The 250284-nt window shown below is 37.2% G+C and overlaps 2 protein-coding genes and 1 long non-coding RNA gene across 3 annotated transcripts in view; 1 reads left to right on the top strand and 2 right to left on the bottom strand.

Moving 5' to 3' along the window:
- Window positions 1-1626, bottom strand: part of MINAR2 (membrane integral NOTCH2 associated receptor 2) — a 9309-nt gene extending 7683 nt beyond the window's left edge. The window contains exon 1 of the mRNA XM_030004962.1: window positions 1461-1626. Within this exon, the coding sequence (XP_029860822.1) occupies window positions 1461-1625 (165 nt within the window). The 5' untranslated portion in view covers window position 1626. The remainder of the gene's footprint in view (window positions 1-1460) is intronic.
- A 5639-nt stretch (window positions 1627-7265) lies between these two features.
- Window positions 7266-158057, bottom strand: ADAMTS19 (ADAM metallopeptidase with thrombospondin type 1 motif 19). The gene is given in 24 exon segments (XM_030005043.1): window positions 7266-8508; window positions 11643-11820; window positions 28539-28691; window positions 30605-30809; window positions 33084-33219; window positions 35413-35566; window positions 36398-36555; window positions 43858-43938; window positions 45985-46105; window positions 47340-47467; window positions 50567-50736; window positions 52331-52461; window positions 55460-55561; window positions 63224-63374; window positions 64593-64733; window positions 78904-79009; window positions 105607-105650; window positions 115267-115424; window positions 116436-116519; window positions 117456-117628; window positions 124582-124747; window positions 156178-156696; window positions 156698-156789; window positions 157750-158057. Coding segments are annotated over 24 exon segments (3582 nt in total). The 5' UTR covers window positions 157829-158057; the 3' UTR covers window positions 7266-8356.
- Window positions 158058-180641: 22584 nt separating this feature from the next.
- Window positions 180642-238584, top strand: LOC115336986. The gene is made up of 3 exons (XR_003922002.1): window positions 180642-180815; window positions 195816-195950; window positions 238375-238584. It is a non-coding gene; the product is annotated as an uncharacterized LOC115336986 (long non-coding RNA).
- Window positions 238585-250284: the final 11700 nt, after the last annotated feature.

The following is a 250284-nucleotide window of genomic DNA, read 5'->3' as shown; positions in this document are numbered from 1 at the left end:
TCCTGTTTAACAACAATGGGGAGAAGGATCCCTGCTGCGGAGGAGGCTCTGTGTGTGGCTGCCTCCCTCCTGCACAAAAGAGGGGCTTAGGTGGGGTGGGGAGCGAGGCCAGCATTGCACCATACCCCATTGTTTGGGATCCCGCAGGCTCCTTCCCTTGGTTAGGGCTCTTTGCGATGGGCGACCATGTGTCCCCTCCTCGCAGCTCTCCTTGGGCAATCGCCAGCAAAGATTATACAATACGAGCCGAGGCGGCTGGAGGCGTTGGGGTAGGCAGAGGGAAGGGTGTCTGGGGTGGGGAAGAGGCCAGGGAAGGTAAGGGGGGGTCATGGAAGCGGCTGTCAGGAGCGGGAGGACTTTCACACGCAGGTGAGGACTGGAATGGACTCTGGGAGGGCGCGAAGGGTTTTGGGGAGCTGATGGGAAGAAATGTCTGGGAGAGGAGAAGTGCAAACTGGAAGTAGCTGTGGGAGACGTCAAGGATCTTTCTCTTCCCTCCCCTCCCCCAGGCTGATGTTTTTTCGGCTCCCACTCCTCATTCCCCGGGGGGAATTGGACCCCCACCTTAAGGATCCTCAGGATGCAGACCCTTCTCCACACCCACCCCCCAACCGCTTGTGTGTGTCTCCATCCCCTGACAAGAACCAGACCTTGGAGCTTTTGCTCGTGCTAGGGGTGGGGAAAGGCGAGGGGCTCCCCAGGCAGCAGGGAAGGAGCACCGTGGAGCAGCAAGTGGGGCCCAGAGGGGTGTGAGCTGATGCAGCTGTACTGCTGCTGATCCAGACGTGAACTTCGCCGCCGCCGGCTCCAGGGCCTCTACTAGGCAGAGCACGTTTACATTTTTTACCAAGAAACTGCTGCTACCTCTATCTAATGACCTGGATTAATACCGTCAGTGTGTTTCACACTTTCAACAGCTGTCTGTCAGGATAACAGGAAGGTCAAAGTAGAATGAGAAAAACAAGGCAAAATAAAGAGGAAGCTGTGGTGAACTGTGTAGACATATATAAGCTTGCAAGACACTGGGAAGAGTCCCTAATGCTCTCTGTAATGTGCCTTTTCATCGAGTTTGAAGGATATGACCTGGCTTTCAGATTTAAGTCTGAGTTTTTTTCTTATTCCTTCAGAGAGCACATTCCATTTGCCCCTTTAGTGCAATTTATCGGTATTTGACATCAGTAGACTTTCTGGGAAATCCTATGAAAATGTTACAATGAGCAGTCGAAAGCCTAATGTACTGAAATAAAGTCAGCGGACCGCCCCGAAGAGAGTAACGCTTCTCTTGGAGCCTGATCCTCACTGAAGTCAATGGGAAAACTTGCAGGGATATTAGTGATGCAGATTCAGAGATGCAGGAAGCTGAATCCACAGCTGGAGTCTCAACCTCATGCCATTTGTCTCCTGATCACAAAAATGAGGTAGAGAAATCAGGAAAAATGCCAGCCTCTTTTAGACCTTACCTGTAAATAGACCCTGTTGTGCCACCGCTGCACTCCAGGTAAAGCTGCCTCTGGAAATTTTGCCAAGCTGGCTTGTAGAAAGGCAGAGTTTTTCACTAAAGACTTCACCTCCAGTTGCAGGAATTTGTCAGGATGGTTGCTGTTTGGCAAAACGGAGAAGTCCATGTTTCTGTCCTGTAGACTAATAACGAAAACAGCCCCAGCTTCTGCTTCCTGGCTGTGCACACTCCTTCTATTATTAATGACGTGAAGAAGGATACGACAGTTTCCTGAAACTGTATCTGACCCCTGTTTGGTGTCAGGCTCACTTATGTCATCTACCAATGATAAAAGATTGTTTAGAAGCGGCAGAGCAGACAGGACATGTTTCTGTAAGTGCCTAGCTTAAGTTTTCAAGTTCAAGGTCTATTTTGATAGATACATATGTGCTCATTAAAGCTAACAGAGTACCAGTGAGTAGATGCATGAGACACTTAAGTGCATACCAGCACTTCCTCAAGTGACCTGCCAAAAATGTCACGCTTACGATACTTCAAAGTAAGCTTTTTTTTTTTCCAGAAAATTAGAAGCAGCTCCCACTGCAAAGCAAGTCCTCCTTTCCTGTGGCAGTACTAAGAGGCTCCATTGTGCTGTGTGGGTCGGTACCGTTTACCGCGACGGCTATGACATGCACTTCTTTAGGTTCAGGGATATCATTCACAGTAAATTCTTCTTGACCCTGGGAAATAATAGATTTTTTTTCAAGTAATTGGTAACAGAAGTTTTCAGAAATTGATTCTGCTCCTGTTCAAGTGAATGGAAAAAACTCTTACTGTCTTGAATGGCATGGTCTCAATCCCTTCACTTCTATTATTTTATTTTGAGACTTGGTATTTTCATCATCATTTTATAAGTCTTAAGTTCTTTTGACTTTCAGCTAATGAAATTCCCCTTCTCATCATGACCATTACTTACAACCGGCAAAAGTAGCCTCCTCATTTTTATTTTAACTTTTTTTTTCAAACCTTTCTGTTTTTCCTAAGATATGTTTCATTTTTGATGACACTACCATGGAGGATATGTATTTGAAAGTTCATTGTTTGAAATCCAGGAAAACCTGTTTTGGATCAAATTAGTGCTGAGAATTAGGGCATCCGAAAAATTTTAGACTTCTACTTAGACCAGAGAATCAGACCAATCTACTTTCCTTACAGAAGACTGCTGAAATGTAGAAAGAAAATAAACCCAGTAAACTAATTTTTTAAATGTTACTAATGTGAGATCCTAATGTAATAAATGAATACTTTGATATAGATGTAAGTTAAAGCCCTTATTTACTTAGGAAGCTCATGATTTTTCCTTATATGTATTTATTGGTGATTATTTTGCAGCATATCTGTTAAAAATTATTAATCTGTCTGACAGCATTTGTGAGCAGCCACAAAAGAGACAATAGTGACTGTGTTTCTAAGTGGACGTGCATGCTTGTGGGGAACCTGCTGCTGCATTTGGAACTGTTTCTCCCCAGTGTAATGAAGCCCTGAAACACTAATGCACCTCTACAATGTACCCTGAGGGATTACCATGAAGCTGCTGTTTTAGACTTACCATGACACGTAGCCCCCCTTTGTCCCTGTGCAGAACTAAGACAGTAATAATTTTTGTTCTAAAATAGCTGGGTATATACAACCATGCCTTCTTTCTTAAATACATATACCCTTTCCAGCATCTCTCTGAACACAGGATTCTTCCATGCTACTGTAGCATACGATGTGGTGTGCGTCTGTGTGAATTTCCTTACTGACACTATTTCATTTCATTAGACATAAGAACATAAAAACCATCTCACTAGGTTAGATGCCCCGAGCCCAGGATCTATCACTGTGTTTGAAAAAGGCGAGAAGAGATGCTGTTTAGGGAGACTGTGTACACCTGGCTACTTTCTGCTGTTCATTCTCCTTTTACTCCTCCAGAAGCCACACAATTTTTTGTGCTACAGTGTCTCTTTCCAGGCCTTAATTATTATCGATTCATGGACTTTTTGTCCATGAATTTGTCTAATTGCTTTTCAAATCTTCTGCTACCTCCCCTAGAAGCAAGCTTCAGAACTTCATGACCACCTGTCTTAAGTGCTTACTTTTATGTGTCTTAAACTGATTTCCATACTAGTTTTATCAAGGACACCCTCTTTGTTGTACTGCAGGATTTCAAGAACAAGAGCTTCATGTGCAGCTTATCCATCACCTCCAGGATTTTTTAAACCTTGACCATGCTCATGTCAGCCTCTTCATCTCCAATCTGAAGTAATCAACTTTTTCAGTCTCATCTCATAAACCACCGGGTCTATCCCCTTGCTCATTTATTTGCCTTTTATAATGTGTTACAGTGTAATTCCACTACATTGTTCATGAGAACACAGCAACTATAAATGAATGCACCGCTCAAGCTGTGGGTACACCACAGTTCCAAAACCGGGAAAAACGATGCCCTCTTTTCTGACAACATCCATCAGTTTTTGGCTTTTTTTCCTGCTATTCTCATAGAGCTAATAAATTCAGACTACAGTAACCACTGACCTCTGGGACTGCCAGTTGCAAGTTCCGTATCTTGTAGGAATAGTTCAGACTATTTTCCATAGCTATACTACCTTACATTTACCCACATCAAAGTTTATTGGCTAATGTCGTGCTTAATCATTCAGCTTTGTGAGTTTCTTGCCAAGTGAGGCAACAGTTAGTTAACCAGAAGAGCTTAATGTCACCTGCAGAGCTGGAGATCTCAGTTTTTACTCTCTTCCTCATGCCATTGAGGAAAATTGTTAAAAAAACTAAATCCACCATCATTCCTTGGGGAATCATACTGCTGACTCCTCTCCATCCCAAAAGACGAACATTTGCTTCCAATCCTTTAACCAGCTTATAAAGATTGCTCCTGTAGTCCTGTGTGAATGTAGTTTCTTGAATATCCTGTAACGTGGAACCTTGTTGGAGACTTCTATGTCCACTAGATTCTCCTTGCTCAGGACACAACTGAGGCCGTGCTGACTCTCTCCCAACAACCCATGCTCATCCAGGTGCTCAGGGATCTTATTCTTTTATATTGGCTATTACAGCACGCGAAAAGGAACTCAAGACTCCCTAGCCTGTAGTTCAAAGGATCTCCTAAAGAACCCTTTTTCCACAGGCAGGAATTACACGGCAGTCCGCCAGTCCTCTGGCAGAGTGGCTGTTTAAAACAACAGCTTACGTACCATGGCAAGCAGTTCTGTAACTTCCCAATTGCGTTCCTCCAGGAATCTCACAAGTGCCACCCTAGATACCTGTAAGCATCTAACGTACTTATTTGGTCTTACATTCTCGTATATTTCCTTCAACTTCACCCAGCTTCTCTGACATCTCTGCGCTAAGGAACATGCAAGGTACAAGAACCCCTGCAACATTTCCACTGGAAAGGCCAATGCAAATAATTCACTGAACTTTCCTTTCATAGCTCTGTCATCCCCGAATGTCCCTTTAACACTTGTGTTATCGGATGGTCCCACTAACTCCCTAGCTGGCTTCCTGCTTTCGATGTATTTCAAGTTGCTTTCAACATTAGTTTGAGCATCTTTTCTACAGAGCTCTTCAAACTCTTTCTGAGCACTGTTAATTTTCTGTTTACAATTGACCTGCTAGGCTTTAGGGCCTCCACTGGTCTCCTTATGCAGGCAAGCTTTCCATTTTTAGTATATTTTTAGAATAAAGAAATGGCTGCTTCTCTGTCACTGAAGATGACAATGAAAACTGAATGTAAAAAAACCTCAAACAACCCAAAACCTAAACCGCACCCTCCAGAACAAAGCAGCAAATTCCTTCCAGAATAAATGACAATGCAATTAAAATTCAGGTATTCCTTTTCTTTAAGAAAGGTATGAGAAGTGGTAACTATTGTAACTTTTGGTCACCGCTGTAGCGAGCCAGCATGTATCTGGGAAGAAGTAAGCCCACTGCGCAGTAGCCTAGTACAAACCCCGTGCCCCACTTAAATCCCACTTATTCCAACAAAATAGAGTCTAAGTGGGATTTAATTAGCAGAGAGGCCTACTCTAGCCCTTGTGAGCTGGAGTGAGTTTCACCTTTACTTGTCAGCTGAACTTAAGAGTGGTTTGAGATTCATTACTTGAAATTTTACATATTCATCAGGCTGGAAGGAAAACGTATTAACGCAGAGGGATTGTTGCTGAAAAAGAAAGACCAGATCCAAAATGTGAGTGAACTCGGGTGGAAGTGTCTATGAGTGCAGAAAGCTATTGCTTCCCTGAACACTGCTGCAAGGGGCTGCCCGCTGTCACCCACGGCTGAGGCAGAGCTCTGCAGGGCAGGCACACTTTCACCTGCCAAATAGAGTAATTCTATTGGACTTTCAAATGTGTGTCTGTGACATTGAGGAGTCACGCCCAAGAGCAACCGAACATTCTGTGCATTGAAACTTTTTAATTAAACAAAATATAAATCACATTCCATTATGTCCTTTATTTTTCTTTACTTTTTAAAACCAGAAGATACTTAATTTAAAAATCACACATTAGCACATCATTAAAGGTGCAGGTTTTGAATGCACAGCAGTTAAGATGCCAAACCAAAGATTTTGACAGTACAGCTATTTGAAAGCACAGACGTTGATTTCAAAGGGAATGAAGACTGCAGCAAAGTATTCTTCCTGGGCAGAATCACAGGCCTGACTGGGGGCCTCAGTTTACTGAATTGTGTGGATATCTATACAGTAGACTCTTTGCAGAGAACTAAGAGGAACAATCACTCAAATAAAGATGCATTCCCTTTTAGCTTTGAGTAGAAAATGTGATGCTTTTCAGACTCATTTCTCCATCTGTCTTGCCTTCAAGGTTTGCTCTTGTACATATTTTCAGAGCATGCCTAAAGGCTTGCATCACAAAATGGAGGCAGATGACCTACCCCTCTCCTCTTGACAAGTTCAGTGGTTATAGAACTCACCGAGATAAAAGTGGTTATAGAACTCACTGAGATAAATAACTTCTCCTCCACTGAATATTACTCTGTTATACCCAACTTTCCATGTATCAAGACTCACAGAGAGGCATGTCTGTCTGCAGCTGCAGAAAGGTGCCCAAGTCAAGAGGCAGGAGGCATTTGTTGTAGGGACTACTGTAGCTGTACCTGCTGCGATGCAGGGCTCAATGGATTTTCAGCTACCAGATTGTCCTGGTTTCAGTTGGAATAGAGTTAATTTTCTTTCTAGTAGCTGGTATAGTGTTATGTTTTGGATCTAGTACGAGAAGAATGTTGATAACATGCTGATGCTTTCAGTTGTTGCTGAGTAGTGTTTATACTAAGTCAAGGATTTTTCAGCTTCTCATGCCCAGCCAAGCAAGAAGGCTGGAGGGGCACAAGGGGTTGGGAGGGGACACAGCCAGGACAGCTGACCCAAATTGGCCAATGGAGTATTCCGTACCATGTGATGTCATGCCCAGTATATAAACTGGGGGGAGTTGGCCTGGGGTGGGGATCGCTGCTTGGGAACTAACCGGGCATCGGTTGGCGAGTAATTGCGTTGTGCATCACTTGTTTTGTATATGTCAATCCTTTTGTTATTACTGTCATTTTATTATTATCATCATTATTATTTTCTTCCTTTCTGTTTTATTAAACTGTTCTTATCTGAATCCATGAGTTTTACTTCTTTTTCCGATTCTCTCCCCCATCCCACTGGGTGGGGGGGAAGTGACTGAGTGGCTGCATGGTGCTTAGTTGCTGGCTGGGGTTAAACCATGACACAGACACAGACGCCCAAAAGAGGAAAAACGCAAATAACAAAAGAAGCTTTACTTTTTATTGAAAATGTAAAAATCATGTGAATCATGTACAATATTTTCTCATAAGGAAAATTTTAGCTGTTTCATAACGTTTCACAAAACTGTAAAACATTTCATTTTTATAAAGACTTTTTCATAAAACAAAGATAAAACTAGAGTAGTACAAAGCTATTTTCTAAATCATCAACAGAGAACTGAAAGTGTTTAACAGATTAATTCATACAAGTGGCAGGAGGAAAGACTATTCCATTTGTAAATCTGCAAGAGGACACAAAAAGGTATAGAGGGGCATGGGTTTTTTTCTCGCAAAACGTTTAAAATCAAGTGACGTGTTAAAACAGTACAGACGTGGATTCATAGGATGGTACAAGTTCTAGGACTGCGTTTCTCTACACTACCTCAAACAGTGCAACAGTGATTCAGTGTAAATCTCTACAGTGTTTCATTGATTCAATACTTGTGTTCAAGTATGTGTCCATGAGAATGATCAAAATTCCTACGTAGCTATTTTAATTTTCTTGTTTATAATATGTTATAAGTTACAGTAGATTATCCCCTTCAGTATGTTTCTAAATCAAATGAACTGATTTCACAATACATTCTGTAATAACCTGTTCAATAGTTAGCTTACTCACCTCAACATCTGTTGCAAAATACACAAGATCATTCTGCCTCTGAATGCCAAAATTATAATAAAATTAAAAAGGGCTTTATTTCCATATACAACAAAACTATTCAGCTAAATTAAAATAAATTCAAGATAACATGACTTTTTTTGGCAACAGAGAGACGACCCTACAGAAAATAAACATTTAAAATACTAGTTACTATTTTTTAAAAATTCTGATAAATGTATCCAAAATTGTTCACATAAAAATTAATTATGAAAATGTCAGAGGATAAAACAAGTTGGCTGTCTAACCAAAACAATTAAGGATGTCTGGCGGGCAAAAATAAATTAATTTGATTAAATTACATGTAATCTGATAATATTTGGTCTGAAGAAGCGTGCGTGTGTGTGTACGTGTGTGTGTGTTTATAAATAATAAGATTGCAAAGAGCTGAGAGCCAGCCAGCCTGACAGAGGTCAACTCTTCTGTTGCATTTTTTGCGCATAAAAGTCCCTGCACGTCTCACAGCACCGCTGATACCACCTCATGTCTTGACAGAGGTTCTTCTCTCTTATCACCCTGCAGTACACAGGCCACTGGTCTCCCAGGCACTTGAATGTTAAAGCAGCTGTGAAACAAGAACAACAACAAAGTCAAAAATACATTACTGTTACATTTATTAGTGACGAATCCGGTAGCAAAGGTGACAAGGACACCAGAAGTGTATCTGGGGAAGAGAACGGAGAATAGATGTAGATATTCAACAAAAGAAAGGCAAAAAAAAAAAAATCCTACTGCCATCAATATTTTCAACATTACAATTTTTTAAGGCCAGCTTAATTTATGAATTGGATTAAGTTGCATTGAAACTAATTGGTTTAATGTCATGCAGCTGTCTCCTCATGAGAGAGTGAAGCCCATCTTTCTGCCCTACACAGAGGTGGGCTGGGGCTGGGGCCAGGGCTATGTGAGGGCTGCAGAGCCAGCTCCAGCAAAGCCACACGAAGCAGCAGCTCCTGCTGAAACTGCCCTCCGTCTGAGACAGAAGCTGCTACTGGAAAAACAGGAAGCCTCAGCTTGAATAATACCAGAATGGGGTTCTCAATGACACCTATAAGGGGATTCTTTTAATCAGAGGCAGGTGGGGAAATGTAGGAATTAAAGCATGGAGACTGCTGCTGGTGTTCTGATCTGCTTTTGCTCAAGACATCAAGACTTCGTGCCATGCTGTCAATGAATGGAAACTGAACAAAACTACATGATGTCTTACATCATCTTTCTCTCTAAGTGAAATAATCTACTAGACCTTTAGTTTTGTTTGGCTTCTTTGTTCAAAGGAACAGAATTATGTCTTGCTAGCTTGAACGCTGTAGATGCCACACTATGAGGCACTCTTACAAGGTCTGAAGACAGTTAGCAAGTCCCATGGTACATTTCGTAATGCAAATCCATTTTATCTAGAAAAATGAAACTTACAGCATGGAATCAATGACAGTTGGTATGTTGGCAAATACACTTGTCCAGGCCACATTTTGGGCTTCTCAAATGCACAAACGCTGTGCATTTCTTACCTTCCTGACCTTTTCCCCTCCTCTCCAAGTACATTCAAAATGTTTGTTGTTGTTTTTTTTTTTTTTTTTTTAAATTGTCTTCCAATACATTGGTCTGACTACATCACCTTCTTTTTAGTAACTCCAATGGGTCTTCCCTCCTCCATGTCAAAGTCCGGCTACTAATCCTTACCTTCACATCTTTCATATCTTATCGTCACCCAGTTATTCAGGTTGCTCTATTAGTAGTCTGTTGCTGCTTTCTAACTGTGGGAATCCCTGACTACCAAATTCTTCCTCAGAAACCTTCTGAAATGACAAACACATCACACAGCCTGAAAAGCGACTGTTTGGTTTACTCTACCGCCTCCCACGGTTGTTGTAACTATTCAGTTCTCTCTAGCACTCGTAAACATTCAGATGCAGAAGCCTGACTTCTGTTGTATGCCTGTTGTACAAAATGGGCATATTTTCATGTGTGTTGTCTGTTTTCTTGTAAAGCCATCTTTTAATCCACCCACCTGTTTTGCTTATGAAAGCCTGTTATAGTGTTACCATAGAAGGACCTGGTACCAAATTTGAATCTTTGCACATTCAGTTATTCAAGCTGTAGCACATACATGGAATTAATATGGGAAAACAGTGAAAAATAGGGCACAAGAAACAGACATCATCCAAAAATCATCATAAACACTGAACTGAAAAAAAGTCAATCTCACAGAAGATTTGAGTTACTCTCTTTTTTTAGTAGAAGGGAGAGAGAAACTGAGAGCTTTTTATAAAAGAGTAGAGCTGGTGCAACCCACATCAGCTTCCACTAGCCCTACCCCCAAATCCAGAGGATCTATACTGCATAATAGGAATGGAACTGGAGGCCAAAATGATCAATATATTCAAGAGAAGCATTGCATTACGTGTTTTGGAGATGTTAATGTTTCTGCCAGATTGGATTCTGCCTCCTGCTGGATGAGGTTGAACTGTGGATTACTAACATCAGTGCTACACAATCCATTCTACGAGGACAACATAGCCCAATCTTTTTTTTGTGCCCTTCACAGTAAGTCAGTCAAATTTCAATGAATCTGATGCTACATTTTTTCTGTGAAACTTTGTGATTCAGTTTACTCTGTGACACAAAGCTGCTTATACCTCACCAGAGGGAGAGCGTCAGTGATGGAGGGATGGCCTCTTGCTTCTGAGAGATCAGCTGAACAAAGATAAAGCATGAAGGGCAACCTTACAACAATGAAATAGTGCAAGAGGGCCATAAGCAACAGCTGCCATCTCATCCAGCAAACTGAAACAATGTCTACTACACAGAAATGTTTAAGGGTTAAAAACTTCAAAGAGAAATACCCTTCACTGACTTAAAGGAAGGATTACATACAGCCCGAAATGTTAGAATCCCCTTCCACGCAGGAGTAATCTATTTGACAGGAGGGTTTATCTTAACAAGGGCTCTGGAAAATCATCTGGAAAGGGTATGTTGTCTTACAGCGAGCCTCTGAATATTCCCCAGTCATGCTCAAGAAGCAGATGAACGATTTGGGGAGCTACTGGTAAGACCATCATCAACAACCCACTAGGAAATAATAATTAACAGAATTAACAGTTCTGCAGTTATGCAGTAACGTAATTTCTTTAAGACCAACAGAGACCTGAGTTCCTCCAGGAACAGCAAATCTCTTCATGTTAGTAATTTTCCTTCACACGTCCTAATCCATCAGGCATAGGCTGTAGATGTTTGAACTGAAGACAAGTGGAAAGAGCTATTTGTATTTGAGGAACAAATAAGGGCCTCCTTGATCTCAGAAATATCACAAGACCATAGTTTACAAAACTTTTAAAGAGAAAACAAGCTATTGTCTTACTTGAGAAATGTTGATAAAATTGAGTGGACAAATATATAAAACATATATAATATGTTTATAATGTCTCTAATATAAACGTATTTTCATTTAGGATGTTTTGTGACCATAATATCATACAGTCCCATCACATGGTCCTTCCTTGGATGGCAAAATGCTTCACCATTCTGAGATACAGTCTCTGATGTACAGACTGGAAAACTGAGGCAGATGTGATCCTCTGCATAGAATTTACATGTTCTGAGTCCTAGCCCTCTGTTTTTCAACTGGGATTGTCATTACTCTATGGAGAGAAAGAACTAAAAAGACATTTCCAGTGGGAATGTGTCATTTTGACTGCTTACCTAACCTGGGTGATGTTATTGTGTTAACATTAATTTTCTCATTGCAGGGGTGGAGTTGACAGGGTCTGTAGGCTGCAGGCTTTTCCGAGGAAAAGCATTCATTGCCATGCCTTCCCGTGATCTTGTGCATGCACTGGATGACTCGGGACTGCATCCCTTTGCCACAGGTGACAGAGCACTGGAACACACAGAAGACACACATTCATTGGAAAGGTATTTTTGCCTGTAAACATGAAGGTGAAATGCCAGTCCAGGTGAAGTCCAGCTGCTCCTTCAGTTGTCAGCATTCCAAGATTTCTGCCTTCCATTCCATTAGCTAAATGAAAATTAACTTAAAATGCACAAATAAATTGGCAGTATTTATTGAAGGACTGATTCCAGCATCCTGTTGCTGTCAAGGCCCATTTTGTAGAGCCTGTGATGAAACTGAAATGCAGCAATGTGCCTGAAGGGAGCAGGGGCTGTTCTCCTGTATCTGTATCCTAATTTACTCTGATTAGAGGTGAATGTGATGGAAAAAAAGAAAATGCTCGCAGGCACTGACAGAGAGAAGCATTTTTAATTAAGCCATTACTCCTGCCAGTGCAAAAGTGCTCTTCCTACTGAGCAGAGTGTATGCCTCCCATCTTTGCGTCACATCTTCATGTTTTCACTTGTGTTCCACAAATGAAACACACAACACGAGACATGCTGCCTGGCCTTTAATCAACCTTCCCATCTTGTTGCCACAGAGAATGAGGTGAGAAAATAAAATAGCTGAGCACTGTAACGACAGTAATGTTCTACTTGTATCACAGTAACATAATATATTAGAACGAAAACTCAGGCAGTGCTATACAGATGCGTAAAAACCTATTCCAAACCAACAAAATACATGCTTTCCCCTTTGATGATTTTTTGTGAAGAAAATTTCACAGGGCATGAATTATTTTTGTGTCCGTTGACATACGTTCTATCGCTTTAACTACAAATTCATTCAAAAATTATGTATTGCAATTTTCTCCTACCTGCTAATGATTTTGACTCAAGTACCCACAAATTTCATTAAGATTTGGAGAAATTTACTATAGAGGACATCTTCAAATATTAATCAATTTCTTGCAATGAATGATATGAGCACTGGCTGAAAATTTATGCCACCACAATCCACATAATCCTGAAAATATTTTTATTCTAAAAAAAATGTTAATTACCTAAATATTCAGTACACATTTCCTCGGGAGGCCTCAAGAGGCAGGTGAAAAAATATTGAAATGAGAGAGAAAGACAAGGCGAGTGTGCTATAACAAAACAAGTTTCCCAACCATCCTGTCTCAAGATGGAGATGGAGAAGTATAGTTTTCTGAAAAGAAAGAATAAATTTTGAGTGTAGGAAACACTAAAGGGGTTTTTACCCTTTAAGCTTGTTATCTCTGTGCTTTCGAGTGACATTTTAAAAACTGTTACTTGGAGGAAAGATTTACACATGCCAAATGCGAAATAGAGGGCTTGTACCCAAGTATGTACATCAAGAGAAGTAAGACTCGTGTCTTTTGGACTCTTGAGACTCAACAAGGTCCAAAGCACACTTCAACTTGTAACCACATGAAATCAAACACTGGCATTCTAGTGTGCTGCTAGAGGCAGCAAGTGGACTTGATTTTGCTTCTGTTCTCAGTGATGTATATCAGGAGTAACTCCATAAAGTCAATAAAGAACTATAATTGCTTGCCAAATTAATCAGATACGGCCTGCATGAGCCAAGGCATGCAAAGATTTTAAATTATGAATACATAATTTTCTATTCAATAGCAACCACAGCTTAACATATGGACAAATGTGCTGTTTACAGGAGGGAATCCAGCTAGTACTGAATGAAGTCTTTTCAAAGTAGATGTCTGTCATCAACTTTGAATTTAGTGTACTGCTTTTAAATTGCATGAGAAAAAGCCTCTCAACAGAATTCCTTTTCCTGAATTATCTGCCTTTCCCCTGTGCAGCAAAAAATAATCTGACTTCCTACAATGGCCAACATTATGCTCATGGTAAACACGTATAATCACACATATACATACCCAAATTTAATCACCAGTAGCAGCCAGAACATCAATCTTAATCTTGCCAAAATTCCAGCTGCTTCTTGGACTCCTCTCTCCATAATTTCAGAGAGGTTTCTCTTTTGAATATTTTAATGGAATATCATGCGAGACAATGGAACAGCGAAATTAAAAAAAACCCAACAACACAAAAAAACCCCAAACCTGAGAATGAAGGTAATAAAATGAAGATAATCTTTAAAGATTTTCACAATGATCTTAACTTAGAGTAATTTTGCACACAGTATTGTATTTTTTTTCCCTTCAGTAAAACACTTGCATGTGTATTAACCGAAGCTAGAGTACGTGTGAGCTTGCAGTATGTATGTATCTTCTTTTATCAGCTACAGAGGAGGAGGAGAAGACAGGCAGGTGGATCTGGTACATATGATCTCCTAAAAATAATTTATCTGCCCTTAACTTTTGGTTATCCTAAAATAAGTAGGTGCAACCTAGCCATCTGGAGTACTGGAGTGAGAATGGGATTTGAAAACACTAGACTTCTGCTGACAAAATGGGCTCCAATGGTTTATCTACTAATTGATAATGCACAACAATTCATCTATGCAGGTGCCTTTGTGAAGAGCACTCTGTCAGCAGTCATGTCTTCTCTATATCAAATGAGCTCTGGCCTGAAAGCTTCTCGTGACTGCAACTGAGAAAATATGCAACAAGCAGACAGATCTCTCTCTTGGCTCATCAGTGCTTAGGGCCCGAGTTTCTGTGCAGAATTTGGCAAGATTTTGGCATTAAAATCTTAATTGGTGAATTAACATCCTTTTAACGACTGAGTTGTGAGATATTTCAAAGAGTGTTATGGAGCATTATAATGTAGTCTTCTATCCCAAACTGTATTCATCTTGCTAACAACTAATTTTAGTCTTGTGTGACCTAGTTATTAACATCCCAACTTTAGAGGAAGAAACTGACACTAAAGGATGCTAAAATAAAATGTCTCAGTTCATATAGGAAATAGGTGGCAAAGCAGGAAATAAAATAAGAAACTTGCCTTCTGTTTTATCTTCTTTTCTTGTCACAGAACTGTACTAATGTTTAACTTCGTGTTTATTCTTATTTTATAAAACTGAGAATTTTTACTAAGTCTTGTAAGATATTTGGGGAAAATTGTGAAGAGGCAGGGCTACCACATTGATTTGCAATCCAAAACTTCCAAAGCAGCCTGATCGGTTTACAAGTAAAGAGAGGTTTTTCCAAACCACTAGTGTTTTAAAATCAACCAGGGATTTGATAGTCAAGCTGTGCTCTTCCCTGTTCACACATCATCATCAGCAGCAGTGTCTGACTTCAGAATTAAGAATTCTACTGATTTGAAGCCAGAAAAAAAGAATATCTTTTTACCATATCTATATAATCTCACATTCAAAGTAGTCTGAAATAGTACAAAATAGGGAAAACACACTTCAGGCATGGCATTTAGCAGTGCATTTGCTAGCTACACAGACAAACAGTGAGATTTCTGTTTGTCTCCATGACGTGGTCTTAAACCTGAACTTGTGCTGCAAATACATCAGCCAACTGCTGGTATAACTGAGAGCAGCCACTGAATATTGGAGGATAAAAGGAATCCATAATATTTTTCTTCTTCACTCTGCAAAGGTATGGACTTGGTCCAATTTCACTAGTAGACATCTCAACTTCTGCAAACCAGCTAGATGCAACTCAGAGCAACAGCTCTGACCCGCATTTTGATACATTTTACTACATAGGCATGTGTACATTCTAGCTGAAGCAGACTCCTCCAAAACTGTCTCCTACGCTTGTCTGACTTTTGGATTTCTCTCACTGAAAATATTGAACTTGAGGCAAATACCTCTCACTGGATGTGCAGCTGTCACGTTTTAGGTAGCACTTGTGGTATGTAGCTAAAGTTGCATAGCTTCTGTATACTTCTGGAGTTTCCATGTTTAAAACTGTAACAAAGCTTTCAAGTTACAGGAAAGAAAAAATACTTTCACTTTTACATAGTTAAGCTGTGCATTTAATCAGAAAGCAATCTATCTGTCAAAACTGCTTGTATTTTCCATGACTTTATATATAAATATATATATTAATATAAGGCTTATGTACACAAAATTTACAGAAAATGCCCACTCCAAACCAATCTGTAGCAACTTGCATCAACTCAGCAGATCTCAGATTAATTTCAACCCACAGCTTTTATTACTAGTGAATGAAGAATACTTTTCTATTGGACTTCTTCCCACTTCCTCCACCTCCCAAATGTCACTCTTGCACATGCTGTACTTTTTTTTTTTTGTGGTGGTGAGTTAGATTTTACTTCTGGCTGTTCAGATGACCTACACTTTAAGGCCATGTAGCTGATTAGTAAAAATTCCCGTAGGACAACTGTGTTTGTAGGTTTAGACTAAATGTTCTAATACGCAGCCAGAGGTTTTTTATGTGGCTGTTAATCTGTGCATTTTGGACACAGTCCTAAAGGTACTGTAAAACCGTTCAAGCAGCAAGACATGTAAAACATTCCTGTTAAAGATTACAAAAAATTCCTGGATAAATATAGTTAACAGCTATTTTTTTGAAAGTTTTTCTTTCTTTCAAATAAAATCTACCCACCCTGCTTGAATTTTGTCCTACTTTTGAACTTCTTTTAGACATAATTTCAAGGACAGAAACCTAGGCGTTAAATATAACAATCCTTACACTTGGCATGCACACCCATTACCCAAGATTCCTTCTTCCTGTTCCCTGCCAAAGATATATATTCTGGAGAGAATACATATTCCCAAGGCCAACAGCTGAGGAAGGTGCTGTAATGCCTTAGCCGCTTCCAGCTGGCCTTCATAACAAGTAGGAATTCCTAAATTAAGGGAAAAATTGTCACTGGCAGACAGTAAGAGTCAAAATGCATCTTCCTGCCAAGACAACAGGCAATCATCGAAGAGGCTGATACAAGCCACAATGAAAAACTCAATCTGTGACAATATTAACAGAATTGACTCAGACAATTTCTTTTCAAGAATAAATGGATTGTTCAATAAAAGGTTTTTACAAGTCTAAGTAGCATTCAAAGTGGAGAGCGATGTGCTCATAAGGAAACTCAGTGATGAGTTCTACTGGAAATTATTAGCAGAGCATTCCTAATCATTTATGTATAGGTTCATCAGTTCCAGCATTTAAGCGGTTTCAACCTTTTCATAAAGTGAGTGTGCAACAAGGATAGCAAGCAACCAGACTTTAGCAACAGGATCCATATTTGCTAACATGCTTGCCATCTTTTTGTGTATCTTGTATTTTTATGACGTTTGCTTTTGAAGGCAGGTAGTAGATAAAGTGGTGCATTTGTTTTCAACAAAGACTTTAAACTGAGTTTAGCAATATTCTTAACGGTTACTAAATAAAGCAAATAATCTGCAATTTATTTAAGAACTTTTTTTTTTTATAGAGGCATTTGTGAATAGTATAACTAATACAAAAAGAGGGACTAACGGATCCAAACATAAGATGGGAGTCTGAGTTCTCCCATGCATCATTTCCAGGAAGGTCTTTCTGCCTCTCTCATTTCTGACACACCCAACACCTCAGTATGTGAATGCCAAATTTAAAATTCAGAACTTGTGCTAAGTTTAGCTGAAAAAAATCTGCTGTTGGTCTCTCCTAAGTTTAGCAAGTTTGAGTTGTCATTATTTATTTTATTTTTCTTTTCTCATTTTATTCCCTCACCCCCCCCCCCGCCCCCCCTTTTTCTTTTTAGTTCTTCTTTCTGGAGTAATAATTAGTAGTGGATAACTGTTCAAAACAGGTAAGATTTTAAAGTAAGATAAGCAGAGCCGCAGGTCACGTTTGATAAGTTGGGCTAGAGACAGGGTTCCTGTGGAGGAAACCCTCATCACCTCATCTCAAGAATCTGGACCCTTCTTTTCTCTCTTTTTTTTTTTTTTTTTTTTATTAAATCCTTGTTAGCTTCCCATGCAGAACAATTTAGTTGTTTGGTGGATGATGCAAAACTGCCTTTGGTAACAAGACAAGAAGCAACTGAAAGTTTGCAAGTAAAATTTGGTTGAGGAAAACCATGTAGAATTTGGTATAATATGATTATTAATGAAACAACAAAAAACCAAATCATTTTTTCTAGGACAGTATATAAAAATCTATACTTGAAAATATCATTTCTCATTTACTCTGAATCAGTAGTGGGGTTTGATAGGCTTCCATCTTAACAGAGTTGCTGGACTCGGCTTGGAAGTAGCAAATTCTTTGTCTATATTTGAAACCTAGGTTCAGTTCCCCAATTTCTTTCTTGGATGAACTAATGAAACACAGTCACACACTTCATGATTTAAAAATCTTGATTGTCCCAATGAAACTAGTTTGTTTTGTTTGCACAGTTGGACTTATTAGTTCATTTAGGAAGCCTGCTCAGAGAAGTACTGGTGGGACGAGAATCTCCTCAAGCTCAGGGAAGGCTGATGCCACAATATACGTCTTACCAGACTATGCAAGGAATGGGTAGAAGACCCTTGAATTTTGAAGGGAAAATTTCTTGCAAGACTAATTTTCTAATGTGGCACACAGGATAGATTTAGATCCCTCTGGAACCAGAAAAAGAGCAAAAGGGAAGGGTATTTTTTTTCTGGTGGATTCTTCCACCAGCTTTATACTCACTTAAAAGCCTTTATCATTAAGATTTTCCTTTCCTCCACAAACAGAAATCTGATTATGATTGTATTATTTTCTAAAAAAATACTAAGATAAAAGTTCCTGAAAACTTCAAAGTGTGAAGACTAAACTTCAGCATTAAGCAGCAAAAATTCCATGTATGATAACCTGGGGTCCTGGTCTATAAAAACGACAGACTGTATTACAGCCTCTCATTCCCCCCCAAATCAAGGAAGGTATCAGCATTTTTCTCTCATCATTATGGTCTATGTCAAAGCATGGACAAAAACTGTAATACCGTAATAGATAAAGGAAGTGATGTTTCTCTGTATGCTCCAGATGTACTTTACTTTAACACGATTTTCAATTTTGTATTTATACTTTCTATAGAACTGTATTCAATACAAAAAACCACATTTAAGTTGTAAGACCATTTTAAGCATGACAAATGATCAATCATACAACAGCATTCTACATGGCTGCAGTATTCTACAGTAAAAAGCAGAGATATTCAGACTTATTAATAAGATACAAATATATCCTCCAAGAACATTTTTTAAATTACAGGGCAATCTTGACTTTTCTATTAAAAAAAAGAGTTAGGCAATTGGTCCAAAAGTCAAGTCAACAGTTTCACTACCACATTATTATCTCTTTTTTCAGGTAAAGGTGCCCAGCAAAATATGTATCCCTGCTTAAGCTTAAACGTGATTTACTCTCTAAACTGACTGAAGACCATCACAAGTTATAGATCTATAGGGCAACCATAAGATTATTCCCATGCCTCTCAGTGATATGAAGCCTTCGCTTTTGTTTTCCCAGTTCTGTAAATTGTATTTATTCTTCATGGTTTCTAAAGGCAATACAGATAAAAGCTGAAGCCAAATATTCAACTTAATTTTTTAATAAAACAGATCTGTGATAGTTGTGATATTCTGAGATGAGGGAATTAAAAGCAAGCCGTATGATCACCATTTCTTTACGATCTTTACTCTCCAGCCAAGGAAACAAACTCTAGTCAACAGCACTTTTACAGAACTATAGCTTGTTTTCAATGTCTACGCATATTTTATCAATTCTAAAGATACTAAAGGTTTGCCTAAGTCTGTATGTTACTTTTAAAGTATGTCAACGAAGAAACTGGAAGGAGACAATTATTTGTTAGAGCCATGTGATAAAACTGGTTGTGAGAGAATTCACACTTAGTGGATTAGGCTCAACATTACACTGCCAACACTTTGTAAAAAATCTTTTATATGGCATACCATATATATTACTGCCATTAGTGCTTAGTGATGAATAAGACATTATTGTATCTCACACTTCCATATCTGAGAGATCACTGCATGGTATTTTGGCAGAAGATGACCTTCCATTGGTTACAACTATCAAACACACAAAGAAGAATCTGGAAGCAGTTAGATTTGATGACCTCATAATTACGTGTATCTTTCTGATGAAATTAGTCGGAGTATGTCATTCTGGACTGACGAAAATGAACTCTTAAAAAGAATTTGAAATATTAACCTTTGAGTATGCAGTTTAATGTTAGCATATATCACAATGCTGGCCTGCTGCTCTGTAGAAAACCTTCCAGGGAAAAGCATAGCTCATCAGCACAAAAATGTAATTAAGGGATTATGGCATTTCTAATGAAAAGACAATTTAAAGAACCCATTAAGGACATAAAGGAAATGTCATAGGAGGGGGAAAAAACCTTCGAGAAACGCCTTTCTCTTCAAAATTTCTACTGTTCTCTCTGTTTACTTTTCAGAAATCAAAGAAACAATGTCAAAAAGCTCTTTTGTACCACATAAAATTAAGTATTTGCCTTTAAATAACATCACACTACGTAGCACTCTCATTTTTCCAGTAGTATTACAAGTAAAAGAAAGACATCATCCCTAACCATGACTTTACTTCCGTTCGCCATATCCACCAAATTTTAAATCATGAAGATCTGAAGTGGTAGCAGGTAACTCAGCTAAATGGGTATAAAAGCTATTAAAAAAAAAAAAAAACCACAAAGAATTGAGAGTTTATGAGGAAACTGAACCCTAAGGACTTTTTTTTAGCGGGAATACTATGATCCCACATATGGGTCATTGCTTTTGAGATAAAAACCTTAAAAGAGAAACAGAGAAAATTACATAGGAAAATACCTTAGACCTATCAATAAAACTTCCACCGGTTAATTTTCTCTTCAAAATGTCAAAAGATTCTTCATTGGAAGAAAATGGATTTCCAGAAAATTATTCTGGAATTTTTTGGTTTATTGGCTTTATTGGTAGGAAAACCATACTGAAGTGTAACACTTTCACTATGTTTGATGAGGTCACCCAAAAGCATGACTGTCCTGAGGGAGCTATCAGAGGGCCAGGAGATAGACAATGTTGACCTGAGTTGTTGTGTTCCTGTGATAAACTTACCAAAAAATGATCAATACGTTTGGGTGTACTCTGTTTTATGTCAACATTAGTGGAAGTATTTGTGGCAAGATTAGATGAGGGAACTCTGGAGATTAAACATACATCTATGAACAACAGCCTGAAACAGCACAGATAAAGCAGAAAAGTAAATCTTTCTTACAGTATTTAAAAATATGTAATATTGCCTGTAATTCTTTAAAACTGGTAAATGAATAATATTAAGTAGCTATTCTGATTCTGTCTTGCCAGTCAGAAATCACAGACTTTAATCTGAAACAATTATTTCAAAAGACATTTTCAAGAATTAGTTATTAACTGTAAAGTATTTTCAGCTAGTAACTAGTTACAAGCTATTAGAAAACAGTAGAAAATGAGAATCATATCAGTTAAAGCAAAATAACAAAACATAAACAACAATAAATATTTTTGTGACAAAATGAGGACTTCATAGAAGGTCCAAGTTTATTGCAAGAATGAATACCTGAAGCAGTATTATCTACATTAACTGCATGAAAGATAGGATAAAAAAATGCATGAAAGGAAAAAGATTTCCAACACACAAAAATCAACTAGAACCCACAAGAGCGGAAGGATTACATAAATTCTAACAGAACCCAAGTGAACTGGCTAAATGAGTTACCCATTGGCTGATATACAGTCAGAGAAGCTGAGGAAAACATTTGGAAAGAGAGAGAGATGATCTTAGAGATGGAGATACACCAGGCAAAAGAACACCTACTGGACTGAGTCTCAGCAGTGGACTGAGTAATTGAATTTTCCTGCAGACATTGACAGCTTAGAATGACTTGTCAACTATCAGAGAAAAAATCTAGGCATTATCATGAACAGACCGATGAAATGATTTGCCCAATGTGTATCACTAAGCAAAAGCAAGAAAGAACATTAAGACACAAATTAGAGTAATGAACACGCAGCATGTACTTCTACCTCTAATAGTTATAGCTAAGGTGTTGTTTCTTTTTTTCTAACTCTAGTTTTCTGGTTTCTAATTCATTTTTTCCCCCTGAAAGAAATCTCCATCTCCTTTTTAAAAACAATATCTAGTATCAAATTTTAATGTTGCTATACAAATGTACATGTATGATTTTCTCTTTGTGAAGATGCTCAGTAAATGCCATGATGCTTTAACAGTTTAACCAAACTTTCTCCCTGAAGCAACACCTTTGTAATACTCTGTAAAATTTCAAGGACCCTTTCACCTAGCTGGTCCAAAAAAAGCCATTCCAAGAACTTACCCAGTTAACAGTATCTTGTTTCACCAATCCCCTTCTCATGAAAACATTTTGGCTTAATTTTTGGGAGCTGAAGCAATTAATTTTTAGTTTTAAAGAATGCTTAAAAAATACTCTTACCATTCTAGACATTCAAATTTTTTACCTCATTGTGTATAGTCTAAGACAATTTTTAAAATGACATAAAAATTGTTATAAATTAGCATTTTGGAAATCTGATATATGCAGGTTTTGGACTCCAGATTACAACTCTGTTCATCACCATTGAAAAGGGCCATTAATGCTAACAGACAATATCAGCACTTTTTAGGCTGCCAAACACCCACACTCTCACTTTTCAGTAGGGCTGTAGGAAGAATAATTTCTTCAAACAGTCATTTGTATGGAAAAAAAGGTGTCAGATCACAAAGCTCAGTGGATGCCCTGGATCTCTGAATCTGGCATACCACTAAAATACCTATCACAGCTACCTACCCTTTTGGGCAATGCCAGATTGCCAAATCTGGCAATTCAATAAACAGCTAGACAACCTGCCTACAGGGGAGGTAATTACAGAAGGTAAAGGGACAGTTGGTTGTCAAGAATAGAAAACAGCAAAATAGAGATCATGTGTACAGCATGGATACCTACAGTCTATTCAACTTCAGATAAAATGGGCTGCCTTGTAGAGTGAAAAGTTTTTTTAAAATTCTTGCCAACTGACACAGCAATTTCTGCTTCACTAGAAATAAAAGTCTGCTTTGATGATATAGACACATCATTTTCACACCAGTAAGCCAGAGTCCAGTCAATCATACCTGTCAACTTTAAGGAGTGCCAAACACTGGTAAGGCAAATAGCAGCCAGACTGCTTTGCTTATAGCTGTGGTTTCAGGTGGTAGGTAGAATCACAAAGGATACAGCTGGAAGGAGCCCCCAGAAAATTTGTAAAGCTGCCCAAAAGTTCAAAGTCTACTAATACTAACAATATGTGACTCTGAAATATTGCTGGGCATACATGGAGGAAAACGTCATCTATTTATAAAGTTCTCAATTATCTATTTTAGCAGCATTTTTATCATTTTACTTCTACTACCAGGGAGTAAGACAAACCCAGCTTGCTCAGGTGTATTTCAGATGTCCTCTTCTTTTGGAATTTCTTAGACTTTCTCTAACTGTTAATGCTTTTGAAGGTGACTTAGAAGTCAACTTTTTCAGGACTGATTTCTGTCCCTAGCGTGCATCTCAGCACGCCTCCCTAAAAACCACTCTTTAAAATCAGCGCAGCCCAAGGCAATTTCATACAATTGCTGAACTCATCAATGTTTTACCGTTTTCTTTCTCACACAGGCAACAACAGTGGCTGTGTAAGTGAATCTCCTCTTTCCCCATAGCACTCTATCAGACGGCACCCTGCAGCATGCTGTACACCTCGCAACGAGACTGTGGCTGTACAGACCCGCTTAAGCATGGGCCTGTATTTGCCTCTGCTACTTGCTGCCATCTTCCAGGCATCCTCTTCTAGCTATGAGGGTTGGGTTTTCATGTTCCCCTTCTTTTTTCACTATACTGTCTCTTGTACTCCATGAGAAGTTCATTATGGGCACCCACTTCTCTACTTCTTGAAGGGAACTTTCAAAACAAATGTATAAAGGCTGTACCTTCTGCTTGAGGCCCTCTCCTAGGACACACAGGAAAAAAACAGAGGAGCTGTTATCAAGTGGATTTAAATTTTTTTTTCTTTCTTTTCCTTTTCATTATCTAATTGATTATATAGTTCTCCCCCTACCATGTCACTTGTCAGATAAGAGTGCAAGCATCTTTCAGCAGGAACTGTAAGCTTCTTTTGCTGTTGTTTGTTCATGCTTTGTTTTTCTAGGGGGCCTAGGAAGGCTCAATCCTGATGGGAACTGTTGATGTGCCACAACTTAATTTTTTTCTAATATAGTGCCACTTACAGATAATGCAATTCAAGAAACAAAACAACATCTGCCCACAATTACTTTTTGATTCCAGTTTGACATTCCCCAAAACTTTGCTTATCCTAAAGATGCTTGTAGCAGAAAACCAGCAAAGATGTCCCAGTAGGTCTAAGCATGATGCAGATACCAGCATTTCCCATTTATGTGTGATTTTGTGTGTGTGCAAAATGGGTAACGTCTACTTTCAAAATCCTTTTCAGTCCTATCAGTGCTTTTGCGTATTATTCAGGGTGGTCTTGTTCTATTTTACTATAAACAAAGATGACATTACATTTATTCCAGGCAAAATACTACAGTACATTGAACTATTAAAAAAAAAATCTCTCTGAAACAAATAATGTTAATATTACAGGATTGGTTAGAAATGTACAAAAACCTCCCCACTCTCATTTCATTATACTGACATCTTCCATATGATTTGCTCATACTTCATTTCTGAAACAAAGACATACCTCATTTGCTGGAAACTAACTGTATAATTAACTCAATATAAAAGTTATTAACGTGATGCCAGTATTATTTTGACTTCTATTATTTCACAAAACTCACATAATTTCTCTGTCCATAAGTCTATTAATAGTATCATATTTTGACTCATGGCCAGGACTGTTTCATTCCCAGAATCTAAAAGAGCTAACAATTTTGGATGGGGAACCAAAGAATAAAACCAAGGCTAATTACCTTGTCAGTAAAACTGTAACATTAATATTATCCAAATTCTATTTTTTTTAATTGAAGGAGACCAAATCAGTTGAGTCTATTTGCTATGGAAATTTAGGGGTTGTTTAAATGTTTAAGCACACAGTTTAAAGGTTGAATGTCCTATGCTGTTGAATAGCTGGCAAAAAAAGAATTTGTTTTTTTCTTCTCTCCATTTTCACAGGCTCTCTGACTGCGACAGAAGGGAAGCAATCCTTATCACTGACAGCTGCTTTTTGTACCACTCAATTGGGAGATCTCTCTGTGACCTGTTGGGTTCCCTCTGTCTCCCTCTAACAGCTGCGCACTTGACTTCCACCTCAATACACACATGCACACACACACACGCATTCTGGGACTCACTGGTGTAAAAAGCAAGCAGTTGCTTTAGCAGATTAATATTTGTTCCCCATTTTCGCTTCTTCAGGCGATGGACAAAGTCCACTCCATCCCAACCATTGGGACCATTATCCCAGATGTCATATTTGACTCCTCTGCATCTCTGGTCTAACAGATAGATACTATTGAGAAATCCTGGTGGTGCTGCTTCTTTAGTTTATACTGAATGCATCGTTTTTCTAGCTTCCATAGACAAATGTCTTTTTAGAACTTAAACCATATTATCTTCTCTGGTCTCCTATACACACATACTTTATATTTCTTCATCTTACAGATGGCTTCTCCTAAATTCTACTCCATTGTCCAGTGTTTTGATTCTATTATCCCCTGCTGAATGTCTCCAAAAGTTTCTGGTATAATCAAACTTAAGCTTTTAATTATTATTTTCAAACCCCACTCTCCAAATTATTCTCCCTTCTAAAATTCATCCTGCCTCTCATGCTTCATTTATTCCACCAATGTTCTGAAGATTCTAGATAATAGCAAAAAAAAATATAGACAGCTTCCTACATAAAGTACCCTAGACCTGCCTTTCAAGCACCCTATGCTGTTGACATTTGGAGAATGACTTCTACAATGAGATGAACTTCTCTAGTAAGCCAGGTAGATGTGTAAACATGCAGTTCACACGCATTTCATTTCACCTCTCCCCTGCCTACTTGTTTATCCTTAGATGATAAATTCCTCTGAGCATGACCCTGTCCTCATATAGGCTTGAAATGGGTGGTAATGGGCAGCTTAGTAAAGGACACTGCTGCTGCTAAGATGGAGCTACGCCTTGCCCTAATTGGTGCTATAGTAGCTATGAGCTTTCCTCACCTGAAGGTAACTTTTACATTGTTAAATATAGTATTCCAAGGAGGGCATTCACTGGGAGAAGACAATGTAATTGGTAATGTTGCTAGGTGCTGGCTCTAGAAGCTCATTTTGAGCCTTTATTCTTTACTTTCTCATCATACTCATTTTCCTCACAAGGGCAGGCACAGAGCCCAACTGATGTTAAGAACACCAATATTTGGCGTATTTACCCACCTTGCTGATTTAAGAGCTATTATGGAGTTTAATGCTACATACAGGCCAGGTTATATAGCATACTTTTAAATTAAGTCAGAGTTTTAGAAGGATTAATATGTTTATTGACCTATTGGAGCTTGCAATTTTGGTCAAATTTTCTTTGACCTTGGTATTATTGTTAAAACATTGAGCAGAAGAATTATTTGATCTCTGTGTGGCTGTACCTCTAAAACAAAATAACTCCATTACAGTACTATTATGATTATTAATAATGTTATCTTTTCAGTAATAGTGCAATTTAAGCTTCATTTAAAATTATGCCTTAGGAGTTCAAGGGGAGCAGCAAAGCCAATAAGGATCACATTAAGCCTCTTGTTTCAATGTGTGAGAAGCGTCATTTAATTTTTTCAAGCCAAGTCTTGGCATTAGCTTGGGGGAACTTGGCTCTGCTCAAAGGAACAGCCTTCTGTCAATGTCAAGAACAATCCTAAAGAGTAAGAACAGTGAACACAGAAGGCTGCACTGAACTTCTGAGTTAGAAACAAACAGTGAGCAAAGATTAACATTTATCTGAGCTTTCCATTTGTTTCCCCCATTGCAGACATATTAACATGTATGCCATGACTTCATGTTGCTATGTACTCTAGCAATGGAACAGAATAGTAACAGGGAATAAAAAAAGGAAATCCAAGTATATTTTAAATTGAACTCATGTCTCTGTAGAGAAATTAAAGTAACTATTTTTTGGTATAAATCTTGGAAAATCTCAGCTGCACAAGTCACAGTCAGGCTGTATGTTAACTGTTCAAAAGGTTTTCTCAATTCCATATGAAATATTTCCTCATCTCCTAGTTTTGAAGTTTAAAGTACAGTTTAGGTGAGAGTGTTACAGCTTTGACTGTAGGAGGAAAGCAGAACATACAAGATGTCAGTAAATTTTAAATAGGAAGAAGTAAGTTCTTGTACATTTGTCTAGGACATTGATGTTTGTGAAAAGTACTGAATTAGAGACTAAAGGTCCTCTTTTCTCCAGAGGGCACTGGGAACACAGAGTAACTGTCTGAGCATCCCCACATAGCCTCAGCAACCCCAATTTGAAAGAATGCTTCAACTAAGAAAGCAGATGGTCATCCCTGTATAGTCTACTTGCTGTTGGTGGTAGTGCTAAACGATGCAGTTTTTTACTGCAGTTCTGTGGCATGGAAGTGCAAATACTAAACTTCATTGCCAAACACATCTTCTTGTGAAAGTAACCCTGCTACTGAAGGGTTTAAAAAATTAATGGTTATACTACTTTGAGCTTTTGAAGTAACTAAGGTAGGGGGGTTATCTTCTAGTTTTTGTAAGGCTGTTCCAAAACATTTCCAAATATTTTAAATGATCACCACTATAAAAAAAAAAAAATCATTTGACACTATCCTTTATCCTTTAAATGTGAAAAAAAGTAAAGAATATGGAATATATAGTAATGTGATAGTAACAATTTGTACCGCATTGTCATAAAATGGGAGCTCCCAAGCAGAATTCTATGAAACACCAGTTGCCCACAGAGTACTTGCAGCTAATTCTTGGAAGACTGGCTAGTCATACACTGTTGGCTATAGTCCTTGTTTCCAGCTGTTACATCACATGAAAGACAACTAAAAATACATTAAATACTTCTCCATACAAGCAAGTTAAAAACTGCTGCAATAATGCTAGGCATTGAAAGTAGAAGTGTTGTGTGCAAAGTTATGAAAAGAAGCAAGGGAAAAAAAAAAGATTACAATCTCTCTGCTAAAGTGTGGTCTGTGATATGGCAAGAGAAAACCCTGAGAAGGTTCAATTTCAGTATTGCAGCATGTTCTGGACATTCAAAACTGTATCAGATGTTCAAGGTCCCAGTCCAACAACACATTCAATCACAGATCTAACCAATATTTTCTGTTATAGTTTGGCCTATGCTTACGTACCTCACTGAAAACAAAACCCATATGCCAAGGAAATAATGTATTGACAGCTACGTCAGGTGTTCAGAATAGACAGTAACAGATGCTTCCTAGATATTAAATGGTCTATGTAGAAATTTAATAGGCTAAAGGTGCTTCCTTATAAGGCCGGAGGGTGTAACATTGGAAACACAAATCAAGTGTGCAAACTGTGAGGTTGGAGCAAGCTGCAGTTTCTGGAGTTGTTTGCCTGCCTACTGACAACAGTAAATTTATACCAGATTTGCATGATAGTCAAGATTCATCTCACACTTTCTACATATTTCTGATTTTTATTTATACTGTGGTCTCGGTGACTACATGTTTTGGGTTGGAGTTTTTTCACAGCCTTACTGTTCCCTCAGCTGGGAGACTCCTACACTTCTGATAAAAGCAATTTTTACAAATAATTCAGCTTGCAAAATGTATTATGCTGTGAAGCACTAGTATCAAGGATGCCTCACCTTAGACCAGTCTCCCATTCTCCAGACGTAGCATTTGGAATAGTCCTCACAGTCCTCTGCTTCTTTAGGTCTTGTGGACAAAACGCATTTCTTGCGGGGATTGGTGCACCTCACAGTCCGATGCCGTACTCCCTTACCACACTTTACAGAGCACTGCGGGAAAAAGATGTTTTTCACGTTTCTACAAAAGTCATAGTTAGCCCACTTTATCCCGTTCTAATGACCTCTGCTAGGCTAACATAAATATTTCAAGACTTCAGTGCTTTCCCAGCTTCCAATTTTCAACTACATAGACAATGGATTTGTTAAAAACTAACAAAAGAACAAAAATTCTGTATAGGGCAGAATGATAATTGTTGCATTTTCAGCTAAAAATATATAATTAGCTCAAAAATTATTTGCTTAAGGAAAAACTAGGTTTTCGGATATGAAAACATCTGAAAAACTTATGATGAAGTGAATGCAAAATGTTATACTGAAAATACTAGGCAATCTTTGTTCTACGAATGAAAGGAAATATAATGAAAGAAAATCTAAATGTTCATAAAAATAAGATATGAAGCAACTTCAGAAAAATTCTGCTAGTGTCTAATAGACCTTTTTTGGGAAGGAAAAAAGTTAAAATGGAAAAGTAAATATTCTAAAACTATGCAAGAATCCAGACAGAATTTGAAAATTCAAAGTCACTGCATATACAGCACGTGAAAACTCTCTTCAAGTTGCACAGAAGGTCTTAATCTATGTTTTTTTTCACCATTCCCACTTACACTGCCAAAAGTTATGCCATTTCCTTCTCAAAACATTATCACTGCTTTTGATCATCCCACTGCTTGCAGATCAAAACTCTCCTTTGCCAAACTGATTATAACTGCAGGAAGCAGTAATGGCTAGCTTCCAATATAACGGTGATAGTAGGAATGGCCATGGGAAACACCTCACTCTTCAGAATATACTTATTGCTTCCAACAAAAACATGCTCACTTATTTCTCATCTCTCGAGTAAAACAAACCAACTAAACAATCTGCGTTTCTTTCTTGCACCTCTGTAAGTGAATATAATTCTTCTCACAACTAGCCCTTGCATTATAAACCTCTGTGTACCAAACCATTAACTGCTGCTATTTACTTCTCTTATCTCTACCTTAGCATCTGCTTTTTATCTTTGAAAACATTCCCTATGTCTTAGCTCTTTCTTGCTTGGGGATCAAGGAGTGCTGCTGAGCAGAGAAGCCCAAAGAAGGGACTGTACCCACATTCAGAAGCTGCTGTTTGTATTTTGAACCTGGAGGGACCCATAGCACAGCTTCTGGTATGGGAGGCAATCAGAATTGCCTTTGCTCTGCCAATAGAGGGAGAAGCTCCAAATAATGCCTTCAGCTTGTCCAGATAGCAGTGATAACAAACCCTTTCTTCCTTCACAGTCAATTACTTTTAGAAGTAGTATAACTTAGAAGAAGAAAGCCAAATGGACATGCACATTAGAAGATCTTAAATTAATAAAGCTTTTTGAATAATTACACTCTACAGCAACGCTTCAGGATGCAACATATGCGAAACTGTGTTATTTACAAGTCCTTTTGCCCACTGTTTGTGCTGTTCTTGGAAAAAGAGGTGAGAAGAGAGAGGAAGGGAAGGAAATGTCCTTCTTTGCAAGCAGCTACCCTCATAGCCTCTCTGAAGCAGAATAGCGGCAACCATCTGCTGATCAACATCCCTTGGTAGAAAAGTACGTCAGAGATGTTCCCACTCTGAACTCGAGGTCTGGTAGCTGATAAGTGATGACCTTAATTCCATTTACCCCTAGCTACTATAGTCAGGACATACTTGGTTATATGTGCTTGAAAACCGGCCAAAAGAAACTGTTCCAGGACATTAACTAGGTAAAATGTAGTAGTTCTACATGGCTGGTTTTCCTAGTCCCTGAACCCTTTGCCAAATCATTGCATGAGGACCGTGAAAATCATTAGGCTGAGCTGTGCCACTTGCCGCTGAAAAGAATATTATTCCCAGAAAATAGTAGGGCATAAATAATCACTGTGAACTATTTGTATAAATAAATGCAGCACCTCAGACCAGACTCCCGCCTCCCACACAGTCATGCAGTCCTGGCCTTCACAGCGCTGTGCAGAAGCGGGCTTTGGCCCAAGGCAATCCCTCTCCCTAGCTCTGATCAGGGTCCCATTTCTGAGCTGCTGTGTGCAGGCTACTTGTCTGTTCTGTGTCCCTTTCCCACATGTCCTTGAACACGGAGTCCATTCTGTCATCATCCATCTGCAAAGAAATACAGGCAGTGCAGTAACAAGAAATCAGGAAGAGAAAAGTACCATCACATCATCTTACTCTCTTGCTTACCAGTACACACACCCAAGACATACTTGCATAGTTTCTGCCTCCTTTTAACTTCCACTTTATTAATGGACTACTTATTAATCTAACATATTTTACATTAAATGAGGTGTTAATGTTCATATCTTTTCATTCTCCAGCCCATTGTCCTTATGTTTTCAGAGTAGTCTCCTCTCATTATAATTCCAATTAGAAAAGCTCCAAAATACACACACATTTTAAAGATGACAGATCACTGATCAGCCTGTTATTCTCTATCTATATAAGTGCATGCCATGCACGTAAAGTCCAGCATTCTTTGAAAATACTCAGTTGCACAACAGAATCACCCCTGCATTAAAGGCTCATTGCTCCAGAGAAAGTTTAGAAACTCAGACTTCTTCACATTCTTCAGGTTTGGGCCTAACTCAGGTTGTGTAGTTTAAATCGCAGCAGCAAGGAAGGCTGATGCAACTTGGCAGAGCCCACATACCTGGAGAGCAATCGTTCTAGAACATAGTTTTCCCCAAATGTTCTGTAGCTCCAGACTATGGCCATGTGCCCTTAAAAATCAAACAGCTCTGCCACTGATGCAGTACACAAATGTATCGCAGGAGACTTAGATTGCAAAGGAGAGTTTTTAGGAAACTGAGATTTAATGAATCTGTTCCAACCTTCTGTCACACATTTTTTTTAAGAAAATAAAACATTTAACTAAGGATTTTTTATTATCAGTCCAGAGACTCAATTTATAAATCACAGCCTGTCATGATAATGCAATAGTTTAAGATACTTCTTGAAGTGCCAATAACAAACAACGATATGCAAGCCTATGCTTTAGCTACTTTTCTGTTGAAAGCTAACAATATTTGTTTTGTAAAAATCACTAACACAGTATGAAAAACTAGATATATGTTAAGGATCATGATACCTTTCTACATTTCTCAGCATAGCATCTCTGAGTAGCAATAAGCAACATTTAAAATGTTTCATTTAATAAGCTGGATAAAGTACAGAGCATTGAAAATTTCTAGTTGAGAATGCTTCAGAAAAAGATCAGACTATTACATTTCTATCCATTAAGTGCACAGTGATGTTAATATAATAAAATAAAGATCTGCTCAAGTATGTATATAATGAAATACAAATAATCCCTCCAAAGTGTAATGCCCTAGTCCGGGGAAGTCCAAAACACAGTGGTGTGGTCTTACTTAAAATGTATCATATCTTGCATTTTATCAATTTCAGTATTTCATCCTTTCCAAGAAAGCCATGTCTTCTGGTTCATTTTACATACTTTCTTCAACAATATTTGCATTTTATTTACTCTGCATTGTTTTCTTTAAAAACACCATCTACCTCTCCTCCAGATGACTGCAGTAGACCTATCCCAGTTCTTACTCCTGGGGATGCTAGCCAACTATTGCTAGCTGCTCTTGCCTCCCTTGAAAGGTGACAGATACGTTAACTAAGTCCACACAATACTTGGGGACTTCCTTAGTCATAATTCTTAGCTGCCATATGGAAACAGGACGTCAATCTTTGAAATAAGTCACTGTGCCAGCCTGGCCAGCCAGGGCAAGGAGCAGGCTGCCAGTTCGGCTGCAGGGACACCAAATAGGGTGGGCTTTGCAGGGCACAGGCTGCATGCTGCAGCTGCCTCCTGGGGTGAAATTCAGAGAAAAAAGTCTCCTCCTGCTTCTTCCAACATTCCACCATCAGACTCTAGTTCTGTCTATTCATCCACATACAAAGGGATGGGGGGAGAGGGAGGAGAGGAGGGAGGGGAAGCCTCCCTATACTTCAGGTTGCATAGTGTACCCAGAGTTTACTGAGAGCTTTTAAAGGAGCGAAGCCTTGATTGAACAAAACACTAAAATATATAATTAATTAAAATCATGGGATTAAATCCATCTTTATATAAACAGCATTTAAATTTCAATTTCATAGTATGCATCAGTGTGTGAGAACACTTCCTGAGGAAAGTAATGAGTTGATTTATTGAGTAAGAATTGATTTAGGCATGGTGCTTAAGGGCTCTCTTTCATTAAAACTCAGGAGAAACAACAGCCAGTGTTTCTGTTTTCCCTACATTTTGCATTATAACCTTTTGGATGTATGTGTTTACTGCACAGTTGTTGCCAGAGGCAGTCATCTCTCTTAGCTCCTAAGATTTTTACATCCACATACTGCAGTTTTAGTTAACCAAGTCACTATTACCTGGTCTGGCATGGCTGCTCATTGCACTTGCGGATCTGTGGTTCAGGTTTTGTTAAATATTTGCACTTCTTATTGTCCACAAGACTGATATTCTTGTTCATAATCTTTGTGCAAGAGACTGTTGTCTTTCTTTCACCTAGTAAAAAATAAAGCAGTTTTAGAAAACTAGCAATCCTTGAATTAAAGACTTCAATTAGTAGAAAATAAGTTCATAACTATTTGTTCCTTATGGTTACATTTTAACACTCCGTTTCTATCTGGGATTTTAGCGACAAACAGGGTGTGTGCAGGAGCGGGGCAGACTTAAGCATGCAATGTTCACAAATGGTCAGAAATGTGCCTGTGGATGGAGCAGTTAAGTTATAAATGCGCATTATGTGTGTGACCAGAGCTGACATTTTACACGGCACTTGTGTAGTGAGAGCACATGCAACTAATCTATTACATACAGCATTTGAAATGTTTGACAATTCTTTCTGCATTTACATATGTGAATCTGTGTATTCATATTCTCTCCCACACAAAGCTTTTCTGCAAACAGGAGGTTGCAAACCAGTTACATATATATACATGCACAAAACCACATGGCTTCATCAACAGTTTCATCCTGACATACACTTTAAGCATGTAAGCAAAACTACCAATAATTGTTATAATCTTTAATCAGATTCATCAAAATATTGATGTTAAAAATTGAAACACAAATATTTACACAGGGTACAAGCTGCAGCATTTTAATTTCACTATTGCTTCATATTTAAGCCAAGAACTAAAATAACAGTTAAAATGGTTTTGTCTAAAGTAAGAAAAATCTTTCACCTATATTTCAGAATATTTGCAGTAAAATACCTTTTATGGAACTTTGTATTAAGTCAGCTATTTTAGACAATAACATAGAATGAAGGCCAGTTACAACAGAAAAATATGATAAATAAACATTACAGTAAACCACTTAAATATTTATTTAAGCATTAATGTAGAATAAATTACTGACATAGTGCAGCTTAAGACTTGTCCAGATGATAGGTACCTTTAGAAATATTTGGGGCAATAAAGACAGATTGTGGTAGCGTTAAAATTATTCTAAAAATACTTCAGGAAACTGTGAAAAGCATGAATATTCCAAGTGAATAGGAATGAACTACTAAGAAACAGAGGATGCTACTAACACCACGTACAAAATACCTTCAGGGATGAAGCTTTCTTACCAAACCACAAAAAGCATGTTTATGGAAACGACAGTAATCTATCATGACACCAGGATTGTTCACAGAGTCAAAGGAGCTAGAACACTGTGTTCCTTATGCTGCTGTTATGAGAAAACAAAGCGTTTCCAGGCCTTCTTATTCAGTCACAACGTGCACAGCAGTTTTCAGAACTGCTGATCAGAGCAGCCCTGACTGTCAAGGTTGTAAGCAGGAAAGACAGGTATCAAAAATCAATATAGTATTAACAGTGTAAGTCTTACTAATAGCACAAGGTATGAACAGATCTCTATAGGTTGCATTCATTAAAAAACTCTGAAGTGTTTTTGCAGTGCAGTTATCTACTTGAATAACCACCTTCTAAACAGCAGTTTTAAAGGATTTTGTTACAGCAATACTGTTCATGTTCCAATATTTGTTTTCATAATCGTATTTTGTTCTTCCAAATTCACATTTTTCATGGTTTATAAACATAAACATAGGAAAAATATCACATCAGTATACTAATATCTGCTGTTGTAATATTTGTTCCATATGTTTCTGGATCATCCTCAACTCATGTTACTAACTGTACATATTTGATCTGAGACTGGGGTTCAGCTTTTCTGTAGTTTGAAATGTCTTTTACAGATCATTTATCTTCAATAGTTCCAAATACAGAGTGGAATGCATATGAACTTTCTATTCTTGTTCTAGCTCTTGCACTTGTATTTCTTCTTGGAAACTGTGTCCTGAATTTGCTTTGCTAATCTAGATTTTATTTCTTCACTACCATCTTTTTCTACTAACTTTATTTAGTTTGGATCTTTTCCTAGAGTTATCACTATTCTTTTAATATAATCAGAAAGCATGAGACTGAAGTATGTCCACTATTGCATGGAATCATACAAGCCGCCATGAGGATATAATACTATTAAATATACAACACTGACCATCAGAGTCTTAAATATTAATACACCATGTGTTTCAATTGAGATATATATATATACACACACAGTGTATATACATATATATGCATATTGTATACACACATATATATGTATTGTGTATATACATGCATATTGTATATACATACACATTTTTAATATACGTGTGTCTGTTTGTACATTTTTCTTTTATTTTACCTCCTCCACATACAGCATCACAGTCCTCCCAGCCAGAATGAGTCCACATGAAAAGAGGCTCCGGTACTTTAGAGCTCTGATTCTCAGGAAGAGGATCCAGTGGGATTGTGTACTCATAGTGCAGACCGTAACTCTGGTCATGGAAAAGCAGCACCTGCAAGATACAGAAAAGGAAAACCTACCTATGTACACAGACACCGTAGAAGACAAACTCTGAACTGCGAGGAGATAATCTTGAAAAGCACAACAAAATGACTTAATGCTCTATAACCTTTCAACCCTCCTGATGGATTTTGTGGAAGAAATTAATGAGTATCCTAATTAAGACGATGGGGAAAATTATTTTACTTAACATAAAGATCGAAAAGCTCTCCATGTGAAATAAGCAAACAAAATTCACCAGAAATCTGGAGGACGATTATGTCCTATGATTTCAGTGCCCTTAAATGCACCGGTCTTTCCTAGATGCGTCACATTTAAACCTATTTTAGATATACCAGACAATTTCTTGCATTTGAAGGATTTTGAACTGTGAAGTACTTCCTCATCATCTCTCCCTCTTTCTTTCTGGTGGCTATCATCTTCTCTTCCCCTCCACTGAAATGTATCAAAAATCTACTTCTTCATGGAGAACTTGGTGGTTGCAATCCTGAAACTATGCTGTGCTATAGTCAGCCAGGACAAAAAACATCTGATATTCATTCGAATCTCTCTCCTTAAGCGGCACATCAGCTTTTTATGACGTTTGTATGAATGCTGAGACCTTCCATCCTGCCTCAAGAATGCAAAGATTATTCTTGGATTTAAATGCATTTTTTTCAGAAGTGGGCTGACAGATCTATATACATAAGCACGTGTATATATATATATAAAAGCAGGTATATCTTACATATATCTCATTGTCTTCAGGAGCCTGGAAAAAAATATTAGTTACCATGCTATGTGATAGGAACCAGGTAATAACCACCAATCCATATTGTCATACCAGTAAATGTAAAGGTGATGTTGTGGGACCTTTGGCTGATATTTTCTCCCAGAGACCTCTCCGAACATAATGGACAGTGGTCCCGGCAATATTGAATGTTCCTGAATGCTCTATCTTCCAGTCACTATTGATTGACTGTTTTCCAGCATCTCGAAGAGCTGCAAAATACATGAAAAAAGACCAATATAAAAGGTGTCTGTTTTGTAGTGATTTGGGCCTTCTTTCACATCCTGTTTGGATAATTTAACAAGCAGGTGAAATCACCTAACTGTTTGCAAAGATATTTATGGATCCTACTACATGTGAACTTCAATTGGAACATGCTTCAGAAACACTTTCTGGAAGGAATGCTTGGCAAAACCATGTGTGTTTAACGAAGTTAACATCAGTGTCTTAATGCCTGAAGAGACTGACAGGCTCCAGCATAATTCATAATTTGATCACTGAATTAATTTAAAGCAAAGGCAACCATTCTCTATTCCCAGGGTGGTCATTTCTATAATCCATAAAGGCATGGGAAACGAAATTTTCACAAGACACTCTTCAAGATTTGTGGAATTAGGTTAAAACTTAAAAAAATATTCTAGTTCAGAATTCTTTCCCCTCTAATAACTACATTTGCCTTTTTCCTCCAACTTAGAATGTGACAACACTACTGTCATCCTACCTAAACACTTTTTTATACACTTTCACCACATAATTTGATGCTTCTAACGAATAGGGAAAGCTTGTTCTTTTTGGCTGAATCATTCCTCTTGTTGGCCTAACGTATATTCAAAAGCATCAAGTCAGGTAAGATATTTCATACCTTGAGAACACAAGATTTTCCATTAGTTTTCTGTAGTAAACTGAATAGATTCTTCTGTGAAGGACTTGTAATTTTATTTTATTTTACTTCATTTTATTTTGTTCAGATCAGGTCTGAATAATCATATGAAGTAGAATATACTTGAAGTCACCTTCTGGACAAGAAGTTTTACACATTCCTCTTCACTGAAATTGCATGTTTGGCATCAGACTGTTGTAAGAGGACCTCAACAGTTTAAGCCTTGTCCAAAATTTCTTTTTTAAAGCGGTAAGTTAATGTGAGTCACTCCTCTAATCATCTTCTCTCCTATTCATATTTATACTGTTATGTTTTGTTTCTATGGGAAACAATGGCAACAGGTCTATGGACTGGCAGAAACACAATTGCGTAAGACACCACTGATGTGTACCACTGCAGCACTGTGTAATAAATGTTAAGACTATAAAATCCATTAATGCTGTAGAACAGCCCTGTACTAAAAATAACCAGTGATTTTACAAGAATTAAAAATTGGTATTTTAGATTTAAACATTCTATTATTAATGGTAATTAAGTTCTAGTTAGTGTTTAAACTGTAGGGGCCAATCCTCTTCCCAGTAGAGAAACAAAACTAATGTAGTCGAAAGTGCCGAGGTCCAGCCGGGTCATGCTGCTCAGATGGAGCAGCATCCTCTCCCTGGAGATCAGCAGACCTCCCATCATTTTGTCTTGTTTTAAAATGAATGTGAGTGCCACAGCATGCAGACATGTGCAGGGGACTGGAATCCCAGCTCCAGAATATAGAAATATGCCAGATCTTGCATTTTCTGCTTTCAGATTCCTTACTTGAACCACTGGGGTTAAATGAAGAAAGAAAGGGAATGCTCAAGCCTAAAATGTAGGCTTGTATTCAGGCAGTCCAGCTTCTGTTCTTGACTCTGTCACACCCTATATTGTAAGCAAGTTCACTGAGTTTTATTCTACACCACTGATGTACTCCCACTCTGCTTAGCTTTTGATAGAGGAGGATTTCCTGTACGAAGTAATGCAATACATGAAGAAAATTCAGCACACAAGTGTATCCTCTCTCAGACTATAATCTACAACTAAAAAGACAAAGAAAACTCAGACTGGGAAAACCTACCGCAAGTTTAACCAATACCAAAATTTCAGTGCTAAAACAAGGGAGCTAATTACAAGTGTACCTCTGCAGAGCATAAAATGGCCATCATCACAATGACAATTAAGTGATCGTGATAATGCAATGTATCTTTTAATTACTGTACTAGGGATATACACTCTTCCAGTTCTAATGAGGTGTGAGAGGCTACACAGCCATAGAGATGCAAGATTTCACAGTTCAGCTATTGCATCTCCCAGTGCTCAGTGGGGAGCAACAGTGCCCTGGTCCTCATCCTCCACTTGGTAAATTTGTACCTACTAATCCTTTTGTTGTTTTCTATGGGAAACTGTAAAACAGTACACCACTGTATTAACTTTGAAATTTTTGCTTAAGTTGAAATTGCCACACTTTACAGAGAGGTTTTGTACCAAAACAAGAGGGAAGTTGACATCTTTGTGAATTGTGAATTTTGCCTTTTGCTCTGTGCAAAATTTAGTCATACTCTCCAGAAAAGTACCAAAACAATGACATTTTGATGGACCCTTATTTTTCTCAAGAAAATACAAAAAATATCTGAAATTCAATTCTAAATGAAAGTACCTCCACTGATACCTTTTGTCAAGGAAGTCATTGTTTCACTTCCATTCAGGTTATCATCCGTTCCCTTCAAGCCATCTTAAGAACATTAAGACTTGAGACTTGAGTAACTTTTTGAAAATTTCAGCTGAGGTAAGGCTGACTGGTGGGTAGTTCCCAGGGTCCTCCTTATTACCCTTGTAAAAATGGTGCAATATTCCCTTTTCTCCAGTCCGTGGGGACTTCACCTGACCGCCGTGACTTTTCAATTATGCTTGAGAGTGGCTTAGCAAATACATCAGCCAGTTCCCTCAGGACCCTGGGATGCATCCCATCGAGTCCCATATACTTGAATATGTTCAGGTTCCTCAAGTGGTCTCGAACCTGATCTATGATGGGAGGGACTTCATTCCACCAGTCCCTGCCTTGACATTCAGGGCCTTGAGAGATGTGGGAAGTGTTTACTACTGAAACTGCGGAAAAACCTGTTGAGTACCTCAGCCTTCTCCATGTTCGTTGTCATTAGCTCTCCTGTCTTATTTATCTAGGGTGTATGTTTGTTTGTGTGTGTGTGTGCGTGAGTATGCATGTGTGTGTGCATGTTTTCTTTAATTTTCCTTTTCTGACTAACATACCTGTAGAAGCCCTCATTATTCTTCACATTCCTTGCCCAATTCAGCTCCAACTGTGCCCTAGCTTTCCTGATCCCACCCCTACTCATCTGAGCAGCATCCCTATATTCTTCACAGGATATATGTCCCTGTTTCCCCTGCCTATGCATTTCCTTCTTATACTTTAGTTTGACCAGGAGGTCCTTACTCAGCCGTGCTGGTCTTCTGCCTTCCTCGCCTCATTTCTTGCATGTGGGAATTGAGAGCTCTTGCAATCTAGGAAAAATATCCTTAAAGAGCTGCAAGCTCTGTTCTGCTCCTTTATCCCTGAGGGCAGTTTCTCAGGGGGTCCTATCCACTGATTCCTTAAACAACTGCAAGCTTGCTCTACTAACATTCAGAGTGCTGGCTTTAGTCTTCACCTGGCCCATATCCCTCAAGACCAGGCATACCACCAGGGCATGATCACTGCAGCCTCGGCAGCTGCCAGTCCTGACCTCTCTAAATAGTTCATCTGTGTTGGTAGGCAACCAACAAGTTCCAGTAATGCTGTTTCTCTGGTCGGGCTATCTATCACCTGGATTAAGAAATTATCCTCGATGCACTCCAAGAGTCTCCTAGAGACAGCAGATGTCAGGTTATTGAAGTCCTCAAGAAGGATCAGAGCCTGCAAAGTGTGATGCATGCTGTAGCTGAAGTAAGAACACTTCATCAACAGGCTCCCCTTGGTTGGGCAGCCTGTAGTAAACACCAACCATGAAGTTTCCTTTGTTGGCTTGGCCCCTAATTTTTACCCATAAGCTCTCAACCTGTTCACCGCTGTTTTTCAAAGACAGCTCTGTGAAGTCAATCCATTTTTATATATAGAGGGCATTTGTTTCATCTTGATGTAAAACAGTTTCAAAAGGGTTTAGTTATTAACCATCTTCTATGGCCCTCTACATAGCAAAGGAAAGCATGTTTAGTCTCAGTGGACTCTGGTGTCTGCTATGGGACCAGGTCCTCAGCTGGCTTCCCTTGAAATTAGAAATTACACAGTCTTAAGGATTTAGTCCAAGATATTTTAAAACTACTAGCATGGTCAGAAATGAGGGATTCAAAATTTTGTACCATTTGTCAGACCCCAGCTGCTTTCGCACACCCTTCTCCCCCAAAATGTGGTCCAACATGCTTTTTTTTCACTAGGAAACATTTTATAAAGGAAATCAGACAACACAACACACCTATGGACTTGATACCTATAAGAGAATTGGCAGTTACAATGTCATGGAGTGTTAAATTGCAGGTCCAAAGGCTCTATAACCCTGAAGCAGCTTGAGCACATATTTGAGAATAACGATACAGTTAATCCACTTCAGTTCAGCTGAAAACAAATTATTACTCTCATTTCCAATTAGCACAGAAAAATTTCAAGTTTTAGATTGTAAGTGATTTGTATAGCTATATACCATTAACCAGCCTTATTAATTCATTATGGGCCTGGACCTGTCATGCCATTATACAAGTGTCACATGAATGAACTCCCTAATCTCAAAGCCTAGTGTATTTCTTATAGAAAAATACTGTAATCTTCTTTTTTGTATCCTACATTAAGAACTTTTTTTGAAAAAACTTTTAACATCTGTGAAATATAAATGAAAATATAGTGACAGAAAAGGCATTATATTAGACCACAGAAATCTAGATGAGGCTCGAAACAACTTTTTATAGCTGTTCTTAAGTAACAGACAATGAACCAAGGCTCATGTCAACATGGTTATAAACAGACAGTGTTATCACTGCTAGTTTATTCTTTAAAAATAGATATCAAAATTATTTCTTAAAATAATGAATACTAATTCCAAAATTAGAAAGTATATGCATTATGAAATATTCTCAAATTAAATATAAATAATTCCTATTCCTGAATACTGATGAAAGAATCACAATCTCTTATGCATTTTCTCATGTAAGTTCAGTACGGAGGAATACCTAATGTTCGGCTATATCTCTGCTCCTGCCTCCCTCCAGGGGAGAAGAGACAGGAGAGACCTCGACAGATCAATTGATTCAGTAAATGCAGTTGCAAGCTATACCTTACCTTTCTCCTAGGATGCCAGAGCTCCTGTTACTGTGGTGCATGTTGATATACCTCAGATAAAGAAGATATCCGAGGTGTTCAGGTAGAACTCCTCTGAAGATTTGCTTTAACAGCTCAATCACCCAGTGATGCTACTGATGTGGGCTGTAGTTTTACTGATCACTTTGGCAACATCATCGCAACTTCCAGATCATAGTGACTCTGCTTTCTGACCACCAGGTAAATCCAGAGAAGGGCATTTCATTTTGACTTTCTCTGTATTTGACCTGTGCTGTACAACAGGGATGAAATCTTCCCTCAGTTTAAATTAGCTTCTACTTTGTAAGCCACAGCTCTTAGAGTACAGGGGATTAAATTGTGTTTACAGCTATATCTCTAATTATACAATTAATAATTGTATAATGAGCTATATTATTTAAAAACCTTAATCCTAAAATGTGTATATGACAATTAGCAAAATAGAAAGTGTTGGCCTGTATTGACTCAAGTACAGAAATGCAGAGAGCAAAGTACTATGCAACATAAAATTAGCATACAGAACTATAAGATAGAAAACAAATCAGAAACATGAGAGAATTTAATCTGTATTACATTTCACATTTTTAATCACAGTATTTTGAAGAATATTGTTTCTAAGATGAAAGATTTATGTCTTCTCCCCAAAACTTTCACTATATTACTCCTATGAAAATGTTCCTATTCAAAATGTTACTCCTTTTCAATTCAGATTTTTATGCTTTCAGAATAAACCTCCTGTAAGTGAAGAAAGTTTAAATACCTTCTGCTAGTAAAAAAAAGAAAACAAGGTGCAACAACTCGGGTTTTAATTCAAAATACTGTAACAGATCTGTTCCTGGTTCCCCATAAAGGCTTAACAAAAAATATTGCAGTGAAATACTGGCTGATCCTCATTCAGACTGACATTAGTGAAGTTAAGAAAAGTAAAATTAAAATGACAAGCAATTAAGAGATAATAAGCACGTTTCAAAAATAAGCAGCATGACTGACATTATTTCATGGGCATAAAAAGCATTACATTTTATTTTTCTTTTGTAAGGTAAGGGATGAATCAGTTTGCTACTCATGAAAAAGGAATTAATTTCCCTACATACAATCCCAATACTTATTTTTGCATTATTTAAAAAATAAAAAATAATAGTATTTCTGTTGTCCACATATGTTAACATGGTACACACAGAGGGAAAAAAAAAAAACTTGCAGAATTTACAAAATGTGTCAATGAAACTTCAGTTATCGATTTGACACTCTTAACATTTCCATGTCAATGGTCCACTGGGGAACAATGAAATAATCCAGATCTCTAAATCTACTGTGGTATCTTAACAGGGCAGGGGTAGACCCCATGATAAACCAAGAGACACCCATTGATAACTTAAGCTGTCATAATAAAGATTCACCATCTTCAACATTTTCTCAACTGAAGTACTGAAAACAGCCAGGTAAAAAGTTTCTTAAAATGTAGATATTACTTATGAGCAGAACTAAGAATAGTGATCAAACCAGGGAATTTTTCATTTCAGTGTTCTATTTCTCATGCTAAGTCTCTCTCAATTTAAACTTAAGCAGTGCATGGAACAACGCCAATTACAATATTTCAGATATTCACTTAAACCCTGTAACAATAATAGTAACAAATTATACTCGCCTACACAACAGCTTTAGAAAGCATTAAAAGAGAGTAACTTTTTTTCAATGAAAGACAGTTTCATAGAAATGTAAAAGCTAAAAAAAAAAAAAAAAAAAATTAATTGTGATTAAATTTGTCCATTAAAACATTCAGACAATTCAAAATAATGCAAAGAAATACTTTTCTGCTTTCTTAGTCTCATTTTAGAATTTTTGTTTGACCTTGTTGGTGATTTGCTATGTGTTGGTCAGTGTGGTTTTTTTGTTGTCCAAGCACAAATTATTCCATGTTTCAGCATAAAACTATTTTCTCTAGTTTTAATGTGAAGTATTTTCTTTAGTACTTTCCATATGAAAAACTGAAAATCTTAAAGTATGCAGAATTTTTCTTAAATCATCTAAATAGATTCTTTGAAACATTCTCTAAACAAAATGAGACAAAAGTTCAGAATAAAACCTGTATGGTGCTATAACCATTCTTTTATTTTGTTATTTCTACAAAATTTCTTTAGATGTATTTTTCACAGATTTTTTTTTTTCCACTCAGAGTTTTGTTTAATCACAAAAGCATGTTTAGCTAGCACTGTTCAATGCTGACCAAAACAGGGCATGAACACTAAAACATATGACATTTACCTAAATAACTGTGAGCTGGTTTTTCTTCCACAACTTTGATTCTCCTTGCTCCTGCAGGTATCACCAAAGCTTCCACATAACCTAGACATGAGACCAGATGTCCTGAGTTAAATACAAAAGCATAGAAAAGTACATCTTGTACGTTTTTTCATTTTTTCTCCCTTATTCCACTTTTCAAATGTAACAAGTTATAATTTATATAGCAATGGTTTGAGGGTTCTTGCAAAATGCTGAAACAAGCTATGAAACTGTGCATTATGTGTAATATATATACCATGATATACAATTAAGAGTATAGCAAAGTAAAACATAACAAGAACTAGTGAGGCTGGGCAGGTTGGGGCTGGAGCAGATAAAGTTGTCTCTGGCCAAGCAGTTTAGTGTCATCACCACCACCAGACGACCATAAAAGAATTCCAATTTCACTCAGTGTGTAGAGACAAATGATATGGCACTAAAAACCATACATACTCCCACTGTTTGATTTTTGTTTTGTTTTGTTTTGTTTTATTTTGCACTCCATCTCCCTCTTCTTGCTTTAACACATTAAAACCCTGTCATGAATGGCTTTAGTTTTGAAGTCTAGTTGTTAGTTATTTGCTTTACATTACAATTGCTTCCTTAGAGTGTGGGACTAAGACATGCTGTTGAGCAATTTGCTTTAAGTGAAAAGGGGTGAAAAGGCAATGCAGGTGAAAAACACTGTGCAAACAAGAATTTTATAAATAAATAAAAACATGTTTTAGATTATCCAGGTGAACTTCAAAAAGTAGACAGTAAACCGAGTTTTTATTCTGTGTAGCTATGTAATGTTCTGTAACAAAATACTGAGCATTTACAACACCTTTTCAATAATCCTGAAACATGAAAATTAAACTGCTGCAAAGCAGCATTATTTATCTTTAATTTCCTTAAGAGCTAATAACACTTTCTAAGTATTGCTGACAGTCCAGCTTCTTGGAAAGGAAAGTAACTTACACAGTTGTTTAGAGGGCAATACCACAGTATTCTGGATTGACACAGAACCCTGAATAAACTTGAAAGTGTGTCGATATTCACATTAGCTATAAAAGAGAGCTGACACATTGTAATTTCTATTAGCAACCGCCTTCTTTGTAGTTTTTGATCTTGTACTCCTCCAGACTCATCCATGGTTTGGGATCCCTGCTCTGCATTACCTTCAGCTTAAGAGAGGGCCAGACATAAACATCTGAAAGCTATGCCTAACTTTTTTTTTTTTTTTAAGTACTATACTTCAGTCTATAATGCATTGAAGACCTTGATTTTTTGTAGATATACTGTCTGCTTCTAATTACAGGGTTTTTTTTATGTGATTTACTTACTGTCTTGAAATTCTGCACATTTTCTACTCAAGAAACTGAAAGTGTAATGGCAAACAAATGCTGAAGACAGTTGGCCAAATGCTGTTTCAAAGAAAAGACTTGTCTTGGAGAGAAGGTATACATGGTGCATGGTGCATATTATCAGGATTTTAATCCTCTACTCTGTCGCACTATTATGCTGGAGCCAGTCAATTATCCTCATTCAAAGAACAGATCACAGCAGTGTTTGAAAACCTCACGTTCATTCTGCATCAGAAAATCTATTTGCTTTTTATGATACATTATTAGCATAAAAAATTGAATAATGAAAAAATATAAGACTTCTTCATACATTCAGCTTTATGTGCTCCCACTGCCTGGCTTGGTTTAATGATGTTACTCTAGGTAACAGATCATCATTTTAATATTTATTTTGAAGAACACTAAATGAATCTAAACACTATAAGAATTTACAGTTCATTTATTTACAAAAAATATAAATTTTATTTCACAGGTTTTTTAAAAATCAGGCTCTTCAATGAAATAATGTGTTTCTTAATAGAAGATAAATTAGATAATTCCTTAATTTTATAATTGAAACAATTTGCAATAATTTTGCAAAACTAAATTTAAAAATACTCATGCATTCTTATCTTAAATGTCTTATTATTTAAAAAAAAAAGTAGATCTGAAGTTCTTGTGAGCAACTGCATTACTTTAAGAAGTATAGCTTTTTAAAGTTCCTAGTGCTCAAAGTAATAAAACAGCTACTGGTTTCCTGAGTATTTGAAATAAACAGACCTACCTGCTCCTCTGGTATGGTTAAAATCACCTTTAATAACTTTGCATGACTTTCCATTACCATTGCATACACCACAATGATCTTCACGAGCCAGAGATCCTAATATGCCATCACAGCCAAATTTCTGTGGGAGAAGAAAATAAAGCTATTGAGACACAGGCCATGTTTTTCATAAAGCTGCCTTTAGTAGTGGGCATCTCACGCTTTTGCAAGATGCCTTAACCAACATGATCTAGGCCTGCTCAGAATGAGGGTTGCACTAGTTCATGTCCAGAGATCCTTTCTATAGTAATTTTTTCTATGATTTTATGTAGACTGTTGCATTCACTCTTCCTATATGGTTGGCCAACTCTACCAGCTGCTCTCCAAGAGGAACACAACAGCATTCCCACTTCCCCCCGAGACCTCTGGCATTTCTGAGCCATTGTGCAACACTCAGCCCACAGGCCGTCCTGCTCAGCGACTTCAACCTGTGCAACTCTACTACTTTCTACACAAAATATGGGAGGTTCTTTGCCACAGCCACAATGGTAAAGTGCTGCGTAATGTCAGTCTAATGTCTTATTCTCAACAGGACATGAACACATCTGGAATATGTAATTATAAATTGTATTTGTGTTTTGCTAAAAAGCATCCAGTTTCAAACAAATTGTTTATGCAAGCACCTCCACATTAGTATGTTAGACACATTTCTATCAATAAATATCAGTGGTAGCTTGACAACAGGAATACAGTTAATACCATATGCTGGCCTGATATGAAATAAAAGCCTTTTAAGGTCTACAGAAGTCATCACACGGTAATCTCATGCACTGTATAAATGCATCTGATAAAACCAATTAAACTTCAAGACTGTTTGAGAAATAACAAAGATAAAATATAGGTTAGAAAGAAAATAAAGGATTCTTTTAAGAACAGAAACCATGGTCTACCAAGGAGCCACTCATTTCCAAGCACTTTAAGACTGTTACTTCACTTTATGCACAAAATTTTTATTAGAGTTCTTCTACCTAAAAAACCAACAAAGATTTCAAAATACTGATTACAACATAAACATTCAAAGAGCTGTGTATCCAAAATGGCACATCTACAAGATGTAAGTACCTGCAGCAGTTTGTTATAAACATCCTTATCATCACAGATACATATTTCCCAAGCTAAGCCTTCAGCTGTTTCACATACTGTGTCGCACTGAGTGAAATTACCTTCAAATATTTTTATATGACACAAAAAGAGCCATTCAGTCTTGGACATGCATACTGCAACATGCTACCAGAGAAATCACACATATGCACAACAAACATATGCGCTTGCATATGTGTGGCTGCGTATCCAGGTTTGAAACAAGTAATTCATACCTGGCATCTACCATCTGCACAGATATCTAAACCATGCTGGCCACATGAAGTCCCATCCATCACCTTTTCTGTTAGAAGCACAGGTTGATCCTTTCCAGCCGGTGAACAGAATAAGGCACATGGCTTTTCTGTAGTAGCAATTGATGGAAAAAAACCACCAAACTGGTAAAAGGTCACTTAACAAATACAGAATTAATATCAACATTTTTTTTAAAACATATTTGCTTATCTGAGTGGAATGAATCTACATTAGCATAACAAGTTATCTTAGATACAGTGAAAACAAAAAGATTTTGATCCTTTTCTCAGCTGTTTGAAAAAACTCAAGTTCTTTTTCCTGCTAGAGCATACTCGTACTATGAACTTGGCCTACATAGTGCTCATGTCGTGTTCACTGTTGCAATTAAGAATATGCACATTACAGCTGTTGGAATATTTTGGTTGTAATCTATACTTTCATTCTACTATATTTTTGGCAGATCATAAATATTCATTAAAAAAGAAACTTAATACTTTCCAGATTTTCTAACTATGCAGGTCAAAGAGAAAAAAATTAAGTAACTGAGACACCCTGGGAAGAAAAATATATGGCTTTACAAAGTCCACATTAAAAAAGAAAGACAAAAAAACTGAACACATTCTTTCTAGCATCTTTACCAAGGTCAGGCATTTTTCTACTACATTTTTAAAACATTCTGCAAATCATTTCAAATTTTGAAAGAGAATAAAAAAATAATCATATCCTATGTATCCATGTATTCCTAATAGACATCATTTATAAATAATGAAGTTTGCTTCACCACTGCCAAAGTAATACCAAATAAAATAAACTAAGTCTTCTCTCAGTGGTCAACTGAGTACAAAATGACATGATTTTTTCATATCTTTATTCGCAAGTGTACTGACTCAGAATTTCTTCCTAAATCTGTTGCAGATTTTTGAAAGGATAAAGTCAATTCTGAACTTGAAACTGATTTCACTTGGACACAATCTATGCCACTCTGACTTCATACTCACTTCTAGATTCCTGGAGTGCATTTTTATTAGTAAATTAAACAGTTCCAGGAAATATTCGGGCACTGGAATTCTACTGTCTATACAGCTGAACTGTAAAACAGTCTATGCCACATTTTTTTGCATGTGCTAACTAGCACTAGCTCGGTCTAGACTGGAAATTGCCATCTGCAAAGGACCATTTCCAAAAAGCAGTTTGGATGTTACCATCCTTTTTAGAGTGCAAAAGAGTTGAAGAGTACGGACACAGGACTTTTGTGCCAGCTGACTTACACATCAGAGAGTGGTCTGGGCACATTTAATTTACTAAAATTGACACAGCCTCTGGGTATCTCTAGGGGACTAGTGCAAACAGATGTGATCTCTTTTGCCAACATGTGAAGCCAGTCAGACACAAGCCATCTCCAGCTGAGAAGCATGAGTCTCTGCCTGAGTTTGTGCCCTCTGCATTCCTGTTATACTCCTTAAATAGTAATCCCAAAGTTCCCAGGGAGCTTCAAGCATGTATCAGCATTTTTTAAAGGAATACAAGATTAACAACCTAACCGTTATTTTAAGGACACTGAACTCAAAAGAGACAGTAACTCAATAACACTGGACAATTTCAACAGACTATAGGAGACCTCATTCAAATACAGGAACTATTTTGGACATGGTGCACAATTAGTGTCTACTAAAGGCTAAGAGTGCAAATAATTAAGGATCTGGGAACCATGTATTTCCGTAATACTGGAACTCTTCAGCTGGTGTCCACATTTGTGTCTCCTGAGGGACACCTCAAGACAACAGGATCTCTCAGAACAAAGTTAGATAAAAACAACCATCCATACTCCTTAACATGGGACAGGATAGTGTCAAGATTTTTCATCAGGTTACTGAATTATTCAAAGTCAGGCTGAAATCTTTTGATCCCTTAGGATACAAATCATGTGTTCATGTGCTAAAATGAAATTTAGCAAAACAAACCAAAACTAATTCACTAGATAAGCACCTATAAAATAACTGGAGAGAGTTCTCCTTACAATGAAATGAGCTAACATAGAAGCCTAATGAAAATAGTCTCACAAGTTTTCACTTTGGCACCTTGAGAAAAGGCTTAGAAACCGCACCCCCACCCCGCCTTGTTTAGCTAGGCATATATTAAAATAAGTTCTTGATAATAAATTCACATTTTTCGGGATTCAGCAATGTAGTTCTCTCAAAATCTATGCTTCCTAATGGTTTCTGATATTTTGTTTCAAGAGTTAAATATAAATGGCAACAATAAACTACTTAAAATGTGGTAACACATACTTACAGTACTCCTGTGTCATTCCAGGCTCTTCTTTATCACCAGTTGCTATGATTTTGTTACTTTCTCAAATTAACTGTTTTCATAACTGAAGTCTTTCTGTTGTTTTCTTGTTTTCTTTTTTTTTTAATTAAATAAATTACATCATAACAATTTAGAGAAAATTCAGTGGAATGGCAGCTGTTGTTCACATTCCTAGCAAGAACTTGTTTAGAATGTTTTGTTTTCTAGTTGCTGATATTTTACACCAACATTATTTTTGCAGATACTCTAAGTTCAACATTACTATACTCCTACTTGAGCATGCTCCTAGTGATATGGTATCTAAGTAAGTATGTTACACTGAAGCATGCATGCAGTATGCTAGGACTTCACATGCAGTAGCTGTTAGGATTCATAGAAATCTTATCTAAGTTTGCAGTATGCGTTACATATAGATTTCTGCCAAAATCAAACACTGGTATGTGAAATACTCCAGTGTTAAGCTAAAAGTGCTCTCTCCTTCCTCAAAAAATAGAAGCTTACGTTATCCGTAGTGTCTCTTTGACTTTGTAGGTAGAAGTATAACTGATATAAGCATGCTTAATGATGTAGCATTCCTCTAGAAAGCTGTACTTCTGAGTCACTTCATACTACATTTCTGATTAAATAGGACCAAACTGATATTGAATTTCAGTTCAAATGTAGTCATACCAAGAAGGACAAATTCAACAGGGATGTAAGACAAAAGATTCCAGAGTGTGTGAAAATACCACCAGATCTTGTCTATGAAATAAAAATGACTTACCAGAAATCTTGGGCTTGGGGATTCTTTGTTTGTTTGCTATAGTTTTTACCATATCTTTCTTAGTCAACAACAATACCAACAAGCTATAAGCTGTATGAGCAGATGTTAAGAACATGGGACATAGTTTGTACTTACCATCATCGATGACAGCCTGCCACTGGTGCACGTGCTTCTGATACGAAGATCTGACACTGAAAACCTGGCACTGCCAGTCCCTGAAGGCAGGGACACCCGCAGGACAAGAAGGATTTTCGCATACTCTGTACTGCATCATGGGACCGTGACACTCTCCTTCAAGGCCTGAACTAGAAAAGACGGCATAAATATTATGCTTTATTGTTGGCAATGTTTTGTCAAACTTACAGCACAGTTTATTTACGCTACACATAAATTCAATTTAAATAGCAGATTATTTGTTGACGTGTAACATTAACAAATCACCCACAAAAAATCAAAGTCACAGAACAAAGAACGTTTGCCTTCTGTTTGTACTGGTTACATTACATATAAAGAGTCGTGGGTGCTATACCATAACTTACACTTCGCCCCAAAGAAGCACTAGGACTAGTAGGAGCGTTCAGTAAGGAGAACATCAACTGCAGTTTTCATACAGTTCAGGTGATTTTTCTCTAGCTGGACTGAGCCAAAAGTGCCACTGAAAGGAACTAACACCTGCAGATTTTCTACCTCTCCTTTATTACAAGTGTGGTGTTGTGAAGTTCAGACAATATGCTTTGTTTCTTTTTGGTCACTCCAGTTGTGCTTGCAGGTCCTAATGAACAAATGCAAAAGAACAGTGAACTGCAGAAACTCAAGCTAATTATTTGGAACCTTGCCTGGAAAAATGAATGAATGAAAGTGAAATTAAGACATGCCTAAATTCTAGAAACAGCTTTTAGGCATACAGCTGGAAGTGGTGTTTAGGTGGCAAGAAATATGAAAGCATTCTGCATATCTAAGGCTTCTGTTAAACTACCATGCTTTTGTATAGCCATATCCAAGTTTTCCTCACATTTCTTTATGCAAACTTCACTTTTTTAATCCCTCTGTCTTTCCTGTCATCATTTTTTGCCCCAAATCTGTTATATTGTCTTTCATCTTTCTTCATTTCCCCCTTTTGTTCTATTATTTTCTGGAATCATCTACCCTACCCTGCCCTGCCCTGCCCTGGTTTGCCCTATCCTACCCTACTCTACTCTGTTCTAGTCTAGTCTTCTCTACACTTGTCTTCATTACTCAGCTCTACTCTGTTCCCAATTCTCTGCCTATTTATTCTTTTTCTCTTGGTGTATGAATGACCCACAAAAGACAGAAATAGTACTGAATAATTAAGAGGAAAGCATCTTTTAGCTGAGATATGGTGAAACAGACTCCATTCAAGTCAACAGTAAAACTCCCTTTATCCCCAGTGGCACAAGGTTTTCATTTTCACAAGATACTGAATCTAAATATTGTTTCCAGATATTCTATCTAAATGTCTGTGAAACTGGTAGAAAGATCTCTTTGTAAAAGTTGCAACTCCTTGTCTCTCCAAATGTGATGGAGGTCAATTTTCTCCAGCAAAAAATTGAAGGACTAGAATTACACACTGACACTCTGCAAGGCAAAAATCATTAATTTAATCTTCTGTTTCTTCTTCAGGTGAAGCTTAAAAAGAAAGCTGTATTCTCCCATTACTATTATCTAAGCTTTTGACAGAAGCAGAAAAGAGGAAAAATAGTGTTAACATGTAATAAAAAACTTGAAATACCTATTCTCCTAAGTGTTTTTCCGTATTCATAAAAATGAATTGCTTACGTATAGGATGACCTATATCTTAATGGGTTTCTGTACTCATAAGATTTAAATTCTGTTCAGAAATTCTGATGAACAGCAATGGAAACCTGAACTTGTTTTTACCCAGGGCATTTGCGTTGTCGACTGCTGATTCCAGTGTTGCAAGTACGGCTACAAGTGCTCCATGTGCTCCACTCCCCCTCCATATGCTCCGCAAAAGAGGTCCGATTGACACACTCTCCAGCCTTACACCACTAGGTGAAAATTGAGCTCTTAGATAAATAAATCAAGACATATGCAAAACAATTCACTGCTCCACAAGCACAGAGGAAGCACAACAAAAACATTTTGTTCAATACACAGTTTTCATATGTGTCAGATATATTTTTTCCTATTGTTCCTCATTGCTTTTTTTTCTATCCTAGTAAATACAACAACCAGAGACCTTTCTCTGGTGCAGTGGCCAAGAAGCAGGTGCAACTCTTATCCACAAGCTTGAGCACAAGTTCATTCCCAGTAAAGGATGCCTCCTGTAACAGCCTGCTGGAAATGGTCCCCAGACCATGCTGGCCCCTTCATTTGAGCCTGGGCAGTGCCTAGGAAAGCGCTTTTGGGTCCAGCCCAAACCCACTGCAGGGATCATCCTCCAGATGAACTGTATGGATGATCATAGCACAGTGTTCAGGGCTCTTCTCAGGACTTGTTTGGTTCACTATTACAGTTTCCACATAACTAGCAGGAACTGCACTGTCACTGATTATCACGTGACAATTTCAGTAGAAGGATACATTACAGGTAATAGAGAAAATGAGATTTTATTCACAACTTGTATTCAAAGAGAGAATGGAAGCCTCAATAACCTAGTGTTGAGAAAGTCAAGAGAACTTCTGGTATTTACGTAAATAATAATAATCACCTCAAAAATCTTGTATGCAAATATTGTTTCCCAGGACAACTGAAATTTCTCACTCAAAACCTATCTAATCACTATTGTTACGCTCTGTAACCTATGTCCATATCTGGTATAAATCATTGTAACTCAGCAGAAACTAGTATTTTATCAGCTTATACCAGCTGAATATCTGGCCCATGTATTATGAAATTTTAGCAATTGCAAAGTAAGAAGGCTACAAGTAGACAGTGAACACTTAATGTCACTAACATTAGTAATTCAATCCATTTCTCTTTGCACTCTGAATTATTGGTGAATTACTGTTATCAATGGATAAAGTTCATGAAGAAGTCTCATATTTTGAGCAAAACAAAACATGTCACTAATGCAGTCAATAAAGCCTTTTGTCACTTTTAGAATACACTTGCAGTGTCTGTGCTAAATCCTTGTCTGGTGATCTTAAACTTCACCTGCAGTTTCAAACTGCTCTTCATTGATCAATTGATCTTAACTTTCTTAAATCATGGCATTACAATGATGGCATAATTATATCACCTTTGAAAAGTCTTCACATAGGATGGCCCCATCATTACATTGGATTTACAGTCAGAAATTACAGATTTTGTAATGCTCTTGGATGTCTCAGACCAAAAATGCTTATATTTATTTAAAGATACTCCTTCAGATATATAGGCAAAACAGATTTTTCTCTAGAGATAGCATCTGCCTTATGTAGACTCTGAGGGCTGCTTGACTTAAAAAATAACCAAGTTGGACAGGCTATGCAAATGACATTTCCATCACTTCCTAAGATCCTAAGAGGAGCACAAGACAACAATACTCCATCCCTATAATAAAAGTAAAACAAAACAAAGCCAGTGATTTGTGTAATCTGAAGCTCATTTTGGATAGATAATAAAGTAAACAAGAAGAATAATCCCTTCTAATCCTCTGAGATATTTCAGTGATGTCTGCTTAGTTTTTGTCTGCTAGACATAACAATATATCTCTGTAGCCTGGGACAATGCTCATTGAGCCATTCTAATTAGAATCGGTACTTTGTCTTACCTGTACTAATTATTTACTCTCTACTAGCTAAGCTCTGCAATAAAGAGAACAGTGTTACCTTCCTCATTGGACTTTCGCAGGACCCATGGCACTAACATATCATAAATGGTCCCACAAGTATAATGTTAGAATGAGTCCCCTGCAGTGAGTTACTATTATTAGCTTTTGCAAGTCAGACTTCATACACAAAACACACACTAATTTTGGATGCCCAGTTCACAATGGCAATGGTTTCACAATGGCAATGGTTTCACAATGGCAATTCTGGGTAGTCTTAATAAGAGGTGCTTCTTTCCTATTCCATACCATGGACACACCAGTCTCAACATAAAGAATGCAACATTGAACAAAAGGCATGTCCCTGACTTTGCAGGTATTGACTTAAGACAGAGTATCGACTACACACATTTATCAGAATCAAAAGATCACAGCAAATGTCATTAGAGATATGAAAATGAATAAAACCTGTCTTTCCTTTAGCATGTAAAATGATATTATCTGAACATTTTATCTTACTCCGTTGATTGATTTGTTTACTTTTTTATGGAGGATGATGACAGTCCTGGTGAATGTAAGATGATTCAAAGAGCAAATCACTCCTGTGGGAGACTGCTCTCAGCACAATATCAGGAAAATCCCAAGATATATGCAGCTCCTCCTCTCTTATCTATTTGAGGTTATTTATCTTCATTTACAGTTATATACAGAGATGAAGAGGTTATTCAAACAGGAAAGCTCCTGAGGGACATTTAATGCAAGTCTGACTTCAGGCAACCATTTAATTTGTCTTTGATGACATACTTTTAATGACATTTATCACTCTTTTATATGCACTCACACTAGACACTTCTTTACAAAGCCTATCCTGAAAAGTTTTATCAAAAATCTCTATCAATTCCTTTGATGAGACTATTTCTAAATCTTCAATCATAGCTGAGAACTTTGTAACTTTGAAAGCTTATGTTTCTGTTTACAGTACACAGAGCAACATGGCATTCCATTCATAAATAGGGTACAAAACCAGAATGAATCTGAAATAAAACAGTGTAAGCATTAAAACATCTACGGCTTTGGCTAACTCTTTTTTAAAATTCAGTGTTTTTAGGGAAATGTACTCTTTTATCATATCTATATTATATTATAAGATATAATACATTAAACTATATATGTATGATTTTTATGATAATTGAGGTAAGCAGGAACTTTAAACAAGTGCAAAGACCTATTCAGCTTGTTTCCTTAACTGTTAGGTGTTCAGTATAATTTATATTGCTTTTCTACCAGCAACATACTTTTCCAGTGTCACAGTCTGTTCCGTCCATTGGTGGATCCAGTTTAGTTTTGCATTCCTTATCACCTTCCACCTTACACCACAACCCGGTGCAAATGACATGCTGAAAACCAAACACACAGGTAAGCTCAAAATCTATCTTATGCAAAATTATTTTCTGCATGCAACCCTCTAATGTTGTCATAAAGTTACCAGTTTGATGGTACTGAAGTGTGTTTAAAGACAGGTTAAACATGCACAAAAACCAAAGTGGGCAGATTCTGCTTAGACTTTCACTAATCATGAACACATTGAACAAGTCAAGCTGCTGTGTTGATGGTGGGGGGAAAAACCCTCTAAGTCTAAACCTAGGGGTCACAGTCTTTGCGTATGGCAGATCTCACAAAGCACATATGAACAACTTTGCCCCATGATGTGAAGCAACCACTGCACAGATACACTCCCGCAGAGACTGGAAGAGGTGTGAGCTTACTGAGAATTATTTTTAAAATTATTTCATATTTTTGCTCCTTTTATTTAGTGCTCATTTGTTTTATGTAAAAGGGAGAAAAATAACACTGTCACTAGTAACAAAACCCAAGGTTTTAAAATAAGTCCATTTCTATATACAAGGACTAATGTGTCTTTGTGCAGCTACATAGAACTGTGTTCGCAGGAGTTTTGTAAAAATGTGTTTGTAAGAAAATTTGAGGCTTCTCTACGACTTCGAAATCCCCCTTGTTCATACCATCCCAATGACTGCTGCTATCTTATGCTCTCCAATGATTCATAATTCCTTTAGAATTCATTCATTTCTCTAGAAATATCTCAAAAAAGCAATCAAACCTGATATCCACAAAGAAGACACAAAGTAAACTGACAAATCAGGATGAAATAGTTTTGCTGGGAAGATGAAGAGAAGGGGAGATGAGAGGGGTACTAGTCAGTAGTGAATTTTAGAGATGGAAAGAAAACCTGCTTATTCTGTCCCTAGCAAGCATCAGAACAAAATAGTTTTACCTTCTTGAAAAGAAAGTACAGCCTTGAAGTATGGTGGCTCACATTTCCCTGGCAGCTCTCCCTATTTTCCTCTAAAAAGTCCTCCTTCTCCCATGGTTTTCAGTCATTACTGCATTTTCCTTGCTGTCTTGATCCCCCCTTACCTGTAAACTGGGTGGAAGTGAACAGAGTGCATGTGGGGCTCAATTGTGGGCTGAATGTTATTGCATGTGCAGGCTGATTCCCCCAAAATATGTACAGTACTCCCAAAGAGGGGCAAGAAGGATCAAGAGAGGGGGATGGGTTGCAGGGAGGAGAAAACACCGGCTGTTTTTTTGAAACCAGCATTGTCAGAAGATGTGCTTTTTCTGACTGAAATGATTTGTTACATTGGTAGACCCAGTAAAGGTCTCTGTGCCTTTTACACTATGCATGAAAAATGTGTGATAAATCTTACACTACCTTGAAAAAAGTCTTATAGCACAGGAAACATAATTCAATCAAAGATTGTGTCTGAACCAAGGAACAGGACAGTTCCAGTGGGACTCTTGCATGTAAAAATGTCTGTAACATCAGCTTTTAAAAAAAGTCAAAGATTGTAGAGGTCTGAAGCACTGCACAGAAACTAGAGACAGGATGGCAGCAGTTTGACTCACTCCTGATTCATCCTATAACAGTTTTGTGCTGAAGCTGAACTAACAAGACACCAGTTAGCCTATGCATGTACTAAAATATAGCTACAAAAGTCCTATCCTGTTCCTGGATAATTTTGACAAGCATTTTTCTTATATCAAACTGTAATTTCTGTTCATGTTGAAGAGAGAAAAAGAATTTATTCTTTTTTTTTTTTTTTTTTTTTTTGAAACACGCACTTTAAGATGTAACTTCAGAGCCGAGAACTAAACAGCAAGAAGCCTTCTGGGCCAGTTTTGGAAGACAATGTAGATGAGACAGAGTATCAGATGTTCGTGACAAAGTGCTTCCACACCAACTATGAAATGGCAGACTATACTGTTGGAAACACTCCAGAAAAATATATGCTGGTTTAATGTTCCTAATTCACATAGGTTTTTTTAATATCCATAGACCTTCATTTGTCAATGACTACAGTTGAGGGAAAGCCATCCAGGTTTTCAAAAAATAAACTGAAATTTTCCTTTATGTCATCACATTTAAAGTATGTTATCCTGTTTTTTTTTCTAAACATTTTGATCTTGTGCTCAATTTCAGTTGCATATAACTGCGGAATGGCTGACAACAAACCATGTTCTTTACAAAGGAGCAACAAACTACAATTCCTTACAAATCCAGAAACAATTCTTCTAAACTTAGGAAGACATGAAGTCAGATCTACAAGGATTTGGGTATCTGACACACAGATGCACTTGAGCTGTGTAAAGAAATCAAGTAAATTAAATCAAGATGCTTGAATTAATAATGTCCTTTGTATACATCTGCAAGTTTCTGCAAATACTTGTATACTACCTCCTTATGAACCATGAACCTAACTTCCCCAGCTAGAAACATCTTTGAGCCTTAAGCGAACTGTATTCTAAAAACACTCACTTCTCTTCACCAATTTTTAAAATAAGCATTCAATATTACTATAACATTTCATCCTAGACTTTGAGATTCCCCAAACTCAAGAAAATGAAGATATGGAATTACTAAAATTGGAGGATGATTTGTAAGTTTTTTTCTGGGCTATTTCAGTCAAATCACAAATAGACTCTTTAGTTACTCTTCAGATTGTACTTCTGCTGCAGAAGTAAGAGAAATGGAGATTACTGTTACCATTCAACTTCTGACATTTGGGGATTTCTGCATGTGGCTGGGAAAAAAACATGATGCACAACTTGTTTTTTTCATTAGCAACCTGCAGTGCTGCAGATCAGGACTTATTTGAAAACTAACAGAAACCTGGAGGCCACTGTCAATATTGCAGGCACTCCAAAATCAGAGCACAAACTTCTAAACCAGAAATTTATTCCTCTGGGGAGAAAGTTTCATTCAGTCAAAATCAAGATAGCTAAGTTAACACTCACAGAGGTTTACTACTTATCTATCATAAGCACAGTTCAACAGCCATTACAGTTTTTTAGACTAGCCAAGGGAAGTAAGAGTTATTGCAGATCATAAACTTAGACTTGTGATATCACACTATTCACAATCTGTAAAATATTTCATTGTGGGTACACTGGAAAACAAAATATTGCAAGGCACACACAAAGGATTTTTTTCTGAAAGAATGTGTTAATCGTGACGTTTTAACAGCAAAAGCTTGCAAAATACAGCATGAAAGTCACAATGTACTACAGAAAGAGCAGAAGTCATTCCAGCTTTTAGGGTTTTTTTTAAATGAAAAGAGTGAGGCAGGTCTGTGTGCATCAAAGGGATGCATTTCCAGTCACATAAGCATCTGGAAAGAAGGTCCAGCTGAGAGGAAAGAACAGAGACAAAAAGAGCAATTCAGAACTGCATTTCTGCAAAGTCAAGATTGTTTAATGTGTGGTGGTGGAGATGAGGACAGATATTTCACCAGAGCTATAATATTTCCACGACTTTCGTTCTTTTCATTGTGATCTTTCCCTGAAATGCCTTAAAAATCACCACGAAATATAACCAGTCTCCTAATTCTTTGCAAAGATCACAGCTGTGTTATGACAAAAATTGTTTTAGTGGAACTGACTAGATAGCATTCACATCCTGGACTTTAATCTTAAAAGCCAACATTTAATAGTTCAACAATTATATTAAATTGTCAAGTTTTACAATCACATTTCATCATCAAGAACTACTTCTGGGCCATGATCTCACTATCTGTTATGTGAAACAACGTTAGGGTCTAATTGATTCTTGTGTGAGACATCATGGGCATAAAAGCAAACTTGGCTCCCTTACAAGATAAGCATGGCGACATGGTATAAATCTTGTACTCTGAGATCCACTCACACTTTACTCAGGCTCTATAAATTTTGCTTAGGGTATGAAAAAAAGTCTTTGAAATAAAGATGAAAAGGAAAAAATAAAGTCTGGACACCATTCATGAAAGAGGAGTGGGAGCGGCTTACTTAGGAAAATACGGGAGTAGGCCCTCAATGGTCCCTTCAGTCCTTTGCTTTGGCCATTAAACTATAAAGAGGAATTCCTGATAGCAAGGGAAAATCACTGGCATCTGCAGCGTTTCTCAGAGGTTGCCATGTAATGTGATTGTAAATTACCCTAAAGTGCTGCTCAGTAATAACATTTGTAGAAAATTACATCTCAGCAGAAATGCATTATTGATTGTACTTCTGGTATTTGTAGATTATTTTTAGATCATTAAGAAAATTATTTTCCATCATTACTCAATTGTTTTCTTAGTTGAATGGCTGTTATATATGAAACTTACTTGCTTAACGTAAAAGACTGCATGGAAGTCTGGTCATCAAATTATCTTCCAGTCACAAAAAATGTAACTCTGACATAGTTCATAATTTATCTTTTACATAGTTACACTGAAGTGCATGAACTGTTCAGCAAGTAGAATGTATCCAAGAAATCCTGGGCTATAAATTGTTGGATTTACTGAAGTTTAAATGAACCTTCAAGGAGTATGTTTCTCTCTCATTTCCTGGCTTGTGAACAACTGTAACCACTGTAAACTGCCAGTTATTGGCAGCGTAGAAGACAGTATACAGAGATAAAAGCATGTAGTTTAAATTTCATGGAAAATTCAGTGGTTGCCAATGTATAATAAAGTAATTATTTTAATAAATTAATACTGTAACTAATGAAATAATGTATTCAATTTAGAAAAGTCTTCTAAATATTGACTTCTCTAATGGCAGCCACAATAATCTGCACAATCAACACAGTGAACTTTGAATCACCTTCATAATATGTAAAATGCAATTATTTGGTAGGTTAAATTCAACATATTTGTATTTACATCTAACATCCTTGTACTTCAGAGGGAAATGATAAAATTAGCTACAGACTAACAGCACTTCACAGTTGGGACAGTGTTGGTGTTGCAAAGTCCATGTACTAGAACTCATGAAGGATTTCTGGAAAGTTTATATAGCTTGGTTCTAGCCCAACTTAAATGGCAACATTTTTTTTTTTTCTCTCTTCATTCATAGGAGAAACATAAGTAAGAGCAGGATGGCTTTCTTATCCTTTGGACTGTGCTCTATCCATTGCTCTGAGTTTCCTATTCACTGTAGAAATCTTATTTAATTGGACTAGGATATTGTAAACTTCCCTAATAAAAGAGCTACATTTAAGACCCACAGCAGGGAACAAAAGCAGGAGATCTGAATAAATTGCCTAAGCTTACTGCAACTAGTTCTTCGGGTCTACCGTCTGAGGAACAAATTTCTTGGATTTTTTTGTTGGAGGGCAAGGTGGGAGTGTAAATTTTGCTTCCAGACAAAAGAACGCAGAGGAAAACAAACAAGGTGACTTTACGAAGGTTGGCAGTGGAGCTTTGGAGAACTTCTCCCTCAGTGCCCTCATCAGATTTTCACAATTCTGTCCTTAGCGTCTTTTATTCATTTTTATGTAATTTCTGATAGGTCCAAAGCTCTTAAAGATGCATTACAATAATTTTTTGGTTCAGTATCTGCTTGTATGATTTCTGGTTCAGGGTTACCAGTTTTGCAGAGGATTTTGGTGAAACTGCAGAAGGTTCGTCCCCTTGCTCTCTTCTCAGAAACTGTTACCAAGTTCTCTTTTTCTTACTGTTAAGACCATAAGGTTACCAAGCAACAGACTTGGTTTATGAAGAAAATCGAAAATTAAATTGCAGTTTGTCAGAAAAAAAGAATAGTTGAAAAGACTACTGGCCTTTTGTATTGATTGCATCATTAGTAAGTTCTTTCTTCAAAGCAAAACTGCATCTCTTTGGATTTAAGTTACAATGGTATCTTAATACTAATATTTAATAGAAATTTTCCTAAACTAACCATTTTAATATGAAGTAATGATCCCGTAAGTGGGAAAAAAAGAAGGATGGCAAGTCATTTAGCTGAAATGTGTCCTCTTACGTACAAAATGCCAGAAGAGGAGAAAATGATTGAAGATGATTAGAAATGGACATTTAGGTACCAGCACCCAGGGCCCAAGTCCTCTGTGCAAACAGTTGAACACTACCAGGGTAGCATTAACTGAATTTAACTTCCTAACATTTCTAAAATAATGAGGAAAACAAAAAAAACCTTGGAGTCAGCACCCTGAGAGAAGAATATTCACTGCATCTGTGAATGAAACAAAACAGGCAAGGGACCACTTGGCTATCTGAATTTAAAAGCCTGAATTAGAACTAAATACAAGGGTATTAAAGGAGAGGAAGTGCCTGGAGAAATGAAAAGCATATAAAGGTATTACACAACAGCAAGTCTCCAGGTTTGATTATCTCTTCAATTACTTTTGAAATTCTTTTACCTGGTAAATAAGACCTAGAAGAAATGGTGGACTAATGCTGTATCATTTTCTTGTTCAAAATAGGTTTCTAGAGAATGAGAAACTAAAATCACATCTTTTACTTGAAAACGAAGTATTAAAAAACAAGAAACAGATTGCAATTCATGAAAAAGCACTTGGAAGCAATTAAGAACATTTGTAGAATCGTTACATTGAGTTCTACTGCTTATCTCTCAGAGTGAAAATGTTTTCAATAAGACAGTTAAAATAATAACCATTAACCTACAGCTCCTTTTTTTTTTCAGCTCTGCCACTCTCAGCATGTGGTACTCATACATGTATTGCAATGTTTCCTTTGAGAATCTTTAGGATAAAGATTACTCTCACTGAAACTCTCTAAAGAAAGAGTACTACATTCAAGCTGAAAAGATGAAGAGAACTGAAGATTTAAAGGAGTAAGGAATGGTGCTTTCATATTAAAAACTCGTCACATTTCCAGGCTATCTGTCCGCTCCAACTCTGATGAAATTTTATTTCACAGTTCCTCCTAGCCCCTGCTCTATCAACCTGTACTCCATGCTCTTTATGTATTAGTATTTTCATCTACCCGTCTTGTCTTGGTTACCATCTCAAGGGCATCCAACATGTTTAGCGCCTGTCCTGTTGACGTTAAGGAAGGATGATTTTTCTCAGTTAAAACCATTCTTAAAATGCTTCTTCAATCAGATGTCTACTAGTATTAGGCCATAAAATTACAAAGACCTCTTCAATTTTGTTAATCTGTCTTTTCAAGGTTAATATATAGTGACACTGTTTCACTAAATGGCATGAAGCAATCTCAGCAAACTGACTTAAGTACTGGAACTCCTAGTGCCATGGCACTGCACAGCTCTGCCTGGACTCACAGGGGACTGCTGGGAGGCAGGGTATATTCAGCGGTACAGAGAGCCCAGCTAACACCATTATTCTCCGTCGGAGCATGTATGGTCACAGCACTCTACTGAAGGTCAGATATGGAGGTTCAATACCCAAAACATAATGAAATGGAACCTACATGTGAAATCTGGCCCCAGTGGAATAAATTGCAAATATTCCATTCACTGCAACGAGGTGACTTCACACTATGATATTTTCTATTTTTAAAGTACAAGGAACATATCAGTGGTATGATATGATACAACATGATTCAGGATGTTTGGAGATCCAAAGCAAGCCTTACAAGATAAACATATGAAAATGTTCATATTAACTTCGGAAAGCAAGTGTAAACTTCTTGTTTCAAAGGTGCTATGTTCTCCTTCTCTCAAACACATGCACAAAAATATCTCTCACAGATAAAAGAGTTGGTAGGTGTATTTTCTGAAGTTACACCCATCCTTACCTGCATTTCTTGGCAAAAGGAAGCGGTTGGTCCAAAAAGAATCTGACACTGTTCATCTGCAGTGTATGTCATTCCTGGGAGTTTGGAGGGAATAATCACAGAATTGAGGCTCTGAGGATTCGTCTGTAGCAGACAGCTACTGGCCTTTGACCTGGCAATATGCGGAGATTCATATGCTGAGCAATGCTAAAGAGTCTGATTGTCATGGTGACTTAAACATGCATTTGACATTAGAAAAACATGGACTCTTAAGATTTTTTTATTTGTCAGCATTGGGCTGTCATTCAGAGAAATTACTCCATGTAAATTAATATGGCTTACTTGATATTAGTTAATGGTGTGTTCTGATGTTGCACATTTGCAGAAAGACAATATAATTTATCAGCTATAATAGGAATTTCAGGAAAGTGCTGGACAACATTTTAGTGTAAAATTTACTTAACTGATTAAGGTTTGGATAGAGATTTAAAGAATCATAAAAAAGTAGACAATTTATAACGCATAGGCAGTTGTGTAGCTTAGTTTTCACATCGAGCAGGACCTCAGATCAATCACGTCAGATTATATATATATACACATTTAAAAATACATAAATTTCTGAGCTGGTAGCCAGAAATTTAACTTTTCTCAAAAACTGAAGAAAAAATATTTGAAAATACTTAAACCTGTTAAAGCACCAAGTCATGGGTTTGAAGTCTGTCTAGATTCAGTATAAATGTGTCAGTCTGACACATCTAACTTACTTACACTAACTATTCCAGTGTCATAAAGCAGACCTTTTGAAGACTGCTTAACTGTGCAAGTAAATTCCCAACAGATATATTTACAAACTTAATAAAGGAACAGAGCTTTAGGACACAGATCCTATTTAAGAGATACAGAGCGAAACAAAATGTTTTAATTTGGTTTCTAGGTATAATATTCTCTACTATATATCTTGTGGTAAACTTCTATTTTAAAAATTAACATAATGTAATCATATTGCATGGTTTGGTATTGAATGGCACAACATAGATCAGAGAATCTACATAAAGTTCATAGGTCATTCACTGTCCAACATTATTCAATACATAGTATATTAATATATTTTAAACATATTTACATATATTAATATATATTTAAAGATATGTAAGTATAATCATATACATTAACATATGAAAAAAAAAATACAAGTAAATGCTGAAAACATATTTTAATGTCCATCAAATATTATATAGTTCATGATGATTTAAATTATTTTTATGGATTATGCAAACACAAATCTCCCACAGAAATGGTAAAAAATATGAAAAAAATGTTATTTCAGGATATTTATTGCAACTATTTGCAAATGACATACAGTAAAAGTTCTTTTTGTTTAATGATATACCTGAGAAATCTTTCCAGATCTTCCCTGCTGCACCGAGACCATGAAACATCCCCAAGATTCTGTCCTTTAATCCACTCTCCAGACATGATATGGAGACCATCTGCACAGGATGGGTGGTCATTGTCGTGGTTTATCCCCATGCTGAGTTTTGAAGTTATTAAAAATAAACCAAAGCACAACAAAATAACAAGTTGTTTTCAAACTGTTTGTAAGTTAAAACTCTTGCAAGAGACTATGAAAAACTCTTGTATAAAACATATAAGAAATCTCTCTTGATTTTTTTCCATGATACCTTTCACAGAAGTACATGGAACCGTGCGTGGAGGACATTCTCCTGAAATTCTATACTGAAAGGTGAAAGTAAAGCCTCATTCATTTGATGAGAAATTACATTCTAATCAGCTGTTCAATATATACTTTGGACAACTTTTTGAATGTTCAGAACTGCACAACTACTGCAGGTTGTACTTCTCTTGCTAATGGGCAACAAAAATACAGGAAATTTACTTTTTTATATCAGTGAATCATTTGATATTTTGGCAGGGATTCTATCTTAATTCTATATGGAACTTGTTTGCTGAAATTTTATAGACTATTAAAATGCTTACTTGTTTAATGTATAATCATTGTGTCTAAAGAAAAACCACCTAAATGTGTTTTCAATGTCTACTGTTAGAAATAACACTGATGAAGCAATTACATGGATTTTTATTTTAAAGACTCAGCATCCATCTGCATCCCAGTGAGTTCTCACATAGGGCACTGCAATGAAAAATTCTACAAAAAAATCTGCTTGAAGCTGCTGCTTTAAGTCAGGTGAAGACCCACTGTCACTCTCATTCACAACCAGTAAACACAGAGAAAGAAGATAGACTTAAATAAAAATAAAGTTTTCAAAATTAGCTAAGTGGATCCATGCTTGACTGGCATTAAGAGACACAAATTAAATACTCTTAGCTGTTCTTCAAGATTTGTAAATGAGCATGGGACTACTCTCCAGAGCACTGGATTCAAAATGGTGCTGGAATTTTGCATCCCTAGTCTGCCCTGCACAAAAGCAAAACTTTAGAGTGAATAAAGCTTTATACCTTGTATTGATTCCTTCAGCCAAAGAGCAGTCAAATCGCTTAGAGACTGCAGACGGAAGAAGTTTGCCGCTTCTGTAGGAAAACTAGAGTACATCATGCTTCTCCATATTTCACCACACTGCAGTGCCAAAGGGCAGAAAAGGCCGGCTACCCATCACTGAAAACACCAGATCACTTTTCTTCTCCACTCTATCCCCAAACCCCCTCATGACTAGATCAAATATTATATTGTTTTGCAAGCTGCATTACCTTGTGTTTACTAATGAAATGAATTTAAATGCTATGTAGGGCTTTATGTTGCCTATCAGAGTGCTCAGTATCTTAGTGTGATGTGTACACCCCACAATTTGGAGCACTGGAACAGCTGCCTCTGCATGAATCAGATAATTTTGTTAGTTGTAAACAGTGTAACCAAGGTAAACAAATCTGTCTGATCTCATCTTAGCTTCTGTCTTTTCCTGAACTGCCTGAATGGGACAAAACAACTACACAGAAGTGCCTTTGCACTTTCCTTACATTCTTCTTGCATGCTTCACATGTAGAATTTGAGATGTCCTTACCTCCAGAGTTATAAGAACTATGGAAGAAGACACAGAAAATCTAATGACACTTTACTTTGCTGACTGCACAAGAAATAGATTTTGCTTACAGCTCTTCAGGTTATATACTTCCTTACTGCAAAAGTACTCGTTTATCAGTATCATATATACACTATGATTTGAAATAAAGCATTTATAACATACAAGTACACAAAATCTTGTTGATACAATTTATTATAGAATTGATGGCTCCCATTTATGCAGAGTGGGAATTAACATATTTATATGTTATTTAAAACATTTTTTTAAATAAAAATTTTAAAAAGTTAAAACATAATTTCTGATTACTATTATGTCCCATCCACTCTGAAAAGCAATTCTTGAAGACAGACTTTGTCACAAACTAGTCTGTAAAATCACCCAGAGGAATGTGTGCTGAGCTGAACCAAGATCTTTGCTGTTTCAAAAAACAATTCCACTAGCCACCATTACATACAAACATCAGTGTAACCCTTTTTTCTAATCTACTACCAGAGATGCATTCTGTATAGTCTATCAGTACATGAATCCTGAGGACAACATTGTCTTTTAAGGTAAGCAGTGGTAAAAACTGTTGTACTTATAACAACTATGTATATCAGCAACATTAAGCACTAATAAAAAAATCTAATTCGAACTGTCTTCCCCTATTTCAGCTGCTATACTTTTGTAACACTTCTCCTATTCTGCTCTGACTTTCAAATGTAGTTCTAAGTATCTGCTCTAATCCAATAGGATTCATTCCTCAGTATGCTTCCACCTCCAAATGAAGTACAAGTAACAAAATAGCAAGTAGTGAAGACCAGTATCAAAGCCTTTGACTATCAGAATGAATAGCTACTTCAAAAGGGAAGTTCAGGTCATTATGTTAACATGAACTAATTAAACTGCAAGACAATATGTGAGGAGTATGCTAAAGTAGCAACAGAATCTGCTTTTAAACATTCTCAGAAATCTTTTCTTCAATACGTACTATTGATCTCTTCTCTAGTATCGTAATGACTTCATACTTTTATCTGACCTACTATCAATTATAAGACCACATAAAAGTAGATATGCAGTAGTACTGACTTCTGATTTCTTTCACCACATCACATTATGTGTGTGGTGAAAGAAAGAAGCTGAACAGTCATTGCTACCTTCCTATCCAGCAAGAGAGTAAGTAATGTAAGCATGTATATCTACTTCATTAACAATCAAGGATATAACAATATTCAATGCTCACACTGGTGGTCATGGTATTTTATAGCCTTCCTTGCTGTACTATCTACATGAAGGAGACAACTACATCCTTTCACTAAAACAAAGGCACCGCAGAAACTGTGGCTGTGTAAGGTGCTGTTCTGTGCTCTTCTTACAGAATTTATTATGCTAGCATTGGGCATATTGCCCTCTCTGTCCATAAGCTCCTCTGTCCCACAGCCGTGATCATTCACCCTCATGCAAGAGTAAAGCAACACCATGTGTTTGTGGCAGGAAGACAAGTGAGTTTGAGGTAAGAGAATAACTTTACAACAGTCTGATAAAACATAATTAACACAGAAGATGATGTTGTACTTTAAGAAGTAGTACATCATATCTATATGGAAATAAATCAAATTCTCTTTTAAGAACAGAAGCGGGTTTTTTCACTGATACATAAAAATGCCCCAGCCATTCTGGTTAAAGACTATAAATGGCAGATATAATAAGAAAGTAGGAAGCATCCTATGTAATGCATTCCCTAACTAAAATACTAGCAATATTTCAACTCACACTATGCAACTAAACTATATTTTAATAATCTCAGTTTAAAAGTATTTTGACAAAGAGCCTTGGTCAAATAAACTCCACTAATGTTATACATGGTTGTCAAGTCAACTGAAAAAATATTTTTATCTAATAAAACCTCTAAAACTTGTTTAAAAAACACAGCCAGATTTTTTTTGTGATATCATGCAGAAAGTTGGAACAATCTCTGCTAAATGTTGAAGACGACCCCTGTTGATATTTAATGTGCAGCAGGAATAGTACAAAGAAAAATCCCTAATTTCTTTGTGCTTAGAAGTCAGAATTAACAACTCAGGCCACCGAAAGCAGGAGACAAATATTAGTTCCATTTTTCAGTTAAAAAGTAATACTTTTACGATTCACTACTGCTGCAATTATATGCATACAGCTGGATTCAAGATAGATGAAAGCATCTCTTCTGCCACCAAGGGAGTAAGTTATATTCTTGCAGGCACATAATGCATGCCAGTGTCAACCCACATACTGAAAAAGTATCAAACACCACATTTTTATTTGATTTGATTTGATTTGATTGTAGCTAACTATTAAGAAATAAAAGCTCTTCTAAGCCTCAACTCTTACAGTCATTATGCTCTACTAAATAAGTTAAATAAGGCTATGCACACACCTTCTGGAAAGCATTAGGTCTGCATTGTAAATTGTTATTTTATATTTCTTCACACTATAGGACTCCAACATTCTCCTACATGTGCTACATTCATGGCATCATGAATTTGCTCAGTGACCCTACACTCTTCCAGGTGGAAAGCTTTTTATTATTTATTCATTATTTTCATTGTGCTTTGCAAAAGGCAGATGATGACCTGGTTATCACCATCCCATTCCACTTAAATGCATGGTAGTGCAGCTGAACAATAATGATGCTATTAAACTAGAAACAGGCAATGCAGGCACAAAGACTGAGTAGTATCAAAAACTTAGTATAGGATCAATTAATTGGGTGAGTTCAGATAGATGTGGAGAATTACTTCAGGTCTATCTGTAAATAAAAAAAAAAAGCTAGAATTAAAAAGATTAAAGAGAACTACTACTGTTCAGAGTTTTACAGTCCCTAACAGTGAGACAGGTTAGGAAATAGAAGATGGATTACGAAAACCACAAAAGCAAGTACCCAAGGAACCAGGGGCAGGTTGTTGAATATTCAGTATAATAAATAGAATCCCAAAGCATAAAGGTTAACAGTTCAGCCAAAGAGATACAAGCAGCAGAGGAATGATGAGTGTAAACTGCACATCCAGGATAATAGTACTAGTTTAAGATCATGACAGAATGAAAATTACTGGAAAAACTTCCACTTTGTGAAGGAGATAGTAAATATCTAAATGCTCCTGCGAGTTTATACCTTTGATGTGTGATGGGATCAGGGTGCCATCTGACTTCTTTCAAAATTCATATTTTTATAAATCACTACACAGCATTTGTAAATTTACTTCAATTGTTATCCTATAGATTTTTTTCCACTCTAGCAAATAAATCACAAACATATAATGGTTTGTATTACTTTAAAAAATAAAAATAAGAATTCATTAAAAATAATTATTAATTACAAAGTGTTATTCTCCCTATTATTTCCGTTGTTTTCTTTTTTGTCATCACTACATGCAATACTATGTTAGAATGATCAAAGCTTTTTCAACTATGGACTTGGAAATGACAAGGTTTAAAAGCTTATATGGCATTTAATAGTACAATGATTGTCCCAACAATTTGTCTAATCTGAAATTTTGCATATCACAGTATCACAAAGATGTATTTGATAAGTGAAAATAACATTACTCATTTGACTACCACAGACAGGGAGATGGAAGGTGCACTACTTTGTTAGTACTTGTATTGCACTTATTCAACAAAATATGTTTTATCACACTATCTTTATAGAGAAAATTATATAAACAAACAGACTAGTAGCAGGTTTCTATAAGCTGGTTTATAGAATTAATGCAAAAACCCTGCATTACTACATGTTGTTTGGGTTTTTTTTTTAAATCCGTTAGTGAAATAATAAGTCTTGTACGATTTTTTTATGTGTTTTAAAACATGAGATCTTCACAGATCATTGCATAAATGGGATAAGACACATGGTTCTACTTGTAAATGAATTATTTAGCCTAAAGTGAATTGAAAGGCAAGTAACCCAGCTACAGAAAAACTATGATGGTAAAAGGCAGAAGATGATTTCTTTTGGAAAAACTTTGTCTTCAAAGGAAAAATCCACTGGACAAGGAAACCTCAATCTTCCTGTTAATAATTCAATGATAAAAAAGAAAAAATCAAAAGGAATATGTTTACACAATGAATAGTTGTCTTTTGTGAATCATTGCTTGTTCTCTAGGATGTTGGCAACTCAGAATACATTTTCAATCTTAAAACAGTTGGATAAAAAATACAACATATATATTAATTTACAGACATGAACATACACTGCATGCTACTGTCCAGCTGAGTTTGTAACTTCTGCTAAACAGCTGCTTTCTTCTCTACCACTCCAACACTTCTACCACCATGCTTCAAGAAGCTGGATCTAGACATAGCACCATGTCATGGTCCTTTGACTTAAGTACATAAATAATTTAAAGCTTTGATGTGACACATGTATTTAGCATCACAATATGAAGATACATATCACCTCTTGCTGAAATTTTTTACAGAATGTATATAATACAGGAAAAGTATTCACTTCTGGCAAATATGATACCCATGCCACATCCTGTAAAGTGCTGTATTTCAAGATAAACAATTATGTCTATGGTTTATGACTTTAATCTTATGCCAAGGAAAAACATTGATGTATAACATTTCTTCAAATTGAAGAAAATATGTAATCAGGAAAAAGACTTTGAGCTATCATCTATTCACTGAATAGACAAAAAAAAAAGTTTCCTTATTAACAATAACCATTGACACTATTATGATCTTTTGCCAAATTTTCACAGCTATTTTAAATGTACCAGACTATCAATTAAGCCTAGGCATCCTGTAGGCTGTTGTTCAGTTACTAACTGTTCAGTTTACAAATGCTACTCTAAGAAAAATTAACTATAAAAGCACCCTGGAACATTATAGTCTGGCAGAAATGGAAGCCTTGATACCTTGCTAGAGGAAGAGTTGACTAATCTTCTAAATTTCAAGTACAAAATTACGGTATCGTTTTAACTTACTAAAAATGCTGATGCAGTACTACTTCACTGTCTCAGTGCTTCATTCCTTCCTGAGCTGTTTCTTTCTTCAGCTATCTAGCTACCAGCAAAAGACTAGTGAGGCTTGATTTCTGCTAGGCATTGTTGCAATGTGTTTGCATAAAATAAGATCTTTCTGGGGCCTCGGTCTGTTCTTAGAATTGGACTAAGCAAAACTATTTTTTTTTCTGGTTTTAAATCGCCATATAAATTTTGATAGTAAGAGTAAACGGAAATGCAAAGTACATAATAAACTGCATCTTCTTCTGTCATCTCTAATTGCAAGTGTATTTTGTTGGACAATTTCCAGACCACTAGGAAGTTTGGTATGATGCACCCATCTGCCCAGTAAGATCCGAGGCTGATTTAAATCAGCGTAATTTCATGACTGTGGAACACAGATGCCTACTTTGATATGCATGCAGGAAAACCAGAGACGACTTTTAAAGAACTTACCTACTAAAGCATGAAAACTGAATGACAGAACCTAAGGTGATCTCAAGGACCTTGTGACTGCTTTTTTGGGACAACGCTATTTTTTGCCATTAATTTCTATTTACTATCATTGGTGGGGTATTAAATGTCCTGCTTGTATGGTTGAACATCTAATAGATACTTTGAACTTCATTAAAATAAGTTTAAAAAAAAAGAAGAGAGAAAGAGGTTTAAAAAAAAGGCTTTAAAAATCAGTCAGTGCACTGTGGGGTTTTTGTTGCAATAGTTTTGAACAGTTACCTCATGGATTCTTCTCCTAATCTAACAGACAAAAAAGGCAGCATTTGCAATGAAACTACTGAGGTGATTCTTGCATAAATCATGTTTGAAATAAAGAATATGTAATGCTGAAATGCAATACAAAGTGAAAACCCCCTATTACCTTTTATCAAAACAATAAGTAACAAAGAAAAGGGAAAGCATTGTATCTTTCTTGTTAAGAGTAAATTTAATAAAAGTAGTTTCTTATTAAACAAGTATTATGCTTTTTAGATAAAATTTCCTGTAAAGTGAACAATTTTGAACAAACAGGACAGCAAATGTTACCACAGATAGTAAAACAATACCAAAAATAATATAAAAATATGTCCACATTTTATGCAGCTATCCACAAACTGCAGACAAGTATAGCTATTTTTCAGTAAATGTGTCAATGATACAAATACATATATGGGAAAGATAATTTCTTACAGTCTGTTGTGCATGTATTTTTAAAAGCATAACAAAGCTCAATTTTGCAAATTGCAGCTATGCTTTTCAAATTGTATTGCTCAAAGTTAGGTTCCTATGTCTACACTTGAGTTGACAGTCAACAATAACTTTATTTTGAACAAAAAACTCAGTAATGGTGAAAATCAGTCAAAACAGTTAAAACTCAACATCTCTGACAGTCAGGCTGCTTCTGTATCCAACTACCTGAATCTATGGATATTTCTATATCTACAGACAGATTAATATCTGTATCTATGTATCAAAACTTGGACTGAGAAACCCAGCTTTGGACCTTTGGCCAAAAGGACAGAAAAATTAAGGAAAGAAGCACTGGGGGGAAATGACAGAGTCTGCGTAGCTGGGAGGACAAAACGACAGGCACTTCCCCTGCACCTTCTATCCACTGCCCCTGTAGCCCATGGGATCAGGGATTTATGGGAGAGAGAAGGAATCAAGTAGAATATTTGGGGACAGGCTACCAGCACGGACCCTAGAGACACAACAGTTCTGCAGCAGCTTCTTTCTTACTCAGCAGTCACTGCCATGGGGACACCCGACATCGTAAGACCCCAAGATAACCTGAACCAGGATGCTGGGAAGCAAGAGCTCTGAGAGAAAGGGACCCCAGAGTGATATTATGGCCATTACTGAATAAAGGCTTAGCTTAATTATCAGTAAAAGGAGTAACTATCCAAACATGTCAGCTAAATATACACCTGGTTAAATAACCTACAGTTCTCAAACATCTTTTAAGTCAGTAATTTATCAGCAAATCAGGAGTTGGCTAAATATATGACATCATGGTATCTCTCTTATGCACATCTAGTTTAAGAGAAATGCTATGCACAGCATATAAAAGACAGGTATATTTTGAGATTCGTCTATACTTCCTAGAAATTCATTCACTTACTGTTTATGCTTACAGCTATGAAGGGATTTTCCCACATTTGAATATTGCAGTGCTTGGAATGACAGGGCTCCAAAATTTTGCTGGCCTGTCTCCTTCATGCTAGTACACAAATTATACAAACAATGACAAAAAACATCCCAAATTTTAAGAGGATGTATTTGAATTAGAAGGCATATGTCTTTCTGTATAGGAATTATAGACAGAAACAGAGGAACAGTTTCAGGTAATTCAGGTAGTTTCAGCAGTGTGATTCAAATCATGGATTGTTCATCTAAATTCTGTTTTCAGGAATGAAGTGTATTCTGTTATTAGAGATACTGACATTGACAGTCCTAATATAGATACGTTTCCTTGTTTGGAGAAACAAAAGAAAGCTATGCTTATCATGAGTTAGTAGGAATTACAAACTCTGCCTTTGTAGTCTGTCCCAGAAAAGGGGAAGGCACATGGAAGGGGAGGGACTCTTTCATCATTCATAAGAAATGTTGCTGTCACTGACTAAGTAGACAGAGAGTTTTCTTCTATTTTTTTCCAAATGAATCCCCACAACCCTCTCATGGTGAAGCTAAACTTTGAGGAAGTTGCTGGACTAACAGGTAGGAGAATCAAAATTCTTGATATACCCCACAGATAGGTATTTTGGAAAGACAAAAACAGTACTACTACCCTGTAAAACCTCTCTACTCTTCCTTCTCAAGATAGAAAAGTCATTAAAATGTAAACAGTGGGTGGTCTGTATGCATATCCACCCAGGTATCAAGTAAGGCTCCATTCTTTCTCTCACAGCTGAATGATAAGGGATCAAAATAAATGTTAAAATGAATACTTTGATTTAGCATCTGAGTCAAAAGGCCACGTGTCAAATGCCTTAATTTAGTAATCCTTACTAATATGAATCCTACTGTGCACAGTTTCATCAGTGGAAGTCACCGCTACTGCTCCTGAAGTTTCTCATTATACTTGTGATTAGATGATATTTGAGATGTAAGGAGGTCTTCCGTCAAACCTAATTAATACCTTTGCTTCCCATGTGCTAATCTTGTTCCTTGTTAAACACAAATTAAATTGTGAAATTCTACTTAAACCTTATAAATACCAAGACAGGTCTTTTTTTCAGTTACTTTAATGAGATTCCCCATTCCACATTAGTAACTCATTCACAAAGATTGGTTGACAGTTGCTTTTATTAATCCTGTTGATTTTATTGTGTTCTGTTAATCATATTTTGGACTGTGGTAAAAAAATGCATGGAATAACTCATGCTCCATTAGCATTTCCTACTCTCCCATTTAAAACTCTCTTCAAGTTCCACCGGATTTCATACAATTGTTTAATATTGTCACAAAAAAATATATGTTGTTTGCTTTTGAGTCATTAAGTAGGTGCTTGAAAAATTCCACAGACTTCCTGTTTGGAACTACAAAATACTGGGTAGAATACCCTGAATTTTAAAAATAGGTACATTTCATATTTCACAAAATGCTTACCAGAAGAAGAATGTGGATGTGTATAAAATTGATTCTGAGAAATTCCACCAGTATCTCTTTCAACTATTTAAAACAACTTTTAAATTACACTTAGAGCACACAGTAATTGTTAATTTTGAAATACTGCAGTTTACATCTATCCTTTATTTCTGCATACTTAAGGAGTCCTATCCCACAGACAGCAATCATTTAAGTAAAACGATGATATAAGTGTTACTTGATAAGCAAAACAATGGCATTCTTTCTCTTCTTCCCTCTGCTCTCCACATGGAGACAATGTCTTTTAATTCATTGTTGTTAGCTTTTATTCTGTAATATGACTTCATTACATAATTACCTAATTGCTCATTAAATTTACTTTAATAAATAAGATTTGATTATTAGAACCAAATCCATTAATGTGTTGCAGTTTTTAATCTCTGATTACACAGACTGGCTGCTAATATTTCAAGATGGAGCTCAAAAATCAGTTGTTGACTTACAACATTAATTCTCAATGTCATTAAAAGATCATTTGCTTTCAGATATACATGGCTAGAACAAAGACACTTCATATTGCAAAGTAAGGTTTAGTTTCCCATTGTATTTCATTAAGAATATTTCTGTTTTAATTGGAAAAACTAATAGAATGACAACACAACACTTAATAAACATCCATGTTATTAGAAGTATTCAGTACAATTGACTGTAATTCTTCAGCTGTGTTCCTGTGCAAGCAAACACAGATTTCAGTGCAGAGGGTATACCCCATCCCCTCCAAAGTCCCCTAAACCTGTAATTATGCAAATTATGTCAGTGACATTAGAGGTCTGCAAAATTGTTCTGAGTTTGCAAATGATCATGATTTTACCACAGACAAATGAATTTCAAATATATAGATAACAGCATGGAGTTTGGTGTACAAAAACAAGCCCTCCAAAAGCAAACGGTTATCTTTTTCAAAGGTACTTTTACACTCATCAAAACAACAGCAATTGTGAATGTATTTGTTTATGTTCTCAGGTCGATCAACAAAAATCAACAGAGTCTATACTGCATACATTTGGAGTCTATTTGAATGATAATTTTTGGACAAGTATATTATTTGTTGTACAGAAGACAAAAAAGTAAGGGTTTTCTCTTTGTACTTTGAGAGGTGAAGTCTTTGAGAAAGTTTTTGTTTCTCCTATGCTGTTGAATAGGACAACAACAACAAGCACAACTAGAATGGTTAAAGATATTACAGAAAAAAGGAACATAATAGTTAAGTGACTTCAAGATTCAGAAAGTTAGTGAAAATTTTCTAGAATACATGATGTATAGAAAGAGGAAAAGATTTATGACTGGTCTAGATGCTGATCATTTAATCTCCATTTCTGAGACAGTTAAGAATGAGCAAGACAAATCTCTGTGATAGATACTCTAGTTACATTTGAATGTCTTGAGGTCTTTTTCAATAGGACCTTCATTCAAATGTTTGTCTTCAAATATTTTTATATTGTCTCTCCGCAAAGGGTCAACTACTTCTAGTGTGCTTCTTTGCAATTGCCAGGGCTAGGCTGGCAGACAAAGACAGTCATGCAGAGAAAACAAACGTCTCTGAAATATCACCTTACTTGCTTCCGTGCAAGACCACTCTATTTCAGATTGCAACTGTTAAGGACTTTCGTTCCATAATGAAGCAGGCATCAAGCTGAATGCCTCTGCATGTTTTGCAGTGGAGGCTGCCCCTTTTTTTTTATTTTTGGCGGCAGCTATGCATATATCCTTGGCTACCTATTCTTTCACTTTTGTGGTAGTCTTCCTGATTTCTGTGCGGCTTGTTACTAGCCTTCATGAGGTTGAATTTCTTGAAGAAATGTGTCGTTCAAACAACATCCCATCCTTTACTATGAAACCAGATTTGGTTTATTCTTTATTTTGATTGTTTTTAAATGTCTATTACAGTACCTGCAGAGGTACTGTCTCTAAGGACACCCAAATGCCATTATTCCTGTGAGAATATGATGGCTGGGATATCATTGTGATTTGTTTTTCCAAATTTATTTGAATTAATATGGAGGGATTTGAAAGTTCTGAAATTTCATAGTGTACCCTTTAACATTTTTTCCCAGGATTCATGTATCAGCAATTTAGGTTTTATGTCCCTGTAGGAAGATCATGCTAAATCCTTTCTCTTCCTCAGCCCCACAGCAATGCAAACCGATGAAAATATTTCAGGTTGACCACCAAATGCAACAAGGGTTATAGAGCCTGGCCTGTGCAGCAGTCTTGGATGAACTGCTAAGCAGCAACAGTGAGCTTCCCTGTGTAACTTGTTCTGGATACTGTTTGGCATCCAGCACCCCTTAGAATGTCAAAGATAGGTCTGCCTTGGCTGCTGCAAGACAAAAACGTCTTTGTAAGATCAGTATCCCATATTCTCAAATTTGCTAGCGCAGAAACAACACATCAACCATACCTTTGCAAGAATTTTATACCCGTTTCATGTTTTCTGCATTTAGGAGTTTGTATATCAACATTTCTCAAGAAGCATAAGGTGTTACATTTCTTTTTGATCACGATGCCTCTTTTTTCAAATCCAGTAATTCCGCTGCCAAGCTTTTTATTCCCTAAACATATTTTTATTGTGCAGGGCATAAAGCAGTACTTATATTTCTCTGAATTATCTGGTATTATCATACCTGCCTCAAACAATTTTCTAATTTACTCCATCAGTGCATTTATCAGCAGATCATACTCAGTTATTGTTTCTTTCCCCTTACCTTGGTTTACTGTCATAAGAACAGGCGTACAGAAAATAAGTTTTCCTCTACCCATCCCCCCTTCCAATATTAGCAAACACTACAGTGAAAAAAAGAAAAAGGACAGTATGTGGCTACAAAACACAAACAAATTTTTCTTTTGAAGTCTTTCCTTTATCATAACTCACTCAAACAGTCTGGCTTATATTAACCTGGAGTTGCTTTCTGCAGTTATGAAAACTCAAAGAAATAAAAAACAGAAAAGATCAATTTCATGCAGCATCTAATACTTATGTCACCCTTTTCCTCCAAGTTATATAATTGCTCTGAATTTGTTTATTTTGCATCCAGGACAAATTTTAAATAGAAATATTTTAAGTTCCAATCCCTTCTTGTAATCAACTGCATGTTTCAACATCAGATGCTATGACCTCCATTCTCAGACAGTTTTCACCAAATTCAAACCAAATCACTTTTAATGCAAAGTGTTTGTCCTAAGACACCTAACTCAATGTTCAGAGATCCAAAGGATTTAACAAAATATCCCTCTCTGTCGTCACTCTGAAGCTACTTTTCTAAAAATGTATCCACAGATAGCTGGAGAAGACACTGCAGGTAAAAATGACAGATTAATACACACCTCCCTTTTATTTTATTTTATTTAAAAATAAGAGCTCTCCTATTTCTTTTTCTTTAACAAGCACTGAAGCCAAGAATCAAATACAATTTCCACTAACAAATTTGATTATTGCAACATAAGAATTTTTCACTTTTGCTTCTAAGTATTGCTCATGGAATGAGTAAAAACATCCAATCCAATTGTGAAGGATAGTTACCTTCACCTTCACTTTGTCATCCTCTTCTGTTAAGGGGAGGAAAAAACAGTATTAATGTTGCGATGACCGATGACCATTATACAGTTTAATGGGATCTAACCTGAGAAAGCCAAATTAAATAAGGGCTTTTCCAACTCATGATCTCATTAAAATGCTTGTTGGCAAAAATAGTCAGAGCTGGATCTGATACACAATATCACAGTCCCGAAATAAAAAGACATCTTGGGGCATCTGCTTTTCCTCTAGACAATGTCAGTCCTTCCAGCTAACATAGTTATCGTGTAGCTATAAAGACTTCTGTATTATTCCAAGTTGTAAACATTTTCTTAATTTACATACTATCAATACATGTCACTACTATTATTAATAACAAAAACATTGTTTTCCAAATTTTTCATCAAATTTAAAAGCCTTCCTAAAATGAAAGAGGAAAAACTGAAGTACACAATCAAATTAATCAAATCATAGTAATATTAGATGCAAACAAATACTAGGGTTTGTTATCCACATACTTACTTGTGACCCATTTCATGGGCAATGGTAAAAGCGAGATTCAGACCATTGTCCTCTGCAATGATACATTTTCGTTTTTCACTGCACATTCCACTTAGATATGCTATACCTAGGAAACACAAGCACATTCTATTATTTTTTGTTATTACTAACTGTACGTACTATGGCACTATTGACACCAAACAGATTTGAAACCTTATTGTGGCCAGAGCCATCCAAATATATAAATGGATAGCTGACAAAGGTTTATTTACTCATAAGCCAGAAAGACTGGTTTTAGCACAAAATTGGATAAAAGGTAGCAAAGATATGGCAACCAGTGGTAGTAGGACCTCATAGTAATATTACCTGATTACATAGACTGGAATGTGCAGAAAATGTATTCTTTAAAAGCGTTGCTAGGTACCTTAATGAGATGTGATAGAACACATATGAATATCAATACTACTGTAAATGAAAATAGATGTCTACAACAATAGGGCACAAATCCGAACAGGTATTTCCTCTGACAGACTCAGAAGAACAGAATGCAAAGCACAGAGCCATGCCCCTACATTATCACTGTTAAGTACTGATACAGAGTTCAGCATGTTAATGATTTTAAAAATGTGTAAAAGAGTCAGGTGTCACAGAACTAGAAGAATTCGTAGGAGACTGCAGCCTTACAAACACATTCATTGTAGAGGCTATGATGCCTCTACTACACAATACCTAAGTTTTCAAAAAATAGAAGCCTGAATGGTAGGCTTTTGAGTTCAAATTCAGCTTCTAAAAAGTAGAATGTCTGTAATTGTAAAAGCTTGAGGAACATACAGCTTAATTTGGGTAACGGCAATTTTTTTCAGACCACAAATACATTTAGTGGGAACCTATTGTCGTCACTCGTTTGAAATTTCAGAGTAAGCAATCTAAGCACTGTTTCAAGTGTTTGGCATTCTTCCCAGGAACATCCTTTCAATGGAATGGTGCCCTCTGGATCAACATGTTTGCTGGATGTTTGCATCTAAAGGTCAAGTTTGAAATGTTTGACAGTGTTTGAAATTTAGTCATAATTATCATTCTAAGTTAACAAGATAAAAGTCATTCTTCTTACAATCCAAGTATTTGTCAGTCTGTGAGCACAATGCCTCATCCAAAACACGAAATTCAAGTAGTAACCCCATCACTAGGCTGGCTGTGTTGCTCTCAACAGAGCTGGCTGAAAGTTTTTGGACACAGAACTCATGACAAAAAATATTGTTCAGGACTGAACAAAAAAATCACAAATTAGATTTGAATAACACAGAGTATTTCAACTTTTACTATTTCTTTCCAAAGAAGGGAGAAAAAATGGAGCAGGGGTGAAAGTATTTGGGATACAAAAAAGGCCATACATGTTCAAAGCAAAAAACCTGAAGTCCTTCAAATGACACCTCAGGCTAAATGTAGGTATCATTTTATATTAACTCTATTGGAAATAAAAGAAGTAAGAAACACTCTGAAATGTAATGTTTTATTTTGAATGTTATGCTCCAGTGGCTGAAATAAAAAGAAAAATATTTCTAAAACCATTTTGTGCCTTGTAGTTCCACAATTAAATGCACTTTCAAGTTTTGATGACCGAACTGAAAAAGACAGAGCTGCTTTTAATACTGTAGGCACTAAGTTGTAGAGCTAGTAACAGTACCAGAAGAAGCAGACATCAGGGCCCTGACTTCAGCCAACACCAATGAATTTACATACAAAGTGCTAAAACAAAACAGAAAAATTACTTTTGCCATAGACAAAATCCAGTACTGCATTTTAAAGTGTTGTGGGCATTCCTATTACTAAAATGCAAAATGTTCAGAAATACCTTCCTTATTCTTCTGGTTTTGGCTGGGATAAGTTGATTTTCTTCAGAGCAGCTAGTATCGGGCTATGCTTTGGGTTTGTGCTGAAAACAGTGTTGATAACACAGGGATGTTTCAGTTATTGCTGAGCAGTGCTTACACACAGTCAAGGACTGTTCTGCCTCTCACACCACCCCACCAGCGAGTGGGCTGGGGGTGCACAAGAAGTTGGGAGGGGACACAGCTGGGACAGCTGATCCCAACTGACCACAGGGATAGTCCAGACCATGTGATATCTTGCTCAGCAATAAAACTAGGGGGGGAGGTTGGCAGGGAGGCCACTGCTTGGGGACTGGCTGGGCATCAGTCAGTTGGTGGTGAGCAATTGTTGTCATTTGCATCACTTGTCTTTCTTGGGGTTTAATTCTCTCTCATTGTTATTTGCTGTTTCATTACTACTACTACACCTACTACTACTACTACACCTACTACTACTACTACTATTATTAATCATCAATTAGTAAACTGTTTTTATCTCAGCCCACGAGTTTTCTCACTTTTACCCTCCTGATTCTTTCCCCCCATTCCACTGGGAGGGGAGGGAATGAGCGGCTGTGTGCTGCTTAGTTACTGGCTGGGGTTAAACCACGACACTTACTGATGAGGGCTATCTTCAGTTAGATAAAACTTACTTGCTGGGATCTACAGAAAGAGAATTCCCAAACCTCCCTCTGCCTGTTGATGTTGAGTACTAAACTGAAAACTGTCTGATGCTCTCTAGTTTTCTGCAGGGAAAAGAAGCCCCCTAATGTTCTTTTGGCCTCTAAAATGGCAGGTTCAGGTAAATTAGCAGTATCTTTCCATACAACAACATGAGTACTATCAGCTGCTGTCTACTATCCTTCTTGCCCCCCCGTTTATTCCCAAAGAACTATGCACATTGCAAGTTTCATACCTATTCTGCAGAAGAAGCAGTCAGCAATAGTAGGCATTTTCAATGATACTCAGTATATATATATATATCACCAATAATGTTTTTATACTTGGCATTCCTTGAAGGGAATTGATTATGTTTGACCTTTTTAAGTGTAACATACAAAACATAATACCTGCATTTCATTTAGATTAAAATAGATTTATGATTCTAGAAATGTCCAAAAGCATCAAATGCAATTAATGCTTTACGGCTTTTCCCCTATTAAACAAAGTCAACCTCGTATGTGAAAGCCACATCCAAGAGCAGCTAGTGGATGTAAATCAGCCAACTACTAGCCGTGAACTAGTTTCATGTCTTGTCCTTGGTTATTAATTTCACATGTAGAGAAAAAGAAACTGACTTCAGTAAGCAGCTGCTCTTGCTTAGTTGTCTCTGCATTAGGTAAGAGAAGGAAAAGGAATTTCTTCTTTAAATACATGTATGTTCACCGCAGCTTCCTGTGGCTTATTAACACAGCTGGAACTGTTCCAAGGTTAAATCCACAAGGAAAAAAAAACAACGAACAATTGCTCCCTTGTTATGATTAAGGTATTCCTAGTGAACTCCACGGTCTCAACACACAGCTTCAAATTAAAACACTTAGTATCTGAAAAGTGTTGGCTAGAAAGGAGTAACATTCTCTTACTGACAATTTAAGATCCTGTTATTCATCTATAAAGAAAGCTGTGTTTTGAAACAAAAAACCACTGAATGAATACATGCCAAATGTAAATTATTCAAATTACTTCACTGTGTAGATAAGTATTTCTTAAGTTAATTCAGAAGAAAATACACGCGATATCAATTAGGAAAGTAAAGCTTTACCGTTGTGCCCTACAAGAAGCACATAAGGGACTACATTTTCTTATCAAACAGGTAAATACCCAAATGAAATACATGCTGCTTCAGAAAAGTAGAACTTTTGCCAAAGTCATAGCAGTGGTTTATTACTACTACCATTACTGCTACCTATAGAGATGGGTATTTCATTTTACACAATATGATAAATTTTCTTTAAAATTTTCTGGTTTCTTAATGAACATCCTCATCAAATCATCAAACTATTTATTCTTTCAAAGTAGGCACACATTTACAACTTCTCTGTTGAAAAGTCATGGTTCAGCTCACAAGGATGTTACACAAAACACATTACCAACTTGTCCTGGTTTCGGCTGGGACACAGTTCTTCTTAATAGCTGGTACAGTGTTTTGGATTTAGTGTGAGAATGTTGATAACACACTCCTATTCTAGTTGCTGCTAAGTGGCACTTACCCTAAGTTAAGGATTTTTCAGTGTGCCATGCTCTGCCAGCAAGCAGGTGCACAAGAAGCTGGGAGGGAGCACAGCCAGGACAGCTGACCCGAACTAGCCAAAGGGATATTCCATACCATTGGGCATCATGCTCAGTATGTAAACTGGGGGAGTTGGCCAGAAGGGTGGGATTGCTGCTCAGGCATCGGTCAGCGGGTGGTGAGCAACTGCATTGTGCATCACTTGTCTTTTTTTGGGTCTAATTCCTCTGGTTTTGTTATATTAATTTTCATTACAATTGTTACTACTGTTGCTATATTTAAATTATTATTATTGTTATTATTATTATATTATATTTGATTTTAGTTATTAAACTGTTCTTATCTCAACCCACGAGTTTTACTTTTTTCCCAATTCTCCTCCCCATCCCACTGGGAGGGGGGAGGAGTGAGCAAGAGGCTGCATGGTGCTTAGTTGCTGGCTGGTGTTAAACCACAACACAACTGAAGTATCCAAATAAATTTGTCAGCTTTATCTACTTATTCATGGCTTGCTGCCCATAACATAAATCCACTATGTATATTAAAAGGCTACTGTCAGCATTGCCCGCAGGAACAAAAACTCCACGTAACAAAACCAAAATCAGATTAAGAAATATGCAGTCAAACATACAAACATTGCTCTTTCTTACAGTGACCATACACCATACAAGTATGGCTTGAATATGTCTGCATTTGTAATATTGCATTCTAAAAGGCTAGAGAATGGTTATTATTTTTTCCCTTTACAGTGATCCAATGAAATAGAGTTAATATTCTGAAAGTCTTAATCACACAGATTACTTACTTAGGACATCTGAATTTCTTTTCCTCTAAACTTCCTCAGTTTCACAACACATTCAAACTTAGTTTGTCAAGCCATTAGCTATGTGCTTATTCTGAATCCCTTCCCTCATATTTGCCCCAAAATCTACTTGCTAGTTTTTGATGCTGTTAAAAGAGAAAGAGACCCTTCCACATACCACCAGTTTAATACATTGATATCACCTGGATATCACCTCTACACATTCCTGAGCTATTTCACAGCTCCTCTGTTTTGGGAAGAGTAATGGTCTGCCCAACAGATTTTTCTTCCTAGATTATAAGGCAATAATGACCATCAAAAATACAGAAAAAAGTTCCCATAATGTATTCTTTAATGAAAAGGGATAGGACATCACCCAGATATTCTTTCTACTACTGATCAAGAGCAGAGTCTACCTGAATTTCCAGTCCATATGAAATCGAAGTTCCATAAAAACGAAATACATATGTTCCATTTCCAACACTTGAAAACACAAGCTGAAAGAACTGAAAAGAGCATATGTTTGTATAGCACAGTTCAAAAAAAAAAAGCATTTCCATTTTAAAGCATTTTTTAATGAGGGAGGATATTATATTCTCAGGAATCTAGGGATAGTATGCTACTTGTTGTACTATCTATCCATCAGTAAAAATTGCCAAATTTGACCATGATGAAAAACAGTAAAACAGAACACATTCACTGCGCCTACTGCATTCCCTGTCATATAGGTAAAATAATGAAGCACACTATTACTGTTGAATGCACATTAGATATAATTTCAAGAATATTGAAACTATTCATGAACTTAATGAATGATGGATCTATTTTTATTAAATTAGTATACATACAACTAAAGCATGTACTATGAATAAAACTAGTATTTATGATTGGAATTTTCTCCTAAAGTTTGTACACCAAGCTTCATAAACAATAATATAAAACACTGATGAAATACAGGTAAGCCTGAAATGGATAGAAAACATGCAGAAAAACTTATGACAATTTGAATCACGAACTTTCAAAAAAAAATCTTTAGCCTTCAGAAGGTGCCATGCAGTGATACACTCCTGAAAGCATGACCTTAGTTTGAATTATTGATGATGCACACACCTAGCAAGCCACTGCAATAGAAACATAACTTAATGCCCATGTACATCAGGCTTTTGATTCAAACATAAGTATTTTATATTTGAACCAGCAAATCAATGGGCCTGTGAGCATAAATTATAGTACTTAACTGGACTTGAATACTAATCTAAAAATTTATTTTACTTAGCAGCCCAGATGCTTTTCTTCATAAGCAGGAGAAAAAAGCTTTCTACAGAGCTGACACTTTAAAGTCTAATTAGTACAAGCTGCTCTGAATAGAGTCCCAGAGACTGACAATTTCCAGGAAAAAAAAGCCTTGTCAGTGAATCAGTAGCCCTTAAACAATCAAAACAACACAGTTAACAAACAGGAATCCTACATGCAAACAGAAAAGCCTAGAAATATTTTTTTTTTCTTTTTAAAGTGAGAGATATTGACAGTAATGATAACTATACCTATGCGTATGCATATATATACAAATGCACATACACACCGATGCAAGATGTTAGAAAAAATAATGGGATAAAGCTGTCAACTTCAGCTGCATTTTACGCAAACATAACTCAAATTTTATTCACCTGTTTTGCTAGTTTATGATTTATGTACATCTTAGAAAAACTAACGCTTCCAGAAAAAGAATTTATCAATAAGTATGCGATTTTATGTTTCAGAATAGACTATTAAGCTTACTTTTCTCCCTTTAAACAAACTGCTGCACTTCAATCCTTATAGTGGGGAAAAGGTCTAAAAACGGGGAGAGCATATAAATGTATGCCATACCCACATGAACAAATTCTGAATGTGTGATTGTACAGTTTTAGGCCCTTAGTTTTTGCATGTTATGAACAGTCCACAGATGTCTAATATGTTATTACAGGAATGGAATGGCATAACTGCTGGATGATACTAATTTTCTTCTAAAACACAGCCCACATGGAAAACACTTCTCTCAAGATGCATACACAGATGGGACAGTAAGTGAATTTTCCCCACTGTCCGCTCCTGGCCTTTGCTGACAAGTGGTGTAGGGATCCCCTGAGCTAAAGGCTACATCCATACTGCCATCTTTAACAGCCACCAAAGCATGTATTCTCTGAATTTGGGTATTCCTTCTTAACCTGCTTCAGAGTTTGGGTCCATAACATGTAATGGCAAATGGCTCCAGAGTGTAACTGGGTACAACAGTACTTTTTTCTCTTTTTATGAAGAGTGCATAGGGGGTATTCTAACTCAAATATAAATCTCTATTCATCCATTCAAAGCCATCTATGCCTTCCTAGATCTCTGTCAGCTATCTCAATGACAAACTGAGAAGCTCTAGCACTTTTAGGAACTCCTCGAGCAGAAGCCAACCACACCTTTTTGACATCTTATAGCCCTCTGCATCCCTTACCTTGTTCTACTACAAACTTCCTGACAAAAGTCATTATAGTCAAAAGGCCACGTGTACCATGGTTTAATAAAAGACCAGCATTATGATTTTTCTATGGTTCTCTATTCTTTCCTAGTCAGTCCTAACAGTCACTTTACTCAGCTGATCAGTGAGCTGGCATTTTCAGAGAACTGTCAACTACCATTCTCCAATCTCTTTCATGAGTGGTAGCAAAGCCCATGGTTTCACACATATAAGGTAAAGACTCTTTTTTTTTTTTTTCTTAATATGCATTACTTTATATTTGGAAATACTTAACTTCACCTGCTCTTTCACTGCCTTTTCAGTATCATGACGTTCATCTACAGTTCTTCTCGTCAGCTTTATACTGAATTATCCAGAATGCTTCAAACCATAAGAAAGCATACTCAGGCCACCACTATTCGAAATACTTTATGAAGCAAGGCAGCTCAAACTCAAGGACTCCTCCTTCTAATGTAAAAGCTGACAAATAATTCCCATGTCTTGTTTTTTAACTTTTAAGCAACATATGAAAAAAATTTCTTAAAAATTTAATGGAAAAAATTTAAAGCAACAATACACTGTAATATGGCCACTGAGTACAGCCAGTACACTTTTAAAACCTTTTCATTGCCCTTTTTTTTTTTTTGTAAAGGCAACATCACCAAGTGGAAAACCTGTCCATAAAAATATGCATGAACAGGAAAAGACAAAGATGCAAAAGAAAACTGCATGCTGGAAAATGAAAAGAAAAAAGCTATAAATTGAAAAAGGAGAGAGTCACAACTTCCTTTCCTCCACATTTGACTTTCTTTTGCACCTGTAATCTAGAAACAGAAAAAACTTTGTTAGATTGTGTATAATTGATGTTGAAGAGGGCCTAAGTCATTCTGTTCAGAAGAAAATTTGAAAAATCATAGCATATGGAGTAAGATGCAATAAAGATTTTCTTCCCTTCATATTTTCCATAATATTAATATGAAAGAAAAATAAAATGTTATCTTTCTAAGCAATAACTCAATCTTCTTCTAAGAAATTGAACTAGTTTGATCCATTACTCTAACTTCCTCATGGCATGATTTGCATAAACAATTCTTCCAGATGTTTGTTTTACATGGCATAGAAGAGTATTAATAAACTTGATCCACATTTATAAGTTTAACTTTTGGACAGAAGTAGAAAAGTCTATTTTTAGGACTTATACAATAAGGACTTTCAGTCCCTAAATTACATGGGTAACTTATAAGAGCGCCTTATGAAAGCTTCATGGAACTCTGCTGTATACAATCAAATAAGATGTGACTTTTAAAAGGAGACACCTCACTTCTTTGGCAACAAAACTGAATGGGGCTTTCCAAAGTAAAGTGGAAGCTTGTTACTTAAAAAGCCAGAAACAGGTTTCAAGCTGAGTGCCAGCCATTTCAGAACAGCTTTCACCAAATATGTGCATAAATAAATTAATCTTGAGGATGTGCTTTTCACTGATACAGTGGAGAGACATAACAGATACACAGGTTACTTCGAATGAGTAGCACATGCCTCAGATTAAGAGTTGGTGCCCATCTCCTACCACAACACTCTGTTTCTGTATGTTGACAAAACCCTTGTTACTCTACAGACAAGACGGGGAGATGATGACAGTGAACACTGCGGTACACCACAGGAAGTATTTTTAACAACTCAAACTTGCTTTCTGTGTTTTCCAACTTGTTCTACAATTACATTTGCTTTACAGGTGGGCAATGTGACAATGTTGTTTTGCAGCCTTTCAGGTTGTATTTGTCGCTTTCTCTACCAACCCCTTCTGGGGATCATATTTTTTGCTGGGGCAAAAATGAACAGGGAAAGCTGTGTGAACTAGCCATTTCCAGTCCTCATGATATCTAAGCACATGGCACTTCTGATCTTGGGATTAGCTGTAGTGAAACAGGAATGAGAATTTACTCTTTACAAAGAAAATTTTTTGTCATTGTCCATTACTTTCTTATATACATACACAGCATAAAAAAGACCATTAGGAAGAAACATCTTTTAAAACATTGTGCTACATGGAAAAAAGCAGAGCTTGAATTCTGTTTTTCTTTGATAGAATGAATCCTAACCTAGAAGCTAAGGAAAGACTGCTATTAATGGATCACCACAAAGACTAGAAAATACGTAAACTCAATCATACATTTTTCTTTTAATTATTTACCTTTGTGACCAGATACACCACTACTCCAGAACAGCAACTACAGTTGTATAAAGTGTTACAAGATGGTATGTGTGCACACGGTATGAAGGCTCTATCTATTCCTTTGACTAATTGTCTCTACCTTTCTGTGTACATATATATGTATTTTTCTTTTTTTCCGTTCTTTTGATCCTTATTTAGCCCATCTTTTGTTATTTTCCAAACCTGCTTTACTTAAATAAACTTATTTGGGAAAAAAAAAAAATTACCTTTTTGTGTCTGGTCAATAAACCCCTAAAACAGAAGATGGGTCAGATTAGATGGGCAAGGGTAATGTGCTTAAGAAGCTGAGGGAAGAATGTAGGGAGTAACTGACCACAGCTGTTGCAAAGAAAGCTGAACTTATCTCAACACAAAAGGGACTGAAGGGTTTGTTTTAGGTAAGTGCCTGTATCAGTTCAGTGGATTAACTGCTTGTGTAAATGTTTTTCACTGAGTTAATCAAAAGAGTGTGAATGGCTTCTTGAGTTAGCCAGCCCAGCAAGGGGTAAGTGCATATGTCGCTCAGCCCAACAGAGAGTATAAAAACTGAACAACTGACAAAATGAACTTTGAACAGAGTAATGGGCTTGAGCTGACTTTAACTCACATATTCTTTCCCAGCACCTGGGGACGTCCAGCATCATGATGGTGAGCAAATAAAGGTCAGTAATAGGAATCAGATTTGTACTGCAACCCAACTGTATATTGCAATGGCTATACTGTGTTTGCACTGTGATTTCAGTACATTGCCGTATTACCCTGCTAAATCAAAATCCCATGTAATATCAAATATCTTCAAATAAGTAACTTTGTTTTAAACATTAAACCCTCCTGATGTGGAATATCTAATAGACCCTGGTGAGAGAGTACTGGATTCTGATACTCTTGCATTTCACTGCTCCTCACAGAGGATATTCTTTCAAAGGATGGAAGCAAAAGTAATACTGATCTATACAGTATCCATACAGAATTAGCCTTTTCTAAAATACATTTTTTTCCCTATTGTTTTCAGTTTGAGTCAAGTTCTGTTCAGTTGCTGGAAACCAACCCCATGTCAGAGCATATGGTACCTCTTGAACCTGTCAGGAAGCACGTAAGACCACTATGAACATCTGGGATATGAAGTGGCTATCTGTGTTTAATAGTGCTACACAAAAGCCTGAGAGGTGGAGGCATTCTTGAAAGTGGGAAATTCTCTGTGAAGTTCTTTAAAGAGAAAAATTCAGATGCGTTGAAAAATAAATGCTCCATTGTAGAAATGGGTATTGGGGGAAAATTATTATCAGGCCTACGTATTTCATTCTAGAACAGTTTTTGAGAAATTAAACACCTGATATACAGGAACAAATATCTTAGATGATTCAACAGCCTGATGAATATTGGATGATTAATATCTGGTATTTGTCCATTCAAAAATCTGTAAGGAATAAATGGCATAGATTTACTGTGACAAGTATTTTAAAACAGTTATCTTTCACAGAAAGAGAGGAACAAGTTAATTTTCCAGCCCAATATAAATACTTTGTGCAAAACTTTTTAGAGACTCACAAACTGAGGCTTCTGCTACAATATGACTTTAAAGGGAAAAGTAAGAATCACAGCCCCTAGACTGAATTCAAAGGGAGGTACCTTTGCCAAAAAGGCAAGTGAAATTCTAGTTTGCCAAGGATACCAGAGTAGTACAAGAAATTGCAATTTGAATACTTACTAGCATTAAGAAACACAAATTGACCTCATTTTATGAAGATGACCTTTTCTAATAACTTGTTACAGCTTTGCTATTGTATACTTTCTTGCCACTGCCAACTGTTCAAATTACTTTTTTTTTTAAATGTAAACAATATTTTAAACATACTTTTATAAAAATAAAGTACAAAAAGGCTTGGTTGATTTAAAAATATTTTAAATGTCTGGAATACATTAAAAACCCCCAACATTTTATTTTAAAATATATTAAAAACATCTTCATCATTTAATGTCAAAGGCCCTAGCCCAAGGAAACAGGAAAGCACAGTGCACAGAACAGCATGCTTATGAAAATGCTGATGTAAGGGTAGGCTTTAGACTGCCAGTGTAGCTACATACAGTATACATACTTTAAAAGTTCCCCTAGTTTTCAAGATCAGTTTTGAAGTATTCTCTGCTTTCTAAATGGAAATTTTACATAATTTCCATAACTTTCAAAAAATTGTGCTGACCTTAAAACTTGAGCATATATGTAATTTCAAGATGATTAAATGTTATCCATAATTTGTCAAAAAAAGCAGAAAATACTTATTGCACTCCTATTTTAATGCAAGTGCTACATTTTTAAAACAGTCTCTTGTCTCTTATTCTGCTTCGGAGAAAATCTGACTCTCCCCATAAGAAATGTGATGAATAGATCTTATCCTGCAACATAAGATGGTCCAATTAGTTGTCAGAACTGCTTCTACTGCTGTGAAATGTGTGTTCACTTTAAGATGTTTTAAAATACTGTAAGCCTACAACTCTGTACACTTTGGTCAAAATATATTAGCATCACAGAGTAACATACATACTAGAGGCAATTAAAAATTATGTCACTCCATCCAAATGGTGAAAATATTCACCCAGGTGCTTATCTCTCTTCTTGCCTTCCTGACATTTGGGTTTCAACTCTCACACTCATAAAATGTGCAGCTGCTAAAGTTGTCTCCCATGTTCTGTACATCTATGCACATTGCAATGCCTTTGAATTCACCTCTTGTCTCATTCCATCAAATAATTTTTTTTTTCTGAATATACTTCCAAGCCTCATGTAACACCTCTCCTTACCGATTTGATCTACCCATAATATATCACCCATGCTTCTCCTGGTCTTAAAAAGACTCCAGTCTTTACACCTTATTAAGCTGATTTTCCTATCATTTAATTTCTGATGCCTTCTTCCCCTTGTCTTGGTACCATCCTCTGTGCAACAAACCGATGTAAAATCACTCATGAGACCATGTCTTTTTCACTCTAACACACATTTTTTCGGCCTAGTTTTACTTCTACAACAAAATATGAGGAAAACCAGACTGTCCTGCTTTCTTTTCTTATTTATTTTATTATACCCATGCTATGGAAATGACAGTGTGGTAGAAACATAAAATTGTTCCTTGACAAACAGTGCTTCAGCACCGTAATACACTTCATCATTTTCTGCAATCTGTGTGATTTCTGTAAAACACTGCTCATGTTTTCATGAGATAATCAAGCTAAAATTGATATGAAAGTGATTATTTTACTGTTGTTGAGACCCCACTTAAAGAAAATAGTCAGATTTCTTTTTCCTTTTTTAAAGCATAGTGTAATCTTCATTCTTTTTTGTGTGAGACAAGGGGCAGCTAAGGGGATTGAAAGAAGTATTAGTCTGCTTTTTGTTTGTTTGTTGTTTTTTAGAATAATCTATTACTCTATTGCCAAAGTTTTGAAGTTAGTGACCTTTAAGTTTTTCATGTGAAGAAATTATACTTTGTCTCACTAAGAAAGAGATGCACTATAAGAAAATGATGATGGTGGGACTGCTTATAGCAGACACCAGTAGCATACCTTCCAGAAAAGTAAATTAAATAGCTAACTGTTTCTTTATACAGCAAACACTGTCTAGATGTGGATGGCCAGCTTCACTAGTATCTTTCTGATAAATGAGAACAAAGGCAAAGCTATCTTCTATCATGCCTCTTTTCAGCTAAAATAATTTGATTTAAAATTACTACTGTTATCTCCAGATATCAATCCTGTATTCCATCTTCATTAGTGTAAATAAGTATATATTGTTTTGTGCTGTATCAGCACACATGATGAAAGTGGTTATCCTGTCTAAGTCAGAGTCAGTGCTAACTGATCAGTGGCTGAACTTGTACCTGCAACTGCTGAGCTTCTTCAAGACCATATCTCAATGTTCTTGCAAACTGTTTCCAACTCAAAAATTCTTTGAGTTTGTTGGGGTGGTCCTCAGGAAGTTTGAACTCTATGAAAGCAAAATGAAAAGGCTGAGAAGGTCTTTCTTCTTCCAGGGAATCCATTACCCAAACTCCCTTTGCAAAGTCTGCAAGATTCAAGGTAATTGAGAACTAGAGGAGGCTCCTGTATCTCACGTGCAGCACTAGATGCTGACTAGTCCCCTGCTTAAGCAAGCTGAGTTAACAATGACTGACTTGATGAGAAACTCATGTTTTATTCAGGGTAGGGTACCATCATCCTGAGAATGTAAAACCTTCAGTACGGACTCAAAACAGAAATACAAAAGAACTTGTTGCCATTTAAGTTTCACAAAAGGGACCTATGAGATGGATTCAAACAGAAAATCTGCCCCAAACAGAAAATCTGCCCAAAAGCATTTAAATGAAGGCCCTGACCCTCTGTTCCTTCATGCTTGTATCTGTGTGTCCCAGTTTCAGCTGGAATAGAGTTAACTGTCTTCCTAGTAGCTGGTACGGTGCTATGTTTTGAGTTCAGTATGAGAAGAATGTTGATAACACCGATGTTTTCAGTTGCTGCTAGTAGTGTTTAGACTAATGTCAAGGATTTTTCAGCTTCTCATGCCCAGCCAGCGAGAAAGCTGGAGGGGCACAAGAAGTTGGCACAGGACACAGCCAGGGCACCTGACCCAAACTGGCCAACAGGGTATTCCATACCATGTGACGTCCCATCCAGTATAGGAACTGGGAAGTGGGGGCAGGGAATCGCCGCTCGGGGACTAGCTGGATGCCGGTCGGTGGGTGGTGAGCAATTACACTGCGCATCATTTGTACATTCCAATCCTTTCATTATTGCTGTTGTCATTTTATTAGTGTTATCATTATCATTATTCGTTTCTTCTTTTCTGTTCTATTAAACTGTTCTTATCTCAACCCGTGGATTTGCTTCTTTTCCCAATTTTCTCCCCCATCCCACTGGGTGGGGGGAGTGAGTGAGCGGCTGCGTGGTGCTTAGTTGCTGGCTGGGGTTAAACCACGACACTGTGGAACAGTTTTCCTTGTATTTTGACAACAGTTGCAGTTGTATGGATCATCTGCAGTTCTGTCCACAAATACGGAGCTCCTTTTGTTTCCTCCTCAGTTAAAGAACCCACGTATCACTGCCTACCCATCCCATTCTTCAAAATCCAGAGAAAAATATGCATTCACTACATGGTCTATCTAATTCCATTATGCTGATAGTTGTTTTCCATTATATAGCTACGGGACACAGAAACTGATGCATCAGTCACAATGAGCTACCTGGTCTCTCTTACTTTGAAAAAAACTTCCAATAAAAAACAGTGGAATTTTTCAGGGCAAAATACTATACAAGGTTGACTACTCTATTCAAATATAACCTTGCAAACGTTTCTTTGGAAAAGATAAAAATACTCTACACTAGCATATCTACTAAGAGCTAAACACAAGACTAATATTAGAGAAATGTCTGGCTAGCTAGAGAACAGGTATACCTTACTTTACAGCCATATATCTTGGTTGTCTTTAATTTGTAATGTTTGGCACTAAATTTTATTTTTCATTTTTAAAATTTAATTGTATGCATGATATGTGAAATGAAGAGCAATTCTTTATACAAATTAATACAGATTATATATCAGTATTAGAGTATATAGAGTAACTGATTATCAATGCACAATTATTTACAGTTGCCAACCCGCACAATTTTATTATGAATGTACACAAGACTTCATCTAAATATTTTTCACGTAAAAACAACCTATAAAAGATAAGTACTGAAGCTGTAAAATCCAGGAGACAATGAAAGATATTTTTAAGAGTTAACAGCTGCTTGGGTCTGATTCAGTTTTTCAACACTTTGGGTGAATAAAATAAGTCACATAAGTCACTGTTCAATACAGTGAGAGGGTCACTAAATCACTCATTCGTTTATCTCTTGCAGTCTGATTAGCTAAAACTGTAAATTTTCTTCTGGTAAATGAGTTTTTGCCAGCAGAGACTTTAGCTTAGTTAAACCACACCCACTTTTGTCCTCTGCTTTGTGTCTTGCCACCCTTCCCTAGCCTTGACATGAGCATCTCTTATGTACCATGGCAGTATTGCTCTGATGTTTCACTGATCCTTCACTTTTGAATCTGGCACACATAGCTGAAGGATTCATACATGAAGTTAGAAAGCACACACTATTCACAAGACAAACACAAATTATTGTGATAATTAGCTTGCAATTTCCTTTTGTTTTCTTTAACACAAAGCAAATATGCACTGTATAATATTACAGGTTCTTTTGTCCTTACTTGGGAATGCCTTTTTCTGATGGACAGGAGTTTTGCCTGTGAAAGAAACTGAAGTTCCAGCTCGAAGCACAAATATTCTAAATGCTATTCAGTGTAATGTTAAAATTCTTTACATATAGCAAGTCTCCCTACTTCTTAAATCCCTTTAAGGCAGAATTTTAAATACCTCAGGTAAGTTGAGACTAAATACAGAAAACAATACAAAATAAATACTAAAATTTACCTAGAGATGAAGCAGTATAAACTGTAGAAAATGACAAAGTTATATTACATTTTCACAGAAGTGATATGGTTACACATGAAAAAACAAAGAACTATGCACGGTATTGTGCCATATTACAGGACCACTTACTGAGGTCAAGAACCAAATTCAGCAATTGAGCATGTAGTTGACTCTGCAGGGATCTAAACATATGTTAAGAACAATCACAGCATGTCACCTAAATGAGAAAGAGCACAACTGAATGTATCTGAACAGGAATGTGCAACAAGAATTACGCACAGGTCTGAATGAATGTAATAGTTATTATAATGTAAGAAAAAAAAATTGCTAACCTCAGAGATATTTCAACATAACTACAGTATCTGAAAAAGTTGATTTCTTTAGTAACTGAGGAATGATTGCACCTTTAATACTATCATAATTATCCTATACTTATTTTTAACTTGTAACTATTATACAAATAAATAATATTAAAGACAACCATAAATACCAACACTATCAACAAATACACAAAATTATCCTGTACATCAAATGAGTAACATGTCAGACTGTTTCATTCTCAAAAACCTTTATTCCTTGAACCAGAAAATCCACAGGCTAATGGAAGTTCAATATGGGTGTCATAGATTTTCTCAGCTCTATCTAAAATTTATTCACAGATTGCATTGTAAACTTCTGAATCTGCGTATTAACATGAAAATTAAGCTTCCAGTCTTCCTAAACACAGTCAAAGGCCCTACTGTTTCCTAAGACAGATTGTTAACACATACTTAGTAAGAAAGCGGTAAATGACTTCTGTAGTATAATCTGAAAAACAAAACAGAAAAGATTTTTTTTCCTTCACTTTCAGCTCTCTAAATGCATTGGCTAACTACTTCAAAGTAAAATAAAATAAAATAAAGGAATTGCCTGAAGCAGTAAGTTCTTGATCAATTGTTTAAGGAAGAAAAGACTTGGTTTTTAAGTATGGTAAGTGGTTAGTAATTAAAAGTAAGCTCAATAATTATGGAATTGCCATCAAGAGTCCATACAGAGAGATTTATTCTGTGTTACCCTACTACTGTTGAGATTAATTAAGCTTTAAACACTCATAATAAAACACTGGAAAATAAAACAATCTAATGTGTTGTAACCTAGCTATTTTGTGTCTGAGTTACAACACAGCTTGAAAACAAAGGTTCGGCTGTCTTGGCATGAAAAACTAGCTCTCTGGTCTCACTGGAGTGTTGCCATTTAGTCCAACTCAGTAAAATAAGAGGCAAGGTAAGATGGGACTGCATCTTAATTTGGAATCAGGAATCTTAATAATTTTTAAACCTGAATTTAATATATCTAGAAGAGGAATAAAGTTGAGGCTTCCAACAGCAGACGTCTGGATTTGATGACTGAGGATGTGTATGGTAGTCCTACACTCTTCTGCTTTCCTGAGAAACTGCACCACGAATGCATAATTCATTTGATGTTTTATGACACATGAGGTAGACTAAATTCTATTTATTTATTTTGGTTTGGCTTTTTACATTTATTGGCATTCACATCTAATTGGGTTCTGCTTTGCTGTACTTACAGACATGTAACTCACCAGCAAAAGCGAATTTTATTCTGCAGACTGTAGAAGTCAAAATTTCCCTGATGACTTAAAAAAATCTTGTGTATTAAAGGTATTATTATATGGATATCACTTTCTAGGGAACTTTCGCATTTCTACACTTCTACATAGTTCAAATTATACTAAATAAAACATCGTAGCAATGTCACATGAGAAATTAATGTTCAGAAGCCACATGTGAACATTGTATTTAGGCATTTGCAGCTACTGGATACACATCTGAGATACAGTATTTTTAACAAAAACAAAAGCTGATGAAATGAAATTGAGTGAGATCTCTATGGCTAGCTTTTTCACAAAAGCACTTAAAAGATGCTCCTGCTCTCACTGTATGAGGTGTTCCTTTATATACAGGTCAGTGAATTTATTATCATGATCTTGCTGAAAAAGAGAATGTTGTACAAATGCAAAATTGTACATATTGCAAAAGTTATATGAATGGCTTAGATTAGGTTACACATTGGAAATCTCCATAGAAGTCTTTCGCAGATTAAATGGTGAACTGAATTCAGTTCTCTGAATGTCAGCTATCTTACTGACAAAAATTATCTTTCCTTTACACAGGATATGTTTAGAGTATCTTCTGTTCAGGCCAGTTTTTGTATTTTGGGCTAAACCAACCCACAGGGCAAAAACCCAAAGCTTACAATGCTCTTGCCATTTTTGCAAATTTTGTGTAGCAGCAAGCTTGGAGATATGTTGGAGAACATTTTTGACCTAGGAAGTTTAACAGACTGCAGCTATGCCTGCACTGGGAGAAACTTGCTGTGGTTGATTCTCCTCATCCCGTCTGTCCATCCAACTGCTCATGCTCCCACCCTAAATTCCCCATGGCACCCAGGACAGTAACATTCACACAAAATAAACAAATTTAATTACACTAGTGATGAATATCAGAAAAAAATGCTGGTCACAGTGGTCAGCTAGAGGGCTAGGTGTACATCTCCAGGCATGGGCGACTTCAGTCAACAGAATTTTAAAATGGCAACCTCAAATAGTATTTCTTTACTTACAACATAACACTTGTCACCAATATCCAACCTGAATTTATGCAATGCTAAAACATTCCAAAAAACAGATGTGTGCACACACCTTACAAAACTAAACTTTCTAACCTCCAGTGATTTCATTCTCTAAGCATGCCTCTGTCATTTCCCTCTGCAAGACTCACAGGACTATCAGCTCCCCTCCTGCCCCCCCTCTGCTATATATAGGGCAGGTCCTATACATAGATTCTATACTCCATCCTTTGTAGAAGTAATTCTGGCCCACCTCCTACTTTCAGCCTTACCTGTCTTGTGGAGAAACCTGTTCGCAAAAATGCATGTCAAAGTTAGGACATACTGTAAACGACAGGCCTCAGGACTGATGGATTCCTGTTTGCCTTGACTGATCAGAAATCTCCCTTGCTCCCTGCAAGTTTCAGCAACCCAACAACATACACTATTGATTTGTAACTGCCTTAAGTGCATTTCTTCCACAACTGTGCCTCTACAAAAGAGAAGAAGCAAACAAAAACCCTTCTAGTGAATATAAACAACAGAGGATCTTGTTAGTATCTTCTAGAAAAACAGACACATGCTGCAGGATCCAGTTCTGACAGTGGGGACAGCCTGGAAGAGAGGGGAGAGACTTCCTCTTGCTTCTTTATCCCAGTTTTAAACTGGGATATGCTCAACTATGCCCACTTAAACCACAGTGGCAGCACCTCTTCTCTTCTTTGCCTTCCTGTGGAGAAACACAGTGCAGGGTCCAGTAATCCTGTCCTGTCTAGCCACACCAAGCGTTAGAGCGGCAGATGACTAACCCTGCCTACAGGGCTTATGTCACAAGGGCTCCTGTTCTGCAGCACAAAGGTACTTGAACTAGCTTTAAATTAGCAGTATCAAGTGCCCGCAGGAGTTCAGCCACAGCAGCACACAGCTCAGCACGAAAGAGTTCACCCTGCTTCTCAGCAAACTGTTACCGCTCCCCTAGCTAGTTAGGCTAAGGGCAGCTACACGAGACTACAACAGAGCAATCTTCTGGATAAGAGGAGGGACACCAGATGGATACAGATGAGGAAGCACAGGGAAACAGACTTTGCAAGTTTACTTCTGCAGTGCTCCTGCCCATGTTCCGAGCAAATTCTTTGGCTGCTTCTTCATCAGTAACAGGCCCTAAGCATTCAGCTTCAGCATTTCCAGCGTTAACCTTCACTGGACAATGATAGCCTGCCCAATGCCCCATTTCTGTCGTATCTCTTAATGCACAGGGCTGGGGCTGGACTAAACTTTTATCCCTGGGGACAAGTTTTGGAGGAAAAGGCCAAGTCCAAGTATTAAAGATCTACACCTTTCACATTAGAAAAGCAAAGTAAATAAACCTATCTTTGGCATTTTGCTAAGTTGGATGGAAGACGTGTTCTTTCACTTCGTTTTGTTTTGTAGTCTTTATTGTGTAGATGTTTGACTCCTTACCGGTCATGATTTGTATCCAAACTATTTAGAACCTTTGCAACAGAATGAAGACCTGATGGCACCTCAATTTTCCACTATTGTTTTTATATTTGCAACACTAGCTTTTACCAAAGTTAGAAATTGATAATATACTATATTTGTACCATCCCCCTAAAACAATCTGAGGAGAGTTTTTAAGGGAGGTCTGTTTAGAGATTGCAATATCAGCATTTTATTAGAAAACACCTTCTAGTAAACAGTTTACATGGAAGGGCGTTTTTGGGAAACAATGTTCTCATAGCTGATGTTTTAACTGAAGATGGTATCTGAAAATACAGGATCAAATGATACGGTATGGGGTTTTAAAAATAATAATTTTTAATTTTTTTTAAGGAAAATCTGCTCTTTTGTGATATCATAAGATAAAAAATATTGTTTGAAAACAGCACTTAATTACCTTCTGTCCAGGAGACCACAACCAGAACATTATACTTACACTCCTTTGAGATTAGTGAAATGTTGGATACCCTGTCTTTCATAAAGAATCAGAAAAGCTCCATTTACTATTCCTGAAACATCCTATTACTTGGGAATTTCAACCAGGACTAAGAGTATAAGCAAATGGTATGAGCTTTAAAGGAAACAGGTTTGTGCAGAACAATATAGGAGTGTCAGCCGAAGATGTAGCTAAAAAAAAGAAGCCTCACCCTGCTGCAGTAAGAAGACAGTATTGAAACAATCAGCTGAGGTCACTCTATGTTAGGCAAAAGCTGTCTTCAAAATGATTCATAATTCTGACATATTAGGTCAAATGAAACTCTATACATGCCGAGAAAATTCCTGACCTTCCTTTGACAGAGGCATATTTTTTTAACTGAGTGCAGTAAAAGGCTTACAGTAACTGAATCTGGAAATACTACTTTTTTTTTTTTTTCGATTTTGTTGCAGTCAGTGTTACTAGGATATTTTACTAGCTATCATAAATGTTTCAAAACATCAACTATGGTCACAACATTTTACAAAGCACATGTTGTACACCTGCGGACTTTTGACAAGAGATGAGAGAAGATACTACCTGAAGAATCAGATACAATAAGACAAGGGATAATACAAGGATTCAGGTGCTTAGTGTCTGACATCTGGAATGGTCTATCTTCAATAAAGACTTGGAAAAAAACCAACTACCAGCAGGAACTGCAATTAATATTCACTATAGGATAGTATTACTAAAGCAACAGCTTTCAAATAGTAGAATAGAAGATTTTTTGTCTCCAAATAATTTTCAAATTCTACATGTTCTTTAAGGAGAAATTTACTTGGAGCTTTACAACTTACAGTGATATGACAGCATGCCAACATGTTAGATTTTCTTAAAAGTCACGTCAAAGGGCACTAGAAATGCAGACAATGTAATAGGGTGAATGGAAAGGAAGAACATGCTGGCTTCCCTTTGTGATTCTCTCACTTGTTAATTCATTGATCTTGTGCAGGTCATTCAGTCTGCCAGTATTTCCAGCTGTAGCAATTATGTTCATTCCTACACATTTTGAAAACCATTTTGAGATGATACTGCTGTGAGAACAACATTATGCATCCCTGAACACTTCCAGGGCATCAGAAGCTCTCAAGCACACTGCTAGAACCTACCCGTCAATCTAACCTACAGCTTTGATGCAAATAGTGAGCTGCATGGAAGCTACAAACAAAATTTTACAGCTAGTTAAGTAAACAATCACAATTACCACTAAACACAACCGCATGTTTGTGCTAAGACTTGCTGAGTCATTTTGCTGGCACAAGGAAAGACTGGAAAAGCAGGCAGAGGGATGCTAAACAGAGGCAGTGAGCAGCCTCCAAGCAGGGCAGTCCCAGAAAGGACATGGCCTCCCTTAGAAACAGCCGTTCCCTCACTTCCTGCAGATTAACGAGGCTCCAAACTGATGCCAACACAAGACAAGCCTAATTTCACAATCTGCCTGTGCCTGTAACATTTCACACTAAGAACTCTCTGTTACAGTGTTTCCACAGAAGACATTAGCTAGCAACAAACAACAGATGTAATCTAAAAGAAGTATGTCTCAGAGACTCAAAATCTTAATTGCTGCAGTGGAAATGTTGACAAAGGAAGGGAAATTCAAATGTACATACACTTGCTTCAAGAAATAGTCTTTCTGTGTTTATTTGTTAGCCTAATCCTTGAAGAGAGTGAGAAAATATCTGTTGATTTCCATCTGCTGGTACTATGGTTTGTGCAATAACCCACTAACAAGTTTCCCTATGGACCGTTGCTCCTTTCAGTTACTGAAATATGATAATACCAGAAAATGCATGCACAAAAACAATACAGCATCTACTAGTCCCTAGTTTACATTTCATGCTGATTCTTTTAGTACAGACTTAATTTTCTGAAAATTGACAACTGAATTATTTTTAATTTTTCAGAAATTCATTGAGACATCTACACTCATAATTTTACCTGTCTACAGCACAAGAAAAAGAACAACACACCAAATTACCACAAATTTAAAAGATAGTTCCCTCTGACTAAGCTAACAAAACCTGTTTGGAAGACAGAAATACCATGATCCCAAAAACCAGTTGTCTTCTGGGGGAAAAGAATGTTGGACAATTTCAGAGCTAAATCACTTTTTTTCATTAGCTAAAGTAAATTTAATTTGTATATAAACATCTTCATATTGTTCCACCCCTAGACAAGCCCTCTGTTTTAATCATAGTATGTCCCTAATGATCATACAGTAAAGCAAGGTCTGAGACCTCTCTTTAAGCTACAGAAGAGCTGTGAGAATCGGTGGCGGAGCAACAGGATCTCAATTCCGTGCAGGATTGGGGATGGCGAGCATACACATGAGCAGAACACCAGGGGAAAAAAAAATAAAAATAAAAGAGTGCTGCAGCCAATCAACCAGAGGAAGCTCAAGAACACTTGGGTCTGGTCGATTTTGAGCCTAAAACAATTGCCTTGTGGTTCTCCACCCAGACCAGAAAGAATTTGACAGGAGCTGTGACAATTGGCAATGCTGAAATCAGAACTGCTTAGATGAAATCAATTGAGCTGGGCTGACTGACACCATATGAGAGTCTAGCTTACTATTTTACAGAAACATGAGATTAGTCAAGGAAGGCACTCATTTGAGTTACTCTGGGTTTACATTGTGAAGTAAGAAAGTAGCCCCACAACTCCCCAGGCTACAGTAAAGCTTTCTGAACACTTCTAACAATAGTATAATACTTAATGTAACTCTGAAAAGCATAAAATAAAGACATTCTATTTTTTAAACTTCAACCCACTTTGGGAAATTGAATAAAATTCCAGAACTAACTCTTGTATTTCTGCCTACTTTTCAAAACTCTCAAATATGAAGTGTTAATATATTTTGTGCTTGATCACCAAGATAGCCAGAACTTTTTTTCCTGATTAAGAATGTAAAAATCTGACAAACATTCCAAAATATGTTTTCTATCATCATGGAAAAAAAATTCTTGCATTTGTCCACCTTAAATGCTTTTGTGAAGGAACATTTAGAAGATTGGCACCATGTATTTTGTCTCAAAATAAAGAATGAAATTATATCCTTCTAGGGAGTTTTGACACATGTTTTTGATTTTGAGTAAACATTTTTTTCGGGTTAACAGAGTTCTTGGTTAATGTTACCTTTAAACCATTAAATCTTCATATAAATCAGTCTGTTATTTTAAGAGACAATGAAAAAGTACTAATTGAAGAGTGCATAAGCTCTGTACTTTGAGTAGAACAAGACCAGAAGCACAGAGAAATTTATTATTTGCCACCTAAGTACATGAACACTTTGTCTGCATAACAGAATACTGGCACCAGTATTTACTCCATCTGGCTTAAGTGGGTACTCACGTCCAGTCTGAAAACTGTGAGTCTTGGCATTTAATGAATAAACAATAAATCCAGTATTTGTCTGTTTAGTATCCATCACTGGGAAGAACTATGATCCAACATGACAACCCTTTCCAATAATGAGGTCCATCCTGTAAATGTTCTTTCCTCATGACTTTCATTTCTGAATTGTGTAATGTGCTACAAAGATCACCTTGACTGCCTCACGTACATGTACAGTTATGTTAACATTTCACAGAGAATTGCCTTTATGGTAGACAAAAGTCTGTATTGTGGTGTATTCTTTCGGGGTTTTATTGGGGGAAGGAGAGGCAAGCTCTGGACACCTGGGAATTGTACAGTTGATACTACATTAGCATTTCTCATCTACTTTCTTTGGCAAATTCTGTAATTTACAGCATGTTAAACGTCCCTGGAATGTGCTGTCTCCTTTTGCTTATAAACATGTTGCATGAAGATCTATAGTAAGATCAAACACCTCATCCTTACCTTTCAATGAACTTTTACTCATGATCTAATCTAAGACTAAAAATCACCATTTGGGTTTTCCTAGGGAAATCAAAATTAAAAGAAAAGACACCAAAACGAAACCACCATCTACCTACACGTACTTTCAACAATTTTGCATATAAATCTGCAATCCTAAAAATATTGATGTAATACATCCATGCCAGCAAGACAATTTAAAAATTCCCTTCAAGAGAAATGCACAGACATGCACAAAGTTCTCCCTAGTTTTTGAACACTCTTCCTTAGATCAGCTCATGGATGATGGTGGACAAAAGCTTCAGAAAGACATTATCTTCTTTAGATTGAGCATGGAGCCACAGTACTGTAAATGTGCATGGAAGAAACGATACACTGAATTTATGGAACAGCACTATATTCATCCGGAAAATTAATGTTTAAATTCATGTAACTGATGGAACAACAGGAAAAGAATGACCGTAGCTTTTGCTGCATAGTTGTAGCTATATGGAAAGAACTACACATATGAACTTTGTTTCAATTCCTGAGGAAAACACTAAACAACAATATGTGTAGTGAGAAAGGCCACAACAGCCATTCCACAAAATGCCAGATTAGACAGCCAAGGTCTCTACTTCATTTTGCTTATCACTATATTAAGACTGCAAACTCTTTACTTCCTGTGCACTTACGATTAATTTACTGCCTCACTTTCAAGTTTCATCCAAGCTTCTTCACCATAGAAATGTGAAGGACTGATACTTGAATCAGTTCAATCTTATCTCATTTACAATTCCATGGACAAATTCAGAGATAAATAGTCATTCTATTACCTCCAAGGTTGAACAAAAGAGGAAACATTTTTCAAGGAAAATCCTTGAATATATTCACTTCATCTGTGAAATCCAGACAGCAGCCTATCCTGATTTAGGTATACTGGAAGTACTCCAGGTTTGACCTTCAGCTTAGATCAACATAAGATGCTGAAGGCTTCTTGCCACATTGCTTCCTCTTTCAGCCAGAAGGAAACATTTTTCCACTTACAAGACAAAAATAAATGCCTCTGCACACCAAACACTCACACAAAATTCACCCAAGACCAAGATACTGATTAGTGGAAGAACAATATGAATTCTTAACCACTAACTTCTGTAAGAGATACTCCATTCTTCATTTAGAATGATTCTTTATTGATATCCATCCCACAGACATGCTCACATAGACTTGGGATAATACAGCAGTAAAAGAAAGAAGACTACCAAGGAGTGAGGTAATACAGTTCACACAACAATTCTTCTCAAACCTTTGCCACTGAAATTAAACAGGAAAAAAAAAAACAACTACTTCTCTACCTAAGAGGGAGCACAAGCATGACAGTAGCTAATAGTCTATTACTGTCATGCTAATCTTATTGAAACAATTTGGGTTCTGAATACCTGTATTTATTACATATAGAACTCTTAAAGACATCTATTAGCCAAATGAAATTCTAGGGTAAAAACATGCCACGACAACCTTCATTTAGTGTCATGGCATGTTTTAACCCAGAATTACAACCGAACAGAACAATTGCTACCTTTTGCTACCTTCTCTACCAGATCTTTACTCTGAAAAACCGTCTTCCCAAAAGGGTGTGAACTAAATTAATGACTGCTGATAGAAAAACTCGGTGCAGCTAGCACTCAGTTTAATTGAAGACATCAGAAGATGCCTTGCACAATAGTTCACATCCTGTATTCTTCTGAAGTTACATAGTTCATAAACACTGTATCACTCTACTATATTATATTATATTCTGTATATATATATTGTATATATATGTATATATTATATTATATTTGTATCACTCTATATTATATTATATATGGAAACTTCTTATAAACATCATAGACATATTCTTACCAAAGATAAATCCACTGCATAAAAAAAGTCATAAACACATTTTTTTAGCTTCATGTTCTGAATTAAGAATATTGAAACAATTTGGCATTAAACTGTCAGTGAGATTAAAGACAAAAAAGTTTTAAAAGTTTGCTTTATGAATGAGATGGAAATATTGTACTTAAACATTATTTTGCTAGAAGCATACAGAAATCTAACAAAGTATTATTGGCATTTGAGATGTAGTTTGCATTTTAGCTAGTTACAGCTACCCATCACTGATGCTGTTGTCATCTTTTAGCTTCACATTTCTATTTATGTAACACTTATTTTATGAAGTGGTTTACACACAGTCTCTTACGTTTATTTACTTACCAACAGTATCACATGGTTCGTCTTTATGTACACAGAAATCCTTCCTAGAATTGGGGGGAAAAGAACAACATTAAGCAAGCCAAGCTGTCAGACTGGTAACGACCGTGTGACCTATTTACAAATATTTTGTGTGGCTCAGTGAATAAATACAGAACAGCAGTATCTCAACAGAGAGCATGGGGAAGCAAAGGCCAGGATTACCCAGAACACTTAAACATGAGCTAATTCTCAGAACAGATTTAGGAGTAGTCGGGTGACAAAACATATTTTAAAACTTAAAAAAACCCCACATATTTAAATTACATTGTACCTAATTTCTGTTTTTTTTTTTTCCCCCATGTAAGTATCTTGAAATGCAACAAGTCTAAAGTTAGTCTTTCTTTCATTTGAAATAAAAATATCTTCAGTGCTTAACATCAGGTCCAAATGCAGCATTGTAATCCAGCATTTAATCAGATAGAGTCAGAAAGTTTTTGTGCTAATAAGTCAATGGTTAAAATGACTAATAGGAATACATTCTGGAGAAGCATTTCTGCTAGGGCATACCATTCTAGTAGTGGAAGACTTACAAATTAACTCACTGGGAGAAGACTGTCCTATCTCCTACATAGATTTTAGTCCAGCCATAGCTCTATAAATAAGACTGTTCAATTGCATGAAGTGGATAAATATTTCATCTCTGTGTTAACCAACATCTGCTTGGGATTCATTTTAATTTCACACATATTTTACCTGTTCTCAGAGACATATAACAAAGTTACCAAAAGAGCAAAGGAAAAGCTGCTTTTTACTGGAGTGTTATAACTCATGCTAATTTTTTACTTTAAGTAAAAATGGGGCTGCTGAGGTATGCATGAACTGAGTAAGGCAGGGAGGGAACCAACAAGGAACAAACAACAAAAAACCCCTACATATAGCATCTAAGCAAAATACAACCTAGTTACCTGAACTTCATTTCAACATGTACTCAAGTTTCTGTTCTTTAGCTGTGCCACAGAGTAATGGTCTCTATTTTTAGAGAGGGACCACATGGGCCAGAGAGATTTCATTTTTATATTCTGCCTATGAAGCTACAAAGATATACACATAGATTGATAAAGATACACACATATATAAACACTCATTTTCCAGGAACAATATGCAGGAATTATTTGGTACTTGAGATGAGAGAACAGACTAGTGATACTTACCATTTTTACAAATGTAACTACTCCAAGAGCTTTTTGTTTGTTTGTTTGTTTCCCACAGACTATTCTCACAGAATGATTTAGACCCAAAAGCAATCTCAAGAGGCCAGCAAATTTCTGACACTTGTTAAAGGCCACACAGCCAGAGACTTGGGTTTACATTGCTTTTGATTCTCCAGTCACCATTGCCAGATAACTACAGGGTAGAAAAGCAAAACAACAGTGCTAGAAACAAGTCTTGCGAATAAACTGATAAAGAAACTCTGGGAATCCACTTAGAAGAGGCCTGGAAATTGAGCCAAAGGTGGTGAACAAGAAACTATAATCAGATACAGAAGGAAGTTCTTTTATTTTTTCAAACCTGCAACAAATTGCATTAATGCACTGGGTTGTAAGACAATTCTTTGTTTTGTGCTATGTGACACAAGGGACTTATTGTCTTGTTAAGCAACATGACAAAACAATTAGAAATATGGGACTTGTGGTGAAGCAATAGAACATGTGTAAAGACAATCTAAGGACATAGATTGTCTTCCACACACACTCATACAACTGCCCTAAATGTTAACTGATGTAACAACAAGTAAAAAAAAAAGAGAGCATACCTTCAAATGTAAAATACCATCTGACATTTTAAAACTGCCAATATCGAAGAGGTTTCTGCTTATGTAATAGCTTTGTTCTCATACACTTACTGAGCTGTTTTTGTTTTGTTTTTCTTTCTTGGCTGACTCTGACTATGGTTATGCTATGCATCCAGACTTTCATTATGGGACTTGGGGGAAACAGTACTGCTATGATTTGGCAAGAGAGAAGTACAATAAACCATTCTTAGTTCCTGATTTACATTGTAAGAATGTAATACCTCCTTTAATTTCCAAGAATATGAATGCATTACACACATTTGAGACTAGGCTCCTTAGTAAAGATTTACAGCTCTAGCTAGACCTACCAATGACTCTCACAGAAATTGTTCTCTAATTCCCACACGGTAACTTAAATATTCCACCATATTACAACTACGTTCCTGTGCATGTATACAACATACACACATATATTTATATACACCCCTCTACATTTTATATATATATATCTGGAATTGGCATACTGAAACTACACAAAACAAAAGAGAGGCTATGGAGTCTTCCAAGTAAGAGGAGGTATAAAATAGAGCAATAAAACACACTACAAAGCCCTCAGGAAAGCCACTGAGATTATTTGCCTTTGTTCTTCTCCTCCCTTCTCTAAGCAAAATAGGGCAGAGGTATTAGCATTACCATTAATGCATATAGAAGCTTCTGTGGCTCAAGTTAGTAACTGAGTAACACTGAAAGCAAGAAACTGGTTAAAGCACACTAAAGACCCCTTCTAACCACTATCCAGAACACAACTTCCATTACTCTAAATGGTTACTTTGCACGCACATGGAAGGGAGAACAGGTCCTTATTCAACTGAAAGAAAAGAGGAACGTTCACAAGATTTAGGACTGATTTCCGAGATTGAACAAGTTGGCTAACTCTAGAAAAGAATTCTAAGCAAGAATGGGTAACCACTAATCCATTGTTTCAGAAAATTATATTTAGTTAGTGCATTTTTAATCAACTACACGTAGCATTATGAAAGGCCTTCACAGCAAACAAAGACCAACTATCCAATTTCTAAATACAAAGTATCTCACTACATTCTCTTTGTTAAAATAAATCCTGATGTGTGGATGGGATATACAACAGAAAACACGAAGAACAGCAGAGGAAGACTACAGAAGAATCCAGGGTTTTTGTTGTTGTTTTATGAATAGTTTGCACCAATTTGTCATTTTAGGTAAATTTAACACTTGTTTTAGGCATACCAGTCAAAAGACCTATTTCCTGTCCAAGACGGTTTATCATTTCCTTCCATATGCTAGATTGGAGAGAAGAAGAAACAGAAGAGGACAGATAATAGATTTTACCAGTCTACCAAATCTTCATTCTGGCTTTCACCCTACTTTCAGTTTCTTAACTTCTCTAATGTTCATAATTTTGATAAAAGTAGTATAGGCTTGAAACTGCAGTCTAACTCCTGCTGTTGTCTTTGAGTCTAGGACTTACCACTTTTTCAGATATATTTGAGGCTTATGACCCATGCAACAAGTTTTCTCAAATCATACTTTTTTATAAAGAATAGTTGCAATTAATGGCCCCCATGGCAAATAACATTATCATCACATTGCAAATGGCTTTGTTTGCATCGTGCTAACTGAATAATGACAACACTGCAGATGTTCTTGTCTCTTCATGTAATAGTACATTCTGAAATTTTTCCTACATATAAACTAAGCACATACATATTAACTAATAAATGCACTTTAAAAAAAAATTAAATTAAAATCAATTTTGGAGTTAATGAACCACAACATAAATTACACATTTACTATTCAGTTGGCAATTTAAACAAATGGACAATGTTACTATTATAAATGCTATTTCAAAAACTGTTTAGTACTTTGAGAGTAAACCTCAAATGCACCAGTATGCACTCAACAGTGTATTTCAGCAAATCAGGAAATAGTATATTTAAATATTTTAAATGGTTAACAGATCACTTACTTAGGCTCTTTAAAGTTGAACTGAGATTAAAAAGGATAATATAAATAGGCCTTCTTCTAAAGTCCATGTTTCAGCCGAACTAAAAAATAACAGGTCAGAAATGTGGTAATTGAGCTACTAACTGAATTGAATGTGTAGCTGACATCTCAAAACAGATATAAAAATGTTATGAAGCCAAGGAAGGTGTTTTTGAGTGGAGTCCAACAGAATCTAGACTCAGCATTAGCATTAAACAATGATCTGGAAGAAAACAAGTGAGCACTATTGGTAAAGTTTGAAAATTAAATGACTTGTGGTAGAATACAAGTAGGAATGAAGACAAATCAATTTTTAAAGATGACTCATCTGAGTAACTTTTATTTTAATGTAGCCAAAACTGGACCCCCAAACTTGATCAGATACGCCAACAGCATGACAACAAGAAGAAATGAGCATTTGAAAACAAGCAGTAGGACTGAAAAGTATCCTTGGACAAAGATGCAGGAAAATATCAGACATGGCACCAGTACAACCGTTCACACACTACTGTGTCCAATTTTGGCGCTTATGCTTCAAAAAATAATTTGGAAAATAGGAAAAGGTCTGGAAAGAGCTAAAAGAATGATTACATGTCTGAGAAACAGGCTTAAAATCCTCTCTAAGTTAATCTAAGAGAAAGATGACTTGTGACTTCAGCACAGCCTACAAGTATTTACATAGGGAGGAGCCTTCTAACAGCTCTTTAGCAGCAAAAGGTACAATGAGATCCATGGTTGAAAGCTGAAGTAACAAAAATTAGAAATAAGACACAACTGTCCATTCTGAAAGTAAATAACCGTGACAATGGTCTACTTCAGAACACAGTTAATCTTCCTTTCTTTTAAAACTTTGTCTCAAGACTGTCTAGCCTTCTTATTCACCAGAAAATTAAAATGTAAAAATGACTGACCGAATTTAATGTTAGAGACTTGCACTAGATAATCAGAGATTTAAAATTCAGTTTACGTCCATGTAATGCTACGTAACAGGTCTGTCAGAGTGAATGGAACTTATGTAGCCTGAGTACTAAAGCTCAAAAGAACAAGCTGACAGAAACAGGTAAATTCATGCAGATTTTTCTCACAGGTATTATTACAAGCATTACCACTTCACAGACTCAAACAACTTGAACTTAGAGAAGAAAAAACCAAAACCAAAACAAACAGCATGTGATGACTTAAAATTAGGGGGATTTTTAAAATACACAAGATAAAAAATACATGTCTTAAAATTAAAGTGATAAATACAGGAGATTGTGGTTTTTTAAAGAAAGACACTTTGATTCTAAAGTATGCTCTTCTCAGGTTTCCATGCTTCCTTCTTCATCTACAATCCTATTAGTAAATATTTAATAGTAAGGACACGCGAGATTCTCATGAACTCCCTTGATGTCTGCTCTTGATGTCAAAAGAAAAACAGTAAACACTGTAAAACTTTGAAAAAATATCAAAGTTGGCAGTGTTGAAATTACAGTGATGAAAAAATACCACTATGAAGACAAAATTAAGAATAATTTAATCTCTCACCATGCACTTGCAAGAACTCATTTTTCCAGAGCTGAATTCCACTAGAAGTTTACGGACAGTAGCAGCTTAATATCCAAATCTCCATCCCCTTACATTTCAACAATTTTGGACTGCCAAACACTGCAACCTTTTTCGGTTACCCTGTAAAGTTAGTTTCTGTGCAGGAGTCATTCTCAGTCTTCCACCTCTGACCTTCTGAGCAGGTATTTTTGGTTCAAACCATTATCATCAGAAAGGTATTAAAAAGCAAAGTCAGAAAAAGAACTGTACTTCTTGTGCGTGTTGGAAGGTAATAGCAATGCTTAAGAAATTCTTGTCCAAGCTTTCAGGAGAAAATGAAACAATATTTAGCAAATCTAAGTGCTGTTTAATGCTACTGTCTACTTTTATAGAATGAGGCACTTCCTTACAGTGAAAATGCCTTGCAGCACTGTTTCAATTATGTATCACCCACAGCAAAGAGATTTCAGACACTGCAGAACAATACGAATAAACAGCTGATGTACACTGTGAACATGGAATATCACTGTCTATCTCACAAATATTAGGAGAACTGGAGATCTACTTTCTATCACAAGCATATGTGAAAATGGCAATTCTGAGAAGGAGAATACAGAACTTGACTTTTTTTTTTTTTATTATTCTTTTCATATTTACATGTTTTTCTAAAAACCACTGTGACAGAGATTGACCTATGCACTGGGAAAGCAGCATGATGCATAACTTTTAAGTGAAGGTAGATTCTGCCTCATTCCTGTACCTTTTTTTTTTAAATACACTTCGAAGCTTTCATTACCTTGTTTGCAATAGGGGCAATATAAGAATTTAAGAACTATCATAGAGCAACTGTGGGCTTTTTCCTGCCTTACTTTCAGTTACCTCATTCAGGCCAGACAACCTGTGCAGATAGCAACTGGTAACATCACCTCAGTGGCCACCAAAATCAAGGCTTAAATCTGTGCACTAGCACTCTAATGTAAAAGGCAAGGAGGATGTTGATGTGCCATGGTATATTTTTTCCTCAGAGAAAAGTACTTCCTGACATGTATATCTCTAAAGTACTAGTGCTAATTTATAACTGTGAATCAGATAGATTTATCAAGAGAGTCCTTAAAACAATTTCTGTCTTAATTCTCACATTTGCTTTATACTTAACCTCCCTGGGAATCTTTTCTAAACACACTATTCAAACTTTTTCCTTCTGTCCTCCCTTTACTATATGGCACCATATTTTAAACAGGACATTACTTCATCAGAATAACCCAATTTAAAGGGAAACTAAACAAAAACTCACAGGCTGAAATAGGACTACAGTAAAGTGAAATTAACAAATTGGTAGCAGATTCATATGTATCATTACAGCCTATGTGGGCAGCTGAGAAAGTTGTGGGGAGAAGCTGGTTTTGCTTTCCGCTTTATACAACAAATGCAAAAATAAGTCTTGAAAAGTACCTTTTTCATGGAAAGGCTATGACGGCTCTTTGTTGAATAAGTCTCTATTACATACACATTATGCTCTTTGTAGTTAGGCATTAAAAATTAGCTCTGCAGAATACTCAATACTTCATTTCTAACTCTTTTGGTTATTAGACACAACTGGCATGTGAAAGCACAGGAAAGCTTTTTCAAAGCACTCGTGCTGTTCTATTACCATGTGAGACAAAAAAGGAGGTGTGGGTAAGTTTTAGGAGGTCTGCCACAGAATGTGTTAGATAACCAAGACTTTACATTTTTACTTGAAAAATACCAAGCAGTTGGTGTTCATCTGTCTAAACAAAATTATTTCTCTCAGTAGAGCAGGTCTGCTCTCCGAAGCTGTTTGGAAGTTGTGACAAAGGAGCTTATTCTGTGTTTGCAAAACAGAATGAGACTCTGAATTAACAAAACACACAAGTGGAGCCACACATGGGGTTAGCTATACCATAAACCTGATGATGTGCAGAGGGAGCCTGGATTAGCAAAACATTCCCACAGTCAGCAAACCGCACTGGTATGATTTATTAGCAGCTAAAGCAGCTCTGAGATGGGAGGCAGTATAGTCCAGAGAATAATACCACTGAAAAAATAAAAATGTCAGAAGAACAGATCTTTAATTTCTGGCTCCAGCACTGACTTCCTATCTGACATCCAACCAATCACTTCCCTGCTCTCTACTTCAATTTCCTTAACACTGATCAGAGATTTACTCCAAAAAACATATTAAAGCTGACAGGTAAAAAATTGTAGGCAATGCAAATCAGAATGTCACTATTACAAAGCACATCAGAAAAGCATGTCTTAATATATGATTAGACTTTCCAAAAGCTTTTTTACCATTTAGAAATGCTGCATGAAATTCAAAAAGCTCTGTGGCCAAATGCACTAGCTGCTAAAGACATCTCCAGACCACTGCCTCTTGACTGCTTAACTAACGCCTCACTTGCATCAGTTCAGAACTCTTCTGCCTCTTCCTGTAAAGGCTGGTTAAGGTGAAAATGAAAAAATGAAAGGAAAGAGGTGTTACATGCTTTATTTCAAAGTATCTTACTATTTGTGAGACACACCTCACAAGCTAAAGAATGCAGCCCTAGACTCACTCTCCTGGCAGATGCAGGCTTGAAGGTTTGGTGCTCCCTCAAGCTGCTGCTGCTGCTGCAGATACTGCTGACTGCCTCCACTGTCTCAAATAAGAGAGCCAGGGGACAGGCAAGAGGTCACCCAACCACCCCTTGTTTCTAGCAACCAAGCAGTGTGCAGTTGCTCTATTATCCTTGGACAGTCACAAAGTACAACTAGATTTAAGAAGGTCTATTCCCCTTTAGCTATACTTACCAACCCAATGACATGTATGATACTCAGCCAACCCTTATGCCTTGCCCCAAGTTCACTCCTTCCTACTACTTACATCTTTCCTTCTACATCTAGACTCTTCCCCCACCAACACACTCACTGCTATTAAAATCAGGTTTGGGTCTTAATGTGAAAAATTTCTTTCCGGTCTGTCATCCCAATTCTGTTTTCTGATGAGCTAATGGCAATTTGTTACAAGGAATATTATTTCTTGTCTTCCACAGTAGTTCAGAGGAGCCTGTGTGAAGGACTACAGCTTAGCTAATGTATAAATGTGTAAGAAAAAACTAATCTGCCCCTTCAAAGCCCCAACAATTCATAAAACAGACAAACACAACAAATAGAGGAGGATGGCACAGGGTAAGAGGAGATGGATGTGGGCTTTTCTAAGAAAAAATAAGGGATTAAACAGCAAAAGTAGCAACAAAGCTGTCACTGCAGGCAATTTGGACTTCTTCCTTCCCTCTTTCAAGTATGTGACTGGCTCTCCAAAACCAGGGAAATTTAGGGAAGCATTTTTCTGCTTCAGAAAACTGAAATACATTATAAATATTGGAGTAATCAGAATGCAAACTAATTTTTAAAAAATGCATATAGCTCCTAGTGAGATTGCCCTGAATAAATGGTATAAGGCTACATGTAAGTTTAAAGATTACATATGGTTTTAGGATACCATGCCACCAACTAGCATGAGACAGCACAATGGTATTCCAATATATCTAATCACAGGAATTTTCTTTGGAAGGGAACTCTGAAGGTCATCGACTCCAGGGTCCACCTCAAAAATGGCACTAAGCCTAACCCTGGACCAGTTGAACCATCATTCTGTCCTTTTCTTCAGATAATGGCTGTACGCTGTCTGAACATCAAGATGTATCCCTCCCATGCACCACTTACAGCCTAAACCATGACAGCATGTGCTTGGGACGAAAGAGGTAAGCTGAAGGCATATTTCCTTCTGAATGTGTGAAATGCCTGATACTTAAGAGTTATAAGGAACTGCAGATCTGGGATCACATCCCTGTGGCCACAGAGCAGATACGGTGTACATGATGTACGTTCAGCACACAATGAAATGTGCTACTTCTGGATCCATTAGAAGGAAGCATAACTCAATAATGTGCCTAATGTCATGCTGATCCTGCTCTGAATGTTTAAATATGCTTTTGTGTTTTGAATGAAAGTATCTACAGGTCTGTGCGTGCTGCCTCTTTTAAATGAAGGCACATGGAGAGAGGCATCCAACCTATGGCCTTAGCTATATAGCCAAAGAAGAAAAAAGAGAATGACCTGTTTGTCATTTGAGATGTTTACCATCTGGGAATTACTGCTTTCTGAACCATCTTTACTACCACTTTACCACCACCTTTGAGTTCTATACAGAAGCCTCAAGTTGCACTCTTCCTCATTGCAAAACTAAATCCTAACTGTTGGTCATCTATCAGTTCCTTTGATCTATGTTCATATTAGGCCACTGCCTGGTTTTTAGTGCTCATCTTTCAGTATTTTACCTTGTGATCAGTATGGCTGCATCAACCGAAGACATGTCTTCTCCCCAGCTTGTTGACATTTCTAAGTGTATATCATTCTTCTTGCCAAATTCTTCATGTTGCCATTTACAAAAGCTTTCCAGCATTTTTTCCCCATGATGTCCAATATACATATCTGCCTGGAAATAAAAACCAATTCATTTTATTAAAATTATGATTCTTGAATTAAGAATATTTTTTGACTGAATTAGCAAAAATATTCTCCTTTTTATGGCATAATATATTCACAGCAGAATGACTTGAACTTCAGGAGCAGAGACCATCTTTTCCTCATGTTAAAGATACAGGTGACAACAGTGCACTGAGAGGTGTACAGTGGATCTGTTCACCTGAACTCATTTATTTGCTGATTTTTCACTATCCATAGTGAAGAAAAGATTAATGATGGGAAAAGCCAGAATTTGAATATGAAGTGAGACTTCTCCACCGGCTGAGAGGACACTGAAGAGAGAAATACTTTCTTATTCACTGGAAAAATATATTATAAAATTAGAAACCTGGATATGGGAATCCCGTTTTCTTACGAACTGAAGTGTGAAAGGATTGCCATAATAATTTGTAGTAAAAACAAGAAATAAAGTCGCCATTGTCCTGAAATATGATATACAAACCATAGGTTAACAGAAAGTCTCAATCAGGTTATCAGCTGACTTGTCTTTCTTTAGAAAGAAAGAACAGGATTTGAGATGATGACTGAAAGGTGCAATGAAAGCATAGTGCTATATCATGGCACCTTTTGTTTGTCTAAGGATTGGCTGATAAAGATATCAGTTCTCCTACTGTCCACTGGGTTTAAGGGAGATGATTTTTGTATTGAGCTATATGAATGCACAAAAAGCAGAGAACAAGCAGATTTTGTTAAGAATTAGCTGATTTCCACAACGAGACTTTGTTTGATTGACTTCCAGCTGCAAGCACAGAAAAATCTCAGTATGTGCAGCACATAAATTAGGAGAAGATTAATCTTTACTGGGGCTGCCCAACAGTGTAAATAACTAAATAATGCACCAAAGCTAACTGAGAAAATTTGTCAGCCATTAAAGTCAGTGAATATTGCAAGTCTTCGTGGAACAACAAGCTAAACAGCATTACCCTCTACAGGCTAAGACAAAGATAATATATATACTTACTGGAGCCTCATGAAGGAGGACAAGCTTAGTCACCCGAAGATTTACTTGTAGTCCAAGGCTCTTGTGCTGGAAAAGGTTAAAAACCTAAGATAAAAAACAGTAAATAAAAATACGTGCTTGTATTGCCCACAACACACTGTAGACTAAAAATAACAGAACCTCAAAGAACCTCAAAAATTTCTCATATTCTACAGTGATTGTTTTAATTTTCCATAATTTGAATGGATCATTAAGCTAATGTATTGTGTTGGTCTTCTGAAGGGAAAACAGAGCTTAGGCGGTATTCATTCTGGGAGCACAAAAAAGATCTTTTCCCCTCAATGGACATGACCACTTTATAAACTGTAGCCTGTTTCTCCAAACACTTACACATGCATATAATACTATTCACATGAAAATTTCTATTCAGTTAAATCCAGGATCATGGCCTGAGTGGTCTGAGCCAGGACATGGCAATAACTCTTCCTATAGTTCCTATAGTTCAAGTTTTTATTTATTGTTCAGCTTCTGCTCCTTCTTTAGAACAATCTTTCCTTGTACATTACAGATGCTAGTTTTCAGTGCTTTATGCACCAAACGAATGCATTACAGCTCCAGATAGAGCTGGGAGGGGAAGTAATTGTCCAAGTACATTAACCTTTGGGTTTTTTCAGCCACTAATGATCACACAATCCTATTCAAGAACAATGTCATCTTTTTATAAAAACCATAGATCATGAGAAATCATCCACTGCCTCAGCCTTCCCAACAATATCATGGGCTTCTAATAAAAAATTCATCTTATTCAGCTCTAACTTTCTGGCTTCCCTGAAGATATAAGACCAGACAGTACAGACAAGTCTGCAGCACCATGGTTTTATGCTGCAAAACATATGGAGTAAGTCTTCACAGCCTGCTGATGGTCATGTACTGACTGTCCCTTAAAATGTGCTCAGTCAGAATAATTAAAAGGAGCAATGAAATCAGCCCGCGGTGCTTGCATTGTTGGCAAAACGCCAAAAATAATTTTAAATTTCCTACCATGTTTAAGATGGTTAGAACAAATCTTCTGGCAGCATCTGTTCCATGATATGAAACCATAGCTGGATCTGCCACCACAACAGTTTCTATATTGTACTCCTGAGGTAACTTGTAAGAGTATCGTTTTCCTCTTCCACTTTCTGATACTTTTTGATTCTTGGATTTTCTTTTATCTGTAACATAAAACATTGCTTGACAAACACATCCTTCGAACTACCTCTACAGTACTTTTAGGATTTGCTACCAGTGATTATGGTATAACTCCGATTATGTGGAATGTAATAGCTATGAAGTCTAATACATGCTTATTTAGCACTGCCAATGCTAAGAGCTTAGACTGAAGGCCTGTACTACATATAAATGTTAGTTCACACCAAGAAAACATGAATTTTATCCAGCTGCTCAAATAAAGTCAGTCAGGTTCTTTGCATCCTTTCACCTAACACATATATATAAAAGAGTATGTGCCTCCTAGTTTGATTTGTGGGAGAAAAATAAATTCATGTTAGGTTTGACATAAAAATAGCCTCACTGAGATTGCAGATTTATCTGCCCATCTTCATAAATCACAGAGAAAACATCTTGATATAATTGTATCTTAGCATAAAAGACAACAAATACAGATTTGTCACAAATTCAATATTAAGAAAATACATGGAACAATTCAGTGATTTGTAAAGATGAGAGAACATTTCAGATGAATGACAGAGAATGATATGTAGGATATAGGTTTGTTGGAAACAAAAAAGTGAAGTTTTACTAACTTGTCTTCAAAGTCAGGGCTGCTGTCATCATAAGCAGCTAAAGTAAAACAACAAAACCAAACCCTGGAAACAGCCTTCTAAACCTACAGAAAGCTCCAAATCGAAAACATGTTGCATTTATGGTAAGCTAGAGGTTACTGCTCTTGTTAATTTTAAGTTTCCCCTCCAAAAACAGGACAAAATCCCTATTACTACTACAGTACATATGGAAAAAGAAAAACTAATTACACAGAAACATTTCAAGCCAGAAGGTGGTCAGATATGCATACAGCAGTTAGAAATGATATTTAAAATAATTTAATTTAAAACAAAATATAAAATGGAACTCCCTGTTGTAATAGCAAAATTCTGTTAGATGCCCTTGAGAGTACATAAAACTTCTGGGACTGATCTCATTGAAGTCACTGAAATAAAATTTTTTCCAGCTTCCACAATGGAATATCGGGCTCTCTGTTTACAACAAAAGTGATGCTTGAGGTGACAATTATAAACACATGTTCTGGAAACAACCAAATATTCAGAAATTTTGAGGAAATGTTTTGCAATTAACCGGTCTCATCTCTAATAGGAAAGTTCCTGCAGTTCATTTTATAACACAACTACTCTCCAAAAAATAAGTCACTCTTCATGAAAGTGCTAAAAATGTGCCTTAAAAGTCAGTGAACTCACAAATTAACTTTAAAATATAAGATACCAGTGGAAGATGGATCTGTGATTTAACATAAATATATGTGTAATATAGATTTAATGTAAGTATAATGTAGATACGTACTTTTCAATGTAAAAAGTATAAAGTATCCATGCTTAAAAAAGGTTGTATATCTTTTTCTGTAGTCATTTGTTAAAGATTATATGTATGAGTGATTTAGTCCATCCCGCTACATTTTAGAAAGGTTTACTAATTCCTGTACAATGTGACAATGTAAGACTTACTAACACAGATAAGCATACAAATTTATCAAAAGAAAAAAGTATATATTCTCCAGAAATAAATATTCCATGTTTGATTGCCTAGAAGTAGAAATACCTTATAAATTCATAAGCTATCTAAAATTAATTTTAACCTCTCTTATTTTGATCCTTCAGATACTTGCTTAGCCTTATATGTACAGCTAGCCTCTAGCTTTACTTGTGTTTGCTAACTGTGGATCTACAACCTAGTTTATAAAACATTATGTGTGTTTTCGTCACTCTTTTGAGAATAATTTTTAATGAAACTTCAGTGTCGGGATTTGTGCCAAAAATCCCACACCCTATAACCTATACAACTATGACTTACCATACAAGCATCTAATGCTGCAAGAGTAGGCTATAGATCTAAGTTTAAATAGTAAACACATTTGGGTTAAAAAAGATCTCTCATGAGCCATCTGGTCAATTTGCCTTCCTCCTAGGAGCAGTGATTGATTCCAGTGCAGTTTCAGTAACACAGTTTACTCATTGTTCACTTCTTTGTAAAAAACAGCAGCTAGTTGTTGAAAACTTTAAATTTAATATTAGCATGGCTGTTCAGAGAAGTCTGCTAAGACACCTCTCTAGAAGTTTTAGCCAGTGGTGCATTTTTATTCAGAATTGACAGTAAGCAGCCCACAATAAAATACAGCATTGTGCTAAACACTAAGGTCACCACAGTCCCATAAACTGTTGAAAGCTCTGTCTTTCCAGATTGTAGTGGATGAGAAGACTGCACAGCTCTGTAGACAAGCTGGCTGCAAGGGGCAGTGCCCATCATTTGCCTCAGATATCTGCTGTGTTAACAAACCAAAGGACAATCTGTTCTTGGCCAGCCAACCTTTTCCAAATTGTTGGCAAAATTCCCAATCACATGAGATCTCATTTATCTGAAAATTTTCGCTCTTCCCTAAGACCTTTAAATAAATGGAATTAGTAATTTTGGTACCAGTGGTATTCACACAACTGCCATGATTACTGCCAGACAACAGGCAAAACAGGCTTTAGGCAAAAACTCTTGTTTCTTTACATACTGATAAGTAAGTAAAAATGATAAAGAATTACTCATTATTGAAGGTACAGTATGCAAGAATAACTTCTGCAAAAAACCCACACCTACATCAGTAACGCACGTGCTAACAAGACAAAAATCAGATTAATTGAAAAAAACTGCTTCTTGGAATTAAAGATGTATAAATTCATCTTAAAAATTCAATTACATTGGCAAAATAAAAAATAAACGCTACAGGAGGGTACTGTGCAATAAAACTTCTATGTTTTGTGCAACTATAAAAAAATATGAAAATTCCATACCAATTTATTACTTAAACTCAGTTGACTGAAAGGAAAGCTAGAGATACTCTAGTACTCCAATAAGAAGGCTAGAAATACTGCAGCAAGTACATCTGACATTCAATGGGCAATTAAGAGAAAATAACAAGAAGTGTTAACAAAACAATAAAAATCCCCCCCAAAAAATAAAAAAGATGAAAATCCAGCTACTATAACCACAGGTTGCATGAAGTATGTGAGCCAGCATTAGTAACAGGCTATGACTACGGGACTCTGGACACTTACAAGTCCTCAGGCACAAGGTCATTCCCTGAATACATCCACATGAGGCCCAGACTACAGAGCAATCACCATCACTCCCCAGGCTTTCTTTTCCCAGGGAAGAGAAAATAGGTACCCTAGCCATATGGAAATTGCAGTACTCTGGCTAGGTAGGGAATATTCAGCAGCTTAGGAAGCCACAAGCTTTACCTCCACTATAGGTTGGATAGGGATTTAAATGTCTTAATGCAGAGTGGCAACTTGTTTCTGACCCAAGGAATGGAAACCAGTATCTCAGGCAGCACCAGTCTCCATCTAGTGCAATCTCATAGATCTAGACCTATGACCAAGATTGTTTATGCATTTTATTTCATGATTATCACATGGAAACAGGCTGTGGAGCAAGAGCCAACACAGCCCTCCCAGCTGACTGCCCTCCCAGCTGACTGCCCAGTCTACATCCCATAAAGTCAAAGTTCTGGTTTTGATCCAGTGAAACTAGCAGGCATTTTCCTGCAAAATGGCATCACTCTAAAAGCAGAAGCACAATCTGCTCATAACTCAGAATAGCATAGTGTTTATCACCAGAACTGAGAAGAAAAAGTCTCAGAAAAAGCTTTGGGAGGCTTCCAGTCTCCCAAATACGGAAGGGATTCAAAATTCAGATCTACTGTATCCTGGATAAGACCTCTCGCTCACTAGTCTGTGTGAAAAGGAATGACTATTTTAGAAGATAATTATTACTTTTTTCCCCAAAATGCCCCATGCCTTTACCATGAGTTAGGTTCACCGTACAAACAACTTCAGACTGCAACAAGTGCTTCAGATTAGGTAGAAGCAAAAGAGCTTAGCTTTCCAATGTGGCCCTTTGCTCTAATAGCCATTGTTTCTCTCACATTTTCTCTGTAACACACTTGTGAACTGGTTGCTTTGAAAGGTTTCACAAGCCATGTGCTGAAGTAGGGTGTGGAGTGTGAGGTCTATGTACGTGCAACTGGCTTACATATGTAAATAAATCACACACATTCAACAAAAGGATATACATGCACACTCACAAATCCAGAAAGCATCTGCTTCTGTTGGTATGATTCTCTCCCTCCCCTAACTAATATGAAAAATACACCCCATTCACAAAAACAAGTTCTTTGTTCTCTCCAAACAAGTTTGGCTGTGTAGCATCTTTCAATCCAGCCCACAACAGTAACAGACAACAAACAATACCTTCTTTGGTTGCCTCTCCTAGTTCTGCCTGAAAAGCTATTATTTCCAATAGTGATCCTTCAACACCTCCAGCACATTCTTTCCTTCTAATAATTACAATACATCGCTGGCAATACACATTTTCTTGTCAGGTAGCCAGTCTTCGAGATCAATTTGGCTCAAAATCAGCAGCATAAATACCTGTCCCAGAGCACCTACTGTGACACACGAGTACTGCAGGAGCAAGAGATCCTGTTGTAAGATAGGTCCATATTGCTGAGAAGTTGCCATATTGCCGAGATAATAGCTTCTCTGTGTCACACAGCTACAACTCTACCTAAGGCAGCTGTGCATAACAGGAGAGTATCAGAAAGCCCCATATACTCATCTGTTTTATCTTTGTTTCATTTATCTACTTAGTTTAGTATTTGACTTTAAAATCCCAAATGTTGCTGTAAAGGCTTATTTTTCTTGCTTCAACCCACCTGTAAGGCTGTGCCTGTACCATGAATGTTTTGGTGGTATTTGCTAACTGCATGTCACACCAGCAAATTGCTCCTAGCGTAGACAGAGCTTTTATGCATGTAACTTACTGCAGCCCCGCTTAGTAAAATAACCTGTATCAGTAAAGAGAGGGACTAGTCTTCCTATTACAACAGCATCAGTTAGAAATTGCAGGTATTTATACCCCCCGGCAATAAGGTTATGCCAGCAGATGCCAGTCAGCTATGCACAGCTTGAGTTATTTTGAAATTTCAAGCTGGCAGTAGAGATAATGAAATTATTTCAAGCAAATATTTGAATCTCTGTTGACAGACTATTTGCACCAAGTCAGAGCCTTGGGCATAAGATTATTAGAATGGAATAAGCTGACTTTCCCATTTTAGAGCATAAAAGAAAGTGAAAGGATGACTGGTAATGAACATGACAGAAAAATAATTTCGTTACAGAAGAGTTTGCATCTTTACTCATTTTCATACACATCATGGTTTGCTATTTATCAGCAAAATCTCTTTCTTCTCACCCCCAAACACATGCACGCAGGCATGCTCTAACTCACTTATCCCTAGTAAGGAAGAATAACCAGCTTTACTTTATGTGAACAACTTCTGCTAATATAGAAAATTTCACTTTTAGATAAGCTGTGGCAATGTAATACAATGCCTAGAAGAGAAATATAAAGCCTGCTGGAGGGAGTTACATGTCATTTACTTAGTCCCTCTTAATAACTACAAAAAGAGCCTTGCTTTGCTAATTCATCTTTGATTTCAACCTGTGGATGGATGCCTCATTATAAAAACAATACTTCCAAAATGGGTTTTTTACCTGTCACATTTATTCTGTAACCATATAGAATGGAAAGAGTAGCATAAATGTTCAGGAAGAACCACATGGCCACAGAAAAGTTTAGGCTGGAAGGCATCTCCAAAGGCCAGCTAGACCAACCTCCTGCTCCAGTCAGGGCAAGCTTTGAAGCAAGATCAGCTCTCTCAGAGCCATTTCCAGCTATGTTTTGTAAATGACCCCACAGCCTCTCTATGCAACCTCTTCCAGTGCTAAGCATTCTTGCTGAGATTTTTTTCCTTATGGCCAATTGAAATTTCCTTGAATGCAAGTTACAACTGTTGTCTTTCACCCTATCATAGCATACCTCTAAGGAAAGTCTGGCTTCATCTTCTTTCTGCAGCCTCTTAGGCACTGGAAGACTGAAGCCACATTCTTTCTTTAGCTGTTTGACATAACCCAGTTCCTTCTGCCTCACCCCAAACGTCATATAATCCAGCTCCCTAGACATGTCAGTGCAACTCTGCTATTTCTTTCCACTTTGTCAGTATCTCACTTACACTAGGTTAGGAGACATGAAAAAAATGCCTATAAATGTGTATTCATTCTGGTTTATTTCCTGGGAAAAAAATAATTTCTCACAGTAGCATTAAAAACACCTCCACTCATGCTGAGGTCAAAAGACTAAGCTGTCCTCTATCCTTTAAAGAAGAGGAGTTGATGATGAAGCAGGAACAACAGAATGTCATCTTTCACAAAAGCCATTTTTCCCCTCTCCACTTAATTAAGTAATTAAGTCTTACTACATGCCAAATTTTTGTTTAAACCCTTCTACTTCAACAACTTCTTCTACTCGCCATTGAGGAAGATGCATTAGGATTGTTTCATACAGTTCCTCTAAGTGTCAATCATAGAACATGAACACTGTTATAAAAATAATTTTAATTCAGTCTCAGACCCATTTGGAAATTCAAGACTTATTACTAACCAAAACTGGGATGAACTGTGCTAATGTTTTAAAACAGAAAATTAAGTACAAGCACTGCAGGTAGTAAGTAATTAAGCAACTACAAAAAGAGAGAGGGACATGAAATAGGTTGTAGCTATTAAGTTGAAGTAAAAAAAATGACCTGAAAATTTCTACTTTCGAATACAATTGGACATTAAGAAGCAGTGTCTATTCCTCAATGGACAGTTCCCTGTTCCGACAAGTGAAACAGCAGCCTCAGCATGCCATCTCAAAGCCCAGCGTAAGTTACTGCTAAAAGAATAATCAGATATGCTTTTGTTGGGGGTTGTTTTTTAACTACTATCTACATATCTTAAAAATATGTCTGCTACATTAGATCTTTTCAGTGACATTTGTATATTACCTGTAACAACACCACAGTACTGATTCTGAGAAGCTGGCTTTTCAGTAATTTTCTCCTCTATGGACCTTTTTCGTCTGTACACCCTGTGTGCATGACCTGTCACAGCCAAAGTGCGATTGAGTGGCTCAATAAATATGAAGTCCTCATTAATCTGTATAAACCCCATCTGCAAAGGAAAACAAAAGGAACACATAAGATAAGAATTTAAGAAAGTATGAAATTGTGCACAGTACTGCAGAAGAAAAAAACCACAAAACCCCATTTAAGAAAACACTTTGTTTTAGTAACCTTACCAGCAAGGTGACTACCTTTGTATTTTACAAGCCTTTCTACTTAAGTGAACTAGAATAAATTTCATTTATTTCAACTAAATCTGTGTGGGTGGGTGGCTACATGCCAATAGCAGATGCACGGTAAAAGATCTGGAATGTTAAAAGTTAGCTTTGGGAGACCCATGGGGTCATTTAAATATGTACAGCATGTACAGAACAGTCTATAGACTAGTTTTATTACTCAGTGTATTGTCACATTTTTAGATAACTATATTTAATGAAATAACAGGAATAATTTAGGACATAAGAATACATCCCGAGCAGCTATGAAGCTGCGAAAGACATCTTGTGACACTCTTTTTACACTTTTTCAAATTTAAAAAAAAGAGTATAAAAAAGGCAGCAATTCCTCCCTGGCTGCCAGCAGCTAAACCAGAAAAACATTATAAGACAGCCATTTAGTTGGTTAGCTTCACTCCATCCCAACAAATTTATACACACAAACACACATAAAAAGCTAATACAACAGATGCATATCTAATATTAAAAGACTGTGGCCAAAGTTAAAAAAAATACTATAAACCATATTTATATAAATACCATACAAATCTAACTCAGCTCAAATTGTTAAGCTGCCAATACACACAAGTTCCTATCAGAAGTAAAGCTGGAGACAGCAAGGTTTTGTGCGGTTTTTTCCTCCTAGAAAATGTCATCAGCAAGACTGACACTTAACTTTCCAATTCTCTAAATTTAAAAACCTATTAAACAGTTTTGCTACAGAAAGAAAACAATGTGGTACATCTGGCTAAAAGAAGCAAAGAGCTCTTCTGTATGTTTCCATGTAGTATGAATAGAGAGAAATAGAAAATAATTTTGTTTCTTCTGGAATTATGTAGATGCCATTATCACATTGGATATCCTTCCTGACATATGGACAAGTCATCAAAAAGAAATTCCAATCCAAGCAAGAAAACAAAATTAAATTTTATAGGTGGTACAAAATACAATTTCCTTCAAACATAAGTGGGCATTACTTTAAAAAGAAAAAAACCCAACACAAACTGTCTGCACAATCACATTAAATAAATGTGAATACATGTATTGAATTTTTCAATCAGCTACACTAGCTGCAGAATGCTGAACAGATGTTGAAAGGTCATCATTAACGTTGTACAGAAACACAAGAGTAGCTGGGTTTGTTTGGCTGTTCTGTTTCCTTTTTGAACTTCCTTTTTAGGTCAGTTTATCTTCATCATGAGCTTTAAATGTTACACATTTAGAATATTAGCTAGTTATGTATTTTCCATACACCTACCAGATACCACTTCTATATATCTTGAATAATGTTACCTTTACATAACAATTACTTTTCTAATATAAACTATAAATGATGTTAAATTAAATTTTATTTAAAAGCATAGTTCTCAAACTCTAGTAAAAGTCATAAACTATTTTTCATTCTATTTTTTATATCTAATGCTGAATTTCACTCAGGCATAGATTTTTTTTTTTTTTTAAATCATTATTTATCCTATGAAAGACACTGATAAACTCTGAATATAGAACAGGAGTAGCAGCCCATCAGATGGTGCTGCAGGTTTCCCCTGCCCACCTACAAAAAACAGGGCCTTAGTCCACCTTGACAAAGACTCAGCCATAGCACATTTGCCGTATTTCTTCTGTCTTCATTCTCTTTGCTGTGAAATGAAACCAGGGCTTTAAGATGCCATTCTTCAGATTGCCAACTAGATATACTGAGAAGCTGTGCTAGGACCACTGACATTTTATGCCTTCCTTCAGCTCCTTACATAAACTCAAGGTTAATCCATTGGTAGAGAACTCCACAAATTATTGCCAGTTTCCTGAGTCAGAAGTTAAAGAACTGAACGTTGATGTAAAGTTTATTGAATAAAATTAACTTCAGTTACATACAGTCACATGGGTAGTTCTCAGACAAATCTGGATAGCCAAATAATCTCCATTGACTGCTTTTCAAAAAAATGTGACTATTTCTCCATCTCTTGCACAATTTCACAGGTAGAAAAGGGAAGGTGAAGCTGTATCCTTGCCAACCATTCCCTTATTTTTTCATAATCATTATACGCGGAGTTAAGAAGATCTTCTACCATAAAAATAAACACAGAAAGCAGAGAAAATCAAAGCCATGCAATAAAGCACCACAGTTTCAAGGTGTTTTCAGATACTGGATGCCAGAGCCAATGCAGGCTTCAGACAGTTCAAATGGCAAAACCTCTATGTCATGAAAATGTACAGCAAAACAAAGATTTAAAAAATGTAAAAAAATAATATGCATCTGGGATAGAACTGTGAGTTCTGAGGAATTGACCCATCTCCTACCAGTGTCATCTGAAAAGCTATCACTGCTCAGAGGTGCAGTTGAAAAGGCTACCAGAACGGTGGACTTTTCTCATGCAAAGGTAATATAACATGCCATTCTTCCCCCTGCATTCATGTACCCCTGCATTTTCAAGTTTCTTACCTGAAATAAAACAAAACTTAAATGTAGCATACATACATCTCAGCAGAGTTCAAGCCCAGGACAACCTCATTTGGCCCAAAATTCCTCACACCTCCTAAATAAGGATGAACTGGGTACTTGCTCTGCATTTTATTTACTTTATGCACTAGAGTAAGACCTTAAGTACAGGGCAGACTTCATCAAATGGTCATGTAAAGCATTACATGGGACTAGAGTATGGACACCCTGAAATGGACTCACATCCACCACATGTATTTTAAAGTGGACACTTGCCCTCATAAATGAAAGCTTTCCACAACATACATTCATATCATATCAACACTTCTCACTTGCTTAAAAGAAACAAACAAAAAAATAGCCATGTGGAAACACTAGCCCTGAATAAAAACTAACTTTTTGTCTTACCTAAATAAAAATCGTTAACATCTGAAATATGCCAATAATCACAAAAAGTAGGTTTCTTCTGAAATACGAAAGCTGGGGTTTTTTTCTTACCTCTAATTGGAAATATCATATATGAGAGATGGAGAATGAAAAATACCTGCATATTCTGGGCAATTGCATCTGATAAAAGACATTATAACAGAAACTGCTATGCCATCTTATTTCTAACATCTATGTTAGAACACTCATGCTGATCTTTTCTGCCCAGCATTTCTTTCCTAAAAGGACAGCAATTTCTTTTTTTCCTGTTTGGAGCATATATAAGGTTTTGACATTCTGTCATGTATCCTGTGAAAACGTGAAGTCTACTGTTTCTAATAAAGTTATATTACCATGAGAAGTCATACAAACATAAAAGTGAAGTAAATTTGCAAAGACCACCTATGCATATAGTTATCAGATACTGGGTATAAGCCAGGAAATGTTAAGATTGGCAAAGATTTCTTTAAACTATTACATACTGTTCCTTACATACCAATTCAGAGTGGCAGCTTATCACTCAAAGTTGAAACCATGCAGATTTTGAACATAATATTGTTTCTTGCAGAATTTACACAAATAAGGAAGCAAAGGATTGTAAGAAAAATGAATATACTTTCCTCAGAACAGGAACTGAAAAGTAAGAAAAGAAGAAAATATATTTCCCTTGCTATTATTATCACAAAAAAATGGGATGAGAGAAGAATATCGACAAGCATGTACTACAGTCAGAGACTAAGTCATTCCCATTTTAATATCCCAGAGAAGAGATGTGGCACAGATAGTACTGTGTCAAAAAGGAGAATTTACATACCACAAGACAGTTATGAAATAACATTTTGCCAATACGTTGTGTTGTGTTCATCACAGGGATTCATTGAAATGCAATAATAAACGCAGATGACATAACACAGACTTCAAAGAAATGTCAGAACATTAAGGCTTTTTTACTTCTTTAAACAAAAAGTAGTTTGCCAGCTCTAAAGGATGAGTCTCACTGGTCTACAATTTATCATTAGTTGCCGATGTAGTAGCAGTTTCTAATCCTGCAGCTTTACATGTCAAAGCAAAATATTTCATTCACTAAATAATTCATCACTGTAGTGGGTTGAGCAGCTGCCAGATGCCTACCCAGCTGCTATCCTACTCCCCCTCCCCAACAGGACAGGGGGAGAAAATAAGATTAAAAAAAAAGCTCATGGGTCAAGATAAGGACAGGGAGATCATTTAGCTACTACCATCATGGGCAAATAAAATTTGACTTGCAGAAAATTAATTTAATTTATTGCCAATTAAAACAAATTTGGATAGTGAGAAACAAAGACAAATGACAACAACACCTTCCCCCTGCACCCCAAGTGGCACAGGGCGGGTGGGGAATGGCGAGTACAGTCAGCACATAACAGTTTCTCTCTGCTGCTCCCTCATCCTCACGCTTTACCCTTCCTCCCTAACAGTTTCTCTCTGCTGCTCCCTCATCCTCACGCTTTACCCTTCCTCCCTCTCCACAGGCTGCAGTCCTTCAGGATACGCCTGCTCCAGCATAGGCTCTCCACAGCCTGCAGTGCCCTTCAGGCCATGCCCACCTGCTCCGGCCCAGAGTCCTCTATGGGGTATCTGCTCCAGCGCCTGGACCACCACCTCCTCCTCCTCCTCCTCCTCTACCCTTTGTGTCGGCAGGGATGTTTCTCTCACTTTTTTTCCTCACTCCTCACACTGCTGGGCAGCAGTTTACCCTCTCCTTTTCCCAGGGGCATTGCCATCTTGGCTGAGGGGCTCAGCTGGGCCCTGCGGCAGGTCCATTGGAGCCTGCTGGAACCGGCTGTGGCCGGCACAGCGCAGTCCCTGGTGTCATCCCACAGACGCCATCTGTACAGTTACATACCTGTCTCCCTCTTGCGGGTTATTACTACCAGCTGCATGCTTGCATGGACACAGGCGTACCTAATAATAGTGTGTTCCCTTAAACAAGTGGTAGATTTAGAATTTCCTAATTCTCACTTGAAGTAAACTCCCACCGTTTTACACCTTTCCTGTTTTCTCACTACTCTTTTGTCTCTTCATCCATTCAAGAGGCATCTTAAACTAGATTTCAGTAATAAATGGACATACAGTTGCCATGTCATGACCCCAGTAACAACTTTCCCTGCAGTCTACTCTCCACTGTCTTGTGAAACAGATGCACACAGTGTGCAAGGACAGGCTGTACAAAACTGTACTTCTACGTGCTCCCACCAGAGTGTCCAAGGCAAGTAGCAATACCATCATAGGAAAAATGCATCCCTATCAGATGTAGAAAACGTACATATAGTTAAATAAACATATTACAACCATCAGCACCAAAATATTAATGTCATCTGCAGTACAAAAATGAAAGTTTTTCTTCAATGTACAGTGCAAAAGACAATTCTTGTTTACTAGTTCAATACTTAATAGTTTTGAAACACATTCTGGTAACCTTAGACATTGTACTATTTGTAAGATGTCCCACAGTTGAAGATTTATTCTTGACTAAAGAGGCAAAATCATTAACTGCATATCAGTATCCCACTCTGAAGAAGGTTTTCCTCCATGATTTTAAAAGTCCAGATCAAATTTATTATCATGATTCTAACAATGCTATCAGGACCTGACTTCAGCTGAAACACAACAAAAATAAAAGTCTCCAGCTCTTACTGATGCATAAAATAAAGCAAGTTCAAAGTTTTCAAACTGCATAAATAACAGGGTAAGAACTTCACATGTTCTTGTTATTCAGACACACTACAGCTTTCCATCTTTAAGTACCTTTGCTTAAGGCTGAAGAAACAATTTATAAGTGCCAGCAACTTCTGTCTTCAATTAACTGCTTTTCCGGGCTTTGCACAGCATACACATTGTACTTCTCCTAGAGGTTTTCTCTATCTACCTGCTCGCTCCACGCTGCTGCATAGAGTCAGGAAAAGTGACAGTGGGGAGAGAGTCAGTATTACCTCTGTTGACTGCCTTTCAGCTGCCAACATAGCATTCAATCCAATCCTTTCTGGGATTTTTTTTTTAATGGTAGGATTGCACCCCAAGAAGTACACATATATGCACAATGCCATACCTTATAGCCCTGATAGATGACAAACATTCAGACTGTTATGCAGAGAGTACATGACTACAAACATACATTCAGGTACTGGTCCCCAGATTTAAGACCTGTAGAAACAATTTTTCTATGGCTTTTAAGCTCTTCCAAACTCCTCTGCCTCCAGGCTGGTTTAAGATACACGCTACCCTGAATCTTTAGGAAAATCATTCTCTATAGGATGCTACTCTCATGATGTTTAAGATGATGACTACTTTTGTCAAAACAAGCTGATGTTGCACATGCAAAAGGATTTCTTCATTTTTATTAGATATGAAGTAGAATAGTGAAGCATGCAAAAGTGAGAGGGGTTTGCATATTCTGACACCTTTCAACAGGTGCTATTATTCACATAACCTTACTCAACTGAGCAAGAACCTCTCAAGCTGACAGTGGAGAGTGAAGTGTGAGCTGATCAGAGAAAGGACACAAATCCAGAGGAATCTGATTTGTTGAAAAGAAAATGAAGTAAAGGAGACCAAGGGATAAAGAAACTATAGACAGCAGGTCTGCCCAGAGGGTCTGTTGTTGTTACCCCTCAAAATTCCATTTGCCCATTAATTCACTGCCAGCCAAACCCTAAGATGTTTGGCATATCCTCCAGATTCTAAATTTCATGTTTCCTAGCCAGAAATAAAATATTTCCTTTTTTTAGACCTAAACCTCCCTCTATAAACACATTATTAGAAATTACTGCTGTATTTGGTACAAGTGCTGCCTAAATTACCAATATTCCAATATTTGCTATGATTTTTAAACTGTCTTCACAGTGCAGGATGATATCTAACCAAAGTACAGTCTACTTAAGAAGCCACCACAAACAACCATTGACTACCTCTGTAATAAAAATATTTTAATAGGGCTGTGCATGCAATGAATTATTTTGTAACACAAGTTTGAGATCTATGGCAAAATGTTACCAGTTATTTCAGATGTTAGCTGTACTGAATGTAAGTACCTAAAATAGATTTTATCATTTGTGCCTTTACTGTTTGGAGACCACATCTGAAATATTTTCTTTTCTCAAGAGATTTTTACAGGGAAATCTTTCAACAAAAATACATAAATGGCATAATTTTTTCAGAATTTCCCATTCTCAAATCTCGACATTCTGTTTCTTAAGTAAATTTTCCATCTTGCAAAGTTGTCCTCGCCCTGTTTTGCCAGGCTGGCTGATCACCTGCACCACTGATAAAATTGCCAATTGACAGGATTAAGAACACAATCACATCTATGTTAAGTACATATGAACAACTGGACTGGGTCAGAACAAAGGTCCATTCTGTACAGTATCCTCTCTCTAAAATTGTATAACAGATGACAAGAAAGAACATAAGAACAGAGCAAATGTAGTTTGTATGCTCACAGCCTACAGCAAACTCCAGTAGGGAACTGGTACCAGTAGCTTTACAGTATGCATAAACTTTAACTGCAGTGGAAATAAACAGAACCACAGTGAATGAGATCTCAAAAATATATCAAGACTATTAATAAAAATTATGATAAGAAAAATATGGAAAAGGAACTATGAAGATCCTAACGTACTGAAGGGTGGACAGGGGGTTATTTAACTTTCCATGACTTACAGACTTCTCTTTCTTTGACATGTATTTTAAAAGGCATCCTTTTTTTTCCCCTTTATAATGAGTAATATACAAACACTGTTCTTGTGATCGTTGCACTGCAAGTGCTTACAGACATTGTTGGTTAAGTCCAGTGCTGTCCTTCAGCAGCCCAGAACTCAAAGAAGCCAGCAGATTTATAGCTTTGGAAATTATTCAGTGTTGTCAAATATTACTAGTAATCTCACAATCCGTAAAAGGCTGACAGCCTCCTAAATATCACTTGAGACCTGTGTCAAATCTAACATAGCTTGGAAACGAGGCAATTGAGGCAACATGATAATATGGTCACAACTGTGAAACTGATAGCATTGTGAAATACCTATTGATTTCTATTCAAGTTTGCACCCATTCACTAGGACCTTAAGAAAGGCTGCTTTGATACAGCTACACTTCCCCCATTAAACTGAACCTTAACGTTTATCTTGCAGTCCGAAGTCTCTCTGCACATTTCAGTTCTTTCATCCCACTCCACAAATGCCTTCCTTATCAACGTGCACCACAACCAGACCTACTCAAAATAAAACCTCCACCTCTAAAACTTCCTACGCTCTTACCAGCAATACTTCTCCTTGCCTGCCTCTACTGCCAAAGTGTGCATCTCCCCTTATGGCCAGCTAGACTGCCCTTATTTCTTGCAGGTGATGTGAACAAGAAATCATTTCTTTACATAAGGCACTGCCATTCAGCTACTTGTTGGTATCTTGCCTCTGAGAAAGGCAGAATTTCCTAATGCGTCAACTGCCATTATAAGACAACAGATATTCAAGGTACTTTTTAGCTGGGAGGATGTAAATTACATCACCTGTAATTTTATCAGACATTCTTTAAAATGGTAACACATTAGCAATTTAGGAGCCCCTTCTGTAACTATTTTTGTTTTAATTCCTTAAGAATATTTATTGATGGTCACATACATAAAACATTTCGTATTTATGAAACCCAACTGGAAACACATATACTATCACTTGATTTTAAAATCAATTCACTATAGCTGTGCACTCTGAAGATTCCCAGGGAACATTCAATAATACCGTTTTAAGACATATCACATGTGATATGGTGAATTGCAACAAGACACAGGTAGAATTAATTCCTCAACCCCTTCTTTTTTTTCATAAAAATGCTTTGGAAATTTATTAATCCTATTTCAACTTTTCCCTATTGTTTCTGAATTATGCTTATAAATTAAAAGTTCCAACTCAAAGTTAAATCAGCTCTATCAGAAACCATGTATATTTTATTATATGTGCAGTTAGGTCATGACTTTAAAAAAAACAAACAATCCAGGACAGCAAATACTGCAGCACTGCCAAAATAAAGTTCCAACAGCAACATTAACTTTTGCTCAAACTGACATTCTATTTTTTTAGCTCTGCAACATGAATGCTACATTAACTTTTTTAAAAAAACTTAGATAGAATAGTTTTTCAAGCAAAACCAAAATGCATCTCATTGTGGAGAAAGCTCTTCCTGCCAGACCTAGAAAAGAAAACCTTTTACCTAGCCTGTACAGGGTTCTATACCTTTCAGTTTCCTCCTTAGTGAAGAGCGGTGGAGAAGCTGCAAATTTACTTGGTGATAAGATTATCTGACCAGCAACATATTGTTTCATAGCTATTCCCCAAACTCACTGCCTACAAGCTTCCCATGATAGTTTCAGATTCTGAATTTTAGTTACTCAGTTCTCAGTGACATGCAAACTATCTTGTTGAAAGACTTGGGTTCTTCCAATGGCATTTTGCCAAAATGCAGCTAAGCTAAGAAAAGGTATTTGAGTTTCAACTGGGAAATCGGTGACAGGCTATATTCTCTGCAAGAATCCCACAGCTCTGCAAAAACCTGCTCTCCCAAATGCTCCCGCAGTGCCAATATGTTGAATGAGAAGCTCACATTTCTTTTCCCTAGATAAAAATCTGAGATTAGAAGGTAAACCACTAAGATTAGAATGTATATCTCTAAACTGCAGACTGCACTTCTAAGATATAAAAGACACAAAAAATTCCACATAGGCTTATTTACACATTGGCCATTTACACAGTATAAATACCCTAAGTTACATGGCTAGCTTTTCACATTTGGGATGTATTTTTAATTTATGCGAAAGGCATCTGCAGAAATGTCTCAAATCTGTTTAATGTATTCTTTGTGATGGATTTAGATTTTATTGGAAGTTAGGCAAAAATGCTTCAGTATGATTTGTATCATTAGGCTATGAAGTCCACAGCTTGTAATGATCAGTACTCACACCTCCAAGATAAAGACTCAAAAGTCAGATTTTTTGTAGAACACATTGGGAAATTCTTATGTCACATCTGAGATAATTAACCCTCAAGCAGCTACCTCAAGCTGTCTGCACAGCTGCAATACAATGTCTTTAAAGGTAGAGAACGCATTTTGTTTTGATAAAAACAACAAAAACAGATATCATAAAATTAACATAAGCATAGAGAGTTCAAACTGTGATTTTCCAAGCAGTTCAAAACAGCTTTTCAATGCTTACAGGTAAACTTCTCATTAATAACAATAAGCTTTAAAGTATTTAAATTTATTCCAGCTTTAAAGAAAGGAAAGGAAAAGCTGTGAAGGCACATATATCAACAAGGGTCAATGTCAAAAACCTATCTCTATCACTACAACATTATAAGCTCCTTATCCATGTTTCACATCTGTTTTTTGTTTCAGTATTGTCACTTTTATCATAGGTCCCGTGGTAGCCCAGAGGGTTGTGGTGAATGGGGTGAAATCCAGTTGGCGGCGGGTCACAAGTGGTGTTCCCCAGGGCTCAGTGTTGGGCCCCGTTCTGTTTAATATCTTTATCAATGATTTGGATGAGGGGATTGAGTGCACCCTCAGCAAGTTCGCAGACGACACCAAGTTGGGAGGCAGGGGCAATCTGCTTGAGGGTAGGGAGGCTCTACAAAGAGATCTGGACAGGCTGGATCGATGGGCTGAGGCCAATCGTATGAAGTTCAACAAGGCCAAGTGCCGGGTCCTGCACTTCGGTCACAGCAACCCCATGCAGCGCTGCAGGCTCGGGGAAGAGCAGCTGGAAAGCTGCCCGGCAGAGAAAGACCTGGGGCTGCTGGTCAACAGCCGGCTGAATATGAGCCAGCAGTGTGCCCAGGTGGCCAAGAAGGCCAACGGCATCCTGGCCTGCATCAGAAATAGTGTGGCCAGCAGGAGCAGGGAGGTGACTGTCCCCCTGTACTGGGCACTGGTGAGGCCGCACCTCGAGTGCTGTGTTCAGTTTTGGGCCCCTCACTACAGGAAAGACACTGAGGTGCTGGAGCGTGTCCAGAGAAGGGCAACAGAGCTGGTGAGGGGCCTGGAGCACAAGTCTTATGAGGAGCGGCTGAGGGAACTGGGGTTGCTTAGTCTGGAGAAAAGGAGGCTGAGGGGAGACCTTACCGCTCTCTACAACTACCTGAAGGGGGGCTGTAGTGAGGTGGGTGCTGGTCTCTTCTGTCAGGTGGCTGGAGATAGGACGAGAGGAAATGGCCTCAAGTTGAGGCAAGGGAGATTTAGGTTGGATATCAGGAAAAATTTTTTTACTGAGAGGGTTGTCAGACATTGGAATAGGCTGCCCAGGGAAGTGGTTGAGTCACCATCCCTGGAGGTATTCAAAAAGCGAGTAGATGGGGTACTTCAGGACATGGTTTAGTGGGTATGGTTGATGGTTGGACTCGATGATCTTGAAGGTCTTTTCCAACCTAAATGATTCTATGATTCTATCTGGGTTTACCATAAAAGTTATCTCTTTTGCTTTCCTCTGTCTCATGGAGTTTTCTAAATCCACAACAGTCCATGCCAAAGATGAAAAGCTGAAATATTCCCCACGATACAATACATGATTGTGATAATAAATGTGTAATGATGGTATCATATTTCTATTTCATGGATTTTATACCAAATGGGCTTTAGCCTACACGATGTATAGTTAAGATTCTTTTTAATCAAGGTATTACCTAAAAGGGTGTGTTATGAATTGGTACACAATTCACAAGGGTGAACACAAAGGGTACAAAACCCTTTTTTGCTAGACTAACACAAATTTCAGAGCAAGTACAAATTCCCTAGTTTCCAGCACAGCATATCCATCCTTCATGATTACCATCTTAAGGAGATACAGTTTAAAAATCTGTAATTTTTTAAGAATAACATTAAAGTGCTGAAGTAATTATTACCCTTGCTTCTCCTGCCATTTTATAGTGTTTTACAATGACTATATACACACAGAAATACACATTCCTCACTCTCTGAAAAATTCGCATAGATGCAGGAAAATAATTACGTTATTACTCAGCAGCACTCATTATGCTATTCACTGGTATACAGGCATTCACTACATACAAAATGAAATTGCAAATAAAACACATAAAATTTATCAATTCTAATGTCTCTCATTTCTTCTAACTGCCTTTTTTAGACAAAAGGACAAAATGTGCTTCCTAAACTTGTGGTGGTGTTTTAAAATCAGATGTTCAGTCACTGCCATCAGCAGTGAAACTCATGAACCTGGCACAAGCCCTTCCAAGTGCCACAGCCTTCTTGCAATGTAACAGGCTGGTCCTCAGATTTAAGTGACCAGCTCTTCACATGCCAACTACTCCTTGTTCTTCCTACTAAAAATATCAACTGGCTATAGACTCTTGCAAGAATACTGTCACATCACCCATGGAGTCCACTTGTTCACCTTGTGCTAGTGTTTCCAGAAAAGTCAGTGCATTTTCAACTACTGCACACTTGCCCTTTGATCTCCAGAAGAATTCAGCAGATAAACCAATTGTCAAATGCTGAAATTGTGTATTCAACCCCCCTTTCCTTTCCCCTGCCCGAGAACCTCTTGCCCAAGTTCTCATTGATTAAGCTGTGGCTGAAAGGATCAAAAAACCTCCAAACTTTAGGATAAGAAACAGTCTAGAACAGAGAATGCAAATTGCCTTTGTATTTTAGATGTGTTAGATCCACAGATCAAGTCCAACCCCCTGTGCATTCAAGACTTCATAGAAGATGCTTTCTTACACTTACCCTTGTAACACACACCTTTCATCAGCCTAGATTTCTTTTTAACATATTTCTTTGCTGTTACTGTTAAAATAGTTTCAATAGAACTGTTGCTCTATTATTTTACTCTTCCTATTTGAAATTTGTTTGATTTTTCTCTTGTAATAGTTGGAAATCTTTCTAACTTTCTAACCTTAATTTATTCATAGCCATTATTTTAGATCCATCGGATCCTGGGTCTACATTGTTTTCCTCTGTGGCCAACTTTCCAGGCTCCTTGATATTCACTCCAGTGTTTTTATAAAAGGTAATCATATTGTATCACTGTTTCTGCTGTGATGCTAAACACACTAGCCTTTGACTGTTGCTTGATGAAATAGGCTTTACTACTATAATTATCCTTGTAGCCACAACTGAATTCCTCTCTCTGAACATCAAACAGAACTGCAGCCATATTTCAGCTCTCATTTCACTACAACTTCGTGAAATGACAATAAAGTTTCTGTATCCCCACTAAATGTCCTTCATCAGTTAGACGCATCTTGCACACCCACAACATGCCTGATGGCTCATAATGATCTTATGATCAGAAAATACACATTCTTTTCCTCCTCTCACTGCCAGCTAAGTCATCAGTCTATAAAGCAAATCTATAAATGTAGTATAAAAGTAGTAAGTCATAACACAAGCCACTTACACCAGCCTTTGGTCTGTTTAAGTCTCCTGTGCCTCCCAGCTCTGAATTTCCCACTAAAGCAAAGTCAGCTCCCCAGGTGTTGCTTCCAATCTTACCTGCTGTTCATATAAAGCATCCAAGATAGGTTCTTCATGACTAGAACTGGCCAGGAGCTTTCCACCAAAAGAGGGTTTTTTCCTTTGAAAATACTGAATCATCAAAAAGGTATATGCTCTTTATCATCTAAAACACTGCCTTCTCTCCACATTAATATGAACAAAAGTCACACTGAAAACCAGGCAAAACTTACTGGAACCCTGTCTCTCATTCTGCCAGCTAAATCTGTAAGAGTGGGACTTCAGAACGACTATACCGAGTTACACCAAAGGTACCTCTTCTGTTGAAAGGCAGCCAGCTTCACGTGGAGGTTGAAGTCTTTAAGAAGTGGGAAAGCACAGAACAGTCAAGCACATAACAGGATTATTAGGGATAACAGAATTCCTACCATTTGTTATTTCCAATTTGTTATTTTTAAGGTCATCATTACATCTGACATTCTGTTTTTACAAAAATACCTTTTTTTTTCTCCACTTCCTAGATCTAACTAGTTTTGTCTGTTAATCTTTGATGCTACTTACTTCTCCCATATTGTAAGGCATACAACATATTACTAGACAGATACGGTGGTGAAAATTGTTCCTCCTAAGTAATGTGCCAGCAGGTTCATTACAACACCACGTATAAGCTTTCATAGATTCTCCTTTTTAAAAAAAATAAACTTTAAGAAGTTTACTGAAATTAAACATATGTTATTCTTTTCACAAATTTATTGCTTCAACAGCACACTGTAAATGGACTCTACTGTACACTCTTTTTTTGGCAGCAGTTACCCAGAAGTATAGTTTAATTGTAGTTTGTTTTAGTCAAATTAATTGTGTCAAAACACTAGAAGAGGCTCAACGCTTTAAAACACAGAACTCATCCCAAACTCTTTTAAGTCTTGCACTGAGAAGGCACAGCATAATTTAAGCATATATTAAAAAAAATTTCAAAATCACTAGTGCACCATAATTCAAATTTGAAAATGTTAAATGTTAAAAGGAGGTAAATCAGACACTGGTGTTGAGTGAAACCCTATAGTTCTTAAGATGACTCTTTCTGGAACAACTACAGAAACTTTTATAAACAATCACTAGCCTACACAGACTGTCCCATGAACTAGATGTGTGTATGCTGTTCTTTCTCTCCCTAGAGACAAGTCTAATATGTTCCAGTTCGAGGTAATTGAAGTATCTTTAATAGCAATTCACTGAAAACTACTACCATAAGGTAATGCTAAGTGCTATTTTCAAATGCTTTAAACAGAAATGTAACAAATATGAATTACAAACTCCTAAAGCTAAATGTACCATTCCTGTTGTATAGTCTATTTTTCTAAAAAACAGATGGCAACCAAATCAACTGTGTCTAACTGCAGATAACCTACTCCCAGTGTGTCGCATGAAGATAATTGTTACCTAATGATTTGCACTATAGATACTAGTAACCCTCAGAAAATTTAAAATTTGGGGGGTTGAAGAGGTATGACCAGACAAAGAATGTCATCTATGAGCCAGAAAAAACCATAAAGAACAGGGATAGTCAACAAGAGCCCCAACATCTTTACTGAAGTGACAGAATGATGGAATTGTGAGTCTCATGTAGATACCAATCATTCACATGACCTCATTTTAGTGCCATCCAACCTATACGTATAAAATTTATGAATAGTTATCAGCAGGAACTTCATGAAAAGTCAGCAAGGATGAATGCCAAGTCCAGCCCCTGCGACAGATTCACCCTCTGCACTGGTACAGACTTCCCATTGGGTGGGTGGATGGATGGATGGATGGACAGACGGATCGATAGATGGCGAGCAGATCTGCTAAAATGGACCTGGTGGTCCTTGTGGACAATAGGTGGAGCATGGAACACAACAAAGGGACTTATGCAAATAAAGAGAAAAAGCATAATGAAAAATTTATGTAATCCTACTGAAGTGTAACATACATTCAGAAGGAAAGAAAATTTACTCAAATATCTTATCCAAGGTATTAAAAAAAAATAAACAGTGCTGCAATTCTGCAAGATTAATAGAATATTTCTGTGTATACAATTTCTAAAAGATCTAACAGCTTGTTCAGTAATTCCTCAGTTTAGGCTGAACAATCCCTACAACTCTGTTTTGCTGGAATTTGTGTTTTTTTTCTGGTAAACACAACAGATCTATGCCACTGTCTACATCAACATCATCACGTCTCATAGAGGGGACACGTACTTGGCTGTAATGTTGTACTAAGTTGATACTGTCCTGATCTCTAAATTCTAGTCCAGTTCTATTATTCACTTTTTCTCTGTCTTTGTTTTCAGTTTTGAATTCTAATCTTGTTCTGTCACTGACTTGCAATATAAATATGGCCAAGATATTTATGCTCATGTATTCTTAACTAGCATTCAGTTTGGGGAGTGTATATGTATATGCTGAATGCTAATAATCTGAAACATTCAAAACTAGTGGTTATATTTTAAAATTTTGACATAAACCACAATTTAGCTTTCAACTGCAACAAAACAAACAATTGCAGTTGCATGCAAACTTACAGGCATGAAAAATGTTTGACAGAAGCATAAATACTCTAAATGTTTCTTTTTTTCCTGTTACCATGTTATACAGCTAAAATTACTGTGTAAATAAACATATTTTTACTAAACTGCAGCTACCCAGATTCTGAATACACATTCTCCACAGCTATGCCTCTATTTATCAAGTGTTTAGGCTCTATATCCTTTAAACAAAGGGGAAAAAAAGGATACGGGAGAGAAAGACTATACAATTTAAAGATGATCTGGACTTTGAGTTTGCAGTACATGAAATTCTATTTTCTTTCACATACACAGTTTCATGTTCACTCCAGAAAAGTATTCCATAGATACATCTTTAAAATCATAAATTCAAAATTATTAACATCTGAAGATTTATACTTAGAAACTACAAACTAAGAAATGCAGACTTACCACAGGCATGTTCTTGTTTCTTTTCCTTCTGCAGCCCTCTGGAAGTTTATGAGGTACAGAAAGCCTACGACTCTTAGCACAGGTGACTTTATTTTATAAAATTTTAAAACCAAATTAGCATTTCTGATCCAAGTGCTATAAAGCCATTGTTGAAATGGGAAGTCAATTTTTACATTACGTATGTGACAGTCTATTTAAAACCTATTTTCAAGACACATTGGGTTAAACACATACTGAAAAAACTTGATTTTTAAACTAACTTAAATTAAAAAACTGTAGTGTAAGCATTTGCTCCAGGTAACTATGCAAGGATTGACTAATATCACCAAGAATAGACAGATATTGGCAAGCCAGACTTCATCAGTGGTGCAGCTATTAAATGTGCAGAATATCCGTAACAGCACACAAGGCACACTCTGCAATACTTAAGAAAACAAAGATGGTATTTTCAACCTTAGATGCCTAAAACAACATAGATTTTATGGCAACCGTGACTATGTCACAAAAGAAAACATCACCTATTCTACCAACCTACCATGTATTAAATTACTGGTCTCTCTCTGATTATTCCTCCCTTCACTCAGTAGCTCCTACTCTTTATCTCAGAAGGTTGAATTGATTAGTAAAACTAGTTAGATTCTGGAATTATTCTTATCTCTCAGATAGTTTTGCTTCTATTACAGGAGAAACAGAAGCTCTGAGGAAGGGCTAGAAAGCCTTAAAGGTTGCCTATTTATTCCAATGACATAAGCTGAATAAATAAAATAGGTATACTTTCCTCAGAAACCTTGCCTAACATTAAGTATTTATTATTTTTTAAGAATAATGACACTAAAGACCATCCTATGTCTCTTTCAAAACCACTGTGTTTATGTCAGCTATGATCAAGCCCTGATACTATGGTAAAAGGGTAACCACATTATAGTTAAGATCAGAAGAGACTTTCTCAATTTTAGAATGTTAAAAGGGAAGACAAATGAGGTTGTTGTTATGGAAAAATCATTTCATGGATGCAACCCTCAAAACCCTCAATCTGCTCTGGTCAATATATGCTCAATAAAGCAAGATACAGTATTCCACCCTTTCTGTCTAAACCCTAAGCAGATCCAGATCTGATTTCATAGCAATTTAGATCAATGGCAGTGCTGTGATAGTAAATATAAAGTCATGTTATAGAATCAAGATTCTGATTTTATGGTGTGTAGAAAAATTCACTGCCTATATCTTTATGTTACAAAATTAATTTATTTTAAAAATAATAATTAATAAATGGAGCTGGAGCTAGAGCTAGTAAAAAGAAGGAAACTAGAAGGCAACATCTGTGCAAAGGTAAGGAATTGGCCACCTAGCTTAATCCTCTTCACTTGCATGAAAAAATTACAATTACTATTAATCACAAATCAATTTAATTAAAATGGAATTTATTATTCTACCAAGAACACATAAACTTTCTGTACTCACAGCTCTAAATGGTCAAGTACAATCAGAACCTTTTTTTTTTTTTTAAAGAAGTTCTTTCAGTGGTCAGCCAGCATTTTGGCCTTCAGGTTTCATATTTTGATCTGTCCTTACATGGGTTACAGAAATACTTTTATGTTTTTATGAGTTCTCATTTTCATGTAGGCCTATGTTTCAAGAAGCTGGAAGACACAGTAATAGTACAGCAACATACAAGGGCCATGCCTTCAGTTTGGCTCATCAAAACCGCAATGATCAGAGCTGACCATGATTCAAGCCCAAGTTCCAAATGAACTAACTACCATTACAAAAGGAAGCATTAACTAACTACCAAGGCTGCTAAACCAAAGGAAAAAATTCAAAGATCATTCAATGCTTCGGTCCTATGGACAAAGATCTTGATTTTGTCCCCCACACAATCATACATTAAACAGATGTTTTATGTGGTTGCATGACTTCAACTCCATTGTTCGTGTATGCACCAACTGACTAATGAATGAAGATGCTTCTTGTCTCTTGCCTGAAATGTTCTGGAAAGCCTTATTTTATTTTGCTTCAAAAAGCATGCTGGAGCAACATGTTCAACCAACCACAGATGACTAATACAGACCAATAAAATTAACTACAATCAAACTGAAAACCCAGATACAATTATACTTGAAAAAGCATGACACAGCCCTTTACTTGCACAATTCAATGCGGAACTGGCATAAAAATCCATTCTTAAAACAGCCACCTAACCTGTAAATTATGTCTATCATGTTGTCATAACTGAGTGATGCATGATGGTAACAATCACTTTTGCTCATTGTCGTGGTTTAACCCCAGCCAGCAACTAAGCACCACGCAGCCGCTCACTCACTCCCCCCCCCCCCCCCCCCACAGTGGGATGGGGGAGAAAATCGGGAAAAGAAGCAAATCCACGGGTTGAGATAAGAACAGTTTAATAGAACAGAAAAGAAGAAACTAATAATGATAATGATAACACTAATAAAATGACAACAGCAATAATGAAAGGATTGGAATGTACAAATGATGCGCAGTGCAATTGCTCACCACCCACCGACCGGCACCCAGCTAGTCCCCGAGCCGCGATTCCCCGCCCCCACTTCCCAGTTCCTATACTGGATGGGACGTCACATGGTATGGAATACCCTGTTGGCCAGTTTGGGTCAGGTGCCCTGGCTGTGTCCTGTGCCAACTTCTTGTGCCCCTCCAGCTTTCTCGCTGGCTGGGCATGAGAAGCTGAAAAATCCTTGACATTAGTCTAAACACTACTAGCAGCAACTGAAAACATCGGTGTTATCAACATTCTTCACATACTGAACTCAAAACATAGCACCGTACCAGCTACTAGGAAGACAGTTAACTCTATTCCAGCTGAAACTAGGACACTCATCAAGTACATGCCATATTAAATGGAACACCACCACTGATTTACTATTAAAAAAAAAAAAAAATTCACAACCCTGACCATATCCCCTTTCCAAAATAAATACAACAGCTTCTCTGAAGTAAACCAGGATTTAAAAATCTTTATTCCATAAAGCTTAAGTTAAAAATTCTTTACAATGAAGGGGTTTTAGTGATATTCCAGATCATTTATTATATAACAACACTGCAGTAATTATTAATATTGTGTAAGAAAGTGCCTTTGCATAGCTAACATGAGTAGTCCTAGAAAAAGCAACACCTATGGAAACATATCACCTATGGAAAAAAATCCTTGCAATTAAAGACTCGGTGCCTGTAAAGATATGTCTCTTTAGAGCATTTTGGTGTAATATGAGTAACTTCAGCACTTCTTGTGGTAAGACTAGAAACCACTCTTTTCGAGTATGAATCAAACTGCTGTACCTTTAGCTAATGAAACTGCATTAACCCCATTTTTTTAGTGCAAGCCTGGATTTAATCCCATCAGAATCTGAAATGCTATTTTATGCAAGGCAAAACCAAATAGTACACAAAGGATGAGCACAAAGCATTCTACACCAAGTCCCATGCAGGAGATTTAAATGGCAAATATCAGCAACTGTGTATGTAACCTACATTAGATAAAACACCTAGACTAGTACCAAAAAGACCAATACAAGCAATCCAAGTTTAAATTGATTCATCCATGTAAAACACTCAAATAGTGCATACCAATGAGCTACCATTGTTCAAACCCATGTGCTTTCATTGTAGCCCCAGAGGGATGTGGCACAGCTCCAAAACCTGCCCATGATTGGCCATAGTGAAATTTAATCTCTGCTAATCCTTATTGAAATACCTATCCACGACTCCCATTATTTTGGTTTTCTTCTGAGAGAGGGGATGAACTGCATTCAAAGACTATTTAATTCAAGGCAACACTCCATGAAACTCAGTTTCATTCAACTCTACAATTTGCCAAAACTACTAACTGTGGAAAACAGTAATTCAAGAAAGGAAAATAAATTATATTTATGGGCATAGAACTATAATTTAACAAATCAAGTTAGTCCATCTATAAAATAAAGTTATGCTTAGGCTTTTTATACCTCTATCGAAAATTACAATGAATCCAGAACTGGTGGCTTTAAGAGAAATAAATAAGACTCTCACAATTTATTATCATTTTAGATTCACATTGCTTAAAAAAGTTAAAAATATATAATAGTCATATACTTCTAGGACTCCACACCTAACTGAAACTCCTATCTAAATTTTTTTCCAAACTATGCATAGTTTTTCATTTTAACTTCTAAGCCTAGATTCTCCTTCCCCTTTTTGCAGAAAAAAAATTACTTTTACCTTTTATTGCACATAAAAACTAAAAGTTCTGCTACCTTCATGAAAGAAGGAACAGTATCTAATTATTTTTCAAGAACTATTATTTTAACTAAAAGGAAAAAAATATGATTTTTGAAGAAGGCTTTTTTCCTTTTTTTAAAAGCTAGAGAGTTTGATTTTATGCATGTAAGAATACAAATGGTGAGCAGAATGGAGTTTTGATAGTAGCATCTTGAACCTAGCAGCATCAGTCTGTCTAACCACTTTTAAGCAAATTTGTTTATATGAAATAAACAAAAGATTTATCACCCAAAATAAGAATGGAAGGAATTCTTTCCTTCCATTATTTCCAATGCAAATAATTTAGTATTAGAATCAAAAAAACCCTAAAGGAACATGGAAGAAATCTTTGTTATTATGCTTCCCTAGATAGGTTACTACAGAAGAAACAGGTGATCAGACAGAAAAAGGGAAACATGCTAGGACTATCAGCCAGAAATTGGAAAACTAAGTTTTTTATATGCATAATTGTATCCATTTTAGTCTATAAACCTGCTTCTACTTTAAACTGCCTCACTCCCCTCATGTGTTACTTAATAAATATTTGGGATGAGGTCCATTGATGTCATAGAGGGACAAAAGAGATTAGGGATCTATCTAGGCATAAAATCACCTAAGCAACTTCCCATCCCCTAACTTGCAAGAAACTTGTAAATTCTGACATTTAGACAATTGCCTGTTAGAAGAGTTTTACACAGAGCTGACAACAGAAGCACAGATCCAAACAGCTTTATGCTGAGAGAGTATTTTTAAAAAGCAAATTAAGTAAGACCACAATTAAATATTAAGTCCTGAGAATATGTGTACAAACCTGGCTTCATGTTCCCTGCACATACCAAGAATAAGAACTCACCCTTCACCCACTGCTGTATCCCAGAATAACAGGCATTCAGCTTTTTTTTGTCCCTTAACCTGTGCGTTTTTTTTTCCCCCTGTCTCCGATCTACACAGGAAAAGCAAAGCACTTCATAAAAGAAGCCTTGAAACAGAGTTACAACTGAGTTTTCAAGGTATAATCCAATCGCCAGGCTAATCAGTGTTCTCACTGACAAAAAGAGCACTGAGAAGTTTAAGCACATCTGAAGCACAGTTTAACATTTTACATAAAAGATGGCATTACTATAATGGCTCTAGCCATCACTTGGGCACTTCTCCCAGCCAGCATCCACTTCAGCCCAGAGGGACATAACAGGACATTTACTCTGTACTGAATCATAAAAAGTTGTCCCCAGCTGAATTAACATCATGTTCAGAAATACCTGTATTTTCCTTCACATACTGCTATCTAAATAACCTTAACCTGACTTGACCCAGTTAAACTTCTGACATCTAAAGAGAACTTAAGGTAGCACAGCTGAGATCATAAAACAAGCGTATGCAATTGTTGGAGGATAATCACACAGAAACTAAATCATTTCACAAGTCAGTTTTGGGCACATTTCTACATTTTCGGATGCAAAACTCATTCAGAAAATAATTCTGACCGAAGTACTGGTAGACCCAAGAAAAACATTCACAGCACAGGCTTCCAAAAAATTTTTCTTCTCCTCACTTACGTGCAGATGCATGTATTATTAGCAACTAGTGTTACGATATCAATTTATCATTCTAAATACATTGTTCTACAATTAGCACTAGAAATGTTCTTCATTCTTTCCCTTCCAAATAATACTTCTTTGCTTATTTATACCATTATTAGAAGCAATAGAAATAACCAAGATGACCAGATTGTCCAGGCAATGACAGGTTAACAACAAAAGGTTAACTGAACTGCTAATGCACAACAGATGTACATCTGATTTTAAATTTAATATAGATATTTTTGGCTATTGGTTTATAAAATTTTGACCAACTACCATCTTGATATACAAACTAACACAAGAATGCATGTGCTCAGCATATTTCACACTATTTCCATTACATTGCTGCTTCTGCTAAACAAGGAGCAACCAACCAACCCTCATGCTATGTCCCTAAAGTCATCAGTGAGAGACCTCAGTAAACCAAGGAGAGGCACACGCCCTACAGAAAAACTTCTGCAAACATCTCATTCTCCCCCAAATCCAAATGGCTTCAACTCATCCCTTTCTACTGTGGTAGCTCTCTTTATCCCATAGCAAAGAGAGATGTGCATCATTTGCACGCTACCTCTACATGACCATCAATTTTCACAGACTCCTCCTTGAATATCCTCACCTACCATCAACCCCACAATGACTCTCACATCTGACACTTTCTATTGTTTTCTCCCTATTTCCCAGCTCTCCTATTTTTATGGTATTATGTCGTGGAAATCATGGATGTTCCTATTTTTTTTCCCTGTCACAATCTGCCATTAACTACCAAAAAGAATCTCTATTCTTGCAGGTCCAAGAAATCTTTTAAAAAAGAAAGACAAAGAAAAAAAAAGTGCTTTTAAAGTAAAATTACAAGAGTTGCAACACAACAAAACAAATTTGTTTCTTTTAAAAATCCTGGTTCATTTGCTATAGAAGAAACAACCAGCACATATCATGAGATATGAATAAAAGTCAGGGATATGAGACTTAGAGAAAAAGCTAATTTCACTAATCTTAACAGCTGTAGCTGGGAGAGGCTCAGTGCTTCGTCTTTTTAAAGCAGTTATCTTCAAATTAGGGGGTCAAAACTTTACTAATTTAATTAATACAAAAACTTTACTCATTAATGGACTTACCCAGTTTTTCTGATTTGCCATCTCACTCCTGTATCTTGCAAAATAACTTTGATAATTTTATACTTATTAATTACAATGGGTAGAGATATCAAGTGATTCACAGCAGTCTCAATTTTTGTAAAGTTACTCTGCAGATAGCATATTTTTCATTTCTAATTACGGCTTGGAAATATATTGCAAAGGAAGTATTTGTACTGAAACCAAGCACTTCAGGAGAGCAGCAGGCTATTTTAAGCAGGATTGGAATCACAAATCAAACCTGTCTCAGGATGGAGTGATTACATGATTATAGGATAGCTGTTCGAAGGAGAAAGGAATCATTACCACATGGTCTGAGGCATCTTGGCCCAACATCTTGCATACCACACCACAGTGTTTAATATTAAAGGAAAGAGAGATTGTTATAGTGCAAATATAAGCTGAGCCTAAACCAAAACTGATTTTCTAAACCTTTCAGCTCTACATTAACAGTACTGTTACTATGTTTAAAAGACTTACCCTTCTTATGAAATAGCAAGAGTTCTCAAAAAAACAAAAATCCAACCAAATGATGTTTCATCCAGAAAGGCAAAGATGAATAGCAAAAGACTGCAGCATCAAAGCTCAAGAAGGAAAATAGAAACAAACAGTTTTTAGTCCTTTATCTTTACATAGATCTTCATTGGATTATGTTTCTTAATGACACTAATCACCCAGTTAAAGGGATACCATCTCCAGTACTCCTTTTCTTTAATAATTATGCTTAAAATAAAAATGAAGCATATTTAATAGTTCTGTTTGTAAATAACTTGCTGTTCAGGTAGAATAAAGCAGTATATGTTAATAGTGCTTTGCTTGTAGATATATGCTGGTTATTCCAGCTGGCCATAGTCACTTTCTTGATTTTAATTTTCAATTGCTTTTCTACTGTGTTTTCAGTTGTGCTTCTTTAGATGTTCAAGGTGAGATTATAATGAAGAGATTTTAATCTAACAGAGAGATTAACAAAAATAGCAGAAAAACCTATGCTGGAGGAAGATGAGTCTGTGCCTAAGCATGCCACAGTAATCTCATGTCAACAATTTGTTTTGTCTTGTTGGAGAACAGAATTCCTAGGAGCCTGGCTGCCCTCCTTCCTCCCACGTTCCACTGCCATGTAAATCCCGGAGGAACAACCCAGCACAGATTCAACACATACATTGAAAGTATGGGTATTCTTTCTGGAGCACCACCACATTTCATTGGTTCTTCTACCTTATGCAGAGGTGGGAAGCCCAAATTTTAGTCCATCACTTTATTTTCCTAGGGTTGCTTCTGTTTTTTTCTGCAAAGAAACCCACTTTCCTAACAGAGCAAAGCTCCTTTCCGTTCAGGGCTGACATTTCCACTCATGCCCTACCTCGCCCACCTATTTCTACTGATAACAAATTTTATGTTGCCCACTTAAAGATGTTTAAAACATAAATAAAGCATAAGTTACAAGTCAACAAAGCAAAAGTTGGTGAAACTGTGACCTCTCAGTAAGGATACTCAGAGTACACTCAGTCACATATTTATTTCTGTTCCTCTTGGCAAAATTTCATTTCCTTAACAAACTCAAAATACAACCATAGGCAGACTGTGCGGTAAGAAATAAAGAGTTTAGCTTTCTAAATAGGTAACTGAAAAAGCCTCCAAGAAAACCACCTGTGATTTCCCACATCTTTCTGTCTCGAGTTAGCCCTAGCTTTTAAGAAGAGGGGATCTAAACACATATTTTACTGCTTGTATTTGTCCTCGCTTTAATTTAAGGATCCCAGGAAGTTGAGTGTATAGAAGGAGGGGGTGTGACTTCACTTCATCCTGGCAGCCTTTAAGGATAATCCTATTTAATTTTATAATCCTCCTTCTGCAATGTCAAACTTCAGCCTGTGTGTATCAAATGGACCATGAATATTGCTAACAATCTTTTTTCTTTCCCCTTTTATGAAAAATTGTTGGTGATCTGTTTTCTAATGCTTATCCTCCACACAAAAGAAGCTGTAAATGTCTCCAATTTCTTTTGGAAAAGCATCTGGTGTGGAAGTTACTCAATACTGATGTGTAACTGCAAGATCACTGAAATGGAGAGGCAGAGGTACTATTTTTGGTTGCAAGAGGCTTGGTATTTCACCCATTTCAGGCTTATATGTTGGTACTGTATAGCCCAGGATGTGTAATGGGGTAGTCACTCTCCAGCCTGATCGAAGCAAGAAGTCTATTAAGAAGTCCCAAAGCCTTACACCAGGAGCTCACAACCTGTAATAGCACAGCTTCCCAGGGCAATTTACGAAGCCCATGAGCTGCTCCTGACCACCTGCTCCAAGGGCCCCACAAAAGCAGGATGCACACAAAAGGAAGGATTTACCCTGCATGTGCACTGCACAGCAAATGTCAGGCTCACTACTCACACCCAATGCAAACAATCTATGCACTCCCAATCAGTCTGACCCTACACCAGGAAAGGAGTTGCAGCAGGTAAAGTATTGCACTGCCACTAAAACAAGCTGTACAACCAAAAGGCAGAAGTTCAGTGCAGCTGAGAACTAAGAACTATATTCATTGGAAGTTTTCCCATACAAAAATGTTGAAACACTGTGGTTAAAATCCTTCTCTAGGAGGAAAGATGTCAAAACAAGGATTCAGCCTTTTCTCAGGCTGAATCCTATCCTCAGAAGTGACTGTGTGCAGAATTTTAGGAATACAGACAATATTTTTCAATCTTATTACTATTGTTCTATTAGAATTTCTTTCTGCTTGTTCTAAGACAACCTGTAAAGTCAGACCATCCTTGATGGATAGGTACAAAATAAAAAAATCCAGTTTTCTAGAAGCTCTACTATGTGTCCTGAATTTAAGGGTCATGTGAATTTAGAATATCCTAAAAAATCTAATATTTTGAATCCATCATGTGTGATTCCCTTACTATTAGTGAATAGCACTGATCTTCAAAACACGGTTTGTGTCAGAAATAAAAAACCTATATGTTTCCTGTAAAGGTGCTTTCATTTTTTTTCAAATCTTACTGAAATACCATATGAGCATTCCATTAGCCAAAGAAGGCACAGAGTTTTTTTCATATCTTAATTTATTTCAGTTTTATTGTAAAAGTAGGACATCACCATCAGAAGTATCTGTTAAATTGTTGTTGTCCAATGATATTTGGCACATCTCTGCATGGCACAGAACTACTGATATCCATTCTTTTGCTGATGCTGGCAGCATTGCTTTGGATAGTGCTCTTTAAATGTATGTATAACAGCTGGAGTAAATCTGTGACTACTCGTCTATAAACCATTGATCAGATTTTTAAATATCTGCTTGTTAATGGCAACAAGGCCTAATAAATGCACCATGCACTTCTCTAGAGAGAGCTCTTCCCTGAATTGGATTGGAGATGTGTTAAGACTTGTTCCCACTCAAGTCACCGGGAAAATGCACATTCATTTTCACTGGAAATAGTATTTGACACTGGCTCTTCAGGGATTTAAAGAACTATAAATATGCTATTGACCATTTCACATTCTTGAGATCCAGTGAAAATATAGAACCACACAGATTAATTTCAAAGCTTCTCTCCAGTAAATTAATGCAGCTGGCAATGCTGCCCGTTTAGGCAGATCTCCACACATGTTCTGTTAGACAACCTGCTAAGTGCTAAAATGAACAGCATAGCTGTATGGAGCTGCATTCTCTTGTCCATCCTCTGTGTATACATTTGCTCCTGTTTGCACTTCCTAACAGTCTAAACATATCCCATTGCTTTAGGTATGAGAAGACATTCAAATCCTTTCTCTACCTAGGTGTTCTCTATTTATGGTAGACTGCTTCAGTTAAAAAGAAGAAACATTGGGAAAACCCCTGCCTGTCACCACATAGCCACAGAGTACTACCTAAGCAATTCAGTGCTGAGGAAAAATAACATTAAATGCTTGTCTTTCTGAAATCAAGGGAGTGGGGGATAAAGCACACATTTACTGTGTTTACAGCTCTCTTTGGCGAAATGCAGTGAGACTACTTCAACTTCCATTCTAGCAGCAGAGCAGATTGTCGGTAAAGAACGAGTAGCCAGATTTCTTAATTCTAAGTCCACAGTAAGTTTATCCCACAGCATGTTCTAAAAGAACTACCAGTTGTAAGTTATATATATTACCAGTTACAAATAAAACTGTTCAACAACATTTGGCATGCTTTTTTTTCTTATTTCAAATATTATGGCAAAGCACAAGCAAGCAGTAGAAACAACCATTTCAATAATTAATGGTCCAGCTCTGCAATTCATCACTTTGAGAAGAGCAGTTTCACTGGCATCAGCAGCACTGCTTACATCCTGGTATTTGGCTAACAATGAACAAGTAGGCAGTCAGCATACAGATGGAGAATTCTTGGAAACCTCTCCTTATTAATCTTCCTACACCACCACTGCAGAATCCCAAAACGCACTCAGAGCAGATCCCATTGAGCTACAAAAGGACATAAGAATCCGCAAGTGTTTTACCAAGGAGTTGGATAGGGCTGTCACCATTGATCACGTGAGCACTGAGATTACACCAAGGTCACGGTGATGGAGTTTCTAGACAGTCCATGCATATCTCGTCTTTAGTTTGATTAGAAAATATCCACCAAGTTATGTTTCCTTCATCTGTCAAGACAGGTTGCCAAATGAAGCCAATGCTGGCAGTCAGAATTTGGTTAGTAATTATCTGGGAGTACAGCTCTCATTTTTCACTTGTATATTCACATGATAAACATAGTATGTTTTGAACCTCATTATTATCACCCCTCCATACTGGCTTTTGACAAACAGCCCAAGAAAAAACACTACTGAAGCTCCCAAGAGCTGTGAAATAAGAAATACAGGAAAAATTTAACGTGCTGTACATTACATGCTTTACCCAACTGCAACCAGTGAACTACTCAAAAAGCATTTAAATCCCACTTCAAGGGGATAAGGTGCTTAACAGCTGCAACAATATTCTTCTTTCTGCCTATAGAAGGAGCCATCAAGACTTCCACATAGATATTTTTTCAATTTCCTGAATGTCACTGGTATGTCAAGCCTCTCCATGCCTTCAGAAACTGGAACCAACACCAACATCCTGACTTGGATGGCACAACAATTTCATGCAAGGCCTTTTTTTCATTTTATTGATGATCTGGTATCTTTTCACAAAACTAGCCCTAAGGCATCAACCACACATCTCTACTGCCATGTATGACCCTCCCCTGCACACGATGGCCAAACTTTTCCTATTAGCCTTTACACTTCTACAGTTACTTTCCTCAGTGAATAGAGAGATTCACTAAAAGGCTACTATCTAAACAACAGAATGGTGGAAGTTTTGCTGTTAGACAGAGATGCTGTATTTCACACTGAAAAGAAAAATTGCTGAGTGGAATCTAAGCTGCATATTAAGGGACTCTCAGCCCACTTGTTTGGCTTTCCAAAGTGTATGCAGCCTAACAATCCTAACCCAAAGTCTGCAAGACTTTGAAATGAGAGTATATCCAAGACATTCATACTGTATTTTCTCTGAAATTTCTTTATATTTAAAATTAAAAAAATAAATTGTAATTTAGGTAACTACGATAAAATATTTGTAGGTTCAAGTTTCAATGGATTTTTACATCTTAAAAGAGAAAATGTAGTTTGAAATATTGCTTGGCTCTTTTTGCAGGGCAAGGCCTAGAGGAAATGGGGTGGAATATGCAATGTATGTATGATGTTTTTTCAAGACTCTTGGAAACAGAGCAACTTACATATGTAATAGAGCCCAAGCAATGACTGAATAAAGAATGACAAATAACTAAAGATTTGTTATGACAACTTTGACATAATAGCACTGTGCAATTTTTTTTAACTATGTGTCTTACGCAGCAACACTCGCAGGAAGAACAGCTAATTAACTATTTCACTGCAAACAAGACTATGCAGTTGAGGATCATGACACCACCACTCAACATCAATGACAGTTTCCAGTTTTATTTGGGATACAGAGAACAGTTTATATTTCAGCTGCAGCTTTCTGAATGGGGAACATGATCTGGGCACATGCATGCTCAGATGGCTGGTAGGCTGGGAGTAAGCTGGTACTCCTAGGAAAAGTCTGACTGAATCAAAAATTACTAATGGCGCTCCGAGAGAACTGGGGTCTATTTAAACAGTGAATTTCAATTTATAAATCAAATAAAAGGAATTACAGGTATGCAATGATGTACATTACTTTTGAGAAGACATTTGTGATAATTATCTCTACCAATTTCTTTGCAGAGATTATCTCTAACCTAAATTTACCCATACGCAATGTAGGAGGAAGTAAAATTCTAACAAGAACAAGGAGTACAGAAGTCAGATGGTTTTCCAGAACATAAAAATCCTTTACCTGATTGCTTTCAAACCACCTTCAGATGACTTTCAATGTTTTTCTCCACAATTAATTCTGCTACCATGCTTTGGAAAATCTGACAAAATGTCAATAATTAGATGCCAACCACTTAGAGTTGTGTGAAACTTGGCGGTTTCACTTTGCAGGAGTGCAGGCAAATATTTTATTTGGTGCCAATCCACATATGTTCCTCTCCACCACTTTCAGTTTGGGTTTTGACTTTTGAATAAGTCCAAACAGGCAAATGAATAAGCAGTCAAAATTTCCACATTTTACCTGGTTTCACCATGCAAATAAAAACCAGGCAGGTGTATCTTCATGAATCAACAAAGGAACAAGTTAGCTCTTCAAATTTGGAAAGAAATAGAAGAAAACATCTATCACATGATTGTAGTGATTTACACCCACCTAGCTACTCAAAAAACCCAGGGTCATGATGATGTTAACTCTCCCTAGCACCATTACTGTTTGTATACTATATTCTGTAAAGTGCTGCAGGCATGTCTTTTTATGATGCTATATGAAGGCCCAAAATGAGAATAACAGTAGTAATAATTGGTTTTGTTTTAAATCCTGCAACCATTTTACATCATTCCAGTTGCCTTCTACTCTTTCTATCCACCCCCAAGTATCTTGGGATTGCAGCTCACTGGATCACCACTGCTGTTGTCAGTGTGCCCAATTCAGGTCTTTATCTGGTAAAAATCATGACTGATCCAACAGAAATTATAGCAGGTGAAATTTGTTTTAAATAAGGGAGGTATGCCACAGAAATAATACCATTCAAATAACCATTGAATAACCATTCAAAAGGTCTGACTGTATCAACATTTCTGCTGAGAACGTACTCATTGCATACTTCTATAGAGAAAATGAAAGGTAAGAAGGGTATGGAGTCCAAAACCCAAGTAACTACAGGTACCACATGTGGGAAGTTGTGAGGTAGAGAAAAAAGGCCAAAGGGATGACAGGAATGAAAGAAAAGGAATAATGAAGATGAGAAAGCATGCATAAAATATTGGTAGAAGTAGGAAAGACAGAACAGTCGGAAAACTGAGATGTAGAAGATAAGGAAGATAACACAGGTAAGAAAGGTAACTTTAGAATATAGTATGGAAATGAAGAACAAATGTGTTACAGATGGACTGGTGGAGAGATGATAATACAGGGAAAAGAGAGTAAGCATGGAGGTAACTAATTACAGACACACACTGAAGACCAAGATAAAATTAGGGATGGAGATGAGAAAAGCTGAAGGGAGAATAGCATGAGAATAAAAAGGAGATCCAAAAAAGAAAGGTATGGAACTGAGAGACAAAAGTGTATCTGGAAATGGGACAAATAACACTGAAACTTTACAGGACAAAGGCAGAAGTAGGATTAGATAAAAATTATGAGTGGGATAATAACAGTATGAATGGCAAAATGGTTAAAAATAAGGATAAGTACAGAGGTAGGACCCAAGAGGGTATGAAAGAAAGAAGACCTCAGGAAAGCGATGGGAGTAAAAAGAGGCAGATGAAGCTGGCACTTGGATAGAGACCTTGGTGCTACCCCTGCATGCAAGGTCATCTTACCAATCCACCACAGGTACTGAAGGAGGCGAAGGAGCCCGGGTAGCGGAGGACAGCACCACTGTAGTAACAAGCTCTCTCAGGTTGCGACTGTGCAGCACCGGGTGAGCTTTTGCCCTCACCCCCAAGCCGCTCCTCCACAGCAAAGCCAGGAGCCAGGAAGCGGCTGTCCCTCTTGAGCAGCAGGTAGAGCTCCCGAGCAAAGGCCGGGATCCTCAGCAGCACCTCATCTCCGTCCTCTGCTGGAGGTGGGGGCGGTGGGGATGGTGGTGGTGGCAGCTGAGAGGCAGCACCAGACCCTTGGGGCAGGGGGGACCAGTGGTAAAACTCCTGAGACTCATACTCATCCTCAGTGTCCTCTTCCTCTGCTGCCTCCCCCGCAGCCTGCGCCTGCCCCTCCACCGAGGAGGAGACTGAGCGCACCTCCCGGGAACTGCCGGCCACTGGGCTCGGTGTGACTGGGGTGCTGAGGGTGCTGCTCCGGTTCCCACAGCTGGGGTCGGCGCTGCAGCCCCCCCCCCCCACCGCTGCCACCCGCTGGCTCCTGCTGGCCCCTGCTCCACAACGCAGGGAAGACGATCTCCCACTCCTCAGTTTCTTCTGAAGCATGGAGACCTGCGGGAAGGCCAGCAGATGCTTTAAATGAGTGGAGCACCCAGCAGCCCACAGTGCCTGCCAGAAACCCACCCTATGCCCCCCACGACATGCTCCTTCTGGCTCCCAGCCCACCGAGCATGCCACCCAAAATACAGTGGGCTCCATTTGGCCCTTTTATCCTGTACTTAGACAGCAGACGGGCCAGGCGCTAGACATCCCTGTGCCCGTTCAGTGGTCTGGGACACACCGAGAGAGAGCTGGAGCTCAAGCCGGGCAAAAGTTGTGTTTGTACCAGTAGCTAGGGATGTTCTTCCTGACCACCACCTCCACACAAGGTGGGCCGCACATACCTTTCACCATTTAGACAAAGTGGCAACTTTTTCATACAGCTAAAAAAACCCTGTTATTTTAGCAGTGAAAACCCGAACAGAAAAATTTGAAAATTTCAACCTTGTTCTCAGCATGTTTTGCAGGACCTACTGTGATTTCAAAAGTGCAGCCAAATGCCCACACACACCGTGGCCACACATTTGTGAGTGGACGTAAAAGTGGCAGATGCTGTATCATCACAGTCAAACGGAATTACATTCCCTAGTCAGTGATGTTTGCGTACCACACACGCCGTATCACAATTTAACCAAAATTCCGGGCTTACCAGCATTATGTTTATAAACACACGAGTACACACAGCCTCCACCAGCCCGAGGCAGGAGGCAGTTTTATTTACACATTCACCCTACACACGCTAGGAATAGCACTGCGGGGAGGACAGGGCTGCGGGTGAAAACTAGCATCCCGTACAGACGAGCGCGTTGCAGCGCGCCCTCACAGCGGAGGCACGCATTAACTGCTCACCCGCCGGTGACAGGGGACGGGCACAGCTGCTGAGGCGCTTAACAATGGGCAGGTACCGGCTACCGGCGGGGCACGGAGGCCGCCCCGAGGCTCGGCCCCGTCCCGCAGAAGGCGCGCACTTACCTGCGGCGAGCCCGCTTGACAGCACGCACAGCTGGTAGAAAAAGCAGCAGACGCGGCTCAGGCGCATCCTCCCGCCCATCCCCACCGGCTCCGCGCCCGCGGGACGCCGGCGGGCAGGACAGGGAGGGCCGAGCCCAGCCGGGCCGGGCGGGGAGCGCCGCGGAGCGCAGCCACCTGGGCGCCCGCGGAGAAACTGCAGGCGAGCTCGAAGCGCGCGTCCCGCCGGGGCGGGCGGGCAGCACCGGCAGCGCTGGATGTGCAGCGCACGGGGCGGGCGTGTGTGTGTGGAGCGGGGGGCAGGCGCAGGCAGGCAGGCAGGAGCGCGGCCCGTGCGCGCACACAGCGCCCGGCGGCGGGCGGGCAGCTGCGCCCCGGCGGCGACCGCGCTGCCCCCGCCCGCCGCTCGCCCCCACGGGGCGGGACGCGCCGGGCCCCGTCCCGTCCGGCCCCGCCCCGGCCCCGCCCGGGCGGGCACCCGGCACGGCCCCCCTTCCCTTCCCTTCCCTTCCCTTCCCTTCCCTTCCCTTCCCTTCCCTTCCCTTCCCTTCCCTTCCCTCCCAACCCCGCCGCGCCGCCGGCCGGCGCCCGGGCGGCTCCGCGGCCAGCCGAGCCCCGGCCGTGCCTCGGGGGCACCTTGCGCGGGCGCGGCCCCGGACCCGGACCCGGACCCGGACCCGGGAGAGCGCGCTTCGCACCCCGGCCGCCTCTGCCGGGCAGGGGGCAGGGGCAGGGGCAGGCGCCGCGTGCGTCCCGAGAGCAGGAAGGGCTCCTCTCGTCCGCGCGGCCAGCTACGCGTTCTGCGCAGCCTTCGCCTCAAATTCGGGAGCAGCAGAGACTGACCGTTCCTGCCTGGTGTTGTGTAATTTGATTCTAAGCTCCTTGTGCCCCCGCGACGCGGCCCTCCATGGAAACCCACCCCTTTCCACCCCAACCCTTGTGCGCAGAGGAGCGGGTAAATGTGGAGTCGAGCAAAAGCTTTAAGTGCACACCTAACGTCAGCATAAACTGCAGAAGCAACAGGTAAACACCTCCCTCTAAAAGCCTGACTTCTTACCGTAACTTCTGCTGCTTTACTTACTATTGGTGGTGTCAAAGGTGACTACTATGCCTTAAGGGAAAGCAGAGCAAATCTAGAGTGGAGAGGAAAGCCATCTGTGCCGTTAAGGGTAAGCTACGAAGTTGCAAGAATTCTTTCTAAAAGTCGGTTGTATAAAATGAAAAGCAAAACAAACAAACAAAAATCACATGTTAGGGCTCCAAATAAAAAACATGTTCAGACGCCACGGAAGCCAAATGCAGCCAGGGTTTGCTCTCTGCTGTGCTCAGTAGCTGTTGCAAACCTATGCTGCATGGGTGTGTATTCTCAGCTACTTCCAAACAGTATTTTTGATTAGTTGTTTGGTTTTATAGGAAAAAAGTTACCATACAGTGGTCCTTTTTTTTTTTTTTTTTTTTTTTTTTGCATCTGAGCCAACTTACACTAAGCAAAATCAGAGGGACTTTGTGAAAACAATATGACAGATTTACATGTAACAGTGTAGGAAGAGGGGAGTTTTCCAGAGGCTGCACGCTAGTGTTTGCTTGATAATTAGGTTACCTTAAAAATGCATTTAAAGTGAAGCTTTGTTTCCCAAGTAAATAACAACATAGGTGCTAATTTACAGTGGAATTAGTTAATAGGCCTAATGCTGTAGCCTTCCCACAGCCAAAACTCTCCTTACAGCTGATGAGGAAATGCTCTAAGCTGTGGTTTATAAGCTTCTGTGCAAATACTAGATAGAAATTGTGACTGTGGTTTTTTTAAAACAAAGCAGAATATGTAGACAAGATGCAAAAATACACAGAGGAAATCTTTACTTACAGTGCATACAGTTACATCCCAAAAGATATAAATGGGCAACCAGCAAGAATAAGGAGAAAAGACATGGCGTGTGTATTTGCTCATTTTAAAACTGTTAATGGTTGTAACTTTTCAGTCTGCTGAAGTTAAGTTAGTCCCTTTGGACCAAATTCTGCTTCTCTTTTTCACATGTTTAATCTTACTAAAAAGACAAAAGAACTACTTTTGTCAGTAAGGTAAGCAGAATTTGGCCTTTTCAACACAAGCTGCAGGGGCTAAAGAGACTGTAAGAAGGCAACTGAGAAAGACTTCAATATGTTTGACTTTATCACTAGCCAAAAAAAGAGGAATATTTCAAGTAAGTCTCCACATACAAACACAATGCGAGCTAAAGTCAATGTGGAGCTGCAACAAATTTCTTTAGCTCATTTTATGTTTTCTTTTTATCGTTTCAATAGTTAAAGTAAAAATATAGGGGGAAGTTCTCTATGTTTAACTTTGGGGAAAGTGCACTATAAAATAGAGCCCCTACTGGTGTTCATTAGTTTTAACAAAGAGTCTGGTCATAGGTTAATACTGGTAGATGGTATTGTAGCCCACTACATGCTAACTGTCGTCACTGTGAAACTAGTGCAGAGAAGTCTATGTCTAAAAGAATAAGACTTAAAAGAACAAAAAAATGCTTTCATACTGCAATTATTTTGCAGAGAGAATAATATTGTATCCACATGTACTATACAAAAGACTTTATTTTCTTAATCACAAAGCCACCAAAACTCTTTGCAAAATAGTTTTTATTTTACAGAACTTATTGCACACGGGCTAAGATTAACTATGCCTTCGTAAAATTGGAAGAGATAGTATCTTCAAACACAATATAGAGCAAAATGAAAAGAAACATTTAGTTTGCTTCAGTAGATTCTTTAAAACTCCACTTCCTATCTGAAAGGTCCAAGCCTTTTGGCATTCTAAGGGACTTATGCGGAACCACAAATGTGTTAAGTAAAGAATGTGTTGATTTGTAAAGTGTAACAAAGATGCAGACCATCTCACTGGCATGAAAAAAAATTACAGAAAATGAGGTAAAGAATGTGTCCTCATCAGTCTTTCCTGATTGAGAAAAATCAGCCTAATTTTGTTGAAATCAATAGAGATTTGGCAATTTCCTCTCTTTTTGTCCTCCCTGATGTAAAATTTACAGAACTGTGCCATCGGTCTCTTAGGGGCTGGCAGGACAAGGGCTTTCTCAGGCCCCACCACAGGCTGACTTGTCATTTCTTCAGTGTGCTGAGATCATTCATGATAGTGCCCCTATCGCTGGTAACATACCATGGATATCTCAAGCTATCTTCTGAAGACGTGGGCATTGTTCTTCAACCTCCACAGCCTTCACCACTGTGGTTTTATTTAAATCTGTGCTGCAGTTACTGTCTTACCTTACGTGCACAAGGGCAGAATTTCCCCCCCCATCTCATAGTGAATCTCTTTCAGTGATTCAGTTCTGGGGATTAAGATAAGTATGGACAAATCATGCTGTTGAATTCGAAATGTCAGCTTCTAGCAATACAGACACCACCATCAGTCAGGGACTTGCCTTGGTTTATCTTTCTCTTTAGTTAATCATCTAACTGTAAAAGCTGTCAAGTTTATACATACAAAAGTGATTTAAAATTACCTCAGCTTTACAATATATACAAGATTGCCTCAAGTAACTGTTACCAAAACCCCCCAAACCTTTATCCTCTTCACAGGGAAATAGTTGTTAATTATTTGTGCATATGCTTTGTATGTATCTGATTGATGATATAATTGATTTTTTAGAAATCTTTGAGTACATTTGTTTCAAATTTGTACAACTTAACAAAATATGCTAGATGTATGAAAAAAATCTATTCTGTTTTGAATGGTGCTTACTACCTTAAGGCCACATATCATATGACCGTTGAGATTAGAAACAGAAACTCACATCTTCCTGTTTCTAGGGTGCTTTGCAAATGTTATCTCAGTATAAATAAACTTCTTTAAAAGCAGATTGAATTACATATTTTTTTTTAGCTGCAAGATTTATGTGAACTGCAAGATATATGTGAACTGATGCAAATTTTCTCCACTTAAGTGTGAATGAAATGAGGGTTTTTCCATTTTAGAAAATGTTGTGTTCCCTGTCCCTTGAACTGAACAGTGAATTTCCACTGCCTGTTAGCTCACGGACTCTGAATGCTTAGTCTGTAATTCTATACTGTTATTTACATGCTCAAAATGAAGGGTTTATTTAAAATGTATGTATTTAAGACCACTTCAAATAACTTCTCTTTAGCAGATCCTGCTTCAGAGCAAATCTCACAGTTACATCTAAACTCAGTAGTACAATCAGATGACCTCTGGAGTAAGATGTGTGTTGAACTATTGTGAGCTTAATACCTCTACTGGTTTAAAGTGCAAAAATTTTGAAAGTGCAAAGCTAAGCTCATAGCAGCTCAATGCTATTATGCTATGCCACCAGTTCTTATGATCCTATTAAGTTTAGGTCATTCAGTGAAATTTACTCCCAAGTCACGGTTGTTACTTTGTGAGTTACTTCACAAAGTCATACTGTGAAATTGATCAATATCTTTGTGGATGGTACATACAGGTAAAAATACACTTTCAACACACTATTTACATAGAAAGTTTGGCAGAGTCACCATTTAACCAGAAGTGACTTTCACAACTCTTTTATTATATCCTTCTCATTTGGTGACTTTTTTTCTCAGAAAAATTGATGCTTGGCAATTGTTGACAATTTGACAGAAAGCTCAATCTGTACGATGGAAGGTACCAGAGTACTCAGATTGAAGCCACTTAAAAGACAGCAAGGCTCGCTCTCTGAATCAGAGCCCTGCGCAACTTGCCAAGCTGAAGTCTCCCACAGAGAGGAGCTTCCTCAAATTTCTAAACTGGAAATCATCTATCAAGAAAATGTATCACTTGGTCAATTATGGGGAAAAGGCTAATCCAGAATGATCAACACATAGTTCTCATTTTTTTTGAACACCTTAAAAAGAACAAGGCTTCAAATTTGAAGCCTGCAAGTCACTGCTGGAGAAAAAAAATTCCTAATTTGTGAGAAAGCGTCTCCAAGGCAGAAATAAGATCTCTTACTTTTGAACATAAAAAGAAAGTTAAACCAATGCAAGAAACAACATAATAGGTCTTAAAAAAAAACCTGAACACATATTCCCTCCCCCAACTTTAAAACTCTGCCCATGGGTAGTGACCCAGTTAGTAAGGTTTCTTTTGTACATTAAAGATTTCAAAGCTTTGCTTGATTTCTTCCAATACAAAAGCAAATCCATCAGTATTCTGAGCTTCTCTTCAAATTCAAACAACTTAGGAAGAAAGTATATTTTCTGAATTTTCAAGAGCATGAAAGGACCACCTTTCTGAGCTTCTTCCTAATTAAGAAGATGGCAAAGGACAGCCTAATTTGCATTTTGGGAGGTAGCTGAGAATTGCAAACATGTAAGCATTGAAACAAATGCAGAGTTCTATGTAAAAACTTTTATTTCTAACCAGAGAAAAGGCCAAAATAACAATTCAGGACCTTGTGTGGCATTGGGAATCTCTGGTAACAATTATTTCCATTTACACTAAAAATGTACTTGCCTTGATTCTGAAAGAAATTACTTGGTTTAAAGAATTAGGTGGAAGAACAATAGAAAAAATGACATGCATAATAAAGAATACTTGGAAACAGTAACAGTTTAGTTAGTCTATCCTTTAGACTTTTGTCCTTTGTAATTTCAAAACTTTATTATTCAAAAGGTAAAGCAGATAAATACACTAGTTTTTAAGAACTTTTAAGATTGCCTTTTGAATCAGATCTTCAGTAAGAATTGAGGTTCCAACACTTGCATGGTTTACATGCATGCCTGAATTTAGAAGAGTAATCCTTCTGAGGTCAAAGTGTAGAAGTTTAAAGTTGTTGTTTTATAGGTGCTATTAAAATCTTGTTCCAGTCTTTATAAAACTCTGCCTGTACTCAACAGCATGTACAATTTACCATCAAAACCAGTATATCACTATTGCTATTGTAGCAACTACTATCACAGACTACTTATGGACAATACGTTCACATTATTAATTAACACTGCATGGTTCTTGACAATTATATTTTAAAATGATACAATAAGCATGTCTTAAAATAATCCTCTTCAAAATAAAAATACTGTTTACAACAGTATTATAATTTGTAAATGTATATGAGAACACAGAAATCTTAACTACTAGAAAAAAAGCACTAATGGAAAATATCCTTAAAATAGCTTGATGGACGTGAATTCTCATAGTGGAGGGAAGTCTTGCTCTGAAATAAAGATACTGAAACTGATTCCTCTGCCAAACTGTAAGAGCAGGTTAGAAGATCAAAGAAATTTTGCATCATCAAAAATGGTGGAAAATTAGAGTTCTACTTCCTGTTGAAAAGTTATCCCATTTATGACTGCAGCATTTGTATTTTAAAAACTTCTAACCTCTTCTAATTTATGTCAGAAACAAATTCAGGGAACTTGACTCAGCTACTTCATCCTCTCCCTACCTGCATGTCCCCACATTAAAAGGTGGTGGGGACAGCAGGCAGGAATGCAAGCTGTACAGCAAAGGAAAGTGTTTTGTAGGAACTACAAACATCCGGGGTGGGGTACAAAACTCTGTGGTATTTATGATCAAACCAGAATAATTGACAACTACATTAGATTATTAGTGAATGCTAGGTAGATATCTGCTATCTTTAAACTACAAAGTTTAAAAGGTTCTATAAGCCATAGTTATCCCAACCTTAGTAGACAACCAGTCTGTTTCAGAATTTATTCTGATTTTATGCAGAAAAATGGAGCAATCATGTTAAGAATTATACAGTGAGTTAAAAATACCTTTCCATTACTTACATACACAGTTTAAATGGCTGAGTGGGATTACCATCGTAATGTATTTACACCATTTTAGCTTCAGAAAAAAAGCCAAAACCCCCCTTTTTTTTTCTTTTTCTTTTGGTCAAGGAATCAGTACAACTAGAAAGCATATAAACCTGAACATAAAAATGAAGAATACAGGAATGGGAATCATAATATGTAGGTGAGAAATATGACAGGTAATGCAGGCAAATCTTGTATAACATGAAATATGGCTCCAAGAAAGATTTAAAAAACTGAATGAGTTTTAGAGATTCTGGCTGTTAAATTGCTGTATGGTCTTCAGTTTATCAGAAGAGGTGCATTACTGTATTTATTATATAACAATATATGTATTACATTATTAACACACAAAGAGCAAAAGAAGACAAGAAGCGGGAGAATGGATCCAGGACCAGGAGAAGTCAGTGTAGAGGTGACTGAAAGCTGATCAAGATAGCAAAGTCAAGGAAAACAAAAGGGGATAAAGAGAAGATGAGATACCACTTCAAAAGCTGTAAATAAATCAAAGGAAGCGGTCCATGCAGCAAGGTTTGTTTCCTTGCTGTTTTGTAAGGTGAGGCATATAAATAACCTTGCTTTCTGAAACACATCTTTCTTTCCGTATAGATTTAAAGAAAGCATGCAATAGGATAGCTGAACAAAGATAATCACTGATTTCTAGACAACCTTCTTCAACATGTCACCTAGCTGCAAGTGCTGGTAATATCATGAGGCGTTATAGAAATGAAGTTAACTAGCCTCCAAGTCATTATTCATTTAAATGACATTGCGGATATCCTATTTGCACTTTCCCCTGCCGCAGGAGAGAAAGACTTCATTATATATACCAGATAAAAAACAAACATAGAAGAAATGATTTATTTTTTCCTATCTAAAGGATTTATTCATAAGAACTGCTGTGTGGTAGCCTGCAGAACAGGCTGCCTTGCTCTTTTAGCCTCTGTAACTGGGAAACCCATTAAGACCACATGAGTTGTCAAAGCATACGGTATGTTACATACCATATGAGTACTGTCCACAGGCACTCACTTTGAAGGCAGGCCAATGGCAAACAGTGGCACCAGGAGACCAGCTAAAATATAGAGAAATCAAGGTGACAGCACATAAAACACAGGTTGTGCAAGACCTCTGTTAAACGGGCAGAAAGCCAAGGACACATGGGTAAAGGGTTTCCAAGCTACTCTTTAGTAGTCTTTTACTTGAATTGAGGTGGAAAAAAAAATAGTGGCATCATATGAGGTGTTCTCAGTTTTGCTTCTCAATTCTTAACCTCCACCTCCTTCTCCCTCCCATTATGCTGAGACAGATAAGAATAAAAGCGCAAAATTTGGTGTACGTAAGTGAGGTCAGGCAGTAGAAATAAACAAATTGACAAGCCGCACAACGGTGATCATATTCCTGGCCAAAGCCAGGAAGTGTCAGTCAACGGAGAGTTTAAAGATCTCCATTGCAGAGGAGACGTTAGTTCCTGTTTGCAGAGCAGCCTGAAGATTAAAAGTGCTGTATATCATTACTAACCAAAAAGCTCTGTTGTCCAGTAAAATGCAAACTATGATATATTGTCAGAAAACCTTGGGATTATTTATAAATACTTTTTCTAAACCAGCTGATGTAAATCTGATCTCCATGATTGCTCCTGCTTTTTCTGCCAGTGTAAGAGCTTGTAGACCAAGGATTTTACCCCCATGCCTAGATAGCAGTGTAAGCCTCTTTCATGGCCAATATGAAGGAACCAGATTTCTATGTATTCTAAGTACTATACTGTATGACACTGGGACAGGTAGTATAAATATATCACTAAAAAATCAAAAGGAATGGCTATCCTGCCAAGAAACGGCTAACAGTTTTTCTGATAATGAGAAATACATGGAGGAATTTTCCTATCAATAGAAATATTTCTCATAGGACATCAAATTGATGTCTTACTACAATCTAGTTATGTGGTACCTAACCCTAACTTTTAAAGGTCCTACTGTCATAGCCTTTTACAGTTTTCAGTACTTTTAATCTACTCACATGCCTGAAAGATAGGAAAGCATATTTTTAGCTACATTTTTGGTGAAACAAAGCACCTAGACACAATCCAGTGATCTGTTGAACGCTACACAAGGAGAAAGTAGTAAAAACTGAGTTTAAAGTCATGTCTATGGTTCTATGATTCTTTGATCTTTTACTTCCCAAGCTGGCGTCCTAGATACCAGACCCAGTTATTTTGATATTCATGTTATGTAAAGAAGATAATGTTACTCCAAGTTGTTATGCATTCAGTCATTTCCTAAACAAGTAAGATTATCTGGACTTTTCCCCTCCCATCTTTTACCTTAATTTTGATGTGAAGAAAAAGAGAGGACCAGGCTATCAATAGGGGTGGCTGACTTGACAAGGCCGGTATCAGTGTGGCTGTTTTTCAGAGATAACATCTAATGACAGAAGTTTGTTTCTGGTGTTCATTTCTCTGCTGCTCACTTTGATTTAGGCCTTGATTTGGATTCTCAGTTGCATATCACCAGAAACTTTGTAAGCTATCCAACCGCACATTTTTTCAGTGAATTATTATCATCCCACAATTTAGAGTCCCACTCTCTGTTCATGAGGGATACTGTCCATGAAGATGTCCAGCTCTCCCACCATGGAAGAATTTTTGTGAGTGTTGCATCCATGAAGTGGAAATAAGATCACCTATGTAGCAATCATAATTCTGACTCACAGAGACCTGATTTCTACACAGCATTTCCTCACTCTGTTTTCTTTCCGTAAGTCTTCCTAGCAGCCAGAGCTTTTTTGGACACACCTACAAGAAGAATGAAGCCTTGCAACCAATACAGTCAATTCTGACTATTAGCTTATTTTCCAGTAGCTCACACATTCAAGAAGTGTAAAAATGTGGGAAGATGCTCAAAGAAAGGCTTAGTTGTGTTTCCTTTTTTTTTCCTAAGAAAGCTGTCCTTAAGTATACCCAACTACATAGCTATTCATCATGATGTTAGGGAGAGATAGGGTAAGCATACCAGAGAGCTTCCCTCTCCCTCACCTCTTCCACATCATATAATTCTGAAAAATATGGTTGGGCAGGCCATTTATCCACCTTCCTGCCCAAGAAACAGTTGTAATGCCAGTGTCCTGTCTGACAATTGTTCATCAAATCAATCAGGAGATTTAAAACCTCAATGATGAAAAAATCCCTGCTCTCCAGTTGATATAAATTCCAGCATTAGAATATTGTAACTGTTAGAAAGCCTATTTTTCCTTAGGTTTGATCTAATTTTTTTTGTTCTACTTTCAACCTGTTTCTTTGGTAGCTGTAGATAGGAAGAAAATTTGTTGCCCTTTGTTTTATTGCTCTTTGGGGTCTTTTCAGATTCATGTTTTCTAAACCTCTGATGGGCACTGTTGCTCTCCCCTGGACTCTCAAACTGGCCCACATCTTTCTGGAAATGCAATTACCAAAAAGAGGTTCTTGCTGAAGCCTTACCACTTCTCAGCAAGTAAGAGCAAAAATTAACTCTGTGGGTTCTGAAGGCCTTAGTCCAGTCTGTAATGCCTCTAGGGATGTTTTGGACTTTCCTTTGTGTTTGAAATCAGAGTAAGGGTTTTCTGTTTATAGATTAAGAACTAACAAGGTCTTGGGATTACAGATAAAATAGTGGGTTTTTAAGCATTCCAGTTAGACTTTTCAAGCTTCTCACACCAAAATAATGGTGCAATAGGACTTGAACTCAATTAGATATCCTTAGAAGCCGAGACATGTAGTAATAAAATCAGACAGAATTATAGCTGCTGAGCAAAGAATGCAGAACCTTTGTGCAAGTGTGAATTAAATGTGACTTGAAACTGGCTTAACCTGTTGTACAAACTAAGTTGTTCATAAATATACTCAGAAGATGGCTTTAAAGGGAGAATATCATATTTTGAATGTAAGTATTATGCCTATCTGGCCTGTGCTTTTTTTAAAAAAAAATGGAATATACTTTTTCATCTTGCAGTTACCTAGGAAAGGTAAGTATTTGCAGAATATAGATCAGAGAATGTTGGGGGTTTTTTGCCTCAGGAAAGCTGTGTTTGGTATCTGTCCATTGGTGCGAAAGCAGCACCTCCAGTTTCCTTTATAACATAGCAAGATTTCTCTGTACATTACTTATCCCCTCATTAGTCAGTCTGCAGATATTAAGAGAAAGGCTTCTTTTGATCTTTGGAAATAAAGACATGTCTCCTGGAAAAGTTTCTCAAATGTTAAAAGGAGCCAAAGAAAAAATTTTTGCAAAGCAATGAAGAAACCTGGGTGAGGGTGGGGAGATGGAGGCTTTATAATACAACCTGTGAGTTAACAAATTCAAGTTATTACAGATTAAAGGGAAGAGTGGGGTGCCTTGCCTGGTTAAATAGCTTCCTTCTTTGTAGCCAGGCGTTCCAGCACAACTGGCCTCTTATGACTTCAGCTACAGCTATGGGGATTGTGAAGGCAAAAACTTACACAGGTGGGACTCTTACCATTTAATCAAAATCTTAAATTCAGCTTTAAACCATTAGTTGCTCAGAAGAAACCCAAGTCCAGGAACCTGCATTCAGGCTTAGCTTACAGCTGGCAAGGAAGGTAAACACGGTTGTTAATAGTATGTATGCACCATGGTAGCTATCACTGATATTTCACAGTCTATATAAAAGCTTAATTTATATTATCTGTTTTCCACTTGTTATTTATATAAAGGTAGATCAATTTTGATTCCTTTTTTGACCTGAGGTCATGAAGGTTAGAGTCCTTTGAGAAACATATGTGTTTTTACATGCTAGGAGGACCATATAGTTTACATTCTTCATTAGTATGACTTCTAGAGAAAAAGGAGATGAATGAACAGCAAAAGCAAATAGGGATATGGTTTGATTGCAGGAAATTATGTGGAAATTGGCCAAATAAGCAAGCTCTTCCTCTAACTGTCCCTCCTGACCTATGAAATGGCCATCTCAGTAGTGGAAATGTACCAAATGAGCAAGTTGTTCCTCCTCTCCCTTTTTGCCTATGAAAAAGCTAGTGAGAAGGACCACTGCCTCATTCAAAAAAACATACTTAGAAGGCAAAATCTTTCTCCCCTTTTAGGCACTGCAAAACATATTGTAGTAAACTGTTCAGTCCTTCGCACACAGGAGATCAGCTGTATTTGTTGAACCAGTACAGATGTACAGTTCAGATCTGGCTGGCAGTGGAATGTCATCTTGCCCATATTAACACATCATAATTTTTCCCTGCTTACCTTCCTTCCTTTCTTAAATACTTGCCAGTATGCAAAATTAAGTGTCTCTTCTGTTAAGAAGTGTGATTCATAAATACAGGCAAAACTGATGAATGAACAAGGAGACAATTAAAAAAGGAAAAAAAAAAAAGAAAAAAAGAGAGAGAACATCCTTTTCCATTTAATGGTTATGAATACTGCAAGGTTCCTGTGGTGGCTCTGTGACATACCAGCTCTCAGCTTGAAACCTGCTGAAGTTTTGCTCCTGCTTTAGTAACCTGCAGAGTTTTGCAAAGGGCATACTATTTTAAAGCGTTTAAGGCATTATGTCAAACTTCTGCACGGTCCCTTCTAAAGCAGAGTTTCTATTATAAGAGAAATACCCATCCAAATAAAGTTAATCCAACTTCCATCTTTCAAATAAGTAATTTAAAATCCCTAGCATCTATCAGTAGGTTGTATTGTCTGTTTCCCTAATATCCATCAGTAGTTTATATCGTTTAAGAAAAACAAATGCTGTCATTGTTTTTAGACAAAAGAATATGCCACTCTTAGTAGATCAGCAGTAGATATTAAAGTTCTAGGGCTCTTGGGGCTTGATCTTCAAAAAACCCCTCCTTTCTGTTTTACTGAGTATTGAAATATAAGTTGTGTGTTTTAATAGTTCAGTGGAGACAGTCATATATTAATGAGACTGCTCATTTTCTTTTTCCTCAAAGCTTCAGGGTGACATTGCTCGAAAGTGGTCATGATACCTTTTATTATCCTTTTATTTTTTGCTTGATTTCTTCCTACACCTTCAATAGAAGATTTTGTTAGAAATCTATTTAATTTATTTAGTTAAGAAAAATAAATATCTATCTGTAGTCCATAAAGCATCAGGCAAGTGGTGATTGTAAGAAAATCTGCTGCATCATATCAAATATATTTAATCAATACAAATCATAAAAGGGATATGTATAATGAAGATAAGTAAAAAAACTTATTAAGAAAGCAAATGCTATCAATTAAAGAGTGTTGCAGTCAGGTTTCATGGTGAGATTAATGCATTTTCAACTTAGTAAAAAATGAAAGTTCAGTTATTAAATCTGTTTTCTTAAAAACAACTTTATAGAAAGACTGAACTCACTTTTCTTTAGTTAATGTACCTTCCCGAATTACCAATTACAAACTTCTTGAGAACCACTCCCAATTTTATACACAGTGAAAAAGAATGATCTGTCTTTTTTGGCAGTAATGTAGTTGTCATCGTCTTTTTTAAGCACATTTGACATGTTCACAAGAGGGTGCAGGTGACTGCAAATTTTGAAGCTCTTTTCATGTATCTTTTCACATCTTTTCAAGATAAAAGTGGTTTTTGTCCTCTCTTAGGTCTGTGATTAAAAAAGAAATTCCTGCTTTGTATAGATCTCTTCTTTGAAAATAAGTTTGATTCCCAGAGCATCTAGCGTTAACTTCTGAAAAAGCATCTATATGAAGAAATTTATTTTAAGAAAACAAAGAGAAAAGCAGTTGTAGAACCACTTCAGAGAACACACTGGATAAAAATGACTGGGAATAACTAAACTCTGCTAGAGGGAGCTCTGCAGCTACATATTTACTCAAACAATTGAACTTTACAATAATTTGCAATCTACCTACTGTTGTAGACAAAGTTAGTTGAAAGTTGGAGCTAGCAGCTTAAATATTAATAATAGCTAGAGCAGACAAAGCTAGCAGCTTAAACATTAATAGCTAGAGTAGGCAAAGCCTATAGATCGTAGCATATGAACTGTAACAACCACATTACAACATGCCAAATAACTAACTACAGAATCGGCCAAAACCAACCTAAGAAGATGTGATACTGTGTAAGAAGATGACCACTTAGCAACTGCTTAGTAATGAAACAGCAAACAAATCAAACCAATAAAAAAGCAAGACCCCAGACCTTAATATTACTATTGGTCCTAACTATCGCATGAGGGGTGGGGAACTCAGATTGTAAGGGTATAATTGTCCAGGGATCTTTTTGTTCAGGGTCCCTCTTCAGAGGCACCTAGCTCGAGCTGTAACGCTATTAAGAAAAAGGACTTTAATCTCTTTTCGGCTTATTGATTCAGGAGAAACCTGGAGTCAAGCCCTGTTATGGTGGCTGGCATGCATAATTTCCATAACACTACACAGAATTATGATAAATTAACATGAACTTGAAATGGCCTACATATACTGTATGTCATCCAAAGCACAACATCTAGGTTACTGGTGATCTGTAAAACATTAGTTTTTGATTTGAACTTTTTTTTTTTTTTTTTTATCAAATTAGAGTCTGCTTTTAACAGCAGTATCTTTAAATGGTAGTTCTGTTATGGATGCAAGAGCATGAATAATGTTATATGATCAGGAATAAATTTTCTTTCCTATTTTCAAACCTAAATGTAGACAGAGGACATGTTTTTGTACAAGAAATGCAGTGAAAAGCCTGATCCTGTGTTAGGCAAAACATCCATTGGTTTTAGGGTACAACCAGAAAAAACATAGGAGCTCTGAAAAAGTTACAATTTCTACTCATGTGCTTTAAGCTGATCAAGAATTCAACTCCTTGTCTCGATTAGGCCCATAAATTACAGTCACAGTATCTTGGTTTACTTGATCTGCTTGTTCCTCGGTAGGTAAGTCTACCTTCTTACCCGCTCTTTGCTACCTCCATACAACTGTGCTGCCACGACTTCTCAGCATCTGCTTTGCATTAGCATGTCATGGCATTGCTAGTAGTTAAGGCAGCGTGAAATTCCCTTGAGTGGAACGGCCCCAGTGCAAAACCTGTGCAAAGCAAGAGGATATTCTGACATTTTACCTGTGCTAAATGTTCTAGCCACTCTAACTGTGTTGCTAGCAGAACTGAATGTACTAGTTAAGGCCTGTTTCAGTGGACTGTGCACTACATGGCAGCACTATGCACAGAGATGGCCTCTAAATGAAAGAAAGTACAAAGTGAAGAAGCATGTGGTGAGAGAAGAAACAAGAGTTTCTTTATTAGTGCTTTTGCTTTAATAAAAACATTTTATTTATTGATCATTGCAGAGACAGAGTTTACCTTATTACTGACTTCTGGCTTTATCTCCCTCCCATGTACATCTTACTGAGCAGAAGATAGAGCTCAGTGTTTAGAAACAGGGAAGAAAAGCTGACTATTACAAGATAGTAGTGACATGCTTCAGCTTCTTATGCTATGCTTACAAGAAAGCTTTAGTGTAAAACTTCATTAAATACAAGGTAGCAAATGGTTCCAAGAGGAGTTTGTTGCCATGAATAAGAGAGTATATAAACAGTTATAAAGTAAATAAAAGTACAGGGTAATTGAAATTTTTCCCCCTTAAAATAGGAAAATACAGACATTCTAATTTAGAAATTATTTAAATAGTGTATTTTTGCAAAGAATTTGTTGTTAAAAATATCACAGAAAAAGATCAAAATAACCAGCTAAAACAATGGCCTCTTGAGTCCAAGCATCTTAACAGATGGTTTCTGTTAAACTTCTCTTGCTTCTTCAAAAAGAATTTTTTTAATGTCTACTACAGTTTTATTATTATTATTATTTTGAGAACATACCTACAGTATTTTAGACATATAATATAAGGGCAAAAGTATGCCAAAAATCTGACAGAAGCATTTCTAACAGGCTTAACTTCTCTTTTTTTCAGCTGCTGATTCAGGTCACGTTTTCATTTACTTTCTGCTACTGTTGGACTTGATGAACAATTCTGTTCAACAGGAGGCTCTTTTACCACGGTTTAGTTTTTTTCAGTGTTTCCTCATGCTTTTCTTCATCAACAGCACATTTGAAGAAAAAGTGCTTAAAAATATTTTGTTTCCTTGGCTTTAAAGAAGCACATCTCTTTAGGACTTACAAGAAGGCATCCAGCAACCCATATGGAAATTTGTTGACATAGAGTTTGGTCCTGATCCCAGACAAGAAAGCTCTCATGACTTTAAATCTTTTGTAAGCGTAAGAGCTAACTATGTAACATACTTATCTTGTGTTATTTCATAGGAAATGCATTCCAAAATGACTAGGTGATATCAGTCAGTATCGGTACATTGTATTCCAGGACGGTATACCGTTTCTTCTTCTAGAGTAAATGTCGTGCAAAAGACACAGAAATATGATAGAGTTTGCTATATTCAAAAGACCAGTGAAAGCGGGGGGGGGGGGGGGGGGGGGGGGGGGGGGGGGGGGGGGGGGGGCGGCGGGTAGGGGGGTGCAAATTTAGCACACACAGCACTCTTTGATTTCCCCTGTTTTCCAGTTAGAGTGAAATTAGGAATGATAACGAGAGATTCCTAGTATCTCTGAGTAAGGTATATTCCAGGTATTAGCTGGAATAAACTGTATATAAACTTCCTCAAGGTGTATTTGATAGGGTGCTTTCTGCCTCCCTATGAGTTCTCATATCTTTCAGATTCAGCATTAGGAAACATTATGGAGATTTGTTATTCTTAGCAGATTCTTTAGTCATAAGCCAAAGAGTTACACCTACCCACATGGGCATTTTATTAACCTGTGACAGCTATAAGACTTGGTTCTTCCAAATGGCCTTAAATTTCAATTGCTTGTGGAATTGGTGGGTACAATCTTTTTAGTAAACCTTTCTCTCAATTTAATAGCCAACAAACAAACAGAACTTCTAAAAATACAAGACTGTAGACTACAATTTTTAAATAAACAATCAGAGCATAGTAGTTCCACAGAGAGCACAAAATTTACTACCAAAAAAAATATTCACCTGTTTCTATAATGATCTCACCTAATCTAATCTAACTGAAAGCAAACATAATGATCTCACCAAATGTCTGCCTCAAAAAACACCGTGGTTACTACTAACATTACCTTTCTTGGAAATACTACATGATGCTTATGTGAAAGGAACCCAAACTGAACTTCACTGGCAACTATTATTCTGGTTTTCCCAACCTCAGGGTTATGCAATCAAGAACAGGGAATAAATGTGCCAATATAGTGCAAGCATATTTTCATGAGCCACCATCTGGAGGGAAGTGAGACGTTTGCTGGAGACGTCAGATTTTCAAGCTCTGTAAGGGTAGTTACAAACCTTCTCCTCATCATTACACTTTTGTTTTCTTAAGCATTTGTGTTTTTCTCTGTGTCCTTCTAACCTGCTGTCTCTGTTCCCCTCCTGCTACAAGAGGGGGCCTCAGCTATGGCTTAGTGAGGCTGCTGAGCAGTTTCATCATTTCTCCTTTGCACTCCCTAGAAACTAGGCAGAACAACCTTCCTGCTCTCCATTGCAGCATCCAGCACCAGAGTGATTAAAGCAAGCATTTAGTACGGAATCCAATAATGTTATCCTTTAACCTGTTTGGTAGCCTTTGTCATGGGTAGAGATACACTCTCTGCCTACAACACACATGGATATAATGTGGGCATGTATTCAATAACAAATAAATTGTGTATGGTCTGTGTGAAAGTCTAGGAGCAGACACAAGCTTACAACTGTATGTGAAATTAAAATGCGGGACCACGTGGCAGTCAGAGTTTTTGCGGTAGAGATATGTCTGAATTAGTTGAATAGGATCATGGCATTGAATGATAACACAGTAAGATCACAATTACTCTCTCTTACTTTCCACAATACAGACAAGTACAACAGTCTGGAGGAAAGAAATAATACAAAACAAAACATAAAATCTTTGTGCTAAGGATAGGGTACTTAAAAGACAGAGCTAAAAGCCCCATAATATGACATCAAAAAATCAGTAATTAGAGTCAGTCAGCTCAGCATGGGAGCTTCTTAAAATATCAGAGAAGGAATGCATAACCTTAAGCATAAAAACAAAATAGCCACAGGGTATCTTAAAAAACCATGGAAATTCAACCCTATCAAGAAGAAATAACAGAATATATGTTCTGTCAGGGACAATGCAAGACTGCATTTACAGAAGCTATCAAGACTAAAGGAACTTTAAAGATTATTTAAAGAAAAAAAAATAACTAATGTAAGAGTCAGGAAGCCAGAGAACTAAAATAGAAAATTAGATTGGTAGAAATAGCTAGAAATGAAATAACAGGTAGAATGAACACTTTGGAAAACTGTTGCTAGTCTTCTAGCAGTAGAGATTGTTCTGCTTCTATATAGCCATGCAGATGGTAGAATTTTTCATAAGCTTCAAGAGATGCAGGACCAAGCAGTGATTTTCACTATCCAAAAGCCTAGGCAATCCATGGGACAAAAATTAGGGAAGTAATACTGAAGGCAAGAAACAAAATTGTTTTACTAAACAAAATAAAAAAAAAAAGTATGGCTGACATTGAGACTATGAGCAAGATTATTTTTATGCCCACATCACAGTTCCATGCTTCTACATACTTGGACATCTAGTAAGACTGCCAGGGTATCTGATGGCCTCTGAGCATTTGTTTGTTTGTTTGTTTGTTTGTTTGTTTACAGTGGGTCAACTACAGTCAAATAGACTATATTTTATCTCAGTGACCAATTAATTACATTCCTGTTCTGGAGGATCTTTCTCTATCCCTTCCCATAAGGGTATCATTCTTTTCATTCACTTTTACCACCTGGGAACTAATACTGCATTATAGTTCACCAGAGTTGTCTTAAATTAAAATCTTAGTTCTCAGTTTTACAACAGCAAGTGACTAGAATGGGTTATAATATGCTTCTAGATCAGCCACCTTCACATGTCAATGTATATGTGAATTCTGGCACTTGCTGGTGTCTTTTCAAAACAAATTTGTGTAGGAGAAACATGGATTTGGGCTTTTGCTTTTTTTTTTTTTTTTAAACACATTATTTGTTTCAAATGAGTTCTTAAAGCAGAAATGACATTATTTTACCTTGGAGATTTATTATCTCAATTTCCCATACCAAAGTTATTTTGCTTTATGCAGTGGTTTTGCTTTTTGTTTGGTGACAATAAATGCTGACATTTTTCAACGTTAGGTGATGTGAACTGATTAGAAAGATTCAGTTTTCATTTAATCAACAACAATATAGAATCAGCAGTGAACATGATGTGTTTGTTCACAGTCTGAGGAGAGGCATACCAAGAAGTTTGTATTTTTCTGAGTAGGAACTGAGGATTCCAGCTGTGGGGTGCCAGGAACAATCTAGAGGTATGGCTTAATTGCACAGAAAGATATCTGTGTGAATTGCCATTTTTTCCCTTCAGTCATAACAAGTTTTTGAATTTATGCCATGAAAGTTAGAATGAACTCAGTGTCCAGTTTTGTTCTGGACATATATTTGAAGCTTGCCTTAGATCATGTTCAACAAAAACAAGGATACCAGGAACAATTTAAAATCCACTGAGATCATGAATATTTTCCCCCAGGCACACCCCCAAATACAATACTTTCAGTAGGTTTTAGTAAATTATTGTGAAAGGCATCTGGACCAGACAGACACACACACAGAGAAAGAAAAATAGCATCCTGCTACTAGCATTCAGTTGAGAGGAAGAAATGGGATCTTCATCTTTGAGCATGTAGAGGAATTTGTAATATGTTGAGAGGATCCATGCATTAATGGACTGATAGACAGAGACACCAAAGACAACCTAGGTAATAGGTTTGAAATGCAGCTCCTGGGGGGTTACCAAGAGCAGAGACTCCTGCTCTGTGTTCCTCTGGTTCACCCAGGAATTTGGGAATGCTGCCCAAGCCTATGGACAAACCCACAGGCCTGTCAGTAAAAGGAGTGTCCGTACTGCGTGTGGATACACCTGCATACAAACACAGTGTCTGGGTTCCCCTTCATCAACTGATTAATGTGTTGGATAATTAAAATTAATGAGGATGACTTGGGGTTCCCAGGGAGGAAAAATCAGAGCAATATCAGGCAAGAAATTGAAACAGAAAGCTGTAAGGAGGAAGAGTCAGATGGAGATTTGTCTTCTCTGGCAAAGAGAAGAGGGCTCCCTGGACAGTATGAGGAGTAAGGGAACAGGAAGAAAAAGGAAGAAACAGTCATTACAGTAAAAAAGAGAAAAATTGTAATAATGACTGAGGCAAGCAGACCTAATACTAGAAGATGTCAAATAAATGAAAGTCAAGTAAAATGCACTGAAACAACTGGATTTGCTCCAAGAGGAGATATGCGCTGCAACAAAGACAGGCACTGGAAAGCATGCTTAGTGGCAAACCTGCTCATGCAGCAGTAGGACTGCATGCAGGCCCCTCTGTAGAATCCCATACAGAAAGGATGGGAGGGTCCCTGAGCATTATACTTGAAAATTTATGTCAAAGGACTAGGGCCATTGGTCTCACTATAGGCACAGCAAAGACAGGACATTGATCATTTGTAACCCAAACAAGAGGCACATCAGGGATCAGAAGGCACGAAATATATCAGTTTTCTTTGTCAGTTCTGCCAGGATTATCCTAGTAATGATTACAATTTAACATAGTCTAATTGGAGTTCCTTTTATGAAAACCAGAAATTTCTTAAGTATTTCACAGGTACCAATTAGCATCTTCACAAAAGACTACAATCACCCCATCTGGGATTTTTAACTATGAAAACCCCTTTATTTAAAAAGACTTTTCTTCCAATTTATCATGAATAAACCGTCAGTCTTAGCTTGACTACTGAAGACATTCTCATCTGCCATGGTAGCCCACTTCTGAGAGTAGCTGGTTTTGAGTCACATAGGAACCAATGAAATTAAGGAGATAAAAGTTCAAAAACAAAACCCAAATCAAACTTTGTTTAACATCTGGAAATGAAGTGAAAGCTGAACATTGCAGAAGTTTGTTTTCTGAGAAACTCTTGCTAACACGCCCTGTAATCCTCTCAGCTGAAAGCTCTGGGACAGAGTCCCCAGTTATAACACCCCCGAAAAGAAGGTAGTACAACACCATTAGCTGTTCTGATGAGTTTTTACAAGGCTAATTCTGCTTATTTTCATTCCCCATGAACTTACCTGCAAACATGCCCTGAACAAAAGAGACAAGATGACTACTGGTGTTGTGCCTAGTAAGTTACAATGTAAAGCTGAGTAATGCATACAAACACTAGTATTTTATCACCATCACAAATTGTCTTGAAAACAGTAGTAGAAGACACAGATGATTGTTCTTAGCCTATAAATAAATAAATAAATAAATTACTCTAAGTTGGATTTATCTCTGTCATGTTGGACTATGGCTATAAAGCCTTTTGTTCAATTAGTATCAATGGCTACAGTTTACACTCTTTGCTCTCATTTATTGTAAGGTGGCAAACAAGCATTAAAGATCAGTGCAGTATTGTGCCACAAAACCTGAAACATGAGAAAAACAAGGATTTAGATTTTTTTGCGCTGACTACATGTGCTGTCATAGAAGCAATGTCTGATAGCAAGTTGGTAATTAGAGAATTTGTCAGTGCACATAGAAATGAGAAGTAAAGAAAGTTTTCACCAGTTTTAACTACAAATGAAGTGCTATTTTGCTTTCTCCCAGTAATTTCATTGATCAAAAGCAACTTGTGTGTTTGGCTTATTTATCAGTTTGAAACTCCCTCAGTGCTTCTAGAGTCTCACCAAGAGATACTGTTGACCAAAACTCAAGCCAAAAAAACATTTGTCCTTTCTGAAGCCAGCCTTTTTCTTTGCAAGCCAAAAGTCAAGTCTGAGTTTTAGTGAGTTTATCCAAGTATAACAAAAATTCCTCATCATGAAACACTCAACCAACCCCAAGAGTAGACAATTACTTGGAACTAGTCACTGACTGAGATGTTACAGATGTCATGGAAAAGAAAGCTCATATATTTTTTCTTGAACAGCTGTGACATAAAACACAGTCTTTACCAGTATCTTTGTCACTGACACTCTAGTTATCTCCTGTGATACTTTAGGACATTGATACGCTAAGTCTTGAAAAGGATTATTAGCATTGCACCTATAGCTCTGAGCACATTGGTTTAACCGTGACTTAATAGGCAGCAAAACAGATCTTCTTCAGAGCTATTCATAGCCAGTCTGGATCAGCAAATGGTCCAGACTATAACAAGGAAACGCTTAATCATTATGTATTAGGGTGATTTCTAACTGCAGTTTTTTATAGAATATGGACTCTGTATACTGCGCTGTTGCTATCTCCAGTCCTGTATCAAAAGCAAGATCCAGAGAAAGACATTCGAAATATGCAAGGTCCGTAATGACCTTAATTATTCCTTTCATTGCTTCTTACAGAAACTATGAAGTTTTGAAGTTGTTCTGAGGTTTGGTGTTCATATGGGTACTACAATTGCCAAAGACAGTAAATTTCTTCACACTTTATCAGCTCAAGTAGAAGTATTTTACTCAGCTAAATGAAATTATTTAAATATTTCATTTAAAATAAAATATTGCTATTTATTGAAATAAGAAATGGAAAACTCTAAAATAAATACTTTCAGTAACCTACTGGAGCAAGGAGGGTTCATCAGTCATTTCATTCGGCCAGGATTTCACCCATGGTATATGCCGTGTAACCAGAGTTGTAAGTAGTTCTAAAAATGGCACCATAAATTAACAGCAAAATGCTATGAATATTTGATGGAAATTCAGAAAGGCTGAGTATATCTCATGGTTAATAATGTAGGTTAAGTATGCAATTGGGGTAGTGAAGTTAGTGTACTTACAATGCACCACTGGTTAACAAGCAGTATCTGTGTCTAACATTAAAGTGAATGTTAATGGTCAAAAACTGTACCTGAAACTATAATGTTATATTAAACCACTGGACCACTACTTCCAACAAACCCAACACCACCCATTTTTGTAATGCAGCCTATGTTTGATGAATCTTGATGCAGTCAGCCTAATAAGCAGAGAAAGTGACCCAGCTGGACATTAATGTGTTCAGATTTTAATTTTGTTGTTGTAGCAGTCCAGCTGAGGTACATTACTTCTACCATGTGCAAAAAAGATGTCACAGTGCAATAATCACAGAACCTACAGAATACCCACAGAATCTACAGCCTTCTGTTGGATCATGTTGTCAAGCTTACATAAACTCAGTGAAAATGCACATGACTCAAGAAATGAACTCTTCATTTCACAAAGAAGGTGAGAATTTCTTACCATACTATAAAAGTTGATTAGGCTTATATATAAGCAATTCACACATGGATTATAAAAGTACTTCAGACTTCAACAGCAGTTGCCCATGGGGTCTACCTGCAGGGTTGGAGCCTCAGAATGTGGCAGAGAAACGCTGAGGCATCTGCTGCATCTATTTTTTTTTTTTCTTTTTTCAAAAGCTGGAAACCATCTCAAACTGGGTTTCCATCCCCAAAACAGCAGCACCTGTCTAAGTTTACACTTTGACATCTGTGTCTTAAAACGAAAATATTTTTAATAAATACTGCAAGTGTGACAGAAATTATGGACAGACTGTGCTGGTTTTGGCTGGGATAGAGTTAATTTTCTTCATAGTAGCTGGTATGGTGCTATTTTGGATTTGTGCTGAAAACAGTGTTGATAACACACCAATGCTTTAGTTATTGCTGAACAGTGCTTATGGAGTGTCACGGCCTTTACTGCTGCTCACACTGCCCTGCCAGCAAGTAGGCTGGGGGTGCACAAGAATCTGTGCTGGGGCACAGCTGGGACAGCTGACCCCAACTGACCAAAGGGATGTCCCATACTGCCTACAGGGGGTTAAACCATAGCACAGGCCCGGGAAAGATGCCAGAACCTTAAGATAACCTTAAATACACATTTTTTAGGGGTATGGTAGTACAAGTTCCCTGACTGAGATTGCTATACCTCCAAAACTGGTACCTTTCACATTTTGTCCTTCTTCAACGCACACTTTCAAAAAACTCAGCCCATTACAGGTGTCGTCCCACATCCCTGGAAGTCTACCTGTGGCTATTCCTTCAGACACTAAAGATATCATCGACTCAGCGAGATCCTGGTGAAAATTCCTCACTCAGCCTTACCGATTTTTCTCTTTTAGATTCTGTATTTTTACACAGAGTCTTTCAGACTAGAAATTATTTCTCATCTTTTTGAAGTATCTTGTACTATGAGGAAGAAACTTTGCAAGATTATGAGCAAGGAGGAAATACAAATTCACTGACTACACTGTTTGTAACAGGCAAGAACAGGTATCTACATCCTGAAAAGCACAGGACTAAGAGGGTCTTAATGTAGCACTGAATCCTGTCGTCTGCTCAGCATGCCAAGTAATCTCATCCACAAATGGATTAAGAACCACCACTCATTTCAGTAGTCTATTTTTGCATCACTATTCCTGTTGGAAAGTTGTTCTATAGCACCACTGATTGTTAGAAATATTTAGCTTATAGATACTGATGATTTATATCTCTTTGCTTTTGTGTCATTGTCATTATTGGCCTTAATACCTGATGTATCTATAAGGCCTTCTCTTTTGGAAGACTTCTGACAAAACAGTAAAGCCTATTTATTATTCTCTTGTGAAACACTTTCTATTCAGTTTGTCAAAAAATCCCTTCTCACCACCTGTTTCACTTTGCATCTATCTTCCGTACAGGTGTTGCTCTGCATAGTAGAAAAGCAACAGTATTTCTTGTCTCTGCTGGAAAAAACTTTACTTATTAAAGCTTGAGGTATCATCTGCTGCAATCACAACAGTATCCCATCACACTCCTATGATTAATAATCCAATAAACTTTACACTTTTTTTTTCTGCTTCCAAAAGGTTAGCTTTCAGTTTAGAAAGGAAAACTTGGTTTATAACTCACAAACATGTAGCACATGAATCACATGCACAAAAATCAGGTTCGATTTTCACTCTATATTAAAGACTTTCCTCTGAGCCTTATTATATCATAGGGTAGCAGTTTGCAGGATTCTGGAGTGAAGATTATGAAGTTTCCCTGACTTTGGGGTGGTAAATCAGTGAAATTCTGTTTCCATCTTTAACATAATAATTTCTAGTTCCATACTCTCATGCCATCTAGCCATCCTGCCTTGGCCCTTGAATTCAACTTTAGCATCATTCTGGAAAGGTAAAATACTGATTAAATTTTGGCTTATACCTGAGGAGACTGAAGTAGATGGACGCCTGTAATCTTGAGAGCAGACAACAGATGACACTTTATTGCTAAAACACATACATACTTATAGTCACATATTCTGCAAAGTCACTGTACACGCGCACAAGCATAAAATATGATTGGTTGTATCAACACTGTACACGCGCATAAACATAAGATATAATTGGTTATACTAACTCTGTACACGTGTATAAACATAGCACATAATTGGTTATACCAATTAAAACACGTGAAACTTGTCTCAGTCTAATTGGTCAAGATAAACTGCTGAATTGAGGTTCTTTGTGTCAAGTTCCCTTTATCGTGGAATGTGCACCTGTGTTCTTCTAATTGGCATCTTTCTTTTTTAGTCTTCTTGTTTATTCTGTTCAAGGTCTTCTAAAGGCCTCTGGAATGCTCTTGCGACCGATGTTAGCTAAATATGTGTCCACATATACCTCTATTGTCCTCCCTTCCAATTCTGTCTTCACTGCATAGTGCCACCACCTTGATGCTCTTTTTGTTTACATGACTAAAGAAAGTTTATTCTTGGATTCAAATTTCTGTGCAAGATCTTCCGATTCTGTTTTTGACTCCATACAAAGATGTAAATTCTGGGACTATGATACACATGAAACCAGTGTATTTGTTCAGAAGCAAATAGCCTTGATAAGGGGTTGTGTGTGAATACTCATTTATGATTATGTTTCTTATATTTTATTAAGGTGTTTAAAATGTTGTAGAGTTACTTTATTTACATAGACAGGCATGCTGCAAAATGCTGAATGTTTTTCTGAAGAGTAAACACTTTCTTTAACATAGGTGCAAGTTGACAGATAAGGTCTCTTGGTCTACAGACAATATCCTTGACTATTACTATTCATTGTACAGACACATAAAAGAGCCAAGGGTTCTGCTTCACAATGACCCGGAGTTGGCAGTGAGCTGGGTCACTAAATCTGAACACAATCCTGTCACTATCTTGCAATGGACAGGAAAAAATATAAGCACTACTGAAGAAGATGTGTTTCAAACATGGTAGGCAAATTCTCCCTCATGTTTTTTCACTACAGTTGATGAAAGTGATCTCGTTCCTTTAGTGCTCACTGCTGAGGTCCTCTTAATAACAGCCAATGGCATTACATTAAAAAAGAAATAGCTGCTGACATATTGCCAGCTACAGATCATTTTCGCAGTGAGGATGAGACTACATATATAAAAACCAGCCAGTGCTTGTGTTAGAAGGATGGCTGGGCATGAAATTCAGACAAACACATGAACAGTCATAGAAGTGAAAGAAAAACCCACTTCATGATGATCAATAATATAAATTTTCATTTTAACAGTTATTTTTAAGCAGAGAGTCAAGTTGTGGGGGTGTAAGACAGATGACGTAGAGATGGTAGTGATGAAAATCTGAATCCTGAGTTACCATGGCTTTATTCTTGGACCACTAATAGTCGTGCTACCTATGGCCATTTCATATCTCAATAAAACCTGGACTTATATTCACTCACCAGTTCTACTGATACAGAAAAAAATATTCTTTAAGAGCTTACAGCTCATTAGGAATATTTTGGTACTATTCCCTTAGATCGAATAACTCATTCATATATGTAACTGTGAACTAGTCAGGTATTGTAATTACTACTTAGCCTAGACTATGAAAGTTGAATTTAAATGCAAATACATTGTCAATCACCCTTCATGGCTTTTAAAATCCTTTTCAAAATGTGATTTATTAGATTTAGCAGTACAATTAAATTTATTTATTAAATTTTACAAAATTTATTCAGGGATTTGTATTTACAAGTGTGGAAATTTTAATTAATTTGCCAGCATTTCCAAGCTCACATGCACAACATTTTGGATGAAAATAATTCCGTTGAAGTTTAGCTACTTGATTCTTTCTACATAGTATTCTTCATCATAAAACCATTACTTTAACTGGTATGGAACCAGTAAAATTGATCCCCAATAAAAAATAATTTTCCCACCTTTTTCTGATGTGTGCTATTTATCCACAGGCTTTTTTTCCAGTTTGGAAAATGATTTGTATTTTGAAGTAGATATGATGAAAATTGGTTCTTTAGAATTCCCTCTAGAGATTCAGTCTGGAGACAAGACCACCAGCAGGATGTGACTGCCTTCTGAGAAAACAAAACCAGTAGACTTCTTGGTATTTTCTTGAACAATCCTCCATTCAACATCGATAGCAGTTTAGATCAAGTAAGAATCACAATATTTGACCCAATATATCTTGCTAGTTTCCTTTTTTTTTTTTTTAATGGAAACAGAGAGTGAGACAGGTAGCTGGGGATTTGCATCTCCTGCATACACTGCACTTCTGTGTGGGGATAGGATTTTCAGGTAATATTGATAGGTGTCATACACTGTCCAAAAAAGATACTACCTTGGCCAACCTTGAGGAAAAGGTAAGTATTCAAATAGTAGGGAAAAGCTAGCAATAGGGATGATCTAATAGAGGAGTTCATCATGGAAGCTCAGGCAGTTTTCTAAACCAACACCCTTTTTCAGTTTGGACACAAGTAGTAATGGATATCTTCTAAGTTAACTGTGAGCATCTAAAGCTGTGTGGGCTAAAGTACAGCTCACAAGGTTTGTTGAAGCCAAGGTCAGCAGACGCTCCCAAAAATACTAAATGAAATTTTGGTTTTGGGTCCCAGTAGATTTACAAGGTTAGAAAGGTTTTTTTGTATTGCTTTTTTTTCTTAGAAGCTAATGAGCTCTTCAAAGACAAAAATCTGTTTATTCCCATTGGCAACTAATAACCCCAATGAAATAGATATGTGTTTTCCATTGGGGTTTATACCATTTGCTCTAGCATTTATATTACTGGCTTGTACAAAGGAAAGAAATAGTAGCTTGAGCTCATAATATGTTGGGCAAAATATCAAGAAGATTAGACCACATGGTAGAGCAAAGTCTGATGGAAAACATACATTTACTGCAGAGAAATAGTTATGCCAGAATCTAAGAAATTCTACTGCAAAACAGTGTCTGCCTTGTATCGTGGTCTCTTACTCCCTCTCCCTCTGTAAGATTTTCTTAGCAGGAAACTGGGCCATAGCAAAAAGGATCCGAATAGCAGATTACTTCAAAAAAGATTAAGAGAGTTAGTGTAGGAATAGAGAAGGGGAAAGATGGAAACAGAGAAAACCTAGACCAATTTTTATTAGCAAAAATATTTATCTTTTTCTGTTCCATAAAATGATGGCTGCCACAAATACTAAGCAAACTACAGATGTTGAAGGAGACCATCAAATGTACTTTACAATGTTTATGATATTTATTATTATGACCTCATTTGAGATTGAGTGTAATAGTAATTATGGTCTGCAGCTGCTAGTCCACTGACAGCCTCCTTCACTTCCATAGGGAATAAGGAAAATGCTCCCACTACATCACGTCCATGAAAAACAAGCTACATGTTAGACAAATTGTTCCTTCACACATTGCAAGGCTGCTGACTTCCTCTACCCTTCTCAGCAAATAGTCATAACCCAAAACACAGCTGCTGTCTACAAAGCTGAGCGGCTCAACATCTGCCTCTTTCACCCTAGCCAGAACTGCATTGATGGCACCCCTTTTTTCGCCTCAGGGAGCACACTGCAGGGGAGGCTGTGCTCATGGTGAGCATGGCTGTGGAGGACACAGCCCTACTTTCAACATTTGCTAAGCCAGCTTCAGCACCTGTGCACTGCAGAACTCACCCTCACAAGCACTGCTTCACCCCATACACCATCTCCCTCTTAAATACATATTGGCACTCTGGGTCATATGCTGTTTCCTGCTGACAGAGAAACACACTGAGGACAGTTAAGCCCATCCTAAAGCCTTAATGATTTGAATGTTTGCTTTGGATCTTATTTGTTCAAAGCTTGCAGTGCTGATAGTAGCAGTTAGTTATGGTTCTTCCACTGACTTGCCTTTTTCTATGTTTGTTGTACCAAGATATAGACAGAAATGCATTTTTCTGCCCTAAAACTAAGAAAAGTCACTCATCATTCTGCCTTTCAGACTGCACCGGGATGTAACTCTAAAAGTAGGGCCACCTTCCTGTTGCAGACTTCACCTCCTAAATATATTCTCCAGTTGTAGCAAAGTCACACTTTGTAGGTGGGATCATCTGCCTCATAGTTACTTTGGTGAAATATTTATTGATCTTTGAAGATGCTACCACAAGTACTGTGCCTGTTGTATAGGATCATAGAATCACCATAGAATGGTTTGGGTTGGAAGGGACCTTAAAGATCATCTAGTTCTAACCTGCCCTGCTATGGGCAGGGACACCTTCCACTAGACCAGGTTGCTCAAAGCCCCATCCAGCCTGGCCTTGAACACTTCCAGGGATGGGGCATCCGCAGCCTCTCTGGGAAACCTGTTCCAGTGCCTCACCACCCTCATAGTGAAGAATGTCTTCCTAATATCTAATCTAAATCTACCCTTTTTCAGTTTACAGCCATTACCCTTTGTCCTGTCACCATATGCCCTTGTAAAAAGTCCTTCTCTGGCTTTCTTGCAGGCCCCCTTTAGGTACTGGAAGGCTGCTATAAGTTCTCCCTGGAGGCTTCTCTTCTCCAGGCTGAGCAACCCCAACTCCCTCAGCCTGTCTTCATAGGAGAGGTGCTCCAGCCCTCTAATCATATTTGTGGCCCTCCTCTGGATTTGCTCCAACAGGTCCATGTCTTTCTTACGTTGGGGGCCCCAGAGCTGGACACAGTACTCCAGGTGGGGTCTCATAAGAGCAGAGTTGAGGGGGAGAATCACCTCCCTTGACCTGCTAGCCACACTTCTTCTGATGCAGCACAGGGTACGGTTGGCTTTCTGGGTTGCAAACACACATTGCTGGGTCATGTTGAGCTTCTCATCAACCAACACCCCCAAGTCCCTCTCCTCAGGGCTGCTCCCAATCCACTCATTGCCCAGCCTGTATTTGTGCTTGGGATTGCCCCGACCCATGTGCAGGACTTTGCACTTGGCCTTGTTGCACTTCTTGAAGTTCTCATGGCCCACCTCTCAAGCCTGTCAAGGTCCCTCTGGAAGGCATCCCTTCCCTCCAGCGTGTTGACCTCACCACATAGCTTGGTGTCCTCGGCAAACTTGCTGAGTGTGCACTCAATCCCACTGTCCTTGTCCCCAACAAAGATGTTAAACAGCGCCGGTCCCAATACCAACCCCTGAGGAATGCCACTCATCACTGCTCTCCACTTGGACATCCAGCTGTTGACTGCAACCCTTTGAGTGCGACCATCCAGCCAATTCCTTATCCACCTAGTGGTCCATCTGTCAAATCCATGTCTCTCCAATTTAGAGACAAGGATGTCATGCGGGACAGTGTCAAATGCTTTGTACAAGTCCAGGTAGATGACATCCGTTGCTCTTCCCTTATCCACCCATGCTGTAACCCCATTGTAGAAGGCCACCAAATTTGTCAGGCACAATTTGCCCTTAGTGAAGCCATGTCAGCTGCCACCAATCACCTCCTTATTTTCCATATGCCCTAGCATAATTTCCAGGAGGATCTGCTCCCTGATCTTGCCAGGCACAGAGATGAGACTGACTGGCTTGTAGTTCCGCGGGTTTTCTTTTTTCCCTTTTTAAAAATGGGGTTTATGTTTTCCTTTTTCCAGTCAGTGGGAACTTCCCTGGACTGGCACGACTTCTCAAATATGATGGATAGTGCTTAGCCACTTCATCCGCCAGCTTCCTCAGGACCTGTGGATGCATCTCATCAGGTAGCACAGACATGTGCACCTTCAGGTTCCTTGGACGGTCTTGAATCCGACCTTCACCTATGGTGGGTGGTTCTTCATTCTCCCAGTCCCTGCCTTTGCCTTCTGTGACTTGGGTGGTGTGGCTGGAGCACTTGCCTGTGAAGACTGAGGCAAAAAAAGTCATTGAGTACCTCAGCCCTCTCCATGTCCCGGGTAGCCAGGTTTCCTGTTTCCTTCTAGAGAGGGCCTGTATTTTCCCTAGTTTTCCTTTTATCACTGATGTATCTATAGAAGCTTTTCTTGTTGCCCCTGATGTCCCTGGCCAGACTTAATTCTATCAGGGCTTGATATTTCCTAACCTGATCCCTGGCTTCTCAAACAATGTCTCTGTCTATTCCTCCCAGGCTACCTGTCCTTGCTTCCACCCTCTGTGGGCTTCCTTTTTGTGTTTGAGTTGTCCAGGAGCTCCTTGTTCATCCATGCAGGCCTCCTGGCATTTTTGCCTGACTTCCTCTTTGCTGGGATGCATCGCTGCTGAGCTTGGAGGAGGTGATCCTTGAATATTAACCAGCTTTCTGGGGCCCCTCTTCCCTCCAGGGCTTTATCTCATGGTGCTCTACCAAGCAGATCCCCAAACATGCCAAAGTCTGCTCTCCTGAAGTCCAGGGTGGTGAGCTTGCTTTGTGCCCTCCTCCCTGCCCTAAGGATCTTGAGCTTCACCATTTTGTGGTCACTGCAGCCAAGGCTGCCCTTGAGCTTCACATTCCCCACCAGCCCCTCCTTGTTGGTGAGCACAAGGTCCAGCACAGCACCTCTCCTCGTTGGCTCCTCCATCACTTGGAGAAGGAAGTTGTCATCAATGCATTCCAGGAACCTCCTGGATTGCTTATGACCTGCCATGTTGTCCTTCCAAGTTATCGGGGTGGTTGAAGTCCCCCATGAGGACCAGGGCTTGTGAACATGAGGCTGCTCCTGTCTGTCTACAGAGGGCCTCATCTGCTTGGTCTTCCTGCTTGGGTGGCCTGTAGCAGACCCCCGCTATAAGTAATGTCACCTGTCCCTGCCCTTCCTTTAATCCTGACCCATAAGCTTTCGATCAGCTCCTCATCTATCCCCAGGCAGAGCTTCATACACTCCAGCTGGTCACTGACATAGAGGGTGACACCCCCTCCTCCTCTTCCCTGCCTGTCCTTCCTAGAGAGCCTGTAGCCTTCCATTCCACACTCCAGTCATAGGAGCCATCCCATCATGTCTCCGTGACGCCAATAAAATTATAGCCGTTCAGGCATGCGCATGTCTCTAAGTCCTCTTGTTTATTCCCCACACTATGTGCATTTGCATAGAGGCATTTAAGTTGGGTCCCTGATGAAGCTGACTTGTAGCATCTTCATCTTTTTTCATCATCTTTGGGTTCTCAGCAAAACACAAGCATCTCCCAGAATGGTTAAGATGCAGACACCTACTGAAATTTTAACCTTTTAAGCGCTGACTAAACAGATGTCAGTACTCTCCTGTCAGCTCCTGAGTTCTTCCAACTTCCTTCTGGCTCTCACCATCACAGCAGCTTTTCCCTCCTCCTCCACATCACTACCCTACAGGACTGGTCTATCTCCCACAGCTTTTTTTAACCAAGAGGTCATTCCCTTGCAGCCATTTTCCCCACCTAGTTCAAGTCCTGTCCCCGGTACTGTCCTCACCCCTATGTCTTCCTCAGCTCCCATGTCCTTATTATTCATATTCAGCTGTAAAGGTGTTGAAATAGGAAGGAAAACTCTTATGTATGGCACTGGAAAAGTGAGGCTGTGGTGAAAAGATATGTATATTGAAAAGATCCTTGTATATACAGACATTTGTATGAAGTTCTTCAAGAGTGTTATGCTCTTTCATACTTGCCAAAAACCAGGGGGGGTTCATTCTTAGCAGCCAAGCAGACCATAAGAGTATGAAGAGATTTTAAAATTAAAGGAAAAAAAAAAAAAAAAAGAAAGAAAAACCCTGCTGCAAAACAACTTCTTGGTTTTTTCTCCATTTGGAAATGAAAAAAACATGTAAAACATGCTGCTATGAAACCAAAACAATACATTCAAGGTTAATTTCAAGCATATATAAACTTTTTACAAGATGTGTGTATAACATGGAAATGATTAATGACAGTCATTGTGTAGCTTTATTGTTAAGTAAGATTTACCAGACAAGCTAATATAATTTTTCTGACATGAACAAAATAAACACCAGCATAGCATAATACGTCCATTTGAGCATTTACTACATGCTAAACATTTTATTTCTGCTTTACTCAAAATGAAATAGAATTACCACTTACAATGCTAGATGCCATGCTAAACCACAAACAACTTCCCTTCTTAAATCTTCACTGTTTTCTTATGCTTCTTTAGAAAATTCATAGGTTAAATCCTGGTGTATCTGCTGATTTCGTTGTGCTGAATCACACCATGTCATAAGTAAGAGTGGGATTTGGCATATGCTTGAGGTAAAGAAACTGTAAACTCTTTAATTGTTTAGAGCTACAACACAGCACAGAGCATGATGGGGAAATGTAAAGCGTACGCTGCTCTGTAATAAGTCTCAAGACTTTTAAGCACATGTAAGCAAGTAGGTATCTGTCAGCCTAAAATTTCAAAAGTGCTAGCTTGCAACAACAGCAAATGGGTTTATCTACAGGACTAGTCCCAAGTCCAGTGAAGGTAACAGGAATCTTTTAGTTTACTTGTGCTCTGTCTTCATGATAGTTTTATTGCTTTGTACATTTTCAGTTGTACAACTATTGACTGATTAAGCTTCACCTTATCTGCAGGAGGTGCATTCCTCCACGGACATCTCTCTTTCAGAATCATGAGACTGAAGCTGTTTACACTTACATTGTGTTTGGGTCTTCAGGTCCCAGAGTGCCGCCAAAGATCCCAAAGATCCCAAAGCTCCCAGCCCAGCCACCTTGCAGTCCCATTTCCCTTGCCAGCAGGATGAACCCAAGCCAAGTTCAAGCTACTAAAAATCCTTGTGAAAGGTGACTTCAGGGACCTTCCCAGAAGAATGGCAAGCCTTACTTATCTGCCAGCTATCTGTTGTAGAGTGCCACCACAAGAAGGAAATGGAGGATGCTGAGCCCCATCCCTGTGCTGGGGTAGGTGAGAAAGCTGGCACATGGTCCGTCACATGCCCTCTTCCATCTTTGTGCCTCTCTCATCATCTTCTCTTGTTATTCCGTGCATCAGCCTGCTTCATAATGCTGTATCATGCTCCAGTTATCTGCTCCTTTGTCAGCTTTTTGGAGACATCTAGAAATCCTGGCCCATATTATACCCAATCTCATCTGTGAACAACTCCTACCATCTTCATGATTTAAGTACAAAACCAGATCTGGGACTTTCTGTGAGATGTATAGATTTAAAAACAAATTAGTGCTAACCACCCTTATGGTTCTTTACTTCAGCTTGATGTGAGGAGTAGCCTGGTGTCTAGCAGCATGAACATGCATGAGGAGGCTATTACAAACAGCCCTCAGCAGATGCTCCCAGAACACAAACATTAAACAGACTGGAGTTTGAGCCTGCCACGGAGGAGACAGCACATGTAGCTCTTTAGTGTCAATAGCTGTGGGTTGGACAGATGTTTATGGATCAGTAAATTCAAAACGTTTGGTGTATTTTAAATGGCATGGGACACTCATTCAGGAAAGAGAGAGAGAAATTAAATCTAGCAATTAAATAAGCTAGACAAAGAGGTGGCCATATTGTTTTTGAGCTGGACAATATCTACATGTGTTTCCCTTTTGTGCAAGTCTGGCTAGAGAAATTATCTTCAAATTGAATTAAATGTGACAGTAGCTGTATTTTATTTTTAGATATGATGCTTTAGGTAAAGCCTGCACAATCCTAAACAAAAAGCAATCTAATCATGATTGTCTGTTCCCTCTTTTTAAAATCCCTGAATTTTATTTCCCTAAGAAATTCAATCCCCTTCATAGGTCTTCAAATTTTTTTTCCCAAATTGCAGAATTTACATTCACCCAGCTGCAGAACAGCACCAAGGTCCAGTGACATATAAAAAGCAAGAAGACTCAGAAGTTAAAGATCATGTTCTCAACTATTCAGTTACTCCTGAGGAAATGGAGTAAACCTGTTTCACAAACTTAAACATAATCTGAAAAAGTGACAGTGTGGTCAGTATATTCTAAAAATGTTGGTGTTTATAGATACAATAAACACCTTACATAAAAATACATTCATTTGCTATGTTACGTCTGAAAAAGTTCACTTTGTCTTTAATAGTGATCTATTTGTGCCCAAAGGATTTTGTGAAGAGTTTTTTGTTTTTCAGTAAAAGTTTCCACAGTATTGTCAAGGGTGACATACAGCATAGGTGCTTATCATGAATGCAACAAGTAAAATGTCATTACTGCAGTATTTATAAGCTGGTTGCATTTCATAAAAGAGCCACACAGAGTGGAAACAACTGGGAAGACAACTGGTAACTGGGAAGCAAGACAAGATTCCTTAATAAAGAAGCTCTCATTCTGGGAATAGCCACATCTCACGAAGATGTGAGTACATATTGTTGTTCCCCAGCTGTCAGGGAAGATGAGCACAGAAGCAGAACAAACCAATTCAGTCCAGACAGTCCAAGACAGACCAATACCAAAACCCAGTAGTAGCACAATTGAATTTTTTAAGTCAGATTTTTATGAGGCACAACATTGCTGATAGTTGCAGGAAGGCTACTCTGAGGAGCACCATTTACCAACAGTTTATGAGGATTATTATGGACACAGCTCTATTGGTGATATTGTGCTAATGTAGTAGACTTTTAGACTCTACTAAACACAAATAATATGGCATATTATGTGTAGTTAAGGCAGGGTGTTTGAATGCAGAGCACTGCATAAAGCATATCAGATACTTTTGACGTATCTGTGATGTGTCTCAGTGGCTTGGATCTGTGGATTCCCCCTCAGGCACAGACACTACTTTTGCTACAGATCTTTAAGGGATCTCTTTACTTTGATAGAGACATTTATACTAACGTGCTATCACTGTTATTTAAGATGTTCTTGTGCAAATTGGCAGGTTCCTGTTGCCCCTTCTCTTCAATTTTGCAGGATGCTGGGATGATAGGACCTATCTCCTCAGTTTCTGTCTGCCAAATTTGGGGGACCCAAATACAAGCTATTACTGTTGTTTTCCCCTGTAAGATATGTAGTAGATTTTTCTGTATGGGAAAGACCTTCAGATACTGTACCATATTGATTATTCTGTTTGGCCTTTTTTGTTTCTTTGTGCCTCTGCAATTCCTCATTTCCTCTGGCATCAGTTTTAAATATTACAGGCTCACTGCATCCAGTTTTTTACTAAATATGACAGCTGTACTTGGTTGATGCCAAAATATAATTTGATAATGCAAAGTATGAATGACTCCACATGACTTTTCTAAAGGTACTTTGCTACCCTGAGATAGTTTTCTTGTTGGACTGGGATGAGTGAAGTACCTGAATTCACCTTCATTGGTCTGTGCATTATACATTGCTGCTATGTTAGATATACCACATCTTGAAAAATAGAGTGCAAAATCATCTCTGTTTTCTAGCAAACTTACCTTTGGAAAAATGAGATTTATGGGCTTTTGGGGAAGCTCTAGGGACTGTAGGTTTACTGTGAGTGTAGACTGTAGATTTGCTTTGGGTATGGCTCCCACCTACCCCCAGTCAACGTACCAGTTTTTGTCTGCTTAGCTTTGAGGCTTGTCAGTTTTTGCTCAGACTGCAAAACCAGATTATTTTGTTTGATTTTCCCTTCATTTACGGCCTATACAGGAAACTACGACAGTTTCTTCTAAATATTTTGCCAAATACTATTTATGGATGTTCTAGAATTTTCTCCTTCTTCCTGTTTTTGGCCAGTCTATCTCGGCCTTATAAAGGTCCAGGCCAGCCCAAAGTTACAATCTGTAACTGAATTGTAGGTGAAGAATCAGATTCTTCCCTAATTTTACTTGTCTTTTGTATTTTTACATGCTGTGTCTTCCTTTTCTATAGAAGGCAGTGTTAGCAGATAATGCAAATACCTACCTACATCTTCCTGTTGCACCAGAGAACTACTAAACACAATAAATGTTTTAGTACAAGAGAGTTCAAAAAATAAAGCCACTGTCTGAAAATCTGGGTTTCTACTGGTACCCATTTATTTGTATGAGGTATTTGGAATGAGGTATTCCTCAGCAATCTGATTTGCAGATCTGCATCCTCCAGTATCTCAGTTCCACTGGCATTGCATCTACATATGAGAAGCATCCACAGCAAGTAATATTATCCTCTGAAATAAAAAGTTTCTAAAAAATCATAGCAACATCTCTGAGTATAGAGTATATTTTCTAAGAATCTATACCCATTATTTGCAAATCAATCTTAATGTAAAACATGTCGTTTTAGTAAAGCAGTGTTTAAGGTGATTTGGGGGGGATCTTGATTATTTCAAAAGAGAGAGAAATATCAGATAATCTTTTTTGTGATCTCACTTCCCCCAAATTTCCAACATCATGTCTAACAAGAGTTAAAAAGCAATAGAATTTTGTAGCCTACCAATGAAAAAAATTAAGATTTAATTAGGTTAATTCTATATCACTTAGGTAGCAGATAGCATGACTTCTGTATGGAAACAAGGCAGTTACTCATCTTGTTCATAGATGGGGCTCTGGCTATAGTTGTGGAAAATATTAGAGATACACAACTAAGCTGCTTGAGCAACCTAAACTCTTCGCTGTAATTGTGACTGTGTTACATAGGTTTTAGCTAGCAAATAATCTTGTTCTTTTGCACTCTCAACCAATACAAGCCATGCCACGTTAACATGGCATCATTCCTAAAATAATATACACTACTTCACAGCAGGGCTTATTAGCTTGGACTCTGTGATGTTCTAATGGCAGTTAAATGGCTCTTGTTGGCTCAGGCTCTGGGAAGCGCTTGCTCCTGGCTGTTGTAGCATACCATTTAGTAATACCTCATGTAGTAAACATATTCATTAATGTAACTAACTGCATGGGTGGTCTTTTTTTAATTTTATTTTTGAGATTAGAAATAGAGTGGAGTGACAGGTAGCAGAGTATTTTGCCTGTTCTTTAGCCTGAATTCTGAGTAACCTGGACTTTAATATTTTTTTAAGATACTTGCAGATCCTGACTTTTGTTCATGTTTAAACTAATACTTATGTCTTTTGTTGTTGTCTGCACAATAATTCTTTTCTGTTTCAAAATCCTCATTCTAACTGCTGTGTGTATCTTTGCAATTGCAGTTGATGTCCCTGGGGTTCCTCAATGTTGCTGCCTCTCAGATTGGCTTCCTTGGGGGTCCAAGCTGAAATGGTCCAAGGAAGCCAATCTGTTTAACTCTGCACTGAAGGAGGACTCATAAAATTGATTATTTCACGGTAGGTGGAAAGCCTGTAGAAAGTAATGGCTTAAGCAATAGTAAATAAACTTCATTAAGCTAATGGCTCATTAGCCTTCCCCCGAGATGTCCTGTCATCACATTCACAAGTCTGTTTTAAGGTGTTTTTTAGGTATATCAGAAAATCTTATCCTTTCTGTTCATTAATTTTTCAATTTATCTTTTTTCTCTGTCTTCATTATTAAAAAATTCTGTTTGTTTCCATGTCTGGGTATGTTTCTTCACATCACGTGGCTTTATCTAGAAGTGGTAGTTTTACACCGAAAGAGAGGGAAAAAATAGTAAGTTTCTAAATCAGGTTGTTTTATGGAAAATATTGGCATGTTTCCATGTTGGTAGTTCTAAAATTATGAAGTGGTAATTACAGAATAAATTCACCCACATTCACAGACCCTTACTTAAATCCTTTCTAAATCTGACAGAAGATGTGCTTAAATGGTACAAAATGTGATCACCCAAGCCTCTGCACTGGCATTTAATTTAAATGTGTACGGTGCAACCTCCAGAGAAATTACACAATTCTCATTTCTAATATTTTTTCTATTGTTGAGATACTATGTGCCCAATTTTCTGTCTTCTAGTCAGGAGAGTTTGAATTACAAAAGAAATGGTGAACAGCCAACTACTCTCAGTGTGCCATATTGTGATTTTAACATGAGACAATGTGGTGACCTTGCCATTATATGAAAAGAATACACAAAGTTATTTAAGCTGTCAACGTAGCTGTAGTTGAAGAGTATCTACCAGATACTCAGAACTCATATTCTAATTATAAAATAAGTTTCCAGGAATCTATTCCTTCATGCCTCTGTCACACTCATCTGTCATTTGCTAAGTCTCTGAAACATTCCAGACTTGACCTTGTCCCTGTTTTCTGTTTCTGTTTCTCTCTATTACTTTTCTACTGGCAGCTTTCATATGCCACATGACGTTTTGTACCTCATTGAAAAGTCGGGGTGTTTCATAAGTACAGTTTCCTGGATTGTAGCATCCTTATTACTTTAAATTAGATGTTACAGAGCAGCTCTTCAAGTTAAATCATACAGTAATTCATAACCCAAGTTTAAAAAAAAATCCCTTCAATTAGCTGGTAAAAGGAAGGATTCTCCTATAAAAGTGTGTATAACCAGGGCAGTAAAACTGTGGAAAGTGCCTGCTGTAGTGCAATTACTTTCTGCTTCAGTTTGCAAGTCAACATTTTACAAAATGAAAGAAAACAGAGCTCACACATTATAAATTAGCCTTATTGTGACACAGATGAGAATTCATAAAAAAAAAATCTATACTTGAATTTTTGTATTTTTTTATATAGTAGTCAAAATGTCACCAGTAGAAAGAATGAAATAAAATCCTTCTAAGGATGATTCAGAGCAGGGATGTCCCTTTCCATTTGTTAGAAAGGGAGCTTCCTAGTGTAAGTTTGCCTAAAAGTGTGTGCTGCAATAAATTTAAGGCTTGCCATCAGTATGAGGTGGTTTTGACAGTTGTAAATCTGTTCTTTTAGGCTGTACTAAAATGTCACATTCTCATAGCCTTACAAAGTTTTGTTGCTTTTATGAACAGAGAAGTGGTCATTTACTTTGCTTGGAGGGAAATTAGTCACAAACCCCTCTGTATTAGAAGAAGCTAATGAGGATTTTAGCATTGGGATTAAGTATTATTATTTAATTTCTTTTTTTTAATTTGTTTCTCCTTCTATAAAGCATTTCTTACAACTTATATCAAGCTTCATTCCAGAGAATTTTCATCAAATTAGTTTCATATCTTGAGCTAAAGGTTTTTAAATATTCTTCCAAAAATTAAAAAAAAAATAAAATTATTGCTTACTCAAATCTTCTTTTATTTTTGTGCCTAAGGCTCAGAAAATAAATGCAGTAAATAAATTCAAAATGCATCGGTTTATAAAATTGAAACCCTTCAAATTCATCATGCAGCTATAGATTTTATATTTTTATATATGTATTTTTAATACACACTCCCTTTTCAGTTTGGGGGATTAAAAAGAACAAATATTTTACACCAATTTGGTGAGACTCATGTAAACAAAAGCTATATTGAAACCACATTTGTCAGCTTAAATCATTGAGTACGAAATGAAAGAAACTAGTGAATTACACAGGATTATCTTCTTGGTTTATTCTGAAATTATTCTGAAGCAAATTGTGAAATACAATTCTGTATAAAGCAATATCATACAAGGATTTGCACAAAATCAAGCAACCTATGCTAAAAAAAGTAATGTGAGATTTAAAATTACTTGGTCACAGAGACACTGCAAAGATGGGGAATCTCATTTGGCTCAAATGAGACCTTAGTAGTCGGCTCAAATGAGACCTTAGTAGTCACCTCAAATTGCGGAGCAGAGACAGAGAAGATACCAAGATGCAAGAGCAAAGTTAGCTGTAGCTGGACAACAAGTTAATATAATGAATTAGAATAATTTAGGAAACATTTTGAAAAACACCATTTTGAGGTTGATTAGAAGGTCAGTCTAAGTATAAAGCTAGGGAATGATCTGAAAGATGAAGCTGATATAGTGGTATTTACTGGACAGACAGAACTGTCTGGCTATGATACGTCAGTACCCCTGAAGTTGAGATAACAAGGATTTATAAAGACTATAAAGAGGGAATAGCAACAGTCCAGATAAGAAGTGATTAATGCGTGACTGAGGATTTCAGCAAATGAAAGGTCATTATAAGACCAAATGCAGACCATGTTCCATAGGTGGAAAATTTATTAAAAAAAAAAAAAAAAAAGATAAAAAAGTTTCTTGAAAGACCAAGATTATTCATAGGGCTTTCTTTTATCTAAATATGAAAATTGAGAAGAATGAAGACAGTTATGTATTTTAGGACTATGTTGTTTAAGCAGGACAGCTTGAAAGAAAATCATTATAGAATACTCAAGTTTCTTGTATGACACAGCTACTTTTCTCTCTTTTTACACTCCTACCTCATATGAAATGCTCATTAAGTTTTCCTTAAAGAACACCACTGTGTCTGATTGTCCGCGAACAAAAACTATAAAGTGAGAAAATAATTTTTTCTGTACAGCTACTGTTCTCTTAATGAGTTTTTCTTTAAAGGACAGAATATGCAGCATTCACTCTCAAATTGTGATAGGCAAGTCATTATGGTTTGCAGAAACTGAACCGTCAACCTCAAAACCCTTACTCAGGAATGTAAGATTTGACTGCTGTACCCACTAAATAACATTTAGTTTTATATTTTCTTTACAAAATGCAATAGTATATTCTACCAGCCTCATACACACCTGTATAACAGAGTACTGAAGAAGAAATGACATTATTTAGGCCAAATCCACTTACAGAACTATACTGGACTTCTCTGAAATTGTACAAAAATGACAGGAATGATTTAAAAATGCTGAAATGCTGCACTTTTTCAGTTCTGATTAACAAATACATTTTTTGCAGGCCCAGTTATCCTATACAGCAATAACAAAAAAACCCAAACAAGTAACATTATCAAAATTGTGTAATCTTCACAGTTTGGAAAAGCAAAGTAAAGATGAATAGCCAACAACTGACTGGCTATAAGGTTAATCCCTTTTTTTCATAAAACGATAGGACTCTAGAGGGAAAAGTATCCAGTGGCAGGGAGGTAACGTTAGAAAAATGTAGAAATCATATAATGATATCTAAATTCAGGAAGTTAGCAAACCAGCAAAACGAAGTGATTTAGAAAAGAAAAACCACATTATCTAAATAGTTGAAATTAGTCATAGGACTACTTGTAAATCCTTGTTTTATTAGACAGACATATAAACCTACCATCTGATGTACATCAATATACTTGCCAGTCAGTTTATATGGATTTTTAAGATAGGTATTAGTACTAGCAGGTACTCAAAAATGCATACCTCAATTAAGTCTATCAATTACTTTTGATATAGGTGGGAGCTTTTCTTGAATAAACTGCAATTTTAAGCATCTTCATCAACAGGCAAACAGGAAATGAATGCTAGCACATATATGCTTGTGTACAGTCATATACAACAGTACGCAGGATCAGGTCCTTGGACTGTAAGTCCTTTGGGGCAGGGAACTTCTTTCCCTTTGCCTGTTGGCAGCAGCTAACCAATAACGCCATTAATAATAAAAGAAATGGAGAGGGTAGATTACAGCTTCCCCATGCAATTTTCAATATTTTGCTCTTTAATCTACCATATGACGTTTTGTTATCATTATCATGATCATTGTGAGAGAGTAATGAGGTTTCTGGACTAGTGCACCTTTCTGAAAATGAAGATGCAGATTCACCAGTTCGGCTGGTGGGAGCCGGTGCAAGACACACTGCCTTGGCTCTGGGTGAGCTGCCATGGTGGGGAAGGTGGCCAGAGTTTCTTGAATGTGACCCTTAAGAGAAGACCCTTGAGCGCTCAGTGTTGTGTATAGCAGTGTATCAAACCCTAACTCTTCCATTTTATTTTCAGCTTGCTATTTCTTTTCTTTTTATTTAATGAAATAATTATATGAAAAAGAAACAAAATCTGTGTTGCTGGTAACTTGTAACTACTGCTATTATAATCCCATCCAGCCATTTTTGGCATCACCTTTGAAACAGTAATATTAACCCAGCATACCAGTTCTTGTATAAACCACCATGTAGACTCTGACAATATGTGGTTTATTTTAACTTGGTTATTTTGACTGGCAGTATTATTCAATCATTGTGTTCAATGAGATAAAATCTGCCTTTGACAATAAATCTGAATCACACACAGCACTATATATTTCATATTGCAAAACAAGAGGAAAAATCCTAAAGGTATCATATTGCATGAAACCCTTTGCTGTCACATTATCATCTTGCCCTTCTGTCAGCTGAATTGACTTGACACTGTTCAGAGAGGGTTATATCCCAGAAACCTCAGTTAAAGGCATGATATCCTACCACACTGCAGTGAAAGACAGTGACTGCAGTGTCTAGTAGCTTTTATATAATAATTATGCCAATGGTAGGAACAAATCAGATGCAAACATCCCTGTCGTCGTATGTAAGCCAGACAGACCTCATAACAAATGTTTCCTCGCCCTCTGCCTCAGCATTCAGCTCCAGAATAGCTCTCACTAGGCTGTGAGTAAAGGCTACAGCAAGATGTGTTTTCAGCATCCACGGCAGTCCCTAGCCAATTATGGAGCCAGTACCTCTGACTTTGGGTACACGTTGAAGAAGGTACTGCACGCTCCCTGGCTGATACCAGTATGACTTTACCTCTTAGAAAATTCAGTGAAGCTATTAAGCACTCAGCTCCTTGCAGAATATGGTCCTGCATCTGTTTAAAACAAGATGGTTTCAATCAAAACACTTGATGACAACTGTCCAAAGAATTTTTACTTCAAGAGGCTAACTGACTACCTGAAGCAGAAGTTGCCAGTACAAAATGTACTACATTTTAGTTCATGAATAAACATTAAGGGGAACTGCCAATTAAAAAAAAAAACCAAACCCTTTCCTCTCCTTCCTGCCATCCTCTCAGTGTCATTGTCATCAGTTTACCGTTTGTCCCGCTGTTTTATATACCACGTGATAATCGTGATAGGAAGTTTAAGCTCTACCCAGTCCTTCTTGGCTCATAATCATAGAAAACCTCCACGAAGGAGGGAAGAAATTACTTCCAAAGATTAGCGTTACCACTTTACAGACACTCTGAGCAAAACCACGAGCCAGGACCCACAGGCCACTGAAAGGCATTGCAAAGTGAAAATTTGGATGATTGTCTTTTGCATGATTTTAAGTAAAACATTCATTTCCTCTGACATGGTCGCCAAACTGCAGCTTTGTTTACACAGGATTCTTTGAAGTGCTCGCTGCTACTCTCTATTTTTTTAATCTTCATTCAGTTTCAGCTTTGTTCATTAAAAAACCATCAGTGAACTATTGTGTTTGAATTCTGACTTAAACAGGCCACTTGGGGGTACTGTGCTGTAAAGCCAACAGAGCAAGCAACATAAAAAAGGCAGACATAATCTCATTCACAGCCCAAATTTGCAGGAGGACACCTGGAATATAAATGTGTCTGGATAGGACCAGGATTTTTGTGATTAATTGCCAGCTGTTGTCTGTAGGAGATAGAACTATGCCGAGAAACCAGGAGAAAGTGTTCCTTGGGGCCTCTGCTGCTCGCCTTCAAATGAACTGGGGCAGGAAGGAGCACAGTGAAACTCGCAAGCAGAAATAGATCTTTTCACAGGAAAAAAGAGCCCAGTATTGATACACCATTTATTTGCTCCCTTATCATGGCTATTCTCAACTAAGGGTTTATGCAAGGTCGAAACCTGGCTTAATTGCCCATGTTTTTCCACAGCTTCCTTTTAGAAAGCATACCTTGCCTAACCATAAACTCAATTAAGAATCACAAGCTGTGCTATTTAAACATATAAATGTGGTAAATGTCTGCTGAGCTGCAACTTATGGAGTATTGTCAGCAAAAACAATAATTTGCTTCAACTGTCAATTCAAAAATAGCCTAAAAAATAACAGATAGTAACTGGCAACATTAAAGCAGTAACAAACTTTGATATGTTGTTTTGATGAATTGAATAAACATAGAAATAGTAAAATTGCTTAATATTTTATGGATCTATAGTGCTTCTCATTCAAAGGTACCAACTTTATACTGTGGCAAGATAGATAACTGTGAGATTTCAGAATTATCCAATTTCTTAGATGTATAAAAAGAAGTTGATACATTACATCAAGTCATACACTGAATCATAAAACCCAGAAAGTAAATCCTACAAATACTTCAAGAACAGATTTATCAGTTTCTGTTGAGCTTTTCATAAAATAATTTTTTAAAAAAGAATGTTTCTCTGATTGCGCATTTACAGGAACTAATGAGTACAGATTTCAAAAGCAACCAGATGTTTTAAGAAAATAAATCCTATATCTAGTAGCAACTTTTACCTGACAGAATGGGATATAAGTTCCTAAGTAGCAATTTCTTGAAAATGGGCATTTCATTTTGATACTTTTCAATATTTTAGGCAATAGTTCCAACTGTGTAATGTGCTGAGTACTATCCCTTTTGAAAACAAACTCAGACTCTCTTGGGTTAAATACTTAACACTTTTTCATGTGTGGAGCTTCAGCAACTGCATAATAAAAATCATGCACCCCATTAACTTGCAGTTTTCTCTAATGTGATGTAAGAATGTAAAACTGGAAAGATCCTCTTGGAATATTAAGTCTAGCCCCTTTTTACTGCAAATAATCTTCTTATGTCCTCTCCTCCATAAACATGTAAACTTCCACTTAAAATTAACTTGTCTCTTTTTATCCCTCTAGGAAGGTTCTTCCAAAATCTTATTCCTTGAATTCTTAGAAATCTAATTTCCAGTCTGTGTTTACTCATAACAAGTTCACACTCATTTTGTTTTCCTGCATGTATCCTTTCCCCTCATCAGTCTTCCTGTTGTATTGATAGAGGTCAACAGCTGTTTTTTTTTAAGTCACATTGGATGTGTAAAAGATGTTTTAGAAACATTCTTAGAATGATGTTAAACTTCAGAAAGATGTTTAAAGGCCAGCTATTGCAGATACTGAAGCTCTGAAAACTACTTTAGTTTCAGCTTTATGAACCTCACCTAATTAGAATCAACATCAGTTTACGAGTGCAGGGAAAAAAAAGAGATTTCTTTGCTGAATCACTGAGTAGATAATTCTGATTAATCTTTTTAATCTAAAAAATTCAAAAGGGCAAGTTTTTCAATGATTTTCAATGAGTTGTCATTTCTGTTTATTTTATCAGTTATTGCTAGATTCTGTGATTTAGAGGAAATTTGTCTTCACTAAGTTACTTATTTCTTAACCTGTTGTTTACAAATATGTGTGTTTTCTGGTTTTTGTTCTTTTTTCTGTACACACATCCATAATTCCTCCCATAGGAGTTTTCATTTAATTATGAAACTTAATTTGTACTCTGAGACTATGAATACATTAGAATCTTACTTTTCCTTTTTTGAAAAACCATAGTTTTATCCTATACCAGCTTAAAAATATAAAGTTTTTTTTGTTTGAGTCAGTGGTTGGCTGAATGAATGGCTTCCAACAAGTCTCTAGCATAAAATCCCAGGTCTACAGAAAATCTTAGAATGGATTGCCCTTCCTATTTTCTAAATCATGGGAACACACAGCTAGAGAAAATTTGCGTAATTTTTTTGTATTTCCCTTTTCCATATGAAAACCTTTTTTTTGTTTGTTTGGTTTTTTTCCCCCCAAAAATGTACCCATCCATTCTGTCAGTAATATATGATATGGCCACGCCATGTCAATTCTATAACCCTCTCTATCTGAACTAAAAGTGCTTCAAGAATCATCACAATGACTTGTGCATCTCACAGTCTCACACAGACTGGGGAAAAAATAACAGATAAAGCTGTTTAGAGCAAATTTATCTTGTCATCACAGAACTTTTAATAACTATTTGCAGAAGTTTTATCACTTAATTATTTCATTGATTGTCATTAATATTGTCAGACAGTAGATGTTAAAAAAAAAAATCTTACAACAATACTGCTTGTTCAGGTCATGAATTTGAATGGAAACATGATTCTGTGTCCTGGTTCCATGGAAATTAATTAAGGCACTGTTAAAGGAAATAAAAACAGTCAGCCATTCCCTTTTCCATCTGCAAAAGTTTAAAATTGGTACAGCTTTTTCTAATATTTGTTTCACTGAAATACTTTGTACAAAGACAAGTAACAATTAAGAGACATGTGGAACATCAGACAACCTATACTGAAATGATTTTCTAAGCACTTTACAGTGACAGCTGAAAAAGAGGGAGATTTCAGCAGAAAGTGGATAATCTGACTGAAGGTGTGCAAAGTTGGCGAGCCAGGTAACTGGGCAGGCTCAACATATTGGCAGTTTTGCAAATAATTGTACTGAGCAGTTTATGTTTATAATAATGCAGAAATATTTTAGAGTTTTTTTCAAGCAGAAATAAGCCTGAGACTTATGCTCCGAGTCTCTCTTATTTTGAAGTTACAGATAGTAGTGTGGCCTCGTGTTGGACATGCGTAGCAGCCATAAAAGCATTAGACATAAGTACAGTGCTTTAGGGGAAGATTGTTCATGGCTTGGCTTGTTGCTACAGTTAACAAAACTGTCTTTAACAGGGAAGCAGAAATGGATTTTGAAAGCAGACTGAGGTTTGCTGTTTAGCAATAGTGTCCCATTAAAAGAGGGTGACGTAGAAAGGCAAGAAAATCTGAGAACTCACATTGCCTTGGAATAGGGGGGAGTAGAAGGAGGACTTAAAAGTAGGGAAAGACTGAATTGTGTGAGACTTGTAGGGCTTTTTTAGTAGGGAAAACTGAGATTTTAAAGAGATTAAAGGTTAGAGATGGGTAAAATATGTGCCAGAAACAGACAAGAGCACATACTTTAAAAATGACTTTTAAAAAATACCATCATTTTACTGATATTTTATATGAATAATTTATTCATAAGTTTTCAGAAAACCAAATCATTGTATACATACACTACATGCAGATGGTCTGAATGAAGGAAAGGAAAATACTTGTGATGGTTTGACATATGCTTTCTAAATAAGTAAATCTAACATGCAGGGCCAGAGCTCTGCAATAAGGTCTCCATTTCTAGCTACACGTACATGCTTGCTCTTACATTATGCCTAACACTGCCCACTACTGAACAAAGCAGAATGCTTGCAGTGTTGTGCTTAACTGGTATTACAGATGGCAAATTCCTTTTGCGGTTCAAAAAATTCTTTTTACAATCAAAATGCCAGCTTTCCCGAGGGCTGGAAGGGTGGTGAGGAGCATAAGTCTGCTGCCGTCTCCTGGCAGGCTGGGCCACGGCAGACCATGATGAACCAAGTTGCTTCCAGCAAGACAACAGGAATTAATGGAAAGCCCCACAGGGGAGTCCTAATACCTACCCACCGAAGGTATTTCATTACTCCAGTTACTGAGCTGATGGGAAGAAGGCAACCAGACATGCAGTCAAGGAGGGTGGCTGAATACCTGTAGTAACAGAGTAGGGCTTGGATTAACTCAAAAGTGAGTGAATCTGATGAAATCACATGTCCCCACCAGGTTGAGGAGAGCTGGTTGGTCCCTTTTTGCCTGGTTTGGTTTGGACTCGTGCTAACTGTAATGCTAAACTGCTGCCCTGCTCTACTGAAGTGGTCAGCATCCCTTCAGAGATGGCAGTTTATCATCTGTTTAAGATAAAGGCTACATAAAGCATTGCTTGGGTTAGATTACTCTGCATTTGATATAGGGTGGGTATCGAATTTTTCACCAAAAAATTCCCAACACTGGGAAATTTTAGGCAGATTTCCTAGTTCTGTGACAGTGCGGTAGCCACTTATGAGTCACTAGGAGATTACTGTAGTTTTACTCCAACACAGACCAGGATGCAAAGACTTTCAGGTCTCACTGGTAGGTTGCATTTCCCAGTGGAAGGTTTAGGGACTTGTAAGAGTCGGTCAGAAAATCAGCATTGTCTCAACATTGTCATCAGGAACATGAACAGTACGTTACCTGACAACGGCCTGTTTGGAGCGCAGCGGCCAATCCCAAGGACAGAATGTGCGGTACAAGGCTCCTGGAAGGTACCTGGCTAGAGCCGTTAGAGATAACCGCATAGCTACTGTCAAAAAGGATGGATTGCAACCGTTGCCATAACATCGATGAAGAAATCATGAACTCTAGACGAACTTTGCTTCATTATAATACCAAAACACACCTCCTGGTCGAAGGCTACCTGCCTCCAAGACTTACCACGCCTCAGACACTGACCCTGCCCCTGCGTGATAGCCTCACTGGAGAAGGGCGGAGATATGATAATTGTATTCTGAGAAGGGTGGAGACTCCTGAGGCAGAGGTGGAGCAAGGTGTGTTACTAAGCATAAAAGATGACTTCTGAACAATGGGAATTGGAAGCTTCCCCACCAAGGACCACGACGATCGACGACACAGCATTAGCTGGACCCGGGACCGTTAGGACGTCTTGAGATCAGCGGTGGTAGCTATAACCTCTCTTTCTCCTCTCTCTAAACTTAACTTTACTTTTCTCTTTTCTTTCACCCATCTCTAACTATCGCATGCCTCTTCACAGGCAATACAATAAAGTTATACTGTGTGATTACTGCTACCCCCTTTGGTGTTGGTCACCTTAATTTTGCACTTTCGAGATCATAGCAAACGAACCATCACGAGTCCACCGAGTGGACCGTGAGAGGACTGCAGTTCCCAGGACGTGCCCTGGCTCTGCTGTGCATCTGGACAGAGCTGACAGTATGGGGCACACAGAGATCAAGTCTGCCTCAGGCTGCCTTGCCATGCAGCTTGTACCACCACAGCTGCAATCCTATACTGGTCTCAGGTTGGAATTTCATTTCTTTCAGAAGGGAAATTCAGCAGGGAGTTTGTCTTTCTTTTAAAAAAAAAAACAACAAAAAAACCCAAAAAAACCAAAACCATAAACTCGACTTTGCAATGCACTTCCCTTTTCTGAGGCAAACACAGTCTAACTCTACATTAAGTCTCTCAAACTTGTCTTTTAAGACAGAGGCCGTGAAGGCAATTGAGTAGATTGTGCTGCATGGCTTTATTATTTTACAAGTTATGTTCTGCAGTTGTCTATATAGGAAACAATGTATTTGCATACAGTTTCTGGTATTCTATATAGAGTATAATGTTAATTTGATTGCACTGGGTATGCATTTCTCAGAATTAACATGGGTAGTTACTCTTTCAATACCTTTGCAGTAATAAATGCATGTGCTTGTACAATCAGTTGTGTCACCTTGCCCAAAGGCAGTTCCCTAGGGACAACTTCTCTAAATTTTTTGTGGTTACTGTGTTGCGTAGTGACCAGGAATACAAATCACATTTTGAGAAGACTGAGCAGCAGCAGCTACATTTGCTTCTTTGGTACATACTATAGATACTTCTCTGTAACTAACACCTCATGTCCTGGATTGAACCCCAACACAATTGCAGTGTTCTTAGCTCTAATGGAGAGAAATGTGTTAATTCATCTTTTGTTTCTCAGTTAATAACGCTTGTTTCTCCTTTAGCTTTTTGATCAGTTCTCAGGCACTTTGAAGATTTCTGTTTCTATTCTTTTACTGCTCTTAAGCTCCATATATAGTCTTTAATTCAAAGCAAAGAAACATGTCCAGCTTCCATACCACAGAGCCACCAAAAATAGATTCTCCACAGTATTTGCAGTCATACCCAGACTTCTACAATGCTGAAGCCAGCCACAGTTTAGCTGGCCATTTAAGGTAATTTTCTTCATCTATATTCATAAATTTTCAAAAGTTTGCTGAAAATTGATTTAAACATTGAGGCTAAGATATGGAAAATGCATTACTTAAGCACAATTCATCCCCCCTGTGCAAACAAAGTTGCTCCTTATAGCCTCCTCCCTCCCACCAGGACAAGATCTGATGATCTCTGATATAAGATACTTGCACTGTTCGATCACTGGGTAGTATAAACTGGATCTGGAATAGGTGTATTTTGAATTAATTAGCTGGAGCATATAACTAGGTGTTTATGTAGTATTTCCCACAAAATTGTCACCTGTGGTCCTGAGTGCTTGTGTTTGTTCTCTTCTTGCATGGTGGTGGTGGGGTCTTACCCCATACATGTCTGTGATGCTGAGTTTATCACCATCAGTATTGTTACCCTCGTGCCTTGATGATTGGGCTTAGTTCCTGGTGGCTATCCTTTGCTTTTAAGGTCAGACACTGCTGTCAGTAAAAGCTTAAATAAAATGACAAATCTCTATACCAGGATGGGTGGCAGAGGACTGTGCCACAAATCTCAGAGTCTGGGGAAAATGTCGGGTTGGGGAAATTTGTTTCCATGGACATCAGTGTTTACACTCTACCTTGGTAAGGAAGCTCGCCAAAAGAAGATTTCTGCTAGGGAAAGAAATGCCAGGGTTAATTGAAAGCAGCCAGCCACAGACCTGTATTGTGCTGTTTCTAGCTATTTTGGTGTAAGTCAGCATCTCACTATGATTCAGGGGGCAATATGTGCCATGTGAGAAGGCATTTTGTCATACTAACTGCAGATGGTGCACCCACAGAAGGTCACAACAAGCTTTATTAACATGAGTTTCCTTATCCATGTCAGAACAGTCAATTGGATGTGTATGTTGTATACTTTTGTTCTCCTGTCTGGCCACTCTTGTTTCTGTAAACACAAGAAAAAGTACTTCTCCATTGCATTTTAGACTGAGTCACTGTATGACAGTGAATGCTTTAGCACCATCTGCATACATTGCATTGTCACTGGATACAACACGTAGGTAGAGAGGTTTCCTAGTCAAAACAACACCAAGAAACCAAAATGTCCCTGATGCCAAGTCCCTCACCACCACTATAGTTATACTTGCTAATGGGCGAGTCTTTCCATTTTATCTGTTGCACTTTAAACACAAATAATTTAATTGACTTTATTTTCAATGCTATCCTACAAAGATTTGCAGAGGAACAACCAAGGACTTGGTATGTTGGGGCACAGAAACAGAAGCACAATTTGGAGATTAGGGGAGGGGAAGTGTACATCTTCATTCAGCTTTGCTCCCTGAAGAAAGTAGTCATGGATTTGTGTGCCAAATGCTTCTGAAAAATTGTGAAAAAATAAATTCTGACAAAAAAAGTTGACTGTCCATCTAAATAGTGAAGTTGTGCCTAAGAAATATAATGATCTAGACTGCAGAGTAAAACAGCATGTAATTTAAATCACTAATCTCAAAGATAGAAGTTTAGTCTGAATATCAGATTAATGCAACTACTCTACAATCAAGTCTGCAGTGTAGTAGGAAATAATCCCTTAATTCATATTGATAATGAAATATTAGGGGAAAGTATTTTTACTAAAGAATGTACATATTAAGAAAAAAAAACCTGCATAAATTCTTCATTGGAAGTAATCTGCCCACCTCTTTTTCAAATTCCATTTTAAAAAGAGGAGAACTGGGGGAAGTGATCTTGAAGTGGATTGTAGTAATAGTAACAGCAACAACTAGTTTCTCCCTTTTTTTAATCTTTTCTGTTTATGATTAAGGTAGTTTAAGTTTAGTGTATAGTGTCTGTTTTCTTTACAGTTGAAATTACATAATTGAGTCTCCATGGACCTAATGTTTATATAGCCTTTTACAATTTTAAAATCTATGTAACATACATGTTATTTGGTTTTAGGCTTAGTATTTTAGCAAAGATTATACAAATGCTATGCTGAACGGGGATGAAGATCCTAGGAAAGTGGTAAAGCTATTAGAGATAATTCTAAATGTCAAACAGTAGGATTTAACTAGGTGACAAATAAGACATTAAACAGGCCACAGTCTTTGCAGAGATCTTAACATTACTTTGTAATGGAAGGAGGATTGCAGACATGAATCGAGTTCAAAGGCTTCTAATGGAAGCAGGGTGGGGGAGACTCCTTAGTCAAAAAAAGTCAGTGTGGTATCTGATTTAACCCTTGAAAGGCAAAAGATCTGCACAAACTAAATAAAATAAAATAATTAAAAAAAAACAAACCCGAAACAACAACTAAAACCTAAAAAACCCCCCAGATACACATTTGAAACTGGCCATTTGGCTCCTTTTTTAGGATTGCTTATCCAGCCCCATTGCCTACAATATTTATATCAGTATCTTTCCACAATGCAATGCTCTTAATAAGGTAAGCACAAACACGCAAATGCCCAAACCCACAACCTGAAACAATAATCTTTAAAAGAGGAGCTTGCATGCCATTTGGATCAGAACAGACAAGAAAAAAAATTTCTAGAGCAACAATATACCAGGTACCTACTGCAATACAGTGTGAAGTTCGATTTAAGTTAGTGTACAGTTTCTGTTTTGAATTTGTAACCCCCAGTACTTTAATTACTATGAAACCAGCTCCACTAGGCTCAAAATTAGATAGCTATTAAAAAGTCAGAATGACTTCCACTATGTTTTTCATCCAGAAAAAACACAACTATAAAATCTTATGTGTCAGGAACTTTTAGTGTTGGGCTTTTAGTAATGACACTTCAAGGATGAAAAAGAGTTATCATTTTTCATCCCCTATTTCTAGATTGACAAGGGTATAAGTATAGCTCCCAGTGGCTTAAGGGCAAATATTGCTTACTATGAACCACAAATCAGCTAATTCTGCTACTGAATTCTGTGTGTGAAGGCATGGCATACAGAGGAGATACTCAAATTACAACTAATACAATTATCATTTTATTGAAAAGAATGAAAATTATGTAAAAAGGTAAAAAGAAAAAAAAAACAGAAAGCATTTTAACTTCTTTGGGAGAACAACAATTTCGAAGTTGTTTTCATCTAGAGTTAGAACTTTAAAAAATGGAAATAAGCTAAAACTAAGCATAGTTGATTTGTTTTCTTTTGCAAGCATCTCAGATGAGATTAATTAGCAGCTGGAATATGGGTGAGGAAGGAAAGGCATCCAAGTAAGCTGATCTTTGCAGATTATCACATAGATGTTATTACATAGAACCATGGAGTGACTGAGGCTGGAAGGGACCTGTGGAGATCAACTAGTCCAACCCCCCTGCTCAAAGTAGGGGCAGCTGGAGCAGGTTGCTCAGGGCTGTGTCCAGTCAGGCTTTGCATATCTCCAAGGGTGGAGGTATTACTAAATACTTCCACAGCTGCACATTTATATAACAGACCTCCCCCTGAGGCATACCAGCAGCAGGTACGTACTCTTTCGTTTATCATCTCAACTGATTCAAGAGCCTGCTAGGCTGACATTATACTTTTTCACCTACACCATTTTATGTGCAGCAAGCCACATCACAGGAACTCCTGTTACTGAATACCTGGTTTCCACCTGAGCAGACAGCTCCACTGTACTCTTTGGCATCCATAATAACTTTGTTAATCTTCACTTAAGAAAACTCAGGTCTTTATGAATATAGTATAAAATGCTTCTAATTTTGACTGAGTCAGTTGCAAACTCCAGAGTTCTGAATGCAGCACCTAGGGATGGCAAGAATCATGCATACCTTTGAGGGTAGGAAAGTGTTTCCTATTAATGGCAACAAGCTTCCAAAATAAACAGTTATTCCAAAGAAATCCTACTTCATTGCAAGCATACTGAGAGCTTATGCAGGCTTGCCTTGCTGTGGAATTCATTGGGCAAAGTATTATAGCTAAATTATCTGTAGGCATTAGGTAAAGTTCCACTTGTCAGCTTCAAAGACAAAATAATCTAATGAGACAGTAAAGTGTTGGAGGAGACTCACGGTGTCTTTTGTGAGACCTTTGCTAAAAGGTTGCAGAGCAACCTCCTCCTGCAGATGCACTCAGATAATCTGTGCCAGAGATAACGTATCCACGGGACACTGACTAATACTTCAGAGAAAATTTTCTCCTTTTGGAAAAGTAAAGACTATAGCAGGTGTGAAATATTTTCTCATAGTATCCACAGTGAATATACCACAGGAAATGCAAGAAAAGCTTTAACTGTTCCCCTTCATCCTGATCACCTCCTCCTTGCTTGGAGTCAGAATATTTGTGACATATGTACATCTCTTGTTTCCTGGGCTGCAAGGGCAAAATGGAAGTGTCAGATCCTTTCGAATGAAGTACATGTCACCCACGCAAGGAATTGCTCTTCTGACTCATATGGAGAAGAAAACAAGATGATGATCTTTACACCCATCTGTTTCTCCTGCATGTTTTATGTAGGCTGGTGCACTGTTCTCAGAAATCTTCCACTCCTAGAAGTGGAAGGATGATGATTTCTCCCATTTTCTCCCCTGAGTAATTTCAGGTTAAAACCTGAACTCATACTATTACATTTAGTCCAGAAGAGGAAAAGAAAAACAAAAATCCAGAAAGACAAGATTTCTCCCACAAAAATAAGAAGTCGCAGTAGGAGTTCAACATGTAAACTTTTTGCAGAAAAAGGCAATTTTAGAAAAACCTCTTCATCTTATTTCTTAATTTTAGACCTGAATACCTTGTAGTAGTAAAAATAATATTTTTCTTGAAACTTTAAAAACAATTATTCAGTGGTCATTAGTTGGTATTTGTTTTCTTTCTATATTTTCCTTTTTTTTGTTACTAAAGCTTGTTTATTTAATAATTACTTTTGGAAAAGTACAGGAAAAAAGGAAAGTTTGGAAAAACACAACTTCAAATTAATCAAGTATGGTAAATTTTAGACTATCCTACTATCATATGTATTGGTTCCAGAGGTAATGGAATTCTGTTTTAAGGAACAGAAATGGTTTTTTAAAAAGTACATTCAATTTTGTGTGAAAAAATAACTGGGTATATATTTGCATCACAAACTGTTTGCATCTCAACTGGTAACTGCACCCAATTGTAGCTGGATGCATAAAAGTTTTCGTAATTGTCTGCCAATTTGTGGGGGATGCAGGTGATTCTGAATATCTGAATTGAAGCCTTTCCAATTCTTTGTCTTAATTATCTTGATGATCAAAATTGCACCAGCAATTTCCAGAAGAAACTTTTATTAGTAATTGTTCTGAATTGAGGGCCATCAAACTGCCCTGCGTATACCTGTAAGTTACATGCATACTATAAAATGGTCAAAGTAAACTGCGGTTAGTAATCTTTCCCATCCCTTACTCAAAGAGCCACTGAGTAATGTATCCATTTAGCAACTAGGTCATCAGATTGTTTTTAAGTATTAAGTACAGTAAATATATAGTTCTTAATTTGCCATTATGGAATTCTCATACTGTTCTTTACACAAGTATAGATGTACAAGGGAAATACCTGGTCATCCACATTGGATCTGATTCTTAGCTGAAAGAAGCTGTACCTGTCATCATTTCTCAATCTGCACTGAAGATTACAAACCAGAAACAGAGTCTTTGCACCCTACATAAAAAAGCTGTATCACAGATCTTTAAACCTCATTATTTTTCATGGGATTTTGCTCATCTATTTGCAAAAGAATGAACTATCATGAAACAAGTGATAGAAGATGACTGCATGGGTAACAGGTGATGACAAAGGTGAAGTCACCACAGTTATGTAGTCATTTTGAGTTGGCTTAACTTACCAAAACTTAAAATGTTCTTTTCAAAAGCTCTTAATACTGAAGACAGTGAGTGTTTTAGTATTGACCTCAGTGGAAGAAATTTATAAGACTTCTTGAAAGAAGGGATGAGAAGAGATTGAAAAGAAAGTCAAGCTATGCCAGATGGCACAAAGCAGAGGACCCAGGCAGACTTCAAATATAAATGTCCATGTTGAAAAGAAAAGAAAAAAAATGTTGCATCATTTCATGCTGGGAAATCAGATAATAATAAGAAAAGAATATTTGACCCCATTCTCAGAGGTCCAAGATGACATTAGAGTCAGAGCAAAAATGTCAGAATACAGATCATACTTCTTGGATTCTTTTCAGTCTTATTTTATTTACTTGGAACCACTGAAACATCTAGTCTCAAGCAAGTTAATTTTCTGTTTTCTGTGTGGGTTTTATCTGAGGACTGCAAAATTAAGCCCTGCTAACTGTTCTTAGATTTCTATACTTGCATTCTAACTCTGGAGCTTTCTCATACTGTACAGGAAGTGGTAGAATACAAGTTTTTATATTATTACTATTATTACTATCACAATCATCATCACTATTATTGTTGTTGTTATTATTAATGTTGTTATTAATATTATTATTATTAAATTTTTTCCTTAGTATTTATTAAGCAGCTTTATGTTTCTTATTTGATTCTTTATTCAATATTTATTAAAGTTTAGATTTACTGTCCCAAACACATTTTAATGATAATTTGAGTGGTGTTATTAATTTCAATAGTTATTGGTATAATTGTGATGTGGTAACTTTATTTACCTTAGCAATAGATATAGTCATGGATGAAAAGTTAATTCTTCATTTTGGCAAAACAATACTGCTTCTAAAGTTTTGGGAAAGGTGAAGGCTATAACAAGCAGACTGTGTAAGTCTGTGTAAGGTGAAAATAAAACAACATATCTGAGAAAGCAAAAAGTTTCTAAATCCCATAACATCTTCAGAGGTAAAAGTTCATCTTTGCAAAATTTGTGTAAGGTAGATTTTTTTTTGCATAAACTTGACCTATTTGTTTTGCATCCTGCCAATAAGAAAAAGAATCAAAATAGAACCCCAGAGGCAAAACCCCATTCAATTAGACCAGAACATTTCGAATATTCACAGGATAGACTGTCCTATAATAAAGAAGTTTCACAGGACTCAGAATGCATAATGATGCCCTACTACTATTAATCTTTTTTGACATTTATTAAATTCCCCCCACCTTCACCAACCTGTGTCAGACAGCCCCTACTTATTTCAGGGTAGGTGCCTGGTAGTGAAATGCATGGATACAAGAGCCCAAAGCACTTAAGAAAAAAAAAAAACATTTCATGGTGGAAAATCTTCAAATTATACAGATATATTACTGGTGTTTAATACATGGGTAACTAGCTTACATAGAAATGTCCAGTTTATCCAGTTCTGAAACTGGACAGAAAAATCTCCTCCACCTCCATCTCTCTAATTTTGCTAAGGAGTAGGAGTTTGTCAAACCTGAATTTCTAGTTATCCCAGTTATATGCCACCCTGAAAACAATGAAACCTAGGTTCAAACTGTCTGGCAAATCTAGAGCTATTCATGTACTGTCATTACTGAGAAAGATTTTGCTCTGATCATGAAGGTTTGATTAAAACCTGTGGACTAAGAACATTTATACTTGTAGCCCAGATTTTCATTATATCTGTTATGAAACATTTAGGAAATCAACCATAAGTATAAATCTACTTACAAGGAACACACAGGGGACTAAAAGTCTGCTGGTTTTGACCAAAGAATCAGGCCCTCAGAAGTCCACTGGGTTTACACCTGTCGCTAAACAAATCATGAAGCAAACAGGTCTGTGGTGCAAAGTAGAAAGGATTGGGAGGAAAGATAGTGGAAAGAATGAACAAAAATATAAAAGCTAAATAATGAGATACATTTGAATACACAGATTTTTTCCTTTCAAGTTCAAAAAATCTAAATATGGTTCAAATATTCACTTGAAAATCAAATTTGTCTTGAACATCTATAAAAATGACCTAAATTGCTTTTGCATAGAAAAACACCTATTACTTACAGTAATTAATATTTGTGCTGTTGGCCTGGTGTTTTGTGTACCAGTTTTAATAAAAAATCCATTTTCCATGGATAGAAGCCCTGAAAACAATGACTTACCATGGAAATATTGACACAATGCAAAACACAATAGCACCAGTTCTGCTTTTAGACATAAATGATTCATACTGCAATGAGTCACTGTTCTACATAGGGGACTTGATTTCCTGGCTCCATCACTGCTCAGTTTATATCCTAAAACATTATACTTGAATGTTTGCTGTAATATTAACCTGCATAACTACATTTATTAATAAAGACTACCAAATTATCTACAGAGCTACGTAATTTTTTCTCCTGAGTCACAGATGTGGATAGCAATGCCATGCTTCATAAAAAGCCTCTCATTCTTGTACTTTTGAAGATTAGGTCAGTATGCCATATGGTTAACCTCAAGTTCTCTCAAGGAAAACACTCCTTTATAGTCAATATATCTAAAAATACTATATCTAAAAATGTAATTACTTGGCCTTAATTCTTTGGGATTATTTCAGTTGTACTCTCCTGCGCTTATTTGTTATTTTTTTATGGTTTATTGAGAGCTGGTTGTTTGCCTGATGCTGTGTAGACATAAAGAAAGATAATGCATTTCTTTATTTCTAATGTTCCTTTTTGTGCAATAGAATATTCTAATTGAGGTTTCACATAGACACTTGTAACTCAAACTGAACTGGGAATTTATATACAGTTTTCCAGGGTGACTGCATGCAGGCAGATATACAAAAGATGTTTATTTCAAGTAGACAAATAGCTTGTACTTTCATGAGCTGAAAAACGTATAACCAAAATATAAAGCATTTAAATTCCATAATCCCATGTTGTCCTGCTGTTACAAAGAAAGACAGCTTGTAACAAAACTCCACTTCCAAATTAGAGGCATTTGAAAATTTAGATTCACATGTTGAGGCTACAGCCCGTTTCTAGCCAGTTATCCAAATCCTTCCTGATTTTAAGCCAAAAGTCAACAGAATTAAATGAAGGAGGGATGTGGCCAAATAATTTGTGATGTAAAGTGATTTCTAGTATCTTATAAAAATGTTTTGGACCAACTTGATGCTAAGCAGCTAGTGCTTTATATGGTCATAACTAACACCTATTAGCTTGCTGATGTACTACTATCTTTGCTTCAGGGCTTTCTAGGTGAAACAGCAAGAAGTTAGCATTTCTTCAAGCTAATAACTGGGCATCTTGCTGGATAAGGAAAACCACAGTGCAAACACATGATGGAAATTCAGCCATGCCTCTCTAAATAATATGAAGCATGGCAGTCATAGCTGTTCAGTTGTTCCTGCTCAGCATTACAACAGTAGGAAAAAGCTGATGAGGAGAAATGTTGCCACGTGGTGGATTATCTGTTCCTTGAAATCCTGAAATAAATGAATTATACTTTTCTCAGCATTTAGACCTTTCCTTAAGGAAAAAAAAAAAAAAAAAAAAAAAAAGCATCAGACACAGCCAAATGCATCAGGCAGATGTGGCTGGAGAACCTACCTGAGGTGCCAGCTGGATTTGTACTAGCATTCTTGGAGAGACTGAAGACACGAATGGCTGCTTTGAATTTAATATATGTTATTTCCTGCCTGCTGGCGTTACTTACGGGACATTTGCTGTCCACTCTGCTGTGCCCTCCGAGTGCTTTTTTTTTTCCTTTCCTTCAATTTTTTTCTTCATTTTTAATATGGACTTTTCATGAAATGAAACAAAAATATTAAATTGTTGCCTTAAACATTTGGCTCCAATCACTTAGTTCTTAACCAAAGACAGACAGCAGTTCACGGTAAAGAGTAAAGGCAAATGGTTAACACATTTTAAGATAGATTTTTGGCAATGAAAGAAATTTGTGAAATAGTTTCTGACTTTTTTTCTGAAACAAAGCTGCTTACTAGAACTATTAGAATGTTTCTGTGACACCATTGCTCTTGCGAAGCTTACTTGCAGCTCACATTGTAATTATGTAATAAGAGCCCTGCTGGTGACAAATAACATAGTTTATCCAAAAATCTTATTTATACAAACCAAATCAGTAAGCTTTACAGTAAAATTGGTGGGCTTGACCCTAATCTTAGTGGTCAAATACTCTGCTCCACCATCTATGAGTGAATTAACAAATGAGTGTCCTGTTGCCAAACTGCACTGGAAATAACGAGAACACAGAATATGAGGTTCTTTATATGGACTATGTACATCAGATTATGAAGGTTCCAGGATTAGTGCGTTCATATGCAAGTATGCATATATAGAGATGCACATGCATGCGTGTTTTGGATGTGCGTGTCTGTTCCTGTAGCTTTTAGATAATTTTTGCTTCCTAACAGGTACATTGTGCAGATAGTTTTGAGAACTATGGAAGCTAGCAAGTGAATATTGAACCCTTTGTTTTGTTTCATCATTTAAGTAGTTCTGTGGCAAGGGACAAATAATGCTATAGAGGCTTTGTTCTTGATTTTTTTTTTTAATATTTATTTTATAGAATGGTTGAATCCCACTGCCCTGTAGTCCTACACAGCCATATCTTTACTCCTGCATGTGCCTGCCCAGAACCCATCACGTTCCTATCTATCTTTTCTTGGCCTGACAGCCCAGCAAGAAACAGCATGCACTGTGGCTTGGTGAAAATCGCAGCTCTCCGTGAGCTGACTGTCTGGCTGGTTGCTGTTTCTTGGCTGCTGGGTGAGCCTAAACAGAACAACTAAACTCTGATGGATCAAACAAACAGCTCTGGAGCCTGAATGAGGCCCCTGGGCAATATTTTGTGCAGGCCAGTTGAAAGAGCTTAATATCTTTGAAAACTCAATGTCTTTGTCAAGTTTTGTTGAAACTGTCCAAGGGACTCCAGGGTACTAGCGAGAGAGACACAGACACACAGACAGCATGACTGCCTAAGCCTTGTTTCCTGAGGAAACAAGGCTAAAAATGTGCCTAGAGATATTTTTAATGTCCCGAACTGTTAAGCAGTCCTCAAGATGAGGAAAAGAAATACCTACAGCACATATTGTTTGGGGGAAGATTTCAGTGCATAAAATGAGAAGACAAGTAAAAATCCATTCAATGCTATCTAAACCAATGATTTTGGATTGAAAAGGAGTGCCAGTGCTTTCCACAACTTGCACTTGAATGAAATCAGCACCAGTAACTACAACAATTATAAATGGCTATTAATTATAAATGCTTATAAACCAATTCACAGCAATAGCATGTCTCTTGTTGAAGAGAGGTTATTCCTACTAGACCTGCTCAGAATGTCATCCCATATAAATTCTGTCACATGTTGTGTTTTTGTTCTCTTCCAGAAATATTTACAGATGCCTCCCATTTCTACAAAAGTATCTGTACAGCACTCACTCTATAGTTTGTCTGATATTTTGTGCTTTTTGCTCATGGCTTCCAGATCACATGCTATGTTTTTAATTGAAGAGAAGGCTAATGTATCTTAAATATGAGATGCAAATTAGGAGGCATGGAGGACACAATATTCTTTTTCACGTAAGAGTGACTATCTCAAGAAGTGTTAATGCAAATATGCACCTCTTATCAAAGTACGACTGAAAACTGTCAAAAGATGGGGAGGGGTAGAGTTTAAGCATATTCTGGAGATACTACTTTATATCTTTGTAACTTTAAAAATGTGAAGAGTCCCATTGACATTAATGAAATCATCTACAAATTTAAAGCTACAGACCTGCTAAAGGAATAGAATTGAGGCCTATCTGATCAGCTTTACCTGGGAAACCATTCCTACCATGAGCTAGTAACTAGATCACTCCTTCTGGAATTGAAGTATCAGGTGTAGAAATAAGTCAGCCTGCTTTACCACCGGAAAAGAATTTATTCTCTTCCATTATATATTTGCATTTCAGTAGGCACATATGACTTTTCTTTCCAACAAGATGATCATTCAGAATAAGGTCAACACAGCACTACAACAACTCATTGCCAGAAAGGAGTAAATTAGCAGGCAAATTACCTTTTCCACACGGTCTTGATTTCAGTAGGGGCCAGCCTTGAGTGAGTCCTGTACCAGGATCTTGCAAGCTTGTAAAGAGGCCAAAGGCAAAAAGATGGGTCTGTGTGCTAATATAGAGATAGTGTGAATTCTCTCCTGTGCCTGCCTACTCTGGTCTGCAAGGCCAGCTTGTGCTTTCTCAGGCATAATTTGGGGGATAGAAAACTCCAGAAACTATTCCGACTTCAAAGACTCCAGTGTGACTGTCCTGTTTTAGGAGATCTAGCTGCAGACACGAAAAGGAAAGTTTAGATGCGTGGACTGAACCCAGGCTTTGCTACTTGGCTTTGGAGCCAGAATATAGGCCCTGGTTTATTTCATTTAGCAATACAGACAAAGCCTCAGTGTCCACACCTGGGCACTTAATAGTGCCTGATAGTACTCAAGCCTGCTGTGGACAAGCTGGCATAGCAAAAATCAGTTTTTCTTCAGAGAGATAATTTCAAATGTAAAGGCAATAAGGACATGTAGAAATATAATCTCATAATTCAGAAAAATTCGCAGGAGCAGGTAAGGGCTTGCAGAACAACCCAGCAATTCCCCTGGCCCCTGTAAATGTCCTGCGCTGGTCTGCAGGCTGCATGGATAGACTGCAACAGCAAATGTGCTGCAGGCACTGAACCTGTAGATTCAGCCTGCAGGGTGAAAACTGGCCACCTTATTTTGGAGCTAGTAGCTGTGCCTTTGGCTATTTCACAACTCTGCTTGAGCAAAGCAGACAGAAGTTCACTCAAATTTGCAGTGAAAACTGTATTACATAGTATTACAGGGAAAGGTCGTAGAACTCTTTAGAAATTGTGTCCCATCCCAAGCAGCCTGTAAAGAAATTCATGGAAATTTTTCTTTCCTTTATTATGTTTCGGTATTTACATTTGATGAGAAGATTCACTTTCATGACTCATTTCATTTTACTTTGAAATGAATTTACCTTGGTATACATTCTTTGATAAGAATTCTCATGCATATGCAGGAGAACGCATAAGCAAAAAGGTGAAAATACCTTAAGTTATTTAGTTAGCTGGTCTGTTAGGATATAGAATCACAGATTTATCTGAGACTCCACTGTGCCTTGTGTGGGTACAAATGAGGTACATTTAAGCTCTCTCCTGTGTATTTTTTATCTGTTACTATATATTAGATCTCCCCACTCCAATTCCTATGTGATTTTAACATACACATTTCCTGTAGTTTACTGGGAGACTAGATTCATAATGCACCATTTCAGCAGTTCTTTTACATTCATTCTATATGTCAAAACAAAACACTTTGAATTTTTTTCTTTTTTTCCACAAGTGTGCCGATTTTCACACAGCTGAAATCCCAATCATTTGAAAATACATATGTGCAGAAATATGCTATTAAAAGGAATTCAGAAAACATTGGCAAGCAACACTTTCCTACCGTAAGCAACTGATTTATATTTGTAACTGCAGATTTTGAAAGCCAGGAGTAAAAATGAAGAATAAGAAATAATTAATAATTTTCAGACATAAGTATCTAGCAACTTCCTACTGTGATTTTTGTCTTGTATAAAGCACTGCTGAAAGTTTTTATTGCATTTGGTGGCATAAATAGACCACAATCAATGTTTAATTTCATAACTTCTAAATATGTTTAAAGTATATGCTAATATTCAATGTCCAAGGTCCATTTACCCTATTTGTTTGTTTTTACACTTTGAATAACTGAAATTAAAAAGAAATATGCAAATTTCTTAATGTACTCAGTAATTACACCTTCAGAGAATATGCTTGTGATTACCTGTCCTTTGAAATAGCACTCTGCCTATCATATCAAATAGTTTGCACAGTCAGTACTTCCCAGGTGATAGTATTCAGACCTCCCTTATACGCAAAACAAAGATAAATGCAAGTAGCCTTACAGCACTGTTTTCCAGCCATTTTTGGAACCTGAGAAAATAAGCAATGTTCAATAGCTGCTCATGGGCATCTGCCATTTCTTGTTTGTTTTCTTCCCTTCTTGCTGTGGCCATCATCTCTCTCATCCTCATCCATTTTCCCCGCGATACGGTGCAGCTGGTGCAGAGAATGCACTATACAAGCCTCTGGCCCAAGCACCTGGGGTTGTTTCCATACTGAGCTCCTGCTGTAGGGGATGTACACAGGGACACTGGAGCTGGTTGAATGCAGGGCACATTTTCTTGAGTTCCCCAACCTGTGCTAGTATTTCCAGGGTCAGCTGCTGCCTTACCTATCTGGAAAGGTGCATGGTGTTTTGTATTCCTATGCTTTTAAAGTGGCTTTGGATCTTCAGGCAGAAGAGATTATTAAATTTAATTTTAAGATAAACTAGAGTATTTTTGTTCTAAAATGCAAAAGTGATTAGAATCACTAATAAATGCTTTTAAAATACATTTTAAATCCAAGCTGTTTAAAATTATTTTTTTCATCATTTAATTACCAAAATCTGGAGTAACAAAGGCTGTTTGTTGTTCTCCATTTTGTTGGTCCGTTTTGTTGGTTGTTGGTTTTTTTTTCTTTCCAGTTGTAGTTGATGGCATCTCTAATATGCAAAGCAAATATGAGGAGCAAATTTGTGTTGCTGCTTCGCATGTTTTTAGGGTCATCTGTTATAAAAGAAAAGCATCACTCCAAATTCATGTTTTGGCAGATAAAAATGTTGTTTACAATGTTTTGTGTCTTGCTGTAATCGCATTGTGAAGACACGGTTATTAGAAACATATTTTTATTTCCATCTGTTTGTTATGACTACCAGTACAGGGCTTACCTAGTTATTTACAAAGTCATTTTTCCTTGTTAAAGAAATACTTCTGAAGACAGTGAATTTCACGTAGTTTGTATATGTATTAATGATACCACAATTTACAGTTCTTTCACAACAAAAGGGGAATTTTTCTGACTTAAGTTACAAGATACTAGCAGTAGGAGCCAGGTAACAAGCAAGTGCATTTACATTTAAAACCTCTAATTCATAGGAATTTGAGACCACATACTAATAGCTCAGAGCTGTAACATCAAAAATATTATTAATAGCCACGTCCTGAGGACATTTTCCAAGATTGGTACTGAGTACTTACTGAATACTCTGCTATACGTCAGTGATACTGGAAATTACTCAAGTTGCAATGAACCTAGTTAAAAGGTCTAAGAACTGTTAGGTATAACTCTGTAATACCGTATAATGTACTCCTCTGAATCAGAGATCGAAGCAGCAGTGTTCCTTTGAAATTCCCTGTTATTATAGGTATAGTGTCTTTGATAGCCACATCATTTTTTTCAGCATCAACCTATTAAATTCAAGGAAGGCTGTATACATCTGATGAAGTTTTTTGCAGATCTGTTAAAAGACTGATTTAAAAATTACTGTTTACATTGATGAATAGTTTGAGATTGATTAGATGCATCATGAAAGAAGTGGTGAAAATAGCTTGTTGGCTTTTTTGTCTGTCCATTTTATGTGAGACTATCAACAAGCGAGTAGCATAATAAAGTAGGATCATTTTTTCAACATTACATTTCAGTATTAAAAAATCTTTAAATGTGCACATACGCTATTATGTCACTAAGAACATCATTATGGATGCAAAGTCAAGCATGTACAGGACTTGGACTTTCCAGAGCACACAAACATCTGACAATACATTGGGAGACTTTTTGAATGTAAAGCGGAAATATAAAATATAAACACATACGTAATGTGAGATACTTCATTTCAGAATATAGTGGTGTTTCATAAACAGTAGGATAAAATGTTAAGTACCTTCCCTTTCAAAAAGAAACTAGAAAAATAATCTCAAAGCTTTTGCAGTTCATTGGAGTCTCAAGAAGAACTAAAACTGAAGAGCAATTAAAAAAAAAAAAAATCAGCGTAAGGGGGACAGAACTTGAGTGTATTTATTCTGGTTCATTGCTAATGTTTCACTCGCGAGTACAAACCAGCATGAGCAAGAAGTTTGCAAGAATAAAGACTTCAAGGCAGGGACATAAAAGAACTGGAATACTAAGGAATGCTATTAGCATGAGATTTATAAACATGACTGATATTCTATAGTTACACTAAAACTCTTACATAAACTTGATTAATTGTGGTCATGAATGTTAGTACGTATGTATTTTTAAAATAGTAAATTATTTTACTTTGCCCATCAAAATATAGTATTTGTGTATTCTTTGAAGAACACTTTTACTCTAAGTATGTTCTTCAAGTATTTCTAGAGCCATCTGTTACAACACACTCTAACACAGTGTTAAAAAATAGTATTCTAGGAATTCCAGATGAAATGGTGTTCAACAAAGAAACTGATTGTTCCCTCCATTGCCTTATTGAAGGAATACTGAATAATGCATGTAAAAGTCTGAAAAATGTAGAGTATGGAAATATAAGATATATGTATTGTTAAAAAAAATCTGTAAATGTTAATCAAAGTTATATATTCCTATGTGCTTTACATCACTGTAGTCACATACTTGGAATAAAAGTCAATCTGGAACAAAAGTTATGCTTGTCCTCGTACAAACTTTGTATCTCAAGTAGAGCTGTAGATCATTTCTTAAAAAAGAAGAATAACAATCAGAGAAAAATATAAGCTAGTTTTCTCACCCTGTTAAAGCTGGAAGACAAACTACTGTTGAACTGTTTAACGATGTATTTAAAAAAACTGAATTAAATCTAAAAAATCAAGTTTTTGCTCTGTACTCTTGAAAGTTGAAGGACATTAATATTTTAGGTCTATTTTCATTCTGCTATATAAAATAGCATATCTATTATTTTATTCCCTAGATTTCCAGTAACAGTCATAATTAGAAAGAGGTACATCTTGGAAAACTAACTGCTGTTGATATTATAATTTTTGTTTCAGGAAACCTTTTTATTGGCTTTAAGACAGTCTTGCTGTTGTATGTCATAGTATCCAAATGTTTATTACAAAATTAGGTCATTACCATGTTAATTCACTCACTAGTAGTCAAACAAATGAGCCAACTCACTTCAAAAGTTAAAACAGTGGCACAGGTAGAAATTGTAGAAGTTGATGAAGACTATCTCAGACAACAGCATTAGACTGAAATGTATGTGTGTAATTCCTTGGGGAGGTATTCCTTGTAGCAGTTTAAATGTAAAGCTCATCTTTAACACTCTTTGCAGAACTTACGACTGAACTTGACAAAATCAAACAACTCAGAAGAGATGGAAAATGCTGCAAATCATTATAATATGGAAAAGTTTGGGCCCTGATAGGCTAAATGAACAAAGGTCAAGAAGACAGAGACCATGATCTAGGATTACACAGGAGAAAAGCTTCCTTCTTCCCCTGGGTTGCTTTAGTTCTGTGAAAATGCTAACTAGTTTATACCAGAATTCTTCTCAAAACAATTCATATAGACTTATACATACTCAGTGTGAGGTTGTCAAAGAAGTGTAACCTTTATTTCCATGCAAACAACTGACCCCACCAGTTTCCAAGTCCCTCTGAAAACACCAATCCTTACTTAATATCTAAATGGGAAATTCACTTTTTTCTCCACTGAAATTAGAGGTCACACTCAAATGAGCACCTTCAGATTACATGTTTTCTTCTTTCTGGAAAAAAAAACCAACTGTGAAATGTCTCACTCTGGTTCTTCCTGCCCTCAAGGCAAAATAAGAAAGAAAAAGGTAATATAACCTGACATTCCTAAATGTGAGGAGTAAAAAAAAAAAAAAAAAAAAAAAAAGTAGTTCTATCTGCTTTCTAAACAAAACCCCAGAGTCTCTCTCATTTGCAAGTAACCTCTAAAAACAATAGTGTTTACTTTGCATATATACACAAGCACATTCACAGACTCTTGTCAAAGAAATCTGGAAAATAAAATCAGTTGTTTCATTGTTGTTTCCTATTATAGCTAGATAAATCCTTCACCACATTATTATTTCTCCAGTTTTGAAAGGAACTGAGATCACACATAGTCATTCCATCATACTAGATCTTTTCCAAAAGAAAAGAAGTATGAAATACAAATGAAGTTGTTTAACCATATAATCAATTGATCCCACTGCTTTACTATACCATTCTAATAAATCATTAAAATAAAGCCCAAACTCTAAAATGGTGTTTGATATGGGAGACAGATTTTTAAGAGTCCACAAGAAAGTCAGAACCAAAAATGGATAAGTATCTCCATCTTTAGCATTATATATAAACATTCATATATATATATAAAATACCTCATCTGAAAGCACATCTGAAATATATATTTGTACAGAATAGTTTGGTATTAGCAAATTGGACTATGTCCTGAAAGATGTCAAGCTCTTTTTAGGGACAGGAATAGAGCCTTTGAAATCACAAGAAAGATTTTTGTTGACCTCTACAAAGCCCATGGAGAGCAAATCTCTGGCTGCCACGTAATGAACAAAACAAAATCACAATGATAAATGGACATTAACAGCTGCATAGTGTTTGCAAATGTTACTTGTTCTTTTAAGCCAAATTTTTGTGATTTTTATATAAAATTGTAATGTGTGTGAATAAACAACTCTTTAATAATAAACCACTTTATTGTTATAAATGACAGAACACATATTTCATGCTGATATGACCTGGTGAAAAAACAGTTTTATCACCATTTGTTTCAGCTGCATGTTCTCATTCACAATATTGCTTACAGAACTAAAAAATATTTATCTTATGGATTAGAATGCTGGTTTATAGCAGATTCCACAGCATTATATGATGCTAATGAGGTGAACTCATAACACAAAATATCATATCCTCTTTACTAAATCTTCACTCAACCCTAGAACTAAAATCTTTTTGAAGTACTATTTACCTAAGTTTTCTGATCACATTACTACATTTCTCTACTTTAGAAAAAGGGACAGACAGAGAGAGAGAAAGGAAGACATGCAAAGTAAGAAAGGAAGAAAAAGAAAGGGAATCAGGTGTATTCCTTCTGTGTTCCCTGGCTTTTTACTGTTTTAATCTTCCCCAGCCCCACACTTAATGTGTGTTTTGGGGGATGGCAGAACCCTTTATTTTGGCATTTCCCAGATGTTCTGGAGCCTACAGGGTCATTTAAGAAGTGGTAGCCAAGCTCTATCCTTTTCTAGGTACTGACCTCTCATTTCACTGGGATTTTTAGGTTATTACTGGATTACAGACTTGCCAGACACCAGCTGAAGAACTGGAAGGAAATAGTGGACTTCTTTGTTAGCTCCTTTGCAAGACTTTGGCTAGGCAAAGGAGTTCAGTGTTCACTTCTAAAATATTTTTGTTCTTAGTTGTAAGGAGGGAAGAGAATTTATCAAGGTGACCTCTGCCAAAAAGAAAAGAAAAAAAGAAGAGGAAAAAAACCAACAAAAAATCTTCAACTAACAAACCATAAGACTAAAAATCTTTATTCCACTGTATACTCAAGAGTTATTCCAGGATGTGGCAATTAAGTCAAGCCCTACAGTAATTTAGCATTCAACAATCAAATTCAACCAATTGTTCTGAACTTGGCAAAAGACCTTCATTCCTTCCCCCTCCCCCCCCTCCCCCCTCCTCCCCTCCTGCCTGGGCCTTCCCTGCCCTGCCTCCCTGCCTCCCCCACCCCAAGAAAGGATAGAGCAGCAAAACCAAGCCTTATGTTTTGCAGTGTTTTACCACTTTCAAGACTTGCTCTGCAAAGACCAGGTGCACAGTCTGTAAATCCTAGAGTTTAAAGAGCGTCTCTGATCAGATAGAGAACCACAAAGGAGCTATGCACAAATTAAAAGACAGATTGAATAAACAGTAAACAAAGAGAAGTCATGCCTAATAGAAATATGTTCCTTTGAAATTTGCACAGTCTACAACCAAACTCAAGTCAATGTATTTCTAAACTATCAAAGTTTTACTTGATGCTCTAAGTTGTACTGAAGACTCCATATTTTTTGCAAATTCGCTGTCACTATACCCGTTGGAGTTCTGAAGTTCTGCATCTGCAGCTTCAATAGTGAAGAAATTAAGAGATTTATAGGAAAAAATTCCTCTAAAGCCTGTGATTTTAGTGAAGCTACCTAAGGAGTGAAAGTCTGTATAGAGTACAACAATTATGCAAACTCTGAGGCTGGAGGAACTCCAATTGTTTTCCCAATCTGTATCAAATCAATGCTTATGACAATTTTTTAGGAATTTATTAAACTTAATAAATTAAATTGAGTAAATTTGCACTTGTTAAAATTCTCAGCTCTCTCAGTTAATGATAGAAAGTGTCATTATGATGGATTGTTGTTCACAAACTCTTCTACCAGTTTTAAAAAGCTGAACTAACAGTACTGACATACACAATATCATTTACACCCTTCACTGATTCATGTCCTTCATTCTTTCATGGTCTAACCATCAACTACATTAACCACGCATGTGCAATACAAACATAACTTTTCAGTGCTATAATATATTTAAAATCTAAGACCACTATGATAGAAGACATTAATGAGAAGGGTCTAAAGATACGACCTTCAATATAGTTAATATTTTCCTATCAGCTAATACATAGATTTGAAAAATTGCTTTTAAATGATTTTTTTTTTTTTTTTACACCCTAGAGGGTGTGAATTTTAGGAGATTGGGGAGAAGATATGGAGGGGTGGTGGTAAAATGAGGGTTAGAAATTTATATTCTGAGTTAAAATTTTCATTCAATCACAAGTATTCAGTAGTTAGGATTTTAGGTAAAACAAAGAAACAAATGTTACAACATTAACAGTAAGAATCACACAAACTGGTAGCACTGCTATGTGTTCAAGATTTTTCTTTTAATCTGTTACAGATACAGAGCTTTCACTGCATCTCTTTGAATCCTCCGTTGTAGGCTGTGACCACCATATGAAGTGGCAGGAGCAACTATCAGCTCTGGCTGCTGTCACTGTGTCAAGGTCTCTCCTTAGAGCCCTGCTCAGCCATAAGCCAGCTGAGAAAGTGCTCACCGGTACTGAAGACAGAAGGAACTAAAAATAAAAATAAAATTTTTTAAAAAGAAACAGACCAATGCAAAAATCAATAAACATCATTAATAAATTCAACACCTACAAACTCAACTGTGAGACTAGCCCTGTCTTACATTAGATTAAATTGCATTCCTTTTTAACAGTGATTTTTGCAGTGAATTTTGAAAATCATCATGTACTTCTGCAGAGAAATACATACTACACCAGTATAGTGATTTAATACTTATGAGTACTTGCACATTTGCAGTGCCAGTAAATAGAAGAATGGATAGTATGAAGAGTATCTTTGTTTATTTCTTAAAGTATCAGTTACTAGCTATATATCTGAGTGTCAATAAGCCCTCAGCGTGGTAGTGCATATGCACCATATGTGGCCACCCGTTACACAGGAAATATCAACATCATGCAAAAGTTATAAAATATATGCAACATATTAAAAATTATGTCAATATATACATTACACATACTTTCTTGCAATGACTGTACTAAACCTTAAAAGAAAGCAAGTTTTCAGCAATTATTTCATAGTTTTTTCAGATATATCTATTATAAAGTTCAAGACAGACAAGGGAGGAGGGAAAGGAGAGAGGAAGACAGAAAAGAATTTTGACTGAATTCCCTAACTGCAAAGTATCACCCATTAGGAGGCTGTGACATGCTAAGAGCTTTATCCCACAAAACATGAATAACTCTATATAAATAAAAATGCCTGCATGAATTCTCACAGCTGGGTGTTAAAAAGGGAAGGAGGAGAGGAGCTGGAGAGCAGTTCAGCTTTTCTTCAGTTTTTTATGCATCTAATGCAACAACTGGGGGAATTGATCCGGTATATACTATATGTCAGACTGCTCTCCTTGCAAAGTGGGCTGCACCCCGAACAGCTCGTTTTACTCTCCCGTTCATGTACTTCATTGACACCATTTCAGTGTCTCTCTCCCTCCCACTGAGCTGGATTTCAGGGACAGAAGATATGACCACAGCACTCTTGTGAGCTAATTAATAAATGAATGTCTGGTTGTCAAACTACAGATGCTCTAACTAGTTCTAAAGTTTATAGTGACAGGAGAATGGAGATAAAAAAACCACTGCCTCATTATTTATGTATTTTGGTATATATTATTTCATATTACTGTTGGATGTTGATAACATCACTGCTATCTATCCCCCCCCTCACAGCCTTGTAAGTCAGGGACACTACAGAAATAGGCAATATCTGAATTGCTTGTTCTTCCAACACGCATGTAAATTTGAAAAGGTAATGGAACAGATGTTAGGGATGTGTAGCTAATTTCCTTTTTGTTTCACATGTGATGTCCAATAGTCTTTCAAGATATGACAGGCATCAAAACTTCACTGCATGTCTCCAGATTTTTCCAGAAAAGCGAAACAGGAAGAACGTGGGTCAACTAGTTTTTGGAGACTCTTAGCAAGGACAGTACTAAACAGAATGAAACTAAAAGCTTCACCTAAGAAAAATCCTTGCAAGTAATAAATATGTTTAAACAATATGAATTGCAGATATTTTTTCTTTACTAAATAGGAAACATCACCAATTCACTTAGTACCAGAGAACTTTCTTATAGCCTTTCACCTCTCCTAATTTGTCCTCTGCCAGGAGGTACAGATGACCCCCACGTGAAAACACTCAGTATGTCTCTTCACTCAGTACACCAACATCTGTACACATTTGCAGATGTATACGTGTACCCTGTCTAACAGGGAGACAGAAAACTGGCTGCACTAAAGCAGCCGCAAGAAAAGGGCTTTGCCTTTTGGGGGCAGGCATGATGAATACTGCAAAAGGAATCAAAGAACAGTAACACAGCCTTCTCTCATATGGAGGAGAGAAAATAGTGCACCACTTACAACAGCAGAGAAATACCGTCGGTTTGAAAGACTGTGCATGTATGCATAAATATGCATGTTGGATGCAGGAAGGTCAAACCTAGATACAGCAAGTCAAGAACAAAAATTTGTGGAAGACTTTCACCTCTGAAAAGAATCTGAGGATTCCAGGACTTCTAGTTGTATCTGTACTGGCCTAGGAGCCCACTTTCAGGCATTGGGCATCCTTTTTGAAATCTAGCCACGTCAATGCAGGAAAGTACAGTGCCCCAAAGAAGGTTCCCTCAGGAAGCACATCCCTTTGGATCTGGTGGTAGAGATACTCATCTGGTACACCTTATCCTTTTTTTTTTTTTAGTTAAAATAAGTGGATTCAGAGCATATCCAGTACTCAGTTTACAGCAGCACAGCGGATTTCAACTGAAGCAGGTTAAGTAGCTGTTGTATGAGCAACTTAGATGGCAGCTTTAAACAAATGGTACCCTCTGGTATCAATGCAGTGATGAACATACCTTCCCTTTTCACAATAAGAGAACAAGAGAAGGTAGATGTGAACATATTGCTTTGTTATTCCTTCAGGAATAACAGTGGTATAAAAGTCTTTACAGTAAAAACTCTTTTGATAACAGAAGGACTAAAAGAAAATAAAAAAATAAAATCAAGAAACCACCCTCTCCCTGAGATGTCTCCAGAATTTAAGTGGGCATAAGTTGCAAAACTAGGCTCTGTGATTCTACAGTGACATAAGAAGTAAAAGCTGGAAAGAGAAAAGTCTTAGTCTAATCATAAGCAGCTACAGAAACTCTGTGTCCCAGCTGTGATCTCAGGAGAGCCATATTAACATAGGGGTGTTGCTAAATGTATGTGTCCCAAATAGTTGAGACCCATGGAGACCAGCTTTAGATAATGAGCAAAAGAAGGTTAGCAATTGCTGAATACAAGCAGAAGTAGCACAACCCTTCATGTATCTATCCCCATACCACCTATAAAAATTGAAGTGCATTGAACATAACATTTAACTTTGGCTGAACTTGATAAACAACTTGAACAGGGTAAGAAATGCTTAAGTAGCCTCTCCTGCTTTCTGTGCTAACCCACTAATAATTCAAACATATTTAGGCAGCTTCAACTGCACGACATCCCCAATATGTCCTTAACCATTCCAGTGCTAAGTACTATGGCTCAGTTCTACAACAGTCTTTATGCACGCAAGTCCCACTGGAGTCAGTGCTGTACATCTCTGGGTGTTTAGCTGCCTAGATATTTGTGTCAATTTTTGGACCCAAATTTCTTTTTAGAACAGACTTTTGCACAACAGGGAAACTATGTATAATACAGTAGTAAAATCAGACAAAAAAAATCAATATAGTTTTGCTTTTGGCTAATGCCACATTAATCTTTATATGTATATTGTTTAAAATATTAAAAGGCTATTTCACCTTGGTTTTCAGCTCCTCACTCATCCACATACCATTTTGCCTGGTCCTCCACATTTGCATATCCTGCCATGGGAAGTTCATTATCTATTTGAAGAGGAAAGAGAGGAAGGCAATAACTGGGAGCTTTCTATTGAGTCAGGAGAGCGTGGAAGGCAGCAAAGCCCTGTGCAGAACCATCTCTCAGAACTAAGAGGATCCATGCACTGCTGAAGTGCTTTCTCAGGATATATTGCAACAGAGGTGTGCCTGTGAATTTGAAGTCCAGATTTGTTCATAAATTGCCCATTCAACCATTTTTGACTTGCTAACATGTACCTAAACCCATTCACAAAAGTACAGTTAGTTTCTGGGCTGAAATAAAAGACAGTAAATGATAAGTATGAGATGGTTACTTCTAAAAGGGTTTTTCAAATCTTTCTAACCTTTAATACTTCTGTTTCTTTCCAGTCAAGCAGAGTTAAGTAGTTTTAAGATACTCTGGCTTTGTACTAGAAAGAAGTGGAAGAGGAGGTTAAGTGCAGGCAGAAACCCATTTCTCCTGGGTGCCAGGTGACCCCTGCACTAGCTGCAAGCAGGCAACCTGCAGCTGAAATCAATGTCCAAACCCTATTTGCTACAGCTGATTAAAGTGAGTGACCTTGATTTTTCCCCCAAAGCACCCAAGTGAGGACTGCTTACTCTCATCTGCCTTCACAGTCAGCGAAGTGAGTGGTAATTTTTTTTCCTCTTAGAGCTGAGAGCTTTCAGTGGGGATGTGATAAATGACCATCACTTGTAGACACTTCAAAAGCAAAACCTAACAGATCTGTCTTGGTCAGGGGCTCAAGGTGCATTTTAGTGAACTAAAAATTGCAAAATTATTTTTATTACAAGTTACCTTAGTTGCATCATTCCTTAAAAATTTGATGAAGTTTGGCCTCACAAAGTAAGAGTGGCTTCTTTCTTAGTTGCAGGAGTTCCTGGAATACAGGTCTACATAAATTCACTGAAGCAGTGGCTTAATGTTTTATATTACTAGTAGCTTTTGTTTTATGGTATCACTGAGAAGAGGGGAAAACAGTTTAGAAGAAAAATAAGGAACCCATTTTACCCCCATGACCTGAACCTTCATCCTTTTCTCTCATGCCAGACCAAACTCTCTTGCAGCCTTGGAAATGTTTGTTTAAGTGTTTTCCTGCCATTATTTTTCATTGTTGCATACTTCTGCACTTGTGTAAGGAGAACTTAGTGACAAATGAAGCAGAAACAACTGTGAAACTACAATAAATAAATTGTATGTCAAAGTTTTCCAGGGAGAAGAAAAGTGCCAACAAGCGAGGTAAGCTTTAGTGATGAGCAAAAAAATCAATTAAAATACAGTGACTTTAAGGCATATAAAATATTTTTTAAAGAAAATTATTCTTTTAAGAGAACAATGTTAAATAGCTTTGAAATATATGACAAACATCCTTCTGTTCATAGGAGAAGCTCTTAACTCAGGAAGATCAGGAGAGATTTCTTCAGCATAAGCTAAATTTAATGGTTTAATTTGTATTGATCTAGCTAAAAAGGCAGGAAATCAGTTAATTCCTTGAGAGGGGCAAATCAATCTTTATGCAATTATTTATTAAACATTGTTATTTTGTCTTTTTCTCAGAACTCCTTACAGAAAACACAATATTTTTATATTTATATATCTAAAATTGTTTATCCATTTTTACCCATGAAAAATGGGTGAAGTGGTCTGCTTGGAGTTAAAAATTTGAAAGTGAAATCATACCCTTCCTAATATCAGTGATGTTTTTTCCCACTGATTCTGTTTTATCTTAGATGTGGAATTTTTCTGTTTTTCTGAGCCCAGTTCTCTGTAGCTGAGCACACATTGCAGGATGTTGTATGTTACAGAAAAGTTATGTATGTACCACTTACCTTTCTTTCTCAGAAGAAATTTGTTCTAAGGAGGTTCAGTTGCATAATTAGGAATGCACAATGAATACAAATGGTGTTCATGGTTGACCAAAGCCCCCCTTTTCTGCAAGTTTGTTTGAATACTTCAAGTTTCTCTTCTTTTACAAATTACGCAGCTCTGATCACTGAAGTTTTCAAGCCTGACTGCAGATTGGACCATTTATGAGTCACAGTGTTGACATTAACAGTGAAACAGAAAGATGTACCACTGATTCAAGGACTGGGCAACGTTGTGGGAAATGCAAATTCCATTCTTTTTTCTGCCCTAAACTTCCTCTGTGGTCCTTGACAAGTCATTTTAGCGTTTTATACAAGTGTGCCCAGTTCTGAAATATAATTTATTATGCCTTTGGAGCCCCAACATGTGTTATGGTAGTGATGCAACTAACACAGGTAACCAAAATAAAAATGAGCACCTGGCCAAAGAGAAGTTATTTACAGATTATCTGTAAGGACATGCAAAAGTTACATAATTTTTGGACCCCGATCTCATAAATAGACCCATGTGAACAAACCTGTGAGCTTTTATGGAGTTTTACCGTCTTCTTTTTTTGTTTTTTTGTCTTTAAAGTAGCTACCTAGAAGCTTGGGGCTCCGCTCATGCTGTTCCAGACTTAGAATCAGAACCATCAGTGCACTTTTTTTTCTTCCAATAGCAACGCAAATAAACAGCCAAATCATGGACTAAATTGCATGAACTGAGAAAATAACTTTTGATAGTGTAACAGTGAAGACTAATGCAGAAGGCCAGCCAAGAACACTATTAACAGCAAGACAGGACAAAAAAATAATACTAGTGATGAAAAGAAGATAGTAGTGGTGAACAGCTTCACCTCAGATAGGAGGATGGGGTCAAGTGTAGTGCTATAACATGAATGCAGAAATACCAGGGAGTTGGATGGAATAACACAAAGAAAGGAAAACAGTTATTGTCTATGCTCTGGTTCACTGGGCAAACCCAAATTCCCCATTGGCCATTCTCCCAACAGGAACGTTTTCCTGAAATGACAGTATGAGAGCTAAATCCTGTCAGTTTTCCTCTAAGTGAAATCTGGATGGAAAGATAGAAAAAAATAATGGCTTAACAAGAAGTTCACTTTACTGTACAATAAGGCATATATATACAAACATGCATACAGCCCTGCATTACATACAGGCATAATTACTGTGTTTGTATCTTGTTCCAACATACAGGCCATTTGCTGAAATGAAACACCTAGGAGAAAGACTGTAATTCATTTCATTGCTTAACTTTTGCTATGTTTTGGTGGGTTGGCAGCCACCTTCGTATCTCAGGCCGGAGCCTACAGAGCAGACTGAAGAGATACTTAACCTCTTAAATCATGTCTCTTATTTTCTGTTATCTTACAGTTCTAAAATTTCTTGGCAAAAGTATCAGGAGGTTAACAAGAGAAGTTCTTGTTTGTAAATTGTACTTGTGTTTATGGCCAAAATAACAGCCTTTAAATGCAGGTTCACAAATAGGATTGCCATCTGCCTAGGCATATCAGGTCTCGTTCAGACAATTCCAAGCATTTTCAACACTTTGAAGGATTTGTACATTTCATATTTAAATCCCAGTGTTGTTCATTAAATGCTGGGTCTTAAGGAATTACTGAGTTCAGAAGGTCCTTATGTTTCATTTAAAACTCAACTTCCTAGTTTCTCATTAAAAAGAGTATTGTAGCCAGTGGGATGTGGTGAAACCAGAACAATGTCTCCTTCAACCCAAGCTTTAGACGTCAAATGTTATGTTGCATTTGCCCCCATTTTCAGTTTCTGTTCTTTTTCTGGACATGTACACTTCCTAGCTGTAAATATGGATTCAGGTTATATTGTCAAGAGTTTACACACATGTGCAAGAAATAGCCCAAGAAGTAGAACTACTTTCCCATCGAAAATGTGATCCTTCGAAAGTATTGTAAAAGTTATAAAGCTGCCTTAAAGAACTTCCCTCAAATGCAGTTTGGAGAACATCTTACATAAAGAAGGAAAAAAATCAGAAGGGCAGAAATTGGAACAATACAGCCACTTTTTACTACATATTGACCTGAAACAATTCTCCCAAATATTTATTTCCCCTAAAAGCTAAATTAGCCAAAATTTTCACTTATGCTTGCCTAGATTTAAATCAGTATTGGAACAGAAGACTGAAATAATATTAACTGTACTACTGACTTGAAATTGTATTTCCTTCTGGAAAACTAACAATTTTAAGACAGAGAATATGTTTATATCTAGGAAAAGGTAATGAATTTTCTTGAACTAACTTTTAAGTTCACTCTCAAAATTCACCGGTCATTCTAATTGTTTAGGATCTACCCAGCAGGGGTTATTATGTACCTCAGAATTAATTGTGAAAGGATACTTTCCTTACATCTTCAGAAAGAGTAACTGATGGACTCCAAAATGTTTTGCTGCATAATTGAAAGATTCATTTATTCTTTTGCAGTGCACATAATAACTGTGAAGCCAAACGGCTGGAAGCCAAGCCATGTGTATATGTTACACTCCATACATTATTACTACCATCTTTGTTAACAAAGTACAGTCTTCAATTAAATTCTTCTTCTTAAAGTGATATTTCTTTAAATCTTTGACACAATGTGATCAATGTTCTGCCACCAAAGTTTATAAATGAAAAACAAATGCTGATGTTTTGGGGGATGGTGGCTGGAAAGTTTGGGGGTTTTTTTTTATGTTTATCCAAGTTACCCACTTTTTAGTTGGAATTGTCTATTGTTTAGTTGGTATTATCTACATACTCAAAAATCCTCAGAGTAATTTGTCACTAATAATACAGTAACACAGTATATATCTAAAAGTGCCCTGCAGTGTACCCCAGGAAATAAATCGTATACAATGCTTCCCTTTAATTTTCTAATTACATCATTGTAGAAAGGACAAGTATATGCATTTTTCAACTATTTGTACAGTGAGCAACTACTACTACTTTTAGGTGGAGGAAACAGTACTAAATTCCAATAAGAAGACCAGAGGGTTTGCATTGAATTTGGATGCCTACCTAGATATCAACAACTTGTCTAGAAAGCCAGCAGAAATAGTGTACCTGTAGAGACTGTAAGGACTTCCTGCTTCTGGCTGGGACACAAGCTCCTGGTCTGTTTTGCTGGGAACTATAGATGGGTCAAGTATGCAGGGCAATGAAAAGAGATGTCCAAGATTACCCCCCCCCAATTCTAATTTTGAATGCCTTGAAAACTTACTGTCAACATTAAGATAAAAACTTTTTAAGGACAGAGATTATTTTTACTGAGTTACATCTTTTGTGTGGCTTTTTTTGCTATTTTCAATTTAATCATAGAATGATAGAATTGTAGAACAGCTTAGGTTGGAAGGAACCTCAAAATATCATCTGGTCCAACATTTCATAGGAAAAGGAACCTAGATGAGATTATCTAGCATCCTGTCCAATCATGTCTTGAAAATCTCCAGCGATGGGGATTCTACCACATCCCTGGAGTGGCTGTTCCACTGATTGATTGTTCTCACTGTAAAATGATTCTTTCTTCTATCAAGTTTAGATAACAGTTTACTGTTTCTAATTTATTCTGTGAGGTCCTATCTGCCTAAAATAAAAATAAGTACAATTCAAACTATTGCTTACATAGCTAAAACATAACCATTAATATGGCTACCAGCCAGGAGGCATCGCCTATGTCCTGATAAACAAACTCTTACCTGTATTAGCAATCAGCTCCTGTGTCAGCAATCCAAAACAGAGGAGACAGAACTTTTTAGCAACTTCCCAGAATAAAGAAGTGGGGGATTGTTGAGTTGTTTGCTTACATTGATCAAATAATTTCTTTAAAATCAAAAGGAGAAGCAGCATTCCTCATCAATGACACATAAACAGTTTAGGATTAGGTGAGTAATACTTCAGTGGTCATATCATTCAGCTGGAAAGCTCCATCAGGATTTCAGAGGAATGGTGAGAGATGGGACATGCTCTGAGATAATAACCACCTATTCCTTCCTTCTGCATAACCTGTTTTCCATGAATTCTCTCATTTCTCTCCACCAGCTTCAAAAGAGAGTGCTCCAGCGTGCCCCATGCAGACAATACTGCAGACAATGACCACAGGGAGGGGAGACACCAGGCTCCACTCAAAGAATGAGGAGAGATGAGAGAGAAACTGCTTCAAACAGTGGAGGGGATCAAAGGCCTGGAAGTGTACAATGGAGGAAGCTCTAACTTTACTTTGCAGGGCAAGAGATATATGAACTACTGGGGAAAATATTTACATTGTAGACAGTGGGAAAATTACTTTTTGCTTGTATGAAATGATGACTGCCTATTAATTTCTTTCTACTGCCTCATCTTCCTTCCTCAAGAGTTGACAATGTCCTCAGTAAACCCCTTAGAAATGTAGTCACCTACAGGAAGAGGCCTGGAGATGTTTGCAGTGCCTTGATCCCTTTATTTCATTTCAGCTTCCATTATTTACTGTTTTTACGTATGTCTGTTTCAACACGTGCTGCTAAATTTTACAGCCTTGTTCATCAGTATCAATCTTTTTTTCTAAATGAGTAATTCCTGACCTACTGACCTAAAGCTCCAGCCACAGCAAGTCTGCTTGAAAACTGCTAGTCTGGTACGACCACAGCTCATTAAAAGACTACCATATTCATGTTTTCTTCCTCACTTCATCTGTAAGAGAATAACACAGCACAGTTAATTAAATAAATATGAAGAAAAAGATCAACTCCTTGTATCATGATCTAAGTCTTACACTATTTTACATGGTTCGCATCCAGGTAAATTATAAGCTAAATTTTGAATACAGTAAATGCAAAAATAGCAGCTGTTTTCATGTTCTCTGCCTACAGCTATCTGGCAGAGGAACCCAAATAATGGCCATGGGGGGAAACCTGAGTTAGAGAATACAAATAATTGCAAATCCCAGATCCTGAGCTCAAAGCAGACGTCCACTTTGGACAGCCATCCTTACAGGACTGTGTTATATGATATTTTGGTATGATCTTTAGAAGAAAAAAAAAGGTTAATTATTTTCAGTGCCTAAGGATGCTGCTAATATTATTTACAGACTCAGTGGCAAAGGGTTTTATTTCTATTTTCTTTTTTAGTCTTGTTGTCCTTGCAAACCCGTATCCTAGGGCAGGGGATTGTGTCTGCACTTAAGGATTTCTGCATAAAACTAAGAGTTGCACATTGTTCATACATTGAGTTAATCATTATGTAACAAGTTCATACTCTTTTGCTAGCTTCCACATTCTCACTTTAGTTCAGGTACAGCACTACCCTATGCATTTTCACCTCAGCATACAATCAAGGGCATTGCATGGAAGATCTGTGCATGGGATTGGTATGGTTATATTAAAAAAATACTTAATTTGACATTGACAACTTCACCACATGAGGTCAAGAAGTGCTGACATAATATCCCCACAGGGCTTTTGGAAATAAAAAAGGCGAAGACAAGAGAATGGAAACAGTATGTAAGACAGATAGACTGAACAAAAAGAACAAGAGACTGTTTTGTAGAAGTGATTTCCAGGGTTCAAACAATTACTGCACATCTAACTAAAATCCAATTGTTCTCATCCGTGATCTTTAAAGCATTTCTGCTTCTCACAAAAAGTTACACAGAATATTTTTGTTTTCTGTTTCATAATCCATTAAATCAAAAACACATGAATGAGGTTTATGCAATGACATATGGAAGTCATTAATGCTGCTTTAGTTCTCAACTAAGTACCCAATCCTGTACTCCTTAAGTAAGAAAAACTCTTACTGAAGTCACTGTGAGTTTTTCTTGCATAAAAGGAAAAAAACCTGAGTACTAAATGTAATGATCTGTAGGCTACTAAAATTGCCCAGTGACCCCTATGTCAGTCCCTTTTAATAATAGACACTCTTTTTTGCAGGGTATAAATTCTCACTATACAGTGAGTGATTGTTTTCTGTTCAACCAGGGACCAATTTGGCTTCCACAAAGTCAAATGCAAAATTCTCACTGGCCCCTATAGGAAGCAGGATTAAGACTTTTACATAGTTCCTTTATAAGAAATCTTCTGTCTCAACAGACTGTCACTTTCTCAGCTAGCTGTAGATATGAGTGGGCTGCTGTATCAGTGTCAGCCACACATTTCTTGACAAAGAGAGTGCAGAAAAGCTTTACCTGAACATTACAAGGTGAAAATTGCGAAAATCAGACACGCTCAAACCCCTAGATATTGTCTACAGAAAGGCCACTATTAGCCTTTTAAGGAGATGAGCAAACAAAAAATCAACAGATACTTTTTGGTTTTTTTCAATTAACAAATGCTTCAAAGTACTATTCATCTTGATCTTAATTCAAGATCATGGAAATTAATGGCAAAATAAACCTCTCTCAGCAGTAAATGGGAGTGGATTCAGAAATATTTTTCCCTTTGTGAAATAAAACATAGAGATAAGAAGTTTCATTATCATTTCCAAGTAAAGATAGAAATGTCGTTATGTGAAGTCTCGGAATTTAAGTATTCTGCACCAAATTCTGCTCACATTCCCTGTTATTCTGACTTTTAATATTTGCGTATTATTCTCCCATAAATAGGTCACCTTGGTATTTTTCCAAGCCATAAGATCTTTGACATTGGAATATAAAGATGGAAACTGAAAACTGGAAATAATTTTCAGTAAAAAGGATTAAAGAGAAATATGAGATATCCTGACCTTCATGTATTCCCTGCTTAGCTGAACAACTGCATCTATGTATTTGTGATATAACACTGTATATTTTTGAAAATATATGTGCAGAAGACAGATTTTTTATAGACTTACATGGTCTCTATAGTCCATTAGTGTATTTAAACATGTTTATTTTAAAAGATAAAATCTGTTCTTAGAAACTGGAAAGGAGAATTTAGATAACGCTCTGTTGCACTACAATGATTACTTGTTCCAGTATTTTTCTTGGAACAGACTGACGATTCAAACCTCTGTGCATTCATTATCAGCTTTCTAGTACTTCAGAAATTCATTGCAAGATTTGATAGAAAGCAAGAGAGAGAAAAGAAATAGAGGCATAAAAACGAAGGGGACAGAGGAGAGGAGAGGAGAGGAGGCACAACAAACTGCCATCTAAGTATCTTCTATGATGTGTAACAGGAATTCAGTCAGGTAACATACTGCATATCACTCCCACTGTAAGTGTGGCCAAAAGCAAGCTAATAAAAAAAGTCAGATTTCTATAGAATTTAATACACAATCTGGCTGGCAGTAAAAGAAAACAGTTGAGGTTGGAGGGAAGCTATTATTCTAAGTGGGATGTAAAGAATCATCACCAAGGTTGAAATAAACTCACTTGTTTCAACTTAATGGAAGGTGATTTGTAGGTTACTTCATCATATACTGATTAGATTCTTAGGAAATTCAATGCTGAATGTCAGAACTTCATGGAGAACTAGATTTTCTTTATTCACTAGTACAGCAGTACACCACAAATTACACCAATTCCAATGTGCATTTCCTCTGAAATTTTATTTTACTATATTCCTCATAGTTGTTTGTCCTGCAAATCATTCAATACAGTGTTCTTCTCTGATTTGTCCTTTTTTGCAAGAATCAGATTCTGTCTAGGCAATATTTTGTAGGGTTCTGAGAACCTGAAGGAACCAGAACTCCTTCTAATGTGCCATAAGTGGCTTGTCTTCTCTTCTTTGCCCCCCCTCAAATATCTCTCAACTCTGAAAAGGCAAGTCTATCAGGCAGGAATCCTCAGAAATTCCTGTGTTTAGCCTCACTGAAGGCAATACTTGACAGTGATATTTCTAGCTCAGGTTGTCTGGTCTAATCTCCAAGCTCAGAGAGGAGTTATTGCCTACAGATTTTTCCTCACACTGAGTTCAATAGTTCTAGTTTAGAATATTCTGATAGTAAGGCAGGGAAAAAAGAAATTAGTTTTTTCCAGATCAAACAATGCTTAACAGTAAGGACCTTTCATAGAAGAAAAATAGTCTGGTTTATGATATTAACCTCCAAATACGTGTGAAAGCCACATATGAGCCATGAAGTGAATGATTAATCAAATGAAATTCTTTATATTTTTCTGAGCAGGAAAGGAAGAAGAAAGCCAATTTTGATTTTGTTTTCACTTTTACCTTCATCCAGCTTTAACCAGCTAAGCTACATAATAACACACATTTCAAAATTACAGTGCCAATTAGCATTACGACAAAAAATATTTCTGGTCTCTTTGACAAAGCCACTAAGTCCTTTACTATTCTAGACTCAGATTTTAACATAATTCTATGCTGTTGTGATTACATATTTACTTAGATGTGGACTACACAGAAATCACTGGATGGGAAAAGGCCAACTCAAACAATTTTCCAGCAACATTTCCAAGTTAAATCAAAGGAAGTGTTCAGGCGACAAAGAGCTCTTTACTTTAGCAACCAATGCTTAACTACCTTAGGGACTACTGACTAAGATTCCTGTTTCCTGGTAGGTTTCTTGTAGCTTTTGGATAGATGTTTCGGAAAGGTCAGGAGGATGGTCATTGATTTGCATATGACTTTTTCAGAGATGTGGGCATGAAATATCTGTGACTGCTATCCTCTTTTCACTGTAATGAAAGGAAACAATTTATTTTTTTTTCAGGAATACAACTAATTAGCAAATTAGTTATCAATTAACTTATTCTTAATGGTCTGTCAGTGGCATCTAAGAGATAGCATCTTATCTGCAACTAGAAGTCATAGAAAACAAAACACATTTCTGACACTGACATTGCAAAAGTCATAGAGATAATGTTTCCTCTATTTTAGTTTTACTAGGTGGTGAGAAACAGGAGAGGGTATCCTGTCCCTGTGGACAGAATGGCAAAACCTCAGCTGATTGCAGTGGTGCCAGAATTTTACCCAAGAAGTTCAATTGGAGTGACAAGGATTGCTGGATGTACAGACTCTTTGTAATATTTCATAAGAAAATGCTATTGGACAAAGTTTACTTTCACTTCACTTAAGGTTTGCTAATACATTGGAACCATAACCTATGTTGAATGTGAATACAAGGTATGAAAAAATGTTATTTCCATGCAGTTATTTTGTTTACCTCTTGCATTTAAAACCACTTCATGAAAAGTGGGCAAGTATAAACACAGAAAAAGGAGGTCTGGAGATCTCAGAGCGGGATGTCCTGTTGTAGCTGAGGAAAAGAAGTAGACTGACTGATTAAACCAGCGTGAGGTTTGTCACACTGTAAGTTCCCTTGTACCTCTAAAACTGCTGCAGATGAACCTTTCACTTTGTGAAAATAAAATTAAGCCCCATGATTTTTAGCCAGATGTAGCTGGAGAATCCCTATCTGATGCAACTGGAAGTCAAAACACCTCAGTGGGAGCTAGCCCACTGTTCAAGTCTGTAGTTATCTTTATATTTATATACCTATATATGTATAAAAATATATGTGTGTTTAAGTGTATATACACATACACAGGTATATATGTACATGTGTGTGTGCATGCTCCCTGAAGCCCTAAGAAATTAAATTGCTCTTTTCAATAATTTGGCTTCTTCTCTTGCATTTCTAGGACAAAGCCTTCAAGAGCATAACTTTGTTGTGCTCTTTTACAGACTTGAATTCTGAGTTTGGGTTTTCTGCTGCCCGTATAAGTAAAGGATTAAAACAACTTAGTACCCAGAAAGTGAATAAAGATCTTTGTATGCCATGGATCATCTCTCTTTATATTCACTGTCTTTCCTCAGATTTCTTTTTCCTAAAAAAAAAAAAAAAAAAAAAAAAAAAAGGCAATGTCACAGTCACAGCGAATACTTTGTGATAGTAGATTTTACTAGAAACATGGGAAGCATCCTATTTCTCACAATTAAAACAGAGTTTTTAATGAGTTTTATTAGACTAAAAATTTCACCAGATGAAGGCAGATAGCATGCCTTATGTGCTAGCAAAGACACAAGGTGAATATTCTAAGATGCAATCAGAGACAGTCATTATATTTTATATGACACATTCTGTAGAATTACCATGGGCAAATGTCATAGGAATAGACATTCATATACAGAACTATAAAGTATTTGTCATGGCTATTGGAATGCATGACACACCCACGAAAGGATGGATTCACCCATAAACAAATGTTTCCAGTTCTCATAAATTTAGCCAAGTGCCATGTGTCCAGCTCAACTCATGGTGTGTCATCGTGGTAGCTTATCCCAAGAAAAATCAGTTCATGCCTACTCTCAGAATCACACAAAAGCTATTTAGGGAGTGCAAAAAGACAGGCTCTGGCTGATAGTTGTATGTGATACACAGAAGTCAAGAACTGACAGAAAATTTTAAAGACTTTCAGTAAATGCAAAAATATGCTTAAACCCATTCTTTAGCATCCTGGGCGTAAGCATCTGTGCTGTAGCAATGAATCTACATAGATTATGGCAGGGAGTTTATGAGACGTATGTTTTAAATTGCTTTCAATACTTCTTGAAAATTACTGGAATTATTCTGTATGAATTATATCTAATGTAATGGAGATGTTGGATGTGTTAAAATTAGTGTTTTAGGGACAGCTGTTTCTGAACACATTCTGTCAATGAACCTAATTCACACTCAAGAGTTTCTACTGCTTGTCAAAAGAAATGGTATCAAATGTAACATCACTATCCAGCAACAGATAGCTTAGTATGAAGATTTATTTAAAAATTAAAATGTAACTGGGCAACATTTTCCACCTAATCAGTCTTATTTGAAAAGATATATTGTTTAGGCTTAAAAATTCTTCTTTGTCAATGGAACTGACATAAAATATTACGTCTATCAGAATTGCTTTGTTTGTTGAACTTAATCAGTTCAATATTTTCTTAGCAGCCCACTGCTCCATAAGACATGTAATTCAAGGTACCATTCTTTTTTCTGAGCCCAGATTCATTGAAGATTTCCTCTCCTGCAGTGCAGTGCATCCTTCCCTCCTACCAAGCCTTACCATGGGTCTCATCTAGGAGGTATCATCTGCCAGGTACCTCCAGAATCAAGAAACATTCCTCCACTAAAGCTCTATAAAGGAGGAAAGGCAGTTCAGGAAGCCAAACAAAAACGATTGAATATGTTACACACTTTTATTTAAATAGGAAGTCCATCAGAAAATGTATAATCCTTTAATGAACTGAAAGCTTCTGACACTTTTTCTGGGATTAGTATTCCGAAAGTTCGATTTTTCAACTTTGCTCAGAATGAGAACAAAACTATGGTACTTCAGAAGTTCCAGGTGAAACAAAAAATTCAGGTTTTGTGCCAGTTCTAGGTTTGCGCCAGTAAGAATATACATTTTACCAAGTCTTGCATATTAAGAGTATTTAGTAAAAATTATTCTTTAAGCTTAAAGAAACTTCTTCGTACTATGTATAATATTTAAAGAGTTAAAGGCAAACTTTTGTCAACTGCCTCCATTAAACTTTTAAGTCCAGAAAGGCAAATATCTCAGACCAATTATGAACTTAACTTCCACTCCCCTCAGCCCTGTCACATGAACCTGTTTTTAATCTGGAGGGGTTTTTTTCTTTCTCATAAGAGTATTCATTCACAGTTTGGTCCCCTACTGAGTGATCCCATTAAAGATAATCCCATTTATTGAATCTCCTTTCTGAACGACAATTTTATCCACTGCCCTCTCTGCAATGGTCCTGAAAGTCTTGCCCTGCCTGGCAGGGGTTGAAGCATAGGTCAGAGCTTTCCAGGTGTGCTACTGCTGGAAATCTCCCCTAAGGAAACAGTGGGTTTTGCTGTTCTTTCCTCCAGCTATCGAGGGAGCCTGTCAGTAGGCAATGACAATTTTCCTGTGCATAGAAGAAAAGAGTATTCTACTTTCATAGTCTTGGTTACTTTTGCCTTTATTTTGGCACTGTTGGGAGAAACAGTTAAAACCTGAAGCTTTTTAAATGAGCCTGATAATTGAAAAGTACAGGGATCAATACTGCACTTTCAAATTAGAGGAAAAGATCACCTGCTCTCAAGGTCATTCCCTGTTAAAGGCTCAAATCCACTTAAATCTATGGATATGTTTTCAGTAGTCTAAGGGTATATCCCAACATCAATAAAATACTGGCAAAAGAAACCATTAGCATTCCTACGAATTATTCTTTAAAATCCAACACGCTTGCACTGTAGCAAACTGAACTTCTGAAATAATTGATGTCTGCTGCCAAATGCAGCCGGATGCCTCCCCTCCATGTAACAGGAAGTTTGTGCTCCTGATGATGGGAGCCCTTAGTGGGGAATTACGGTACCCCGGTCTGCTCGCTCTCTCCTCCTCTGTGAGTTATGATCTATGAGCTGTGAAACTCATAGTTTTGTCATTCATTGTGTTTCCCCCAAAGCTGTTAAAAATTAATGAACCATTCAACAAAATCCACATGTTCACCATCTAAGACTCTGATCCTTGCAAATAAATCTATGCGGAGCTGTTTGGCTTTACGCCTGCCTGAGCCCTGATGGTATCAGTGGGATCCTGCACAGGTCCAACAGAGCAAATTCATGTACAGGACTGAGCCTCCTGCAGCCTCTCTCTAACATAAGTCTTTATGTGATACCATGAGTGGTTCACATGCTTAGAAAGCTGTCTGGCAGGTGTAACTCTTGGGCCAAATCCTTTTTTTTTTTTTTTTTTGCCTTATATTTACCTTCCTTAGGCTGAGAAAAATATTTGGAAAAGACTTTGATTATTTTCCAAAATAGAGGCTTTTATGCAGTATTGTAGTTTGTTTTGATGTGTTTAGGGCACAAAGCAATCAATGAAGATAGTTCTTACATATTTTTATAGTCAAGAAACCTTCACTCTAGAAGCCTAGAAAACTATCTTGTGTCTTAATTCTTTTATCATACCTACATAAAAAGAATAAAAAATCAAATGCACAAAATAAAATGGAAGTACTACACAGTCAGAGACACTATGGTTTCAGAGGTATCACTATCCATTTATCTAAATTCTCCTGTATTTAATATGCAGTTATCTGGCTATCTATTGTCAAGACATTGCAAGGCTCAGTTTCAGTGTACAACATTCAGATATTCTGATAGGAGGTGGGGACATCACAGAGACTAGATACCAATGAAGAATACAGGGCAATAGTATTTCTTATATGTATCCAACAGATTGGTGAAGTGAGCTTTCACATCTGTCAAACCAATTCAATAAAGCATTTAAAATACCAAATTCCTTTAGTCTCATAATTCAATGTACCAGGCCAAAGTGCTTTCAGCAAAAGCAAGGAAGGAAGAAAGAGGGATTTAACAGGTATTGCATAATGAGTAAAGGGTAAAGTTGACCCAAGATATGCAGGAATAATTCCCTTGAAATCACTGAAGTTTGTCCGTTTTGCACTGAGATTTAATTTAATCCCAGGTGCGTAACTACTTTGACACTATAACAAGCAAGCATTATTGTGGTCAGCCTGAAATGACACTACAGCTAGAATGATTTTTGCTTTGGTATAGGATGTCATTATTAGAACAGAATAGCTCTTACATATCCATATTTGATTATAGCAAAACAAATTAAAGAATTCATTTATAATTAAATAAGTTAAATATTGTGTTGTTATATTTATCATTAAAATATATTTAGCTGTCACATAGAAGTAATCAGTTAGTGCAGAAGAAATCAAACATTTTTGACCTTTTATTTAACAAAATAAATAATTTGTTAATACAAAAAAATACATTACAATGTTTTCACCTCTCAAATACCAGTAATTAATTACTGTAAAGAAAATTAATTTGTCCTGCATTTCAGTTAATGTTCTGAGCTAATTACATGGTAATTATTCTGCTACTAACAGCTCCACCTTTTAAGTCTCTGCTGAAATTTGCAGGTAAGGAAGAAAAAGAATCCTGCTGCTCAGTTTGGAGGCTAAATCTTTGCTAAACACACAGTGTCATTTCATAGAACACAGAACTCCTTATGTCAGCTTTAGTGTTATGCTTACTATCTCTTATAAAGAAAATATTAAAAATTGTTTCTTTGGATCATTTCTTCCCATTTTCCTAAAATCTATTTAGCTTTCCCTACATAAACAACTTCAACTCCTACCAGCTCCAAAAACTGTGATAGCATCCCCTGTGTAGGCCAAATTTGAAGTCTTAAAATTAATCACGTAAGAAGTTGATCATTCCTTGTAAACTAATTGCATTTTGCCAAGATTTCCTGGTGGGACCTCTCAGATTAATCATCTACTTCTGTTTTCCAGTTCTGCCAGCCCTTCTTCCTGGCTGCAAGTGAAATTCACGATGAAAAACAAAAATGAAAATAATTCAGAATGTTAGTTTCTGGTTTTCATCAACATGTCAAATTTGACCAGCTGTGCTTTCCACATGCCTCTGAGGAGAAGACACAGAGCCACAGGAACATCTGAGGTGTCGATCTCATCTGATAAGAAGGCAGCCGAAGGATGCTGGGACTGTACAGAGAGATTGAGATTAGAAGTTCATCACCTCTGTGGTAAGATACAGACCTCATTTCTACTCTGGGTCAGGTAAAATAAACCAAATTACTGCTTGTACAAATTGTGTTACCTTTTACTAGAATGCTGGCCCAGCCTCATAGCTCAAAAGACCATATATTTAAGCCTTGCAGCTTTGCAACACTTGTAATCAAATGGGCCTGTTACTTCAATGCAGTGATCACTCTGATGAGTCTTAAAAATCATGTTGCAAATTTCTTTCCCTCACTTAAACTGCTATATTTCAGGAAAATGATCTCTTCAGGCAGTGCAGAGCTGTGTGGCCTCCAGGGCTGCATTGGAGACTAAATGTTCTTGTCTCAGCACTTTAAAGACTGATAGCGCTAATTGCCCTTCAAAGTAATTCAAAGACAAGGGCTGTTAACCTTATCACCTTTGAAAAAACTTATTTCTGCAAGGACATAAAGGAACTTTATTCGGGCAATTATTCTCAGAGTTCAAGCAAATTGGACTATATTTATCTATAAATAGATATTAAAAATTGGACATTGACCTTATGTCTATCTTATCCACTATGAACTTACTTATTGATACTATTTCCATTTTATTTAATATGGTTTTTTCTTAATATTTACACCCTCATGTCCTTAATACAAGCTGACTAGAATGTGTTCTTCTGTAACACTGTATGTGAGACTTAATATCATAGAAACAGCAAGATATTGTGCTATGTTCCTATATTGCAAAGCATATAAGCAAAGGAGCAGCACTCACCTGACACTTCCTGGCAGAACTGATACTTAAACAATGCTAAGTGTTTCTTAATTTTTACGACTGACATGATTTTGAACTCCCATAAATGGAAGGCAAATATCAGCAAGTCCAGAACTAGTGAAAGGAGCACAGAGGGGTACACAACACTCTAAATAATATGCACCTTTGCCAGGTAATGTACTTTGAAAGGCAAATTTACTCCTTAATCTTGGATCTACATATGGAATTCCCACTGACACCAATAAAATTTGCAAGCTGAAGACAAATGGAAGAAGCCATCAAGACTGTCTACTCAAACTAAAGTAATAAATGATTTTTTTTATTATTGTGCCAGATCTAAGAAAATAGAAGAATACAATATTATTAATACAGGACAGGTTGATCCAATACAGTTATATTCAAATTGGCATCTGAACTTTCTCATATCTAGAAAGAGCTTATGTTACTTACAATACCGCTTATTCAAAGGTATTAAGTGGTTTTACAAATACGAGTATTATAACCTGAAAAGTAGTTAAAGATGTGGAATGCATTTGGAAAAATGAGAAAATTATTTACAAGGAATACTACAACAAATCATTGAAAGAACCAGGGATAGAAATTAACAATCCTGATTGTTAATTCTGTACTCTACCAAGGTAATGCAGCTTTCCAATGGAAAAAAGTCAATTACTATTAATAACAAGTCCACTAGTTATGCTTATATACTGAAATAAATCAATTTACAGAAGTAACTAAACGT

This window comes from Aquila chrysaetos, chromosome Z, assembly GCF_900496995.4.
Source record: "Aquila chrysaetos chrysaetos chromosome Z, bAquChr1.4, whole genome shotgun sequence".
NCBI classification, from domain to species: domain Eukaryota; kingdom Metazoa; phylum Chordata; class Aves; order Accipitriformes; family Accipitridae; genus Aquila; species Aquila chrysaetos.
Note: the sequence above shows the minus strand (reverse complement) of the source record. Positions and strands in the feature narration are given on the sequence as shown.